Genomic DNA, 270,228 nt, shown 5'->3' on the forward strand with positions numbered 1-270,228 from the left:
TCCGCTACTGCGCAGGCGCGTGCGAGGCGGCCCTGCGCATTTACGACTTGGGGCTGAGGCGCCTGCGCCAGCGGAGGCGCGTGCGCAAGGAGCGGGTGCGCGCTCACCCGTGCTGCCGCCCGACGGCCTACGAGGACGAGGTCTCCTTCCTGGACGTGCACAGCCGCTACCACACGCTGCAAGAGCTGTCGGCGCGGGAGTGCGCGTGCGTGTGACGCTACCTCACGCCCCAGCCCTGGGGGCCACGCCGACCCTCGCGAGAACTGAATTCACATAAAATGTGGGAACCTACTCTGGTCGCTGCTCATTTCACTCTGCGCGAAGTGGAGTACCGCATGCGGGAAATCGCGGTTCCCGATGGCCTGGGAGAGACGGGGAAAATAGATACGATGAAAGAAAACCCAGTCGTGGGAGATGGCGTTGCTGGAGGAGCCCACGGGAGGAGCCATCTGTGCAGATGGACAGACAGGAGAGGCCCAGGGCGGAGTTCAGTACCCACGCCTGGCTATACCACACACACACAAAGGCACGGATGGGGGCTGGAGGGTGGCTCAGTGGTCAGAACAGGTTCATTTCCCAGCACCCAGGTGGTGGCTCGACCTGTGACTCCAGCTCAGATGCTCCCTCCCACACCGTGGGAGCGGCTTACTTGTGCACAGACACGCAGTGTCAAGAGAGAGGAAAAGGGTGGGTAGGGAATAAGGAGAGAATAGGAAGATGACCAATGTGGTAGACGAAGCTAGTTCTCCCAGCTCTGGAGATGGCTGAAGCAGGAGGATGGTGAGTTGGAGGCTAACCTGGGTCATAGAGTGACTGGATCTCTGGGGGCTGCTCTGTTGTCTAGAGAGAGCCAGAGCCATATCTCGTTCCACAAGCTTAAAAATAGCTCGTTGCCCACCTCCCGGCAGGGACAGGTCTGGGGCTGGTGCCAGCCCCATCCAGCCCAAGCTGGCGCCTGCCTGGCACGATTGGGTCCCCAAGGACCCTTGGAACCTTGGCTGTATGTGGAAAGCCAGGAGCACCAGGGACTGGGGTGCTGGTGTCTTACCTTGGTATCACTTTGACCCCTGGCAGGCCTGGAGGTGCTGGTAGTTTTGGGTTCCCAGAAAAGGGGGTGTGGGTCTCAAGGTGGGAGATAGGTGGGTGATAACAAAGACTTTCCTTGGGGTGACTCAACACACAGGTTCACCTGCCTCAGGGAAGGAGCCCACAAGATACGGACACCATCAATGTTCTTGGTGAACCATGAGTTTTACTGGGGTTATTGACAGGCATACGGGTGAGGGGACACGGTTGTCACCAAGGCCACCCCAGCATGGGTGACAGCTCACAGAGCTGGGCACTTGGAGCACACTGCACAGCCTGCAGGCCACAGCAGGCTGGAGAGCATCCTTTCCAGGGACCTCAGCTGGTCTGAGCCTCCTCTAGGCAGCTCGGCTTCCCAAGGGAACAGACCTTCAGCCTTTATTGCTCACTCTGGGAGTGGGACACACACACACAAAACTGGTCAGTTTCAGGGATTTTCTGAAGTTGTTTTGTTCACCTTCCTATTTAAAGAGCCTCCCTGAAGGTTGGAGTGCTTCAACATTGGAGGAAACAGACAACGTGCTACCCCCTTTCTCCACTCATACGTCCTTTGCACCCCATCTTCTGCAGTGGTCCCTGAGCCATGGAAGGGGTTACTGTAGACGTCCACCTATGGCCATGAATCACGTCATGGCACAGTAGTGGTCACATGTTGAGGAACATCACCAGTGGGTTATGATTTGAGGTTGACCATGGTAATCTATGGTCAGGGTGTCGAGACACTGTTTACTCTGACAGGGAGAGAGACCTAGTGAATCTGGTCTGTTTCAGGAACTTCCTAAAGGTTTTTTGTTTGTTTGTTTACTTTCCTGCTTAAGGAGCTTCCTGCAGGATAGGATGCTTCAGTATCAGAGAAAACTAATACTGAGGATGTTTTGACAGGCACATCACATCTATGTAGAAAAACCATAGATGCTTTCATGTTGGGTCCTAAGACCTCCCCAGCCGCAGATGCTGTCCTGGTGTACGGGACCAGATGGGAGCTCGTTTTGTGGAGCAGCCCTAAAGCCCACTCTAAAGGCTGTTAGTCTTGCCCACGACAGCTGAGCCACTATTGCACACTCCTGCCTGGAGTGTGGTGTCTCAGCCTGGATGGTCCATAGCCGAGTAGCAACTGGGATGACAGTTCTCCACTAGGAACTCAAGTGGCCCCCTCCAGGTGTGGAAGCCAGCCGGTAGGGTGGAGATTTCCTGGTCAGTCCCGTCTGGTAGGCACAGTGTGTGCATTCGGTGTCTTCGGCTATAGGGTCTCACTATCTAGTCCTGGCGTAGAAGCAAGAGCAGCAGCCACAGCCTTGATGTTTGTGGGACCTCAGGGTCTTCCCAGGCCTACAGATCACAGGGAGGGAGCCCCCAACACCAGGGTTTGCAGGCAGATCTTCTTGTTCCACCTGTCAGCTCCCAAATAAACACACAGGGACTTCTCATTAATTATAAAAACTTGTTCAATAACCAGGCTTCTTACTAACTAGCTCTTATAACTGAACTCATTTTTACCAGCCTGCTCTGTCTCCTGACTTTATTACATTTACTGTCTGTACTGCCCTTGCTGCTTCCTCTCCTCCTGGCTGTTGACTGCCTGCATCTCTGCCCTTCCTCTTCCCAGTGTCCCCTGCCCAGAAAAGCCTGTCTAGCTATTGGCTGTTCAGCTTTTTATTAAACCAATATGAGTGGCAAATCTTTTTTTTTTTTTTTTGGTTTTTCGAGACAGGGTTTCTCTGTAGCTTTGGTGCCTGTCCTGGAGCTAGCTCTTGTAGACCAAGCTGGCCTCGAACTCACAAAGATCCGCCTGCCTCTGCCTCCCGAGTGCTGGGATTAAAGGCGTGTGCCACCACCGCCCGGCTATGAGTGGCAAATCTTGATAGCGTATAAAAAGATTATTCCACAACAAGGGTCTCCATTCAGTAACCTTACTTCCGGGAGCGTCTCATTCCACCCACATAGGGTGCCTTCTGGATTTAAATTCTTAGCTATTCTCTTAAAGAGCATTTTTCCTTCCAGTTAACCAAGCCCTGGCAGGACTGTGAGACAGGCGGAGGCACCATTGCACCTGGGTGTCTCTGCGATGGTTTTCCAAATCCACAAGACATTCGGGTTGCTGTTATGTCTCCTATGATAACTGTGCCGAGAGGATGGGCAGGACACCACAAAATTACTTAGTCAACAGTGGCATCACAGCAGAAACTCAGTGAGGTGCCATCGAATTCCCATCATCTTATCAGCAGTGTCAGGTGACCCCGGAAGCTCACATCTAAGGAGATTCTAAAGTGGAACAGAAACTAATATGGCACGGACCTCGGCTGTTCTCTGAGCCTTTGTGTCCTGGAGCCTCCCTGCATTTCTCTGTCTGATGAACTGAGAGAGCCTGACTGAATCCACTCACATCTGCCCAGGGCCAAGGGGACTGAGGCTCTGCTGGTCCCCCAAGGCACATTCTGTCTCCCAGGTTGGCACAGTGGACATAGCTTAATCGTGTTAACCCGTGTGGTCCTATCAGAATGTCTTCCACAAAAGTCTTCCAGAGGCTCTTCAGCACACAGTGTGACTTTGTCTCTCAGTTCTTCAGTAGGAACTTCAGCAGACACAGGACAAACCGTTGGCATTGCCATTTTCTCATCTCTTCTAGATTGCTCTCTCAATCAACAGATGCTCTTTACCTGCTAGTCTAAGTCACTGAGCGCTGTAAAAGTCCTTCTTGCTTTGGAAAGACATTGCTCCCACCAAATGACTCAGCAAAGCCACTAAGGCTGCTAACGGGCTCCGAGGTCCCCAAGGGACCAGTCCTTTCTTTAACTCCAATGTGAACACAGTTCAAACACAGCTCCTCTTCTCCCTGGTTCCCCCAAGAGCGTCTGCCTTGCTCTATGCTCCCCTGATATTTGTGGGGACTCCAGTTAGAGATTATCAGGTGTTTCTAAGGACTCTGAAAAGCTAGTCCATCAGGGAAAAATTCCCTCACATTGGCTCAAGTTAAGGCAGCCTTTGCCTTAAGGGGTGAGGGAAAGTCATGTCTCAGTTTCCCTATCCCCACCACAGTCAGAGCGTCCATCCTCTCATGTGACCTGTGGTCAGGCTGCCACAGACTCTTCCAGTGCAGATGCTGAACTTTCCCTGGTCACCATGGCTTCTGGACTGTGGTTGATGCCCCATCTGCACACTGGATCACAGGCTTCCCCTGTTTCTGTTAAAGGGTATCTTCTGGTGCTTTTTCCATGTTCTCCTCCTCATTCTGCATCTCCGCACAGCTTCCAAGGATCCCAGGAAGGGCTTTTGAGCACGGGTCTGACTTGTGCTCTTTCCCTTCTGGCTGCCAAGCCGTAAGAAGCCGTGAGCCATCATCGCCTCCATCTCATCCTCTCCTTCATCTAACGCACAGGCCAGGTCTGGGGCTAATGAAGAATGTTGCTGCATCTCCCTTCCTTGTTGCAACCAGTCCTTTACACAAACGGCTTCCCACTTGGTTCCATTTCGGCCCCAGGTGCATTTCTAGCACTCACAATGGCAACCTGGCTGCCACTGCCAAGCATGACCCTCCTGTGCTAACCTTTAAATGGCCTCTAAACCTTGAAGTGTCTTCAGGGCATCTCCGTATTCCTGTGGAGGACCCCACTCATCAAGTAGGCACACCATCTTGTACCACATGGAGGAAGACTGTCATGCTGGATTCCTCCTGTGGACACTCCTGATCATGGTGGCTCAGCCTCAGGTCCACATCTCACTACCCATAGGAAAAACCATGCAGCCGCTACCACAGCATACCAACATACAGAACCCAGGGAAGGATGGCTCTACCGGAGTCTCCTCTGCCCTGTCTGCCTCTCAGGCAGACTGACCTCAGCAGAATGCCTTGCCACCCACACCCTGGACCATGTGCTCACTCCTCCTCAACTCATCTTTGGTTCTGGTGTGGCAGAACCTCTTCAGCTGCCAATGTTGTGTAACAAGAAAGACTTCTTGGGGAGATGCAACACACAGGTCCATTCACCAGGTAGGGAGCCCACAGCAGACCAAGTGCAGATACCTCCCAAGTCCCACTTGGTGAACCTTGAGCTTTCCTGGGGTCACTGACAGGCCTGTGGGTGAGGAGAGGCAGCTGCATCCCCAAGGCCACCCCAGCGTGGGTGACAGCTCACAGAGCTGGACACCTGGAGCACACTGCACAGCCTGCAGGCCACAGCAGGCTGGAGAGCATCCTTTGCAGACGCCTCAGCTGCTCTGAGCCTCCTCCAGGCAGCTCGACTTCCTGAGGGGACCTTCCATTTTTATTGCTCATATTGGCAGGAGGGGCCTAGTGAAACTGGTGGGATTCAGGAACTTCCTGAAGCTGTTTATCTTCCAGTTCAGGGAGCCTCCATGCAGAATGGATTGTTTCATCTGGGAGGGAATTACTGCCCAGAAAAGAGCAAAGCCACTTTACTCTCAGGATGCCATGACCCTGGCACCCTGGCATCTTCAGACTCTCAGGTTGGGGGTTTAGGGAATGTCTGTTCCTGTCCAGCTTCCAGTGGTCAGTGGACTGAAGACAGATGCACTCCTGACCCATGACCCAGAGTGGGGAATCTCAGGGGCACCCCTCTTCACCCAGATAATTGCAGCAAGACCTCCCGGGTGCCCTGCAGGATATGGTGCTGGCCCCAGCCCATGGGTGTTCTCTGTTGGAGAGGGGTTAGACTCAGACACCTGCCCCGGAGCTCTGTCCAGCACCCCAGCTTCTGGAGACACCAGGAGTGAGGAGATGGATTTTCCATTTAGCCAATGGTGGCTGAAAGGCCAGAACCACCATGCACTGTGGAATCCAGTAACTGGTAGTGATTGTTCCTGACCTCAGTTTCCCCAGTGTGCTCAGACTACAGAGCCTCAGAGTTGGTCTGGGAGTCCAAAGCTGTGCTCCCCGAGGCTCCCTTGCCCAGGTGGGTGTGTGTTCCTGTGCTCAGGGAAGCAGCTCCCACCCAGGCCCGCGGGGACCTTGGCGTCCTGTCTCCCACCCACTTCCAGCATGCCAGCCGCAGAGCAGGGTGGAACCTACCAGAGATGGAAACGTAAACAGAGCGTCTCCATAGCCTCAGCTCTGCACCCAGGCTGAGGAGCCACACAGGGCCACCCACAGGGCTGAGCCTCCTGATCACACTAGTTCCCACTTTGTGTCATTGGCAGCAGTCTCCTCCGGGAACCCAGGATAGCCTCCAGCTCTCTATGAAGTCCTTGTCATCCTGCCTCTGCCTTCCAGGTGCTGAAGAGAGCCTTACTCAATTGCTCCCAGCTGACTGGGCACCCCATTCTTTGAAGTCCTGTGCACTTCCTCCCTGAAGGTGGACACATAGGCCTGACCTTCATTTCTCATCTGTTTTCCTACCCGAACACCTTGGCCACATCATCCACCTAGTGTGGAAGGCAACCTGTCCCCTCACCCATGCCATCTCGGCCTGACCTACGCATCTTCCTGAAATTCACCAAGGGGACATCAGCCTTGAGAGATGGCAAAGCTGGCAGCTGACTGACCAGTCTTATGCATGGACACAGACATGGAGAGCAGAGGCTGGAGGTCATGAGGCTCTCCCCCGTGTGTGGGGGGGGTCATGAGGCTCTGCCCCATGTGTGTGGAGGTCATGAGGCTCTCCCCCGTGTGTTTGGAGGTTATGACGCTCTCCCCTGTGTGTTTGGAGGTCATGAGGCTCTCCTCCGTGTGTTTAGAGGTCATGAGACTCTCCCCCATCTGTTTGGAGGTCATGAGGATCTCCCCCGTGTGTGTAGAGGTCATAAGGCTCTCCCCCATGTGTTGGGAGGCCATGAGACATTCCCCCTTGTGTTGGAGGTCATGAGGCTCTCCCCCATGTGTTTGGAGGCCATGAGGCTCTCCCCTATGTATTTGGAGGTTATGAGACTCTCCCCCGTGTGTGTGGAGGTCATGAGGCTCTCCCCCGTGTGTGTGGAGGTCATGAGGCTCTCCCCATGTGTTTGGAGGCGATGAGGCTCTCCCCCGTGTGTGTGGAGGCCATGAGGCTCTCCCCATGTGTTTGGAGGCGATGAGGCTCTCCTCCGTGTGTGTGGAGGCCATGAGGCTCTCCCCCGTTTGTTTCGAGGCAGGGTGTCTCTCTAACGGTGCAGCTGCTAGTTTGGGCACGACTCACTGACCAGCGAGCACTGGGAACCTCTTGTCTCCAGCTCCCAGCACAGGGATTCATTCAGCCCTGGCATTTTACATAGTTGCTGGGAATCTCAACTCAGACCCCTCTGTGTGTAACAGTGTTTACAATGCCCTGCGACGGCCCCCAGTCCCCTGTCCTGTAGAGTGGAAAGCCACAGTTATCTCCAGGCATTGTCTGCTCATCCCCAGGGAAAGGACACCGTCACCCAGGATGAGAGTCACAGAATAAGGGCTCAGGTTCTGGCAACGGTCCCATCTGGACATCTGTGATAGTGTCACACCGCCAACGCCACAGGGATAGCTGTGGCATATGCAGCACAAGCAACTGAGGCAGACCCCCACCCACCAGTGTGAGGCTGAGAGGGACCCTGGGAACGGAGTGTGCGTGTGCGGGGAGCAGGTAAAGCAGGTATTCTTAGTCAGGCTGTCTGCAGCTGCGGTAAACACTGTGGTGGGTCAGTAATTTGGAGGGAAGGGTTATTTCAGCTTACATGTCTCAGTGACACTCCATCATCCAGGGAATCAGGCTGGTACAGAGGCTGTGGAGGGTGCTGCTTACTGGCTTGCTCCCCATGGCTTGCTCAACCTGCTTTCTTATAGAACCTAGAACCACCAGCCTGGGGATGGCACCACCCACAGTGGATTGAGTCCTCCCGCCAATCACTAATTGAGAAAACACACCACGGGTCAGTCTGGTGGTGACATTCTCTCTATTGCGGCTCCCTCTACCCACGTGACTCTCACTTCTATCAAGTTGAAATAAGCTAGCCAGCACAAGGTGCCTGTCACCTAGGGGCCACAGTCGATGACTTTTGGGTGGGACACCGCCTGCAGGACTCTGGCCAGCCACCTCAGTGGAACCAAGAAGCCACACTGGGGACCGTCTGGTACCTCTGGTCCCACTGCAGCTGCCTGCACGCCTTACAGAAGGCCAGGGCCATGCTCCACAAGCGAGGCCTGAGAGTCTTCCTCCAGCGAAAGTAACGCTGGTAGCTCAGGCTATCCCTGTCTAGCTCCTGTAGGTACCGAGCCAGGTCCCCTGGGCTCTTGAAGTCATCCACGTGGATGAAGGCGTCAGGGGGCAGGAACCGTTCATAGCTCTCCCTGCTGGGCCCCAGGACCACAGGCACGGTCCAGGCTTCCAGAGCATTCTTCCATAGCTTCTCTGTGATGTAATCTGGGTGGAGGGAGTTTTCAAACGCCAGGTAAAACTTGTATCTGGCCAGTGTCTCCATCATGTTGCTTTGGGGAAGCGGTTTATGTCCTAGGCCATACACATCCACACGGAGGTGACTCTTAAGGTTCTCGTAGTACCGCACCCGGGCCGACTTGGAGTTCCAGTTGGACACAGCCCAGGCCACTAGGTCAGTCTTGGCAGACAGGTTGACCTGGATTTGGCCTGGAGGCTCCGGCCACGGCTCCAGCCAGCCATAGGGCGTGAAGATGTCAGAGTCACTGCGATAGGACATGGTGAGGTTGAAGTAACCATCCAGGGCTGACAAATGGCTGCAGTGGCTGGGCGACTCCATGCTGAACCACACCCAGCGCTGGCCTGGTGGTCTCGGCTGAGGTGGCAGCTGTGACCTGGGGTTGGCGCTGACTTCGCGGTGGTGGACGATGACCGCATCTGCTTGGGGGTACAAGCTCCGGTTGGCGGTCAGCTGGCAGTCGACGGTGCCCGGGAGCATCTTGGAACAGGGCGACAGAGCCACTGGTCTGTGGAAGGGCCATGTCCACAGTAAGATGAGGAGGGGTCTGGAGGCAGGGCTAGTCGAGGTGGAGGCTGGTCCCGGGGAGTGACCAGGAGCTGGGGGTCCAGGTCGGTCATAGGACACTCAGGTGTAGGAGAAGAAACCCAGAGCAAAGAGCAGCTGCAGCAGCAGGCTGATGAGGCATGGGCGCCAGGGACATTGTGCCTTTACTGCTGGGGCATATCCACGGCCTGGGGACCTGGGAAGAGAGGGAAGACAGAGCAAGTCACTGGTCATCTCTGTGGAAAATGGTCAAGTTAAACACTCCACATTTTTTTTTTTTTTGGTTGAGACAGGGTTTCTCTGTAGACCAGGTTGTCCTCAAACTCACAGAGATATACCTACCTCTGCCTCCCAAGTGCTAGGATGACAGGCATGTGCCACCATGTCCAACACTACATTTTTTAAAATGTTTCAGTCAAGGTATCTTGTAGCCCAGGCTAGCCTCCATATTTGTATGTAGCTTAATATGATGTTTGCTTAAGTTTTCTCTCCCTTAGCCTGGCACTTGGTTGGATGTGATGGATGTGGACACATGTATACTTCCAGCACCTGAGAGGAAGAGGCAGCTCAACCTCTGGTCCACAGAGTGAGTTCCAGGCTAACCTGGACTATAGAGTAAGACCCTGTCTCTAAAAGCAGAATTAAGAAATTCTGGTGCTTTCATTGTGTTCTGAAACACATTTAGAAGTAAAAGCAAGAACATTACATTTTTTGATCCTTGGGCAATAGAGCTTTTAAAATTCTGGGTGCTATAGACATGCAGCAAGACCCCACGCTGCTGCTGGCTTTCTCTCGGCACCAAGGGCTGGTTGCGCATTGTTGATGCATGTCACTAATGCCACAAGTGTAAACAGACCTATGGCCAGGGACAGACTTGAAGTGTCCTATCTGGGGTCGACCCTGGGGGTGGGGCTCAATGGGCAGAGAGTTCACACAGCTTTCATGGAGCCCTGGGTCCATTCCCAGCTCCTCAGACCCAGCATTCCAGAGAATGAAACATCTCTGGCCATGGGGATTGCTCACATATCCAGGGACTGAAACCCAAACCAGAGTGACCTGAGGCTTCGTGAATGCAGATGCCTTCCAACAGAGACATCGGGACATTGTCCACAGAGAGGGAGCTGCAAGGGCAAGCCTGTGTTCCTCAGGGACTTCCAGGGGTGCAAGACTGGACCCTATTTTCTAGAAAAACTAACCTATATCATTTCCTCCTAGTCATATAATATATAGATTGCTTGGTGCTGGAGATGTGGCTCAGTGGTCAAGAGCACAACGACTCTTCCAGAAGATCCGGGTTCATTTCCGGCACCCACACAGCAGCTCACAGTGTTTTGTAACTCCAGCTCCAACAGAGACATAAATGCAGACAAAACACCAATGCGGGTAGAACAGATGAATCTTTAAACAGAAAAGAAGAAATATAATTGCCAAACCCCGAATTGCAGCAGGGGACTTGTGGGGTAGTTGTTGAGCGTGGGCAAGCATCCTGAGTCCAAACCTCAGCACCCCACATATCACAACCCCGAGGTGGCACACCGCATCCAGCGTTTGGAATGGCAGTACATGGATCCGATCCAAGAGCGTCCTTAGCTACAGAGTAGGCTGGAGGCCAGACCCAGACTCAAAGACAACTGGGAATCCAAATAAAGAAAATCACAGAAAAAGGGAAGAAAAGAGAGCATGGTGTCACACTCTTATTAGCAAGAAGTTGTCAGTGGAGAGTGGATGATATTGGAGCCGGGTTTCTGTCTCAAGGCTTTGACTTGTCCTGTCCTTGGATCCTGTGTGCCTCTGGCTGTGTGGGACAGGAGCTGTGAGCTGGCTTAGCCTCACACTCTCTACAAAGACTGTTGACTGTGGTTGACCTGCTATGCCACGTAGTCTAGGGCATTTTCTGTCTTTTTTTCTTTCTTTTTATATTTATTTATTTATTTGGTTTTTCGAGACAGGGTTTCTCAGTAGCTATATAGCCAGTCCTGGAACTCACTCTGTAACTCTGTAGACCAGGCTGGCCTCAAACTCACAGAGATCCACCTGCCTCTGCCTCCCAAGTATTGGGATTTTAGGCACACCACCATGCCAAACTTCCTGGTAGCCCAGGATGGCCTTGAACTCCTATTCTTCCTTCCTCGGGCTTCTAAGTACAGAACACACCATGTGCACCACCCCCCATCAGAGCCTCGCGTTGAAAAAATTTTTTTAATTAAAAATTGAAACTTCACAAACTCAAATTGCTTCCCCATAAAACCAAGTTTTGCTGTTTTTGTATCAGCCGGTTTATTCTAACAAAGGAAACTATCATCTAGAGACGTTTTCCAGAGCATAAAAACGCAGAACCTGAGTGCAGGGAGAGGGTGATGCTTTGGATCCACGTGGGAGAAGAGAACCAACTCCTGAGGCTGACCTCTGCCCTCCATGTGCGTGTATGCGTACACAATACATACTTATATACAGGTACACAAACATACACATATACACGCTTACACATACATATACAATCACACACTCATACACCATTACACACATATGTACACACGCAAACACACATACAAATGCACACACACAGCTGGGCGGTGGTGGCTAGCCTGGTCTACAACAGCTAGGACTGTTACACAAGAAAACCCTGTCTCAAAAAACTAAAGCAAAACGAAAAAAATACACACACACATGAACAGACTCATGCATGCACACAATGAATAACATATTTTTAAAAAACCCTAAAGGTGTGTGCACTACGGGTTAATAACTGTCTCCATGGCTCACACGTGGGAATATGATTGTGGGCCTGGTGAACAGTGGTGCAATTGGGGAGAGGAGAAAGTTCTTGTGACAGCCGGCCAGGGACAGCTGCTGGTAACAACCTCATTGCCATGTTCTTCCTAAAGCTGTCTTTTCCTTCTATCAGGGATGGAACCCAGGGTTTGGGGCAAGTAATGGGGGGCTGAGCCCCTCCTCCTGCCCCTCACTGGGGGATTCTAGGGAGGGGCTCCACTCTGACCACGCCCCAGCCCCTCACTGGAGATTCTAGGCGGGGCTCCACCCTGACCACGCCCCCAGTCCCTCACTGGGGATTCTAGGCGGGGCTCCACCCTGACCACGCCCCCAGTCCCTCACTGGGGATTCTAGGCGGGGCTCCACCCTGACCACGCCCCAGTCCTTCATTGGGGATTCTAGGCAGGGCTATACCCTGACCACGCCCCACCCCTCTCTGGGGATTCTAGGTGGAATTCTACCCCTGACCACGCCCCTAGGCCCACACATGGTTCTGTGGTAGGATACTCTTAAGTTACTCACTTGTTGAACCCTCATTCTTATGGATATGGAATTTTTGCCTTTAAAAAAGTTTGCATGCACGTGATGATGGGTACCCACGGATCACAAAGCTGCTGGGTCTCTGGAGTCAGAGGCAGCTGTTCGTGCTGGGACCAAACTCAAGTCCTCTGCAGGAGTATTATGAGTACCCAGCCCCTGATACATTAACTTTGCCAGGTTTGCTCTGTAGGGCAGGCTTGAACAACAGGTCCTCCTCAAGTGCGGGGGTGACAGATGTGCGCCACCACCTGACACCACACAGACACACACAGACACACACACACACACACACGGCACACACACACGGCACTCGCACATGTATGCGTACCCTGCACGCACGCACACGTACTCACGTATGCGCACTCTCTCCACACACACTCACGCACCCCCACTCACATGCACGCTCTCTCTCTCTCTCTCTCTCTCTCTCTCTCTCTCTCACGCACGCACTCGCCTTTTCTGTCTCTCAGCATGGTCTCCAGAAGCACATCTGCCGGTGTACCACCATGTGTCCCTTCATCACCATGACAACGGACTCGGTCTCTGAACTGTAAACCAGCCCCAACTACATGTTTGTTTTTACAAAAGTCACTATAGCTGTGGTGTTGTCACAGCAATAAAACCCTAAGGCACATGGTATTGGTCAGTAGTCAAGGCTAGACTTCAGCAAGGATTGGTGTGCTGGCACACTGTCACACACCTCTAATGCCAGCACTAGGGAGGCAGAGGCAGGTGGATCTCTGAGTTCGAGGCCCGTCTGGGCTACAGAGAGAGTTCCAGGTTAGCCAGGGCTACACAGAGAGACTCTGCCTTAAGTGCCTTGGCCCACTGAGCCACCTGGAGGCCCCACTTGGCTTCTTTTTTTCTTTTTTAAAACAGGGTTTCTTTATTTTTGTATCTCGACTGACCTGGAACTCACTGTGTAGACCCGGCTGAACTTGAACTCACAGAGATCCGCATGACTCAACCTTTTTTTGGAGGATTAAAAACAAAACACAAAAGGTCGCTCCATTTCAAACTGCCTTTGGCAAACTTCCCCCAATTCTCCTGCCTCAGATTTTCAAGTGTCAGGGTGCTACTGGGTCCCTTTATTTCTACAAAAGGGAAAAAGGCATCCCCCTCCTAGAGCAGGCACACTGAGCCCAACTAGACTGGGAGCTGGAGAGAGGGCAGGGGCAATGGCAGCCACACTGGGGCCCAGATGCAGGGAGGTCAACATCCGGGATGGGAGGGTGAAGAGCCGACTGAGGGCAGGGGTCTAGGCATGGCCCTAAGGGCACGTGTGCACTGCAGCGATGTGGGGATCCCTCACACCTGAGCCATCTGTCTCTCTAGATCCTCCGTAGGCCGAGCGATAGATTCGAAGATCTGCAGAGCAGAGATGCTGAAGATCTTCGAGAATTTCTCGGGCCGGTAGTGTCAGCACAGACAGGCGGCGCACGTGCAGGGGGTGTGTGCACGTGCAAGCCCACGTCCATGTGCGTGTGGGTTTCCTTCCTGGGCGTGGCAAACAGTGCCGCTATACCCATCTGCGCCTGTGTGTAGGCCTCGTCCCGATTGCAGAAGTGGGGGGCTTCCTAGTGTCTTGGGAGAAAAGGGAGTCCAGAAGGCTGGGGCGGTGCCTCAGTGCATGCCGCGTCTGCTTTGCAAACACGAGGACTTGACTTGGATCTTCAGGGCCCAAGTGAAAAGCTGCAGGATGCTGGGGACCTGGGGATGACAGGATCCAGGGACTGGGGAGCTCACGGAAACCCAGCATCCCAGAAGGAGAGCACACCAGGTGCAGCCAGAGACCCCGTTCCCCAAGGGCAACGGCATTGGCTTCTGCCCCAGCAAGGACTGGCACGCGTGCACGTGCGGGTTGCACACACTAGAGACCACATAGGCAAAGGAGAGCGAAGGCTGGGTGCGGTGGCACTGGGGTGGGCTGGCACAGGCCTGTCATCCAAGCATTTGGGAGGTACGCAAGGATCAGGGGTTCGTGGCCAAACTTAGCAGTGTCTCGAGTTCTAGGCCCACCTGAGACTCTCAAACCAAACCCCAACAAAGAAAATAAATTGAGGGGACAGTGATGCCATCCTTACTTGTGCTCATTTGAGCCGCTCGTGACAGACACGGGTTGGGGTACACGGGTGGAGACCAGGACCGTTCTGCCGCCATCTGAGGTCTGAGTGGGACCCCAGACCCCTGCACTGTACTGACTCCCCATGGCACTGACTGTCTCCTTCCACCAGCTAAAAATAACTCTCTGCCCACCTGTGGGTGGGGACAGGTCTGGGATGGGTGTCAGCCCCCATGGAGTCCAAGCCGGCACCTGCTGGGCACAGCTGGGTCCCCAAGGACCTGAATCCTAAAACCTTGGTTGGGCGTGGAAGGACAGGGGTACCATGGGCTGGGGGGCAGGTGTCTTTGCCTTGGTGTTACATTGACCCTTAGAAGGCCTGGAGGGTGCTAAAGAGTATTGTGTTCCCAGAGATGGGGTTCTGTGGGTACCACGAAGGGTGAGGACTCTTTGATCCCAGCTTGCTATGACCCTGACACTCGGGTTGGGGGTCTAGGGAATGTCTGTCCCTGTCCAACTTCCCCAGTGGTCAGTGGGATGAAGATGCACCTCTGCCCCATGCTCCAGAGTGTGGGCTCCCAGGAGCCCCCCTCTTCACCCGGATATTTTCAGCAAGACCTCCCGGGTGCCCTGCAGAACGTGGTGCTGGCCCCAGCCCGTGGGTGTTCTCTGTTGGAGAAAAAGTTCTAGATGAAGACCCCAGAACCAAGGTTAGACTCAGACACCTGCCCTGGAGCTCTGTCCAGCACCCCAGCTTCTGGAGACACCAGGAGTGAGGAGATGGATTTTCCATTCAGCCAATGGTGACTGAAAGGCCAGAACCACCATGCACTGTGGAATCCAGTAACTGGTAGTGATTGTTCCTGACCTCAGTTTCCCCAGTGTGCTCAGACTACAGAGCCTCAGAGTTGGTCTGGGAGTCCAAAGCTGTGCTCCCCGAGGCTCCCTTGCCCAGGTGGGTGTGTGTCCCTGTGCTCAGGGAAGCAGCTCCCACCCAGGCCCGCGGGGACCTTGGCGTCCTGTCTCCCACCCACTTCCAGCATGCCAGCCGCAGAGCAGGGTGGAACCTACCAGAGATGGAAACGTAAACAGAGCGTCTCCATAGCCTCAGCTCTGCACCCAGGCTGATGAGCCACACAGGGCCACCCACAGGGCTGAGCCTCCCGATCACACCAACTCCCACCCTGAGCAAGACTCATAGAATAAGGTCTCATCTAGATGGCTGTGTCCGTTCCACACCCCACAACCGCCACAGGGATAGCTGTGTCATAAACACGGCAAGCAATTGAGGCAGACCCCCTACCCACGAGTGGAAGGGACCTGGGGAGTCGTGGCCTGGAGCGGAGTGTGTCAGGAGAAGGTTCTCTTCCTATGGCTCAGGCTTCTAGCTACCCACATCCACACTGGACACAGTTCTAGATGAAGACCCCAGAACCAAGGTTCTGGGCAGCTAAGGTGCCCATCAAGGGGTCCCAGGTAAAGGGGGGTGTCTGTCACGTAGGTGCTACAGACAGTGACTTTGGGTGGGACACCGCCTGCAGGACTCTGGCCAGCCACCTCAGTGGAACCAAGAAGCCACACTGGGGACCGTCTGGTACCTCTGGTCCCACTGCAGCTGCCTGCACGCCTTACAGAAGGCCAGGGCCATGCTCCACAAGCGAGGCCTGAGAGTCTTCCTCCAGCGAAAGTAACGCTGGTAGCTCAGGCTATCCCTGTCTAGCTCCTGTAGGTACCGAGCCAGGTCCCCTGGGCTCTTGAAGTCATCCACGTGGATGAAGGCGTCAGGGGGCAGGAACCGTTCATAGCTCTCCCTGCTGGGCCCCAGGACCACAGGCACGGTCCAGGCTTCCAGAGCATTCTTCCATAGCTTCTCTGTGATGTAATCTGGGTGGAGGGAGTTTTCAAACGCCAGGTAAAACTTGTATCTGGCCAGTGTCTCCATCATGTTGCTTTGGGGAAGCGGTTTATGTCCTAGGCCATACACATCCACACGGAGGTGACTCTTAAGGTTCTCGTAGTACCGCACCCGGGCCGACTTGGAGTTCCAGTTGGACACAGCCCAGGCCACTAGGTCAGTCTTGGCAGACAGGTTGACCTGGATTTGGCCTGGAGGCTCCGGCCACGGCTCCAGCCAGCCATAGGGCGTGAAGATGTCAGAGTCACTGCGATAGGACATGGTGAGGTTGAAGTAACCATCCAGGGCTGACAAATGGCTGCAGTGGCTGGGCGACTCCATGCTGAACCACACCCAGCGCTGGCCTGGTGGTCTCGGCTGAGGTGGCAGCTGTGACCTGGGGTTGGCGCTGACTTCGCGGTGGTGGACGATGACCGCATCTGCTTGGGGGTACAAGCTCCGGTTGGCGGTCAGCTGGCAGTCGACGGTGCCCGGGAGCATCTTGGAACAGGGCGACAGAGCCACTGGTCTGTGGAAGGGCCATGTCCACAGTAAGATGAGGAGGGGTCTGGAGGCAGGGCTAGTCGAGGTGGAGGCTGGTCCCGGGGAGTGACCAGGAGCTGGGGGTCCAGGTCGGTCATAGGACACTCGGGTGTAGGAGAAGAAACCCAGAGCAAAGAGCAGCTGCAGCAGCAGGCTGATGAGGCATGGGCGCCAGGGACACTGTGCCTTTACTGCTCGGGGCATATCCACGGCCTGGGGACCTGGGAAGAGAGGGAAGGATAGGAACATGAGGCCCAACGTTAATATTCATGGTCATTTGACATTTTCAAAAGGGTCTCATGTAGCCCATGTTGGCCTATAATAGCTTAGTAGTCAAGGATGACGTTAATGCCTGGCTCTCTGGCCTCCATCTTCTGATTGCTCGGATGACAGGTATGTGCCACTATGCCCAGCTAAGTCTTGATAGACGCTGTTATCCTTCCCTCTGTCAGAAGATAGAACTCAAACAATGACACTTAGAGCAAAAATCCAGAGACCCAAGGTCTTGCTCCCTTGGGTCCCCCTCCTCCTTAATTCTGGAGAAACGACCCTCTACTCTGGTCCCACCTGGGGTCCACCTTTTCCTAGTTTCTTCTCCAGTTTCAGAGAATGTAGACCCGAATAGAAAATCTCACAGACGTCTCTGGAGTTTCGGTTCCAGGATTCTGGCTGGAAGGTGTGAGATGGTAAGGCTTGAGGCTGTGGAAGAGAGTTCCACATTCACCCAGGAGATAACACCCACTCAGGAATCTGTTCTCAGAGATGCACCGTCTCTAATCTTTGCAGCCCTGGAACCATACGTCTTACAAAAGGGGAAACTGAGGCTCAGAGAATGGCATGCAGCTACTCAGGAACATTCAGTCACTGATGACCCAGGCCAACCATTCCTCTACCCCACTGCCCTCCACTTATCAGTTGTCACCCCAACCCACAGACAGTTCAGGTCTATAAGATGATGGGGATCCCGTCCTTGGGTACTTTATAACAAGGGAACCACAGAACCCTTTCAGCGTGGCTGTTGGGGGCTGTGTAGGTCACTGTCAGACATCTCCCTCTATTGTTTTCTGCCTTATATTTAGAGACAGAGTTGTCTACGGCCATACCACCCTGAACGTGCCTGATCTCGTCTGATCTCAGAAGCTAAACAGGGTTGGGGCCGGTTAATACTTAGTACTTGGATGTGAGGAGGAGTGCTGATGGTTCACCTGATTGGGACCCCAGCGATCCTCCCGTCTCCATCTCCCCAGCTTTGGGCTTGAGGCGTATACTGGCTTTTTTATGTTAGCACCAGGGATTTGAATTCAGGTCCTCATTTCAGGGCGGCAAGTACTTTATAGACTCAGCCAGCTCCCCAGCCTTTATATTTTGGATTTTTCAGATAAGGCCTCATGTATTCCAAGGTTAACCTCAAACCCATGGTGATCTCCCTATTTTGGACTCCTTGGGTGCTGTGGTGTTCCACCCTGCCTGGCTTACAGGTCCTGAAAATACTTGGAACTGGAGATTTCTGAGCTGTTACAAGCACAGGCTGCTTTTGCTGAGGAGCCAGGTTCCATTCCCAGGATTCACACAGCAGGCAGTTCAAAACCCCCTGTAGCTCCAGCTCCAGGAGACCCAGAGCCCCCTGCTGGCCCCTTCAGGCACTACACTCACAAGCACACAACACAAATAAATAATAAAATATCCCAGCCCCTCACTGGGGGATTCTTGTTGGGGGCTCCACCCCTGACCACGCCCCAGTCCCTCACTGTGAGGTCCTGGGAGAGTGCTCCATCCCATAGTGATCATTTCCTGCCTTATATAATTTGAATTGGAGGTTTATGTGCTATAAACCCTGGCAGGTGGGTGGGTAATGTTCTCATCTGGGCCCCAGCAAGGTGTCTGGAAAGAAAGTAGGTGACAAGTTGGCCCAGCCTTGAGTTTGGGTGGGTCCCCTCAAGTCACTACTGTTTATTACTCTGAGGGATTATATGCCCCAGGTTACAATGTTTGGTTTTTATGCCAGTGTCACATGGTTCTGGTGTGGGCAGCCCTAGGGGACAGGGAGGGATGACTTACACAGTGACCTGAAGAAGACAAGGAGGGTGACTGCCTGTGTCAGTCAAAACACCTGCTGGTGGTGGTGTGGCACACGCCTTTAATCCCAACACTCAGGAGGTAGAGGCAGGTGGGCGTCAGTGAGTTTGAGGCCAGCCTGGTCTACAGAGTGAGTTCCAGGACAGCCAGGGCTACACAGAGAAACCCTGTCTCGAAAAACCAACAGTGTTGGGGGGGCACCCTAAAATTGCGCCCTGGCATGGCAACACACTCATGAACCCAGCACTCACTCCAGACACTGAGACAGGAAAGTGGAGCATTCGGGCTAACATGGACCCCATCTCGGAACAAACAAAACAGAGAATGAGGGGTAGAGACTGTGGGCAGTGGTCACCCAGAACAGGGAGCCCTGGGTTCTGTCCCCAAAACCAAGCATGCTGGAGATAGAGGCAGGATAATCAAGAATTAGGGTCATCCTTGGCTACGTAAGGAGTTTGAGGCCAGCCTGGGCTATGTGAGACCCTCAGAAAGAAAACTAAAACAACGGCAACAACTTAAAACACAAATGGGCACAGCTCACATCTGGGTTTCTCCTTTCTTTGTCATGTGAGAACAAACAGGGTGAGGGCCGGGATGGCCCGTGGATGGTCTGACTTCCAAACCAACTCTGGGTCAGCATGAGGTTTAAACTCCCCTGACTCTGTCTTTGGAAAGTCAGGGACCCGCTTCCTGCTCCACAAACCAGACCCCCGCCACCGCTGAGCCCCTGCCCATGGGTATGAGCTGCTGACTCTGGGCTGGGTAGGTCTGCCCGCCGCCAGATCCTCCCTTCAGTCCTGGACCAGCCCTGGCTTTACCAGGAATAAAATGTAAGCCAGTTAAGGGTAGATGAGAGGAAGGAGAGGCTAACGAAGTTTCTCCCAAGAGAAGTGCTCCCGAGGGGGCTAAGTGATGGTCTTCCCAAGCGGCCTTACCTGGAGCAGGAAGCAGCTGCAGCCCAGACCTGATCAGTGCTGGTTCTTTCTCAGAATAATGATGAACTGAAAGGGAAGGAGGAAGTGTATTGCAATTGTTTTCTTTATGCTCCCTTCAGGTGACCCAGCCCACAGCTTCTATATGGACAGTGCTTTAAGAGCCAACCCCTATCTTTGGTCTGGGTTGCATGGCTAAGAGCCAGCCTCTGAGTTACCACTCCAGAGGTGCCTGGTCTGTAAGGCTGATCAATGCGGCTGTTTTACTCTGTGAACTTCAGGCAAGCTTTACTTATTAAAATACAAATAAACACAAACTGAGTAAGCAGAAAGTGCAAGCAAGTGACTTCCAAAAAATGTGAGAAATGACAGAAACAGCTGATTGCCTGGACAGCCACCCAAGGTTCCTCTGCAATGTTGGGACATCCATCTTCAGCCTACAGGCCTAGCATATCTGATAGACTTTTTGTGAAGCAGGACATTCTGAAGGGCTGTCCCTCTCTGTCTTGACAATATTTGACAGCCACTTTCTTTTGTGTCCTGCTTGCCCTATTAGGACAGCATACTGTCAGCAGTTGAGGCAAGGGCACTTTCTTGCTCAGTGATTTACTTTTGACACAAAGAAAGTAAACTCCAAGAGCTGGAGAGTTGGCTCAGAGGTTAAGAGCATTGCCTGATCTTCCAAAGGTCCTGAGTTCAATTCCCAGCAACCACATGGTGGCTCACAACCATCTGTAATGAGGTCTGGTGTCTTCTTCTGGCTTTCAGGCATACACTCAGACAGAATATTGTATACATAATAAATAAATACTTAAAAAAAGAAAGTAAACTCCATGTGGAGTTTCTTCGATGTCCATTATCTTCTCTGAAGTAGATTGGTGCTGCCATTGTCATAAAAAAAAGCATATGTTATTAAAACATCTTAAATACCATATTCTGTAGATCTCTGAAGTATTTGAAGATGACCTGTCTATCTAAAATACATTTTTATTTGACTTTGGAAACATACCCAATGTTTAATTATAATAGATGACTAATTTCCAACCCTGTATTTCCTTATTATCCTAAGCAGTTGGTAATAATTTTTTTAACTCACTGTTAATAGTTAAGGTAATAATAATTTTTAAGAACTAGAAATTTGTATTGCATTGTTGAATGAGTTGTATAGGTCTAATACCTTGAACAAGAGTAGAAATGTATGTACAGTATGTTCTAACAAAATTAATCTCAACTTTGTATTAATATACAAATTTTGTATACAATATACAAAAGTACAATCTAATGTAAAACATTTAAAACTAGTAGTAGTTGTTTTTAAAAAGTAGATTCAATAATCTATCTTTTTGTCTTATTGTACCTATATCCTCCCTTTTATCCTATGAGGCTTGTGGCGTCAGTGACTGTCCCTGCAGAGACAGGGGCTCTGGCACAGGGAAGCACGGACTTGTGACTGTAAAACCACTGTCTCCTTCCACAAGCTCTGGCTATCCGGGAAAATGTTTTCCCTCTCCTGGTGGATGGAGACATGTTCTGGACGGTTGGTTTTTTAATCAGAATCTGTCTTCTCTTGGGGTTAGGAACCACTGGCTGAAGTCTCCATTCTACCAAGTTGCTCTGCTTTGTGTTCCCCTGAGTCCCACTGTGCCAGGTTGGTGGAGGTTTGCTGAAGGAAGTGACGGCCTCTTGCCCTCTCTGTGGCTGGATTAGTCTGACTTCTGGGCATGATTTCTGAGCTGTCAGTCTTAATGTCACGGTGACATAGGCCCGGGGCCAGGCACTGGATGGGTGAGCTTTGGACTCTGCAACCTCTGTGGGTAGGCACCTCTTCCAGCAAACCTCAGCCTATAACTCCCCTGTCCTTCCAGCTTTCTGAGTTCCCTGGGTGTAGGATGGCTCAGCCTGTTTTTCCTGCCTAGACTAAGGAGGATAAGACAGAAGGGCTGGGAAATACTTGATCATATTTCGTAGAATAAAATGAATTATTTATTTATTTGGGGTTTGTTGTTGATAATTGTTGTTTGTTTGTTTGTTCATTTTTGAGACAGGGTTTCTCTGTGTAGTGCTGGCTGTCCTGGAACTCACTTTGTAGACCAGGCTGGCCTCAAACTCACAAAGATCCATCTGCCTCTGCCTCTGCCTTCCGAGTGCTGGGATAAAAGGCGTGCGCCACCACAGCCCAGCACGAATAAAATGAACCCTAAAAGCTGTTCCCTAGTGGGGGCCAGAGGGCTTCTGTCATTTAAGATGGGCATGTGGTCTGTGCGTGTGGTTGTGGCTTTTGGTCACAGAGGCCGCCTGAGCTGGGCTCTGTTTCCAGCTTCTTCAACACAGCATACTGATCCAAAGAACAGCAGCAGGGCTCTTGGTTGGTGAAGCATTTGAAGATGACTTGTCTATCTAATATATATCTTTGTTTGACCTTGAAAGCATACCCAATGTGACCATAAGTTCAATTATAATAGGTGACGAGTTACTAATCCTGTATTTCCTTATTACCCTAAAAAGTTTGTAATAATAATTTCAAGGACTATAAATTTGAATCACATTGTTAAATGAGTTGTATGGGTACAATACCTTGAACAAGAGTAGAAATGTATGTACAGTATGTTCTAACAAAATTAATTTCAAATTTGTAACTTTGATTTCTGGATGTCCCCAAAAGCCACAAGGGGAGCTTGGCCATCCAGCACGCCTTTCTACCTCAGAGGCGGTATGTGGTGGCCTCGGGTATCCCACCTGCCTCTGGCAGAAAGAGACTCTCTCATTTGACCCATGGCTAGATGGATTGTGGGGGTGCTGGCATCACACACCAGCACCCAGGTGTGAGGGCCCCTAAAGTCCCTGGAGCAAGAAGCATCCATCCATCAGCAGGTCACTGTGGGGTGTGGGCTGCAGTGGGTGAGATCCAGCAGGCCCCGGGACTGGCAGGAATTTTCCACGCTCCTAAACCCGACCTGCTGAGCCTGGAAGCCAGCTGGAAGCCCCTGAGTGCAGCCCAGCATGGCAATGAAGGCCAGACTGCCAGGACAGTGGAATGGTGATGTCCCCAAGGGCAGTACCAGAATACCAGGCTGAACCCCGATCCCCGGGCTGAGCCCTGATCATCGTCTGACTCCTAATTTAGGCTGAGCCCAGGTCCTAGTTGAGCCCCAACTCCGAATCTCAACTGTAATAAGGGAGATTTGGGGTTCAGAATCTCTGTTCCATCAGGTCCTTTCTGACCCGTCCCAGAGAATGCCATCTGCCCATGGGAACTAGAAATGACCCTGCAGCCCTGTTTGTGCACACGAGTGCATGTGTGTGCACGTGTGTGTGTGTATGTGTGCATGACTGGAAATTAATCTGAAATCCTATGTATGCATGTATGTGTGCCTGAGTGCCTGAAAATGAACCTGTATTCCTGTGTGTACGTGTGTGTGTGTGTGCACAAATGCATATGTGAGTGTGTGAGCATGACTGGAAATGAACCAGCAACCATGTGTGTGTGTGGTGTATGTGTGTGCACACACATGCATGTGTATGTGCACACGCATGCCCACCCATGAAGACCAGATGTCAGTCTTCAGCTGTCCGCCTAGTTGTTCTGTCTTGTTTTCTGAGGGTCTCACTAGTCTGAGCTGGGCTGTTTGGCCAATGAGCCCCAGGGATCCTCCTGTGTCCACCCCAGCGCTGGGTTACAGGTGCACACACCACTAAGTGTAGCTTTCTCTGTGGGTCCTGGAAATTCTGACTCAGGCCCTCATGCCTGGATGATAAGCACCCTGCCTGGAGTTCTCCCTTAGACCTTTGTTTCCGAGACAGGGTTTCTCTGTAGCTTTGAAGCCTGTCCTGGAACTAGCTCTTGTAGACCAGGCTGGCCTCGAACTCACAGAGATCTGCCTGCCTTTGCTTCCTGAGTGCTGGGATTAAAGGCGTGTGCCACCACTGCCCTGCTTCTCCTAGCCCTTTGACGGCAGGAAGCGCCTTGGGGTCTGGTCTCCGCTGAGCACCCTGCCCCACCCTTCACCGCTGTGGCTTTATGCCTGCACACCACCTGTACAGTTTCCTTTTCAGAAATGTTTGTATTGCCTGATCTTCCTGTCCCCACCTTGGTCACACAGCTGGACAAAGCAGACAAGGACCTGAGAGAGGCGGAGGGACCGGCCACCAACGTGGCAAGGCCATTCCTTGGGGTCAGAGGACGCCTGTCCAGCAACTGGGGGCCAGCATTCCTCCCGAGAGTGCTGTGAGCCCAGAGGCTTCTTCTGACCCTCTCTGAGCGAGAGATGCCAATGTCCAGAGTGGGGTGGGCCATTCGTGTGTTCTGAGGGTCTTAAGTCTCCTCAGGCCCTAAAATGCTCTCCTCAGCCCCAGCTTACAAACCTGCTGGAACTTCATCCTTCAGACCCGGGGGGCTGCAATGGCGGAGGGGTCTGCTCCCAGGTTGGGGACAGTTCACCACCCTGTGATTCAGAGTGTGGGGGTACAGGCCGTTCAAACCCATACCCATCCCCCATGAACCCAGGACCTGCTCCTCCCCTGCTCTTCCCCTGCTGTTCAAGCAAGCCCCAGCCGTGGCCTCCACGGCCCCTCCCGCACTCCAGGAGCCAGGTGTGCTGTGTGGGTGGCTCAGGAGCCATGGGTACGCAGGAGCTGGCTCAGGCCTGGGGTCACTGGTGGGCTTGTCAGAGCACCCCGGCCCCCCACGTTGTCAGCTGTCGGGGCTCCTTCTGGCTTTTCCACCTGGGCCAGATGGATACGTGCCTCTGGCTTCCCTGTGCGTTCACTGTGAAGGTGGGGAAACTGAGGCTCACCCAAACGCATGTCCTTCAGCGTGTAGCAGCTCTGGCTGTCCTGGAACTCAGTCTGTAGCCCAGGCTGGCCTCGAACTCACAGAGATCCACCTGCCTCTGTCTCCAGAGTGCTGGGATCGCAGGGGTGCTCCATCACCGCCTGGAGCTCTTCATTTTTGAGAGTAGCAATCCTCCCAGACACAGAGTATTCTAGAACGTTCCAGTAATTCTCATTTACACTTCTAGCCCTGCAGTACCTAACAGATGATCTGTCTGAAATCTGGATCCATCTGACCTCAGGTCTCTTGATTTTGGGGTACAGACTTGTCTCTGGAAGCTATGTAACTTTGAGGGTCATCCCAGAACTTCTCAGAACGTACCCTGCCTAGTCTGTGCCAGCGTGATCGGTGGGGTAGGGGATTTAGTAATTATCCATCCGAGAACCTGAAGGCCTTCACACATCTTCCTACACCACTGTGAGTACGAGACAGGAAACATGGCCTCGGTGTCCCCTCCCGCATTACTGCTAAGAACTGGCCTGGCCGGACAGTGGTGGCTACGCCTTTAATCCCAGCACTCAGGAGGCAGAGGCAGGAGGATCTCTGTGAGTTCAAGGCCAGCCTGGGCTACAGACTGAGTTCCAGGATAGTCAGGGCAATGTAAAGACCCTGTCTAAATATATATACACACATATGAGCTCAACCTCTCCTTGACTCCCTCCAGGCTGAGGGCGGTGGAATGCAGCCGGAGTCCGGGAAAATCCAGGTGACAGAAACCTGGCATGGCCTTGCCACCCGCCCCCATCCTGTCCTCACCCTGGGGCCCCTGGCACGTCGGGGTCTGCCTGCCCTGACACCCCAAACCCGCCAGGTTCACGAAGCTTAAGTTTCAGCTCATAGTGGGTGAAGAGGCGGGCCAGGCACGCTTGATTTCCAGTTTCTGGAAATAAATGTCACCAGGACATCTTTTGTCAAGTAGAGGGAAAGAAAAAAGAAAGAAAAAGCCCCTTGCCAAGGAGTGTGAGAAGAAACAAGACCTTGTAGGTACCTGGCAGAAAAAATTCCAGAGACCATGCAGGGCCAGAACAAAGGGGCCTTTCTCTCTGGCAGGTTTTGGGGAGTAGAGGTGTGGTGGCTTGAAAAGTTAAAAAAAAAAAAAAAGTCAAGAATTTTGCCAGAAGGAGAAGAGCTAGGTTGTGAGGAAGAGGTTAAAAGCACGGGGTTTTTTCAGGGCTTTTATTTGGGGGACTTGTTTTTTCTAGGACACCTGTCCCACACTCGGGTAAAAGAAAAAAAAAATCTAGAATGTCATGTCAACAACCTGGGCAATGGGCCCAGCCACCGCGGGAAACGTATGGAGATGCCACGTGCTGAAGACACTCTGGCATTTGTCCCTATCCGCCCTGCCGCCCCATTAGCATTCTCTTGAGAGCCATAATTTCCCCTCCCTGGACTCTCAGAATGTTCCGGAAGCCCTCATTTACAGCTGGAATCCACCTGCCAGCTACTGAGACTCAGCAAGTCCAGCTGCGGTCCTCAGTCCTGTCACCTCCCAAGTCGGCATGGTAACAGGGTAGCTGGGTATGAGGCCAGACCCATTCCTGACCCTCTCAGGACCCTTTGTTTCTTTAGCGCTCTGACCCCGGGACATTTGCACGTGCCCTGAAACGCACCAGTGCCTCGCATTTCTGCAGGGCTTTGAGGCTCCGTGGATACCCAGTATGCATGGGGTCCCAGGGCTCCTCCCCAGCTGCCTGCAGCTGGAGGCCAGCCTGTGCTACATGAGACCGGATTTACACAGGGAAATTAACCTCTCGCACTCCCCCGTGTGTCCGTCTCTCCTCGGGGCTGCATTCTAGTCCCTCATTTATCCTAGCCTGCCCATCTTGTCAGCTACTTTGTCTCTGTCGTTGACAACTGGAGGCTCACCTGACAGAGTTGGAAATATACTGCACGAATGAACGAATGGATGAATGGATAGGCAGCCGAAGCTCCAGTACAAATCTTCCTCGCCTCGACAGACTCTTCCCCCAGACCCCTGGGGTACGACCTGGACCTGCTGGTCCCTGAAGGGACAATGTCTGAGTGGGCTGGGACAGTCTCCAGGCCTTGCAGAGGCCTCAGGTGAGCGGAGCCCCCCCGGGTGACACGGTGGGACATGGGCTCTGGACAGAGTCCTGGGTGGCAGGCACAGGCAAGCTGGGCCAACAAGAATGAATAAACAGTTCTTCGGCGGCGGGCTGGGGGTGGGGGACGCTTGGCTGGGGATGTTTGCACAAGGCTGGCAGCCAGGGGGGTGTCATCAGAACTAAAATTAGCCTGTTTCCCGCTCAACCCCTCCCCGCCGGCCAAGAGGGAGGCCGGGGCCTGGCGGGGCCCCTAAGCAGCACACTGTATGGCGGTGGCGGGCAGACACCAGCATAAATCAGTGTCAGTCACCAAGCCACCCAGAGTCGGCACAGCTTTTGCTGGCCTGTTATTTCCATTTGACAGACAGGGAAACTGAGGCACAGAGACAGTAATGGTCTCAGAGTCACATGAGTGCACTAAGTGACAGAGCCCGAATTCGATCCAGGGTCCAGAGGCTGCAGCCTTGCCTTCGACAGCTCTCTGAAGGCTGGAAAACCACAATACAGTGGGGAGGCAAAGGGCCCTCTCCCCTGCTGGGGCTACTCTTCAGAAGAGGATGGTAGGATTCTTTTCTCTGGGGATATGCTGGCTAAGGAGCCCAGGGCCTTGCCCCTGATCACGCCCACGCCCTCACTAGGGATTCTAGGCGGGGCTCCACCATGACCACGCCCCCAATCCCTCATTGAGGGATTCTAGGTAGGAGCTCTACCTCTGAACTTTAAACTCAGCAGCTTTGGGTTTTTCTGGGCAAATTCCCCAGAGATGTGATGGAGCCTCTGCTCTGCTAGGGCCCCTAAGTTTCTTCCCCTTTGGCTCAGATCCAGGTTGCCTGGAGGATATAGAGGTGACCCTGCATTCGTGACAGGCTGTCAGTCATCGAGGGTGCTCCAGTGTGCACACATTTGCATCCTTTCATTCCCACTCGGTCTCCAGCAGACGGAGGGAGCAAGGCTCAGGTCCCTCTCTCGTTCCTTAACCTCTGACTCCTGTATCCCAAGTCAGGCAGCTGCAGCTCCCACAGTCATCCATGCTTAGGCAAGGCCCGAGCCTGGGAGGCTGAAGCAGGAGAATTGCAAGTTCCAAACTGGCTTGTGTGGTTGTGGCAAGAGCCTGTCTCAATGCAGAAAAGCAGGTCTTGTGGTGTTTAGTGAGAGGCTCAGAGGGGCCTCCTAGGTGTCAGTCAGGTGACTGCTGATGGGCTTTCCATGTGCTGCGGAGACCAGCTACATGGGAGGGGGGCCACCCTGACTCCATAGCTTGTCACTCACAGCCTCTCCACATTCTTAGTGGGGTGGCAGGGTGGGTGGCCCAGGATGGTGTGGGGCAAGATGGTGGGGGCAGGATGGTGAGGGGCAGGATGGTGGGGGCAGGATGGCAGGGGCAGGAGGGTGCGGGGACAGGAGGGTGGGGGGCAGGAGGATGGGGACAGGATGGTGGGGAGCAGGATGGTGGGGACAGGATGGCGGGGACAGGATGGTGGGGACAGGATGGCGGGGACAGGATGGTGGGGGCAGGAGGATGGGGACAGGATGGTGGGGGGCAGAATGGTGAGGGGCAGGATGGTGGGGACAGGATGGTGGGGGCAGGATGGTGGGGGCAGGAGGATGGGGACAGGATGGTGGGGGCAGGATGGTGGGGACAGAATGGGGAAGACCCACTCCTGTAGCTGGTGGCTGGATAGAGGGTCAGAAGGAAAAAGCACAGGTTAGGAAGGAAGGGAGTCCCCAACTGCCATCAGAGGACCAGTCTGGAGCAGCAAATGTCCATGCCCCCTCCCCATCCTCACATTCAGTTTTCTTTAATGTTGAGGGAAGAGACCAGAGATGGCCGTCAGCTGTCCCCAAACCACCCCGATGGGGACCAGATCCTGGACCTCTAGTCACCAAAGGGATTGCTATGGCCCTGAGTGAGGCTGCACCAGTGACACCTGTGGCATTTGGATCTTCACAGCTATTCGGGGGACTTGAAAGAAACTCAGCCCAGAGAAGGATCTGCCCCTGCCCCTTTCTGTCCTCAAATCCATCTCCGCTCCCATGCTATTTCTAACATTCTCCTCTTCTGTGAGTTCCGACACATGCTTCAACACCCGTTATCCATGGGCATCTGGGTATGAGGGTACTCAGTGGGCAGAAGTACCGTAGTGCCACTCAGACATCCCAGCTTTCTGTCCATTTGCCATACGGCCTTAGGGGTGTGACTGTCCTCAGTGGCACCAGGGAGCCAAGGTGACAGTTAAGCAAAGCTCCAGAGGGCAGGAAGGGCAGGTGCTGCCAACAGCCCGATACATGGAGGACCTGGGGCCATGGACACCCTGCCACGCTGCTGGGCTTAGGGCAGTGATGACTCCCCACAGAGCTAATTTGCTCTGACCACAGGGTCCACAGTAACGTCCTTAGAGTTTACCCAAAGGAGGTAAAGGCTTTGCACCCACACCAAACCCACGTACATGGATGTTTGTTGAACTGTTTCCATAAGCCCTGGGATTTGCAAGCAAGCAGGATGTCCTTCAGCTGGGCAGTGGTGGCACACACCCGGCGTCTCGGCACCCTGGAGGCAGGAAGATGATGAGTTTTAGGCCACACAGTGAGGCCAGATCTCAGAGCGCAAAGGTAAGAACAATGCTAACAATACCGGCATTTCCTTTCCACGCCGAATGGGATGGCCTGTGGTCTACCCGGAAAGTGGAATACTAAACACATCTAAACAAGGAGCCAGCGGGCATAGATTAGAGGAGCCCTTAAAATGCACACGGCGAAGGGAAAGCCTGGGTGAATGTTGGGTGGCGGCGGTCAAGGCAGGGTACAAAGAACTCTAGGGTGAGGATATTTCCCACCATCCACACTCAGGTTCTGCCAGGCCTTGGTTTCTGACAGGTATGGACACTAGCCATCCGTGGCAATAAACATTGCCGCTGGTGCAAGCTGGGGACCTGCGTGGATAAAGGAACAAGGACGGTGATTTATGGGAGCTTTATCCTTGTGGCTCAGTTTCTCTGTAAACTGAAAACCAGCTTGCTAATTAGCACTTTAGAGGTTGTGGGCACAGGGCAGCTCCCCAGGATGTAGCTTTAATGAGGGTGGGGGAGAGGCACGGGAGAGAGGATTGGGATAGTATGCTGCCATTAAAAAGGACAGGTGGGTCTCCATGTGCCAGGCAGGAAAGGGGATGGGCATGAGGCCAGAGGAAACACAAAGACACAGGACCACGGGCAGGTGTGTATAGGGGATGCTGAGGTCCAGTCTCAGCAGCTTTGGAAGCTTTGGGGTAGCCCAAGTCTGTTTTACCTATTGAAAAAGAAAAAAAGAAAGAAAAACCATAAAGTACATTTTAGACATATAAAAAGAGAAGCAGGTTGAGCTTTTTGTTTCTTTAATGAGTGGGGTCTGCGGATTTCCAGCCAGCCAGGCAGGTCCCAGAGGAACTGGGCCCCTCCGTGTGGGCGGGCGGAATGCCCCCCCCCACTACCCGCCTCACACCTTCTCTGCTCAGATTCAGGGTCAGAGCCCAGGGTCAGGCTCCAGACAACCGACCACCCAGCTCTTCCTGGAAACCTTGGGCCTGTGTGGGCGGATGGGGGGGGGGAGTTGCTTCAGAGAGGAACTGGAAGGGGGGGATGTTCTGTGCCTCAGTTTCCCTGTAGACGATGACTCCCTCCGATTAATGGGCTGGTGCTGCCCCTCCTCCTGAGAGGGGTTTTTACTAAGATGAAATGTTTATTTTTCCTTTGACTGCTCCCTTTTCAGAACAGGGTTTCCTGTAGCCCAGGCTAGCCTTAATGCTGTGTAGCAGGGGATCTTCTTGACTCCATCTCCGCTGCTGGGATGGCAGGCAGGCCCCTCACTGAGGGACCCACGGCCTTGGCATGCTGTGCCCTTGGCCTGTCCCATGTCCACAGCTGCCCAAACTCGCCTCACAAGCCCACTCCTGTCTGTGGACTCAGGTGCTGACCAACGCCCTGGGTTCCGTAGGATCCAGATTCTTACCTGTCCCGGTCCTTTAAAGCCCACATATTCATCCAGTGTGCGGGTACCAAGGTCAGGGGCAACCCACAGGAGTCCATTCTCTGCTCCCAGCTGTGTGGGCTTCAGAGATTGCACCCGGGGCACCAGGCTTGGCAGCAGGCGCCTTTCCCCTTGTTTTTTAAAGACCCATCTTTATTATCTTCAGTTGCACGTGTGGTGTGGTGTGGATGCAGCTGCCCACAGGTTCCCTGCGGCTGGGGTGAGACTGAATGGCCTGTTGCAGGTGCTGTCATGCACTGAGCCCCATGTATTGTTCTTACTCTGCGTGTCTCACCTGCTGGAGAAAGCGGGACCCTGGGCCAAGCCCACACCAGAGGTAACCATCTCAGGCCTGGGTGGCTCTCCTGGCCGGCTCCACCACAGCCGTCAGGTTAGGTAGGAGCTAACCTGACCTTTCACTCACTCAGTCATTTCACGTGGAATTATTTGAGCCTTGGTGGGTCAGAACCATGGGGTGTAGCAGCCAGGATGGAGCCCTGCTCCACATGCCCATGAGAGCAGTAGAGGGAGGGGACAGCCGCCTGTGGAGGATGAGGAGAGGAAACGCGCAGAAGCTGTAAGTGCCGGCTAGGGAAGAGCCACTGGGCAGAGGGCTCACGTGTGCAAATGGCCTGGGGCAGGATGGAACTGGCATGCTGGAGCACGGGGGAGGCCTGTGTGGCTGTAGTAGAGGGGAAGAGAGCAGAGCAGGCACTGTGGGCTGCAGGGAGGACTTGGGCCTTGGTCCTGTGTAAGAGGGCTGTGGAGTAGGGGTGGGAATTCGCAGCCACACTTCAACCCTGTGTCCTGCTGACTTTTGTGGTTTGCCAACAGACTACACTGGGCCACACTTCTTGTTCCTGTGCCCACATGTGTAGGATGTATTCTAGGAAAAGGTATGTCCCAGCGTCCCCAGCACCTGCTCTGACCCAAGGATGACCTTCTCTTCCGGGCCTCCGGGAGCCTGTCTTGATGATCCCCATTGCTCCATATGGGAAGCTGCAGGGCATTCTGGATGAGGGCCTCTGTGTGGGGGTGACGTCAACCCTCGCTGGCTAGTAAATGTTTATTGCCAATGGGGCCTGGATTTGGGGTTCCCTGGAGCCCGGTGAGCAACCACCCCATCCTGCCCCTTTCTGGGGGTCTGGACTGCAGGCGGGGGGCCTGGCAGGCCGCTCTAGCCCTGGCAGCTAGCCCAGAAAGGGCTGGGTGGGCTGCAAGCAGAGTCAGCAGCACCCTGGAAGCCAAGATGGGGAACAGTCATCAGCTTTGAGCACCCCGTTCCAGACCTACAAAAGATGCAGTAGTGACCAGTGGGCAGGGCAGCACCACGGCAGGCCCCGGGGGAAGCCCTCCTGTCCCTGGAGCTCAGGCAGTGAAGGAAAGGGAGATGGTGGCCACGGTGATCTGAAGTTACAGGACTGCATTCCTGAGTGGCTACCCAGGTCCATTCAGACCTTTGTGGGGACACGTCCAGAACTAGGGAGCTGGAGGGACCTGCTGTGACAGAGGGAAGTCATTCCTTCCCGTTTCCTAGGGCCTGTTTTGAGAGACACAGCCAGGAGCCCAGGATTCAAAGCCAGAGAGCAAATGAATTCCAGCATTCTGGGGACTGAGCTGTGTCCTTTGCACATCTTGGGGTATCCCCAGTCTTTCTCAGGGAGCCCCAAGTCCAGCTCAAACAGCCTTGGGGATGACCCTGAGATGGCACCTGGGGCTGCAGGGGACACATGCCAGTTTGGGCCCCTAACAGTGAGTGCCTGGGCCCAGCAGCTCCTCAGGCAGGACACAGAGCTTGATTTACAGCTGCTGCGGCCTGCTGGAGTCCGCTGCTTCCTCCACGATTGCCAGGAAGCTCAGCCAGTGCTGGGCTGGGCGTCGCCAGCATTCCGGGGCCACCTAAATCATGGGGCTGTCAGGCTCTGGGCAAGGATTCTGCTAGGCAGGGATTGAGCTCCATGTCACCTGGCCAGGCTGATGGGCTCCATTCTGGGCTTGAGGCTTGTGGTGGCCTGCACGACAGGATAGCTCATCCAGGACTCTCTGCTCCATTGCCCAGGAACTTGGAGTAACGGGTGTGTGGGCCGTGTTTACCAGAAGCTGTTGGCTTTGAGGGCAGGCCTGGGAGGTAATGGCGGCAACCTGAGCATGGGGGTGGCCAGGTTTCCACTCGCTGGTGGCTGACCACGGGAATGTGGATTGTGTCAACGCAGCTCTCAACCCTAGCTCCCTCTGGCCTCAGTGGGCAGCTCCCCCACTGCAGGGCCAGGTCAGCAGCCTCGGCACACCCACACTGGGCACGTGTGGTCTTCCGGTCTTCTCCCTGGTTGCCTCTGAGTTCCACGTGTCCAGAGCAAGTCTGGACCTGTGTCATCTCATCCGCTCCTGCACACGCACACATGCACACACGCACACGTACGCGCACACACACACACACACACAGTCTCCCCCGTGGTCGTTGCATGGCTGCAAGGAAGTCTCCAGGACACCTGTGCACCGGGACACACGGTGTTTATTTGCTGCAGGGTTCTGCTCACACCTTGGGGGTGGCGAAGAGCTCCCAGCCTTCCAGCTTGCCCATCTTGAACAGGGCGGCTGCGGTGCCCATGTATACACAGCCCACAGCTGCAGTCCCGTAGTTGTGAGCTGTGGGGAAGAACAGCATCAGGCACAGGGTACTCTAAGTGCAACCCCGGAGCCCCCCAAGGCGATAGGGGCTGATGGAACTAGGGTTCTTCAGACACCTATAGAGCCCAGCAGTGAGTTCTGGAAATGGGGATACCAAGGCCCGGCTACCCTGTACCAACTATTCCCCACTCCAGGTCATGTCGGGAGGGGATGTGGTCAGCTCCTAGCAGTGAAGACACCTCCCTGCTACAGCCTTTCCCCACGGTTGAATTGAGGGCCAGCATGGCTTTCCCTTGGCCAGACGCCCAGGACCACACAGAGTAGGAGGCCTGGGGCTGAAGTCAAAGTTGGGCTGTGGGCAAACCCAGACCTTACAGGGCCCCAGCTGGGAAGAGACAGCCGCCGGTTCCCAGTGTGCACATGCGAATGCAGAAAAACGGGAGCCCAGGCCTCGTCCCACCCTGGAGATGGCTACTGAATGTCTGTGACACAGGGTGACACGGCAGGACAGCCATTCAGGAGGGCATTTAGGTAGGACTGCCCAGTGCTGAAATGGCAGCAACTGCCTGTCTGGAGTGGAACAAAGAGGGAGGAGGCCCAAGTGATCAGGGGTCACACACTGTAGAGGGGACACACTCACTGCGCGCTCCCAGGGTCAGGCCTGCAGCGCAGCCTCCAATGAAGTAGTTCAGGGGGTCATCTGGCTTCTCACGGACCTGGGCACTGACACAGGTGGCGAGACCAAACATAGCTCCGACAGCAGCTGTAAGGGGCGGTGGGGGTTGGAGGTGGGGAAACTGAGCCGGCGTTGAGCCAGCACCTGGCTGTCCCTGTGTGGACAAGGCTGGGTGCCACCACTCTCTGCCCTCTAAGCCAGGCCAGGGTCAGTGTCCTGGGACTCGTTGCCAGCTCACCTGCAGTGAATGTGTACCGGCCAGCCCTGGCCACTGCTTCCAGGTGGGTGTCTGCAGGGTTGAGTACGACGCTGTAGGCTGAGCCTATGGCGCCTGTGGAGGAGAAAGGGCGGAGGTCTAGGAAGCTCTGCCGGGATACAGCAGAACTCAAACCCAGGCCCACCTCTTGCCGTTCACCGACCCAGGGTCCCGTGCCATCAACGGCACAGCTCTCACAGTGCCTCCTCCGCTCCCATCAAAGGCCAGATTTTCCAAGCGGCTGGGACCTGGGCCTAATCCGGCTTGGCAGCAACCAGGCTCGAGAGAGGCTAGACCTTTCACGTGCCGGCTCAGCCAGACGTGTCTCTATACCTGGCTGGCTCTGGGCTGGCTCTGTGCCTTCCACGCCTACCCTGCCGCCACGCTGGTCAGCTTTTCCACTCCCCACTGCCCCATACTTCACACCATGGCTTATGTAACAGCTGAGGCCAGGGTGGATGCTGAGCCGGGAGCCCAGGTCTGGATGGATGGCGGGGCAGCCTCAGTCACCATCCCCATCTCTCTGGGCAGCTGCTACAGGTTTCCCACTACACGGAAACTGATGACAAGGAAACTGATGATCGCCGCTCCTGGCTGGCTGACTGGATTCTGCCGTTACTCCCTTTCACAGAAGGTGAAGTGGCCCCAGAGAAGCAAAGCCACCAGTCTGGCACAGTTGGCCACAGGACATTGGGTGTTGCCTCTCAGCCATCCTCCAGCCCCAGGGGATGTGCCACACGTGCCTTTCCTGGTGAGCTCTGGGAGTTCCGAGCTGAACACTGACAGCCTCCAGCTGGACCTCAAAGATGATGAGCTGATGCTGGGCTGAAGGACGGGTCTGGACACAGGGACCCTGAGTGACCCTTATGAGCCAGGGGTCATAAGACCCATTCCCAGACTGTCCCACGGCACAGAACAGGCACAGCCTTGGCGCCACCAGCAGCATGGGAGCCTCCAGGAGCAGCCACCATCCCTATGGGGGCTATGCTGCCAAGGCAGGAATTCATTCATTCACCCACTCACTGAGGGCCTCATTCATTCATTCATTCATTCATTCATGAGTTCCCCAAGTTGTTAGACCTCATTGGGGAGGTAGGCTCACTGCCCTTTAGGGAAGCCAGGTAGGAAACCAGTCCCCCCAGGGGGGATGAGATGCCTGGGGACAAAGAAGGTGTACAGGGAAGATTACTCAAGCAGCTACAACTTCCCACCTCCTCCCCCACTGGCTCCCCAGCAATGCTTCTGACAAGGACCTGCTTAGGCTCAGCATCCACCTGAGACATTCCAGCCTAACCCCACACTGCACACGCTCATCCTCTGGGTCCAATGCCAAGGTTCTGTCAGTTTTAAAACCCTCCAAATCCAAGCCGTGTAATGGTGGCCCACCCCTTTAATCCCAGCAGAGGCAGGTAGATGTCTGTGAGTTCAAGGCCAGCCTGGACAACGTAGAGAGACCCCATATCAAACAAAACAAAATAAAAACAAACAAAAAAATTCTCTCAATCATCTGACCCCACAGCACTGGCCTGGAGGGAGCAAAGCCTTGGGGCAGACTCATGAATGAGGCCTGTATACACACTGTGAAAGCATGACTGACAGAGGCCTTGTGGGTGCAGTGAGAGTCACCCAAAAAGATGTCTGACATTCCTAAAAAGAGTGCCCCATCAGAAATCTTACAGTATTAGGTCCTCATGGTGGCGCACACTTTTAATCTCAGAACTCTGGAGGCAGAGGCAGGAGGATTTAGTTCCAGGTCAGCCAGTGCTACGTAGGAAGATCTTGTCTCAAAATAATAGTAAACAAATAAATATCTCCCGTGGTGGCGCACGCCTTTGATCCCTGAGTTCGGGGGGCAGGGACAGACAGTTCTCCGAGTCCGAGGTCAGTCTGGGATAGACGGTGGGACCCTGCCTGAAAAACCTCAAAACAGACACTAATAATAATAACAACAAAACATTTCCCAGAGACTAAGCCGGGGTGTAGCCCTGTCATCCCGACACTTCGGAGGCTGAGGCAGGAGGATCATGAGGATCAGGGGCTCAGGGCCACCCTCGGCTACACAGCGAGTCTGCGGTCTAGTATCTCCAAAACCTCGAATGGCCTGATCACTCCATGACCCTAGAAAGATCTTCACATTTTCTCCGGGTTCCGCGGCCCGATAATGGCTTATGACCCCTTGAGATCCTAGGGGTAGCGGGCAAACAGGTTTCCACCCCTCAGAATCAAGCTCCTGCACCTTCCGGCCCCGCACCGCGGCATCCCTGACCTCCGCGTGCCCTCCGCTCTACGGCCCGCGCTCACCGATGAGGCCACCGAACGCAGTGGTTATGTAGGTCTTGCGGTGACACTGGGTGCCGTCGGGGATCTCATCGTAGGCCCGCAGGAGCCGCTGGGCCATGGCTGCGCCCGGCCGTGCGCGCTCCGTAGACCCTTCCGCGCCGCGGCGAGCTCAAGGGCAGCCGGCCGGGCCAACTCTCGCGAGGCTTCCAGCGCACAACTTTATTGAGCGTCCCGGATGTGCACACAGCTTGTTCGCATGCGCGCGGAGCGGGCTGGGTGTGGACGTCTCCGTTTCACGTAGTAGAAACGGTGTCGTGCGCATCCCCACGAGCGAATCTGGGTAGGAACACCCGTGACTTCATTCTTGGAAAGGTAAACTGAGGAGCACAGCTATCAGTCAAGAAAAATGCAGCCTCTCCTAGCAAAGACGGCGTTCCTAGCAGAGAGAATATCGATGGCATAGACAACCCGTCATCCAAGAGATTGACAGGTTGCCAGATCAATTGCAGTACAGCGATTGCAGCATAAGGCGGGTCAATATGCGAGATTGACAGAGGATAAACCAATCGCAATGCAGGTATTACAGAGCACAGCGCTTCGGCCAATCAGGGGCCCAGAATGTGTGTGTGTAGGGTGTTCTCTCAATCAGAACAGCGTGCGACTATTTTGGGGCGTGGCCAGTTCTTGGGCGGGGACTATCGGCATAGACACCAATCGTAGATCGAGGATAGTAATTGACGGATCTCAAGCCTATTCTGCGCTGGTTCAAGATCTCCCTGAACGCCGAGGCGTAGGCAAACGGAAGCGGACTCTGAAAGAGACTTGAGTGGCATTTAAAGGGCGTGGCCTTCCTTAGCCCTGCCCCTCTCAGAAACGTGGCCAATAGCGAGAGTCCAAGAGGAAGTCACAGCTTTTCCCCCCCAGAGGGCGGGCCTCTTGAGAGGCTTTAAAAGAAAGGCGGCCGCGGCCTGAGACGGCGTCCGAGGGTGGGCTCGTGGGCGGGGCCTTCCCTGCACGCTGGGAGGAGCCTCGCGGGGCGGGGCGGGGCCTGCGCGGCGGACCGGGGACCATGTCTGCGCCGCCCGCGCTGCAGATCCGGGAGGCGAACGCGCACCTGGCGGCCGTGCACCGGCGCGCGGCGGAGCTGGAGACGCGGCTGCTGGCGGCGGAGCGCACGGTCCGCGCGCAGGCCGAGCGCCTGGCCCGCCACGACCAGCAGCTGCGCGCCGCCCTGGACGAGCTGGGCCGCGTCAAGGACCGGTGAGGCCCCGGGGGAGGCCCGACCGGCGGACTTCCCGGAGGAGGCGGGCGGCAAGGGCTGGGAACCAGGAGCTCTACGTGTCTGGCATCGTGGCACTGAGGAGGCTGAGGCCGGCGGATCAGGAGTTAGGAGTACCGCCTGGGCTGTATGAGTGTCTCAAACTGTTCAAACGGGGCCAGCTGTCCCGCAAGGCCTGGTCCCCTGGTACTGCCCGCCCTGGGGACTCTAGAGTTTTGTACCCGTCTGAAGATCGGAGGAGGTGTGAAGAGAAGAGCATGTCCTAGGGGCTGCTGGGTAGGAGCCCATCGGTAGGTGCACAGCGCACCCGAGACCGCGATGTCAGAACCCATATACAGTAGACAGAGCTGTGGCAACCATTTTGGGCCACAAGGAAGTCCTTCTGAAGGAGCCACAAAACTGGCATTATTTTGTTTTTGGCCTGGAAGACACTGTGTAGCCAGGATTCCCTTCAACTCCTGATCCCCTGGAGTGCTGGGATGATGGTGTGCTAGGGATAGAACCCTGGCCCCAGGCATGCTGTGGGGTTTGGGTACTTTACCAACGCTATAGAGATGGCTTTGTGGGTAAGGGCACTCACTTGCCATTAAGAATGGGAGGCAGAGGAGCTGGGGAGATGGCTCAGAGGTTAAGAGAACTGACTGCTGTTCAGGACTGACTGCTGTTCAGAACTGGAGGTCCTGAGTTCAATTTCCAGCAACCACATGGTGGCTCACAACCATCTATAATGAGATCTGATGCCCACAACACTATATACATAATAAAAAAAAGAATGGGAGGCAGAGGCAGGAGGATTTCTGTGAGTTCCAGGCCATTCTGGTCTACAGTGCGAGTTCCAGGACAGCCAGGACTACACAGAAAAACCCTGTCTTCTCGATAAACAAAGCAAGAAAAAAAGATAAAGAATTTTATCCTATGGGGTAGAAGTGAACCAACTTACATGTGGGCATTTGAGCACACATACAAGCACACAAATAAAGAGGCAGTGGAGGTAGGCAGATCCCCTCTACCCTAGTAGTAACTACCCTCCTTTGGCCCCCTCACCAGGGAGATTTCTGCCCTCCAGGAGCAGCTGCTGAGCTCTGAGGCCGCTGTCCGCAGTCTGCAGGTTGCAGTGGATCAGAGGGACCAGGTGATCAAGCAGCTGCAGCCCCAGGCTGACCTGCTGCAGGACATTGCTCGCCGACGGCCGCCCCTGGCTGCGCTGCTGACTGCCCTGGAGGAGGCTGAGCGACTGGGCCCCTCGCCAGCCAGCAGCCAGGGCCAGCTGCTTCCCGATGGGCCCGGCCCACCCCTGGGCAACAGCACTGGGGAGGGCCAGGATGACTTGCAGCCTGCTGTCTTTGGGACCACGGTGTGAGCTGCTCTGGCAGATCAGATCTCAGAATGTGTGGCCAAGGCCCAGAGCCCTGGATATCGCCAGTGTCCCTGAGGGGTCCTGGGATATTATTGGGATCTCATAAACATCAGAACAAATAAAAGGCCAAGATCCCATTTTAAAACAGTTCCACCCCCCCCCCCCCAGCGCTTGGGGCATCTGCTACATTCAGTTGATTTTAAATAATTTCCAAAATAAACAAGGGGTGAGGCAGTGGCTCAGTGGTGGAGCCCCTGCCCAGCATGCAGACATGCTGGCAAACTGACAGATGGACAGCCATCCCAGCACCAGTGAAGTAATAGCAGCTTGACTCCGAAGCCGTGCCGTTTCCTGTTGGAGACAGGGTTCCACAGAGCCCAGGCTGTCTCAGGAGGATGACCTTGAACTCTGCTGGGATGACAGGCACCCAACACCAAGCCCTATCTTGGTTTTTTGTTTTGTTTTGTTTTTTTGCTGTGAGATGGAACTCACAGTCCTTCCAAGTGCTTTGAATACAAGTGTAAGTCACATGCCCAGGTGACATGAGTCCTGACCCATCACCACTCATCCCTCCCGAGGCAGAATCTCCTTACTTCATGCTCTGTTGCTTCTGTGAAAGACGACAAATCATGAACCCAGGATCCATTTCCCTTGCCTCCATCCTTCCCTCTGACACCACAGTCCAAGCCTCAGCCTTCCCTCATGACACTCAGGTTTCTCTCCAATGTCCCCTTTCAGAGGGGCCTTCTGACCAGCGTCCCTGTAGTAATTACTACAGCCTGGTTGCTGCCTTCCACTGTGATTGCTTCTTTTGCTTTTTTAAGGCAGTTTTGTGTATTCCAGGCTGGCCTCTGCCCTTTTATGTAGCTGGGGCTGCCTTTGAACGTCTGTCTACATCAGCACCTGCCACAGCTGATGAGGCCCCCAACAGCCAGGAGCCTCCCGGACATCTGATTAGCCCTTGCCCTGTCCCAGGGACAATGGTGTTTTTGTAGCAAGTCTCCTTTTGATACCCTGAGAGGATCTATTTTGTAACTCTGGTTTCGGTGCTGTCCCGGGCCTGCGATGGTGAGGGTGTGTTGTTTTCGTCAGAGCAGTGGGGGGGGGGGGGGGGAAGAGTCCTCACACGCCCCCACAGCCAGCGTGCAACCAGCAGCTGGTCTGTTGAGTTTCATGGTCCCCGTGCTCAGGGAATTGTCCTGGAGCAGCCACCAAGTGTGCGTGTGTTGGGGGTGGGGGGAGATAGGGGCTGCTCCATCCAGCTGTCTCTGAATCCTGCGTGGTGCTGACTTCCTGCCTGGGACCCTCAGCAGAGGAAAACAGAGGGAGGAGGGAGTTGTTTGTACAGGAGAGACACACCAGAATAAACCAGTTATTTCTAAGCCTGGGCTGTCCTTCCTGTTGTGGGGACTGGGTAGGACAGTACAGTTCTCCTTGGCTGAAGAACACATCTGAAGGGGTTGGAGTCACAATTCCTGCAACTCTGCACAGTTTGTCACAGCTGAGGACACTCAGACCAAAGGGAAAGGAAACTGCTCTGTGTACCAAAGCAACTTTGAATTTAGGGGACAAGGATTTATTGGTTTTATTACCTAAGCGCCACCTTCCACTCCCCATCTGGGGGATTCTAGGTAGAAGTTCCACCAGTGACCACATGCCCAGCTTCTCTCTAGGGATTCCAGGCCAGGCGGGGTGGGGGGCTTGTTTGTAATGCTGAAATTTACTCCCCAGCCTTACTTTTTTTTTTTTTTTAAATTAAGGTCCCCATGCTCCCAATTTACTCAGATCTTGTCTTTTTCTACTTCCCATGTACATTACATCTATGTAAGTCTCTCTTAGGGTCCTCATTGTTGTCTGGGTTCTCTGGGATTGTGATTTGTGGCCTTGCATCTTAAGACTCAGAATTGCTTGGGCTGTAGCTAAGTGGTAGGGCTTACTTGCCATGGGTTGGGACCCCGGTTTCTATCCCAGCACTGTGAAAAGGAATGCTCCCAGCAATTCTTAATTATATTTTACATTTCTCTATAGAAAAGCAATGGTGCCTGAGGGGTGACTTAGCAACATTTGCTTGGCATGCCAAGGCTCTGGGTTCCATCCCCAGCACCAAAAACTGCAAACAATGAGCTAGTTTTCTAAAACTTGCCAATGTTTGGAGTACAACAGGCCATCCGTTTGGGTAGCAAATGTCACTTCAGCCTCTCATTAACTGAATCATGACACTGGTTGGCTTGGAAACTCATGGACAATATTTCTTTTGATTTTGAGGTAGTCTCACATAGCTTGGAACTCCTGTCCTTCCGTCTGGCATGCCAAGATTATACCTGTGTACACCAGGCCCCAGATTTTATTTTGTTTGTTTGTTTGTTTGAAAGACAAAGGTTTCAGTCTGTAGCCCAACCTGGCTTCAGACTTTCAGCTATGTCCCCATCTCAAGTTTCCCAAACAGCTGGGGTACCCCTGAAGTCCAGAGTGAGACAGCTTGTGTGCCCCAAGTCTCCAGCCAGGCTTGAAGCTACTGTGGCCCCAGGGGTGGAAAGGGGTCTGAGAGTCACAGTGCCTGCCCTTCTTGGCAGGCTAATGTGCCTGGTACAGAAAGAGTTACAGTCGGGCCCCTCCCTGACCCCAGAGACATCTATATTACCTAGCAACAGCTGTGCCAGGCAGGACGCACAGACCTCCCCAGAGCTCCACCAGCCAGACCCTGACACAGGGAAGCCAGGTGAGTGGTCGGGGTGTTCTTGGGCTGTGTGGTTATCAGCAAGCAGCTCTGTCAGGCCAGCCGAGTACAGAAACCCATTGCAAGTTCTGTCTCTGCAGTGTTCATTTGTGCTCATAATGGACACCGTAAATGCCACCATAGAAAGGCTGAGAGCCCAGTGTCTATCCAGAGGGGCCTCAGGCATCCAGGACCTGGCCAGGTGAGCCCTCATCCCCGGTACTCTCGGCACCTTCTGGCCAGGCACTTCCCATCAATGGAATCCCATCTTGATATCTTGCTCCCCAGGTTTTTCCGCCGCCTGGACAAGGATGGCAGCCGGTCCCTGGATGCAGAGGAGCTGAGGCAGGGCCTGGGACAGCTGGGACTGGATGTGGGGGAGGCAGAGGCAGAGGCACTGTGCAAACGCTGGGACCGCGACGGCAGTGGGACGCTGGACTTGGAGGAGTTCCTGCAGGCATTACAGGTGAGGCTGACCTCAGACACTGAGAGGGGGTGCTGGTGAGAGTGGCAAACCCCAGCACCCCTCAGTCACTGTCCCCTTCTACAGCCCCCCATGTCCCAGGCCCGAGAAGCTGTCATTGCAGCCGCCTTTGCCAAGCTGGACCAGACAGGGGATGGTGTGGTGACTGTGGACGACCTGCGAGGGGTGTACTCTGGCCGCGCTCACCCCAAGGTGCGCAGTGGAGAGTGGACAGAGGATGAGGCCCTTCACCAATTCCTCGACAATTTTGACACATTTGAGAAGGATGGGCAGGTGTGTTCACCTGGTACCTCCCACAGGGGCAGCTTCCCTGGCCTGGGTCCCACTCAGCCTTCCCCCCTCATAGCCTGTCATCCTACCCCCCCCCCCGCCACACAGGTCACACTAGCCGAGTTCCAAGACTACTACAGGGGACTCAGCGCTTCAGTGGACACAGATTCAGAGTTCGTGGCCATGGTGAGCAATGCCTGGCGCCTCTGATGTTGTTGCCCTCAGCTGCCTGACAACCGCCCTTAGCCTAGTCCCCTGACCCATCTGCTCCTCTGTCACCACTGTCCTGGGGCCCCAGCTAGACACAGGGAGGGGAATATGTGAGAACGGGAGGCTGAAGAACCGGCTGGACCAGGTCTTTGGCAGGGCCACCCGTAGGCCTGGCTGGATAGAGCACTGACCCCATCAGGGGGCCCCATGGCCACACCCAGCTTGTCTGGCTGCCAGGTGCATGGGAGGTCGGGGTTTTAGTTAAAAGTTTTAATGCAGTTCTCAAATACATTTCATATGACAATCTTACATAAATGTTCCAAAACACATGGGCGACGTCTGGAGTCACTTGTCACTGACTGGCTAAGGCTGGAAGCAGTGTGACCGACCCATCTGCCAGACAGCCTCTGGTATCCTTGCTGGCTCCCCGGGTGTGGCCCAGCCAGAGATGGAACCACATAGTCTATGAGTGGGGGTGTCACCATTTGCCTTTCAGGGGCCCTAGATGGTCAATCCCCTCAGGGCTGTGCTGCTTAGGAGGCCCAGGTGGTGCAGGTGAACAAGAGCACAGGAACCCTCCTGCGCCAGCGTTGTCCAGACAGGCGTTCTCAGGCCCAAACCTAGGGAGTCGCTGTGGGGCCGGACGCTTCCCACGGGGACATCAAGTCAGTTCAGCCAAAAAGCAGCTTCACCCAGGTCCTCGAAAGCCAAGCCATCAGAAATGAAAGAGGCATCAGCCATGTGAACCTGGCAGAGTGGGAAGCTGAGCAGACAGCAGGTTGCTTTCAACAGAACGCTGAGCTCAGAGTTTGAACTGTTGCTGCCCAGGGAGGGAGAGCTGGTCACCACGAGGCTGGGTGACCAGGCCAGGTCTGAGAGCCAGCGGAAGCTGTGACAAGTGTCAATGTGCCTTTTCGATCGGAGGAGGGCAGGGAACGTTCTTTCTGCTCATCAATATGATGAGGTTTGAGTCCCAAGCCGCATCCTGGCATCCCCATCTGCTGCAGAGGGGACACGCGGATCCAGCCTGCGGCCACCCCAGCAATAGACACCACCATGACGCGGCCTGCAGGGAGGGACGGGCAGCGGACAGACGACAAAGCAGCAGCCTGGCGCAGTGGCTCTGCTGCTATGTGCTCCCAGGAGTCTGGCCATCTCCTTCATCACCTGTGCCTGTGGGAAGAGTGGGTCCCTCAGCCCCAGCACAGCCACTGTGACCAGCTGGAGTCCCTCCCACAGGCCCCATGTTGCTCACCGGCTCCTGAGGGAGTGACCCCTGAGGGAGTTAGCACCGCATCCTCATCACTGTCTTCCTCCTCAGTGGTCCGGGTGGCCCCTGGCTCAGGTGCAGGAGCCTTGGCCTCCTGTTCCTGCTCAGCCCGGCTACGCAGTGCCAGGATGCGGTGGTGCAGGGCTGCATACAGCTGGCCAGTGTCCTTGGAGCTGGCCTGGGGAGACAGTGTGTGAGGTGGCAGTGTGTAGCTGGCAGCCAAGCTGGGCAGCATCCACACATGTAGACTCTGGCTTGCCACTGGGCCACACTGGCCTGGCAGCTGACTTCTCTGACATGGGACTACGAGTGATGGAAGGCCCCTGGAGAGTCAGAGTGGGGTCTGTCATCCCTCCACATGTAACGTGTAGTAGAGGGGACAGCATGGTGTGCATATAGCTATCGGGAACTGCCCAGGGAGGTTTGTGTCTTTGCTTTGTGACATTAGGACAGTGACCAGTAATGAGCCAGTGTTCCACGTCAGCCTTCCCGAGCTCACCGAGATCAGAAAGACCTTGACGCCCTGGTCCTCAGCGTCTGTGGCTGTGATGCGGATGCTCTTTTCGCTGGCCTTGTCCATCTGCATCTGTGCCCACAGCTTCGTGTTCAGGATGAGCCGCAGGCTGCCCTGGGTCCGCATCACTGCAGCAAGGAGGCCGCTTAGCTACATGCATGTCCTAACCTGCAGCCCACCTCCAGAAGACCAGGGGAGCCATGCCCTTGCAGGGAGGGGGCTGGTCTGGAACAGGGCAGGCATGTTCTCACAGAGCCCTCCTGAGATGGAGACCACCCGCCCCACCTGAAGCCCAAGCCTACTACGTGTGTGAGGCGGATCCCAACTCTCCCCACCCAGTCAGGCCTATGAGTCCCATCCTCCCTTCCCCCCAAGGCCAGGAGCTCATCTGAGGCTCCAGTAATAAGCATCATACAGGTAGTTCCTGGCTTGCTACCTGTTATGGGTGGAAAAAAAACTAGGGCTGGAGATGACTCGGCAGTTAAAGAGTACTACTGACTGTGTTGGGCAGTGGTGGGCCACGCTTTTAATCCAGCACTCAGGAGGCAGAGGCAGGTGGATCTCTGTGAGTTCCAGGCCAGCCTGGTCTACAAGAGTGAGTAACAGGACAGGCTCCAAAGCTACAGAGAAACCCTGTTCAGGAAAAGGGGGGGGGGGAAGGCACTGAGCACCAAGTGCTCTCCCACAGAACCAGGGTTCAATTCCCAGCACCCACATGGCAGCTCACAACTGTCTGTAGTTCCAGTTCCAGGAAACCCAACACCCATGGCAAAACACCAATGCACATAAAATAAATAAAATTTAAAAACAAACAAACACAAAAAGAACAACAACAAGCCCCCAACTACCCCATATGTACAGGGTCACAAGTCACAGACTGTTTTTTGTTTTGGGCTTGGCCTTGAACTCATATCAGTCCTCCTGCCTCACCTCCCAATTCTGGGCTTAAGCTGACATTTCAAGGAAATGTAACCAAATGGACAGGAGCTCCCCATGTCTTTGGAAGGGCTCACGGTGGATCCCAGGTCAGCCTGGGCGACAGAGAGACCATGTTCACAAGACCCCAACAAGAGGAGGGCAGCTCCAACCGACACTGGAGCAGTGCCCACTGCTCTGAGGACTCACAGCCCAGGCTGACACGCTCCTGCCCCCACCTTGCTTCCGAGTTGTACTGTTTCCACTAAGGATGCTTGAGCAGAGAGTGAGTGTGCAGGAGCAGTAGGCCCCAGCCAGAGGGCCCGATGCGTAGCCCTGCTCACAGCCATGCCCCATCCCAGCTGTGGTCCCCACACTTCTGGTTTGGTGTGACCCCTGGCCACCTCTAGGAGGGTCTACCCTTCCCCAGTGCTCACCCAGCCGGGACTGTAACGTGCCGTCATCAGTTGATGCCATGTCATTGAGCCTCAGAAGTCCCCGGCCACGTTCCACCCATGACTGTGAGGTCTTGTCAAACACAAACAGCTTACACTGGATCTGTAACACATGGGGTCAGTGAGCAGGGTGTGGGTACCCACGCTCTGTACCCCACCAAACTCAGGCTCCACTTCAAATCAAGAGCTACCAGTGATGCTGGGTATCTTACTACCCCACCTGGCTACCAGTCCACAGCTATGGTCAGGACACTGCCAGCCAGCACCCAGCTTTGTTCTTTATCCACAGTCATCTCTTTGTATGTGTTTTGGTTTCTGTGGTGCTGGGAATGGAAGCCAAGCTCCAGCAAGCTAGGTTTTACTATGCAGCCATGTACCCTGCCCAAATGCGTAAGCAAGGAGAACTCTGGCAACCCAAACACACAGAGACGACACCTCGCTCCCGCGGGAAGGAGTTGCCTGGCTGCAGGGACATCCTACAGTGCTTGGGAAGACAACAGCATGGCAGTCCCTTCCACTGCCAACCCAGAAAGCAAGTAAATGTCCTTACATGCACGTGTAACACTGCCTGTGAGGGCCCTGAAGCAGAAAGAGACACGTACTAGTTCACTGGCACCATGCCGTCCCTTGGAGTGTTACCCAGTCAGGGACAGAAACAACCGACCTAAGGACACCAAACTCAGTGACAAAACCAGGACAAAACTCCATACATCAGAGAATCCCAGAAGTGTTCAGAACTGGGAAACCCAGAGGCAAGGGGAAGACTTGCGGGTGCTGGGTGCTAGCTCACTGGACGGGGCTCAAACTGTGACAGTGGCTGTGCAAGTCGTTTAGGCAAAAACGTTCCTGACTGTCCTGGAACTTTCTCAGTAGCCCAAGCCTTGAACTCACAGACATCTCCCTGCCTCTGCCTCCCAAGTGCTGGGATTGAAGGTGTGGGACAGGATGCCCAGATTCACTCGCTGTTCTGGAAGTCAGGTCTTGCTATGCAGCCCACTCCTGGCCGCCCTGCTCAGCATGCTTGCTCTCACCTGTAGCACATTACTTTCCGCCTCCTCCCCCGTGATGACCTCCACCTTCTCCAGCAAACATGTCCACGCTGTGGCCTTAGTGTAGGCAGCGGCTGACTCGGCTAGTGACTCTGCATGGAGAGGACCCAAAACCACAGCCAAGTCAGCAGGCCTGGGGCTCCTGGGGACCTGAGGAGCCCTGTCCTGGTCAGCAGAGCATGGCCACCCGCCATCCATCCCGGGATCTTCAAGCCAACCTCTCACATCTATTGGGGCCACAGCTGTCCCTGCCTAGTGGTCGGGAGGTGTGCAGAGCTGTGCCCTACCTTTCTTGGGGACAGCCTCCTGGGATGATGGCTCAGACCCTGACTGGACATGCGTAGTCTCCCTGCTGGCATCTGAGTTGGCTTCATTCAGCTTGGGGGGGCTCTGAGGAAACAAGCGTGCCAGGGCGGAGCTGCTGTGGGTGCTGAGGACAGAGTGAGAGGCCCAGCAGGGACGGCTGCTCAGCACTTCCCGGAGGCCTGACACCTGAGCACCCTGCAGGGGCCTGTCCTCAACAGCATTCCTAGTCAGGCCCTCCTTTTAGGACCACACGCTGTGGCAGACCAACAGGAATAAGCTGCAGCATGGCGACCGTACCAGGTGCCAAGGGGCATGACCAGAGTCTGTGGACACCATGGTGGGGCTGGATGCACACCCAGAGGGAGAAAATGGCTGAGAGGAGTTGGTGATCGCTAGACTCTACGTCCTGGGCTACAAGTGTTCAGAAAGCAGGGAATATACATGCGCCTGCTATCCTGGCTGCCCCTGTCCTGCAGAAGTGGCAGGCATGGCTGATTCTGTGAACAGGGACACAGGCCACCTGTCTCAGTGGTATAGCTTTGGGGCCAGCTATGGCGCTGGCCAAAGGGATGCCTGTGTCAGTGAAGAGTAAAGAGAGGGTGAAGCCGGCCCCCTAGCAGCCTCTGGGGGGCAACAGAAGCCTGTAGCGAATGTGAGCTGGAGCTGGTCTTTCTCATTCCTGTACCTGAGAATCCTGTCCTGACTGTACAGGAGACAGCATGACAGCCACATGCTGTGAGCCCCCAAGTAGGTAACAGTGCCAGCCAGGACTACTCACCAAGACGCGCTCGCTCATGTTCTGGCCAAACACAAACTTGTTGGAGGTGTCAGTACTATAGGCTGAGCTGTCTGCGCTGGAGAGAGGAGTGGCAACGTCAGTGTGGCACCACATGCACACACAAACGCCTGTCCTCCCCCCATCCCCAGGCCCACAGCCTGAAGCACAGGCTAGCTGGACCTCTCTTCTCGAGATGGAGAGTCCTGGTGGCATGTGCGCATCACAGCACACTCACCTGGAGCTGATGTATTGCAGAAAGTAGTTGGTTGCAGTAGGTGTTTCTGAGCTGGGATGCACAGTGCTGTCTACATCCGCCACAGCAGCATTCTCATTCATTAACTGCAGAGAGAGGGAAGCGGCTGCTCACGTGGCCCTGTCTGACAAGTCCTGCCGTGAGGATGCACTGAGCACAAGGTACATCTGCCACCAACATGGCCACACCTGACACAGTGGTGAAGACACAAAGACAAGATGGGTGTGGTGGTGCACGTCTTTAATCTCAGCACTGGGTGGAAGAGGCAGGAGAATCCTAAGAGTTTAGGCCAGCCTGGGCTACACAGTGAGCTCTTGTCTGGTGTGGACCCACACACCTGTCATCTCAACATTGCAGAAGGCTGAGGCTCAAGGCTGGTCTGGGCTGCACTCAAAATAAGTGGGGAAGAAAAACCTGCAGAGAGGATCACAAAGCTTTAGGAGCTTTTCTACCTTGTTAGAAAATTGACACACGGCACAGCCAGTCACATAATGGGGGCATGGTACCATGGCAACCACAGTTTCTCTGTGGTTCTGTTAAAAGCCATGATGTATAGGTGTCACTCTTGAATGACCAAGGAGGTGATACTACATTAGAAGATACTGTGATCCTGGCTCATGGCTGTGCCTGATGGCACTGGAGGGTGAGTGCAGAGCCCACAGAAGCCTTCAGCCTGAGAATGCCAGCTGGCCCAACCACAGAGAAGCCAGAGGTCCTGTGGCTGAGCATAGTGGGTACCCAGCACCAAGAAGGAGGTGCCCACCAGATGGCAGGGGACAGAAGACACGCTGGAGTCTTCTGCATGGGGGAGCGTTTCAATGTGGTGACAGGTCTTGCTGTGCAGCCCAGGCCAGATCACTCTCTGAGGGGCATCCTAGGTTCTGTAGGTACTGAGCACTGCCCCAGTCCTCCCACTCTCATGCCCCCAGACCCTATGCTCCGGCACTGCAGGCATCAGACTTGGTTTCCAGACTCTCACCGCTCTGCTGAGGATTCTGTGGTGGCCCCAGTGGGGGCTGCTTGAGCCCAGGGCCCAGCTCACAAAGCCAGGCTGGCTAGTGTACAACAGCCATCTCAGCAATCAGGAGGCTGAGGCTGGAGGATCAGTCCAGGGTCATCCATAGCCACACAGTGAGTTCAAGACCAGACTGGGCTACATGAGACCTTATCTCAAATCAAACCCATGCCAATCAATCATACAACCAGTATTTTAGTGTAGCTCTTGGAAAGATGACCTGAGGTAGCCCGAAATCCTAGGACTTGAGGTTAGCCCGGGCCACATGAAACACTACCTCAGAGTGGGGAGGGATTCTCAGTGGAATGGTGCCCGGGGCAATGGATGTCTGGGTAGATGTGTGGCTGTCGCGGGTACCCCAGGCCACTCTCCTTAAGGATTGGTTGCTGCAGTTCCACTGCCCCACATCCACCCAGCGAATACCTTCACTCTGTCTCTCAAGTTCTGTCCAAACACAAAGGCCTGTGGGGCCGCCTGCTCCTCTTCACAGTGCCCCTCCTCTGAGGTGCCACATGGGGTTTTCTGAAGCACTTTCTCCTACAGGGAATAAGAAAAGAACCCAATCATACTTAGAAGCGATGGCAACAAAATGTCCAGAAGCCTGAAGTCAGCCAGGTATGCACATGGCTGGCAGCTATGATAGATGCTCCTGGGGTGAGGAGTGTTAGAGAAAGCCCTGAAGTCTGGCAGCTGACCAACACCAGCAGTTAACTGCCTCAGTGGAGCTGACAGAGGGTAGACATGGGAAGCTCAAGACCCAAGGGCACCTTCTGAGCAGCAGACTGGCTTCTGGTCCTAGGCAGTCTGCCTGGGCTCAGAAGGCACTTCTAAGAACCTGTTCTCGGGAACTCTGCTCAGGAATGAGGACACTGGCTGTCAGCGGGGCCAGACACGTCACCATACCCTGGTGCCAACAGAGCCAGAATCAGAACCAAGGGTCCCGACGTACACTAGAAATGGTACAGCAGCTACCAAGAGACAGACCAAATGAGCCCCCATCAGTTGTGAGAGGAAATGGTGTTGTGTGGGACACAGATGTGAGATTCCACGGTGCACAGAGCCAGTGGCTGGGGACCTCATATGGCAGGCCACTCCTACTTCCAACACAGCTTCCTGGACTGTTTTACACCAACTTACGTTTTTGTTTTTTCCAAATTACATTTCTTTGACTATGTGTGTGTGTATGCACGTGCATGTGCATGGAAACCAGAGGGTAACTCCCTGCACTGGTTGGTCTCTTTCACCACTGGGCTTCAACTCAGGTCATCAGGCTTGCAACAAGCAGTTCAATCCATTAAGTCCTATCACTGGTCCCTCTAAACACTGTCTTGCAAGTGTGCCTCCCTGAGCTCAGGAACTTGCTCACCCATGTGGCCGGATGAAGGAATCTGGAGGGCTGCCAAGAGACCTCTGGGCTGACGCCCTGGCTGTACATGGAAGGTGTGGGGGTGCTCTGCAGTTCCTGGAGCCCCACCATTCCTGCGGCAGCAGCCCTCAGTGGTGGGAGGGGTGGCACAGTGCTAACTGCACTCTCTGTGAGACTGTCAAGAGAATAGCCCCCTGGCTTGACACTATACATCTGGTTCCATTCTCACTCTGCCATAGGTCCTACGCCTACACAGGGAGTGTGGCTTGTATGCGTAGCCCTCCATATCCCCAGATCGGTTGTCACTTTACCAAGGTTTCTACCCGCATTGAGGAATCCCAGTCTCAGGGTTCACAGAGTCAAGAAGCCCTTCTGTCTGACATGTATGTCATCACGTGGCTCTGACTCCTGGCCACTGCTTCATCAGAGGCTAAATTCCACTCCCTAGCTACCAAGCTCAGCATCCCTGATCAGCAGCTAGTGACTGTGTCACAAGCCAGGAATGGCTGTGAAGGTAAGGGTCCTGCCTGCTCTAGTCACATCAGAGACAATAAGCATAGTGATCCTGTCCATCCCAGGACAGCAGGAATGTGGAGCCTTGGGTGAAATCTGGGTGCCACAGGGACAGACCCAGAGTGAGAGTTAGGTTAGACCCAGAGTCAGTGTTAGGCACTGTAGCACTCAGCCTGCTGGAGAGGTGGACCAGCATGTCCTCGGCTGAGGGATGGGAGGGGCATGCACTGTGGAAGACGCTGGGTACTGCAGAGGGTGACTCAAGTGGATCCCTGGGTTGGTGGAGCTGAATGCTGGCACTGCCTGGCTGGAACAGTGCACCTGATTTTCTCCTGCATCTCAGTCACACTCACAAGAATAGGCTAGGAGCCATTCACACCCCCACTTAGGGGGTGGGAGCGGGATGAGTATGTCCCCATGTGGCCTTAGACTCCCGCTTCCCTGAGCATTTTCCTGGTGAGAGCAGACAGTGGCTTTGACTATGACTCCACACGGATGAATTCAAGAGCAGAGCAGGCAGCCTGAGAAGCAGGTGGGGCAGGGGTGGTGGTGGCCTCGAAACCTTGGGCTGCAGGGCCCTCTCCTCTCACGTTTCCAGGGCTGACACCCCAGCGCCACTGTATGTGCACCCGAGGGCCCATCTGTGACTGGGAGTGGGGCAAGGGGGAGATGACACACTGTGGTGAGGACACAGCCACAAAAGTCACTCCTGGGCTCTTGGGTAGTGGGGGCCCATCCTGACTGACTGACAGTCATCAACCAATGCCAGGTGTCCAGTGGCTAAGCTCTCAGTCCCTGGTGTGGTGTGAGAGGACCTTTAGCAGGGGCCCTGTGGAAGTAGTTAGGGCGCAGGAGCACCATCCCCGCTGTTGCCACTCCCCGGGAAGTTGTGCTGCACTGTGCAGGCAAAGTGCTAGGAAGCATTGATGGCGTCTAGGCTTGGAGACCTGAGCAGAGATCACACCAGGCCTGGTGCTGCAGCCCATTCCAGGCACCCATGACCCACCAACCTCAAGTGTGCTTGTCCCCTCGGCAGACTCGGAGGGGCTCTTCTGTGTGAGGTTTTCTGGTGATGCAGACGTGGCTGGTCCTGTGCAGTCTGTTGGCATGCTGACCCCATTGGTGCCACTACTGGGGACTGCAAAAGGGAGAGAGTTGGAGGTGGCACATGTATGAATCCCCTCCTCAGCCCTCTGGCAGCTGGCCGAGCTGCTGGGCTCTGTCTAGGCCTCCTTTGTAAAGAGGCTTCTAAAGTCCATTCATCTTAGGCAGGTCATGGTGGTTAAGTGCTTTTAATCCTACCACTTTGGAGGCAGAGCTATGAGTTCAAGGACAGAGCAACATGGAAGACTGTATGTCAATCAGGGCTACATTAAAAAAAAAAATCATGCATTCTTAGACTAAAAACAAAACATGCCCAAAGCTCCCACACGAGGGGCTGCTGTCTTTATTTTGGACACACTACACTGGCAGGCAGCACGCACCGTGCTGAGTTTCATCCTCAGCATTACTCCCCTCCCCAAACAAGACACAGACAAGAACTGGCTCCCACAAAATGAAGAGCAAAAGAAAACCTAGCAAAGACAGGTCTTGTGCAATTGGAGGAAAGTCCATCTGTGCACGCGCACACTCACAAAGCCAGAAGGGAGCTGGCACAGTGGTACATGCCTACTACCCCACGCTTGAGAATCCCGGGCTACAGAATGAGTGCAGGAGCAGATGGGCAGCACACTGAGATGCCGAGTCACAAAAGTCCAACTAAACCAAGACAAAACGGCAATCACCCTGACATGCTGGGCCATCCTGCTGGCCCCCAAATCAGGACAAAACAAGACAAGAATCTTCAAGTGTGCTATGGCCTTGCTGATCTGGCTGACTCTGAGCACTAGAAATCTGAATGACAAGACCAGAACCCAGTGAGCCCCAGGTGGTGACAGAGCACGGCTTGGGAGGTTGGCAAGAGAGGGGGCAGCATTCCATTCCTCTACTGGGGCTTCCCAGAACGGAGCTGGCCCAAAGGAACCGCTCACCTCTGTACTTCAGACTGTGACTTGGTGGTCCCTTACCCGTATGTGACAGCACCTTGGGCTGTGGGGCCTGCAGCACAGCTGGGCGGAGGACACCACGCTGCTGTTCCCTGGGCTTCTGGCTGGGCAGACCTGGAACACAGCAGATTCTAGAAACTCCGTCCCTGCTGCTCCAGGGCACATCAACTTCAATGGTCATGCATGGGAGGCCACACTCAAAACCAACCCTTTCTCTATAGTGACAGTCACCTGCCACTGGGATCTGTGATGGGGCCCAGGACACTGCTATACTCTGAGAGCTGACCCAGTGTAAGGGGAGATGGCCATAGCTGGTGCAGGGTCACAGTGAGTTCCCAGGTAGGAGACACCCTGTTCCCGCAGGTCTGAGTAGCTTTTCAGGGCTGTGTCCACGTCAATCACATCCTTGTAGACAGACTGGGGCCTACAGCAAGGATCCTAAGGCCAGGTAAAGGCCTGGCAACGTCACCTACCTGCACTGGGCGCCTGGCCATGGATGAGCGTTGGGGGCTTCAGCCGGAAGCTGCTGCTTTTCTCCTCTACAAGTACAAGACACAGATGAGCTCAGCCTGTGCAGGGCAGGAGCACAGCGGGTCTGAGACTCTGAGAATGGTCTAGGCTGCATCGCGAAAGTAGGAGGCCCCGGTAAGTAGAGGTGTGGATCTGCAGCAAGACCAGCCCAGGGGACCTGGAAGATGCTGAGGCAGGGTAACATATTCACTAGGCCCTGGCCCTTCCTCCCAGGGGAGGGAGTGATGGTACTGTTGCGCAGGCCTCCAGGACATGCCTGGAGCTCAGTGCCAGCTGGTCTAACCTGACCCAGGACATGAAGGTGTGGGAAGATGCACAGGTCACAGGCGGTCTTGGAGGCTCAGTCATCAGGCATGGGGAATGCAGACATCACCTCCTCCTCCCATACCCATGACCCTCCTAATGGAAGCAATCAATAAAATTCTTGGGAAAAGGTCAGCAGAAGATAACCCTAAAACACGGGGCTGGGGAGCTGCTCAGTGGGTAGAGTGCCTGCAGTGCAAGCACATGGACCTGAGTTCAGATCCCCACACACCAGCAAAAGCACAGTGCAGGCGGAGATTTCTGGCCAGTAGGGCCAGCCCAGTCGGTGAGATCCTGCCTCAGAAAGTAAGACGTAGGGCAATGAACAATGATAGTGGTGTTGACAGGCACAGGTGAGCACACCAGCACCCCTGCGGCATGTGTGCACCACACACATAGACAAGGAATCTGTCTAGGTCTTAGGTGAACAGAAGGTCCCACAGTGCGGGATCTGTGGATAGAAGTGGTGAACTCAGAAATACGAAGGGGATTCATGATGCCTGCAGCTGAAGAGGGAGGACACTGAGGGGACTGGAGGCAGGGCTCATGGGGATGGAGTTTATTTGGGGTTGACAGCTAGATACTGGGAACACTGACAGGAAAGTGGCCACACAGAAAAGCCCAGGGGCTGCCTTGGGACCACCCAGTCAGAGCAGCATTCAAGCCAAAGATGACCTGCACGTGTGACAAAGGAGCCACTAGAGCCAGCCATGGAGCTGGGCAGGGATGCTTCCAGGGGATTAGTGCTGGACCACACTTTTCAAACCAGAGACCAAATTTGTAAATGGTGTAACTGGAACCCAAAGGCTAGCTTTGGGCACCTGCATCCTGGCCATAGGTCTCTCAGGGTCCTGTTCCCTACAGAAGTAATCTCAACAGCTGGCCATAGGGACTGCAGCCACTCACCTGCACCAGCTTGATGCACCAGCATGACCACTGTGCTAGCATACAGGGATTCATGCAGGGTACCACTACGACCAGATGGACAGACACTTGTCAACACTAAGTGAGCAGTGGCGGCTCAGAGTTCTATCCCCAGCCCCATTCACAGGGACACCCTGGGCTCTTCTCAGGTCCTCTGGAGACTCATTTTGCTAACAGTGTTGCTGTGTGTGTGACTTACCCAGGACCTGGAAAACTCAGCTTCACCCCCTCCCACACAGCTGGCTATTGGATATATGCTACCTGAGAGGCAGGGGTACTGGCTGATGGGGGAAACTGCTCACCCAAGGGAGATCCCAGATTAACTGGAAATACACTGGGGACTAAGCCAGGCTGGCAATGATGTGAGGATGAAGGGCGGAGCCAGGTTTCTTCCTCAGACTCATCGTGTAGCTGAGGATGGCCTTGAACTCCTGATCTTCCTGCCTCTACCTCCTAAGAGTGGATGACAGGCCGGGGGGGGGGGGGGGGGGGGGGGGCAGGCGCGCGCGCGGGATGGTGGCATACACCTTTAATCCCAGCACTCGGGAGGCGAAGGCGAGTGATCTCTGATTTTGAAGCCATCCTAGGCTACAAGAGTTAGCTCCAGGACAGGCCCCAAAGCTACAGAGAAACACTGTTTCGAAAAACAAAACAAGAAAGCAAAAAAGAATAGATGACAAATGTAAGTCTCCATGTCTGGCTGAAACCAGGCTTCTTCATATCAGGAAAAAGGGTTACGGCGTTAGAACCCTATCACTGTGGGCTCTACGTGCCCAGGAACAGGGCCAAGCAGGGTACCCTGAACACCAAGATTTTGAATCTAGAGGCCACACCCCAAACAGAGAAGCAAGACAGATTCCAGGGCTGAGATGGAGTGGTGAGCAAAATCCCCGGGAGGACCGAAAGTAAAGGGACTAGGAGTGTCCAGACTGCCGACACCATGCATCAGACTCGTGACAGCCCAGAAGCCACCAGCCCAAGCAGATGATCCAGATTTATATCCACCCTGCTCCAAGACCCAAGAACAGGGCAGGGAGGGAAGGCTCTGGTGGCGATAGGTGGGACAGAAGAGCAGGGTGAACGAGAGCTTCCTACACAGGGCAGAGCGTGACCATGCTGGGGAAGCACAGGGCCCTGACTTAAAGATGGACAGTAACACCAGAGAGAGTATGGAGACTGTGCCCAAAAAACTAAGGCACTCTTGTGGATCCCTGAAAGACAGCCCTGGGTCTGAAGACTCTCCCGTGAGGAAGCCCTGCCCTGCAAGTCTAAGGCCCTGAGTTTGCATCTTCAGCATTCACACACAAAGACACACATGCACACACACACACAGAATCAAGGCAGGCCAGCCGACAAAGCTACAAATCCCCTTTGTGTTACCTCTACATACACACAAACTGGCACAGGGTCTTCAAACCAAAGGGGTGTGCACCTGTGAAGGGCCTGGGATGCCTGTTCTGCAGGGCAATCATGCTCCAGATGTGGAGTGAAGGCAAGAAAGAGGGGCCTGGTTATCAGGAATTGGACCACACCTCCTCACAGAGCAGAAGCAACACCTGCCACCATAGGATGGACCACAAGAACAAGAACCAGAGGCAGCAGAGGTCAGGACCATGAATGGTCTCGCTCTTCAGGGCAAAGCCAAGGATGCTCAGAGAATCTGGCTTCTAGACCAGAAAGGGAGGTCACAAATGGAAGTGAGGCCAATGCTCTTATAACGGCTGCCTCGCCTTCTGCGGCCATTGACACCACACAAAGCATCAGAACGCCTGTGGAGCTTCAGTGTTTATACCGCCTCTGTCAGCCTGACTAGGGAGATCGTTTATAGCCTAGGAAGTCTCAGGACTGGTGTTACAGAGAAAAGACCAAAAAAGGCTGCCCTGTGTGCCCCTCAGCTGTGGCTGAAGGCAGTGCTTGGGCTCAAGCCAGGTGCAGAGACACCTGGGGACACAACATCCAAAGAGCACAGCTGCCTGGTCCCTTTCTGATCTCACGCAGACCAAGCAGGCCAGAAACGGCGCTGAGAACTGAGAATGATCTTGAACACCTGGTCCCGAGTGCTCCACTGACTGGTGCTCACCGCCATGACTGGTTTATACGCTCCTGGGATCCAAACCCAGGGCCTTCTGCACACTAGACAAGTGCACTACTCACTGAGCCTCAGCTTGGTTTTCTGTTGTTTTTTTTAAAAAATTGTTGTTTTGTATTTTTTAAAAATACAAGGCAGTCCCTAACAGCCTGTAAACCTCCAGGCTGCACCAGCACCCCTGCAACCCACCCAGACGCAGTCTGCAACCCAACCCACGGACCTCAATAAGCTTCCCACGGCCAGCCCTTCCCCACAACTCCAGCAGACTACACAGGCAAGGTTGGAAGAACAGATGAGTAAACACTAGTGTAACAGTACATTCAACAGCCAGAAGAGCAATAGGGCACCCAGAGCCCAGAGAGCCCACAGCAGAAGACCTGAACATTCCAATGCTGCTCAAACACAGGAAAACAACCTTAAAGAAATCAAGGAAAAGACAAACAAACAAACAAAGAAAAAAATCAATAAATCCCTTAAAGAAAGCCAAGGAAAAACAGTCAAACAGGTGAAGGAAACAGTTCAAGACTTGAAAATTGAAATAGAAACAAACAAACAAACAAACAAAAAACACAAATGGAGAAAATTCTGGAAATGGAAAATCTGGGGAAGTGAACGAGATGCAAGCATCATCAACCAAATACAAAAGATGGAAGAGAGGATCTCAGTCGTTGAAGATACGATAGAGGAAACAGATTCATCAATCAAAAAAAAAATGTTAAATCTAGTAAACTCCTAACACAAAACATATTCAACAAAATCGCAGAAGAAAACTTTCTCAACCTAAAGAAGGACATGCCTATGAGGGTATAAGAAGCTTACAGAACACCAAATAAGCTAGACCAAAAAAAGTCCCTTTGGCACATACTAATCAAAAAACTTAACATGAAGACTAAAGAAAGAGTATTAAGAGCTGCAAAGCAAAAAAGTCAAGTAACATATAAAGGCAGACCTAACAGAATTACACCCAAATTCTCAACGAAGACTCTGAAAGCCAGAAGGTCCTAGACAGACATTTTGCAGACACTAAAGGACCACGAATGCCAGCCCAGACTACTATACCCAGCAAAACATTCAATCACCACAGACAGAGAAAACAAAAATATTTCATGACAAAACCAGATTTAAATAATACCTACCCACAAATCCAGCCTTACAGAAAGAACTAGGAGAAAAATTTCAACTCAAGGAAAATTTCATCCAAGAAAACACAGGCAATAGATAATCTCATGCCAGAGAAACCCAAAGAAAGGAAACACACACTACCACCAAAACCAAAAAATAACAAGAATTAACAATCACTGGTCATTAACATCTCTTAGCATCAATGGATTCAATTCGCCAATAAGAAGATACAGGCTAACACAATGGATACAAAAACAGGATCCATCTCCAACTTCAAAGACAGACATTACCTCAAAGTAAAGGGTTGGAAAAAGATTTTCCAATCTAATGGACCTAAGAAGTAAGCTGGTATAACTACCTTAATATTTAACAAAATAGACTTCAAACTAAAATTAATCAAAAGAGATGAAGGACATTTCATATAACCAACAAGATGAAGTCTCAATTCTGAACATCTATGGCCTAAATACAAGGACATCCACATTAGTAAAAGAACAGTACTAAAGCTTAAACCACACATCAAACCCCACACATTAATAGTGGGAGACGTCAACACCACACTCTCACTAATGTACAGGTCTGCCAGACAGAAACTTAACAGAGAAATAAGGGAACTAACAGATGTTATGACTCAAATGGACTTAACAGACATCTACAGAACATTTCACCCAAATACAAAAGAATATACCTTCAACTCAGAACCTCACGGAACCTTCTCTAAAACTGACTACATATTTGGTCACAAAGAAAACCTCAACAGACACACACACACACAAAAAAAACCTGTAATAACCCCCTGTATCTGACTGCCATGGCTTAAAGTTAGAGTTCAACAACAACACAAACTACAAAAACCTTCAAACTCATGGAAACTGAGTTACCACTGGGTCAAGAAAGAAATAAAGAAATTAAACATTTCTATAAGTTGATGAAAATGGATGCACAAGATACCCAAAACGTATGGGATACCAGTGCTAAGAGGAAAATTCATAGCACTAAGTGCCTACATTAAGAATGTGGAAAAGTCCCACACTAGCAACTTAACAGCAAACCTCAAAGTCCTAGAACAAAAAGAAGCAAATTCACCCAGGAAGTGTAGATGACAGGAAATAATCAAATCTAATTTATTGAAATCAATAAACTAGAAACAAAGAGAATACAAAGAATCAATGAAACAAAGACTTAGTTCTTCGTGAAAAATCAACAAGATAGACAAACCCTTATCCAAACTAACCAAAAGGCAGAGAAAGAATATCCAAATTAACAAAATTTGAAATGGAAAGGGGGACATAACAACAGACAGGAGAAAATCCAGAGAATTATTAGGTCATACTTCAAAAACCTTACACCACAAAATTAGAAAATCTGAAAGAAATGGAAAATTTTCTGAATAGGTACATGACATGCCAAAATTAAATCAAGACCAGATAAACAATTTAAATAGATCTATAACCCCTAAGGAAATAGAAACAGTTATTGAAATCTCCCAACAAAAAACAGCCCAAGGCCAGATGGTTTCATCACAGAATTCTATCAGAATTTCAAAGGGCTAACACCAATACTCTTCAAATTTTTTCACACAATAGAAATAGAAAGGACATTGCCAAATTCTTTGTACGAGACTACAGTTATCCTGATACCCAAACCACAGAAAGGCATTACTAAGAAAGAGAATTACAGAACAATCTCACTCAAGAACACTAATTTAAAAATACTCAATAAAATACTGGCAAATCAAATCTAAGAATACATCAGAACCATTATCCACCATGATCAAGCCAGTTTCATCCCAGAGATGCAGGGATGGTTCAACATATGAAAATCTGTAAATGTAATCCATCATATAAAGAAACTGAAAAATAAAAACCACATGATCATCTCATTAAATACTGAAAAAGCCTTTGACAAAATCCAATATCCCTTCACGATAAAGGTCTTGGAGAAGTCAGGGATACAAGGAATATACCTAAACATAATAAAGTCAATATACAGCAAGCTGACAGTCAACATCAAATTAAATTAAGAGAAACTCAAAGCAGTTCCATTAAAATCAGGAACAAAACAAGGCTGTCCACTCTCTCCATATCTATCCAATATAGTACTCAAAGTTCTAACTAGAGCAATAAGACAACAAAAAGAGATCAGGGGATACAAATTGGAAAGGAAGAAATCAAACTTTGGCTATCTGCAGATGATATGATAGTACACATTAAGTGACCTGAAAAATTATAACAGGGAACTTCTACAGCTAAAACACCTAAACACCTTCAGTAATGTGGCAGGATACAAGATCAACTAAAAAAAAAAAAATCAGTAGCCCTCCTATATACAAATGGTAAAAAAGCTGAGAAAGAAATCAGAGAAACATCACCCTTCATAACAAGACACAAATTACATAAAATTATCTTGGGGTAACACTAGCCAAAGAAGTGAACGACCTGTTTGACTAGAACTTTAAGTCTTTGAAGAAAGAAACTGAAAAAGACATCAGAAAATGAAAAAAAAAATCTACCATGCTCTTGGATAGGTATGATTAACATAGTAAAAATGGCCATCTTACCAAAAGCAATCTACAGATTCAGTGCAATCCCCATCAAAATTCCAAAACAATTCTTCAGACCTTGAAAGAACAATAATCATGAAAACAGACCCATATCTATCACCATGCACAAAACTCAAGTCCAAATGGATCAAAGACCTCAACATAAAGCCAGCCACACTGAACCTCATAGAAGAGAAAGTGGGAAGTACACTTGAATGCATTGACACAGGGAACCACTTCCTAAATAGAACCCCAGCAGCACAGACACTGAGAGAAACAATTAGTAAATGGGACCTCCTGAAACGGAAAGGTTTCTGTAAAGCAAAGGACATGGTCAACAAGACAAAACGACAGCCTACAAAATATAAAAGAACTCAAAAAATTGGACACCAAAAGATCACATAATCCAATTCTGGGGGCATCACCACCCCTGACTTCAAGCTCTACTATAGAGCTACAGTAATAAAAACAATATTGTATTGGCATAAAAAGACAGATGGATCAATAGTATCAAATACAAGACCCTGACATAAATCCATAAATTACGAATCCATAAGTATCAAAAATCCATAAATTTTTGATAAAGAAGCCAAAATTATACAATGGAAAAAAAGAAAGCATCTTCAGCAAATGGTACTGGCATAACTAGATGTCAACATGTAAATGAATGCAAATAGATCCATATCTATCCCATGCACAAAATTTCAGTCCAAATGAATCAAAGACCTCAACATAAAACCAGCCACACTGAACCTGAAAGAAGAGAAAGTGGGAAGTACACTTGAAAGCATTGGCACAGGAGACAACTTCCTGACTATAACACCAGTAGCAGACACTGAGAGAAACAACTAATAAATGGGACCTCCTGAAACTGAGAAGGACACTGTCAAGAAGACAAAACGGCAGTCTAGAGAATGGGAAAAGATCTTCAACAACCCCACATCTGACAGAGGGCTGATCTCCAAGATACAAGAAGAACTTAAGAAACTAGACATCAAAATACCAAATAATCCAATTAAAAAATGGGGTACAGATGTAAACAGAGACTTCTCAACAGAAGAATCTTAAATGGCCGAGATATACTTAAGGAATTGTTCAACATCCTTAGCCATCAGGGAACTGCAAATCAAAATGACTCTGAGATTCCATCTTACACCTGTCAGAATGGATAAGATCAAAAATGCTAACAACAGCCTATGTTGAAGAGGATGCGGAGTAAGGGGAACACTCCTCTACTGCTGGGTGGATGCAAACTTTTACAGCCTCTTTGGAAATCAGTATGGTGGTTTCTCAGAAAACTGGCAATCAATGTACCTCAAGACCCAGCTATAGTAATCTTGTGTGTGTGTACATATATATATACACACACACACACATATATATATATACACACACAAACATACATGTATACATACACACATATATACATATATGTATACACCCCCCAAAGGATGCTCAATCATACCACAAGAACATGTGCTCAACTATGTTCATAGCAGCATTATTCGTAATAACCAGACCCTGAAAAAACGTAGATGCCCCTCAACCAAAGAATAAAAGAAAGATAAAGAATAAAACCAAAAGATAAAGAAAATGTCGTATAATTACACATTGGAGTACTACTCAGTGGTAAAAAACAATGACATCATGAATTTTCAGGTAAATGGATGAAGATCCAGAAAAAAACAATCATCCTGAGTGAAATAAAGCAGCCCCAGAAAGACAGACATGGTGTGCACTCATTAAGTGGATACTAGATGTAAAGCAAAAGATAACCAGGCTACAATCCACAGCTCCAGAGAAGCTAGGTGACATGGTAAGAGAGACACATGGATTTCCCTGGGAAGGGGAAATAAAAAAGATCTCCTGGGTAAACTGGTAGTGGGAGAAGGGGAGAGATTAGGTTGGTGGAGATGGGGAAAGAGTAATGAAAGAAATATCTTGACAGAGGGGGCCATTTTGGGGTTAGAGAGAAACTTGGTGCCAGGGAAATTCCCAGGAATCCACAGGATGACTCCAGCTAAGACTCCCAGCAATAGCGGAGAGGGTGCTTGAACTGGCCTTCTCCTGTAATCAGACTAGCGACCACCCTAACTGTCAAGGGAGAGCCTTCATCCACTAACTGATGGAAGCAGATGAAGAAATCCACAGCCAAGCATTGGGTCGAGCTCTGGGAGTTCAGCTGAAGAAAAGGAAGGAGGAGAGGTTGTTTTTTCTTTGTTTGTTTTTTTTAAACTTTATTTAACTTTATTTCATGCGCATTGGTATAATGATGTCAGATTCTCTTGAACTGGAGCTACAGACAGCTGCGAGCTGCCATGTGGGTGCTGGGAATTGAACCCGGATCCTCTGGGGGAGCAGTCAGTGCTCTTAACCACTGAGCCATCTCACCAGCCCCCTGTTTGTTTGTTTTTGAGACAATATTTCTCTGTAGCTTTGGCGCCTGTCCCAGAACTAGCTCTTGTAGTTGGCCTCGAACTCACAGAGATCTGCCTGCCTCTGCCTCCCGAGTGCTGGGATTAAAGACATGCATCACCACCGCCTGGGGGAAGGAGGGATGGTTAAGAGTTTGTCAAGACCACAACAGAGGAACCCAGAGACAGCTGACCTGAGCTAATGGGAGCTCAAGGACTCTAGAGCGACACCAACCTAGGTCCTCTACATGGAGATGACAGCTGTGTAGCTTGGTCTGTTTATGGGGCTCCTAGCAGTGGGATCAGGACCTGTCCCTGTCACATGAGCTGGCTTCCTGGAACCTATCCCTCATGCTTCACCCAGCCTTGAAGCAGGGGAAAGAGCTTGGTCCCGCCTCAACAAGATATGACATGCTTTGCTGACTCCGATGGGAGGACTGCCCCTTTCTGATCAGAGGAGTAAATAGGAGGGATTGACGGGAGGTAGAAGGAGGGAACAGGAAGAGAGGAGGGAGGGGACACTGGTTGGTATGTAAAATAAATGAAAAAAATTTAATAAAAAAAGAAAAAATAATGACTCTCTGATTAGGTTAAGTTCTAGCAAAGAGCTGTGTTGTTTTAGAGGACCCAGGTCTGTCAGCTGAAGGGGAAAGCAGTGTTCACAGACCACGCCTTCCAGCTGTGTTTGCACAGAAGACGGATCTCTGTATACATGTGTGGTCCAGGTGACACCCCTCACAGCAGAGATGGAGACTCAGGCCCTGCCACCAGTCCCTGGAGGGCAACAGTCATCGGATCCAAGAGTCCCTATGGGTAAGCGGGCTGCTGGACTTTGCCAGCCTCCAACAGAGCATTTCAGAGTCTCTCTACCTATATCAGCCTCATTCCCGCACTGGTTGGAGTCAGAGGCTGGCATTCATTGGCCTCACCATGTGCCTCAGCTGAGAGTGCAAGTGACAGCCCCTGGCTCCGCCTGAGTGCACACATGATACCTGATGGGTGGGGATACAGTCCCCTCCAGTCCACATCAAGGACCATGTCCTTGCAGAGGCAGTGACATTCATGGTTGGTGTCCCCACAGGGTTTGACAAGGAACCTCCCAACTCCACCTTAGGGCAACTGTGACACAGCTTCCTTTAGCCCAGATGGGTCCCAGGGGCAGGCCCTCCCTGGTCCACAAGGGGGTCACTCACCTGAGTGAGTTAGAGAGGATGTCCGCTCGCGCTTGACAGGAGGGCAGTAGTTTCCATCCTCACGGTCAGAATCTAGACACAGGGTGGGTGGGGTTAGGGAGCATTCTGGTTTGGCTCCAGGGTGGTCCAATGCTCTAGAGAGTACCTTACCTTCTCCGGCTTCTGGGCTGGAGCTGCCAGCAGACCTCTGCAAAGAGAACACAGAAGTGGTGAGAGACCCCTCGTGTTCCAGACTGCCCACAACTCCCCATGGCCTGCCCTAAGGACGCTCCACACATGGTCAGGAACAGTGGTCCCTGGTCCACCACCAGCACAACCCACCCTGGCCCACCATGAGCATCAGAATGGTCCTTGGCACATCCTACACAAGTTTCATGTGAACACCTAGGCACAAAAGCATACTGGCTCCCACCCTTGCCCTGGAACATTCTACAGCACATGTGCATGCTTGCTTCGGGGGCTGTCAATTCCAGTACAAGCAAACTCTGATGTCTGGGCCAAAGTGCTTCAAGGCTGTGCCAGGCTGCCAGGGGCCTTCCCCAGCTCCTGCCCAACACAGTTCTCTCTTGGGTCCACTACGTCGCCCTTCAGACCCTGCAGACAGAAGCAAAGGCCAATGGTGGACATGCACCCTTGGCAGATTCTGGCCATTTAAGAAGGCACAAGTCCCATTTCCCTATGGTCCCCAAATGCCCTGGGTCCAAGCTGAGCCAAATGGGGGGGTGCTGGCTCCAAGAAGTTTCCGTGGGTTAAATGAGACGACACAAGAGAATGCTCCAACGACCGAAGCAATCAATAAACCCAAAGACGGTGAGCGCCAGCAGAGACCCTCCCGAAGAGCGGGCCCTGGCCCATTTTTTCCCATAAAGGGCCAGAAAGCCAGCGCTTTTGGCTCACAGGCTGCATCTGCTCCCTTTTGCTTATAATCCTTTAACAATGTAAACACTGGTTCAGTCCAGGAACTGCGCAAACAGGCAGGGTGCTGGAGTCTGGAGCAGCAAGCCCAGAGAGGGTGAACACTTACTCAGTGCCACACAGGAAAATCTAACAGACCTAGGAGCTTTCCTCAGCATGAGCTGATAGCTCAGGTTTGTGTCAGAGAAGCAAGACCACTTCTCCTTCCCAGTTCTCACTCATAGGACAGGGACAACAATGATCCCCAGGAAGTACTGGCTCCCCACCCCTACCCTAAGAGTCCATTACCAGAACTAACCCAGGTTCCGCCTTCCATATGATGTCAGATTTTTGGGGACTGCAGAGGATATCAGGAAAAGCATGCTGAGCTGAGGGCTCAGTGGCTTTGCAGAACTTGGGGTCATGTGATGAAGTGTGAGAAAAGGAGTAGCTCGGGGCCTGATCATGTGATTCCATCACCTGCCCCGAGGAGGGCACTAACCCCACAGCAAATTTTATGCTCACACTACCCCTGTAGGACACAGACCCTGACCTGGGGTGCTATCCCACTGGACCGCAAGTCCAGTCCAGACTGGTACCTGGCCACACAACAGATGTTTGCTGGGAACCTGCCCAGTGAACTCTGCACCTCAGAGAACCAGTAAGGCCCTACAACCTACAGCATAATGGGAGCCATACTGTATGTGAGCCTAACGCCTGCTCTTGTTCTCTGGGATGCCATGAGAACACTCTTTGCTACCTTGCTGGATCCATGCTCAAACTGCAAGGGTGAGTCAACCTGGGGACTCTGCAGGCACTGGTGAGTGGTAAAGGCCTCGTATCACAGACACATTCATGGGACAGCTGTGGACATTGAGAACATAGCCCTTAACATCCTCACATGTCACGGCCACTTTGCGGCTGCTTAGCTCCATCAAGGGATCCATCTGAGACATCACCAAGGGTGCATGTGGGGACGGGAATTCCCGGAGGGGAGGAAATGGTCCAGGACAAGGGCTCCAGGATGACACAGGTTGGACGAGGCATCTGCCTCACTAACCAGGGAGCCAAGGATGAAGGCCAGGGAAGTAACCAACTGATTCCTGTACTACCCCACATGGGCAAAGAGGCGCAGAGTAATGCTTGCCGCAATCTGTGGACCTGTTCAGTTCTGCCAGCAGGGACTCACAGGAGCCACAGAAGCAGGAGGTGGAAGGCAGTGGCAGGAAAAACAGGAGTCCACAGCCAGCCTGAGCTACCTGAGACCCTGCTGAGAAACAGAGCAGGAACCTAGCTGGTGCTGGCAAATGGGCGCTGGATGAGCAGCACACACAAGCCACTTCTGGCTACGGTGGAGGTTAAAGAGGCCGCCCTCAGTGTTGGACAGATAGCTGTGGTCAAGAGCACTCACTGGTCTTCTACAGGATGGGGTCCAGTTCCCAGTACCCACATGCCCCAGTTCCAGGGACACCCAGCCTCTGCCATCTGAGCACAGAACTCACATATACTTCTGGCCCACACATGTATACAGCACTTTAAAAACTCGTGCATGTATGTGTGTATAATTATATATAAGTTAAACATACACACGCAGACACACACAAGGTCACCCTCAAGACCATAAAAAGCTGTCCCCAAGGCTGGCATTCTAAAGAGTTAGGTGCACGTGGGTGCTGCTTACAGTCGTTGGCAGACAACTGCTCATCACATAGGCTCACCCTCGCCCGGCACACCCAGGAAGCACGGCATGGACTGCAGACAGACTAGAGAAATGGAGGAGCCCTCTGGGTAACCAAGTGGCTCCCTCAACTGAGACTTAGCACAGCAAGATGAAAGCCCACTCTGTACAGAGGCTGGTGAGCTCAGCCTGGTATCCCCAGGTTCAGGTTCCACCCAACTGGATTTACAGCCCAACTGACCCAAATTACAGTATGTCTGTGCAATGCGCCAGCCACGAGACACTCTTGGCAGCGAGCCCAGCTTCCCCACTGAGAGCTCTACACCGGCCTGGTGGCTCAGCGCTGTCACCAAGTGGTATGACAGTGCTGCACCAGGCACTGTGAAGTTGTGAGCACTTGGGGGAGGAGGTACCTCCAGCTCCCCTTATCTGGAGGCTCCTTTCCCTGGATCATTTGAGGGCTATGTTGCTCAAGTTTGCAGCCCGTGAGAATCAAGAAGCCAGGCTCTGTGGGCCCAGGTTGCCATACAAGGTGCCTCTCTTAGCAGAGCAGCCGCTGTCATGAGGGCTTTGGGGTGGCTGCAAAGCCAGGCTGCTCTCCTCAGTCAGAGACTGCAGACTGGAGGCTTCTGGACACAGTTCCCAAGGGGGCTCTGTCCAGAGTAAAAGTGGAGCACCCCAATCCATGTGGCTTCTGTTGTCACCCCTCTTCTGCATCACAGAGGACTCTTCCAGCCTCACCCCTGCACACTGTAAATCTTGCTCCTTTCCCCTCACACCCTGACTCCTCAAATGACAGGGCAGGACCACAGCTTCACCCTGGCCAAACCTTCTCCTAGCATGATCTGGGCCTGGGGGTCACAGCTGGCATGAAGATGGGGACCACTCAGGCCTGCAAAGGATGCAGACAGAGCCCGGGCCTGCTGTTATTGCACACCTGGTGACTAGTGACAGTGCTAGCCTATTCTTATCTAACTTGGACTGTGCCAGGGTGTGGAGACCAGTTCAGGACAGCGGGTGTATGCTCTCAACTTATTTTTAAAACGATCTCTCGCTGAACCTGAAGTTCACGGTTTTGGGCTAGGCTGGCCAGCCACTGAGTTCCAAGATCCTCCGTCTCACCCTTTCTCCCACAATGCTGGAGGGTTCAAGCACAGGCAGCCATGTCTGGCTATTGATATGGGTGCTGCGATGTGAACTCAGGTCATCCTGGTTTGACAGCAAATGCTCCTATCTACTGAGTCACCTCCCCAGCTCTCAAAGCAGAGTCACTTCTGCCACTAAGGTGTAAGCTACCCATCCACCCATGCCTTGCACGTGTGCTCGAAGGGATGAATGGGGCTTCTCTCCTGCTTCACTGCAGCCCAAGCTCAGAGTCTCCAGAGCCCCTAGGTTCCTAAGACCTTGAACTTGAACACTCAGATTCACAAGAGTGGGAAATGGCCAAACGGACAAGGAGTAACCTGGAAGGGTAATAGTGCTGTCCAGCTCCTATCAGGGCCCCTCCGATCTCCCAGGAAGCAGGCCCCATTTCTCACTGTGCTATAGCCAAGAGTGGGCTCAGTCCCTCTGTCTGGTCAGTGGCATAACTAAATTGGGGCAAATAAGTCCCAGCTGCTTCGGGTGGTTTGTGGGCTAAAGGAACAGGGCCTTAGGACCTAGTGGCCCCAGGTTAACAAAGTGCAGGGTGGGCTGTGGACACTTACCCCTGCCAGTTCTCGCACACAAGGAGGCTGGGCTGCAGGAGTGGGGGGCGGAGGAGAGCTGGCGGAAGCGCTAGCAGGGGCAGGAGGGTCTAAGGCATACTCCCCAGCAGATTCGGGGTGCCCCGCATCAGGGCGGGGTGCCTCCGCCTCCCCCCGAGGCTCCTCTCCCGACTCCGGCAAGTCTTTGAGCTCTGTGGAGGACTGGGGGGCAAAAAAGACAATGTTCCTTCAATGTACACAAAGGCCACACTGTGGGGAAGGGGAGGGTCCCTGCCCCTACCTCGCCTTCCCATGCATAGGGCTCTTGGGTAGGTAGGGTCTGAGACTCCTTTTCAGAACAATGGTGGGCCCAGCACAAGGAGACCCGTCTCTTGGAACAAGGAAGGAGACATGCTATTAGAGATTAAATCCCAAGGATTCTGCCACTCCAGCTAAACATTAAAATGCGGTCAATGGACAGGACAGGACAGGACAGGACAGGACAGCGGAGCCAGGACATCCACAGATTCTTTGGCCTCTGGTTTTCCCAAGCTCATCCCATACATCCTGTGTGAGTGTCAACTTGCATATAATATGTGTGCCATGAACCCAGAGGCCAGAGGAAGACGTAGTTACAGATGATTGTGAACCTACATGTGAGCACTGGAAACTAAATCCATGTTCTCTGCAAGAGTGGCCAATGCTCTTAACTGCTGGGCCATCTTTGCCTCCAAGCATGAGATTTCTAATCTCAAAAATAATAAGCCAGGTGTGTGGTGCACACCTTTATCCCAGCACCTGGGAGGAGGAGACAGAAGCAAGCAGATCTCCGTGAGTTTAGGACAGCCTGCTCAAAATAGCAAGTTCTAGGCCAGCCAAGACTACAAAGTGAAGGAAGGCACTGTCTCTAAACAAAAGTAGTAATTATTAATTAATAAATAAACAAGTTGGGCTCAGAGTCTGGAATCTCTGCCAGAGCCAAAGTGGGACTGAGCCAGCTGCCTGGGACAGAGGGAGAATGGGCTCCGCCAGGAGCAGAAGCCAGAAGCAGGTCTGGTCCTGGGACACTGGCAGAACAGGATTGAGCCAGCAACCAGATCCAGAGTCAATGAGATCTCCACTGGAGCAGGTACATGGGAGTAACCGCTGAGCGAGTGAGCCAGAGTCAGAGACTGCTGAATGTCCAGATGTGAATCTGGGACCTTCAAGGGAATAGACCTAAACCAACACCCCAATGGGTCTGGGTGAGAGTCTAGGACCTCCCAGGAAGTAGGCCTGAGCCAGGATCTCTGCCAGTCTGGGCATGAGTGAACCTGGGTCCTCCAAGGGAATAGGCAGGAACCAGAGATCTTGGCGGGGTCGGGCGTGAGTGTGGGACCTCAGAGAGAGTAGGCCTGAGCCAGGTCCTCTATGGGTTCAGGCTTTGATTTGGAACATCAAAGGGAATAGGCAGGAACCTGGAACCTCTGCGGGTTCAGGCACATCCAAGCCTAGAACCTCCTAGGCAGTAGACCGGAAACAGAAATCTTTCAGGTCCAACTCCAACCCAGGGACTTCTGCAGGAGGGAATCCAGATCAGGATTTACAGATACAGATCAAAGCCAGTAACCTAGGCCAAAGTTGCCCTGAGGCAAGGAAATGGGTGGGTGGGTGGGTGGGGGGATTTCACAGGAGTGAGCCAACTAGGACATAGAGGGCCTGAGGAAACAAGCTCCACCAGGAGGAAAAGCCAGGAGCAAATTCAGTCCTGGGACACTGGCAGACCAGAACTGAGCCAATGACCTGACTCAGAGCCTGTGATCTCCACGGGAACCCCAGAGTGGGACTGAACCAGCTACCTAGGACAGAGAGAGAACAAGCTCCACCAGGACATGGGTTGATCAGGATTGAGACAGCGACCAGATCCAGAGCCAGAGTAAGCGATCTCCATCACAACAGGTCCAACTCCAAGCCAGGGACTTCTGCAAGAGGAGATCCAGACCCAGATTTACAGAAACAGATCAAAGCCAGCAGCCTAGGCCAAAGTAGGCCTGAGACAGCAAACTCCAAGGGAGCAGAGCCAAGCACAGGAGCACTGAGCTATCTCCAGGAACAGCAATAACAAACAGGGAAACTAGAACTGTGACACTGACTGTCCCACGAGGAACAACCATCTCACCTTGGGATTCACTGGTACCTAGATTATTCAACAGAATCTCAGACAGCCCCAAAAACACCAATTAGAGGAAGAGATGAGTAGAAAAGGTAAGATCACACGCTATACCACAAAGAGCAATACAACACCAGTAAAACCTAAACACCCTACAACAAGACCTGAACAACCAAATTTGGACGAATCAGAAGAAAATGACCTGAAGAATAACTTCAAGAGAATGTTTGAAATTCTTAAAGATGAAACAAGAAATTCCCTTAAAGAAATTGAGGCAAAGACAAACCAAAAATTGGAAGATACCACCAAATCACTTAAAGAAATCCAAGAAAAAGATATCAAACATATAAAAGAAACTATCCAGGACTTGAAAACTGAGATAGAAAAAATAAAGAAAACACAAGCCGAAAGAATTACAGAAATAGAAATCATGAGAAAAAGAGCAGGAACCACAAATGCAAGCATGAACAGCAGAATACAAGAAATGGAAGAGAGAATCTCAAGTGCTGAAGATAAAATAGAGGAAATAGACTCATCAGTCAAAGAAAACATTAAATCTAACAAAAACTTAACCCAAAATATCCATGAAATATGAGACATCATAAAAAGGCCATCTTAGAATAATAGGTATAGAAGGAGCAGTTCAACTTAAAGGCACAGAAAATTTATTTAACAAAATCATAGAAGAAAACTTTCTCTACCTAAAGAAAGATATGCCTATGAAGATACAAGAAGCTTACAGAACATCAAATAAACTGGATACAAAAAAAAGTCCTATCACCACATAATAAGCAAAACACTAAACATACAGAGTAAAGAAAGAATATTAAGAGCTACAAAGGAAAACGCCAAGTCACATATAAAAGGTAGACCAATCAGAATTACACCTGACTTCTTAGTGGAGACAATGAAAGCCAGAAGGTCCTGGTCAAGCATTGTGCAGACATTAAGAGAGACCACGGATACCAGCACAGACTATTATACCCAGCAAAACTGCTGATCACCATAGAAGGACAAAACAAGATATTCCATGACAAATCTAGATTTCACCAATACCTAGTCATAAACCTAGCCCTACACAAAATACTAGAATAAAAACTCCAACCCAAGGAAGATGGCTACATCAACAAAAACACACACAATTGATGATCTCATAACAGGAAATACCAAAGGGGAAAAAAGGCACAAATTAACATCACCAATGATGAAAACTAAATTAACAGGAGATAGCAATCACTGGTCATTAATATCCCTTAATGTAAATGGACTCAACTCACCTATAAAAAGGCACAGGCTGACAGATTGGATATGAAAACAGAATTCATCCTTCTTCTGTATACAAGAAACGCATCTCAACCTCAAAGACAGACATGTACAGAGTACAGGGTTGGGAAAAAAAAATATATCAATCCGGTGCGGGATAATTGCCTCTATTCTGTCAATCATGTTTTAAGTAAATGCTGATTGGCCAGGCAAGAAGTATATGTGGGTCAACCAAACAGGAAGTAGAGGCGGGGCGATGAGAAGGAGTATTCTGGGAAGCAGGAAGCTCCCTCCACATTTCTGCCCAGACAACACGGAAGAATCAAGATGTGAACTGCCCAGCTGTGAAAAGGTACCAAGCCATGTGGCTAACATAGATGAGAATAATGGGTTAATATAAGCTAAAGAGCTGATAAATAGCCTGAGCTAATGGGCCAATCAGTTTATAATTAATGCACACTCTTGTGTGATTTTCTCTGGGACTAAACTGCTAGGGGACCGGGCATAACAGAAACCCCAGCGAGCCCGGCCCTCATGTTACAGAATGGCGCCCAACCTCATGTTACACCAATCAAATGGACCTAAGAAACAAGCAGGTGTAGATATCCTATTATCTAACAAAATAGACTTCAAGCTAAAATCAGTCAAAGGAGACAAAGAAGGACATTTCATATTAGTCACAGGAAAAATTCATCAAGAGGAAATTTCAATACTATATGCCCCAAATACAAGGGAACCCTCATATATCACTTCTAAAGCTTAAATCATACATTAAACCACACACACTAATAGCGGGAGACTTCAACACTCTCCTCTCACCACTGGACAGGTCAAGCAGACAAAAAATGAACAGAGAAATAAGAGAACTAACAGATGTTATGACTCAAATGGACTTAAAGGACATCTATAGAATAGTCCATCCAAACAGAAAAGCATATACCATCCTCTCAGCACCTCATGAAACCTTCTCAAAAATTGACCACATACTCGATAACAAAACAAACCTCAACAAAAATTCAAAAAAATTGGAATAACCCAATGTACCTTATCAGATCAGCATGGTTTAAAACTAGAAGTCAACAGCAATATTAATTCCAGAAAACCCACAAACACATGGAAATTAAACAATGCTCACTGGAATCATCAATGGGTCAAGGAAGAAATAAAGGGAGAAATTAAAGACTTCCTAAAAATCCAATGAAAATGACCACACAACAAACCCAAATTTATGGGACACAATGAAAGCAGTGTCAAGAGGAAAGTTAATAGCACTAAATGCCTACATAAAGAAGCTGGAAAAATCCCACACTCGTGAATTAACAGAACATTTGAAAAGTTTAGAACAAAAAGAAGCAAACTCACCTAAGAGAACTAGCCGGCAGTAAATAATAAAATTGAAAGCTGAAATCAACAAATTAGAAACAAAGAAAACAATACAAAGAATCAATGAGACAAAGAGTTAATTCTTCCAGAAAAATCAACAAAATAGACAAACCTTTATCCAAACTAACAAAAAGGCAGAGAGAGAATATCCAAATTAACAAAATCAGAAATAAAAAGGGGGACATAACAACAGACATGGAAGAAATACAGCGGATCATCAGTTCATATTTTGAAAACCAGTACTCCACAAAATTGGAAAACTTAAAGGAAACGGACAACTTTCTGGATAAATATCACTTACCAAAATTAAATCAAGACCAGATAAGCAAGTTAAACAGACTTATAACTGATGAAGAAATAGAAACAAGTCATCAAAAGTCTCCCAACCAAAAAAAGTCCAGGACCAGATGGTTTCAGTTCAGAATTCTACAAGACTTTCAAAGAAAAACTAATACCAATACTCCTCAAATTGTTCCACACAATAGAAACAGAAGGAACATTGCCAAACTCTTTTTATGAGACTACAATTACCCTGATACCCAAACCACAGAAAAAATATTAAGAAAGAGAATTACAGACCTCATGAACATTGATGAAAAATACTAAATAAAATACCGGCAAATCAAATCTAAGAAAACATCAGAACCATCATCCACGATGAATAAGTCGGCTTCATCCCATAGATGCAGGGATGGTTCAACATATGAAAATCTGTCAACTTAAACCAGCATATAAACAAGCTGAAAAATAAAAACCACATGATCAACTCATTAGATGTCGAAAAAGCTTGACAAAATACAGCATCTCTTCATGATAAAGGTCTTGAAGAAAGCAGGGATACAAGGAACATACCTAAACATAATTAAGGCAATATACAGCAAGCCAACAGCCAACATCAAACTAAATGGAGAGTAACTCCCAGCGATTCCACTGAAATCAGAAACAAGACAAAGTTGTCCACTCTCTCCATATCTATTCAATATAGTTCTTGAGGTCCTAGCTAGAGCTATAAGACACCAAAGGGAGATCAAGGGGATACAAACTGGAAAAGAAGAAGTCAAAGTCTCACTGTTTGCTGATGATATGATAGTTTATATAAGTGATCCCAAAAATTCTACCAAGGAACTCCGACAACTCATAAACATTTTCAGCAATGTAGCAGGATATAAGATTAACTCAAAAAAACCAGTAGCCCTCCTGTACACAGATGATAAAAGGGCTGGGGGAGAAATGAGAGAATCAACACCCTTCACAATAGCCACAAATAGCATAAAATATCTTGGAGTAACTAACCAAACAAGTGGAAGACTTGTGTGACAAGAACGTTAAATTTTTGAAGAAAGAAATTGAAGACACCAGAACGTGGAAAGGCCTCCCATGCTTTTGGGTAGGCAGAATTAACATAGTAAAAATGGCAATCTTACCAAAAGCAATCTAAAGATTCAATGCAATACCCATCAAAATCCCAGAATTCTTCAAAGATCTCAAAAGAAGGGTACTCAATTTCATAAGGAAAAGCAAAAAAAAAAAAAAAACAAAAAACAAAAAACCAGGATCCCAGGATAGCCAAAACAATCCTGGGCAATAAAAGAACTTCTGGAGGCATCACAATCCCTGACTTCAAACTCTACTATAGAGCTACAGTACTGAAAACAGCCTGGTATTGGCATAAGAACAGACAGGAGGACCAATGGAACTGAATAGAACACCTGGATATCAATCCACACATCTTCGAACACCTGATTTTTGATAAAGAAACAAAAAATATCAAATGGAAAAAAGAAAGCATATTTAACAAGTGGTGCTGGCATAACTGGATATCAACTTGTAGAAGAATGAAAATAGAGCCATATCTATCACCATACACAAAACTTAAGTCCAAATGGATCAAAGACCTCAACATAAAGCCAGCCACACTGAACCTTATAGAAGAGAAAGTGGGAAGTACTCTTGAACGCACTGGCACAGGGAAACACTTCCTAAATAGAACCCCAGCAGCACAGACACTGAGAGAAACAATTAATAAATGGGACCTCCTGAAACTGAAAAGTTTCTGTAAAGCAAAGGACATGGTCAACAAGACAAAACGACAGCCTACAGAATGGGAAATGATCTTCACTAACCCCACATCAGACAGAGGTCTGATCTCCAAAATATACAAAGAACTCAAGAAATTGGACACCAAAAGATCACATAATCCAATAAAAAAAAAAAGGAGTACAGACCTAAACAGAGAAGTCTCAACAGAGGAATCTAAAATGGCTGAAAGACACTTAAGGAAATGTTCAACATCCTTAGTCATCAGAGAAATGCAAATCAAAACAACTCTGAGATACCATCTTACACCTGTAAGAATGGCCATGATCAAAAACACTGATGACAACTCATGCTGGAGAGGTTGTGGGGAAAAGGGAACACTTCTGCATTGCTGGTGGGAATGCAAGCTGGCACAACCCCTTTGGATGTCAGTGTGGTGATTTCTCAGAAAATTAGGAAACAACCTTCCTCAAGACCCAGTAATATCCCTTTTGAGTATATATCCAAAGGATGCTCAATCGTGCCACAAGGACATGTGCTCAACCATGTTCATAGCAGCTCACCCCACGACTGAAGACTGGATAAGGAAAATGTGGTATATTTACATAATGGAGTACTATACAGCAGAAAAAAACCGACAGCTTGAATTTTGCAGGAAAATGGGTGGAGCTAGAAAACATTATTTTGAGTGAGGTAACCCAGACACAGAAAGACAATTATCATGTACTCACTCATAGGTGCTTTTTAAACATAAATCAAAGAAAACCAGCCTTTAAACCACAATCCCAGAGAACTTAGACAACAATGAGAACACTAAAAAAGAGTTACAAAGATCTAATCTATATGGGAAGTAGAAAGTGGAAAAAGACAAGATCTCTTGAGTAAATTGGGAGAATGGGGACCTTGGGGGAGTTGTGAAGGGTGAAGGGGAGGAAAGGAGGGGAGCAGAGAAAAATGTAGATCTCAATAAATATCAAAAAAAGACAAAACAAGCAAGCAAGCCAACAAAACCACCCAAATGTTCTTTGTTCAGAGGAAGCTACAGAGTAAAAAAATAAAAATAAATAAACAAGCAAGTTACTAAAAGCTTGGATTAGGGATGTGCTTTGGTGCTAGGCTGCTCAGCTGGCACACAAGCTCCTGGTTCCAAAAACAAGTGACAGCAACAAACAACACCCATAAAACAAACAGGAGTGGGCAGATTGCCTATTCCAGGCAACAGCAGGAGGCGATCACCTGTCGCCCTGGGTAACACAGCCAACACACCACTGTCTCTGCACAGCCACTGATGCACAGGTCATGGGAGGTGGACTCTCCTAGCAGGTAGCTGAGCTAAGGGAGCAATGACCCCAAATCCCAGAAATGAGGAGTAGCAGCTAGGCCTGTTAGGAATAAGCAGACCCTGTGCCAGGCTGTAAGGACTGACCCGGGACACACCTCTACAGACAGCTCAAGGGGCCTCACAGCCACAGTCAATGCCAAGTCCTGGCCTCCCCAAAGCCCCCGATTCTCTTCTGAAGAAAAGCGTAATTCCACAGGTTGGCAGGATGACTCAAGTAACATGATGTACTCAAGAAATATTTCTGGCACTATCTTTCCTGTGAGAATCCCCCATCTACCCAAATGCTCAGACTTGCGTCTCCTGTTTAAATTGTTCAAATTCTGACCTGGGCCAGGCCCTGAGGGAGACTAAGGATGACGGATATAAATGGAATGCATGAGTCTGAGGTGTAGGTTAGTAGGCTCCTCGAGTGGAGTCGGACAAGCTCTAGTAAAGAGCCAGTCCCTCCACTTACTCCTAAGTGTGTGAGGGACTCCTCACGGGGAAGGTATGTTATCTGTAACAGTAGCCACGTCAGGCAGTTCACAACCACCTCCAACTCCAGTTCTGGTGACCCAACACCCTCCTCTAGCCTCCACAAAACACACTGTGGTGCACAGAAATGCTTGCATACAAAATAAGGGCATGCCTTCAAAGTGTAGCTCAGGCTGGCTCTAGCCATCACTTCTGCCTGGTGGTCACACTGCAGAAGCAGCACTGAGAAGCCCATGGCTTTGGAAAAAGCACATGGCACATTCAGAGGTACCAAAGTCAGAGCCTAAGGCCAGTCATGTGGACCTCTTGGAGAAACTGAGCCCAAACCAGTAATAGTATGTGACTCCCAGGGACAATGACATTACGGGATGGATGTGCTCACACTTAGCTGCCAGATCCTAGCATCCCTTTCAGAGCTGAATTCCGCTGGCTCCAGGCTTGTAGCAATTCTTATTGGGGGCCGCAGGAAGACAGCAAGGACCTTCTGCATATGGAATACTGGGCAAAGGCACGAAAACTGCAGAGTCACCAAGCTGCCCTAGTAGCACCAACACTCACTGTGGGTCTGTGCACACAGCAGCAGAGGAGCAGCTGGAAACTGGGGGGAGAGGAGGTTCCAACACAGCCAACTAAAACTGTCTGGCACATAATCACAGGAGGGTCTCAAAAAGTCCAGATACTACCAACACTGGACAGAAAACAACCTAAAGGGATCTCACATCACTCTGACCCCAAGGCAGAGCCGTCACCAGGCTGGGGACAGAAAGCAGCATGGCATTTTGGAAAGCACTCTGTCACCAAAACAAACCAGCAGTTTCCTGGGGCTTCCAGATGCTTCAGCAAAAGACAGAACAGACAACCGAGCGGTTAAACACCACCACTGTCTCCCTGGCAGGCAGTGGCTGCCCTCCTGAGCACAGACCCACAGAGCAGTGGTGGCAACATAAGCATCATTATCTGGCCAGCAGCAGCCCCCACCCGGTTACCCAGTCTCCCAACAGGATGCAAATGCAGAGGAGTCACACAGGCTGGGAGCCACCAGCAGCCTCTGTCTTTTGACATGCCTCTGACCTCTAACACAGCTGCATCCAGGAGACCACAAATGGATGGCCTCGAGAAGGACAGTCAGGTGGACAGTGGCATCCTTGGCGGTTGTCTCTCCATACCAGGCAAGGCCTAGACACGGTGCCCACTAGACATGCAGCACGTGGCCTCTGGGGTGATACGCCCTCAGAGCGGGAGAAGCCAGCCCCATAGACAGGGAGAAGAGGCGGGGACAGTAAGACGCAGTGACATGCCCGGGCTGGGACAGTCAACTAGGACATTTTCTTGGGGTGCTGGGGATAGAATGGGGACTGTATGTTAAATGTATGCCACATGTACCCCAAAATGTGCACAATACTTGCTACTCCTGAACTCACCAAGCTCTGTCCTTCCAACAGTCCCTCTGCTCTGGTTTTCCCAGGACAGGGAGACAATTCTAGAACACAGTATTGGGACCGGAGGATGGGATAGGGGAGGAGGAACACTGGAGACCTGTCACAAGCCCATGCTCTGGTTGTCAGCCGAGCCTTCTCTGGCTTCTCAGGGGGCAAAGCAAGTCTGAGAAAGGTGTGTAGAGAGCACAGTGGTCTCTTACCTTCTGTCCTTTGTCCTTCTGAAACACAAAGACGGACGGCGCGACGGCAGGCTTTTCTGCAAAGAGAAACATCAGTGTTTTCCCAATGCTAGATCTGAACAATCAACACGGCTAAACAGTTTAAATATGCCAGTGCGTGAGCACAGGTACCCAACAACACGCACACGTGCAACATGCACAAAAATACATTTAAAAGCAGCTCACAGAATACCCAGCTGCTCAGAGGCTGTCAGGGGCACCTGCATGTGGAGCCCCTCAGTGACATACATGGTCCTGTCCTTTTCTGCATGTACATTACTGGGGCAAGAACACAGGACAGGGTTCGAGAAGTTGGCAGGGCACAAGGCACCAGGGTATCATATGACTCTTGCCTAAGAACCAGGCACAAACTTGGGTTTTGTTTGTTTTGTTTCATTTTATTTTTGAGACAGAGCCTTGCTATGTAGACCAAGATGGTCTCGAAGTCACAGAGATGCTCCTGCCTCTGCCCACTAAGTTCTGGGATTAAAGGTATACACCACTGCTCGACTGGCAAGCAGCTGGCCATTAGGCTCCTGTTCTTTTGACAGCAACCCTAGAAACCCAACCAACCTGGTCCCCAGAGGTGCTAATTAAAAAGGACTCCTGCAGCAGTGCCATGGCGTGCTACCCAGAGGCAGACAGTGGCAGGGTCTGCACCTGATGGGGCAGGATGTGCGACTGGTGGTGTCCTTGTGGCTACGGTAACTCTCATGAGCACCTCAAGCCCTGAGATTGTGTAGAAGTAGGCCTGGGAACCATATGGACACAGTGCCAGAGAAAGCCACAGTCCTTGGGGTGGCAGATATGTATGTGGCCATGCTTGGCGCACATCGAGAAGACATGGAGAGGAAAGGAACACAATGCAACCATCAGGGAACAAGCTTAAGGAGGGACACACAACACACCCATACCCAGTCCTAGAGGAAAGGACACTGGGACCATAGATTCTAATCAGGTAGCCTAAAGGGTAACATTTTCACTACCTCAGTCCCCACTGCCCAGTGCTCCATGATTATCTGTGTTGGTCTATCTGCCTTATAGCCCAGCTGAAGCCCAAGTGACACCAGAAAATGGCATACTTTCCAGCCAGGCTCACACTTCCTGCACCATAGCCAACACAAATGATGGCAGGGGGAGGTGTGGTGAGCTACGAGGAGGCTGAGCAGAGGAGTAGCTCACCAGAGTCTGTGCCAGTTCCTGGAGCCCTGTCAGCGCCTCTGTGCCCAGCTCAGCAGCTGGGCCAATGCCCAGCCCCAGTTCTACCTCCACACACGCACCAGTGAGAAGTGTAAGGCGCCAACACTGGCCATCTTGGTCCCTTTCAAGCCACCCTCTCCCCACACTTGCTGAGAACAGCACCTTGGCCCCAGGGACTGGCTCATGAAGACATGACTGGAGCTATAAGAGACAGTCTCCTATTAGTGTTGCCTGGCCACCTGCCACTACCTGGTACCTTGGAGTATGGCACCTACAGCATGGAGGACTGGCACTCCAGTCCCTAGACCCAATGTGAGGCTGACGGGTGCACCTGCCACCTACTCCCAGGACTGCAGTCCCAGCAGTCCCTCAGTACTGATGGGCAATGTGTTCCCTAGGTACAGGCATGTGTCAGACCAGCAGGAAGGCCAGCCTCTCCAGGGCCTGGGGCAAGGCACGGAGAGCCCTAAGACAAGAACAACTGCAAGGATATGAGGCTTGCTCAGCTAGGGACAGCAGCACTCAAGCACTTGGCAGGCACCATCAGCAAACACCAGATCCACCCTGACCTGACTCTGACTTGAAACCACCCAGACCTGCCTTCCCAAGGTCCCAGGTGTGACAGATAGCCAAAGCCACCATGCCTCCAAGTAACCAGGGTTTGAGCTCCACCAGGAAGACAGGCCCCTGCTGGCTGCCTTGCTCCACACTGCCTACCATAGAGACAGGAGCTCCCTCAGAGTCTGGCTTATATCAGTCCAGGGACACCAAGCCTGCCTTCCAAGCTCCCAAAACTGTGGTCAGCACGTCAATCAATGTATGACACCTACAACCCACCCACTCTCTAGGTAGGGCACGTGGCTCCATGAGTACAACATCCACCTAGCATGCACAAAGACACAGAAACCACACACTTGCACTCTAACTAGCACTTGGGAGGTTCAAGACCAGACTGGGCTAATACGTGATACACGAGACCACCTCAAAAACAAATAGGGCTGGCTGTTGAAATGGGGTAAGATGCTTGCTGGCATGATGGGATCCACACACTGGAAGAGCTGTCCTGAGCACTGGAGAGCTGCTCAGTAGCTGGGTGCAACTCCTGCTCTTACGGAGGACCTGGGTTGGTTCCCAGCACACAGAGCAGAGGACCCACCATCCTCTTCTGGCCTCTACCAACACTGTTGTCATGTGTACAAACCCACACACATAATTAACACATCTCTTAAAAAAACAAAAAAGGCTGGAGAGATGGCTCAGCAGTTAAGAGCACTGACTGCTCTTCTAGAAGTCCCGAGTTCAATTCCCAGCACCCATATGGTGGTTCACAACCACAGGATTTGACGCCCTCTTCTGGCCTGCAGACACACATGCAAACAGAACACTGAAAGACACCCTGGCTTTCCTCCACAGGGCAGTACAGCAGGGAAATAAGGCAGGAAGACAGGCTGCAGGAAATAAGGCTGCAGGCACACCAGGAACCCCAAGGTTGGGGGACAGGAGTGAGCCTAGAATCCTCTGCACCACGTAGCTTCATAGCTGTTACAGACTCCCACCAAAACAGCTGCTGGCTTCATGGGCATCTTAGTCTCCATGAGTTGACACACTGCCCAGGAGGCTACAGGAAGGACACCAGCCCCTCCTCTCAGCTTTGCATGCAATTTTGCCCTAAATGACTGAGGGCTTGGGTCTCCAGAGGGATGGAGTTCACAGGCTGGGGAAGCTGCTCTGGTTTGTTATGAGGAAGGGGTAGATGCTGTTCCCACGTCCCCAGAACAGGAGTTCTCCCAGCACACAGGCAGGTGCTTGGCAGGCAGTTATAGGAGCTGATGGGCACTGCACTCACATCTGCTATATATCAAACACGAACCTACAAGTCACACCTGTGCCCAGTGTGGTGTGGGCTTCAAGGTCCCAAGTCACCCAGCAAGAAGCCTGGCCAGTGAATTCTGCATCCTATCCATGTCACCTGGCCTTAGGCCTGGCTTGCTTGAACCCACTGTTACATCTTCAAAAGGGAGTGAGAGGGCAGCCTGGTATAGGTAGCCGGCTGCATGGTGCTATCTTGAGTCTTTTGTGGTCTGTGAACAGCAGACATATCCTCTCTGGAATCCCCCAAACCTCCAGCGCTTCATCCAAACTGCTAGCGGCTCTGTGTAGTCAGCCTCAATGTGTTAGCTGTGACCCCCAAGGCCTCTGGAGGTGGGTCACCCCTCCATCCTCCTCTAGAGTTGTGGCATCCAGAACAAAGCATCTATCATCTAACACCCTAGAGTACAGACACCTGGGAGGAGCTTTGGGCCAGGGTTACCATAGCATGACAAAGAAAGGCAGAAGGGAGGAGGAAGGAGCCCATACTTCCTTTCTGCCTCCTGATGGCACCTCATTTGCCAGGCAGCCACTGCAGCTGGACAGCCACTGAAGGGCTCAGCACCTTGCCAACAAGGCAACACCACGTGTCTCCACCTTCTTATCCTCAAACACCATCGGCAAATATCCCTTCAGCACCCTGGGCCCTGTGCCAGCCGCTTTAATCCAGTGAGGATGGTGACAACTGCCAGCAGGCAGCTGTCGTGTGAACAACTCTGCAATGAGTAGAGGCAAACCCGCAGTACAAGTCTTCACTTGTCGGTGCTGGTCCTCTCTGAGTCCATGGCGGGGAATAAAGCCTCTGGCCCGTGTGTCTCAGGTTTCCTAGCACTGCACAAGAGGGTGGCTCCTGGAAACATCTTCCTGTGACTTCTCTCAAAGTTCCCAGCGGGCCCCATTGAGGCATTGGCGGGGTGCTCCTTGGGTCATGCACTCTTCATGCCACCTGTTTTTCCTAGAATGATTTTCGCTTTGCGCTCTATGTAAACACCGTCCATAAGAACCCAGCCCCACCACAGTGGAAGCAGCACAAGACCTGTGGCCGACACAGGAGCACCTGTCACTCCCACTTGTGGCTAATGTCACTGCACTGGTGTGGCCAACTCCTGAGAGTCTCGGAGACCTTGGCCACTGGAGTACCAAGAGCAACAGAGGACTGGCCTCTGGGGTGAGTGAACCCTGTGCCCAGTGGCTCAGCTCCCCATCAGGAGACCCTGAGAAGGATGCCCCAGATATGTCACCACTTCCCTCCTACTGTCCCTACAGCTAGGGAGGAACCTGCTCACACGGAGCCTGGCCAAACCCCAGAGGGATCACAAAAGGGAAGAAAGGGAAGTGACATGGAGTCCCCCAGTCTAACAAACACAGGAAGGTGGCCTGGGTGGCCTATCACAGATATGGTGAAGTCAAAGTGAGGGAAGGCTGGTGGGGAAAGCCCCTGTGACCCAGTTGGAAGGAAAGTTCTCTGGAATGTGTGGCACCGGGGCACCTGTCTGAGGCTGGTGTTGGGGGTATGGGTGTGCCCAAGGCCACCTCAACAACCTGGACCCTGGGTGATTCTGAGATCTCAAACAGGGAAGGGTAACTGAGAGTTTTGTTCAGTGATCGAGAACACAGGGACCCACTCCAAGCTCCAAGACAATGTCTTGTCACTTGATTCCTATTCCTGCAATCACACTCAAGACCACACGACAAAACATTGAGTCCATCTAGAAGCATGGACGTGTGTACAAAGGCACTTGCTAGCCTTCGGTGTCCTACAATTATATGCTTGAAGCAATGCTTGGTGGCTGGAAATCCCAGAGGCCTGTGGCAGACTCTGAGGGACAGTGAGATGTACTGAGAGCCTGTAGGTGCCAGAACCAAGCAACTACACAGTAGCTATATGCAAGGAGGGGCATGTTCTCATGGAAGTCACTTGAGTCTTGGGCCACGGAAGGACGACTAGGTAGAGTTGGTCACTCTGGACCACAGAAGGAGGTGCTGGCTGAGCAGTGCCAGGAGGCGAGAGGGCTACACTTCTGACACTAGAGGCGCCCAAACTGACAGAGCTGCCAGCAGCCACAGCACTGGAAAGAAGGGCAGGACACCTCACACCTGGATGACAAGGGAGCTGCCCCATGGTATGACTCCAACTCACTGCTACACAGGGCTGCTCATGGCCCTAAGTGGATGTGGCTGGTGGAGATGGGGCGGATCACTACCCAAAGCCCAGGCCCAGAGGGCTACCAACCCCCAGTTCCACCACATGAGGTCAATCAACATCATGGGAAGAAAGCAGGTCAGGTCCCTGTCCCAATCAGACCTGACTAGGGCAGATGGCATCACCCAGCAGAGCCTGGCGTACAGACACCTTTCTCCTCTTCTGCGATAGCCTCTGCAGGGCAGATCTCGGGGGTGACCAGATCTCCCCTAACCTGCTAGTTCTCTATCACAAGTGATCCTAGACCTTAAGGAATTAGTTCTGATGACAGAGTGAGTGGGTGTGACTGATGTACTGGGAGGAGAGGCCACAGAAGTCACCAATCGTCCTACGCTTAGCTCCGGCAACAGCCCCATCTTTCCCCTAGTATAACAGTCAGCAGGACCCAAGTGGGCCCCGCACTCCACGGGGCCAGTCACTCAGAATGGCTGTCCCACAGCCCTACCACCAGCTCCTCTTCTTGCCTAGCATCCAGATGCAGGAAATGAGATGGGATGGGAGTCTGCTGGCTAGGACCAGGCAAAACGCCCTGGGGTGCCACCAGAACACAAGTCCAGGCTCCAGATACCCAGGCTCTCAAGCCGTCCAGCAGCAGGCCCCAGTGCCACGCCAGTGCATAACCCGAGGCTGTGATTACCTGCACAGAAGGGGTGATGGCTACTGAGGCCCTCGCCCCAGGAGGAAGGACTAAAATTCAACTAGGATAAGGCTAAGAGGTGACCAAGTTTTCTAGTGCTGGCAGTGAACCCAGGGCCTTTGTACTTGCCAACCAAGTGCTCACCAGAGTCACACCCGAGTCAGTGTGTGTGTGCGCACACTTGTATACACTCTTTAAACTCTTTAAGAAGTATTTGAGTCCGCTGGCACAAGCCCGTCGTCCCAGCTACCAGGAGCTGGGTGAGAGGTCATTGAGACTGCAGCCCTGCAGTGGTCCTGGGACCCTGGACACAGTGAGGCCTGTTGGTTGCTGCCTTCTGAGCACTGGCAAAACAAGGACAGATGGTATCCTGCAGTCACCACAGACCCTTGGGAAGTTAAGGAACACTTAACCAGGGCACACAGGCTGGGCTGGGTAAAAGGAGGGAGCATGGTAGGGACTACGATATCCACGTGTCCTCAGTCTCTCTAGGGAAGCGGTGGCATCTGTCTCTCAGCCCCAGCAAACCTCAAATGTGCAAGCTGGCCCAGACTGGTTCCTCATTTTCAAAACAAGTCAGAAACCTGAAGCTTTCCCTGAAATTACAGAATCTCCGACCACTTCCTAATTAAAAACACATGCAGAAGCCCCAATGGGAGTGAGTGGCCCCTCCACTGGGCCCCAGGTAAGGTGACAATTTCTGCCTGGGTGGCTTTCTGGAGATTTTTCAACTTTCTGGGTACCTGGGCAAAGAGGAGGAATATGGGCAATACTTCTCCCCACCACACTGAGGGTAGCCCAAGGAGAAACCCGAGCAGAGGAAGCAGAAACCAATGCCCTTAGAACAGATCTGAGCCACTGCCACCAACCTGCAGTGACAGCCAGAGGCTGGGAAGTGCCTTGGAGAGCTACCTGCCAAGCTGGAAATGGCCTCCACCTTCCCTTTCTGTCCCTGCTCTGAACATCATTCTTTTGTTCCGTTTTGAATTTTGAGACAGGATCTTGCTAAGTTGCCCAGGCTAGCTATGAAATGCCTGGGCTACATGCTTAGTCATGGCATGAAATTGAGATGCTCCTGCCTCGGCCTCCCAATTTCTGGGATAACAGGCCTGGGCCCCTGGGCCCAGTTTCTCCAAGCTCAGCTGCCTCCACTCACTCCATCCAACTCAGCCCCACTGAACACAGGCAGTTCGACTGGCGCCTGACACACTGACACTGTCTTCAGCCCCTCTGCCACCACCCCACCTCTGCAGGAGAGGCAGAGACGAAGCCAGGCACACAGTCTCAGGACACACATCCACCAACGCCAGCACAGCCCTGTGCTCTCCTTTGACCTAAAGGCTAAGTGTAGGCCATGAAAGGAGGTAAAGAGAGGCTAGGCACCAAGCCCAACTCTGAGGGCCACAGGTGACATCTGAGGCCTCACAGCTGTCACGACTAAGGACTGGACACCTGCAATGTGTGGGGCAGCACCCTCCATAACCAAGGAGTCTAGCCCAGGTGTTCACAGTGCCTGGGTGGAGAAGTCCTGGGCTACAGGGTCATGCAGACAGGATTCAGGAGACAGAGGTGTACTTTCTGGGCTCCCATGAACCACTTAGCCAGGGTCATTTCAGTGCAGTAGAACCCCCACAACTCAGACTCACTCTACTTCCTCTCTTCCACCCGCCAGGTGACAGATATTGTGGACAGACCCTAATCCCACCAAGCCACACCCACTGCTTTTCTTTCTTTCCTCTGTCCCTTTCTCCTCTGGGCCTTTGAGCTGCCCATGTCTGAAATGGGGGTTCAGGGTGGGAACACCAGCTGACAGTGAGCACCTACTGTCACAGGCAGAGTCTCATCAATGCTCACAATGCCATGAGATAGGGGCTGTGACCTGCACTCCCATTTCGCTAGTGGGGAAACTGAGGCCTCAGTTCACAGCAAAGTAAGAGCACTAGCCTGGTTTGCTCTAGGGTAGAGACTGTGCCCACTATCCCCTGGGAGACGACTCCGCAGCTACCCCAACTCAGAGGGTGGGGCTTTGTATGGAAGTATTTTAAGAAGTCAGGATCCCAGGGCAGGAGACTGAAGATGGGGTATGCTACTAGTATTCAGTAAGTGCATTTGGTCACAGTATTGTGCTGCTAAACCTCAAGTGCACAGGACAGCCCTGTCTAGCCGAAGATGGCGCCTTGTTCCCACCATGCACACACACAGCTGGCCACTAAATAGCTAGATGCCACACTGTTGGTCCTGCTGGGTACCAATCTTCTGTGTTATCTCTCTTCCCGCACCACAATCAAACTGTCTTTTCCACCCTCCTGTCCAGCGTTGAGGGACTCCCAAAACAGGACACAGAGTTGAGTGGGAAAGCCCTGCTCCAGTCTCTGTCTCTCTCCCAGGAGAGAAGCAGTGCAAGGGAACTTCTCAAAGCCACGAACTACAGAAGTTCCACAGAAGGGCTGTGAGTGCTGCCGGTCCTTCTATGAGATCACCATGGCAACAAGAGCCTGCAGGATGCAGCACTGGACTACAACTAAGGATGGTTCCTTACATGCGAGTACGGTGCACCTCACCCGAGCTGCACAGAGCAGGGCTCTGCATCCTGGCCTGCCCTTGACAGTGCAGGGATCCAGAGGTCCAGAGATCTGGGGGTATGGGGCGACCCAAGCGCCATACTGGACGGAAATCAAATGTCTATGGACTGAAGAGGGATGGGGAGGGCAGCTGAGATGACTCTGAATGCCCAGTCATGTTAAGACAGCCATTACCTCAGAATGCCTGTGATGGGATGGCCCACGGCAGAGAAATGAAATGGATGGAGGGGAGCCTGGGAGGGAAGACCGGGGGGGAGGGGGGAGGAATTAAGAATATAGGGCACTCATGACTATGGGGTAGGTACTCCATAGCTTCAAAATACACAGGCAACAGAGCCAATGCTAGGGACTGAGCGCTAGCCCAGTATGCACAGCCCTGGGCTCCATCCCCAACAAACATCATGCCAACCACATGCTTGTCACCCAGCATTAGGAAAATGGAGGCAGAATGATCAATCGTCCAAGGTTATCCTCAGCTATACAGCAAGTTCAAGGCCAGCCTGGACTACACGACACTGTCTCAAAACAAAACTAACACCACACACTTACTTTACAAAGGTGACAAGACATCAAACACCATGCTGGGAACATGCCCAAGAGACAGAGTGTTCTGGAAACACAGTGACTGATTCGGAAACAATAGATCTGAGGCACAAAAAAATGCACCTCCTGGACCTGGCTTTGACAGGACTCTTGTCTGGACAAAACAGCAGGTGGGCACAGTCCTTCCTAGGCACAAACATTCCCCATTTCAATTTTACAACCAAGTAGGCAATTTACCATGTGGAAGCCACAAGGAAACACAGACCCCTGGGACAGCAAATCTAAATTGCTTCAAGGCCCAAGGCCCCTCTCAATGAGAACCCTCACCAACAAGCTCCTTCCCTGGTCCTTGCTCACGGAACAGCAAGCTCTCGGATGGCTTCTGTACCAAGCACTACTCTAGAACAGCGAGTGATGGGGAAGGAATAACTCCCGCCCTGGCAGTGCTTCAGCTCCAGTAGAGCATGGCCTAGCCTGCTGACTGACAGCCGCAATGGGACTATGAAGCAGGGCAGAGGGAACAGCAAAGGTGGCCACCAAGGAAAACAGGTAGCCAGGGAATTCCTCAAGAGTAAAGGAGCGTGAAGACAGACAGACCACCAAGGTGGGCTGGGGGGGGGGGTGCTCCAGCAGGAACTTCAGGCTCCAGGCAGGGCAGAGCACAGTGGCTTAGGGCCTGTGCAGGAGGGTCACTCTAGCTTTTGGGTAAGGCACAGTGGGAGACACCCCATGGAAACAGTGGTAGTGGTTCTGGGCTAAGAGGGAAGGTCCCATTGAGAGACGACCTGTTTTCTGAGAGGGAACTCTCAGACAGGACACGACCAATCCTAAAGGGGATCTCCGTGACACCACCCCACGCAGTACTGCACACCTGGGAGGCACAGGCAGAAGGACCAGGACTTCAAGGCTAGCTTCAGCTATAAGGTGAGTTCGAGGGCAGCATGAGCTTCTGAGAGACTCTGTCTCAAAAACAAACAAAAAACACCAGACATAAAACCCTAGTCATTTTTGAAAGAAGTATGGCTTTAAAACACATCTGGAGTATGTCACTTCATCCTCTAGTTCTCTGGTCCCCTACTACCCGCTACGCCCACAAAGGCTCCTTATAAACAAGACATAAGGTTAAATAGGCCCGAGTGGGGCCTCAGTCCAGGCTGCCCTGGTTCACACAGCGCTACTTTCTGACCTGCCTCAAGCGACTTACATACACCCACCTTTCAAGGCTTGGATAGAGACAGTATTGCATGTGTAAACACTACCTCCATAGTCTAGACACCATCCCATCGCCCTCCCCCACCAGGCTCAAGTGTGCTCTCTGAAGAACCTCACATTCCTAGATTTTCTACAGAAGCCCCAGGCCACATATCACCAGCAGGAAGGAATATTGCACGGTGAAGAACCAGGTCCCTGTTGCGATTAGCCTGCCTGTAGTTGTGCAGCGAGAACGGACAGGGCTAAAAATAGACCTCTGAAGTCCCCAAACTACAAGCCAGGAGCAGCCCCCAAGGGAGACTATCAGAGACTATCAGGCTGCAAGCAGGACGACCGACTGTGAGACTCAAGTGCTCAGATGGGGAGTCGGAGCCCCACCGAGGAGGGTTCACAGGGCAAAAGAAAAGGGATGTACAGAAGTAATGAGGACCCGTAGATTAGGTAGCCAAGCCTAAATTAGGGGACATGAGCTGCACCCCAAAGGGCATGGAAGCCAATGGCAGGAATAAGGGCACCGAGTTCGATTCTGAGCAGAGCTCGAGACGCAGGCCACAGGTCGGGGTGGCCGAGGACGTCGAGGGATGACTGGGAGCCGAGCCTGAGGCCAGGCCGGGGACGAAGGCCCGGGCCCCAGGCGAGGGGGGCGGGGAAGGGAGCGTGGCGCGCTGGGCTGGCGAGCAGGCCCCGAGGTCTCGCCCCACCCGAGGCCTCGGGGCCGCCTCTCCTGCACGTTGGGCTCCCGGAAAGGCCTACGAGGCGGAAAGGCCTCGGGTGGCGGTCGCGGCGGGGCTCAGGAGCCTCGAGGCCGGGCGGAGGCAGAAGCCGGGGCTGCCGCGAGGAACCGGGCCGGGAACCGGACGCCATAGAGGGGGGGCCCGCTGGGTCCCCAGGCCGGATGAGGCCGGACTCGCGCAGCCTGAGGCGCTCACCCTTCGGCTCTAGGGCTCCCTCGACCTCCCGCCCCCCGGCCGCCCGCCGCCAGCAGGCCTCCGACGGCGCCTCCCCTACCTTCGTTCGCCAGGTCCGCCATTTTACTTCCTTAAGCCCTCCCACAAGGCCCCGCGCCCGGCCCCCGGGTTCGGCCTGCTTTCTGCGAAGACTTCCTGCGCCTGCGCATTCCACCAGCCGACGCCGGGGCGAAGAGGAGGGCAGTTCACACCGGCTCGCGCTCCGGTCGCGCGCCTGCGTACTAACGGTTCCCCGCCCGCCGCCTCTTCCCGCCCGCAGAAGGGGCGGGGCTAGCGCGGCACGCATGCGCGCAGGCAGTGTGAGTCGGCTCGCGGTTCTCAGGTCCTGGCGTTGGCAGGATGCTAAGGGGAGGGGCGTGTCCGGACTTCGCGCACGCTTGAGGTGCTGACTTCGATCCTGCTACTTAGCCTGTTTGTTTCTCTGGTGTCAGCCGAGGCTGAATTCTAAGTGACTCCTTCCTTATGGCCGCGAGGCGCTTTTCACATGCACGCAGGGTTGACCGGTACCTCAGGCCTCAGTTTCCCCGAGTCAGAAGGCAATCCCATTCATAGGGCTTTGCTCAGGCTATGTGGGAGGGTTGACCGCGGGCTTCGAACACAGGCTGCGCGAAGGAAGCCTGCTCAACCTGCCCGGGCATCTGGCTGAGCCCCGTGGCGCACACCTTTAACCCAGCACTCGGGTGAGTTCCAGGCCAGCCTGGGAGCCTGGTCTACAGGGCGAGTTCCAGAACAGCCAGGACTGTTACACAGAGAAACTCTGTCTCGAAAAACGAAAGAGAGAGAGACAGACAGAAAGAGAACAAAAAAGCTGGGCATCGAAGTTACATCTATAAACGAATGTCTGTGAGAATGACGGGAGACTGGCCACCCGTTCACCATCTCAAAACCCTTGGGCAATGTGTGTTTGTTAGTTAATTTGTTTGTATGTCTCGAAACTGCAACATATCAACACTACAAATTTATCATTTTTGTTTCCAACTTACTTTTGGTTTTCGAGGCCGGGTTTTTCTGTGTAGCCCTGGCTGACCTGGAGCTCATTCTGTAGACCAGGATGGCCTACACTCAGGATTGTCCTGCCTCTGCCTCCTAAGTGCTTGGTTAAAGCCTCTTTTTAAAAATCATTTATTTATTTATTATGTATACAATATTCTGTCCATGTTCATGTCTGCAGACCAGAAGAGAGGACCAGACGCCAGACCTCACCACAGATGGCTGTGAGCCACCATGTGGTTGTTGGGAATTGAACTCAGGACCTCTGGAAGAGCAGGCAATGCTCTTAACCACTGAGCCATCTCTTCAGCTCTTTTTGTAGGTTTTTTGAAAATGATTTATTTCTATGTGTGTAAGTGTTAATGCTTGGAAGTATGTATGTGCACTCTGTGTGCAGTGACTGCAGAAGCTAAGAAAGGGTGCTGGCTGTCCTGTAACTGGACTGCAGATGACGACTGTCAGCCAACTGTGTCGGTGCTGAGAGCCAAGTCCAACCATCTGAAAAAGTAGCAACTTCTCTTACTCCTGAGCCCTGGTTTTGTGTTTTGCTTTCATAGTGCTAAGGATTGTTTTCCAAGAACCCAATTTTTCCATAAGGTTCCCCAGCCCTATAGTGGGGAATTCTAGATGACCCCCCCAAACACACACTGATCATGCCCCCAGACCCCTTCAGTGGGAGAGTGTAGGCAGGGGCTCCACCCTGACCATGCCCCCAGTCCCTCACTGGGGGATTCTAGGCGGGACTTCACCCTGACCACGCCCCATCCCCTCACTGGAGGATTCTAGGCGGGGCTTCACCCTGACCACGCCCCATCCCCTCACTGGAGGATTCTAGGCTGGCTGTTACTCTCCCATCTCTGTAAATGGCGCCTTGAGTTCATGATCACGTTGAACAGGGTTGGTTCTAGAATCACTTCTACTCATCTCTCACCATCTTCATGCCTGAGCCCCTCCTCACCAAATACAGTTGAAATCCAGACCCTTCACACTGCCTGTTCCCAAACTGCCCCATTTCTTTTCCCCCCTTAGGCATTTGCTTCCTCGGGCTTTCCAGGCTCTGTCCCCACACAATAGCAGGCTCAGGCTCTTGGAAATCTACATGAAGAACGTGAGGGGACCCCTCCAGGTGTCATACAGGGACGTGAACTGCCTGAAGAGATAAGAATGAAAATAGATGCAGACTGGCTTTGTCAACCTGGATCAGACTTCAGGGAGCTGATAACAGGTGGTTTATTCCCAGTGTATTTAAACCTGGTATAATTTGGAAAAAAGTTTACTGGTGTAATCCAATATCCATTGTACAAGGAAGTGTAATTACATTGAACTCAACTCAGAATACACATCATTTCTTCCAAGAAAATGGGTTCTAGAGACAGGGTACCTGTACTAGCTTAAGGACCCCGGGTCTGGCCTAGTCTGGGTCGTACAGATAACATGGAGGTCTTCTGGGCTATTAGCACTTCCAGTCTTGGTTGTAGGAGCTTGATATGGACCAACAGATAATGCAGATCAGGCTGTTAATTACTCCTGATTCCCAGCTTTCTGGAAGAAAGAGCAGGTTTTTCATCTTTCCTGTTGGAAAGACAATCAGTCATGCCTGTTTAACATTCCTGGTCTCTCAGGAGATCTGTGGGCACAAGGACCTTTGTGCTATGCTTCCAACAAGAACACGAAACATAAACACCTTGCACGCCATTAATCCCAGCACTCGGGAGGCAGAGACAGGTGGATCTCTGTGAGTTCCAGGCCAACCTAGTCTACAAGAGCTAGTTCCAAGACAGGCTCCAAAAACTACAGAGAAACCCTGTAACATGAGGGCCGGGTTGTTGGGGTTTCTGTCCTGCTCAGTACCCCACAACCAGCATATCCCAAAGAAAATCACACACAAGACTCCATAAGATTATAAACTGATTGGCCCATTAGGTCAGGCTACTTATTAGTTCTTATAACTTATGTTACCCCATTATCCTTATCTACGTTAGCCACATGGCTCAGTACCTTTCTCAGCATGGCTGCTTACATCTTTCCTCTCCGATGGTCTGGGCAGAACTGGCGAGGGCGCTTCCTCCTCCTTAGCCTTCTCCTATTCTCATTGCCCCACCTCTACTTCCTGCCTGGCCAATCAGCGTTTTATTAAAACATGATTGACAGAATACAGACAATTCTCCCACACCAAAACCCTGTCTCGAAAAACCAAAAAAAGGGGCTGGAGAGATGGCTCAGTGGTTAAGAGCGCCACTTGCTCTTCCAAAGGTCCTGAGTTCAATTCCCAGCAGCCACATGGTGGCTTACTACCATCTGTAATGAGATCTGGTGCCCTCTTCTGGCCTGCAAGCATACTTGCAGAATACTAAGAAACTGTATACATAATAAACAAATAAATTTTAAAAAAAGAAAAACCAAATAAAGAGGAAAAAGAAAAAAACCAACCGCCCCAAAAAAACAAAACAAAAACAAACAAACAAACATGGGATGGATGGTACTTGCAGAACAACACCAATGTTGTCATCTGGCCTCTGCAAACATGTACACGCACATACACACACACTGCTTACACAATGAGTGGGGAGCTCGGGCCTGGAGCCTCTTCTGAGTTTGCTTGTTGTGTCTCCACAGTGGCAGAGGACACACTGTTTTTTCCATGTGCCTGCCCCTTCCTGGGTGGGGTCCACACACCACTGTGTCAGCATCATCCAGAAGAGGGTATGGATCCCAGGCCAAGCCTATCATACCAGTGCAGGAGGTTAAGGACAGCTTCAAGGTATAGAGAGAGTCTGCACCAAAGGAAGAAAACCATAAGAGAGCCAGCATGGCGTGCATGGCTTGACTGAGTGCCCTGCACTGCAAAACCAAAGCAAGGTCAGAAAGGGGTTGGAGAGTTTGACCCCTGGGATCCAGGCGGTGCGGGGAGAGAACTGGCTCCCCCACATTGTATTCTGACCTCCGCAGACGTGTGTGCGCACACACACTCTCATGCACACAAACAAATGGAAACATTCCTGAAAGGAAGGAGGAAGGGGTGGCAAGTCAGGTCTAAATTTACCCTCACATATTAACTAGACACCTAAAAGCAGCTTACTGAGTATTTTGGATCTTCAGGGACACTTCTACAGACATGGGTGGCAGGGAGAAACTCTCACAGTGGAGTCTAGTCTGGTCATGAACTCAAAATCCTTCTGCCTTGTCTACCCAAGTGCTCGGGTCACTGGTATACACAGGCGATTCTGGCTTCCAGAACTTCTGGTATAGAAAGCCTCAATCTCTCTCACTCTTCCCTCCCCTCCCCTCCCCTTTAAAGTTTTGAGATAGGGTCTCATATTGCCCAGGTTGGCCTTGCACTGGCTTTGACCTGAGGATGCCCACGGACTTCTGATCCTCCTGCCTCTACCTCAAGAGAACTAGCATGATGTCACCACCATGCTCAGCTTTGATTTATTTTGTTTTTGTTTTTTGTCTTTTTCAAAGGCAGTGTCACTACACTGACATAGCTCTGGCTGGCCTGGAGTTTGCAGCAATCCTCCTGCCCCAGTTCTGAACTCCTGGGACATGGATGTGTGCATACAACACAGCCGTCTGTCTGTATGCACACATGAGAATGTGGATGTGTGTACATGGTGAGTGTGTGTGCAATTGGAGTCCTGCTCACTCCAGATAGTGTCCTGTACTGCTTTGGTGCCAGGGTCATAGGCACCCAAGGCCGCGCCTGACTTTCACATGGTTGCTGGAGATTCGAGCAGGTGTGAATGCTTTACCAGATGAGCCATGTCTCCAGCCTCTCCTCTTTTCCTTTGTGGTACTACTGGGTTTTGAACCCAAGACCATAAAAGGGCCAGGCAGGTGCCGTGTGTTCGGCCCCACCCTCTCACATCTGACTTGTTCAAGCAGCCGTGGGTGGGTTTTCCCACTTTCTGCCCTGTGAACTTTCACCCATATGATGCTTTCTTGATTGTTGTGTGAGCCTTGCAGTGTGATTCAGAGTCTTTGTGTTGTTGTTTAAAATAAAATAAAGTCCTGTGGTGTGCACAGGACTTTACCCCAGCGCTCGGGAGGCAGAGGCAGGTGAATTTTGAGTGAGGTGAGTTTGAGTTCAGTCTGGTCTACGGAGCAAATTCCAGGTCAGCCAGGGCTACAAATTGAAACTCCATTTCAAACAAACAACAACAACAAAAATAACTAAACTAATAAACCCCTAAGGCATAACAAATAGACCTTAGTGAAACTAAACAAGCAAACAGGCTGTTAAATTCTAGATAAAGGGGCTGGAAGCTAGGTCAGGGATTAAGAGCACTGTCTGTTCTTGCAAAGGACCTACCTGAGTTTCCAGCACCCACAGGCATCTGTAATTCCCACTCCTGGAGATGCGACACCCTCTTGTGACCTCCACAGGAACAGTGTTGAAGTGGCACACACAGATGTGCATCCAAATGAAACAAAAATTATAAAGATAACTCTTCAAATACTAGCTAATCTACAGAGGCGAAAGCCTGGTTTCTGCCTCCTCCAGAGAGTGTGAGTGGCCAGGCATGGCCAGTGTATCGAGGACACTTTCTCCCTCTAGCCACACAAAACCAAGAGATGAATGAGACCCCAAAACAGACAACAGTCCTGCTGTTCCTGTGGTTCTCTGTGCAGCTGGATCCCTGTCACACCACGTTTGGCGACTCCTTGTGACCTGCTGGGTAGAAGAACCTATTAGTGGCTTTTTGAGAGACTCAGGAGCGACGGGTCCAGAAAGCAAAGGTGACACTGTGTCTTGGGTAGGGTTCTATTGCTGTGAAGAGACACCATGACCACATTTCTCTGGAGTGGCTGCTTCCAGTTCAGAGGCACAGTCCAGCATGACGGTGGGACATGGTGCAGGCAGACGTGGTGCTGGAGAAGTAGCCAAGCATCCTACATCTTGACTTGCAGACAGCAGGAAGTGGTCTGAGACACTGGGCACTAATCGAGCATGAGACCTCAGAGCTCACTTCTCGGTGATCCGCGTCCCCCAACAACACCTCCTAATAGTGCCACTTCCTTGGGGACCCATTTTTTTCCTAAGCCACCACACCCTGGGGCTGATTCTGCAGTGGGAGCCCGGTGGTCTGCTGGCCCTCAGGCCTGCTCTCTTCTCTGGCAGGGTCTCCGTTCATCTCTACCAGCATTCCAGGAAAAAAAGGCTTAGGGGGTCGACAACTGTGAGGGTTGTCGCTGAGTGAGCAGAGCACACACAGAGCATCACATAAACCAGGCCTGGTGGTGCACGCCTGTCACTCAAGCACTGGGGGGGGGGGGGCGGGTCGAGGTGGGAAATCAGGAGTTCATTGTCATCTGAGGCCAACCTGGGCTACATGAGGTCATATTTAAAAAAAAGGCCAGGCAGTGGTGGCGCACACCTTTAATCCCAGCACTCAGGAGGCAGAGGTAGGTGGATCTCTGTGAGTTTGCGGCTAGCCTGGGCTACAAGAGCTAAGCTAATTCCACTAGTTCCAGGACAGGCTCTAAAGCTACAGAGAAACTCTGTCTCGAAAAACCAAGAAAAAAAAGAAAAAAAAAAAGAAAAGGGATAGGAAAAGAAAAATACGCTCCCCTTTTTTTGTTTGTTTTTTGAGACAGGGTTTCTCTGTAGCCTTGGAGCCTGTTCTGGAACTTGCTCTTGTAGACCAGACTGGCCTCGAACTCACAGAGATCCCTGCCTCTGCCTCCTGAGTGCTGGGATTGAAGGCGAGCACCACCACCGACTGATTACTTTTTTGGGGGGGGTCGTAAATTCTTTCACCCTCTTCTCATCCAGAAATGGGGATCCATTTATCTTGAGTACAATCAATACAGCTCATCTTTGGTGTGTAGCGTGTGAGGTTAACTCCTACCGGAGAGACACAGCTTCCTTCTTTGCGGGAAAATTTGTCCCATTATTAACTATTAGTTAATTTATTAGTCAGAGATTCATGTAGCCCAGGCTGGCCTTCTACTCCCTATGTAGCTGGAGATGATCCTGCTCTCCCTCCCAGGGCCCGTGCCATGGGTGTCAGGTGCATGCCTGCATAGTGGTCTTTATCCTTACTCTCGATTGTGTTTCTGACACAAAGCTTCACATTTCCTTCCTTCCTTCCTTCCGTGTGTGTGTGTGTGTGTGTGTGTGTGTGTGTGTGTTTTGAGACAGGGTTTCTCTCTGTTACAGTCCTGGCTGTCCTGGAACTCACTCTGTATACCAAGGTGGCCTGGAACTCACAGAGATCCGCCTGCCTCTGCCTCCCAAATGCTGGGATTAAAGGCGTGCGCCACCACCGTCTGGCTCAGGGTTCATTCTTTAGCCCAGGCTGACACAAATTTGTGGGTGATCCTCCTGCTTCACCGCCTCCTGTACTGGGTATGTGGACGGAATCGATGGGTCCAGTTCCAAGCCTGCACAAATTCCGGGAAGAGGGTTGCGCACATGACCACTGGGGGGCAGCAGAAAACTACGATGATTTTAGCGCTTGCGCGTGCACGCGCATGAATGTGTGCGTGCGTGTTTGTACCCATCAACGCAGGTGTCTTTCTCGCTTTACTTAAGGGAACTGGCAGACCCCGGAGCCCCCGAGCGCTCCCATCCCGCAGCTGTGCGGGGACCAAACTACAGTCCCGGGATCATACAGTCCCGTCCTCCAGCTTCTTGTCAGAGTCTCCCACTGACTCCCCAGTGCTGCTTCCGTGTGGGTTCTGGGGATCCGAACTCAATGACCTGCACTTGCACGCAGAGGCCTCGCCCAGGCCTCTGGGCGACATCTCTAGGCGCTGTAGTTGTCCGCGCCAGGATTGCTCGGTGTATAACTGGGCTCCCTGATTCCGTGGAGAGCTTCCTGGACCCAAGAATCCCCCAGGACGAGGGTGTACTGTTCAAGGGAGATAAGGGAGCCTTGGGTCAGTTCGGAATATTGGGGTTTGGAGTCTGAAGAGTGGTGAGTTGGGCCGCTGCAGCAAGATGCACACACCCACCAGGCAATCCTACCTCTCCATCACGAGTTCACTGAACTAGCCCCGCAGGGATCTTAGTGAGGGCATGGTAAGGAGACCTAGCCCGGGACCTGAGAGTGAAGGGCTGGAATGGTGGAGGTTCGCAGCCAAATTATCCCTTCACGGCCTTTCATTCCTTGCTCGTGTGTCACTGACATCCTTGTGTTGATTAGGCGAGCTTTTGGAGATACAGAAACAGGCCCCTGGCTTCTACCAGTCCCAATGCGAAGAATGATGTCATGCCAGCATCGGAGGCCCACAGCAGCAGAGGTTCACACAGGTCCCCGAGAAGCGCTTGACTGTGACAACCCTACCCTGTTACTATTGACACTTCCTGAAACAGCTCACCTGTGGAAACCTGTGTCCCTGAGTCACAGTCACATGCGACTCCAGAAAAACTCTTCTGCCCTGTGAGGCGAGAGCCAAGTTTCTTCACATTGTCCAACCCCAAATGCCCAGAATCTGGCTACAGCCTCCAGAACTTCAACACGATTGATGGTTACACGAACAGAATAGTAATTTTTGAGATAGAGGTTCATGTGGCCCAGAATGGCCTCAAACTCAGTATGTAGCTGAGGCCCACCCTCTGCCTCCTGCTAGGATGACAGGCATGTGCTAGCACACTCAGCTCAGGGGCTTGGGGTATCCATCGAGGCTTGGTGCATGCTAGACACTCCACTCACGGGGTCCAGTCTCGGCTCAAAGACAGCTGTGGGTTTACAGAGCCATCAAGAACTGAGCAAAGCCCAAGTCCATATGACCTTTTCCCTTCCTCCACCCCTCCGCCAAGATACCTGCAGTTTCTCAGCTTCCCACCAGAAGCCTAGTTCACAGTAGAAAGATATCTACAGCGTCTGTGTGAGAACAGCTGGAAACCCACGTCTGAACGATTGGGTCCCAGCTGGTGAACTGTTTGGGAAGGATTAGAAGGTGTGGCCTTGTTGGAGGATATGTCACTGGGGTGGGCTTTGAGGTCTCAAAGGGTCTCTCTGCCTGCTGCTGGCAGGTCAGGATGTAGCTCTTGGCTGCTCTCCAGCGCCGTGGTAATCATGGACTAAGCCTCTGACACCGTAAGCAAATTCTCAGCTGCTTTCCTTTGTAAGAGTTGCCTTGGAGCCAGGTGGTGGTGGTGCACACCTTTAACCCCAGCACTCAGGAGGCAGGGGCAGGCAGATCTGAGTTCAAAGCCAGACTGGTCCAGAACAGCGTGGGTTACACAGAGAAACCCTATCACAAAAAAGCAAAACAAAACAAAATCCCCCCCCCACCGCCACTTGTGGTGGCGCATGCCGGTAGGATTTGCTGAAGGAGGCAGAGGCAGGAGGGTCGGGTCACGAGTTTGAGGCCAGCCTGGGCTACACATTTTAAAAAAATAGAAAACCAAATGAAACCAAAACAAAAACAGAAAGAAATTAGTTGCCTTGGTCATGGTGTCTCTTCATAACAATAGAACAGTGACAGAGACATCTCCAAAACCCTGTCTCAAAAAAACCAACCAACCAACCAACCAACCAACAAACACAGGGTTTCTCTGTAGCTTTGGAGCCTGTCCTGGAGCTAGCTCTTGTAGACCAGGCTGGCCTTGAACTCACAGAGATCCGCCTGCCTCTCCCTCCCAAGTGATTAAAGGCGTGCGCCACCACCGCCCCGCCCTGACTTATTTCTTACCTGATCCCATCCCAGGCACCTGCAGAGACACTCTGTAATCTCACAATTTTATTATGTACACAGGGTTCTGTCTGCATGTATGCCTGCAGATCTCATTACAGATGGCTGTGAGCCACCCTGTGGTTGTGGGGAGTTGAGCTCAGGACCTCTGGAAGAGCAGTCAGTGCTCTTAACCTCTGAGCCATCTCTCTAGCCCGAGATTGTTGTTCTTGAAAAGGTGTGCTTATATCAATCACCTTTTACTTTTGTAAAGACAGAATGTACCTGGCCCAATTTGGCCAAGCTAGAAAAAAATACTAAATGTTGTTTTTGGTTTAAAGATGTTTTGATGTAAAAGTTGGGGAAAAAACATATTTGACATATTTGTTTGTGCTGGAGGTTAACACTGGAGGATGGGAAAAACTGTTTTTGATATATAAAGATGGCTGGGGGTGTGGTTAGGGGGTAGAGTGCCTGGTTGGCATGGATCCTATCTGGTCACTATTGTTAACAGTTTATTGGGACAGGAGACAATGTGTACATACATTGAGGTCAGAGGTTCCTCCCGGCAGCCCCTATGTGTTTGCTGTCTCTCAAAGTCTGTCTGTTTTGCCTCTTAGTGTACCTGGCTTGGGAGTCCCCCTGGCTGGTCCTTCACCTTCCTGGAGCGCAGGCACCGTCTCAGTCTGCCCCACAGCCAGAAACAGTTGCAGATCTTAAGGCAGCTAAGGAACAGCCAGGAGCAGAAGTTCTTGCAGCGCTGGCCCTTCTCAGTGTTCAGCTCCTTGGGGATGGCGTAGGCTAGCCATATGCTCAGCAGCATTGTAACCACCAGCACCACGATGCTGAGCACCGGCGGGAACATCACCATGGGTAAGGCCCCATACACGTACACGCTGAATACGGTGTTTAGACTGCAGTAGCTGCAAGCAACAGTGGGCATAGACTGTCCTGGGTCCCCACTCCTGTTCACAAGACCAGCTTTCTCTTGTGCATGGATACTAAGATATGTTTTTCTGTTTGCTTTGGCTTAGGGTTTGGGGGAAAGGGGACTAAAGACAATTACATCACCATTTGAAAGAAAAACATGATGACAGGCCAGCTGAACCTCGGCTGCTGCCAAGAGGAGAGGAATGGTGAGAAAGCACGGTGAGGTGAGGGGCATGGAGGACCAACAGCCTCAGCGAAGGGAGGGAGGAGTCTGGAGTGAAAGCCCACAGCCTGGCAAGTTTCCAGGAAACCAGGCGGATGAACCACCACCCTTATGCGGCCACAGCCCCACAGTTGCTGCTGCGTGAGTTTGACCCTGATCTTGTGTAGCCCAGGCTGGCCCAAACTAGTTCTATAGCCAAAGATGGCCTTGAACTCTTGATCCTCCTGTGTCTGTCCATCTCCCTATTGCTGGAGTGACAGGCACACACCACCATCCCCACAATCTGCCAGATTGCTCTGACACCAAACCTGTGTGTCACCTCTCCTTGACACCCCCCAGCCACAGTGTCCCCTCCACTCACCTGTAGTATGGATCCACCACAGAGAGAAAAAAGGTGTAGATTCCATTTCTTTGACCAAAAATAACCTTATTGTCTGTCCGGCCACCTAAGACCTGATACTCGACCTCCGGCCACAGCAGGGGCTTGCCGTCCTTGTCATCGTGGCAGCTGACATAGTTCTGGGGTGAGGAGAGAAAGATGCAGGGTGCCATTCTGTCCTTCACGTGGCACATGCTGAAAGTAGGTCCTCGGTCCTCTTAACCCCCCCAACCTCCTACTTCACCCTTCCTGGGACTCCTGGCAAGATACGGCCTAGACTGCCCTCCAACTTGCTTTGTAGTGGGTCCGTCAGCCTCCGGCTCTGCAGTGATAGGATGACTGGCAGACACCAGCACAGCGTGGGTGGGATCCTGCCTACCTCTCTGTTCCAGAGGGTTGTACGATCTGCACCCTTGTCCAACTCTGCCTGAACGGTGCTCCAGTTCTGAGGCTGTGACCGGCAGTTGGCAGTGGCGGCCGTCAGGGAGTATGAATAGGTAATTATCCCGTTGATCTCACGGAGCACGTACTCAGCATTCATGATTTCTTCTAGAACCCCGTCCTTCCACCTGAGACACAAGGTGAGGCAGCGGGGTTCCACGCCCCGATGCAAGGCATGGGAAAAGAATGGGGGAGAAGTAGAGGGAGGGATCCAGCCACTATGAATGAGGGTCCTTCCTAAAAAGGGATAAGTTTGCAATGTTGTGTATTTGGGTTTTGTTTATTGTTTCTGTAGCCCAGGCTGACCTTGAACTCCTGATCCCTGTCTCCACCTCTCCACTGCTGGAATGACAAGGTGTGTGTGCACTGTGGTGCCTGGTTCACGGGGTGCTGGGAACAGGATCTGGGGCTTCAGGAAGCCAAGCAAGCACTCCACCCCAGCAAACAGAACTCCTGCACCCTATCCGTCCCTGAGAGATTTTGGATGACGTCTGTAGATACCTCCCCAAATCTTAGGTCTGCACCCAAGGACTGAAGCACCCTGACATCCGAGGGCTGTGTCATCTGAATATTGAGCCGAGCTTCTCTTTTTAGGCTTGACTTTGCCTTGGTAGCTGAGGATCAAAACAATCTGGACACACAGACACTGAACCAACCTTGACAGGCAGGGCTAGGCTCTGAGGGGAAGAAGAGCCTGGGCCTCAGGAACGACACTGCTCCCTGAGCGGCCCAGTGTAGGAGCAGCTGCACAGCATCGCGGTTTCTGTGGAGAGCTTGGTCATCCACACCCAGGGACACCGCACTTGGGGAGGTGAAGCTTGAGGGGATGTTTGTGGCCAGCCTCCGCTACAGGAGACACTGTCTGGAAGCCATCTAAGCGACACAAGTATAATTGTGTTCCAAAGAGAGCCTGTAGTGACACTAGTCCTCAGAGCCTCCAGAGATGTCAGGGGTGACTGCTTCCAGGAACTGCAGAAGCTCTCGCTCCAGAAAGAAGCTTTAGCAGCCAGTCACACACTGCTCAAAAGTCTGCCCACATTCAATCTTCACACAACTTTCTCCAAGATATTTTTTTTTTCTTTGGTTTTTCAAGACAGGGTTTCTCTGTGTAGCCCTGGCTGTCCTGGGACTCACTCTGTAGACCAGGCTGGCCTCGAACTCATAGAGATCCTCCTGCCTCTGCCCTCTGAGTGCTGGGATTAAAGATGTGCCATCACCACCCAACTCAAGATAATCTCTTTAAGACAGTCTTGCTGTGTAGCCCAGACTAGCCTTAAACTCTCAATCCTTCTGCCTCAGCTTCCTGAATGCGAGCATCACAGGTGTGTGTGACTGTACCTGTCTAGCTGTGCCTTCATTATCATATATGTTGACAAACTCCTGCTCATCCTTCAAAACTCCACAACCACTCATAGAAACATAGACCTTGCTTCAGGCGAGGACAGAGTTGGGAGAGCATAGGCCGCACAGAAGTGGTCAGAAGGAGACGATGTGATCGGGTTTGATGGCACAGAGATGCCAGCACTTGGAGGGCTGCAGCAGGAATTTGCAGAGCCCAAAGCCAGCCTCAACTACATCATGGATTAGAGGCTGGCATAAAAGGAAGAGTCAGAAGGCCTGCTGTGGACACCTGCAAGTCAAGCCAAGGCCGTGGCAACAGAGGCCTTTCTCACACTGACACCTGGGCCAAGCTTCCTTAGCTTTGGGCTCAGTAGCTGGGGCTGAGCGGGACAGGGGTGGGGTAGGGGTGGGACGGGGGAGGCTGAGGGTGGGGTGCTGGTGCAGCCTGGGGCCTTACAGTTCCACCACGGGCTTCCATGGCTTGTCGTAGTAGACCAGGCGAGGGCAGCCCAGGTCCTTGTACTGGTAGTACACGTGCAGGTTACCCTGGGCCTCCGCCTTGTGGCTCACTGGTTTGTACGCTTCCCTTTGGAGAAACAAGGACCGTGGTGACTGAAGCCCACACTGCTGCCCCACCGTTGTTTTGTTCTTTGCTTGCTTGTTTATTTTAGGACAGGGTTTCTCTGTAGCTTTGTGGCCTGACCTGGAACTCACTCTGTAGACCAGGCTGGTCTCGAACTCACAGAGATCCGCCTGTCTCTGCCTGCCTAGTGCCGGGATTAAAGGTGTGCACCACCACCGCCACCACCGCCCCACCGTTTGTTTTTACATCACAGGTCCTGGAATCTGAACTCAGGTCCTGGCAGCTGCAGTCTTTGCTGGGTCCTCCCACGCCAGGATATACAAAGGTCTTTTCTTCAGGTTTACATTCATGTGTCTGACTGTTTTGCATGCATGTGTTTCTGTACATGGTGTATGTGTGAGAATGTGTATATCTGTGTGTGTGTCTCTATGTGTCTGTATGTGTATATATTTGTGTGTGCCTGTGTGTGTGCCCGCGTGTGTATATTTTTAGTCAGCACATTTTAAGCCAAGTTCAAGAGTCTCCTGAGAGGGGCCTCAGCCAATAGCTGACAGCCGCACAGAGGCCCAAACTGAAGCGGTGAGGGGCACAGTAGGGCCATCTAGCTCATGACCTGAGTTCACATGCTGAAAGGAAGAGAGTAACACCCACAAATTGTCCTCTTCCTGTCACGTGCCACAGTGAATGAAAGAAGCATCATCTGGACAGTGTTTCTCTCTCCCAAGTCCCTTCTGCCTCCACCTACCCCAGGCTCTGGACCACCAGTGGGTACTAAAATCCACAGATGTGTAAGCCCCATGTAAGCAATGGCATGTGGGGACTGCGGGTCTATATCTGCCCTTCTGGTGACTCAGGAGGAGTCCCACCTGGGACCCTAGTGAGAGACGGGGATGGGGCTCAGATTAGCACCTAGACTCAGTTTCTAGCACCTAAGTTTCAGTCACAAACCTCCATTGTCTATGAACTGCTAAGACAGAGTGGGTGTGGGACTGCATCAGAAAAACACTCCCAAGTGACAGCCCACCCCAGACACGGCACCAGGCTGGCCTTGGCTAGTGCTGCTTAGCTTTCTTAGTTAACTTGATACAAGCCAGGGTCATCTGTCAGGAGGGAGCCTCAGTTGAGAAGAGGCCTGTGGTGTATTTTCTGGGTTAATGATTGATGTGGGAGACCCGTCCCACTGCGGACAGTACCACTCCTGGGCAGCTGGGCTTAAGAAAATAAGCCAGGAGCTGGGCAGTGGTGGTGCACACCCACCCACTCCCAGCACTCGAGAGGTAGAGGCAGGCGGATCTCCGAGTTCAAGGCCAGCCTGGTCTACAAAGTGAGTTCCAGGACAGGCTCCAAAACTATACAGAGAAACCCTGTTTTGAAAAACCATCAAATAAATAAATAAATAAATAGAAACAAACCAAGCAAGCTATGGGGAACAAGCCAGTAAACAGTGTTCCTCCATGGCCTCTGCATCAGCTCCTCCTTGGGTTGCTTTTGGTCACAATGTCTTATCATAGCAACACAGAGCTAATAAGACAGCTTACCATCAGTGCTAAGGCCTGGCTCTGACTCAAAGGATCACATTAAACAAAGGAGAGGCCTCCTGATGGGTTCCAGTGCCTGGCACAATGTGCTGGCTCCCTACACACCGCTGCATCCCGCCAGCTCCTGCAACTGCACGGTTGCCCTGGGCCAGACCCCAGTTTTAAATCACTCTTCCTCATTCCTGGGGTCTCTGTTCCCAGGGTGTGGAGGAATGAGAGGTGGGCAACACCCCACTTACTTCTCAATGGTGTAAGTGTAGTTTTTCTGCAGTACCACCGGGTCGAGGATTCCCATGGAACAAGCGGAGATTTTGCTGTAATGGAGAGAAGTGGGTGAAGGGGAGGGGGCAGACACAAGAACTGGAAGGGGATGGTGGGACACTGGCCCCAGCTGTGGAGGGTAGGGGCCTGCAGTCATCTTAGGGAGGCCAAATAGGGTTCCAAATCATTCCTTAGAAATTAAAACCTGTGGCTGCAGAGATGGCTTGTGTGGGGAAGGGGCTCACAGCTGTGCACTGCCAGCTCCAGGGGATCTGAGGCTTCTGGACTCTGAGAGAACTTGTACCCCCACACTCACTCACACACACACCAACTCTCCACACACACACACTGACGCCTGCTTACACACCCACTTACTCTCAGACACACACAAGAAAGAGCAGATCTTCATAGGAAGACAATGGCATCACCTAATCAGCAAGCTCAGGTCTCACATACTAGGGCCCCAGAACACAGCATGGCCACCTCCGCGTGTGACTAACCAACCACTTCCTGGCTCAGGATGGACGGCTACTGCCAGGGATTTGCGGTTTTCAGTGTTTTGATTTGTATCAACTGTCAATTATACGCAGAACTTTGATGTTAGTATTTAAATTTAACATTTAATAACGTAGCCTAAATTTAATATTTCAGTGTTTAAATGTCTACTTATTTATTTGTGTGTGCGAGTATTTTGCCTGTATGTCTGTCTGTGCACCATGTGTGTGCAGAGCCCACAGAAATCATATGAGTGTGTCAGGTCCCCTGGACCTGGAGTTACAGAGAGCTGTGAGCCACCATGTGGTTGCTGGGAACTGAACCGCGGTCCTCTGCAAGAGCAGCTGTTGTTCTAATGGCTGAGCCCTCTCCCCAAGCCCTGAACCCCCTATTATGGAACTACTAAAGACATACAGAAGTAGATAGAATAATGTCACCTCGCTATAGCGATGCTGCCGGCCCTGCCCTGCCTCCCCTGTCCCCGGGGCTATGACACTCACTTCTGCACAATAATCTTCTTGGTCTGGTCACAGCCAATTGAAATGAGTGTGGTCTGCAAGGGACAGAGACGGAGAGGCAGTCAAACAAGCCACAAAGAGCCACCGTCATCCCTGCTGCCCAGGAACACTGTCTGCGACACATTCGCAGCGGCTCTCCGTGTCAAGTCGAGGCTCCACCCACAGCAAACACCTAGCTCTTCATTCCCGCCCTCAAAAGCACACAGTGCTACACATTGGGATTATGGTAAGAACTCTGCTCCTTTTCCTGGCTGAATAATATCAACCAAATGAATGGGCCACGCTCTCCCCATCCGTTTGTGGGAATGTTTCCACGGTTGCCCACTGCGAATGACGCAGCTGTGGATGAAGGACGCATAAGTTCTTGCATGCAGGCATTTCATTTTCAAGTCTCTGGAAGCACCTAGAACAGTGGGTCTCAACCTGTGGGTCGCAAGCCCATGGGATAAAACAATTCTTTCACAGGGGTCACCTGAGACCACTGGAAAAAGCACAGGTATTTATATTATGATTCATAACAGTAGCAAAATTACACTTATGAAATAGCAATGAAAATAATTGTATGGTTGGGGTCACCACAACATGAGGAGCTGTGTTAAAGGGTCTCAGCATCTGGGAGGATGAAAACCACTGATCTAGAAGTTCTAGTTCCTCAAATTGGCCAGAGAAAATTCTAGAGATGCCCAATGAGAAACAGCGCTTCCCCCGGAGGGTTGTAAGGGATTCCCCCAGATGGCAACAGTGACCCCAGCAATCAGGACAACATCAGTGTCATTTCCGAACCAGAGTCCATCCAGGGTGATGGGACCAGCTTCTGTGACTCGGCACATACCAGAGGCTTCAGGTCCACACACGCCATTGTCTTGTCAGCTATGTCCACAGTCAGGGAGGAGATGCTGTGCTGCTTGATGCTGCAAAGCAACAGGGACACCAGGGATGGAAGGTCTGCATTATGGTGATGCTGGTGCGCTCATCCTGCTGACCATCGATCTGCACACCCGCGACCTTCCCCATCCTCTGTCGTCCACCTGCCAGTATATGCCGTGAATACTTTTGGCTGTCAACTTGACACAGCCAGGAAGAGGGAACTTCACCTGAGATTTTGCCCCATCAGATTGGCCAGTGTGGCATTTAATTGATTAGTGATTGATGTGGGAAGCTTCAGCAGATAGTGGTGCCACCCCTGAGTAGGTGGTCCTGGTTGTATGAGAAAGCAGCCTGGGCTGGAGATATGGCTCAGCCTTTAGGCTAGGCTCCCAACCAAGTATATAAGAAAACAGGCTGACAAACTCTTTTTATGAGGCTACAATTACCCTGATACCCAAACCACACAAAGATAATACTAAGAAAGAGAATTACAGACAAATCTCACTCATGAACATTGATGCAAAAATACTAAATAAAATACTAGCAAATCAAATCCAAGAACACATCAGAACCATCATCCACCATGACCAAGTCAGCTTCATCCCACAGATGCAGGGATGGTTCAACATACAAAAATCTGTCAACGTAATCCACCATATAAACAAGCTGAAAAATAACAACCACATGGTCATCTCATTAGATACCAAAAAACATTCGACAAAATACCACATCCCTTCATTATAAAGGTCTTGGAGAGAGCAGGGATACAAGGAACATACCTAAACATAATTAAGGCAATATACAGCAAGTCAACAGCCAACATCAAACTAAATGGAGAGAAATTAACAGTGATTCCACTGAAATCAGAAACAAGACAAGGTTGTCCACTCTCTCCATATCTATTCAATGTAGTTCTTGAGGTCCTAGCTAGAGCAATAAGACACCAAAGGGAGATCAAGGGGATACAAACTGGAAAAGAAGAAGTCAAAGTCTCACTATTTGCTGATGATATGATAGTTTACATAAGTGATCCCAAAAATTCTACCAAGGAACTCCGACAACTCATAAACATTTTCAGCAATGTAGCAGGATACAAGATTAACTCAAAAAAACCAGTAGCCCTCCTGTACACAGATGATAAAAGGGCTGGGGGAGAAATGAGAGAATCAACACCCTTCACAATAGCCACAAATAACATAAAATATCTTGGAGTAACTAACCAAACAAGTGGAAGACTTGTGTGACAAGAACGTTAAATTTTTGAAGAAAGAAATTGAAGAAGACACCAGAACGTGGAAAGGCCTCCCATGCTCTTGGGTAGGCAGAATTAACATAGTAAAAATGGCAATCTTACCAAAAGCAACCTACAGATTCAACTCAATGCCCATCAAAATCCCAGCAAAATTCTTCAAAGACCTTGAAAGAACGGTATTCAACTTCATTTGGAAAAGAAAAAATACCAGGATAGCCAAAACAATCCTGGGCAACAAAAGAACTTCTGGAAGCATCACAATCCCTAACTTCAACCTCTACTACAGTACTGAAAACAGCCAGGTATTGGCATAAGAACAGACAGGAAGACCAATGGAACTGAATAGAACACCTGGATATCAATCCACACATCTTCGAACACCTGATTTTTGATAAAGAAACAAAAAATATCAAATGGAAAAAAGAAAGCATATTTAACAAGTGGTGCTGGCATAACTGGATATCAACATGTATAAAATAGACCCATATCTATCACCATGCACAAAACTCAAGTCCAAATGGATCAAAGACCTTAACATAAAGCCAGTCACATTGAACCTTATAGAAGAGAAAGTGGGAAGCACACTTGAGCGATTGGCACAGGGAAACACTTCCTAAATAGAACCCTGGCAGCACAGGCACTGAGAGAAACAATTAATAAATGGGACCTCCTGAAACTGAAAAGCTTCTGTAAAGCAAAGGACATGGTCAACAAGACAAAACGACAGCCTACAGAATGGGAAAAGATCTTCACTAACCCCACATCAGACAGAGATCTAATCTCCAAAATATACAAAAAACTCAAGAAATTGGGTACCAAAAGATCACATAATTCAATAAAAAAAAATGGAGTACAGACCTAAACAGAGGAATCTAAAATGGCTGAAAGATTCTTAAGGAAATGTTCAGCATCCTTAGTCATCAGAGAAATGTAAATCAAAACAACTCTGAGATTTCATCTTACACCTGTAAGAATGGCCAAGATCAAAAACACTGTTGACAACTCATGCTGGATAGGTTGTGGGGTAAAGGAAACACTTCTGCATTGCTGGTGGGAATGCAAGCTGGTACAACCCCTTTGGATGTCAGTGTTGCGATTTCTCAGAAAATTAGGAAACAACCTTCCTCAAGACCCAGTAATACCACTTCTGGGGTATATATCCAAAGGATGCTCAATCGTGTCACAAGGACGTGTGCTCAGCTATGTTCATAGCAGCTTTGTTTGTCATAGCCAGAACCTGGAAACAACCTAAATGCCCCATCGACCGAAGAATGGGTAAGGAAAATGTGGTACATTTACACAATGGTACTACACAGAAGAAAAAAACAACAGCTTGAATATTGCAGGAAAATGGATGGAACTAGGAAACATTATTTTGAGTGAGGTAACCCAGACGCAGAAAGACAATTATCACATGTACTCACTCATAGGTGCTTTTTAAACATAAATCAAAGAAAACCAGCCTACAAACCACAATCCCAGAGAACTTAGACAACAATGAGGACACTAAGAGAGACTTACATAGATCTAATCTACATGGGAAGTAGAAAGTAGAAAAAGACAAGGTCTCCTGAGTAAATTAGGAGCATGGGGACCTTGGGGAAAGATTGAAGGGGGGAGGGGAGAGATAGGGAGGGGAGCAGAGAGAAATGTAGAACTCAATAAATAACAATAAAATAAAATAAAATATAAAATAAATAAATAAATATTATAAGTAACTGTATTAAAAAAACACAATTGTACTTACAGGCCCACTCCAAACTAAATGCTATGGTAACATGAAAAAAAAAAAAAGCAGGCTGAGTGCTGGACTATGGTGGCACACCTTTAATCCCTCACTCTGATGGAAGAGGCAGGTGGATCTCTGTTGAGTTCGAGGCCATCCTGGTCTACAGCATGAGTTCCATGATAGCCAAGACTGTTACACAGAGAAACCATCTCAGAAAAACAAAAAACAAACAAACAAACAAACAAAACCAAAAGCAGGCTGAGTCCCCAGGAGCAGCCTGGTAGCAACACTGCTCTCTGGCTTCTGCGTCATTCCCTGTCTTCAGATTCTTCCTCAGTTTCTCCTGAAGACAGACTGTGGTCAGCCCAGGTAAGACAAATAAACCCTTTCCTCTCCAAGTTCCTTTAGGTCATTGGTGTCTCTCACAGTATCTGAGAGCAGACTATGATACCACGTAGACACACACAGACACAGAGACTCACACATACTTATCTGCACAGGCTAGCCTCAAACTCTTGACCTTCCTGCTCCCATTTCACCCGAGCTGAGACCACAGCCACAATGCCGTGGCACTCAGGACTGAGGTGCTGGGCCGGGGACCCAGCGTCGCAGGCTTTCTGGGTGACTACTCCACCAGCTCCAGGCTCTGGCCCCATGGAGAACCTAGACTAATGTGATCATAGTGTTCCGGAGGTAGGCTTGGGACTCGGCCCTACTTCTCCCACTGTGGCTCCGGGAAACCCTGTAGGTAGGAGCAGCGACGACCCTCAAGCCCTGAGACCGTCAGTACCTGGAGGTGAAGTTATGGTCTGCGTTTTTCCAGTGGTGCTGCTGTTGGAGTTTTATTTCCTGCAGCAGTGGCAGAGACAGCGACAGACAGACACACAGAGAAACAGCCATTTGCAGCAGGGGTCTGCACAGATGTCACCCCAAATGGGACGGGGCTAGTAAGAGAAGGGTGACTGGTGGGCCCATCAGCTGTCCAGCCCTACTATGTCTTATTTCTATGTTATAGGGAAACCTTCTCTAAACTCTCATGGCCCTTGTGACAGCAATCCTTGGTATCCCCCATGAGTTGCAACTTTGTCTCCCCACTCACTGATATTTCATGTCCCAAAGAGTTGCCTGAAGTGTGGGTTTGTCTGAGTCCTGCCTGCTCAGGTGACATTGTGTAGACTGGCCATGTGATCCTAGGCACCACAGGCAAGTCCTGCCATGACTCTGAGGCAGACAGGTGCAGGGGGGACAACTGGTCCCCTACCTGGTCCCTGGCTGAAACCCAGATAACTCAGCTCCCACCCTCCCTGCACCTGGTGCACCCCAGCCTCTCCTGTGTGACAGTGTGTGTGTGTGTGGTGGCGGCTGCCTGTCAGGGCAGAGGAGTCAGGGCTCAAAGGAGAGGCTAGCATAGAGGGTCAGGCGTTAGTGGTACACTCCCTGCGTCCAGCCCTTAGGAAGTCATATTCTATGACTTCCCTGGCCTACAGAGGGACATCGTGTCTTGCTATCACAAAACAAAACAAACAAACTAAAAAGCAGTGCCCGGGGTGTTATTGGGATTTGGTCAAGGTCCCTGCCATGACCACAGACACACACCAGTTTGTGCTTAATGTTGCCGTCGAGCGTGTTGCCAAATTCGGAGATGAATGCCTCGAACCCCAGGGAGTGAGGGTTGCTGACCATCACCTAAGACATAACACACAGACAGCTGTCCCTTTGTGACAGATACCCAGGGGAACCCTGTCCACCCTCAGCACAACCAAGCTGCTTATGCACACAAGCTCCTGGGTTAAAGCACACCCACTGGGAATATCTGCCTATCAGCTGCAGCCCCAGAGACTGAGACCACTCAGCTGCAAGACATAGCAGGATGTCAAGAACAACAGGGAGAGCGGGGGTTGTTGGAGGAACCTGGAGTGGCAGAAGGAAGAGACAGAGAGAGATGGAGGAGAAGATGGAGGAGGAGATGCTGGAGAAGGAGGAGATGGAGGAGGAGATGCTGGAGAAGGAGATGGAGGAGGTGGAGGAGGAGGTGGAGGAGGTGGAGGAGAAGGTGGAGATGGGGGGATGAGATGGACAAGGGAGATAAGGAAGGAAGAGGGAGAAAAAGAGGAAGAGAAATAGGAATGTGGAGGAGGCAAAGAGAGAAGAGAGGAAGTTTCGACAAACAAGGGCTTCTGGGGTTGTGGCCTGGCAGCACTGTGGAGGATGGAGCCTGTGGTCCAGGCTGGAGTGTGCAGGTTGGCCTATACTCACCAGTGGTATGGGGGTCTTTCTCCGCCGGGGTATTATGAGGGCGGACAGATCCAGCTTGGTGTTCATGTCTATTGTGAACACTTTATTTACCATGGTGCTTTCCATAACCTCCACCTGGGGAAGAGAATGGGACATAAGGAAATACTGCTTCCAGCCCTGTCTCCAGAAGCAAAGGACAAGCAGGCTATGTGGCATATTAGACACAGAATTTTATCCTCATGCTGAAAGCCATGGCTGGACCCTGTGTCCCCAGAGAACCTGATGTAGACAAGCAACTCCACTACACTTTTACAGGAAGGAACCAAGTCCTTCCAAAATGTTGTCATCTTCATCGTCATCGTAGTCTTCTTCTTCTTCTTCCTCCTCCTTTCTTTTCAGGTATCTTGCAATATGGGGGAACTAAACCTGTATTCTGGCATTTGCTAAGCAACTGCTCCAAACTGACCACGCCCCCAGCCCCTAACTGGGGGATTCTAGGCAGGGGCTCCACCGTGACCATGACCCCAGCCCATCACTGGGGGATTCTAGGCGGGGCTCCACCCTGGCCACACCCCAGCCCCATATTCACTTTTTCTTTTAACACAAAGTCTTGCTGAGTTGCACAGGCTCAATGGAACTTGAAATCCTTTTACTGCAACTTCCCAAGGAACAAGAATGACAGGACCTCTACCACCATCTCTCGCCCAAGTTTTCTCTCTCCGTTTCCCCTACTCTAAAGGCAGAGATGGGCTTAGGGAGTGCTTACTGGACCATGACTCTCCTCCATTGTATGAGGTCCGAGGTGGCATCCACAGTGCCACCAGCTACCCACCCTGGAAATAAATAACCACAAAGGTCACTGGGAATTGACTTAGATCACAGAGTCACCTACATTACACGGTTCAATTTCCAATTTGGGATCCATGAGAACGGCTTGCACGTTCACAGTGCACTTCTCAAAGTCAAACACTAGAAGCTTTGGGTTATACGCTGGCGTGAGGAACTCCAGCATGCCAGTGTCCGTAAAGGAGATGCTTGTTTGGTCATTCCAGTGAGGCGGATTCGGCAGCTATAAGGAAAGTCAGGTCTGAGGCCCAACCCTCGCCTTCCTGCTTTTCTTTTTGTTTTGTTTCTTTCCACGAGATCTTAGTAGCCCCAGCAGGCCTCACAAACACAGCAATCCTCCTGTCTCAACCCTCCCGAGAACTGGGGATGAAGAGCAGACTCAGCATAACATGCCCAGCCTACTACTTTAAAAAACAAAATGTTACTCTATTTATTTATTGTATGCAAGTTCACACGGTGCAGGGCAGAGGACAACTGGTCAGGAGGCAGTTCTCTCAGTCCACCATGTGGGTGCCAGGGATCACACTTAGGTCATCAGGCTTAGTGGTGGGGGCCATTGTGATCTCCCGCCCCCCACCCCCGCCCAGGCTCTTCAGCCCTCTAATCAAGCTTGGCTGCTGCTTGTGTGCAAATATAACACCACTTGGGATGGAACCTTAGCCAACGCGAGCACCCTCTTTCTCAGGAGCAGCAAGGCAGTGGCTTCATATGTATATTTCACTGTTTTTCTTTGTTCTGATTTGTGGCTCTGGGAGTTTAAACCTGAGACCTGGTGCTGAATAATTTGTTTGTAACTGTGTAGGGTAGGTCACAGTGGGTAGATGTGTCCACCTAGCATGCACACAGCCCTGGATTCCATGTGCAGAATTCCCCAAAACTTTGCATGGCGGTGCCTGCCTACCATTGGAGCACTCTCAAGGATCAGAACTACACTGTTATCCTCGGCTACCAATGGAGCTCCAGTCCAGCAGTAGCTACATTAGGTCTTGCCTCAAAACAAAATGACATTTCCCTAGTGTGATGCTCAGGCTTCGACGAAGGACAGGGGTCTAAGAAGGGATCACATCACAGCTGTGTCTGAGAACCCAGACATACTTGGATTACGGGGGTTTGCAGGTAACTCTGACTTCCGTAGTACAAATTATTGTTCCGTGTGAGCACAGCCAACTCGAAAATATCTGGGAAAGAGAAAGCAAAAGCAAAGATGAGGTCGGGTTCTGGGAAAGGAGCAAAGCAAAGGGGCCAGCGAGGGGTCAGCAGGTACAGGCACTTGCTCCCAAACCTGAAGACCTAAGTTCAATTCCCGGAACCCACATAATGGAAGGCTAGACTCAACTTGCATAGGTCTTCTCCTCCACATACTCACCCAGGTGCGCATGCAAACATCTTCACACCCACAGCTGCAAGAAGTAAGCAGACGGAAGAAACAAACAGCAGCGAAAGTCAAAGAGCAGTTATCCCTCACTGCAACCCCGCCCAGCCCAGGGGGTCGCAGACCAATCACAGCCAAGCTGAGGAGTGGGATCCTGGGGGTGGGGGGTGGGAGCTGAAGTGAGGCAAGAGGCTTCATAGAAGCAAGCTGCCAGCAACAATTCGGCCACATACTCGAGGCAACACTGTGGATGGCGAAGCCAGTGGAGGAGATATCGGAGAGAAGACGTCTCTTCCCTTCCCACAGCTCTACGGTCTGCATGATCTGGCCTAGGAGAGGACAGGTAGACAATGATGACGTGTGTCCCGCTCAAGCGCACCACACCTCTGTGCCTCCCTGCACGGCCCCCACACCGTGTCTCCTTTGCCTTTACTGGGTTTTTATGACTTGCCTTTGGTTTGTTATTCAAAAACCCAAGGAGAGAAACTCAGCAGACACCTGATTTTTCAAACCCCAGGGGACACGTGGGCTCTGGGAAAGGCGACCCGTCTGAGTCTCTTTGGTAATGGAGCTCTGAAAAGTGACAACTGGACCCAACAGAGAGCAAATGCTCCGTGTTCATGAAGGCGACGCCACAGGGCAAATCTATCAAGAATAAAACTGCCTTAAGGCTGATGACCAATCAGCAAGGTGTGGTGTGAGTGCACACGTGCGTGCGTGTGTTTGTGTGTGCATGTATGTATGTGTATGTGAGTGTGCATGTGTGTGCGCGCGCACGTGTGTAGGTGCATTTGCATGCGTGTATGTGTATGTGTGTGTGCATGTGTGTGTGTATGTGTGTGCGTGTTTGTATGTGTATGTGCGTGTGTGTGTGCATGAATATGCATCCCTGATGTCAAGGAAACTAAAACCTAGGAGTGGAGGAGCACCCAGGAGGTTCCAGACTTCTAGGCCTGCCTGGGTTACAGAATGACCTAAAGGCTAACCTAGTCAATTTAGTGAGATTCTATAGCAAATTAATTTAAGAGACTGGGGGCTTAGTGAGGGGTGGAGCCCCACCGAGAATCCCCCCCCAGCTCCCCCTATTCCCCTGAGGGACTGGGGGCGTGGTCAGGGTGGAGCCCCACCTAGAATCCCCTAGTGATGGTCTTGGGGCATGGTCAGGGTGGAGCCCCACCTAGAATCCCCTAGTGAGGGCCTGGGGGCGTGGTCAGGGTGGAGCCCCTGCCTAGAATCCCCTAGTGAGGGGCTGAGGGCGTGGTCAGGGTGGAACTCCGCCTAGACTCCCTCAGTGAGGGGCTGGGGGCCGTGATCAGGGTGGAGCCCCTGCCTAGAATCTCCAGTGAGGGGCTGGGGGCGTGGTCAGGGTGGAGCCCCTGCCTAGAATCCCCAGTGAGGGGCTGGGGGCGTGGTCAGGGTGGAGCCCCTGCCTAGAATCCCCAGTGAGGGGCTGGGGGCGTGGTCAGGGTGGAGCCCTATCTGCCTTCAGACCTTCATCGCAGCTCTCTAAAAGTCTAGCCCAGCTTGTAATACTAGCAATAAGGAGGCAGAAACAGGGGGATCCCTGGGACTTGCTGACCATTCCCAGGTTGGGTGAAATTGTATTCTTTGAAAAGGTAGGAAAAAAAAGAATGAAGAAAATAATTGAGCACTTGATGAACCCCTCTGGCCTCCATGTGCATATTAACACATACAAACATCTGGGGTCTCCAGTCTAAATCCATCCCCGCCGGTGGAGGTCTAGGTGGGGTGTGGCTCACCTGCATTGGGGGACACCAAGAGACTTGACTGACCATAGAGGATCAGAAAACCCCTCTGGCCTGGCTTGATGATGACGTCAAGAGGTTCATTGTACGTAAAAGGTATCCCTGCACTGTGGTTCAGGGGGTGCTCCAGGTAGTGAAATGTACCCTGAGAGAAGAGAAGCAACCAAGTCACTGTGGCCCAAATCCACTGGGACAGTCCTGCTCACATCAATCAGCAATCTCAAGTAGTATTAAGGCAGGGACTTTGAGAGATCAAGGACATTGCCCAGCCTCAGCACCCCCCCCCCCCGTGATTCTCAAAGACCTTCCCCAATGTCTGACTAAGGGGAAGTAATGGGGAGTAGTTCTTATTAAGAATTTAAAAAAAATAATGATTAAAATTATTAAGAATTAAATACATACATGTATATTCATGTGTGTGTGTGTGTGTGTGTGTGTGTGTGTGTGCATGCGTGTGTGTGTATGGGGATGGGGTATGTGCATATAAGTGCAGATACCCACAGAGGCCAGAGGATTGGAACCCCTGAAACTGGAGTTATAGGTGCATGTGAGTCACCCAGTATGGATGCTGAGAACTGAATTCAGGGCCTCTTCAAGGCTGGGAATCCACGCTAACTGCCAGCTCAGCCACTTCTCCGGCCCTGATGGTTAGTGGATGTCACTGAGGAGATAAGCCTCTATGCACCCTTGGGAGGGAGTATTTGGCCTCTGGATGTGAATGTGGGGAAGTGTGCTGATTAGGGTAATGGAGGTGGGGAGATCCAGCCACCATGAGTGGTGTCATTCTCTAGGTAGGTGGTTCTAGGCATCTAAGAAAGCTGAGCAAGAACAAGCCAGCAGCTCTTTGAAATATGCTTCTGCCCTGAGTTCTGGACATGATTTTTCTTGGTGACAAACTGTGACCTGGGAGTGTAGCCAGATAAATCCTTTCCTCCCTGTCTCAGTTAGGGTTTCTATTGCTGTGAAGAGACACCATGACCACAGAAACTCTTCTAAAGGAACATTTAATTGCTTGCTTATGGTTCAGAAGTTTAGTTCATTGTTATAGCAGGAAGCATGGTGGCATGTAGGCAGATGTGGTGCTGGAGAATGAGCTGAGGGGTCTTACATCTTGACCCGCAGGCAACAGGAAGTGACCTGACTCACTGGGCATGACTTGAGCATATATGAGACCTCAAAGACCTGCCTACACAGTGACATACTTCCTCCAACAAGGCCACACCTCCTAAAAGTGTCACTCCCTTTGGGAGGAGCAAACCACCACACCCCCAAAACGGCTTTTGGTCAAAGTGTTTACCACAGCTATAGAAGGAAACTGGAAAGGAAGCAACCTCCTACCCCTGCATAGTCTGTGCCCCAGGGGAACAATAGGGCAGGACACTGGAGAGGGGAGCTGTGACGGCTCTGTGAGATGGCATTTGGGGTTAACTGGCATGGAGGGGCAGTAAGGATGCTCCAGGCACCTGAAATACACCCACAACCCTGAGGCTGAGAAAGCCGGAAGTAGGCCTGCCCTGGGAACACCCTGCTCCCTTCCAGGACAGTCTGGATGCTATTCTTTCTGCACAGGTTCCCCAGCTGGAGTGGGAGACTAACAACTTTGACAAGGAGGACATTGGTTAGCTGTGATTTATGTATGGTGTTCCAGGAGAGGGACACCATACAGGGAAGCATGTGCTTGAGATGAGAGGTGGGATCAGGATAGTGAAATGTCAACCAGCCTGAACCTCACACTGAGACCCTGCCTGCAAAAATGTGTGGGCAAGGTGCGGTGCCCGCCTTTAATCCCAGCGCCCAGGAGGTAGAAGCAGGGGGGAGGGTCTCTGTGAGTTCAGGCCAGCCTGATCTAATAAGTGAGCCCTTGTTTCAAAAAAAAAATAAACAAAAGGGGCTAGAATGAAAGTTCAGCTATTAGAAGCACCAGCTGCTCTTACCAAGGACAGGGGTTCAACTCACATGGTGGCCCAGAACCATCTGTAACTCCAGCTCTAGGGGATCCACTGCCCCTCTGGGCACCGGGCCTTACTGACATGAGCTGCAGATAAACACTCTGGCAAAATACTCACATATATAAACTACACCAATAAACATTGTCTAAAAACTAGCAAAAATCACCAGGTGGTGGTGGCACATGCTTTTAATCCCAGCACTCGGGAGGCAGAGGCAGGAGGATCTCTGTGAGTTCAAGGTCAGCCTGGTCTACAGAGTGAGTTCTAGGAGAGCCAGGGCTACACAGAGAAACCCTGTCTGTGAGGAGCGGGTGGTGGTGGGGGGAAGGCTAAGGCTGAGTGTGGTGGTAAAACAACAACAACAAAAACAAACAATAAAAAAGAAACACATTAGCAAGAAAGTTAGCTCCACACTTGACAGGGAAGCAGAGGTTTGGGTAGGAGCAGAGCCTTCCAGAGGCCCCCACGGTGCCCCCTGGGGTGCAGAGGAGGTGAGCCGGCTCAAGTCACATCACAGGCAAACTTCTATGTGAGTGTCTGTTACATGTGCAGACTAGACAGAAGACAGATCCTGTGGGCAGTGAGCTGCAGGAGTTGGGTGCCAGGAACAGGCCCTTACTACACAGATCAGGCTGGCCTTGTGCTCACGGATGTGTGAGCCACCATGTCTTGTTCCCTGCCTTGTTCTTTTTTTGAGGCAGAGTCTCTCACTGGTATGGACCACGCTGATGCCCACAGACCCTGGGGATCCTCCTGCCTCCACGTCCCATGTTCTGGCAGATGAACTCTGACCTCACCCTTCCACGCTGAGCACTTGGCTGACTGTGCCCATTATCTGGGATGTTGGAGATCACAAAGCATGAGGAGACTGACTGAGCATCTCCTGTTCTGGTATGGTCAGCCTGCTGCTCCAGGCCTTGCACGCAGGAGCCGACTACCTCTTCAAGGCCTGCAGACATGCAGCACCATGCTGAGCTGACTACAGAGAGCTGAGCTGCAAGTCCAAAGCACTCCTGCCCCAGTTCAGCTTTTCTCATGGAGCTGCTGGCCGCCGTGAGCACCCATGTGGAGGGAGTCCTAAACATAGACTACCTGCAGTTTTCCCAGTCCACAGGCCAAGGGCTGATCATGGGGTGAGGAAAAGAAAAGTATTAGAAGTTCCAGGAGCAGAAGCCAGGAGCAAACTCAGTCCTGAACACTGGCAGATCAGGATTGACCCAGTAACCAGAACCAGAGTCAATGATCACCACCAGAACAAGGGGGTAACCGCTGAGCTAGTGAGCCAGAGCCAGAGACTGCTGAGGGTCCTGATGTAAATCTGGGACCTTCAAGGGAGTAGACCTAAGTCAACACCCCGATGGGTCTGGGTGAGAGTCTAGGACCTCCCAGGAACTAGGCCTGAGCTAGGACCTCTGCCAGTCTGGGCATGAGTGAACCTGGGTCCTCCAAGGGAATAGACAGGAACCAGAGATCTCAGTGGGGCCAGGCGTGAGTCTGGGACCTCAGAGAGGGTAGGCCTGAGCCAGGTCCTCTATGGGTTCAGGCTTTGGTTTGGGACATCAAAGGGAAGAGGCATGAACCTGGAACCCCTATGGGTCCCAACACAAGTCTGGGACCTCTGAGGAAGTAAACTGGTAGTCAGCAGGTTCGGGTGCACCTGAGCCTGGGACCTCCGAGAAGTATTAGACCAGAACCAGAAACCTTTCCAGGTCCAACTCCAACAAGGGACTTCTGCAGGAGGGAAGCCAGACCAGGATTTTACAGATACAGGTTAAAACCAGTAACCTAAGCCAAAGTTGCCCTGAGGCAAGGAACTCCACCTTGGGCAACAAATTTCCCCAGAGTGGGACTGGATGAGACTCCTAGGGCAGAGAGGGCCTGAGGAAACAAGCTCCACTGGGAGCAGAAGCCAGGAGCAAATCCAGTCCCGGACACGGGCGGGTGGATCAGGATTGACCCAGCAACCAGAGCCATAGCCAGTGATTGTCACCAGAACAGGTCCAACTCCAAGCCAGGGACTTCTGCAGGAGGGGATCCAGACCAAGATTTACAGATACAGGTCAAAGCCAGCAGCCTAGGCCAAAACAGGCCTGAGACAGCAAACTCCAAGGGAGCAGAGCCAAGCACAGGAGCACTGAGCTATCTCCAGGAACAGGAGTAACCAATGGAGTAACTAGAACTGAGACACTGACTGTACCACTAGGAACAACCATCTCACCTTGGGATTCACTGGCACCTAGAAGATTATTCAACAGAATCTCAGACAACCCCAACCACACCTATTAGAGGAAAAGTTGAGTAGAAAAGGTAAGATCACATGATATACCACAAAGAGCAACACAATACCAGTAAAACCAAAACACCCTACAAAAGTAAGACTTGAACAACCAAATATGGATGAACCAAAAGAAAATGATCTAAAAAATAAACTCAAGAGAATGTTTGAAATTCTTAAAGATGAAATGAGAAATTACCTTAAAGTAATGGAGGAAAAAAAAACAAACAAAAAATTGGAAGATATCAGCAAAACATTTAAAGGAAACCAAGAAAAAGAACTCAAACATAGAAACTATTCAGGACTTGAAAACTGAGATAGAAAAAAATAAAGAAAACACAAGTCGAAGGAATTATAGAAACAGAAATCATGAGAAAAAGAGCAGGAACCACAAATGCAAGCATGAACAACAGAATACACAAAATGGAAGAGAGAATCTCAAGTGCTGAAGATAAAATAGAGGAAATAGATTTATCAGTCAAAGAAAACATTAAATCTGACAAAAGCTTAACTCAAAATATTCATGAAATATGGGACAACATAAAAAGACCAAATCTTAGAACAATAGGTATAGAAGAAGGAGAAGAAAAAAGTTCAACTCAAAGGCACAGAAAATTTATTTAACAAAATCATAGAAGAAAACTTTCCCTACCTAAAGAAAGATATGCCTATGAAGATACAAGAAGCTTACAGAACACCAAATAGACTGGATCCAAAAAAAGTCCTCTCGCCACATAATAATCAAAACACTAAACATACAGAGTAAAGAAAGAATATTAAGAGCTACAAAGGAAGAAGGCCAAGTAACATATAAAGGCACACCTATCAGATTACACCTGACTTCTCAGTGGAGTCAATGAAAGCCAGAAGGTCCTGGTCAAGCATTATGCAGACATTTAGAGACCACAGATGTCAGCACAGACTACTATACCCAGCAAAACTGTCGATCACCATAGAAGGACAAAACAAGATATTCCATGACAAATCTAGATATCCAATACCTAGCCACAAACCCAGCCCTACCCAAAATACTAGAAGGAAAACTCCAACCCAAGGAAGATGGCTACACCAACAAAAACACACACAATTGATGATCTCATTACAGCAAATCCCAAAGAAGAAAAAAAAATACACAAATTAACATCACCAATGATGAAAACTAAATTAACAGGAGATAGCAATCACTGGTCATTAATATCCCTTAATGTAAATGGACTCAACTCACCCATAAAAAGGCACAGGCTAACAGTTTGGATACAAAAACAGAATCCATCCCTCTTCTGCATACAAGAAACGCATCTCAACCTCAAAGACAGACATCGTCTCAGAGTAAAAGGTTGGGAAAAAAAAATATACCAATCAAATGGACCTAAGAAACAAGCAGGTGTAGCTATCCTAATATCTAACAAAATCGACCTCTAGCTTAAGTCACTCAAAAGAGACAAAGAAGGATGTTTCATATTAGTCACAGGAAAAAAACATCAAGAGGAATCTGACTCCCACACAGACATAACATGCAGGCAAAATACCAATGCACATGAAATAAAATAAAAATAATAAATCATTTTTTAAAAAATGGCCCACATAGGTCCATAGGGAGTGGCACTGTTAGAAGGTGTGGCCTTGTCGGAGTGGACATGGCTTTGCCGAAGGAACAGTGACACGAGGGGGTGGGCTTTGAGGTCTCAGAAGCTCAGGCCTGCCTGGTGGTTTACAATTAACTTCAGCTGACTGCAGATTAAGTTGTAGAACTCTCAGGTCCTTCTCTAGCACCATATCTGTCTGCATGCTTCCATGCCTCCCACCATGACGATAATTGTGAACCATCCCTAATTAAATGTTTCCCTTTATAAAAGTTGCCATTGTTGTGGTGTGTCTTTACAGCAATAGACATCCAACTATGACAGGTGAATGGATAGGTGCACAGGTGGGTAGATGGATGGTAGGCAAATGAATGGGTAGGTGGAGGGATGACATGTGGTAGATGGGTGGGTGGGTGGGTGGGTGGTTATATGGATAGTTGACGGATGAATTGGTGGGTAGGTGGGTATGTGGCTGGCTGGCTGGCTGGTTAGCTGGCAGATGACTTGATGCATAAGCGGTTCCCAAATGGGCTGACAAATGCAAAGATCAGTGTATCTCAGACTACCTGCCTAGCAGGCCATGTCCTCCCATCATTTGCAAGACAGACACAGGAGGATGGGGAATTCAAGGACAATCTTGGCTATGTGAGGCCTTATCTCAAACTAAGAAAGTAATACACTAACTCAAAAATCCCAAAGAGCTAACTGACCATCATATCCCCCCTGCCCCCAGCTCTGCTCCCAAGTCTCTGAGGGCCCCGTCCACACTCTATGTACTCACCAATCCTCCTTCGACCACGAGTATCCCCACCTGGGAGATGGAATGAAAGTAGAATATGCCTCCTAATGTTCCCGTGAAACTATTCTGTGGAACAAACATTCGATGTGTGTAAATGAGATTCAGGTGACATTAACACATTTATCATTTGAGACAGCGTAGCATCTTGCATTTAGCCCTGATATAATCTACATCATTTGCTGAGCTCAGGAGAGCAAATCAACCTCTGGGACAGAACAGTCAGAGCAGAGGGTCAAAGACAACAGCTGTCTTCTATGAGGACAGGTGTGACACAAGCCACACTACAAACCCAATTCTGTGCTTCGTATCTCCCTGCTTCTGCAGCCCCACATTTTATTTTTTTAAAATTGATATTGAGCTCTACATTTTTCTCTGCTCCCCTCCCTGTCTCTCCCCTCCCCCTTCAGTCCTCCCCCAAGTTCCCTATGCTCCCAATTTTCTCAGGAGATCTTGTCTTTTTCCACTTTCTACTTCCCATGTAGATTAGATCTATGTAAGTCTTTCTTAGTGTTCTCATTGCTGTCTGAATTCTCTGAGATTGTGGTTTAAAGGCTGGTTTTCTTTGATTTACATTTAAAAAGCACCTATGAGTGAGTACGTGTGATAATTGTCTTTCTGTGTCTGGGTTACCTCACTCAAAATAATGTTTTCTAGCTCCATCCATTTTCCTGCAATATTCAAGCTGTTATTTATTTATTTATTTATTTATTTATTTATTTATTTATTATTTATTTTGCTGTGCAGTACTCCATTGTGTAAATGTACCACATTTTCCTTATCCATTCTTCCATCGAGGGGCATTTAGGTTGTTTCCAGGTTCTGGCTATGACAAACAAAGCTGCTATGAACATAGTTGAGCACATGTCCTTGTGGCACGATTGAGTATCCTTTGGATGCTCAAGTGGTATTATTGGGTCTTGAGGAAGGTTGTTTCCTAATTTTCTGAGAAATCGCAACACTGACATCCAAAGGGGTTGTACCAGCTTGCATTCCCACCAGCAATGCAGAAGTGTTCCCTTTTCCCCACAACCTCTCCAGCATGAGTTGTCATCAGTGATTTTGATCTTGGCCATTCTTACAGGTGTAAGATGAAATCTCAGAGTTGTTTTGATTTGCATTTCTCTGATGACTAAGGATGTTGAACATTTCCTTAAGTGTCTTTCAGCCATTTTAGATTCCTCTGTTGAGACTTCTCTGTTTAGGTCTGTACTCCTTTTTTTTTTATTGGATTATGTGATCTTTTGGTGTCCAATTCCTTGAGTTCTTTGTATATTTTGGAGATCAGACCTCTGTCTGATGTGGGGTTAGTGAAGATCTTTTCCCATTCTGTAGGCTGTCATTTTGTCTTGTTGACTGTGTCCTTTGCTTTACAGAAACTTTTCAGTTTCAGGAGGTCCCATTTATTAATTGTTTCTCTCAGTGTCTGTGCTGCTGGGGTTCTATTTGATAGACTCCCCAGGACCCCCTCCTGAACCCGCAGCTGGCATGTTCTCTTGAGAACATCCTGTTTGCTTGAAAGACTCTCAGGACTGCCATGCCAGCACGGCAACTGTCGTTCTTCTGAGCGAGGGACGTCGGGATTAACACACAACACAACTTCAGGTTCTGCAGACAAGCTTTTATTCCACTTTATCACACAGTATATATAGCCCTCAGCAGGGGAGGCCAAGACAGCAAAAGCAGGAAGCTCATCACCGTAACTCAGGTGCTTAGTGGTAAACATCCTTAGAAACATTGTTGAAAACAGCAGATTGTTCCTGTTTTTGTTCCTGTTTTCAACCAACTGCAAGAGTGCAAAACAGATCAAGTGGGGATGCGAAGGCTTGTCCTCTAGGGACCCAACAATTCCCCCCTTTTTATTTTAAAAGCATGAGAGCCCCTGTCTTAGGACTCCCCCAGATAGAGACTCTTACCCATCTACGGGAGGCCTTAATCCCTGTCTTAGGCGAGCTCACTATACCAGGAGAGTTGCCTGTCATAGAGATCCCTCATGACTTCTGCAATATCTGCAGCCAGACTTGGGGCACTTCCTGACTACCCGAAGACAGTCCAAGCAACACTTGTCGAGTGACAGTGTGCTGTACATGGGATTGTCACATAAAGCGGCAGAGAATCCAAAACCAGATAACCCCAATAGCAATATGAGTACAAGTGAGCATTCCAGACAATCGCTGGACCCACCCCCCAAGCTGGGCCATGGCATTCTACTGACTGAATCCAGGCACAGCAGGGACCCATGTGCTATTAATACTAACAATATGATAAGCTGTCTGCAGGGTAAAATTCAAAAAGGAATTCCAAGGGCCATCCAAACATGCATTCAACTGTTCAACCACATCAGAAGCATTTATAACATTAGCAGGTATAATGTACAAGACACTTGTTGCAGGAGTCAAAGGGAATCTACCTGTTCTTGCAAAAGTAGTTTGTTGATTTAAATTTAAAAGTCCAAGTCCAATATGAGAGTCCAGAGCACTCTGTGTCTGCAGGGACTTGCTAATCCTTCCAGACAGTTGATTCACAGTCTCTGTAGTCACAGCTGTCTGTAAAATGGCAACTCCAGCAACCGTATCCACAGTGGCAGTGACAGCAACAATTGCAGCTGTTCACCTGCTGTCGATAAAGGATGATCTCCTGATGCTATTAAGACACTAGCACCGGCAGAGGAATCACAGCAGGCACTCGAACGATCAAAGCTCCATCAGAACCATTACTCAGCTTGCAGATCCTGAAAGAACAATTAAGAATATCGCCCCCCACTCAAGTGCCACTCCACAATTCAAAGAAAAATGGGGGAAGAACGCAAGCAGAGGATCAAATAGTCATTGCATCCAGCAGTATAACAAATCAAACTCTTGAGTGATACATTCTTCCCACATAACTGTAGGGTGGAGATTAAAATCTCCATCAGCATCCCAACACCAAGGAGCAGGTTTGGGACCATAGGAATTATACAATACTAACTGGCATTAAAAGTGGGGGGTTTCCTAGCAGATTCCCCATCACTCATAATTCTGTTGTTGTTACCAGAGTCATCACCTGAAGCAGAAGGAGCATTGTGGTCTTCATCCTGGGTCACTGGCCTTACGCACCACTCTGGCACCCAAATTGGTTTATCAACTCCTGGAGGAAATACACATATAGCCCCCCTCACCTTTGCCAACAAGGAGTTGGTTACATCCATCTTCCTGTTTGCAAATCTTTTCAAAGAATCCATCCTAGGCTCTGAGCCCTAACCTGTGTATGATGCTCCATAGGCGAGCGCCCTTCAGCATTCACAGTCAAAAAATTTAAAATAAAGAGAATGGTGGAAAATTGAGTAGCTGGGGAGAATATGAACTCCCCCCTTTTAATTTTTTGAAAATATTGCTTGAGGGTCTGATTGGCTCTTTCCACGATTGCTTGACCCATTGGGTTATATGGAATGCCTGTTTTATGGGAAATTTCATAGAATGAACAAAAGGATAAAAACTTTTTGCTGATATATGCTGGGCCATTATCTGTCTTAATAACCTCAGGTTTGCCCATATAGGCAAAAGCAGATAGGCAGTGTGCGATGGCATCTTTTACTCATTCTCCTGAATGTAAGGATGCGAAAATTACTCCTGAAAAGGTGTCTACTGATACATGGACAAACTTAAGTTTCCCTGCGGCAGGCAGGCAGGTGTGTAACGTCCATCTGATTTGGTCGTAACCCTCATGGGTTAACTCCTAAATTGGGGCTTCTTAGGAAAGGAGCCCACTGAGGACAAGAAGATGTAATGGCTTGTGCTACTTCTCGCGTGCATCAAGTATGATGCTGAAGGGAGCGAGCGTTAAGGTGAAATTTATCATGCATTTCTTGGGTGCAGTCAGAAGTAAAGCAAACATGTGTATATTTATCAGCTAAATCATTACTTGCTGACAATGGCCCAGGCAGCCGAGTATGACTGCGGATATGTCCGACAAACAAAGGCTCAGTCCGTTGCCAAATCAAATGCTGAACGCAGCTGAGCAAATGATGGATCTTAGAGGTAGGTGATATATATGCAGCTGTCTCCAGTGGCTTAAAAATGTGGGCCATATACACACTATCAGTATACAAGTTTACAGGTTCCCCAGGGAAGAGCTGGAGTGCAATGAAGCAGGCTGTACCTCTGCAGCTTGGACTGATACATCCCCACAGTACGTTTCCATACTTTTCCTCCAGAGACCACTACTGCATTACCTTTAGGGGAAGCATCTGTAAAGACAGCACGAGCTGAGGGTATGGGAGATTCTCTAATCACTCGGGGGAATATAATGGGATGATTTTTGAACAGGACAATTAATGGATGCTGAGGATAATGAGAATCAAAACTTCCGGAAAAGGTGAGAAAAAGGGTCCACTCATCATGGTACTGCTGTAATTGTACTAGCTGGTCTTTCGTATAAGGTGTTATAATTTTGTCAGGGTACTTCCCAAATGTCTGGGCAGCAACCTTCTTAGCTTTCCAAAGTAATTGTAATATAGCTTCATAGTATAGGGTGACTACCCTTGCTGGAGAGGCAGGCATGTGTACCCATAAAATAGGTCCATCCTGCCAAAAGACTCCCATAGGGGCAAAATTGGAAGCAAGAACTACAAAATTTAATGATTGATCATAATTAATCTGCTGGAGATGGACCCTTTCAATATTGTCCAGAAGAAGCCTTAAGGCCTGCCTGGCCAGGCGTCAATATTTGGGGAGAGGTTGGGTCAGGATCTCCCAAGAGCATATCATACAATGGTCTTAAGTCACCTGTTTTGATTGCTAGGGAGGGGCGTATCCATTGTACGTCTCCCAGTAACTGCTGCCAATCATGTAAGGTTTTAAGATGAGAGGTGTTAATAGTTAATTTTTTTGGTTTAATTCCATCCACGGCTAATTGGTACCCAAGGTAGGAATATGGGGCTTGCATTTGGACCTTCTCAGGAGCTATGATCAGCCCCGCCTTCTCTAAATCCTGTTGCATTTGAGTATAGAACTTTTGACAGCTGATCCCCTGCAGCCTTGTTTGGCAGAGCTTTCCAAGCTTTGGTAGCCGCAGTCGCCATCTGGAGATGTACGGCAGGATTGAGCACAATTTGATTAGCCAAATCAGCATAAGCTCCTGCTCCAGTTAGCATGTCTAGATTGTGCTGTGCCTGTCCCACTTGTGCATTTAACCTAGCTGTTTGTAGACAATTCTCTTGATATTCTCCCCTCCACAATAAGTAATCTCCTCCCGATAGTACCGCACGGCATAGCTACTGCCAATCGCTAGGTGTAAGATTCAATGCCGCAAAAGACTCTATCATGGCAAGAGTAAATGGGGCCTGAGAGCCGTATACTGCCATGGCTTCTTTCAATTGCTTCATCTCCTTAAAGCCCAAGGTCACATGTTGTCTCAGCATCTGTCCTGGATTGTTAGGATCAGGTACCTCTATAACTGGGGCAACTGTATGCTGGGGCTGAAAACCGACACCTCCTCTTCTTCCAGAGCCCTCTTCGGCTTCCCTGTCATCTGTCAGGCCCCAACGGGACTCCCTCCTTCCCCAATCGGCATTAAAAGCAGGTGGGACTGACGGCACACACACATAAGGAATCCTTTGCCTTACAGTGCTTCAGCCTTTTCTAACGTACCTTAATTTCCTGCATTAGCTGTGCTTCCTCATCAGATAAACTATTCTCTGCACTGGAGCTGAGGCTGTCTTTCCCATTTTCTGACTCAGAGGTTATTGCTATCTGATTTTGCGCCCGAAAGCGGGTAGACTTTGGCGCTAGCCTTAGTCCTACGCCAGATTCCAAAGTTCCCCCTGGTACCTCTGACATTTTCTTTTGGTTCCAATGTGACTCTGCCGATCCTATGGACCGGCAAGTTTCCTCCTCCTGTATTTCTTCAAGTATCTCTTTAGCAGCTATGACCTCCCGTCTCACTTTCACTTTATCAGTAAGTAGGATATCGCGAACCAGGCACCATAGCGAAAAGGTAAATATAGGGACGCCATCGGTACCCTCCTTTTGCAGCCGTTTCTGCAAATCTATTTTTACCTGTTTCCAATCGAAGACGTTCAAACCTCCACCTGTCAAAAACCATAGGCTTGCTGCGGCTATATTCTTAAGAAAATCCTCTATAGTTCTCTCTTTGACCGCAGTTCCTTGTTTCTCTAACAATTTAGATATCTCTCTTACTGCTTGTGGATCCCATTTTACCCCAATCCGTCCTTACCGGTCTAGGACGACCCCGTCCGCTACCCCTTCTTTCTCAGATCTCGGTGGGAACCTTCACTTTGCCATGTCAGCACGGCAACTGTCGTTCTTCTGAGCGAGGGACATCGGGATTAACACGCAACACAACTTCAGGTTCTGCAGACAAGCCTTTATTCCACTTTCTCACACAGTATATATAGCCCTCAGCAGGGGAGGCCAAGATAGCAAAAGCAGGAAGCTCATCACCGTAACTCAATGGCTTAGGGATAAACATCCTTAGAAACATTGCTGAAAACAACAGGTTGTTCCTGTTTTTGTTCCTGTTCTCAACCAACTGCAAGAGTGCAAAACAGATCAAGTCGGGGTGCGAAGGCCTGTCCTCTAGAGACCCAACAAGGACCTGCAGCTGGCTGCTCTCATGAGAACGTCCTGTTTGCTTGAAAGATCCTCAATACTCTCAGGACCTGCAGCTGGCCTGTTCTCATGAGAACGTCCCGTTTGCTTAGGAGAACAGGATATCTGTGGTCGGCATATGTGCCAAACTTAGAATGTCGGCAGTTCACAAAAGAAACGGTTGAGTAATCTAACAAGACCAGATGGGGAAGGTCAGGGCCAGAATGGAACATCTAGGAAATAGCATGAAAAAACAACATTGTCCATTGTCACTGTCCGATCTGTTTAAAATAACCAGTGATCTTTATGCTCTGAAAACTGCTGATTATGTAATTAATTTTGCCTATATAAGCTTGCTGAAATTTTGCTCGGGGTGCTCAGTCTCCCTGGAGTCTTGAGCCACCTGATGGCGCTATCGAAATAAACCTCTTGTTATTGCATCTGCTGGCCTGGATTATTGAGTCTGGGGACTTCCTTCGTGGCCTTAGAAATTCTAGGGTCTTTCATATTTAGGAAGTGGTTCCCTGTGCCAATGCGTTCAAGTGTACATCCCACTTTCTCTTCTATAAGGTTCAGTGTGGCTGGCTTTATGTTAAGGTCTTTGATCCATTTGGACTTGAGTTTTGTGCATGGTGATAGATATGGGTCTATTTTCATTCTTCTACATGTTGATATCCAGTTATGCCAGCACCACTTGTTAAATATGCTTTCTTTATTCCATTTGATATTTTTTGCTTCTTTGTCAAAAATCAGGTGTTCGAAGATGTGTGGATTGATATCCGGGTCTTCTATTCAGTTCCATTGGTCCTCCTGTCTGTTCTTATGCCAATACCTGGCTGTTTTCAGTACTGTAGCTCTGTAGTAAGTAGAGTTTGAAGTCAGGGATTGTGATGCCTCCAGAAGTTCTTTTATTGCCCAGGATTGTTTTGGCTATCCTGGGTCTTTTGCTTTTCCAAATGAAGTTGAGTACTGTTCTTTCAAGGTCTTTGAAGAATTTTGCTGGGTATTGTGTTGAATCTGTCAGCCCCACATTTTCTAAGATATATGTTTAAGGTTTACTTATATGTTTTATGTGTATGAGCGCTCTCTGCATGTATCCCTGCAGGCCAGAAGAGGGCACCAGATCTCATTACAGACAGTTGCGAGCCACCATGTGGTTGCTGAGAATTGAAATCAGAACCTCTGGAAGAACAACCAGTGCTCTTAACCACTGAGCCGGATGCAGATATTTTTAAAAGATTTCGTTTTTAATTATGTGTGTGTGAGAGTGTGTGTGTGTGTGTGTGTGTGTGTGTGTGTGTGTCTATGTGTGAGTGAGTGCAGATGCCACTGGAGACCAGAAGAGGGTGTTGGGTCCTTTGTGGCTGTTTGGGAGCTGCCTGATAAAGGCAGTAGGCAGTAAACTCAGGTTCTCGGCAACAACACCCAGCGCTCCGAACCAAGGCTCCGGTTTTGACTGGACAGAAAGTATCCAATGCTTGAGGCTGGAGCTCAGTAGCCTTGCAAGCTCAAAACCATGGGTTCCATTCCCAGCATCCCATAAACCAAGTCGGCATGTCACCCCAACACTTGGGAGGTGGAGCATCAAAACTTCGTAGACTGAGGTGATACAATATTATGACATTATCTCTGGACCCCCTCCCCAAAACTGAACTTTGGCTGGACCTCACAGCCAAGCTCATAAACACACATTGAGGTCCCTTAAAACTTAAGGCTGCTTAGTGGCACACCTCTTTAATCCCAGCACTCATAGGCAGAGGCAGGTGCATTTTTTAGTTTGAGGTCAAACTGGGCTACAGAGTGAGTTCTAGGACAGCCAGGGTTACATGGAGTAAACTTGACTCAAAATTCAAGAACAACAAAGAGAAGAATTAAGATTGCTGTCCTACCGTTTGCTCAGCCTGTCTGTTCAACCCGCCTTTAAGGGAACCGTGTAAAGCCAGCCTTGCTGTGTTCCGGGTTCCTATGTGTGGTAACTGTGTAACTGCATTCTTTTCTTTTCTTTCTTTCTTTTGTGTGTGTGTGTGTGTGTGTCATGTTCACACTAAAAGTGTGCTCCACCATGCCCAGTCATAGCTACAATCTTAAATCATGTACTCTTCCATGCCCCTGACACAGGGTAATGTCCACAGGTCAGAAGCAACCCTGACAACAGCCACAGAAGTCAGAGTGACCTCTGCGTAGTGCTCAGAAACGATCACGGGCTGAAGAGCCACTGGGGTCAGGAAATGACTGCTTGCTCGTAAACCCTGTCAGAGATTTCTGTAAAGACTCCTTGCCCACTGGGGTGCTGCTGATCACTTTTAGTCCCAGCATTTAGGAGATGAAAGCAGGCAGAGTTTGAGGCTAGTCTGGGCTACACAGTGAGCCTTTAAAACAAGCCCAGAACCTGAGCAAACCTCTCCCCTTTCCCAGGCTGCTTTCTGTACTGTTCAATAAATACAGAGCAAAATCTTTTTTAAGGGACAGACATGGGGACAGTCATTCAAGCAGGCATAGACACAACAGGCAGACTACAGATAACTAGTAACCACAGCTAGACCAACAGATATACAGAGAGAGAAGTGGAGACTTCCAATTTGGGCTCACTGATAGACAAATGAACCCAAGAGGTGCTTTCCTTTCTTGTGCTTTCCTTTCTTGGTGGACACCACGCATTTCAGTGCCTCTGAGGCCATTTTAGGCTACATGAGACCCTGTGTTAAAAAACAATTAAAGCTGGGCAGTGGTGGCGCACACCTTTAGTCCCAGCACTCAGGAGGCAGAGGCAGAGACAGGCGGATCTCTGTGAGTTCAACACCAGCTTGGTCTGCAGCGTGATTTCCAGTTCAGTTATGAGTGTTATACAGAGAAGCCCTATCTCAAACAAACAAACAAACACCCAATGAAAAGTAGGGTCTCTGTTTGATTAACCTAGTAGAGTGCCACCCTTGTGTCAGGATTCCCATATACATCTGTCACATCCTTGTCTCTTTGACGAAGGACCTGAGGAAGGGAACTATAATGGGAAAGGTTTCCTGTCTGTCTGTTTCCAGAGACATGGTTTCTGTGTTCATGTGTGTTATTCCTTGGCCACCCGGAAGACTGCACTTCCGGGTTCTAGGGCTAGCCCACGTATCCCAGGGGCACATGCGTGAGTCGCTCGCCATCTGCATCACCAACGTCTGACGTAAAAGCCGCCCCTCCCCCCCTCCCCCCCCCCCCCCCCCCCCGCGCAGGTGCAGTAGCGTCGCCCGTCATCAGCGTCTGGTGTAGACACGCCTTTCCCCTCTTGCGCATGTACTGGGAAGCCTTTAAAAGCTAAAGGCGCCATTCCCGCGCTCTCTTCTTCTTCCACCCCCTCTGTTCACTGTCACCGTCACCGTTTTCCCACGAGCTCGTCAGCACAGATCTTCTTAATAAACTTATACACGTGGATTTGTTTGTGTCTCATGCTCTCTCCATCTCCGCCGGACATTTTATGTGTACCCCTGGCTGTCCTAGAACTCATTCTGAAAGACCCCTACCCATTTATGACAGAGCCTTAGACCCAAACAGGAGACTTGAAAACTGGGGCAGCTTCTCACACAAAAAGAGGAACCAAGTGAGGCCCAGCTACATAGGATATTTGCGGTCAGCTAGCTTTGCAGAGGACTAGGCCAACGCCAAGATAACAGTAACAAGTCCCCATGACATTTTGTCAAGACAACCAGAGTGCTGAATTTAGCTTTATCTAGATTTTATGGTTTTTCTGAGAAAATATAGATGACCCAACACCCTTGTCCTGGATTTTCCCCTAGCTCGCTTGATGAGAACCAATGAAATGCTTGTTGCTATGCCTCAGCCTATGTAACCACAACTTCCCTATAAAAATCAGGTGTATGCTCAGCCAGGGGTGCTCAGTCAGCTTCGCTGCTGAAGCACCCTCAGGCGCCTGTGTATTCAATAAACAGCCTCTTGTTCTTGCATCCAGTGGACTGGTTCTTGGGCAGAGGGCTCCAATTGAGACCCCCTTGACTTTTGGGATCTTTCAATTCTTGTTAGGATTCAGGCAATATGGCCTCTGTCAGCTGGCACGATGCTCTGCCAGCACCCAGGTAAACATCTAGGGGCCTCGGAGTCTTTCCAACATACATGCACTTATCAGGCAAATACTTGGTTAGTCCGGGGCCTAGGTACCTGTTTGGGCAAAGGGTCCTTTTGAAGCAAGCTGCCCACCCTTAGCTCTCCTCACCACTTCTTTTTCTGGTCGTCACCATGACCACCCTTTTCCCCCTCTATTAATAAACTCTCATGTGGGTTTGTTGTTTATTGTGGTTCGTTCTTGCCGCTGCTGCTAAACTACAATATTTGGTGTCCTTACTCTATGAGGCTCTCCCAGCAGTGCCTCCCACCCGCAGGTGGTAGGAGGCACGTGGGGACCCTGGACAACAGCCCACTTTGCACCTACCTGTCCTCTGTGCCCCTCCATACAACATGGGCTTCAATCATGAGTTCCCCTCCTCCCAGTCTGTGAAAATGCTTCCCTGAACCCGTGGGAGTGACCGTTGACTGTCAGGCACCTTTCTGGTGTTCTTGGAAATAGGGGTACCCCAAGCCATGGTCTTCAGGGGTATGGCTGGCCCCTTTCACCGACAATCACCTCTGACTTGTCTGAAGCCTTGCTTGTCTCAGACCTAAGTGTCCTTCGGGCATGGTCCCTCAGCTTCCACCTTCACTGGGAGGCTCACACCTTTCTGGCCTTAGACCCAAGTGTCATTTGGGCTCAGCCCTTCGGCCTTCTTGTCTCTCAGACTCAACACCTTCAGGCTTACTGTCCCAGCCCGTTTCGTTGGCTGACTTGAGCCTTTATCGTTCTCTCCTCGCTTGATAAAAAGCCACTGGATTTTTTTTTTCTTTTTTCTGCCTCACTCATGAGAAACAAGCCCAAGCCGACAAAACAAAGAAGCCCATCCACTCTTCCGGGATGTTTTTTAGGAAACCTAAAACCTCTATGCTTAATGCCATTTTTAAAGGTTTCTAAACTCATTCACCTTTGTACTAAAAAACTGACCAAATATCCCCTAGATAACAACTCAAAGTGGCTAATGGCTCTTTACATTCCAATGTTCACAGATCCTTCCTAACTCCTGCCAGAGGAAGGGGAGATGGAGCTACCACACAGTCAAGCGTTTTCTCCCCGTGCTTCCTTCAAGCTGTGAGATCTGAACTGGAAGAAGCCTCCACTAATTTACATCCCCACTGTGGACCCCACCACTTCTTCCTCAACATCTAACTGCTCCTTATGCATCTCAGCCCCTTCTTCCTCTCCAGCAACGGGCGAGTCCAGTCGCCCAACTCTTCCACCCACTTTTACCCATCCTGTTACTTGTCCTCGCACTGCTGTGGAACCCCGCCCTGATCTCCCACCCCCACAAATCAATCTGGCTACAGGTCTCCCTTTGGAGAGGTAGCTGGAGGAGATGGACTGGTTAAGGTACATTTCCGTTTCTCTCAGGCAGAACCCTCTCAAATAGAAAAAAACTGGGTTCTTATACATCTAACTCTACTGCTTTCATAAAAAAGTTTCACCTTTCATTATATATATATGATTTTAGCTAGCAATCTACTGTAATGCAGGGAGTTTGGGAGCAGGCAGAGGCGGTCCCCAACGCGACCCCCAATGGCATAATAATACCCCAGGGGGCACGCTAGCTAGAGATCAGATTACAGCCTGCCTCTTGGTGGGTCTCTGTAAGGCTGCCTTTAAGTCAGTAAACTGTGAAAACCTTCAGGAAATAGTTGAGGACAGACAGGAAAATCTGTCTCAGTGCCTAGAATGCCCCACAGAGGCCCTCTTATAGTACACTTATCTGGACCCTGAAAACCTGGAGGGCAGCTCTTTGTGAACTATTCTCCAGAGTGTTTGCAGAGAGGGCTCCTAACCCTCCAGGCAGAAGACCATGGGAGAAATGAGAAAGCCTAAGTAACAATACCAAATGCTGGTCAAGGCTATCCAACCGACCTCAGCAACAGCCCCTGGGGCTCAAGGACCACTGGGCCCCTGTTTCAAGTGTGGTCAGGAAGGTCAGTGGGACTGGGCTTGCCCTAGTCCTCACGGGGCCCCTCAGCTATCTCCAGAGTGCCATGGAAAGGAACACTAGTCAGCCGATGGCTCCTGTGTACCTCGTGGTGAAGGACCACAACTCGTTTTAACCACAGTTATACCGTTTTGCAAAGGTTCACAGATAACAAGCTCAGCTCAGGACCTCCGGAATGCTGAGCAGATAACAAGCTTAATTCAGGGCCTCCGGAATGCTGAGCAAAGATACCTGAGGTTAGAGCAAGGACAGCCTTATCTGGCTGCAAGACAGGGGATTTATGGACTGGCCATAGAAACAAAGAAAGAGAGGATTGCGAGGCCTGAGTCACGTATAAAGCGGGGCTCGTCACGAGTCAGGGGCTGTGCAATCAGACATCTGGTCGCCAGCCAGGAAAGGGGGACAGGATAAGAGGAACAGTAAACCGCTGAGTAGTCCCCTCATTGTTATTTAGGTTAAGAATTTACCACCCCGCATCTTGCTTCTGTAAACCTCACTTTTTGCTCTCCTATAAAAACCCCTCACCCCCAACCTGCGGGTGCGCAAGTCCTCCGAGAGACTTTGTCGCCCCAGGTACCTGCGTATCCAATAAACCTCTTGCTGTTTGCATCCGGCTGCGTGTTTTCGACTGATCTTTGGGCACGGGGTCTCTCTCGAAGGAAGATGCCCACGGGAGTCTTTCAGTGGCACGGGGACATCAGACATAGACCACCTTCTAGCCGGCCTTCTGGGCCTGACCGTGGACGACTGGACAGACCTGGGCTCTCTTGAGCTCTTGTCAGCTCTGACAGGAAGCCACAGGTAGAAATCACGGTATCGGGGCGATCTATCTCCTTCCTCTTGGACACTGGTACCACATACTTGGTCCTGAGAGAATTCTGCGGACCTATCTCCCCTTCTCGTCTCCCTGTCTTACCTACCTCATCAGACCCCACCTCTCAATCGCATTTTCAGGGGTGTTCCTCTCACTCACTCTTTTCCCGTGGTGCCAACCTATCCTGTGCCCTTACTGGGAAGGGCTTTTAGCCAAAGTAGAAGCTTCTCTTTTTTGCTCCCCCATTTGCCTGACCCCAGACTTGCCAGCGGCTCTTCTCCTCCTCCTAGACACCCACCCTACTGGTTCCAACATGTCATTTCCTCTGTCAGCCTACCAGGTTGACCCCCAAGTCTGGAACACCCCAAACCTCTCTGTTGCTAGACACCATTCCTCCACTGTCGTTACGATTACAGGACTCATGTATGGGCAGCCGGTTCTAAACCTCGTCTCTCACTTAAACCCTCACCCCTCCCTGATAATCTGCTCGGGTCCCTTACTCTATCACCTTCTACATCTATAGCATCAATCATCATTCAAGAAAACGCCTCGCAGGCTCATCTGGCAGAGGCTTTTGTCAATTGTGGCTTCTTCCCAGATGACTCTAGGCTGTGCCAGGTGATCCAATGAGTTCCATCGGGACGGCCTGCAGGAGTGTGACTTGAGGGTCACTTCAAGAGCCACAGTACCCAAGCAGGTGTCCCTCCTTGCCCTCAGTATTAATCACCCACTGAACATGGAGGGCAGGGCCTCCCCAGAGCCACCTCCACCTCAGGCTCTTGACTCCCTTTCCCCAGCCGCTTACCAGACTGTTTCTGTCCAGGTCCTGGAACGAGAATCCTCCATTGTCAGAGAAGTATATTTTGGTCCCAGGCAGCACGTCGCCACGGAGATACACAAAAATACTTTTAGCTAATTCCTGGGGGAAGGAACACACGGAAGACATCACAAGAGTGCTCACTGGGTGGAGGGCTTGCCAAGAGGGCAGGAGGCCCCGGTGTCTATTCTAGCACCACAGAAACCCAGTTGCTGACGTATGCCCACATCTTGAAGCTTGGAAAGTGGAAGGCCAGGAATTCTAGGTCATTCTTAGCTATACCTGAGGATGACTTTCACTGACCTATCCTCAGGCATCCAATCCAAAAAAGGGACAACTTTGAGCATACATGGAAACCTATACACAAGGACTCACAGGGGGCTTCTGCTCCCACCCCCCACAGAGATGCAGTTTCACCACTTGGGTTACCATATGCACCCCATAGTTAGTGGGGTCACATGACTGGGGCAGAGCGCTCAGTACAACGTTGTTTTTAACAGTCAAAAGGGGAAACAACCAAATTACTCAGCACTTAGAGGGGTGTGGGAGCGACGCACACCCAGAACTGAGCAGGTCTCTGATGCAGACAAGAGCTGCCAAGGCTGCTCTGCCATGCTGGAACTCACGCTCTACGGCGTTTGATGGAGAATGCCCCCCAGGTTCATCTGTCTCAACACTTGGTCCCCAATTGTCGGACCTGTTTGGGAAGGGTCAGGAGACGTGGTCTTTGTGGACGAGGTATGGCATGGGGTGGGCTTTGAGGCCACAGCAGGCCTGGTTAGCTCTCTCTCTCGCTCTCTCTCTGTCCCTCCCTCCTTCTCCCTCCCTCTCCCTCCCTCTCCCTCTCTCTCCCTCTCCTGCCTGTAGATAAGGACATGAGCTCTCACCTGCTGCTCCAGCACCATGCCTGCCTGCCACCATGCTCCCACCCTGACGGTCATGGACACACCCTCTGAACGTGTGAACCCCAACAAACTCTTCTGTAAATGCCTTGGCCGTGCTGTCTCATGCCAGCAATAGGACAGTAACCGCTGCGGCATATTCCTCTACACTCTGTGAATATATGTTACTGTGATTGGTTAAATAAAGAAGCTGACTGGCACAAAGCTGGACAGGATAAGATTAGGAGGGAGAATCAGACTAAGGACTCCGGAAAGAGGGGCGGAGTCAGGAGTCACCACACCAGTCACAGAGAGGAAACAGGAAGCTGTACCGCTGTGTGGCAGTGTAGCTGGCTATAAATGGGTTAATTTAAGTTGTAAGAGTTAGCTAGTAACTGAAGGGGTTAAACTCTCCCGCTTTTACACCTGAATTTAGGGTTCAGTTCTCTGAGAGGGACAAACAAGCATCTCTTCCAACAAAGCGCCATTTATCAACAGATTACATTCAGGGTCAAGGGGGCGCCACAGTGTCTCAGGACAAGCCCTAGCCCCCCCCCCCCCCCCCGTTCTGGGTCATGTCCGGACTTGCCCACGCTGTGCCCAAAGATTAAACCTCAGCCTCTGAGGAGCACACTGACACAGCCACAGCCGATGCTTACTTAACCATCGCATTTCACTGTCTCAGGAAGAGTCCGCTTCACTCGGGGTCGGCACCAGTCCACCTTGCACACGCTGGCGCAGTAAAGAGACGCTCTTGCTGATCACACGTGTGAATGATGGCCTTTCATGGGAACACTCATAGACCCCAACAGTCCTAAGTTTGAGCCATTGCCGAGCATTTATACAATTAATATGAAGACTCTGGGTTGGTTATTTGGAACTGGCAGGCAGGAAAGAAAAGTCTGCCTACAAACAATGACATATTCCTGAAACAATGAAGTTACAGACGGGTGATCTCCAGGAGGCCGAGTATGCCTATCAGCGGGCTGAATGAAGGGCAATTCTGTGGCGATGGGCATTTCTGGACAATAGCTCCCTCTGGATAGGTCACAAAGTAGGTGTCCCCCACCCCATAAATGGTTGTGCTATTGACAGTGGCCTAAGATGGTGGCCCAGGCCCAAACCAGGGCAGATTCCTACCAGATAAACAGAAACTTAAGATCAGCATTCCTCAGGAAAGCATCACTTTCCCACCCCCCACCATCCACAGTCACACTGTAGACTGTGTCTGGGTCCAGGTTAACTCAAACCACCCACGTCAGCTCAGAGACCCTCACCCAGTCGGCTCTCACATAACCCCCACACTCATTCCCCGTCCCGGCCGGCTGTTTATTTTATTGGGGCCATGGAATGCTCTGGTTCAAGAGTTTCACTGCACCTTGCTTACAGGCTTTCTCCATGATTTACTTTCAGGGGATTCAGTGATCTCCCCTCCCAAGTAAACCACAGCCTAAAAATATTAAAGGTAAAATCTAGCAGTGAGCTATAAGAAATGGTGTTAGGTGTGTTGTGAGCTCCCCACAGAGTTTCAGCCAACGGGAGGCCTGGCCTTCGGCAGCTGTAGCATGGTCGGGGACCTCTTAGGTCACCCCTGGGCTGAGTAACCACAGGCAGTCTGTCACAGGACTGTGCCACTCCTCAGAAAGGGGGAAGTTTTGAGTCACAGGACACAAGGTTTATGTCCTGATACAGTGGATGGGTACTCAGGAAGGCCCCTCCCTGAAAACCCACCTTGTGAGAACCTCACTGGCAAGGAAAGGGTGTCAGAACATCAAAGCCCTTGTCTTACTGTCCACAGAAGTTTCTATCCTGCCTGCTCATTCCCACATAACCACACTGAGGCTTGTTAAATATAAATGTTTGGAGGCTCATTACTAACTAGCTCTTACAACTTAAATTAACCCATTTCTATTAATCTATGTATTGCCACATGGTTCGTCCTATCTTGATCCCTGTGTCTCCTGGAGACTCCTCTGACTCTACCCTTCTTCTTCCCAGATTCCTTAGTTTGGCTGTCTCGCTACTGCCAGTTCGTTCTTTATTAACCAATGAGAGCAATACATATTCAGGATGTTCCGAAGGGCTATCCCACAGTATGGCACACCACACTGGCAGCTACGTTTGCCTCTTCTCTAATCTAATGCCAGACTTTGCAAGGTTCAAATAAAATCAATTGCTTCGCCTGCCCAGTGCTCTCAACATGACCTTGGGATCATCATTTCCGATGTAAACGAGCCTTCAGCTTCCCACTACATCCTGTGCTGAGCTGCCCTGTGCACCTGACTGTACTCCTTCCCACCATTTCCACCCAGTATAAACTGCCCTCAGGAGTCTCTAATGTCAGCTTCACTGGCATGGTTCCTGTGATCCTGACCACAGGCTGAGATCTGGCCTGTTTGCCTGCTCTCTCTCTCTCTCTCTCTCTCTCTCTCTCTCTCTCTCTCTCTCTCTCTCAGCTCTTGATAGTTCTAAGTAGCCCCAGCTAGTCTAGACCTTACTATGAACACCAGACTAGCCTGGACCTCACAACTCTCATCTGCCTGCCTCCAGCCCCCAGACTTACCTGTCTATTAAACAAACAAAAACTGTGTCGGACAGTGTAAGGTGAGTGCTCAGGTCAGGCCTGTCATCCTAGCTCCTTAGAGGTAGAGACAGGAGGATCAGGAGTTGAAAGTCATATTTGGCCTGGGTTAGATGAGACCCTTCCTCAAAAACCAAGAAAGCATCCCAACACACAACAATAAAGGAAGATGCACTTTCAACCTGGTTGACTGGTCAATCCCAAGGGAAGTTACCTCATGGTCCAGCCTTCCTCTGAGTATGGGTAAGTGACACCACCTATGGCTACCTCTACTTATAGGTCCCTAGGTCATTTCTAAGTATTTGCACTTAGAATCTAATGTTCTTTTTAAATGAAAGATTTCAACTTACCACGCAAAATCGGTTACTAAAACAACAACTGTCACCACTAATGTGTGAGACAGGAGTTTTTACACCTGAAAGGAAAATAAAATAAAATAGTTACATTGTAAATACATGTGTGTGTGTGTGTGTGTGTGTGTGTGTGTGCGCGCGCGTGCGCACACGTGCACATGCACGCGTGTACATGCACATAGTGCAGGTGCCTGAAGTGCCCAGGAGAGGACATTGTTCCCTGGAGGTGGAGCCATAGGCAGCTGTGAGTTTTCTTTTTGTTTTTGAGACAGAATCTCATCAGCCTACAACTGACTAGCCATCCCTGGTTGACATCCAAATTCTGAAACTTCCTGCTTTCCACATTCCAAATGCTGGGCTGAGAGTCCTGTGCCAACACACCTGGCTGCATATTTTGAATTCTCCAAAGTTAAGTATTAGGTCAGGCATGATAGCACCTGCCTGTTAGTTTAGACTTTAGGCTGAGGCAGGAGGATTGTGAATCTGAGTTCTCAGAACAACACAGGGACTGGTTAGAGAACCGCAGCTCTCACAGAAGAGACCTGTACAGCAGTTCACAGACTTCCGTGACACCAGTTCCAGGGGACCCTGGAGTTGGAGTTTTCCTTTGGCTACCAACCAGCACCCCCAAAAGACATGGAGACTTATTATTAATTATCAATTATCAATGCTCAGTCTTAGCTTAGGTTTGTCCCACTAGCTATTATAACTTAATTTAACCTGCTTTGCCTCAGGACTTTTTACCTTTCCGTCATTCTGTGTGTCCTACTTCCCTGTTTCCTCCATGTCTCACTGGCTTGCCCCTAGCGTCTCCGTGATGTCTCTCTTCTTTCTTGAAGCCTAAATTCCTCCTCCTCATCCTTACTCTCCCTGCCTGGAAATCCTACTTATACCTCCCTTGCTATTGGCCATTTGGCTTTTTATTAGACCAGTCAGGCGCCTTAGACAGGCAAGGTAAAACAGTGAACACATCTTTAAAAATTAAACAAATGCAGCACATCTTTCCATAGCTCAACAAATATTCCAAAGCAGGACCTGATGCCCGCTCCTGGCCTGTATGGGCACTGTGCATATGTGATTCACACAGACAGACAGGCAAACACTAATACAATACAATAAAAAGGAAAAAACCCACCAAACTTGGGAATGGACCTGCGGCTCAGGGGGTAGAGTTCCTGCATAGCATGCACAGGCCATAGGCTCCACCCCGCTACTGCATAAACCATACAGGGTTCACCATTCCTACCACCCCAGCACTGCAGAGAAGGGGACGGGGGACCACCAACTCAAGGTCATTCTGGCTATTTAACTGGGTCGAGGCCTGTCTGTGCTACACGAGGCCCTGTCTCCAGACAGCTAGGACAGAGAGGGCCTGAGGAAACAAGCTCCACTGGGAGCAGAAGCCAGGAGCAAATTCAGTCTTGGGAGCCAACCCAGTCCTGGGACACTGGCAGACAAAGAGTGAGCCAACGATCAGACTCAGAGTCTGCGATCTCCACCGGAATCAGAGTGGGACTGAACCAGTTACCTAAGACACAGAGAGAACAAGCTCCACCAGGAGCAGAAGCCAGGAGCAAACACGGGACACGGACAAATCAGGATTAACCCAGCAACCAGAGCCAGAGCCAGTGATTGTCACTAGAACAGGTCCAACTTCAAGCCAGGGACTTCTGCAGGAGGGGATCCAGACCAAGATTTACAGATACAGGTCAAAGCCAGCAGCCTAGGCCAAAACAGGCCTGAGACAGCAAACTCCAAGGGAGCAGAGCCAAGCACAGGAGCACTGAGCTATCTCCAGGAACAGGAGTAACCAATGAGGTAACTAGAACTGAAACACTGACTGTACCACTAGGAACAACCATCTCACCTTGGGATTCACTGGCACCTAGAAGATTATTCAACAGAATCTCAGACAACCCCAACCACACCTATTAGAGGAAAAGATGAGTAGAAAAGGTAAGATCACGTGCTACACCACAAAGAGCAATACAACACCATTAAAACCTAAAGACCCTACAACAGCAAGACCTGAACAACCAAATATGGATGAACCAAAAGAAAATGATCTAAAAAATAAACTCAAGAGAATGTTTGAAATTCTTAAAGATGAAATGAGAAATTACCTTAAAGTAATGGAAGAAAAAAACAAACAAAAAATTGGAAGATATCAGCAAAACATTTAAAGGAAACCAAGAAAAAGAACTCAAACATATAAAAGAAACTATTCAGGACTTGAAAACTGAGATAGAAAAAATAAAGAAAACACAAGTCGAAGGAATTATAGAAACAGAAATCATGAGAAAAAGAGCAGGAACCACAAATGCAAGCATGAACAACAGAATACACAAAATGGAAGAGAGAATCTCAAGTGCTGAAGATAAAATAGAGGAAATAGACTCATCAGTCAAAGAAAACATTAAATCTGACAAAAGCTTAACTCAAAATATTCATGAAATATGGGACAACATAAAAAGACCAAATCTTAGAACAATAGGTATAGAAGAAGGAGAAGAAAAAAGTTCAACTCAAAGGCACAGAAAATTTATTTAACAAAATCATAGAAGAAAACTTTCCCTACCTAAAGAAAGATATGCCTATGAAGATACAAGAAGCTTACAGAACACCAAATAGACTGGATCCAAAAAAAGTCCTCTCGCCACATAATAATCAAAACACTAAACATACAGAGTAAAGAAAGAATATTAAGAGCTACAAAGGAAGAAGGCCAAGTAACATATAAAGGCACACCTATCAGATTACACCTGACTTCTCAGTGGAGTCAGTGAAAGCCAGAAGGTCCTGGTCAAGCATTATGCAGACATTTAGAGACCACAGATGTCAGCACAGACTACTATACCCAGCAAAACTGTCGATCACCATAGAAGGACAAAACAAGATATTCCATGACAAATCTAGATATCCAATACCTAGCCACAAACTCAGCCCTACACAAAATACTAGAAGGAAAACTCCAACCCAAGGAAGATGGCTACACCAACAAAAACACACACAATTGATGATCTCATTACAGCAAATCCCAAAGAAGAAAAAAAAATACACAAATTAACATCACCAATGATGAAAACTAAATAACAGGAGATAGCAACCTTAATGTAAATGGACTCAACTCACCCATAAAAAGGCACAGGCTAACAGTTTGGATACAAAAACAGAATCCATCCCTCTTCTGCATACAAGAAACGCATCTCAACCTCAAAGACAGACATCGTCTCAGAGTAAAAGGTTGGGAAAAAAAATATACCAATCAAATGGACCTAAGAAACAAGCAGGTGTAGCTATCCTAATATCTAACAAAATCGACCTCTAGCTTAAGTCATTCAAAAGAGACAAAAAAGGACGTTTTATATTAGTCACAGGAAAAAAACATCAAGAGGAAATATCAATACTGAACATCTATGCCTCGAATACAAGGGCACCCTCATATGTCAAAGAAACACTTCTAAAGTTTAAATCATACATTAAACCCCACACACTAATAGTGGGAGACTTCAACACTCCCCTCTCAGCACTAGACAGGTCAAGTCAAGCAGACAAAAAATGAATAGAGAAATAAGAGAACTAACATGTTATGACTCAAATGGACTTAATTGGCATCTATAGAACAATCCAAACAGAAAAGAATATACCTTCTTCTCGGTACCTCATGGAACCATCTCAAAAATTGACGACATATTCGGTAACAAAACAAAACCAGACCAAGTGCAGCAAAGGAAGGGGGACAGCACAGAAGTCACGGGACAGTAGGGGGCGGGGGACATGCTTCAGGCATGGGGGACCACAAACCTTGAGCATTACTCCACTTGTCTGTAAGATAATTGTAAATGTAGACTCTTCTATTCACCACGAACAATATTATTGAACCAGGAGCAAAGAAAGCGCTTGTGACCGATGGTATTCCCACCTAAGAATAAAGACAGACAGTGTGACATGGAGTTACTCACACACAAAGCAAATTGAGCATTTTTTTTTTGGTTTTGTTTTGTTTTTTCAAGACAGGGTTTCTCTGTGTAGCCCAGGCTGTCCTGGAACTAGCTCTTGTAGACCAGATTGGCCTTGATCTTAGAGATCCACCTACCTCTGCCTCCAGAGAGCTGGGATTAAAGGTGTGCAGCCACCACTGCCTGGTACAAATTCAACTTTTAAAAAGGTTCATTATTTGTGTTTATATGTATCTGTCACGTGCCCTTGAGCATGTCAGAGGCCAGAAGAGGGTGTCAGACCCCTGGAGCTGGAGTGACAATGGCTGTGAGCCATATGTGGGTGCTGGAGATTGAGCCAAATGCTCTAACCACCAAGCTTCCTCTGATCTCATATTCCAAGGTCAGGTCTCACTGACCCTGGAGTTCTCTGTTTGGCTGGTGTTCAGAGCTCCAGGTCCCATCCTCTCTTTGCCTCTGGATACTCTGGTGCACCTTTGCACACCACACTTCTCTGTGTCCACTGGTATCCTCTACACACACTTTTCTGTGTCCTCTGCACACCACACTTCTCTGTGTCCTCTGCACACCGCATTTCTCCATGGACTCTGGTGGTTTGCAGACCACACTTCTCTGTGGACTCTGGTGGTTTGCAGGCCATGCTTCTCCGTGGACTCTGGGGGTTTGCAGACCACACTTCTCCGTGGACTCTGGTGGTTTGCTGATCACACTTCTCTGTGGACTCTGGTGGTTTGCAGGCCACGCTTCTCTGTAGACTCTGGTGGTTTGCAGGCCACGCTTCTCTGTAGACTCTGGTGGTTTGCAGGCCACATTTCTCCGTGGAATCCGGGGGTTTGCAGACCACAGTTCTCTGTGGACTCTGGCGGTTTGCAGGCTATGCTTCTCTGTGGAATCTGGGGGTTTGCAGACCACACTTCTCTGTGGACTCTGTAGGTTTGCAGATCATGTTTCTCCATGTACTTTGGTGAACTCTGCAACCACACTTCTCTGTGGACTCTGGCGGTTTGTAGACCACGCTTCTCCGTGGACTCTGGTGGTTTGAAGACCATGCTTCTCCGTGGACTCTGGGGGTTTGCAGATCACGCTTCTCTATGAATTCTGGTGGTTTGCAGACCACTCTTCTCCATGGACTCTGGGAGTTTGCAGACCATGCTCCTCCGTGGACTCTGGGGGTTTGCAGACCACGCTTCTCTGTGGACTCTGGGGATTTGCAGACCACATTTCTCTGTGGGCTCTGGTGGTTTGCAGACATGGCCTCACTTCCTCATAGAGCCGTCTCCTCAGTCACTAACTCACTTGCTTCTTCCTCATTGGAAACTGAACTGCAACTGGCCAAATGCTGAGTTTGGAAGGCAAAGCTGGGCTCTATCAACCTGTGTGCCTCCTTTTCTCTCAGCAGGAACTCCCCTGAGAGACTGCAGAGAGGCTCAGTGGTCATGAGCACAAGCCACTTCTGAAGGTGGCCGAGATTGGGTTCCCAGCACCCACACAGGCTCACAGTCATCTTTTACTCCAGTTCCAGGGGATGCAGTGCATACCCCTGGTCTCCTTGGGGACAAGACATGCACGTGGTGCACAGACAGACATGCAGACAAAACACCACATGCATAAAAGAAAAATAAAATCTCAAATAAACATTTTAAGGGAAAGGGAACAGAAAAGGAGGAAGGTTGAAAACTACAAGGATTAGAGAAAAATAAGGTGGGAAAAAGGAGACAAAGGGGAGAGGAGGGGAAGAAAGAGGAGAGGAGAGGAGAGGAAGTGGGGAAAGAGGAGGGGAAAGAGAAGGGAAGGGAAAGGGAGGGGAGGGGAGTGGAGGTGGGGGAGAGCAGGGGAAAGAGAAGGAGGGGGAAGGAGAGGGGAAAAGAGGGGAGGGTAGAATGAAACAATGGAATGAAAGCCCCCTCTTCTGGCTTCCTGTGACTCAACGTCTCAGAGGGTGTCCTGGAAAAGGCCAATGGCTGACAGACCTAAACCCACAGTTTCCTCTGAATCCAGTTCATTTGGAGTCACAGCTTGGGAAGTGTCTACCGCCATTGTCACAGCTGGGGAAGTGTCTACCGCCATTGTCACAGCTGGGGAAGTGTCTACCGCCATTGTCACAGCTGGGGAAGTGTTTACCGAAAAGTTCTTGGGAAAGATGAGTGGCGGGAGGCTGTTCTCAAAGTTGTCCATCGTCATGAAAATATGCCTCCTGTGACCAAGAAAAAGTTAGAGTCAGCTTCTCAGGCTGGGCAAGCCTTAGACCATCTCCTTCCATGTTCCTTGCCACCCCAGAGCCTCCCAGAATAATGTTTTACTGTGTCTGCCTGCTTTTTTTCCCAATGGCATAGAGGCAAAATGGCCACCAATGAAATAAGGCAGGAGTGGCACCGCACAGGCCTGCCATCCTAGCACGTTGGAGACGAGGCCAGAGGATCAGAGTTCCAGGCTAGCCTGGGCCACCTGCTGTCCTAACACGTTGGAGACGAGGCCAGAGGATCCAGAGTTCCAGGCTAGCCTGGGCCACGTGAGACCCAGTCCCGAAAAACTAGCAAACAGATAAACAAAGAAATAAACATGTTAAGGACCAGTGACCAGCAGTGGTGCTGCACCCTGCACCCTGCAATCCACTCTGGCGCTCTGGAGGGAGGCCTGTGGGTGCTGCAGGCTGGAGGGATTCCTGGTAAACTCAATCAGAGTCTGTCTACAAAAACAAGAACACGGAGCTGGGTGAGGTGCCGCACACCTTTAGTCCCAGCACTCGGGAGGCAGAGGCAGGCAGATCTCTTTGAGTTCGAGGCCAGCCTGGTCTGCAGAGTCAGTTCTAGGACAGCCAGGGCTACACAGAAAAACCCTGTCTTGAAGAAACAAAACAAAGCCCAGACTAGTAAGATGGGCAGGGTGTTTAACACGCTTGCCACCAAGCCTGATCACCCAAGTTTTATCCCCAGAACTACAGTATGGAAAGAGAGAAGCGACTCCCCCAAATTGGCCTCTGACCTTTACATAGGTGCTATGTACACTCAATAAATACTCAATAAGTACACAAATAAATCAGTGTAATTTAAAAATGTTTAAGCCAAGAGAATAACTTTTTATTGTTTTGTTTTGTTCTGTCAGCCTGTGATTGGTGGAAGCCACAGGCTTGGCATATTGTCCCCTGAGTGGCATAGCTTTGCCTGTGCCCAGGTCTTCCTGTCCATACCCAGCCCAGCTAGGGTTCTCTGTGGGCCACAGACTAACAATTTCGGCCAGAGTTGCTTGGTTTTTGAAAAATGAGAGACGGGGGGAAACAGGGGGAAGGGCAGGGAGAGGGACAGGGGCAGAAGGGGGAAGAGAAGGGAAAGCAACTCACCCAAGGTACAGGGCAATGTTACTCTGGCAGAAGTTCCTGAGCACGTGTGTGCTGACGGAGGCATAGGATAGCTTGTCCTGCAGACACACAGACCACAGACAGGTCAGGAGGAGGCCCAGAGCTCAGAGACTCAGCCTGGGCCACCGAGATCAAGAGAAGGAAAAGATAACACCAGGAACACTTGTTGCACAGCCGCGGGGAACAGGGATATGCGAGGAACCACCTACCCCACTAGCTAGCGGTCTGGAACCAAACAGCTTCCCCGTCCTCACCATGTGGTGCCTAGAGGGAGCAAGACAGAGACACCATCATGCTCTGACATCTCATTTATTCTATTTTAAAATATTTTTCTTGTGTGGGTGTTTTGGCTGTGTATCACTGAGCTCCGCATGTATTCAGTGCCCAAAGTGGCCAGCAGGGAGTATCAGATCCCCAGCTGTGTGGGTGCTGGGAACCAAACCTGGGTCCTCTGTAAGAGCAATCAGAGCGCTAACTGCTGAGCCATCGTGGCCTCTCCCACCATGCAGCCTCTGGACATACTGCACGATATGTAATCTTTGAGAGTTCTGGAAGTACTCCAGCCAACTCCTGCACAGTCCCCTGGGCAGTGTGACAGCTGTCAAGGTGCTGTGGCTCAGCTGATGCCTACCACAGAGGAGGGAGGCAGAGACAGCAGAATCCAGAGACGCCAGGGCTCACACAAGACTGGGTCAGTGAGACGGCACACTCCGTGAAGGAGCTTGCTGAGAAGGAGGCAACCTGAGTTTGGTCCAGGTGAAGAGAAATGACACCTGCAAGTTTTCTTCTGACTTCACATACACAAACACAGACACACAGAGAAACACACACACAGACACACAGACACCCACACATAGAGACACACCCACACTGACACACACACCCCCACAGACACATAACAGACACCCCCCCACACACAGAGAACATACACACACAGAGACACACATACACACTGACACATAGAGAAACAAACTGACACATACATACACAGACACACATACACAGACACACACATGAAGAGTAAATCTAATTAATCTCATTAATAAAAACCAGGAGTCAGATATGGGGTCAAACCCTGAAGGATCAGAGAGCGTCAGAGCGGCCACCAGGGACTTCCTGTGTCTTCTGTTACTCCATCCAAAAGGTCTGAGACCAAAGAGACCAAGATCCTGTCTCAGCCCCACCTATCACTTCCTGTCTTCTCTCTGTACAGACCTGGAGACCTCTATGTTTAGCTAGTGACTAGCTCCATTCTCTGACTCCAAGCAAGCTTTATTTGTCAGAACACAATGAAAATATCACACAACGTTTTCCCCTTTATGTCTAAATAAAAAGTGAAGGCTTTAACTAACATAGAAAAACTATATTCAATAAGTACAATGACTATATATAAATACATACAGACAAGAACTACATTAACAATGTCCAGTACATTTGCATTAGACAAATACAGAAAAAAATACTCCATTTTATCCTATCTTGGTGAGTCCAAAGTGTAATTATTAATTCACTTTCTATCCTAACTTGGATTACCAACCCAGAACTATCATTTTATGTCTCTCGACTTTATACAATTTACACCTCTTTTCTAAGTTTCTTTTCTGAGTTTTTTAACAAGGAAAGTTATAATTATCTAGTCTTCAACAGCATCAAAGACCTGAGAAGGAAATAATATTACCTGTGTAAACAGGAAGTGCAGAGCAAACAATTTCCAAAACTAAGAAATGACAGACAGAGCTGACTGCCTGGACAGCTACCCAAGGTTTCTCTGTGACATTGAGGTATCCATCTTTGGTTTATGAGCCTAGAATATTTGATAGACTTTTCTGTGAAGCAGGATTTTTGAAGTACTGTCCTGTTTTGTCTTGGCAAAGTTCAGCAGTAACTCTCTTTTGTGTCCTGCTTATCCAATTAGGACAGCATACTGTCAGCAGTTGACGCAAGGGCAGTTTCTTGCTCAGTGGCTAGCTTTTGTCACAAAGGCAGTAAACTCCATATGGAGTTTCTTTGATGCCCATCATCTTCTCTGAGGTAGATTCATTGGTATTACTAGGAGCAGACAGGTCTCATTGTCATAAAATAAAACACTTATGTTATCAAAACATCTTAAATGCCATATTCTGTAGATCTCTGAAGTGCTTAAAGACCACCTGTCTATCTAAAATACATGGCTGTCTGACCTTGAAAACACATCTCACATGACTACAAGTTTGATTGTAATAGGAAACTAACTACTAACATGCATTTCTTATTATCCTAAATAGTTTGTATAATAAATTTCAAGGACTAGAAATTTACATTACGTTATAAAATGAGCTGTCTAGGTACAATACCTTAAATGAATAGTAACTCATTTAAGTATATACAGTATGTACAGTATGTTTTAAATTTGTATCAATATATAAAATTCTTAAGATCAAAACATGTATTCATTTTCTGTCTGCCAAAGAAACATTCCAGGGTGCTGTGGCTGCCTCTGCCTGTTGGGGGGTCATACAGCTACCTGGGGACATGGTGATAAAAAAAACATGTATTCAGTATAAAAAAAATCTCAAATTTGCATCAATATATAAAAATCATTACCAATGTTAAATATTTAAGGTTAGTAGTTGCTTTTTTAGTTTAAAAGTAGATTCAATAATATACCCTTTTATCCTATCATTTCTATATCCCTTCTTTTTAATTTCAGAACAAAATTCCTGAATCTAATCTCATTATTTCTGTGTTTTTCATGTCCATTACCAATAACAACTTATAACCAACCTCCCTAAAGGATGACAAGTATCTATAACCCACCGAACTACCAAAACCTCACCCCACCTCTTGGGTATGTGGGCATCATGTTCTTAAAATTACTTCCTGTTGTGTAGGGTTGATAGCACCTTTAAGGGACCCTTGAAATTCCCCTGAGCAGTTTGTAGCACAGCCAAACTTCAGGTGTTATTATCAGCCTACTGACTTTACCATATTCTGGGGGCATCATGGAAGCCCCATCCTACTTCCAGAGACTTCAAAGGTCACTGTTAGGCATGGCCATGGTTCACTGCAGAAAACTTAAAACATTTTAAATGTATATGCAGCAGATCTTGAAGAGGTTAAAGGACCATAATTTGTTATATAATCCAGAGTACAAAAACTTAATCCCTATTTACCTGATAGAGACTCAAATCCAAAATCATGTACAAGAAGCTAGATGGAGCCACCTTCTAGAATTAGTTAGTGCTCTATTGATCATAAATATCATCTCAAAACTTAAAATATATATATATTATATATTATAACATAATATATATAATATTTATTATATATAATATATATAGTAAAGTTTTGAGATAATATTTATACCTTAAAAAAAGTTTTCAGTTGAAGAGATAGCTCAGAGGTTAAGAGCACTGACTGATCTTCCAGAGGTCCTGAGTTCATTTTCAGCAACCACATAGTGGCTCACAACTATCTATAATTTGATATAGTGCCCTCTTTTGGCATTCAGGCAGAACACTGCATACAAACATAAATAAATAAAAGAATGAATGAATGAATGAATAAATAAATAAATTTTTTTTAAGTTTTAAAGAGTCAAAATCAAAGAATTATGAGATTAGTGGCGATAGAACAGTCGCTTAATTTTGGTTTTTCTTCTGTCCCATATCAGGTGGTTCTTCTGACATGAGACAGAGATTTTGGATTTTCCTTTAACAAGCATGCTTGAATTTAGAGAAGGCGGAGTCATTCTCCAACTCCAAAGGCAGAATTAATTTTTAATTGAACTGGGACTATAAAAAAACCATTTGTATTATATATCTGTAGAAACAGCAGAAACAAACATTTGGGAGGATTTATAAAATTTTATCCTGTTGGAAATGTGATATACCAAAAAGACAATTTATGCTTTGTATTGGAACATTTTCTCAGGATGATTTGTTCTTCTTCTTCAGGTGTCTCATTTGTCTAGCCATCTTCAGATTCCTTAGCTGGGTGCCTTTATTCTCCTGGAAAGGCAAAAATGAAACCCTGTTTCAACCCTAACTTTTGGCAGGTTATATCTGATCAAATCAAAAGCATCTGTTAGTTTTTAAAGTTCATTTAAACTGAATGGTCACATTGATTAATGAACTATTTATTACATTTTCTAATCATGATGTCTCTCCTGTTTGAATCTAATCTTCATCAATTTTGATGATATTCATAACGTTTTTTTCTCCTGTGGAAACAAAAGCAAAACCTCTTCCTCAAAATAACACATACCCTGGTTTCCATTCTGAGGTCATGGAGGCTGATTGAATTCAGCTCTTTTTTTCTGTTATCCAATGTCTCTCCACAGCTGTCATTTCTTTCTCATTAGCATTTAGAAAATTTAAAATTAATAAAGCATTGTGCATTCTATTTCTGGGTATCTTTCTTACCCCTTCTTTTTATTTATTTATTTATTTTTACTTTTTGGTCTTTCAAGACAGGGTTTCACTGCATAATAGTCCTGGCTGTCTTGGAAATTGCTTTGTGGACCAGGTTGGCCTCAAACTCGCTGATATCCACCTGCTCCTGCCTCCCTAGTGCTGTGACTGAAGGCGTGCGCCAGTGCCACCTCATCCCTTTCTGCTTATTAAACATATCTTTTAGAGTTTGATTTGATCTTCCTATAAGTACTTGCCAGGTAGGATTGTGTGGTACACCTGCAATATGCTTGATTTGCAGGTGTTGTGACACACAAAATGTTTCATTTTACTAGAGACATATGCTTGAGTATTGTTAGTCTTAATTTGTACAGGTGTCCCCATGATGGACACAACTTCTAACAAACTGAGATTACAAAATCTTTGCAAAACTCAAAGCAGGTGTCCACTGAAATCCTGAATATGTATTATCTTATGTTGTACATATTTTAATTTCCCAAATTCTGCAAAACGAAACACACTCCTGTGGGAAAGTCTTTAGTGAATAGCCTTTAAGATACCAGCTCTCTTGAACATGGCCTCTTATACTATAAATGCAGACATAAATCTTGCGCATGCTCTCTCTTCCAGCTGCTGGATTCAGACCCTATTCCCCGTTCCTGCAGAGGACTGTGATTTGTGAGTCATCTCTAAATAAATAACCCTGCTGCCCCCTTCCCTGACAGACAGCAACTTGTGCAGTGCACGTGAGCCCATGTGCAGCTTCTGGTTTGTCTTCTCTGTTCTTGAGCTCTGGGCTCACACTCTCTCTGTGTATGGAATTGATTTAATTGCTCTTAAGCAAAAAGCAAAGCATATTTTTCAGTATTTAACCAGGCACCAACATACAGAACCAAAGTGGGACAGGACTGTTCTTCAACTGACCCTGTCTTACCACACCATGGCAGCAGCTGTGACACCTGCGGGACAATAAGATTATTACACCTACAAAAATTTACCAAAAATTGATAACAGAGGTAAGTTAATATGATAAAGGAAGGAAGGAAGGAAGGAAGGAAGGAAGGAAGGAAGGAAGGAAGGAAGGAAAGAAGGAAGGAAAGAAGGAAGGAAGGAAAAGAAATTTTTGGAGCTGGAGGGATGGCTCAGAGGTTAAGAGCACTGACTGCTCTTCCTGAGGTCCTGAGTTCAATTCCCAGCAACCACATGGTGGCTCACAACCATCTATAATGAGATTTGGTGCCCTCTTTGGGCCTGCAAACATACATACAGATAGAACACCGTATGCATATAAATAAATCTTTTCTATACATTTTTCTATTGATATTTATTGAGCTCAACATTTTTCTCTGCTCCCGTCCCTGCCTCTCCCCTCTCCCCTACAATCTTCCCCCAAGGTCCCCATGCTCCCAATTTACTCAGGAGATCTTGTCTTTTTCTACCTTCTACTTCCCATGTAGATTAGATCTATGTAAGACTCTCTTAGCGTCCTCATTGTTATCTAAGTTCTCTGGAATTGTGGTTTGTAGGCTGGCTTTCTTGGCTTTATGTTTAAAAAGCACTTATTAGTAAGTACATTTGATAATTGTCTTTCTGCATCTGGGTTACCTCACTCAAAATAATGTTTTCTAGCTCCTTCCATTTTCCTGCAAAATTCAAGCTGTAGTTATTTTCTTCTGTGTAGTACTCCATTGTGTAAATGTACCACATTTTCCTTACCCATTCTTCGGTCGATGGGGCATTTAGGTTGTTTCTAGGTTCTGGCTATGACAAACAAAGCTGCTATGAACATAGCTGAACACATGTCCTTGTGGCACGATTGAGCATCCTTTGGATATACACCCAGAAGTGGTATTACTGGGTCTTGAGGAAGGTTGTTTCCTAATTTTCTGAGAAATCGCAACACTGACATCCAAAGAGGTTGTACCAGCTTGCATTCTCACCAGCAATACAGGAGTGTTTCCTTCTCCCCACAACCTCTCCAGCATGAGTTGTCATCAGTGTTTTTGATCTTGGCCATTCTTACAGGTGTAAGATGGAATCTCAGAGTTGTTTTAATTTGCATTTCTCTGATGATTAAGGATGTTGAACATTTCCTTAAGTGTCTTTCAGCCATTTTAGATTTCTCTGTTGAGACTTCTCTGTTTAGGTCTGTACTCCATATTTTATTGGATTATGTGATCTTTTGGTGTCCAATTTCTTTTTTTTTAAGGAATCTTTTTTTTAATCTTTTGTGATTTATTTATCTTTATTTTATGTGCATTGGTGTGAAGGTGTCAGATCCCCTGGAACTGGATCTTCAGACATTTGTGAGCTGCCATATGGGTGCTGGGAATTGAACCCGGGTCCTCTGGAAGAGCAGTCAGCGCTCTTAACCGCTGAGCCATTTCTCCAGTCCCTTGGTGTCCAATTTCTTGAGTTCTTTGTATATTTTGGAGATCAGACCTCTGTCTGATGTGGGATTAGTGAAGATCTTTTCCCATTCTGTAGGCTGTCATTTTGTCTTGTTGACCGTGTCCTTTGCTTTACAGAAGCTTTTCAGTTTCAGGAGGTCCCATTTATTAATTGTTTCTCTCAGTGTCTATGCTGCCGGGGTTCTATTTAGGAAGTGGTTCCCTGTGCCAATGCGTTCAAGTGTACTTCCCATTTTCTCTTCTATGAGGTTCAGTGCGGCTGGCTTTATGTCGAGGTCTTTGATCCATTTGGACTTGAGTTTTGTGCATGGTGATAGATATGGGTCTATTTTCATTCTTCTACAAGTTGATATCCAGTTATGCCAGCACCACTTGTTAAATATGCTTTCTTTTTTCCATTTGATATTTTTTGCTTCTTTGTCAAAAATCAGATGTTTGAAGATGTGTGGATTGATATCCAGGTCTTCTATTCGGTTCCATTGGTCCTCCTGTCTGTTCTGTTCTTATGCCAATACCAGGCTATTTTCAGTACTGTAGCTCTGTAGTAGAGTTTGAAGTCAGGGATTGTGATGTTTCCAGACGTTCTTTTATTGTACAGGATTGTTTTGGCTATCCTGGGTTTTTTGCTTTACCATATGAAGTTGAATATCATTCTTTCAAGGTTTTTGAAGAATTTTGCTGGGATTTTGATGGGTATTGCATTGAATCTGTTAAATAAATAAATCTTTTTTTAAGATTTATTTATTGGTTATATACAACATGTTTTCCTGCACACCAGAAGAGGGCATCAGATCTCATTACAGATGGTTGTGAGCCACCATGTGGTTGCTGCGAATTGAACTCAGGACCTCTGGAAAAGCAGTTGGTGCTCTTAACCTCTGAGCCATATCTCCAGCTCCCAATAAATAAATCTTGAAAAAAGTTTTAAAAAAAGAAATTTGAAAGTTATATATTACCATCCAGGAATTTAATAACATTTTGCTTATTCTATGGACGGTATTCTACAAGGCTTATATGGTTTTTGTAATACATCCAATTATTGGATATTGGGAATTAGTTTTAGTTTTTATATTATATCCTTAAGAAAATGGTTTGATAACTAGCCAATATTCAGAGAATTTCAGTCTATTAATGAACAGCTAAGTGATAGGATTAATACCATTGAAAATTAAAAGTTAGCTGAAAAACTTAATACTATTAAAAAAAGATAATATTAATTTGAGAAACAAAATTTAATCCATGTCAAATGGTACTGAGAAACTATCTGAAAGAATTCATACTGTTGATTTGACATCAAAATCTGTTAAAAAGTTATGATAAGTTAGCAGATAGAATATCTCTCCAGGAAGGCAATCTACATGCTATCCAAATAATGTCCAAGGATGAGATGTTATCTTTAAAGGAAAACTTCAGACCTTGGAATCACATGCAAAGAATGAGGACCAGAGACTAGAAATATATATACAGACCAAGAGATTCAGACAGTAGTAAATAGATTTGAAACGATTGAGGAAATTATTGGAGCTGATGGGCAGGGAGAGAAGGTAAAAGGTTTAACATTGCCAGTACATGTCAGAGTCAGAGATGGTTTTAGCTTCCTACCCTGTAATCAACTTTGAAAAAGCCCAAAAGGATCCAAAGAAGGTAGATGGATACATATAGGATGAACAATCTAAAAGAAATTAAGCAAGTAGTAGTATCTTATGACTTTCATTCAGCATTTGTCAAGGAGATGGTAAAGGAATGGGTTTCCAGCAATAAGGCTACCCCACATGCTTGGCTTCAATTAGTTTTTGCAGTCCTAGAAGATGGGCTGCAACTCCTGTGGAAATGCTATTGGCAAGAAAAGGCAAAAAGTTCATAACAACAGGGAAAAGCAAAAGGACTTGAGACTTCCCAAGATCAAGTTCTTGGCAAGGGCATTTACAATGAACACATCTTGTCCCTATGCAACACAACAGCCTTAAATGCTTGAGACAGGATTCAAGAACTAGGAAAATTAATTGAATCATATATTAGGATTAAACAGGGCCAATTAGTGAACCCGTTAGTGACTTTTTACAAAGATTAACTAACACTATACAAATAGGAGTAACAGATCCAGAAGCTATACGAGTACTTTTTAAATCTCTGGCTTTTAAAAACGCCATCTTAGAATGCAAAAAGACACTTGTGTCTTTAAAGGTCAGATCAGCACCAATGGATGAATGGATCCTGCAAACAATGAATGTTGAGATATTTGACTATAATACTGAGGCTTAGGTGGGAAAGTAATTTCCAAAGGTATGAGAAGACATCAAAATGCAAAATGTTTTAATTGTGGTATAATAGGACATCTGAGAAGGGATTGTAGACTAGGAAATCCTAGAAACAATGTCTCCTTTGGGAATGGAAAAAATAGAAGGTCTCAGACTTCTTGTTTATGTAGAAGATGTGGCAAAGGCTGACCTTGGACCAATGAATATAGATCAACAAACAGACAAGGCAACCCGATACAGTTGGGAAACTCCTTGAGGGCCCTCTCACAATTCCCCAAGACAAATGTAGTCTAGTCATTCCCAGTCACTGTAGAGGACACGTCTCACCAGAAAAATAAAAAAATCCATTGCCTGCTGAAAAAAAAAAAAGCATACTGTTCTGGACGATGGAATAAACATGGAGGATAATTCAAATTTCAATAGGAAATAGGAAGCATATATTTTGGCAGACTTCTATGGAGATCAAAGACCAAAACTAAGAGTGTGTATAAATAACGTTGTATTTGAGGGATTACTAAACATGGGTGCACATGCAATTATCATTACTCCAGAATCTTGGCATCCAAATTGGCCTCTTCAAGAAGAAGATGTTCAGTTCGTAGTAATTGGAACCCTATCTCAAGTGAAACAAAGCACAAGATGGGTTGAATGCCTAGGGCCAGAAGGACAGAGGGGGAGGCTAAGACCATATGTTGCTAATCTCCCAGTGAATTTATGGGGTTGTGACTTGTTGCAGCAATGGAATACCCAGATTAACATTCCTGCAGCCCCCAAAACTCATGTTTCTGGAAAGGATATTATAAGATATTATAAACAAAGGTCACCATCCATTCAAGCTGCCCAAGAATACAAAGCAGCTAGCAAACATTTGGAGGTACTAATGACCCTACTCTTAAAATGGTTAATTGAAAAACCAATATGAGTTAAACTATGACCTTTAACAGAAGACAAACTGCAGGCTTTAGAACAGCTGGTATAAGAACAACTAGGTGCTTGTTGTATTATAGAATCAACCAGCCTTTGGAATTCTCCTGAATTTGTTGTTAAAAACAAATCTAGAAAATGGAGAATGATGACAGATCTAAGAGCTGTCAACAAGGTAATTCAACCTGTGGGCCCTCTGCAATCTGGAATTCCTCTGCCTTCTCTGTTACCAAAAGGATGGCCTCTTACAGTTATTGATTTAAAAGATACAGTGTTTCTTCACTATGCCTTTACAAAATAAAGACAGAAAAATTTGCCTTCACAGTGCCTACTTATAATAATTCTCAGCCTGCAAGAAGATATCAATGGACTGTCCTCTCACAGAGAATGCTCAATATCCCCACCCTGTACCAATATTTTGTAAGTCAGCCATTGGAAGTAATACATAAACAATTTCCAAAGTCTATAATTTACCATTACATAGATGACATTTTTTATCTGACTCAAGTGTCGATGCTTTAGAAATAATGTTTGAAGAACTAAAGAAAGTTTCACCTAAATGGGGATTACAAATTGCTTCTGAATAAATACAATGAGGTGATTCTGTCAATCACCTAGGTTACAAAATTGGCTTACAGAAAATTAGAACACAAAAGACACAAATTAGGAGAGACTGATTGTGGACTCTTAATGACATTGAAAGATTGTGAGGAGACATTTCCAGTCTACAACTGGCTGTTGGGATAACACCTGATCTAACAGTTCATTTAAACAAAACCTGAGATGGTGACACAGACTTAAATAGTTCCAGAAAATTAATATCTGAAGTGGAAAAAGAATTGATTGTCATTGAAGAGAACTTACAGGAGGCACATGTGGATAGGGTGAATCCAAACCTTACTTGTATCCTAGTCATATTGCCTTTCAGAATTTTGCCTACAGGAATTTTAATGTAGAGGGAAGATGTTGTCTTAAAATTGGATCTTCTTAGCACATAAACCAAGTAGAAAATTTAAAAATTAAAAATGTCTATGAATTAGTCATAAAAGTAAAATTGAGACTTCATCAACTAGTAGGTATAGACCCAGCAGAGATTATAGTGCCTTTTACTACTGATGAAATTTAAAAATATGGGAAGACAATGAACCATCGCAAAGAGCTTATCTAATTTTTGGAGAAAAATTAATAACAATTATCCCCAAATTGGTAGAATTCACCTTATAAAGAGAACTACTTGGATTCTTCCCTGAATTGTATGTGATGTACCAATAACTGGAGCCCATACATTTTATACTGATGCAAATAAATCAAGAAAGGCAGATTACAGATTAGAAGAATGAAGTACGGTGGAACAAAGCCCTTATAATTCTGTCTAAAAGGCAGAGCTATATGCTATTCTCATGGTACTAAGGGATTTTAAAGAACCTCTTAATATGGTTACTGATTCACAATATGCAGATAGAGTTTCTTGAATATTGAAACCTCTGAATTTATTCCAGATGATACAAAACTGACTTCATTATTCATTCAGGTTCAAGATATAATCAGGAATAGGCTTTGTCTCATATACACCACACTTCTGATCTCATATGTATCTACTACTACTAGCTCAAGGTGATACAAAAATTGATTGATTATTGATTGGAAGTGTGCTGAAGACCTCAGAATTTTGTAAGAAACATCATGTCAATAGCAAAGGTTTAAAGAAAGAGTTTTCTAGGGCTGGAGAGATGGCTCAGCGGTTAAGAGCATTGCCTGCTCTTCCAAAGGTCCTGAGTTCAATTCCCAGCAACCACAGGGTGGCTCACAACCATCTGTAATGAGGTCTTGTGCCCTCTTCTGGCCTGCAAGCATACATGCAGACAGAATATTGTATACATAATAAATAAATATTAAAAAAGAAAGAGTTTTCTATTACATGGCAACAAGCTAAGAAGATTATAAAGAGATGTCCTTCTTGCTCTTTCGATAACCAAATACTGTTATCTGCAGGGAGTGATCCAAAAGGGCACTCAAAGGAGTGAAAACTGGAAGATGATGTGTTCCACTTTGCAGTATTTGGAAAATTAAGATATGTACACTACACCATTGACACTTATTCAGGTTTTCAATGGGAAACTGTCTTGAGCTCAGAAAATAGTGGTTCAATAATCATACATTTATTAGAAGTTAAGGCCATCATGGGAAGACCTGCACAAATAAAGACACACACAATAGCCCAGCACATGCGTCTAAGAAAATGAAACAGGTTTTGCTTATTATAATATAAGGCATATTACAAGTCAGGCAGTTATAAAAAGATCAAATTGAAGTATAAAGGATATAATAAACAAACAGAAAGGGAAGGAAAATACCCCCAGAAATAGATTACATAATGTTTTATTAACCTTGAATTTTCTTAACATTAATGAGAAAGGAACAATGGCAGCAGAGAGACATTGGATAATTTAAAAAAAAAACTTATGAATTAAATCAGCCAGTGTATTTCAAGAATGTGTTGACCTCACAATGGAAACCAGGAGATGCGCTAAGTTGGGAAAGGGATTTTGCTCTTGTTTACACAGGAGAAGAAAACCTATGGAAATCAACAAAATCAATAAAGATTCAGTTTGAAAAAGAAATCTCTTGAGAAAGAGAAATGACAGCTCATTCACAGTGGTGACAATCATACAGGTGGAAAGAAAATCTCATAAGGGTTGGGGCAGGGTTCTGTTTTTGTCTTTGCAGGAAAATACTCATCTTCAAAAAGTCAAGAGATGCTGGATGCTTGGATGCCTAAAGAGGATAAGATAACTATCCAGAAAGGATCACCAAACAAAGAGAATTATGACTTACGAGGACAGGTCATCTGCAGGGTAAAAAAAACTCTACCTATATATCTGCTGCCCAGTAGAATAATAATCACAACTCACTTAAAAATCAAAACTGGCTTTGGAATTGGACAGTAATTATCCTTCTCTAAATCCAAGCATGATGTTAAAAGAAAATTTCTGTCTCATGTCAGGAGCCATCTGGTATAAGACAGAAAGAAGAATTTAGGAAATATTTTACTTCTCTTCATATCTATTTATGTGTCCATCATATATTTCATTGAATATATGTCTACATAAATAATATTTATGTTTTCTACAATGAACAATAAATTTTCCTGTAGTAATCTTTAAAATTTCCAGGAAGAAGATGAGCCCCACAACAACAACTCCACCTGGTTGATATGATGTCATGATGCTGATAGCGCTACTTTAAGACCTGCTTTGTGTACCAGCCACTCAATATGGTTCCAACTTGGTTAGCTGAAATGACGTGCTTTCTTCTAATTTTCTGGCCAGAACTTCAAGTAGGAACCTCAGAAAAACCCTACCGAATACTCAGAGACTATTTGCAATTATACCAGACAGTACTCTTGGAACATAACTATCATTTTACTTTCACAGGATCCAATAGAAAAAAACACTGCCCCCATGACAGCTGGAAGTAAATCTAAAAGATGAAGTCCCATTTCCCAACAAAGTTTGTCCTCAGGGTTAGGGACATCAATTAGGGATTGATTATAACTGGTATAGGGTTGGGGGCTGGGGTGGGATTTATGTAGGCTCAGGGATCTCTTTGGAAAAAAAATAAGAAAAAAGGAAATTTGGATGGGATAATAGGTATATTAGTGTGAGCTTACTCACACAAATAATAATAGTAATTATAACAAATTATATTTGTCATATTGAATATGTACCTATTTCTGTTTACAATATTTGTACACCTATGTAACATGAGGGCCTGCTTGTCAGGGTTTCTGTCCTGCCCAGTTCCCCACAGCTGGCAAGTCCCAAAGAAAATCACACAGAGATCTCCATAAGTTGTAAAACTGATTGGCCCATTAGCTCAGGCTTATATTAACCCATTATCCTTATCTATGTTAGCCACATGGCTTGATACCTTTCTCAGCAGGGTAGCTCACATCCTGCTTCTTGGGTGATCTGGGCAGGAATGCGGAGGGAGCTTCCTCCTTCCCAGAATACTCCTGTTCTCATCGCCCCACCTCTACTTCCTGTCTGGTTGACTCACCTATACTTCCTGCCTGACCAATCAGTGTTTATTTAAAACATGATTGATAGAATACAGACAATTCTCCCGCACCACACCTAGACAAAGTTATTTTGGCATATTGTATGCATTCATGCTTCTACCTCTGCTTAAGACATTTTGTATATTGATACAATTTTAGGATATATTTATCATATTGTACTATACATTTGTACTTCTGATCAAGATATTTATGCATTGTTTATATTTTGAGGTCATTGTCCTCATTTGTTGCAAGATTGTTTAAAGATTGTTTAATATTCTAATATGAAATCTTAGTCTTTAAGCTAGCTAGGTATTAAGAATTATAGGTCAATATTATCCATATTTCTCATACTTATAGCTAGACTAACCAGGTTCTTTAGATACATAGAGATTGTATTCCACATAGACAGGTAATCTTCAACCACTTCAAAGAGCTGTAGAATTGGCATTTAAATAACTTAGGGTTCTGTTGAAGTGAGACATGATTGCTCCTGGCAGCACCAATCTATTCCCGAGAGAATGCTGAGCACCAAAGACACTCCACTTGGAGCTTGTTTTCTTCTTGGCAAAACTGGCCTTTGGGCAAGGAACTGCTAATGCCTGTTCCAAAATTCACAGTGCCAAGCAGGATACAAGAAAAAAAAGACTGTCAAATCTTACCAAGACAGGGTAAGACAGTTTTGAATAATTTCCTGCCTCTGAAAATGGTCTGTCAGTTAGTCTACGCCTTAGCCAAAGTTGGTTGCTCCAATGTTGCAATTGAGACTTTGGGTGGCCCACGTAGCCAGTTGTCTCTGTCATTTATTGCACATTTTCAAAGTTGCATTATTGTACTTCCTATTTACTCAAGTAATATTATTTCCCTTCTCAGGTCTTCAATGGGGTTAAAGACTAGATAGTCATAGTTACTTTCCTCTCATGACTTAGCCAAGCTATTTCTAATTAATACAAGACTTAGACTCTTTAGAATTGGATAACTATTGAAACATTTAGCATATGTTTCTTGCTTAATATTATTTATGTTGGTTGTAATTCTAATTTTTATACTTGGTATTTGTTCTTATTGTATATAGTTTTGTATTAGGTGTAGAATTATCTTATTTAGACAAAAGAGGGAGGTGTTATAGAAACTCCTTCAACCAATAGCCTTTAAGATACCAGATCACATGAGTGTGGTCTCATATACTATAAATGCAGCTGTAAAACTTGTGCACGCTCTCTCTTCTGGCTGCCAGATTTGGTTCCTGTTCCAGTTTGTGCAGAGGACGGCAATCTGTGAGTCTACTCAGTTCTTGTATAAAAACCCTTATGTGGTGGCCACAGCTGGAGCCTGGGTCCTCTGAACAGAGACTCTGGTGTGGGTTTTCACAAGATGGTCAATGAATTCCTGATAAGGAGACTTGGTGAACACAGTCTCTTTCCAGAGGTCGAGGGTCAGGTAGCTGTAGGTCTTAGAGATGGCATCAAAGTTGGTCTTGGCAAAGTTGCCCTGGGTGGCAGTGCAGCCCCTGGCTGATGTGTAGCAGTCATCAATGCCGGCCATCATCAGTAGCTTCTCGGACACAGGAGCAAAGACTATGCCAGTGCCTCTGGGGCAGGGATGAGATGCACCAGCACAGAACTACAGCAGTCTGTCACTTTGCATGGAACAGTGTGGGCCTCTCTATCCTGTTAATTGATAAAGTCTCAATTTTCCTTCTAGAATCATCTCAGAAAACTTTTCTACATAAGTCATAGGTCTTTGATTTTTTTTTTACCCTGTTTCTGTGGGGGAAAAAAAACACTCTAAGACATTATCTTCTCTCTGAATTAAAATTCCTGTAGGGGACACAGAGAAGATAAAATGACCAGAATAACATCCAGCTGTGGCTCTGAACAATCTACATATGCATCCTCTAACTTCTTTTCTACTGAAGCCAGTGCTCTTAGCCTTAGCTGATAATATTCTTTGACTAGTTAAGGCCTTGTCACCTTGTAAGGTTTGAAATGAATTACTTAGTTCTTGAGTTGTCAATTTAATTGTGGGCTAGTTAACGTCTCCCAGCAAGTTTTGAAAGTCATTAAGAGCCACCTCTTCTGAATTGTACCTTTGGGGTTGAATTTTTTGTAAGCCTATCTTATATCCTAGGTAATTAATAGAATCTCCTCCTTGTATTTTTTCAGGAGAAATTTGTAATCCCCAACAAGGCAATTTTTTTAACTTCCTTAAACACTTTCTCTAAACTATTTACATTTGAATCAGCTAGCAAGATATCATCCATATAATGGTAAATTATTGAATGAGAAAACTGTGCATGGATCAGTGGCTATTGTACAAAATATTGGTACAGGGTATGGCTGTTTAACCTCCCCTTTGGGAAAATCCTCCACTGATATCTCTTAATAGGCTGAGAATTACTTTAAGTAGGCACTGTGAAGACAAATTTTTCTGTATCCCTTTCTTGTAAAGGTATAGTGAACAAGAAGTATTGTTGGTAGGCTGGAACTGTAGCAGGAAGGAATGAACCCCAAAGCTTAACAAACCCATGTGGGAGTTCATTAGGAAAGGGTGGGGGTGAAGGGAAGGTAGTCCACCCAGATAGGTGTTTGCCTGAATGCCAGTGGGCTGCCAGGGGATGGGATCAGAATAATGCTGGAATCCTAAGAGTCTTTTAAATCAGTAACTATAACAGACCATCCTTTAAGTAACAGAGAAGGCTTTCTGGGCTGCTGAGAGCACATTGGCTGAATTACTTTATTTACAGCTCTCAAACCTGTTAATATTCTCCATTTTCCAGACTTCTTTTTAATAACAAATAAAGGAAAATTTCAAGAACTAGTTGATTCTTCAATATGTTGAGTATTTAGTTGCTTCTGTACCAGATGTTCTAAGGCCTGTAATTTTTCTGATGTCAAAGGCTATTTTTTCCACCTAGTTAGCCATTTTAAAGGCAGGGCTATTAGTCCCTTTGAAAGTCCAGCAGCTGTTGTACCCTGTTCTTGTGTAGCCCAAATGGTTGGTGACTGCTCTTTACAATGTCTTTTAATACTTTTTCCAGAAAGACACATTAGCTCATGGTTTCTTACCCTGGAGGAATGTATCCCCATAAATTCACTGCTCTATTAACCACATGCAGCTTTAATTTTCTCTCTGCCCTCCTAGCCTTACACATTTGACCATCTTGTGTTTTACCTGAGATAAAGTTCCCACCCCTAAAAGCTGAACGTTTGTATACTGAAGAGGTCAATCTGAATGCCAAGACTCTGGCGCAATTATGTTACATCTGTCCCTGTGTCTACAAGACCTTCAATTACAATGTCCTTTATACATATTTTTAATGTTGATCTCTGATCATTTATAGGCATTTGCCAAAATATTTGCTTTATGATTTCTCCTGAAATTCATGTTTTATCTTCAACAGCTGTTCTCTCATCCAAAGCAGTATGTGTTTTGCTTTTGTTTTTTTTTTTTTTGTTTTTGTCTTTTACAACAGGCATTAGGTCCTCTGATTGCTCCGGGGAGAAGTTGCCCCCACGGTGACAGGGAATAACTGAACCAAATTTAATATTGAGGCCCATGAGAGGCCCCCAAGGCATTTCCTGATGGCAAAGGACTACTTTGTCTGTCCCTTGTTGATCTGCATTCATTGGTCCAATGTCGGTCTTTGCTGTACCTTCTGCATACTCCAGAAGGCAAGGGCCTTGTTAGGATTAGAAGAAACATTGTTTCTAGGAAGGCCCTGTCTATAATCTCTTTTTAAGTGACCTTGTATGCCACAATGAAAACACATGACATTTTTTCTTCAAGCCTCTGGAAATCACCTGTCCTAGCCAATTATCATCATGGTTATGATATTCAATTTTGACTGTAAATTGGATCCATTCCTCTTTGGGTGCTGATCTTGCCTTTAAAGGCCTAATTATCCTTTTGTATTGTGAGTTAGCATTTTCAAAATCTAGAGATTCAATTATTATTTGTCTAGTTTTTTAATTTTGTATCATTCTATTTACAACAGAATTCAATCTTTGTAAAAAAACAAAACAAAACAGTGAAGGTTTCCTTTTAGCACTGTATGACCTCAGTAAATGACCTATTTCTCTTTCTTCTTCAATTCTATCCCAAGCATTCAAAGCTGCTTCATGGCATAAAGGCAAGGTGTGGTCATCATATAGAGACTATCTTTATACATCAGCATCATTTGCCTCTCCAAAAAGTTGGTCTTGGGAAATTTCAATACCTCTATCTCTACTTTGGTGTTCAATGGTCCTAGCCTTATCTTTCTACCAGGTCCTCTACTAAAATTGAAGACTAGTCTCCAATACTGCTGTAACAAAATCTTTCCAGTCTTGTGGGACAATTCTGTTACTAGTTGACCATGAATTTAACATCTGCTTCACAAAACGTGAACGCATGCCATATGGGACTCTCACTTATTTAAATCTCCTCAAAACTAACTTTACCACTCAGCTTTTACACTGTCTTAGAGATTCCTGTCATTTTGCAGTTGTTCCTATAAAGTGACTGGGTAAATAAAGGTTGCCTGTTTGAAAACCTCGGGCTGTTCCTCTCTAATTTTATAATGTAGTAGTGAGGTTGGTTCTCCTTTAAATCCCTCTGTCTTTGTCTGAATATCTCTATTATCTGTCTTAGAAACTTTTCCTAAGGCCTGTATCTTGGCACTCTGTGGTAACTCACAAGTGACTCAGTTTCCATCTGGAGTCCACTCTGGTTCTAAAGCCATTTGAGTGCAAGCTTGCCTGCTCTGCTTGTATCCTTGAGTGTCCCGCGCTACCTTCTCGCCAGCAAGAATGACGCGGGGCACTTAGGATACTTCTGCAGTAAAGCTTTAATGCCCCTTGGGAGAGCGAGCATCAGCCAACATGGCGGAGACCCAGAATGAGGGGAACCCAGCCCTTATAAAGGAAACAGTCCTCACTTCTGACGTGTCACTCTTGGATTGGTCCGCTGCCCATTATCCCAGGTGATGCCTCGGAAGTAGGCAGTAGAGAGTTACCAAGCACGTGCGCTGGGATTAAAGGCGTGTGCTACATCACCTTGAACTCACAGAGGTCTGCCTGTCTCTGCCTCCCAGGCATCGGGACCAAAGGCGTGTACTACCACGCCTTGAGGTTGCAGAGGTCAATCTGCCTCTGCCGCCTAGGCATCAGGACTAAAGGCATGTACCGCCACACCTTGAGGTCACAGAGGTCAATCTCTACCTTTGTTCCTAGAAGCAATGGAGAATGTGGTCCGGCCCTCCACACTTGAGGGCAGTTAGAAAGTTCTGAATAAGCCCATTGGAAAAAGAATTTTGTCCATGAGAAAAGAACACTGCTGCTGCCAAAAGTTAGGGCATGTCCAAATAAAGAAACTGCTTGCGTAAGGACAGGAATGGTCGTGTGGTCAGATACTGACTGACGGTGCTGTGCTGTGTTCTGCTTTTGCATATAAGCAGGCTGTGAAATAAACTTGGGACTGTCCTGAATCTATCTGTCCTGTGTTTTCTGCCTCAATTTCTCTCGATCTAACGTTTCTTTAGCCTCAGTGCCGCCTTCCAGGACCCCTGGCTGACTTTGTTGGGGCAGGCTCCAACATTGCTCATATCCATCAACATTTTTAGGGATAAAACAAGAATTACTAAACCAATAATGTTTATAGTTGACATTTTGCAAATCCTATTTAAGTTAATTTTCCCCTCATGATATAGGAAGGATCATCTGTCTATGTGTTACTTTCATTGGTTAATAAAGAAACTAGCTTGATAAGTCAGAACATAGGTGGGTGGAGTAGACAGAATAGAATGCTGGGAAGAAGGCAATGAGGCAGACGCCATGGAACCAGCCACCAGGTCAGACATGCTGAATCTTTCCCAGTAAGCCACCACCTCATGGTGCTACACAGATTATTAGAAATGGGTTAATCAAAATGTGAGAATTAGCTCATAAGAGGCTGGAGATAATGGGCCAGGCAGTGTTTAAATGAATACAATTTGTGTGTTGTTATTTTGGGTGTAAAGCTAGCCATGTGGGAGCTGGGCGGGATGAAAAGCAGGCCTGCTTGCCTCATCACTACACCCTCATCTATTGTGAAATCATACAGAAACCTAACTCCCTCCACTGTTATAGTGCTTTCCATTTTTTAATGTGGGGGGAAACTCTCTTCTTTTTAAAACACTAAAATTCCTAATTCCTTTAAAAATTCACAATTGCCAGGGTGCTGAAGAGATGGCTCAGGAGTTAAGAGTACTGCCTCTTATTCCACAGGACCTGGGTTAAATTCCAGCACCCATATGGCAGCTTACAACTGTCTGCAACTACAGTTCTGGGGGATCTGACACCTTCACACCAATGTACATAAAATAAAGTTAAATAAATTTTTTAAAAATTCCCCATTGTCTTACCAAATCTGCTGACAATGATGGCGCTGTGTGAGGCTGACTGCGGTCTGACAGGGAACACAGGTGGTGCAGCTGCTAGAGTGCAGCTGTGAGCAGATGTGTGTGGTGGTTGCCGCCACAGTGGAGGCCTGAGTAGGTGTTAAGGCAGATACCTGGTATGGCAAAAACCCAAAGAGGGAGTTCAGGGGAGGCCTAAAACCCATGGAGAGAGGGAACCAGTTGTCTGAAAAGCACATAGGGGGTGGTGTAGCAGGAGCTGCCCTAAGGTAGAGCTGGCCAGTGGGGAGGGGCTGACTCTGGAGGTGTTTGGAGCCCAAGTGCCTGTGGAGATTGCTGTAGAGAAAAATCCCAGACTTGCTCAGAGGGCTTGGGGAAGAAAAGGAAAACCTAGCTGGTGGTGCAGTGACTCTGGGGGTGCTGCTCCTGTGTGTAGCTTCCACCTGCCTGTGCCGGTGGTTGCAAAAGCTACTAGCAAGCAGCTATTTTATAAATTTGTGCCCCAGAAGTTGGATGCCAAATGAAGAGTAAATCTAATTCATCTTATCACCAAAAACCTGAGGGATCAGAGAAGCCATGGAGAAGCCACCAGTGTCTTCCTACTTCTTCCATTCCTTCATAAAAAAGGACCAAGATCCTGTCTACACCCCACTTTATCACTTCCTGTCTCCTCTCTCTGTACAGACCTCTAGACCTCTATGGCTAACTAGTGGCTAGCTCTGCCCTCTGACTCCAAGCAAGTTTTATTTGTAAGAACACAACGAAAGGATCACACAACACACACACACACACATACACAGACATGTATACAGACATACACATAGACACAGACAGGTACATACATACAGAGATATACACATATACACACTGACATATACATACACACACAGACACCAATACCCACAAATAGTTTAAAAAATTAGCCAGGTATGGTGCACATCTTTAATCCCAGAACTAAGGAGGTAGAGGCAGGTGCTTCTCTGTGAGTTTGAGGCCAGCCTGGTCAACAAGATGAAATCCTTTCTCAAAAATCAATAAGTAACAACAAAAATTCAGGAGCTGGAGAGATGGCTCAGCAGCTAAGAACACTGGCTGTTCTCCCAGAAGACCCAGGTTTGATTCCCAGCACCCACCTGACAGCTCACACCTGTCTGTAACTCCAGTCCCAGAGGACCTGAAGCTCTTTGGGCTCCCTTACATTTACCCATTCCCACGCCATTCCATGCACACAGTTCTAGGGATGGAACCCAGGGCCTTGGTGCTACTGGGCTGTCTTCCTTGAGCCCCCCCCCACCCACCCAGGTTCCTTTCACTGACTATTCAGAGACAGGCTAGCCTAAATCGTCCAATCTTCCCACACCACACCAGGTGTCTGTGGTGCCGAAGGTGACCCAGGCTTCACCAGCTTGGTCAGGTCTCTGCACACTGACCTCTAGTCAAAGTTCAGCAGTTGTTTTTTTGCAAATATTTCTTAAATTTCCCCACTTTGCTTTTTACTATTTTGCAGCAAACAAGTCCCTTTTGGGTAGGACAAGTCCAGTATCTGGGGCAGTTATGTCTCCTTTGCTAACAGTATCCTTGAATATTTAAACTGGGATGCTCCGATGGCAGTGTTGTGACATGTCTCCTCATCACTTGAGAGGCTGAGGCACGATATTTCTTGTTCAGAGACAGGTCTGAATATATAGCCCAAGCTGGCTGTAAACTCACGGCAAACAAGTGCCTTGCTGAACTCTAGTCAGGGTTCAGGGTCAGAGAACCGAAGTCCCTAGGACACACTCAGCAACACAGAAAAGTCATCGCATGGGAGTGATCAGAGATGCCACTAGCCATGGCACCATGCACAGCACACTTCCCAGCACGCATTTAACTAAGCTCAGCTGCCAGCAGCTTTTGGATGCATTGTGGAACTGGTTTCAGATTGCACGAGAAACTTGGGTTTTATACATGCCCAAGACCCTGGTTCCACACCCAGCCCTGGGTTTTAGTGACGTGCTTGGAAAAGATGTGTCAAGTTTGATTTCTACCATGAGGCTGGAGAGCACGCCTCGGCTCCAACATGAACCATCCCCGCCCCAGCCCTAGCTGCATCTCATCCTGGTTACGCAGTCTCACTGGCACGCTTGCTGAGCTCTGCTCACAGAGGCCACCGCCGCCAGCATCAACAACAGCATCTTGTCTGTTCGTCTGCAGCTTACACCGGTTTCCCAACTGCCAAGGAGCTCGAGGAAGAGTCTGAACATGCGCACTGAACTTAAGGGTAGGCCATTTCGCGCCCCACCCCCAGTTTGTGCATGCGCACCTGGTGTGAAGGCCCCTATCAGGATCTTTTGGACCTGCGCAACAAAATCCCTGAAAAAGGCCCAAAGGGTCTACGCAGAGGCAAGTGGAAGGAGAGAGCATGAGCAATATGGAGGAAGAGCATGCACATTTTAAATCTGAAAGTTAGTACCCAGGCTACCAGCTCCGTAAGTCAGATTCGTGAGCATGCACGAATGAATTTGAGGAAGTCTGCATAGAATGTGCATTCCGAGAGGCGGTTGTACAACCAGGGTTTTGGGCATGCATAAAATCTACCAGCTGCTTTACAGATCTTGAGTATACGCACTGGATCGCTTGTCGCTTGGGATGCTCCCTAGAAGTTTCAGTGTTTTTGTAAGTGCCCTATGGATGTCTGTCCACACAGGCATGAATGCGTGCACAAGACCTGTCATGTGCCAACTACAAAGAGAGGCCAAATCTCTCCACAGGTGAAGATGGTGGAACCCGTTGTTGTGTATCAGCAATGCACGAGAATAAGAAGAAAATTTTAAAGCAGGGGTGCTCTGTGTCAGCCCCATCCCATCCTACCCCTTCAAGACCTGTGGCTCTGGTCCCCACCTTTCAAAGCCCCGACCTTTGAGTCGTCCTTCGATCCCGCCCCTGCTTCCAGTTCCTCCAAGCCCCGCCCTGTAGGGCGTTCCTCATCGGGACCACACACCACTTCCGCCCCCTTCAAGTCATTCTTCCTCCGGGGTTCTGTGACGCGTCTGCCTTTTTGTCCACCTCCTCCAAAACCGCTCTCTAGAACGGCCTCCGTCGAGCCCCGCCCCCATCTCGCCCATGTGCAAGCCCCGCCCCCGCCGTGGACCACGCCCCCGCCCCAGGTCTTCCCTTCCCAGCCTCCGGTCGGCTCCCTGGCTACGCCCACCTCCTCCAAGGCCCGCCCCGCCGTGGACCGCGCCCACCTCCTGCCAGCCCGGCTCCCAGACTGAAACACGTGCGTCGTCACGTGCGCAGCCGGAGGACTCGCAGAGATGACGTGAGCGCGGTGCGCCTTCAGTATGGCCGTTCCATGGCGGCGAGCACAGGCTACGTGCGGCTGTGGGCCGCTGCGCGGTGCTGGGCGCTGCGGCGGCCGCTGCTGGCCGTCACTGGAGGCCGCGTCCCGAGTGCGTCCGGTTCCTGGTTGCGCCGAGGCCAGCGGGTCTGCGACACATCGGCTCCCTGGGCGCTCGGTGGCCGCGTCCCCGCGGGCGCGGGTCAGTGGCGGGGGCTGTGGGACGCGGGCGGCCGCGGCGGTGGCGGCGAGACCTCCGAGGGCGGCGCGGAGGACGGGGCCGCGGCGGGCGGCGGGGACGGCCCGGTTGTCACGGCCCTCGCACCCATGACCGTCCCGGATGTGTTTCCGCACCTGCCGCTCATCGCCATCACCCGCAACCCGGTATTCCCGCGCTTTATAAAGATCGTGGAGGTAAAGAGAGCGCCGCGCCCGGCCGTCACTACTCGGGAATCTGAGGCAGGAGGATGCCAGAGTCCTTGGTGGCTCGTTTGGACATTCTTCCCTATTCGGTTCCTTCAGTACAGTGGGCTTTGGGTCCGTGAATCTAGGACCCCCGGTGATAGAAATCCCAGGCCGACTAGCAGCAGACTACAGTTCTTTTCCTTCCATCTTGGCGAACATTTTGTACCACTTTCTGAGCCTCCCTTGTGCAATCATCTGTTGTTTATTGAGAGAGTCTATTTATCTTCTGTCTTGAGACAGGGTCTCCAGTAGCCCAAGCCAGCAAGTGTCTTTAAGTTTTTACTCCCGTAGTTACTTTGTATCTGGCACAGTTGTGAGATAAAAAGTTTCAGGCCTTGGAGCCTTTTTACTAGGAGTAGGAGAAAGCGGGAATGACTGACATTTGAGAGGCATACCAAAGGAAGAAGAAAAGGACAGCATTTCAGCAGTGTCCCTGACATCCACCTCATATCCATGCTGAAGAAGAAAGAACAGCCATACTTAAGGGAGGAAAATTCCAGTGCAGGAAGCTGATCCCAGCTCAGCCTTGAGGCAGGGAGAGAGAGCAGGATGATGAAATCACCGGAAAGCAGAGACATTTAAAAGTAAGGAATTTCCTAATCAGCTGCCTACCCCACTGCCTTTATGTTTTATTTTTCTTTTAAACTTGGAAATCCAAGTCCAGGGAGGCCAGTGGTTATCAGTTAGCCTAGTACCAAGGTCAAACAATGAGTCATTGCCATATTCACACCACAGATGCCCCTCAGCAGTGTAGATGAGGGAGTCTCAGAGGCCGCTCCTCCACCTACCTCCTCTCCCATGTTTCCAAGGCCCTTCATTCATGTTGCCCATTTGGTAGAAGGACACACACACTTTCCAGCCAACCCTATAAGGTGACGTGGCACCGTTACCTATCTGCAGGTTGCTCCTGATGGCCTTTTTTTCCCCTCATCTGGGAAATGGACATAATAGACACTCCTCTCTCTGAGTCAGGGAGCTGTGGTGGAAGTCACACATAGACCTATGTGTACTGACTTTTTTGTTTTGGTTGAGGCAGGATATCATGTGTCCTAGGCTAACCTCAAACTTGCTATATAGTTGAAGTTGTCCTTGAGCTCCTGGTCCTCTGGCCCTCTACACCATCCCGGCTCTGGGGTCACAGATATCCTCATAGTCCCCTGAGTGACTGAGTAATGAGCCTCTGGTTTGCCGCTTAGATGCAGTCCCAGACACAGTTCCTGTGACCCTTGTAGGACTAGCCATGCCTGGAGGGTTCTGATCCTGCAGGACTGCACTGGAGGTCCCTTCTGGATTCCCATTACTCCTCGGCTTCCAGGAGCAGGGCAAAGAGACACTTCTGCTGTCTGCCACACACAGCTAGCCTTCAAGGGCGTGGCCTTGAGACACTGGCATGTGGCTTTCTGATGTCATCACCTCATAAATGACCAGCCATCAGCTTCCATCAGAGAACTACAGCTGGCTCCTGGGGGCCAGTGAATGGATCTGTTACCAAGACTCAGTTTTCATGTCTGCAGCTGCCAGGCTTAAGGGCTCTCCTCAGCCAGGGATTGTACAGGGGTGGCTCGGGCTGCCGGGGTTCTGGGTGCAATGCTCACTTAGCGTGCATGAGGTGATGGCCCCCACATCACACAAACGATGTGTCATCCCAGTGCTTAGGTGGAAGGAGGAGCATCGGTGGCTCAGAGTTACTCTTGGCTACATGAGCCACTGTTTTAGTTACCATCTATTGCCGTGAGGAGACACTGTGACCAAGGCAACTTAAAGTATTTAATCAGTGGCTTGCTTACAGTTTAATATGGTAGTTTGTGAGCATCAAGGTGGCGAAGGTGTTGCCAGGCAGGCATGGCATTGGAACAGTGACCGAGAACTTGCTTCTGATCCACCACAAGTTGCAGACAGAGAGAGACAGCCTGGTATGGACTTTTGAAACCTCAAAGCCCACCCCCAGTGGCAGACATCCAACAAAGGCCACACCTCCCAAGCCTTCCTAAACAGTTCCTATAACTGAGACCAAACATTCAAATAAATGAACCTGTAGGGCCATTCTCATTCAAATACCACAGACCCTATCTCAAATGACAAAACCCCACCTAAACTGGAAGTAGGTGGTGCTGACTGTCTAATCCCTTCACAGTGGAGGATGGATTAGGATTGTCATGAGTTCAAGCCAACCTGTACTCCAGCAGGAGACCCTGTCTCAGACAAACAAGAGCCCCACACAGATGAAGGGTGTTGGGACCCCTCTCCCCAGCCTTTCTATATTGGAAACTTGTCCCTGTAAATCCTGAACTAAGGCAAGAGGATCACCTTGAGTTCCAAATTAGTGTCAGCTCCATGGTGCGTGCTAAACTATGGAGTGACAGTGGGGCAGTGGCTCAGGTGACAGCCATCCTCAGAGAGCTGTGTGTGTTTACATTGAGTTTATGTATATGAGTATTTTGCATATACAGGCAGGTGTGTGCTTAGTGCCTGTAGAGTTCAAAAGAGTGTCGGGTTCCTTGAAACTTGAGTTAGGGATGATTGGGAGCCTCTCTGTGGGTTCTGAGAGTTGAACTCGAGCCACCCACAAGAACAAGTGTTCTTAACGACCAGGCCACCTCTCCAGCCCCACTGCTTCTGTTTTTTGTTGAAACAGTTTCTCTGTGCAGCCCTGGCTGTCCTGGACCTCATGCTGTAGACCAGGCTTTCCTCGAACTCAGAGAGGTCTCCCTGTCTCTGCTGTGCACCATGACAGCTGCTAAGGGGGTGGGAGGAGTCAGTCACTGAGATCAGGGTAACTAGAAAGTGGTGCTCAAGGCTGGAAGGAAGCCACCTCAGACTCCAGGGCCTCCTGCCTCAGCTCACTCCATGGTGTGACGTTGGTGGAGCTGTGGCTTTGCAGTAAGCATTTTTGCCAGTGGCCCTGACTGGTGCCTCACTCATTCTCCTGCAGGTTAAAAATAAGAAGCTGGTTGAGCTCCTGAGGAGGAAAGTCCGCCTGGCGCAGCCCTATGTTGGTATCTTCCTGAAGAGAGATGACAAGTAAGTTTTTCCTGCATGAGACTGTTTGAACTTTTCAAATTGAACTAAAAGGATCCAAGGGCAAGACCAAGAGCCGAGCACACTGCCATTTTAGTCTAAGCCAAAGGCTTGGCTTTAGAGTCCCCCAGGGAGGAGCTGGGCCATGGCTTGGTCAGGAGCATTTACCTAGCATGTGGAGACCCTTTCCCAACGCTGTAGACGTGAACTCTTAGCCCCAGTGAGAGTCGGGATCTCAGGACACCCACCCACGAATCTACTTCTCAGCCTGAGAGTGGGAATTGTAACAGGGCAGACGGAGTTAGTGAGTTGCTCCCACCCAGGAAGGACTACTGCTGAGCTGTCCATCATCTTTGAAAGAACAGGCAGATGCTTCGGGTCTCTGGTAGTGACCTCTGGAGGTGCTTCTGTCTCTCATAACTCCTACCCGAGCTGCCCCACCGCACACGGTGCTGTGACTCCACCAATGTATCTTTGTGTTCTGTCTCCCTCAGCAATGAGTCGGATGTGGTAGAGAGCCTAGATGAAATCTACCACACGGGAACGTTCGCTCAGATCCATGAGATGCAGGACCTTGGAGACAAGCTACGCATGATCGTCACAGGCCACAGAAGGTACGGGTCAGGGTGAGATAAGTTGTGCCCTTCAGTGTGCACAGAAGTGACTGTGGCTGACAGCTCTGCCTGACTCAGGCGGTTGCAAGCATTTACTACCACTGGTCAAGAGGAAGCTGCCCAAGGCCATTGGCATTTTGTCCCTTGCCGCAGCTCCAAGAAGCCCAGAGGTCTCGAGTGCAGTGTTTTTGTTAGCGAGCCCCAGTATTTGTGATGCTTTTCAGTTTGCCTTGTTTCGTTGTATTTCCCCCCATTTTTTGAAGACCCTAGGGCCACGGGGCCTTTGAACACACAGCTCTGTCCTGGGCTCATTGGTCTGCCTGCTCACAGGATTCACATCAGCCGGCAGCTGGAAGTGGAACCCGAGGGGCCAGAGCCAGAGTCAGAGAACAAGCAGAAGTCCCGGAGGAAGCCGAAGCGGGGCAAGAAGGAGGCGGAGGACGAGTCAGGAGCCAAGCCCCAGCTGGAGCTGGTGCCTGAGGCCTCTACCGACACCCCCAAAGAGGTGCTCATGGTGGAGGTTGAGAACGTGGCCCATGAAGACTTCCAGGTCACAGAGGAAGTGAAGGTAAGCCATTTGCCATGCTGTGGGCCTTGAGCGGCAGTCACCTGAAATGACCTGCACAGACAGTGGAGTGGGTGCAAGACTGGACTGGCCCTTTGCTGTTCATGGAGAAGGCAGGGTTTGAACCCGTGCCACTCCAGCTCAGTCTTCCAGTGCTCTGTAGAGCACCCACCTGTTACTCCGTCACAGTTCAGGAGCTGGTTCATGAAGCAGGGAACAAGTAAGCTATGGCCATTCTGACCCCAAAGCTTTCCTGCCTTCCTCAAGGTCCCCATGGGCAGGACAGTTAGATGACCCAAAGTCCAGAGTGTGTCCTGAAGTCTGTGTAGTGCTGTCACTACTGGCAGATGGGACTTCTGCAGCCTCTTCTAGGGGCTGTGACTCTATTGGTTATGGTTGATTGGAGCTATGGGCAAGATGCCTCTGGGCTGAGCTCTGTGGATGGATGCTGGAATTGTGATGTCTGCTGTGGGCTGGGGCTGTGTGGAGAGAGGAGGCCTCTGGGCTAATGCTGGATCATAGACTTCATGGGATTGCCGGCGACCTGGGGGAATCATTCTGTTTAATGGAACGTGTTTCAACTTAGAGCAATGTCTCCATGCTGGTGGCACTATGCCAGCCTTCCTGTTGAGTTGTGCAGTGCTGTGGGCCCCAGAGCCACAGCTGTGTGAGAAGTGCTCCTTTGCGTTGGTCTCCTCTACAAAGGGGAATTCAGCTGGGGGAGTTGCCCTGTCTGGCTGTTATCTCAGTGCTGTGAGGCTGAGGCAGGAGGATGGCTGGTGTTGGAGGCCAGCCTAGGTCATAGAGTGAGGCCCTGCCTCAACGCTAGAAAGCAAAAGCCCTGGAAAACATGTGGAGTGGTTGCAGCAGCACTGACCATCTGGAGTAGTGCCTGCTCGGGCCCCCGGTCACCATGGGTGGGGCCCTTGGATTTATTTTCTAGTACTTTGTTTTGTTTACCCTTATGAGGGTAGAGTGGATGTGTTGCACTGTGCATATGGAGGTCAGGCAGGCTTAGGAGTCTAGGAGTTGGTTTTTTACCATGTAGAACCCACAGGTGGCACTTGGGCCATCATGCTTGGTGGCCAGAGCCTTTATGCTCTGAGCCATCTTACTGGCCCAGGGTTTAGGTTTTACTCCTGTTGTTGCTGATGACCTTGGGTTCTATTCTGTAGTCCTGGGGGTGATCCTGGGGGTTCCCCTTCTGCCGTCTTGTAACTACCATGGTCCCTGTTTACCAGGCCCTGACTGCGGAGATTGTGAAGACCATTCGGGATATCATCGCCCTGAACCCTCTGTACAGGTCAGTATTTGAGGGCCGGGCAGGGCGGGGACTACCACATGGTGCCTGCTCCCTGCCCCCACTGCAGCACACTGGCAAAGCTGTCACTGAAGCTTGGCTGTGTGTGTGGTGAGGGAGGTGTCTAAGGCATGGCTTCTCTGTCCCTATAGGGAGTCAGTGTTGCAGATGATGCAGGCAGGCCAGCGTGTGGTGGACAACCCCATCTACCTAAGCGACATGGGTGCTGCGCTTACAGGGGCAGAGTCCCATGAGCTGCAGGATGTTCTGGAGGAGACCAACGTGAGTGTGCCATGTCAGGACAGAGTCCCTGTGCCAAGCAAGCTTGTCCCCAGCTGGGGCTCACGTGGGTGCTTGTCCTGTACCACCAGTGCTACTGTTTCCAGACAACCCCACTGTCCCCTGTTGTTTACAGATCCTTAAGCGGCTCTACAAAGCCCTATCACTCTTGAAGAAGGAGTTTGAGTTGAGCAAGCTTCAGCAACGCCTGGGCCGAGAGGTGACGGGAAGGGGAGTTAAGGGATGCGTCCTGGCTCTAACTCTGATTTAGGGTTCTCTGAAAACAGGCTGACCCAGAACCTTACACTCACACAGTCCCCTTGTCTCAGCTCCAGTGTGCTGGGATGTTAGGCATGTGCTCATCTTCATTTGCAAAGGCTCCCCTCCTGGGGGCTGGGCTGCAGCTCAGTGAACATGGCATAAGCCTGTAGTAGGAGGCTGCTCGTTCATCTCCCAGCTACCCAGACTCCTGAAATAACCACACAGAAACTATATTATTTAAATCACTGCTTGGCCAATCACGTAAACATATTGCTAGCTAGCTCTTATGTCTAGAATTAACCCATTCCCATTATTTTATATTTTTACCATGAAGCTCGTGGCCTCCCTGCAAGGTTCCAGCTGGCAGCTCGCATCTTTTCCCTCTTGAGGCTACATGGCGTCTCATGACTCCACCTTCTTTCTCCCGGCATTCAGTTTAGTTTTCCCCACCTAGCTCTACTCTGCCCTATCACAGGCCAAGCCAGCTTCTTTATTCATTAACCAACAAAGCAAACACATATTAGCATATTAACAACCAAAGCAACACATATACAGAAGGACTTCCCACACCATAAGCCAGGCAAGATGACGGCAGGATGGTCAGGAGTTCAGAGCCATCCTTAGCTATATAGGGAGTTTTGAGGCCTGTCTGGGCTACATGAACTGCTTCAAAATCACAAACTAAGAGAATGCAGGTTTAACTCATGGGTAGTTTGGTGTGTGTGGTTGGCTGTGTCTGTTTGGCCATTACAGCAGAAGTCCACACAGAAAACAATCCCATGTCTGGGTGCCCTGGAAGACTGTAAGGGAAGCATGCTGTACACCCAGCCCAGGGGATTCTGTGGAGGGGCCCTGCCCCGCCTTGCTCGAGCTCTGCCTGCCACAGGTGGAGGAGAAGATCAAGCAGACACACAGGAAGTACCTGCTGCAGGAGCAGCTGAAGATCATCAAGAAGGAACTGGGGCTGGAGAAGGATGACAAAGATGCTATTGAGGAGAAGTTCCGGGAGCGCCTCAAGGTGCTCGTGGTCCCCAATCATGTAATGGACGTGGTGGATGAGGAGCTGAGCAAGCTGGCCCTGCTGGACAACCACTCCTCTGAGTTCAAGTGAGTCCCCACTGCCATGGCCCTAGGACACCCCTCATGCTGTCCCGTGAGATCCTGGGGTGAGCATGTTGCTGTGCAGGCTGCTGGGAATCTAAAAAGCCTCTGGGCCCAGGCCTGAGCTGTACGTGCCTCTGGCTCTGCCTGAAGTGGCCCAGGAAGCAAGCATGTGGTGGAACAGCGCAGTCTGAGCATAGAAGCCCAGCACTTTTGTTTCTGCCTGCTGATGCGGGTCCATGTCTGGACTCTGTTCTGCCAGGCTCAGTGGATGACACTGGTCCCTAGTGGTTCAGGCTAAAACTCCACATTGACTCTTATGTCAGTCTGAGCTGAAATTTTGACATGAGGATGCTATGTCCCTGAAGTACAGCCCTCCCTCTGGATCACTGAGCAGGCCTGCCCTCAGCTTCTCCTCTGAGCCATACTCATCCCTGCTGCCCCTCAGTTGTCGTGTTCCTCGTGGGTGGTGAGCATCCTTCCTGTGGTCCCTGGGGCATCTGCTCACAGTGCTTTGTCCCTGCAGTGTCACCCGCAACTACCTGGACTGGCTGACATCTATCCCCTGGGGCCGGCAGAGTGATGAGAACCTTGACCTGGGTCGGGCCCAGGCTGTGCTGGAGGAGGACCACTACGGCATGGAGGACGTGAAGAAGCGCATCCTAGTAAGTTCCACAGCGTGCACACCACGACTGCTGAGGGCAGGCTGCCTCCTTTTGTCTTTAAGTCCTTCCATTGGAAACCAGCCAGCTACCCACTGGGGCTCAGGATGTTCCTAGTGGATGGGCGGCAGTACTAGGTGTGCAGTACCTAGGGGGCTCTTTGACAAGGTGTGATGTGGGCCAGGCTGTGGAGACACCTCTAATGTGTGTGACACCTCTGAGAAGCCCAGGGCGCTGTAGCCCCAGCTCCAATTAGCCCAGCCTGACGCCTCGTAGGCACTGGGTGGTGGTCCCATTAGGCCCTGACTCTGGAGGCCTGCACCCTGTGCACTGAGTCTCCTTTGCCTCCGCAGGAGTTCATCGCTGTGAGCCAGCTCCGAGGCTCCACCCAGGGCAAGATCCTATGCTTCCACGGGCCACCGGGTGTGGGCAAGACCAGCATCGCACGCTCCATCGCCCGTGCCCTCGGCCGTGAATACTTCCGTTTCAGTGTTGGTGGTATGACAGATGTGGCTGAAATCAAGGGGCACAGGTAGGTAGGCCAGGCCTGGCACCTACCTGACTGGACAAGCAGTGTGACCCAGGCTGCAGCTGGGTCACACTTCCACTCACTTCCACTCACTGTAGGAAGATGGAGGTTTGCACTGCGCTGGGCAGGGCAGAGTATTCCAGGCTAGGGTGAACAGAGGTACACAGGCAGGAAGTAGCTAGTTGTTGGCCGGTCTCAACTTTGTTTTTTGAGGTGGTCTTATTATGTAGCCTTTGCTGTAGCGGAGTTGGAACTCCCTGTGTAGTTCTTACCCTTGAATCCAGAGATCCTCCTGCCTCCTCCTGAGTCTAGAATTAAAGATGTATGCCACCACACCTGAAACTATTTTTTTTTAAATATTTATTTATTTATTTTGTATACAATATTCTTTCTGTGTATATGCCTGCAGGCCAGAATAGAGCACCAGACCTCATTACAGATGGTTGTGAGCCACCATGTGGTTGCTGGGAATTGAACTCAGGACCTTTGGAAGAGCAGGCAATGCTCTTAACCACTGAGCCATCTCTCCAGCCCCCTGAAACTAATTTTTTTTTTAAAGTGTCCTTTATTTATTTATTTATTTGTATTTTATGTACATTGGTGTTTTTGTCTGCATGAGGTGTTGGATCCCCTGGAACAGGAATTACAGACAGTTGTAAGCTGCCATGTGGGTGCTGGGAATTGAACTCGGGTCCTCTGGAAGAACAGTCGGTGCTCTTAACCACTGAGCCATCTCTCCAGCCCGAAACTAATTTTTTAAAGGGCACCTAAATATGCATCCAGTGTTGAAGCCCCGGGGTGAGGGGCAGTCAGGTGCAGGAGCACAGGCGGCACAGGAGCCTGGCAGCCTTTGAGTTAAGTGCTGAGACCAAGCTGACACCAGTGGCTGGTGGCAGGGCCTGGTGGCCTTTCCTAGGCCTATGGTTGCTCCAGGTCCCTAGCATAGGGCAGATCCAGTGTGGCTGTAAGAAGCCAAGAGGAAGCAGGCTTGGCTGTGCTGATGCCTGCCAATGAACAGTGCAGAAGCTAGCTTGGGCGTAACATGGCACGTGCCTCCTTTGCCATCCCAGCACCCAGGCTACATAGTGTGCTCTAGAGCTCGAAGCCAGCCTGGATATGTGAAACCCTACCTTGGAAAACAAAAGGATCTTGTCACAATAGTAAAGCACCCCTTTTTACCCAAAACTCCTGGCCCTTCAGGTCCTGCGCAGCCCCAGCCACAGGGCCCCCCTTGCTGCTCCAACTTACCAGGCTCCATCCCTCACAGCCTGCTCTAGCTTGTTTGCTCAGTGCCACCGTCATCTTTCTTGCCCTACAGTGGCACTCTGCCATCCCTGCTCCTGAGCTCTGCTCCAGCCCTTGTTTATCCTGTCCTGCCTGCCTTGCTGAATCTTGGGCCTGAGTGTGGCTTTCACGCTGTGCCAGCTGTCCCCATCAAGATTCAGCCTAGACAGCCCCCACCTAATTCAACTACTAAGCAAAGTGAATTGAGCATGACTGCAGGCTGGGCATGTTGCCAGATACTGGCTGGAGGGAGAGCACTAGGGTGAACCAAGAGCTGCCTCCAAGTGGGCCAAGTGGTGGTGGTTTGCTGTGGGCTTTTGCTCGGCTTGCTGACCCACACGGAGTATGGCCTCCCCACAGGCGTACCTACGTTGGGGCTATGCCTGGGAAAATCATCCAGTGTCTGAAGAAGACCAAGACAGAGAACCCGCTGGTCCTGATTGATGAGGTGGGGCAGGCTCTGGGGACAGAAGGATCAGGCCATGCTAAGCCCAGCATATGATGTGGGAGCTGGGCATGGTCCCATGGTACCTGCCTTCCTCACGCAGGTGGACAAGATTGGCCGAGGCTACCAAGGGGACCCATCATCAGCACTGCTAGAGTTGCTAGACCCTGAGCAGAATGCCAACTTCCTGGACCACTACCTGGATGTGCCAGTGGACCTGTCCAAAGTGAGTGCTGAATTAGTCAGTGCTGAATTAGAACACTGAATTAGTGTTCTTGTGTAGGGACTGTGGTAGCTAGGTGCACCCAGCTTCCAGCACTCTGTGCCCCTTGTCACTAGGTGCTGTTCATCTGCACGGCCAATGTCACTGACACCATCCCAGAGCCACTGAGGGACCGCATGGAGATGATCAATGTGTCAGGCTATGTAGCACAGGAGAAGCTGGCCATAGCCGAGGTAGGTGGAGTACGTGGGCTGGAGGGGCGGGCACAAGATCAGATCTGGTTCTCAGTAGTTCCCTGTGCTTGTTTGGTGCTAGGCAGAGGTCTCGGGACCCCCACTATGGAGCTGTTCCAGCCTGTGACACCTCACTGCTTCTGAGGCGCAGGGCTGCGAGGCTTGGGTGTGTGGGAGCAGCATGGGACCCCAGGGTACCTCAACCATATAGTGAATGGGGCAGTAGGCATTGCTGACAGTTGCTTCCCACAGAGGTACCTGGTGCCACAGGCCCGTGCCTTGTGCGGCCTGGACGAGAACAAGGCCCAGCTGTCTGCTGCGGTGCTCACTCTGCTCATCAAGCAGTACTGCAGGGAGAGTGGTGTTCGCAATCTGCAGAAGCAGGTGGAGAAGGTGAGTCCCTCCAGCCGCATGCCAGCCACAGGCTCCTCAGCACGAGCCTCACCCACACCTCCACTCTGCAGGTGCTGCGCAAAGCAGCCTACAAGATAGTCAGTGGGGAGGCAGAGACCGTGCAGGTGACGCCAGAGAACCTGCAGGACTTTGTGGGGAAACCAGTGTTCACCGTGGAGCGCATGTACGACGTCACGCCTGCTGGTGTGGTCATGGGCTTGGCCTGGACTGCCATGGGTGAGAGCCCCACACTGGGCCATTGCTGCTGCTCGGACTGACTGCACAAGTGTGTGCTGCCAGTGCAGAGAGAAGCAGGCGTTAGCATATAATCCCCTCTCTGTCTCCTAGGAGGCTCCACTTTGTTCGTGGAGACGTCTTTGAGGAGGCCCCTGCTCAGGGGCAGCAGGGAGGACAAAGATGGCAGCCTAGAGGTGACAGGCCAGCTGGGGGATGTGATGAAGGAGAGTGCCCGCATCGCCTACACGTTTGCCCGTGCCTTCCTGATGGAACAGGACCCGGACAATGACTTCCTGGTTACCTCCCACATCCACCTACACGTGCCTGAGGTAGGACACTGTCTGGTTGGCACCCTACCCTGTCACCCACCAGCTCCTCTCACTGCCTGCCTCTCTGCAGGGTGCTACCCCTAAGGATGGCCCCAGCGCGGGCTGCACCATCGTGACAGCGCTCCTGTCCCTAGCACTGGGACAGCCTGTGCTGCAAAACCTGGCCATGACAGGGGAGGTCTCCCTCACCGGCAAAGTGCTGCCTGTGGGCGGCATCAAGGAGAAAACAATCGCGGTGAGTGCCCATGCCGCACCCTACCCTACGTCACCTCGGGGAGCTGAATCCAGGACCCTGCTGACTGACTGTTCCCGCAGGCCAAGCGAGCAGGCGTCACCTGCATCGTCTTGCCGGCAGAGAACAGGAAGGACTTTTCGGACCTGGCACCGTTCATCACGGAGGGCCTGGAGGTGCACTTCGTGGAGCACTACCGCGACATCTTCCGCATCGCCTTCCCGCTGCGCGAGCAGCACCAGGCGCGGGCCGTGGAGCGGTGACCCGGGGACTGACTTTGTAATCATGGGGTGGCGGAGCCACAAGCAGAGCTGTAGAATCATGAATAAACTGCCTATTTCCAGATCCGAGCCGATTCACTGCGCCGCCGCAAACACACTCACGCACACACGATCTGCGCCACAGAATCGTTTATTGGGAACGGGGGGGGGGGGGGGGAGGGGGAATCAGTCCTTCTTGGCCGCCGCCTTCCTCATGGCGGCCAGCACGTTGCTCAACTCCTCCCGCTTCCTCTTGGCGCGTATGTGCGTGCCCACCTGTGGGGAGACGCGCGTCACCCTGGGGCACTGCAGCAATAGCCATGGCCGCGCCCGCCCGCCCGCCGGCCCTCCGCGCCGCCTACCCGCTTCTTGATGAACTTGAGCGCGCGCTTGTCCTTGGACACCTTGAGCAGCTCCATGGCGCGCCGCTCGTAGGGCGCGAAGCCACACACCTCCCGGATCATGTCCCGCACGAACTTGGTGTGCTTTGTGAGGCGCTGCGGGGACCCCGGGACGAGGTCAGAGACGCGCTTCCGCCGCCCCACTCTGACCCTGAGCCCGCCCGCGCCCCGCATTCACCCCGCAGGGCACCCGGCGCCCGCCCGCGCCCCATACTCACCCCGCGCCGCCGGCTGTGCCTCGGCTGGCTCACGTTCTTCGTCACCTTGTGGCCCTTGTTGAGGCCCACGGCCATGGGGTAGCGCAGGGCCATGGCTGCAGGACGACACGGCAGCTGACACCCGGCCCTCGGCCCGCCTGCCCGCCCGCTCCCGACTCGCTCCGCCGCCCGGGAGCCCCGATGGCGGCGGATGCCCCCTTGAAGAGCTCCACTTACCTGCTCCTCTCCAATGGCGGCCGCGACAGGAAGGACGGCACCGCGCGGAACCCTGGGATATCGGCCTCTCGATCGCCGCTGCGGCCAGAGAGGCAGACGCGCCGCGTGCGCCGTCTGGTGGCCGGAGGCTCCGGCGACCACGGAGGGCGGCCTTGGCTGCGGCCTTAGGTCTTCCTTTAGGCTGGGAGCTCGAACTCCAAACTCCCCTCTTGCTATCTGTTAATGCGAGTTACTCTCTGACAGTTAAAGAAACAAAACAAAACAAAAAAACAACAGTTTAAAGTTTTTATTATTGGCTAGAGATAGCGCAGAGGTTTAAGAGTACTTGATTTCCTTCCAAAGAACAAGGGTCCAATTCTTTTTATTTGTTTGTTTTTGTTTTGTTTTGTTTTGTTTTTCGAGACAGGGTTTCTCTGTAGCTTTGAATCCTGTCCTGGAACTAGCTCTTGTAGACCTCAACAGAGATCACCCTCCGAATGCTGGGATTAAAGGCGTGTGTCGGGGGCTGGAGAGATAGCTCAGTGGTTAAGAGCGTTGCCTGCTCTCCCAAAGGTCCTGAGTTCAATTCCCAGCAACCACATGGTGGCTCACAACCATCTGTAATGAGGTCTGATGCCCCCTTCAGGCCTGCAGACATATACACAGACGGAATATTGTATACATAATAAATAAATAAATAAATAAATATTTTTTTAAAAAAATTAAGGCGTGTGTCACCACCGCCCGGCCTGGGTCCAATTCTAAGTATCCACGATGGTGGCTCCAAAACTTCTGAAACTACAGTTCCATGTCATCTGATGCCCTCCTTTGGCGTCCGTGGGCAACATGCACACATGTGATGCACAGACATACCTGCAGATGAAACATAAAATTGAATGAGTACCTAACTAAAACAAAACAAAATAAAACAAAACAAAACCAACTGAACAAAAACTGGGTGGTGTTGGGAGACACTTGGGAGGCTGAGATAAGTGGCATACAGAGTGAGTTCCAGGACAGCCAGGACTGTTTCACAGAGAAACCCTGTCTCGAAAAACAACTTTTTTTTTTCTTTTTTAATACCCGGTGGTGCAGAAGAGAGGGGAATCTCTAAATTCAAGGACAATCTGGTCTAAAAAGCGAGTTCCAGGATAGCCAGACATACACAGAAACCTTACCTCGAAGAAACAAACTAAATAAAAATTAAAAATATATGATTTTCATATATAGATGTTTTGCCTGCATGTGTGTCTATGAACCACGTGCAGAGGGCTAAGGTAGTCAGCAGGCCGCAGTGGGAGGGCCGACACGGAGGGGCGGGACCAGGGTGTAGCCAAGGTGGGAGGACGTGGTCGTCAGCTGAGGCCTGGGTACCAGTAGGGCCGGACCCTAGGGTGGCTGAACCCATCGTCGCGGCTCAGGCGGGTCCAACGTGAGGAGGGGGCGGGGTCTAGAACACAGGCGCAGGAGGGCGGGGAGAAAAGAGCGGCCGCTAGGGGGCGTGGCCAAGGTGGGCAGGGGCGGGGCATAAGGTCCAACATGCAAGCTTCAGTTCTGAGAAAGTTGTAGAAGACCTTCGAGGTACTCAGGGCTCCACCCGCCAGTGGAGGTTCACTCCTGTTTCTGACTTCTGCGGGTTTCTGAGCAAGCACCACACCATAACACACTGCAAGGTACATTCCTGTGGTCACTTTGCCAGGGGAGAAACAGATCTTCCCAAGATCACAAGGAAGTCGGAGGCCTCTGGGAGAGACACTTCCCTTCCTGGGTGCATTTAGAATAAAGGGTCCCTGCTCAATCTGACATGGCTCCCTTCTCTGCTTGGAACGCTTTTCTTAATGTAATTTAATTCTTTCAATCCTTAGGGCCAAAGGTCAACTTCTAGGTACTACTGCCAATTCACACGCTACCTTGAGATGTTGTTCTAGATTCTTCCTACCCACATCCTTTTACCTCTCAGTCAGAAAGGCTGGTTTGCTTTAGTTCTGGGTGAAAGTGTCGGGATAGATTCTCCAAGTCGTGGGGGAACATTGGGCTTTAATCCCAGCACTGAGGAGGCCCAGGTAGGTGAATCTCTACATAACGAATTCCAGGACAGCCAGATACACAGAAAAAGAAAAAAAAAGAAAAAAAAGAAAAAAAACCCAACCCTGTGTTAGAAAAAAAACAACCTATAAATATGAAGAATCTGGGGGTCATGGATATATTTGAATGAGAATGGTCCCCATAGTCTCATATGTTTGATTACCTGTTCCCCAGTTGGTGGAACTGTTTAGGAAGGGTGAGGGGTGCACCTCTATTGAGGTGGGGGGTGACACTGGGGTGTACTTTGAAGTTGCAAGAGCCCACACCATTCCCAGCATTCTCTCTTTGTCTTTGCCTCCTGCTTGTGAACAGGAAAGTAAACTCTCAGCTGCTGCTCCAGCACCAGTCAGTCTGCCTGTTGCTGCTCTGCTCCCTGCCATGATGGTTAGGGACTCCCATGCTGAAACTGTGGAACCCAATAAACGCTTTATAGCTTATAGTGTCTTGCCCGTAGTGTATTGTCATGGCAATTGAAAAGCAACTACGAAAAAGAAAAGAAAAGAAAAGAAAAACTATGACAATGGGTCTCCACAAAAAAATGACACAGCTCTTTATTTCTTTTTAAAAATATTTTACTTAGTTAACGAACACTGGTGTTTTGGCTGTGTATATATCTGTGTGTGTCAGATCTCTTAGAACTGTAGTTACAGACAATTGGAGTTGCCATGTGGTTGGTGGGAATTGAACCCAGGTCCTCTGGAAGAGCAGCCAGTGTTCTTAACCTCTGAGCCACCTCTCCAGCCACAACACAGGTCTTTCTTATCTTTGAATTTCTACCGAAGTCCAGAAGACAAGGAGAAGAAGTTTCCCAAATCCAAAAGACTGAGATTGCACAAGGAGAATCTGTACTGTGTTGCAAAGTCCACACATCTTCCTCATATACCCACCTTCCCGCTTTCAGTGTGAACCTGTGAAACTTCCAGGCTAGGACCATAGTAAGCCAACAAGGTGTGCGGAGGGCTGGAGAGGTGGACGTGGATGAGCCTGTGCCTGCAGCAGCACAGTGAATGTAGGATTGTAGCATTCAAACTCTCGAAGAACTCTCTGCTCCATGATTTCGGGGTTCTCAAGTTCCACGCTGGATAAAGGGGCATGAATCCCCTGCTACGGCCTCCAGCAACCACTTATCCACTCAGACCTGTTTCCCCCATCTCATAGCCTTACAGGATCATCCCTTTGGTTACCTGCTGCTTCTTTGCCCCATCTAACCCCGGACTACCCACCGCCAACCCTGTATTACGTGACCCCGAACCTCCGGGCTTGCAGGTACAAAACACCCTGGCAGCAAGCAACCTCCGTCAGAGTCCTACCAGCTAGCCGCGGCCTCTGCCACGCCCTCTAGGTGAAAGCCACACCCCTAGACGTAAATGGAACTCACTTTTCTGGCGCAATACCGCCCTCCCGTTGCCGTGGCAACCGCCGCCTACGCTGACTTCCCCTCAGGACGCTCAATCCTTCGCGCAGGCGCGGGGATCTCGTCTGCGTCCTCTGAGGGCTCCGTCCATCGTCCCTCCAAACTACATTTCCCGGGAGTCTTCGCGGCCTAGCGCCTCCCGACTACATTTCCTTGAAGAAATTGCCACAACCAAGGTCCTGGAAAGACTGAATCTAACCCGATTGTCGCTCCCAGAGTCCTTTGCGGGGACTACATTTCCCAGGAGACTCAGCAGCTTCGCTTACCGGAAGCGGCGGGTGAATTGCGTGCCCTTGCGCGGGGAGTGAAACGAGAGACAGACCATGGTGGCTCGAGTGTGGTCGCTAATGAGGTGCGTGGAGACTCGGGTGGGTCCTGAGCCTTCGGGAAAGTTCCGTGCTGCAAGCGTCTGTACCTTGCGGCTTGGTGTCCTGCGACTCCTCACTTCCGGTTGCATCTGGACCCCTTCTCACGGCCCGTGTAGGGAAACAGACTCATTGGCAAAGCTAACTGGATCGCCTCTCCTACCTCCCAACTTGTCACTTACAGCTTCAGTTTTCACTTATGTATAATGGGGACTCGTGGGAAATCTTGCCCTTACCCCCTCTCCGGAGCATGAGTGACATGAAGTTCCCTTGGTCTCCCTGGAAGGTTTTATGTCCGGTGTCTCCTGATGTCGGCAGGATTTCGAACGATTCACTGTCTCTTACTTTAAGACTTGGTTTAAAACTCGTGTCACACAAGGCAAAATGAATGATCCTTGTTCCCTGACCACCCAGGGTGTCCCCGGATGGCGACCCTGCCGCCACAGCTTCTGTCCCTGCCTGTCTCTCCTAGGTTCCTCATCAAGGGAAGTGTGGCGGGGGGAGCAGTTTACCTTGTTTATGACCAGGAGCTGCTGGGGCCCAGCGACAAGAGCGAAGCTGCGCTACGGAAGGCCGAGGAGGTGGTGCCACCAGCAATGTACCAGTTCAGCCAGTATGTGTGCCAGCAGACGGGTCTGGAGATGCCACAGGTATGGCTGGGACTCAGGCCGGTTATGGTTGGCCTTGGTACCCCACCGCTCCTACTTGGTTGAGTTTATGTTGCTGGGTTTGGGTGACAAGGCTGTGACCTATCCCCACGCACCAGCCCTGTGCTCCTCCTCTTTCTTCCCAGCTCCCAGCCCCTCCAAAGATTAACTTTCCGAACTTCCGTGACTCCTGGAACTCAGGTAGGCCCCCTGTGCCCTTGTTTGGGGGATACCTGGACATGCCAGCCCTGGTCCCAGCCCTGTTTGCCTTGCTGTTCCTTCCCATTCCTCCCAGTTTATCTGTTTGTGTGCCTGTATGTCACCTATGAAGCTAAGTAGAAATGACTGGGCTTGGTGGCACATGCTGGTGTCTTTAGCATTTGGGAAGCAGAGGCAGAAGATTTTAATTCCAGGCTAACTTGGTCTACCAAGTGAATTCTAGGACAACCACGACTACAAAGAAAAATCCTGTCTAAAAACAAAACCATCAGGGGCTGGAGAGATGGCTCAGAGGTTAAGAGCATTACCTGCTCTTCCAAAGGTCCTGAGTTCAATTCCCAGCAATCACATGGTGGCTCACAACCATCTGTAATGGGGTCTGGTGCCCTCTTCTGGCCACAGACAGAATATTGTATACATGATAAAGTAAATAAAAAAAAACCATCTGAGAAACGTGTAGGGAAGGGGTGACCCCACTCCTGCTGCTCCAGCTACCACTTTTCGGCTGTGAAAGTGGGGTCTCATTGGCACCCATGCACTGTCCCTACAGGCATCATTTCCGTCATGGCAGCTTTGTCAGTGGCCCCCACCAAGGCCCGAGAATACTCCAAAGAGGGCTGGGAGTACGTGAAAGAATACACCAAGTAACAGATGCCACTTGTCCCAGCATTATGGGGGTCAAGACCAGGATGCCACAGACTCAACCACAGTGGGGACCTCACTCTGAGGGCAGCTTCCAGCATTGCTGGTCCAATAAAGGACTTGAGATACTCCCCAACCGTGTTCTGGTAGAATGGAGTGGACTGGAGGAAACTGGATCACCTGGGCTTTTGGGGGTCCGAACCAATGGGGATCTTTGTGTTCCAGATGTAAAGCTTGGAGCCCAGATAGGTTTTTTGTTTTCAATTTTAAAAAACTGTGTCTTAGGGTTTCTATTTCTGTGATAAAGCATTACGCCTGAAAGCTGCTCAGGCAGGACAGGGTTTGTTTCAGCAGCTTGTTCCTCAGGCCACACCCCGTTGCTGAGGGAAGTCGGGCAGACCTGGAGACAGCACTGAAGCAGAGGTCATGGATGTTCATGTTGGGGTGGGGGGTGCTCCTTCACCAGCCCAGGGTGGTGCTGTTTACTGCCCCTCACACATCAGCCATTATTCACGAAGATGCCTCACAGGCCCATCTGATGGAGGCATTTCCTTAGTGTCCCTCTTCCCAGGTGACTATTTTGTCAAAAGTACTGACTAGCGGTGCTTCCCTGTGTGCATGTGTGCATGTATGTGTGTGGACTGCCCACACTACCCAGGAGGGTCCTATCTGGAGCTGGGTGTATAAGCAGTCCTGAGATGCCTGTCATGGGTACTGACTGGATCACTGAACCATCCCCCTAGCCCTCAGAGAGGATGAAGTATAGGTACTAGGGTTGGGGAAGCCTGGACATGGGGAGGTCCTCAACAGGGGTTTCATTTAAGCAGACCAGTTCTTGACTTTCCCCTTGCCCAGTCCAATCATAACCACTCAGGCCTCCCAACCTTGTCCCCTGAAGGTCCCTTTTCCCAGGAACCATGTAACAGGCTGCATCAGCTGTCTGAGGCCTTAGTCAGAGAAGGCTGTGATTGGCAGTCAGGCCCAGAATGGGTGGGGCTAAAGTGGGAAGACTCTAAGCCATCTTTGGGCTCTGGGTCACCTCCAGGCACAGCTTTTGTCATACAGCTATTTGTATATTCACAGAACACCCTGGAAACCCAGTGCACAGATGGAGGGGATTTGGGCTGGCTGATCACAATGGACTTTTCTAGGTTCACTCCTGGGCTGCAGAGAGCACCTAGCATTGGGCTTATTGTCACTCTGCTGAAGTCCAGAGTTGGTGACATGTGTCTTACACTCTAAAACCAGGGGCTGCGTGTCACTGTGCCCCTCACACCGCTGCTGCCCCCTCCAGAAGCCAGCTTTGTTCTTTTAGAGGTCTGTGCACAGGAAGGATAGCCCTGAGTGTCCTTCATGCTCACCAAGCCTGAGCTCGCAGCATAGGACCAAATAGGCTGTCTTCCCATGTGCCAAGGCCACAGCACAGGCGCCACAGAATGGGACTGACTAGGCACTGTGGACACAGCTTGTACAGCTGCTTATACAGTACTTCTCTCTCTTGATGAAAATAAGAGGCCAGGCTTGAAGTAAAGGGCACATGAACAGAAACACCTTTATTACAAAAAACAGCAACAAAAACCAAATGAAAACAAATTCACATTGTTAACAAGCTACAATATGGCAGCAGATTAAAAAAAAAAAATCCTTTATACAATGGTGGAGAAGTCCTGACAGGACACGGAGGTCACAGTTGGGCAGCACAGGTGCTCAGTAGCGGCGGGTGAAGCGCGCGTCACTGGGTCTGCTGCCCCGGCTCTGTCCTCCAAAGCCTCCCTGCATCCCTCCACGTGGGATCACATGGCCACGTGAGGCTCCACCAGGGGCGAAACTGCCACGCCTAAGGAGAGGCCCGGGACCACTGATTATCCTGAGGTCCTGACTTAGCCTCCCCCAAGCCACAGGCGGTCGCCGACTCACTGCAGTGCAACCCTGCTCCTGCCTGGCAGTAGAGTACTTACCCTGACATGCCACCACGGTTCATCATGTGGCCGGGCCCAGAGTGGCCAGACATGCTCCTCTCACCTCCTGCAGGATGAGGCACAAGTCCAAGAGGGCAGGTTGGCAGGTGTGGAGCCAACAGCTGCTTGGTCTCAGCTGGCCCTATCCCACCCCAGTCCCTCCTCAGCCAGTGCCCCTGGCTTCCACCTAGTTCTCACCTTGCCACCTCTTGTGCTCACGCTCCATCATGCCTCCGTCAGCTGCGCCCTGCCACGCCCGGTCGTCTTCAAGTCTCCGACTGTGCTCCCCCCAGTCACGCCTGCCCCTTGGAAAGAGACCCCTCTGACCTGCACTGCCACACACACCAGGCCCTCAGCAGACAGTGTGGTTGGGAGGTTCAGGCTCCACCAGGTCAGGCTGGCAGCCACCCCCAGTCCAGGCCTTGGGAGAGTGGGACACAAACCTGGGAGGTGGGGGCAGCCCTCGGCCTTCACTCATTCTCTTGTTGGAGCCATAGCCCCAGCCATCTCGAGAGTCCCGGCCGTGGCGTTCAGGTCCTCCATGGCGCTCAGGGTAATGCTGGACCAGAGAAAAGGGTGAGGTCAGCATTGTCTCTGATCTCTAAGTGCGAGGATACAAAGCTCAGGGAGCAGAGTGTGGCCTCTATCAGTGTCCTCCTTCATGAAGGGTTAGGTTCACAAGGCTCCTTACAAAGAGCCCGGCCTATGCATAGCACCCTTGCTTTACAAACGTGAGACACCAAACAGAAGAGTGGCCGCACACGGATACCCACATGAACTCTTGCGCAAAGCCTTACTCTGTGGCCAAGACTGTATGTCAGTGTCAGTAACCCCTATCTTAACTACCTGAGTGGTGGGATTCTGAGTGTGATCAGCACTGGCTCATCAAAACTGTTTGAAGGGCCAAGGCAGAAAGACTTGATAACACCAAGAGAAGCCAAGCACAGCGAGCACCTCCCAAAGCCCCCAGTCTCCTGCCTGACCACAAACAGTCCTGGTCACTGGCGTTCTTGGCCAGCTCTTGCTCTGTCTTCCTATCTCTAAGTCAGAAGACATTGTCACTGTCCTTCTTTGTAGAGTGACAACTGCATGTGCAAATGAACACTCATACAGGCCACTTCTAGCCACCGGTTCCCACAGAGACAACTAGCTATGTGGAAATAGCGACATCAGGATGGTAGCCTGTGGCAAAGCCAAACCATAACAGGGCTGAGGAATGAGTGTATCCAAGGGCCGCAGACAACCCAACGTGTCTGCGGATGGTAAGCAAGACAGTAGTGACGGTGGCACTGTGCAGCTAAAGCCTGACACAGTGGGAGAGCAAAAGGGGACAGAAGGTTGCAAGGGGCGCTGGGGTAAGCCCCCCTCGGGTAGCAGTGGCTCAGGTGTGTAGGAGGGAATGGGGTGCTGGTGCTAGCACTGTGGCTCCAGAGTAGCAGTGTGAGCACTAGCAGCAGCGAGTGGGACCGCCCTTTCACAGCTGAAGCAGTGCCCCGTGCTCACCTGTCCATCTCGGTCTCCCATCATCGACCTTGAACCTTCTCTCCTAAAAAACATGATTTCAATGAGACCAGATGGGAGGGGTCTATGTGCACAGAGCCCGCCCAACATGGCTCAGGCTCACCTGTCCACAGAGTGGTTGGGATAGCGTCCCCGGTCTCTGTGGTCGAAGTCATGGAAGCGGTCCTGGCGTCCAAAATCTGAGTGGTAGCGGTCATCCAGTGCGGCCCGTTTGGCTTCTGGCCAGTAGGCATCATCACGCCTGTGATGGGGTATGAGGCAAGGACATAAGGCACCTAGAGCCTGCACAGCTCCAAGTCCCAACCATGTCCCTGGCAAGAGCTTTCTGTGGAGGCTGTAACAAACCCTTGGTCCAAACATCCCCACCTCTGCCTTAATGCCACCGTGGGTGCTGGATGTCCTGGCCTTTTAGTACTGGCAACTTCATAGGATAGGACACCTGCCTGCCTTCTACCATAGCTTCATACACCAATAGGCAGCAGGCTTGGCCTTAGGTCCGACAGTGAGACCCTGCCCCGCCCCGCGCACCTGAACCTCTGGCTGCTCACCGGCCATCTACATCATAAGGCCTGCGCACGGCTGGCCGGCGCTCCTGCTCATAGCGCAGCTCCTGTTGCCGTCGCAGCTCCTCTCGCTCACGGTGGATGCGCTCCTGCTCACGCCTCCGCTCCTGCTCCACATGCATGCGCTCGCGCTCCAGCCGCTCACGCTCCATGCGCTCACGCTCTAGCCGATGGCGGTGGAAAGCCAGGCGCTCACGGGCGATTTCTAGCCTCTCCCGCTCCTCCCGCTCCCACTGTGCCTGCAGCCGCTGCTCCCGCTCACTGCGTTCCCGCTCCCTGTAAGAGGAGGGCAAGTCAAGGCAGAGGGCTCAATGTGAGAAGCTAGGGGCATGCTAGGACAGCACTGCCACCTCCTGTCTTCCTCTCCCTTTCCCCTTCTCCCAGCAGAGCAGCCACAGACAGGCTCTGTCCCATTGTGCCCGGAGCTGGGTGCCCCAGAGCCCACTTTAAACACACACACTGCCTCAAGCAAGGGCCACTTTAGAAACTGCAACAGTGCTGTGATCAGCTGTCAAATGCCTGGTATACCTTTCCCGATCCTTCCTGGGCAAGTGAATATCCCCACCGTCCCTGCCCTGCTGGCCACTTTCTGAGGTCTCTGAAGATGGTGAAATACTGCAGGCAGTCAGGGCCCTCAAAGTGCCCAGCCAGTCAGCCACTCACACACACACCCATGGCTGTCCCTTCCAGCCCTGCTCACCTCCGTGACTCGGAGTCTCTGGACTTTCGGGAATCTTTAACCTTGTCAAAGGACACGACAGACCGCTTTTCCCGGCTGGCCGACTTTCGGTCCTGGCTTTTGGAGGCCTGGTTTAGTAACAGAAAGAGAATTAGTGCAGGAGGGACAGAGGCACCTGGCACAGGGACAGTCGCTGACTGAAGGTGCTCACAGGAGAGCTCAACAAAAACACAACAGGCTCAAATGGAGCTGCCTATATCTCCAAATGGCATAATGTCACTACCCATCATCTCCCGCCCCAAGAAATACCAGCCTCTAGCATGCAGTGCTGAGTTGTGAGCCCCAGGCTGGCTAAGTTAGAACTATTGCTCTACATTTTCCAATTACAATGAAACTCTAACTTTCTGGAGACAAGTGTCTTACTGTTTAGCCATGGTTGGCCTGCAACATGTGGCTGCCTTCCTGATAAATCCCATCTGCCCTTCCTTCACGGTCAGGGCCATATGTACCATCTCCTCAGGCCCATCAAGACCCACCCACGTCCCCCTGGAGCCCACCCTTCACCTTCCCAATTTCTAGCTGCTCTCAGTAAGATGGAAGTAAAAAGCCACCTCAAGACACCAGTGCATGTGGGAATGGCCAGAAGTCTCAGATAACAGGCCTTCCTTCTCACTCAGCAGTGAGCCATGCTGGGCTTCGAGATCCTCAGAATCCCGGGTTGCTACAAACATGCCAAGCCTAGACCCCGCCTTCAGAAGTCCCCTGTGACCCAGGCCCGGCGCCACATGATGTGGTCCTCTAGAGGCTTGGCATGGATGGGAGGTCTCGGGGATGCCAGACCCATATACTAAGGTGGTCAGGCTCTGAGACTTCAGAACCCACCAAGGTCTGCAGCTGTCCCAACAGTGGGCTTCCAGGAGGCAGGGACGGGAGGCAGCACATGGCGGCCATCAGAGAGAGCAGCAGCAGGCAGGCTACTCTAGATGCCTCGCCATCTCTCTATGTTCTGAAAGGCGACAAGCTTCCCTCGAATCACTGGAGCATCGAGCCTGCTGTCGGTCTGACACTCACTCTCTCTTTGGACCCAGATGTCTTCACACTGATGACAGGCACACCTTTGGACTTGTCCATCACCACAGTGCGCTCGGTACCACGGCTTCCTGTAAGCAGAGGCAGGGAAGAGCTGAATGCAGATGGTGGCTTTAGGCTAGTGCGTGAAGGGACCCGGGCATCACTGCCTACCTGACTTGGTGGTCCGTGAGCGCTCTGAAGGGCCAGGCTTCTGATCATCCGGGTCCTTGGTCTTCTCTGTGCTCCCATCATCCCCCTTTTTGGCATCGTCTTTTCTGTCGGTTTTCTCCTCCCTCTTCAGGTTTGCTGACCTAGAAGTGAGTGGCCCACAAGCCTCAGAGCAAGCATTCAAGAGGCAACGGCTACTCAGTTCATAGGTGAAGGAGGAGGCCCACGAGTGCATAAGGTTCAAGGCCATCTTTGGCACATGCTAGTGGCTAGTGGGCAGGGAGGGTTAAGAGCACAGCTCTGGTGGTCTGCAGGAATACCTGTCACTGGTGCTGGCCTTCTCCTTCTTGCTGTCTCCATCTCTCCTGTCAGGTACTCTCTTGCCAGCAGGCTCACTTTTGGCCTATAAAAGAGTCAAAAGCTAGTGCCACTATGCCCTGGCACCAGTGCCAGCCCCACTGTAGCACATGGCCAGTTACCTTTTCCACTGAAATCATTTTGCCATGTAGCTCAGTCTTGTGCAAATGGCTAATGCATTTTGTTGCCTCTTCAGCTGTGGACATAGTGACAAAGCCATAACAGCGAGCTCCAGGACTGCGGGCATTCGTCACAACCTTGGCACCCACCACCTGAAGAAAGCAAACCACCTCAGTACTACTGCAGGCACAGACCTGGCAATCACAGAGCAAGGAAGGGGCTCTGACTTCCCCTCATCCCAAGGCCCTACTAGAGGCACCACGGAGAAACAGTGTAGCCACCCATCAGAGGGTCTCAAGGGGACTGGGAGGGTTTAAACTGCACATGGAAGTGACAGTCATACCATGGACTGAGTCTTGGCGGAGCCACAGAGCTGTAGACAAACAGTAACCAACACCGATGATGGTAAACACTTATTAAGTGAGTCCTCTGAAACCACCTGGTGGTCACAGCACCACTCTCACGGAATATGGCCTATGTGGAACCCAGTCCTGACAGGGAGCTCCAGTCTGTCCCCAGATTAAGCCAGGACACAGACCTGTGCAGCCAGGTCCTGTTGTTATCAGGATATCTGATAATATTGTAAACCTTAAGATTCCATTATTTACTGGAAAAATCTGTTTCTAATTTTGGTGTGATTCATCCCTAGCACACACCTTTAATCCAAGAGCTTTCTGCTTTAATATTGTAAACAGAATTAAATAAAGTCAACCATATGTCAAGAGGTGGAGTAAACAACCAGCTGACAAAAAGTGAACATAGGATGATTAAGAAAGGAGGATGGGTAGAGAGACACGCAAGAAGTGGAGGGAAGGGACATGAAGAGAGGACCTGATTGAAATGGTAGAAGACAGGAGGTTTCTGGGACAAGGGCAGAGAAGGAAGTCAGCTGGGTGCTTCCTCTGCCTCTCTGGGTTAGCAGGCTTTCACCCCAGCATCTGACTCCAAGTCTTTATGGGTAAAATTGAACAACTGAGATTTTACACTTGGCTCCGAACATGGGGCACAAACACAGACAGTAATCATGCTACTTGTAGACAAATGATGAGAAGTCATCAGGTTTGGTAAGACACCTGGGAAGTCCTTAAGAAAAGAGTTAATTAATATTAAAAGAAAAAAAAACTCTCCTAAGGATGGGAATTATGGCGTATTCTAAATGGCAGAAAACGAAACAATTAATGACCTAACTGAGACTGACATAATACCAATTACAATTACTATCGGTAATTCATATTTTATCCTCAATAGCCAGTGTTTTTTGTGCCAAATATGAAAAGTGGATTTAAGATACAAGCATTAGAAAGACGTATGAAAATAAGGAAAATTCTCAGACACAGACAGAGGAATTTAGACAAGAATCTACCACACTACTGCATGATGAAACTGAAGAGGAGAGACCCAAGGTTATCAGAAACCCAATTTTAGTTTAACCAGTCACTATAAAACACTACCAGCAGATGACAGAGATCCCCAAGGCTATGCAGAAGTTGACTTGGGATTCTGTAGAATGTTAGATTTCAAGAGACTTAAGGAAATAGTCATTTCATATGGTATGCATTCACCCTATGTGAAGCAGGTGTTAAACTCATGGGCAACTCAGAATAGAATTATCCACCAAGACTGGAGAGATTTGGCAACAGTAATATTAGAGAGCTGGTCCTCAGGTGCAATGACTAACACGGTAGAAAGAAGATCATAAGGTCATAGAATAGTGAAATAAGGTTAGAGGTCTTAATATTTCTCAAGATCAGTTGCTAGGTGAAGATCAACATTCAGATTTACAAAGACAGCTTGAATTTGATGATCCACACCCTGGTACTATGTTCTTTAGCAGCTTTGACTGCTTCAAACAGGGTTGGAGAATCAGGAAAGACATCTAAGTCATTTACTAAAATTAGGTAAGTCCAAAAACAAGCCTTCACTGATTTTCTTGCAAACACTGACTTCCGCTGTAAACATAATAGTATTAGATCCAGAAGTCAGACAAATATTAATTGAATCTTTCATTTTTGAAAATGCTAATTCAAAATACAAAAAGGTGATTAGGTTTTCAAAGGCAACATCAATAGACGTTTATGATGCTACTCTGATGGGGAAGTAACTTTTAAAAGTTTTAAGAAAAATAAAAATGACATGTTTTAATTGTGGTAAGCAAAGTCATTTGAAAAGGACTGTATGCAAGGCGCTCCTAGAGCCGGAACAGGGGTCACCAGTCTTCTGGAGCAGAAGGTCTGCCGAAGGCCAGCACTGGACTAATGAATGCAGACCAGCTAGGGGTCTGAGGGCTTCCTACAGGCCCCACTATCTCATTTGATTCAATCACTCCCTGTCGGCATTGTAGAAATTCATCCACAAAGCAATTCAAAGACTTCAGGAATGCCTGTTGAATTGATTCTGAAAGCAAAACTGAGATTTTTCTCAATTAGTAGGAATAGACATGGTGGAAACTGTGGTAATTTTACTAATACTGAAACTGCCTCATTATGGGTAGAAAATGAACAATGGTAAAGAGCTTACAGTAATTTTGGGGAAAGATTTGGCAAGAAATATCCCAAAACCAAGAGTTTTCAGTTTATAAAAAGAGCCAATTGGATTCTCCCTGATACAGTAAAAGGGATACCAATTTCTGGAGCCCCTACTTTCCGTGGTGATGCAAATAAACCAAGAAACATGGGTTTTAAGTCAGGAGAAATAAGTGGCTCAAAGTCTTTATGATTCAGTTCATAAATTAGAGATGTATGCACTTATAGTATTATTAGAATTTTCTCAATATCTTAATATAGCTACTCACTCTCAATATACAGAAGAATGGTTTCACATATTCAAACAGCTGAACTTATTCCAAATAATTCAGAATTAACTTCACTATTTATTCACCTACAACAAGTAATCAGAAATAGAAGCTTTCCTTTATGTATAACAAACCTATCAGATCCCATATGGCTTACCAGGTCCTCTAGCACAAGGTAATGATAAAACTGATCAGCTATTAATAGGAAATGTGGTAGAAGTCTAAGAATTTCATTAAATACACTATGTTAACAGCAAAGACTTGAAGAAAGATTTCTTTTCTATCACTTGGCAGCAAGTCAAGGAAATTATAAGGAAATGTCTTACTTGTTCTTCACATAACCAAACTCTATTACATGTAGAAAGTAACACAAAGGGTACTCAAAGAAATAAAATTTGGCACATGGATGTGTTTCACTGTGCAGAGTTTGGGAAAATAAAATATGTGCACATAACTCAGATAGATCTTCAGGATTTCAATGGGCAACTGCTTTAAGTTCTGAAAAGGCGGATTCCATGATTATTTATTTAGTAGAAATTATGATTATTATGGTGATATCTGTACAAATTAAGACTGACCATGTTCCAGAATATGTCTCCAGTAAAACAGTTTTTTTCATATAACAACATAAAGTACATTACAGGTACACTACACAAGTGGTCTGGAGACCACAAGACAAGTGAAACATTTGAAGAAAAAGGATGGATCATCATGAGAAATGACCCCCCAAAAAGGAATACACTGGTCAAGTGGTTATCACCCACCTCTAGCTGACTGGCCTGAAAACCCAGTTCAGAGCACCAGCACCCATGCCACACCGTCTTGCCCGACAACCACTCAAGTGTGCCAGGGATGGGACTCCCAGCCAGGCACTCCCTTCTTTCTTTCTTCCATAAGGCTGGCCAGCCAAGGTAAATTCCCAAATTTTTGTCTCTGCTGCCCACTACTGTGGCAAACAGTCTTTAAGTGGCCCCACTTCAATCAAAAATTAAAACTGGCTTTGATGGAGCTGGAGTGTAGCTCTCTCTCCTGTAAAGCCATGCACTCTTCTTAAAGAAAAATCCAAAATCTGTCTCTTATCAGAAAAACCAACTGGTATGAAAAGAAGAAAAACCAAACTTAAGGGATGATTCTGTTGCCACTAATCTCATAATCTTTTGGTTTTGACTCTCTATAAAACTTTTCTTAAATTTGAAATATTATCTCAAGATCTCTAAAATTATGACATGTACGTGAACTTTCTGTCAGGATACTAGTAGTCATACAGAGTACTAACTAATCTAGGAATAAACTCCTCTAGCTTCCTGTATGTGTTTTTGGGTTGGAGTCTGAAGCAGGCAACTAGGAACTAAGTTCATGTACCTCGGATGTTCTTAAAAGATTGTGGTCCTCAACCTTTCAGAGATCTGCTACAGATGTTTTCAGTTTTGAACCATGACTGGTGTAGGTGTAGGAGTTCCTTCAGTTTGTGTGTTGAGTTTAATTAGTTAATGAATAAAGAAACTGCCTTGGCCTAGATGATATGGCAGAACTTAGGTAGGCGGGGAAGACAGAACTGAATGCTGGGAGGAAGAAAGGCGGAGTAGAGAGGAACACCATTGGGCCGCCAGAGACAGACATACTGAATCTTTCCCAGTAAGCCACTGTCATGTGGCAATACACAGATTAATAGAAATTGGTTAAATCAAGACGTGAGAGTTAGCCAATAAGAGGCTAACTAATGGGCCAAGCAGTGATTTAAGTAATACAAATTCTGTGTGCTCATTTCGGGGCTAAGCTAGCTAGGCGGCCAGGACAAACAAGCAGGCCCTCGTCCTCCAACACGTGACCATTCCTAACAATAACCTTTGAAGATGATGGGGTTCTGCAATGACAAATCCACCTGAATTGTGGTAAATTAATCACTGGGTGAAACTGTCCCAGACCTCTTCTGCCACCAGGTCCTAAACAGGGGACACCTTTGGGCTGACTGCTGTGTTCTAGCTAGGTCTGCCACTAAGCTGACAAACACCACTCAACTTCGTATTATAAACTGATAAGGACATTCAAATTGCTGAGCTCATACAAGACTGACATGAACATTTACAGAAATTTCAATTCAAAAATACTTAATCCTAAAACTGCTAAATACAATCAAGCTAGACACCGGAAAGTTTGGCAGAAGTAGCTTCATTACTGTAAAATTTTGCTGTTAAAGTTTAAAACCTTTCCTTTTCCTTTTGATAAAAGGGGAAATATCGCAGGATGCTTGATCACACTGTGAACCCTGAGACTGTGTTATTTATTGGAAAAATCCGTTTCTAGCTGAGCAGCTCAGTCCTAGCACACATCTTTAATACAAGAGCTTTCTACTTGAATATTGTAAACAGGATTAAAGTCAATTACAGGTTTAGAGGCAGAGTAAGCAACCAGTTAAAAGGAAGGAACATATGACTATTAAGAAAAAACCATAAAGAGTAAGAAGGAGTCAGGAGGGTGGAGAGAGAGACACACACAAGTGGAAGGGATGGACATGAAGAGAGGACCTGATTAAGATAGTAGAAGACAAGGAACAAGGGCAGAAGAGGAAGGTCAGCTGGGTGCTGTCTAAGCCTCTCTGAGCTGGCAGGCTCTCACCCCAGCATCCGGCTCCCGAGTCTTTATGGGAAAAATAGAACGACTGACATTTAGTAAAAGCAAGGTCGTCTCTGCTTGCTCTTGGCTCTTGGGCAGCGGTGGCTCACCTTCCCATATCTGCTGAATAGGTTCTTCAGATCAGTGGCTCTAGTTGTAGACGAAAGGCCACTGACCCAGAAATTCCTACCACAGCTGCTGCGACCTGTGCAAAGGGAAGTTCTGGTCAGAACCTCAACATGCAGAGAACTCCAGAGCTCAGCCATCCCCAGAACTTCAGGCATGTGCCCAGGGCCCAATGGCATCTATGTATTGACACTAAAAAAGGATGCCAGGACATCAAGGACCAGTCAGTGTGAACAGCTGAACTGATCTCAGCCCAAGATGGCTTCTGCTCATAAAGTAGCCACTGCAGCATGGCACTGTCCTTCCTTGCCACCTTTTCCAAGCCCATGTTGTGCCTCCCCTCCCCAGCTAGCCCCTGCATGGTCAGAACTGTAGGCTGGTTTATGGCATTTCTCAGCCTGCAAACTTTTATTTGAGACAGGTACCTTAGCTGGCCTGGAACTTGTCAGTCCCCCTCCCTGTGCATCTGCCTACCAAGTGATTGGAAGAAGGGCCTGAGCCACTGAACCCACTCAGCAAGTGACTTTTTTTTAAAAAAATATTTATTTATTATGCATACAATATTCTGTCTGTGTGTATGTCTGCAGGCCAGAAGAGGGCACCAGACCTCATTACAGATGGTTGTGAGCCACCATGTGGTTGCTGGGAATTGAACTCAGGACCTTTGGAAGATCAGGCAATGCTCTTAACCTCTGAGCCATCTCTCCAGCCCTCAGCAAGTGACTTTAACAAGGGGCCGCAGCACCTGCCAGCTGTGGTGGGATGCATGTGTGCGTGTAAAGGGAAACAGGCCATGGTGAACTTGAGGCCTATGCACTCCAGGAGACTGGTGTACTAGAGGACCTACCCTTCTCCTCACGGGAAAGCCTCTTTGTGTCCGAGTCTTCTTCAACAGAACTAGAGACAAGAGACAGTGTCATTCAAGGGGGCTGTAGCAGCAAGAGACAAACCCGCAGCCCTAAGAACCCGCCAAAGCTGCATACCTACCCGGCACTTAGCTCTCAAAAAGGACACCCCAACAAACATGTTTTGGAAATCTGACCTAACATAAGATTTCATACCCACAGGAGTTAATTAAGTTTCTGCCGGGCTAAAAATAATTAAGAAGAATTAAAAGCAAACAACCATGGCAGGTTGAGGGGGGAAAAAAGATTATAGAACCAGTGTAAAATAAACAAGAAATGAAACTGCCTGAAGGAGCTAGCGCTGGGCAGCATGGCTGCCGACTGCAGGCTCTAAACAGCTCATGTGTGTCACTAGTGACAATGAAAGGAGATAGCGTCTGGTCTAGGACTGAGAATCAACAAACCTCATTTTCTGATCAGCGCCCTCACTGGCTGAGGACTCTTTAGGAGCTGCAGGGACGTCATTACAAGCATCAAAAGCAAACTTCTTCACGTCGTCTTTGCTATCTCGGGGCTCAGGGCTCAAAGCTGCTGTGGGCGCTCTCACCAGCTCCTGGCTGGTGGCATCCGCGAGCAGGGCAGCTGTGCTACTCTGCTCAACTGGCTCCTCTAGCCCTACAGGCTCGTGGTCCATCCCGGGGCCTCCGCCTGTGCTCGCGACTTCACCCGGCACCTCCGCCGGCTCCCTTTTCACTACTGCTAACGGGGCGTCTGCCTCGCTCCACTGACACCGAGTACTTGGAGACTCAGACTCGCTGTTGCGGACCAAAGCTAAATCTCCCTCCTCCTCTTGTTCTTCTTCCTGCTCTTCCTCCTGCTCTTCCTCTTCCGGGTGTCCACAGCTCTCAAATAGGTCCTCTTCCTCCGCCAGCTTCCTGTCTGGCCCCACACTACTCGTGGCCTGGGCAAAGGGCTGCTCCAGCTCCGAACCTTCTTCTTTTACTGGCTCAGATTTACAAGTTTCCCCCAAAATGTCGAGTATTTTCTCATTTTCTACGGATTTAACAGGAATAGAATGGCACAAGGTTTAATCACCAGGGAAATAAAGCAATCACAACTGCGGCTCGGGCGCAGCGGCCCCGCTCACACCGACAGAACTGCTGGCTACACAGAGATTGGAAAACCCGCTACACAGCGCCTGCACCCTACCTGAGCCCTCAGCCATGGCGCCCCCAGCCTGTGCTAAGGGCAGAGGCAAGCATCCCGGAGACTTCACCCCACAACCTTCTGAGTCTTGAGTCTTCGTTCTGTGCACTGTGACAATGTATGAACCAACTCTTCTCAATTCAGCTTGCGTCCAAGTACGTAACTGAGCGCCTGGCCTTCATGCATCACTAATTGCCTGATGCTTTGCCTTCCTTACAGCAGTTAATGAGCGGAGCGCCGGGTCTTCTGGCGTGTGGAGGTTGGCAGCCCAGAGGGACAATGTTTGTTTGCGATTCTCTCTCAGAAGTGCACTCCTCTTCGGGGGGGATCCAGTCATGTCCTATTCATGTGGCATTCCCTATGCTACCTATACTGCCTGTACGAACACCACATGGTGACATGCTGCCGGTATCACAAGATCTGCTGGTGGCAGACACAGAGCTCTGATCATGGGAACTGTGGGCATTTTCACGCCACTGCTTCTGTTTAAAGGCAGGAGACCAAAGCCTTCGCCATGTGAACAGGATGCCACACAGGTTGCTGCCACATGTACAGATCTTGTGATACGGCTGGGTTTCCAATCTCTATGGTCCTGGTGTGCTCTGGACTGTAAAGCACTAGAGCAATGCACATTAGAGTGCAGCACTGGTTAGCATGAGCCTCCCCGCTGTGGGCAGAACCCGCTGCTGAGACCTGCATTGTACAGTACCTGGCTCCAGGGATGCTTCTTCCATTTCCTGCAACAGAAAGCACAAGTAAGATGCTGCCTAAAGGCCAATCCCACTTCACCACCAACTTTCATGGGGACTAAGGGAGGCTGACCACCAACTGGGACTTCAGGGCACAATATGGACCCAGAGGAGTGGCCCTGCTTGCACAAGACAAGCTCTGCCCTAAACCTCAGCTTCTGGCTGCCCCAGACACGCTTCTGATTCTGTTGAAGGGCACCCAGCAGCCCTCCTGTCTCCCTACTGTGGTCAGGAACAGCTCTCTTGGAACTGAACTTGAGACCAGGAGTGTGGCTCTCACCCATCTCCATATATGTCTAACTGCCTGGCACAAGCCTCTTGGCACTCTCTTCACCTGCAGGATCCCCAAGCTGACTTTCTGAAAATTTAGGGCCAAGGGGAAATAGGCAACGGCAGTTGTCCCCACCCCCAGCACTTTCCATCTCCCTCAGTGATGACCCATCTTGTCCCAGGAATCCCATCCTCCCAGCTGTGCTCTGCTTTGTCCAGTGGTGACTTTTCCAGGCCTCACAAGTACTGGCCACACAATGGGTTCCCTGGTTCCACAGCCACCTTCCCATGCTCTCAGGCCTGCAAGCAAAGCTTCTCTGGGCTATCACTCTGACTTAGGCTTTGCCTGTTGCCCTCTAAGGACGATCCACGGTACAAGGAAACACTCCTGAACACAAGTCAAGGATGGGAGCCCCGGGCTCTAGGCATAAGCACAGGTGTCACTGCTAGTGTCCTTCAGACAGGCCAGTAGACCTAGGCCTTGAATGGCATGGCTGAGACAGGCTGCTGTGTGAGACAAGGACTGTGAGTGGGTTTGTAGCCCGAGCTGGTGTTCTATGTGCTCTTAAAAAAGAGGCTTCCTGAGAGGGCTGGGACAGTCAGCATTCCTTCAGCTCTGTTCCCCCGTGTCCCAGCACTCACTGGACACTGCGAGTCCAAGCTGAACACCTCAGGAGGCTGAGGGTTTGGCTGTTTCCCCCATGACTAGCCTGCACTTCAAATTGAGCTTTAGAATTGGACACAGAAGCAGTGTGGCAAAGCGACACCTGAAGGGATGTCCTGTAATGTCTCATGTTAATAAGATGCCAAGGCAGACAGACATGGGTGTTACTTTTCATTGCACAGGCTCTAAGTGGTGCCTCTACGAAACAAACCCAACGACTTGCTCAGAAGTCACCTCTGCTCAAGTGGTGCAGGTGGTAGCCAGAAAACCATAGGCCAATGCTCTCTTTCTCACAGCATTTCCTAGGAGGCACAGGACCCACCTCACCCCTTAGCGCTCACCTTGTTCTTCGTTTTTTCTCCTGTTTGGAGTCAGGGTCTCGCTATGTAGCCCTGGCTGGCCTGGAACACGCTATATAGACCAGGGTGGTCTCGAACTCACAAAGATCTGCCGCCTCTGCCTCCTGGGTGCTGGGATTAAAGGTGTGCACCATCACACCCAGCTGATTCTAAAGTTTAGTATTTGCATGGACATCACCAAACATCAACCATCACAGTTACCTGGGAAACCTGGTCAGTGTCTGTGAGGAGCTGTCCCACAAGCAGCAGAAGAGGGCAGTGTTAAAACCCTTACCCTCATATCCCCGTCCCTTCCGGGAGACCGTATCCCAATATCCTTTTCTAACAGTGAACTTACAGACCAGGTGGCCACAGACCTAAAGGCACGAAGCTTGGCCCCACAACTACACATCTCCAGTCAAGTGAGGTGCTAGGTGGTAGCCACAACTTCTGAAAACCAAGCAGGCCTTCAGGCTGTCATGTGGCTACAGTTTAGGAAGCCCCTACACTAGCTTGGTACCCCTGATTCTCATCTCAGAGTGCCAACGCTAATCCCAACTCTGGAGGAAAATCAAAAGGGGCTATATCTACATCGGTGTTCGTCCTGCCACGCTGGGGTGGGCCAGGAGCTTCACCTTCACTCACAGCTACAGAGCAACACTGGCTTTAAGCCTCTTCCAGGCAAGGACTTGGACAAGGCCCTTTCCACTTGCAACTAGAGAGCAGCATGCTTCCAACTTTGCTGAGGCCGCAGGCACATCCTCCAAGGACTCCAGCACTCACTGTCTGAGGTGACCCTAGCTGGTATGGTTGCCAAGTGATGAGGCATGTCTGAGGTGGCTTCCAGAAGCAGGGGCTATTCTGAGAGTATAATCAAGATGTGCAACAATTTACCTGCATGATGGTGAAGTCGGACGACGACGTATCCACGTTGTTAATAGCTTCCTTGTCATCTACCTGTGGAAAGGGAGAGCCAAGTTTATGGCGGTGTAGGTGAGAGGACACCTCTTCTCTGTGCAACACCCAGCGTGGTGAGGTGGAAGACAGCACTTGTCAGGACTCCAGAGGTGAGCAGAAGAGCAGGCCCCTGGCCGATCTTCCGGAAACTGCCTCTAGAACAGGGCTGCAGAGCACAGCCCGCCACCCACGCTCATATCTGAGTCTAGGTGCTACGAAGCCCTCGGCAGCAGGTAACCCACCTCTGATATCCCAGGAGAATAAGTGGTAGCTCACCAATAGACACATGGGACACCCCCACCAACTTCACCCACACAGAGAACATTCACTGAAGACGAAGCCTCACCTCTTTCTTTCCAATATACAACTGTCTCCCACCATGAGAGCCACATATACCAAAAAGCACCCCAGATACACGTGCACCCAGCCTGCCCGTCCCTGCTCTGGACGCTGGGTTTGTTCGGACTGTGCGGCAGTAGCACCTGCTATGGAGGCATAGCGACCACTCTAGGCCTGGGGCTGGCCAAGCGTGCCTGGCTGTGAAGGGGGCTGGTCCTGGTTATGACACAGACCTCTGGCGCTGCAGAGCAAAGGTGAGAGGCAGTGACAGGTATAGTTTGCTTGTAAACTTCTATCACAGATGCAGGTGTGTGGCAAGAGCTATGACACCATTTACTCATCAAACCTGAAATTTTGGTGACCAAAGCCCAAAAATAGCCTATGTAAGGTCACAGAGACTGGCACTTGGTACACTTCACATACATGCTCCCAGGTGGCCCTGTGTCCTTCACTGTAGGTCAGCATGCTCCCAAGTCTTGGCCTCCTCTGTTGATCTGTGACAAGGAGCAGGAGCATGCGCACACACACATCCCAGCAGAGTGCGCATTTGGACTATGGCTTTTAGGAACAGATTCTGAGACCCTGTTTGTATCCTAACAGCACAAGATCAAATGCTCCACTCAAAGCCAGTGTGCGGCCTACAAAGGCAAGTTCAGTAGGTTCTCACAGGAGGGGACAGAAAGCTCACTGCAGGAGATCTAAGGTCCTGAGAAGGCCAGAGGCCCACTCTCCTCTCTCCAGACAGAAATCAACCATGTGTTCATAAAATCCTTCAGCACAGACTGCCGAGAGGCCTGGGACCCTGCGCCTGTTGAACTGACACTCAAAGCCACATCATTTACCTGGGGACGGCCTAGCAGCTGTACCAACACTCCTTCTTCTAGCACCAGGATGACAGTGTCTGTGCCTTAGGATGCAACATGGCACCCAGCGCCTGGCATGCTCGCCTAAGCCATCACAACCCTGCTATGGACTGATGTATATTTCACATGGAGAAGCCGTTATTGGGGTTGAGCACCTTGATTGAGGGCAAACAGTTCTGTGCCGTGAGTAACTGCACCAGCTGGCTGTACTTGCACACCACAGCTCAGGTTCCCCTAAGGGACAGGGATCAGCAGCTGTCCCTGTTAGCCTACTCTGCCACCCAGTGCCCCACGTGGTGCCAACTGCTTACAGCATGCTCCTGCAGCTGCTCTGGGAGCCCCTTTAAGTCGCCGTCCACCAGCTCGGTGCTATCTGCCAAGCCCTCGGGGAGGGTGGCCTCCTCCTCCTCCTCCTCTACACAGTCTGCCACACTGCCACTGTCAATGTCAGCCTCGTCCAGCACACTGATGTCCATCATGTCCATGTCTTGCAGGTTCTCCAGGCTGGTCTCCACATCCTCCTGCAACACAGAGAACATTGTCATGGCCACACTACCACCATGGCTCCCCCTCTTTGCTGTGAGACAATGGTCTGTACCCTGTCACTTGTATTTTAAATAAACACTGATTGGCCAGTAGCCAAGCCGGAAGTAGAGGCGGGGCAATGAGAATTCTGGGAAGAGGGAAGTCAGTCTGCATCTGTCACCCAGACAGAGAAAGACAGACACATAGCAAACATGATGTGACTGCCTTGCCGAAAAAGGTACCAAGTCACGTGTCTAACACAGACAAGAATTATGGGCTAATATAAGTTACAAGAGTTAATAAGAGGAGGCTGGAGATATGACTCAGTGGTTAAGAACACTGGCTGCTCTTCCAGAGGTCCTGAGTTCAATTCCCAGCAACCACATGGTGGCTCACAACCATCTTTAATGATATCTGGCACCCTCTTCTGGTATGTGAGCATACATGGAGGCAGAATGTTGTATACATAATAAATAAATAAATCAAAAAAAAAAGAGTTAATAAGAAGCCCAAGCTAATAGGCCAATCAAGTTTATAATTAATGTAGGCCTCTGTGTATTTCTTTGGGACTGAATGACTGAAGGACCAAGTGGGGCAGAAATCTCTATCAACACCTCTCCTCATCAATGGAAAAGGTGATACATACCTGTCCATCCCCAGAATTCTCCTCCAGCCCGTTGTCTTCCACACCCTCGTCTTCTGGTTTCCTCCCTGAAGAGACAGCACGTGGAAATGAGGCTAATAGTCTGTGCTCTGTGAGCTGGTGCCTGCGCTTCTGCAAGCCCCCAGTTCTTCAGCTCACTGCACAGGCCTGGCCTCTCATCCTAGCTGGGTCTCAGTGGTGTCTTCAGTGCACTGTGGTTGGAATGCTTACCATCAACTTGACAGAGTAGAGAATCACCTCAGAGATGGAACCCAGGTGAGCAAAATACACACACACACTGGACTAGCAAGAAGGTTCAGCAGGGAAAAGGTACACATATCGCCAAGGCTGACCACCCGAGTTCAATTCCTGGAACTCATATGATAGATGGAGGGTCTTGATTTCAACAAGTGTACCTCTGACCACACATGCACACACATAAGCAAACAAACAAAACAAAATGTAACAGGGGTTGGAAAGCTGGCTCAGTAGTTAAGAGCACTCACTGGCTGCTCTTGCACAGGACCCAGGTTCAATTCCCAGGACACACAACCATTAGTTGCAACTCCAGTTTAGGGTATCAGATGCCATCTTGGGCTGTTCACACCCTGAACTGGGCTACTTACTTAGCTCTACTACTCTAATGTTCAGGCTGAGGCAAAGGATCGTTAGTTGGAGGCTTGCCTGGGCTACATGCTAAGCCTGTGTTCAAACACAAACCAACAAAAGAGCACCGCTTGGGCAGCATTGCCAGCCAGCTATTTATTGGCCAACCATAGGTGCAGTGAACTAAAATGAACACTGAGGACAGGCCCTGGAACTCACAGAGATCCCCATGCCTCAGCCTTCCAAGTGTTGGAATTAAAGGTGTGCACCACCACCACCTGGTCCACCTGGCCTTCTTTAAAAAACAAAAAAAACTTACCCACTTATTTTCATGTGCATGGGTGTTTTGTTGAGCACCACGTTGTGTGTGGTACCTGTGGAGGCATCAGCAATGAGTGTGAGCTACCAATTGGGTGCTGGGAATGGAAGCTGGTTTCTCTGGAAGAGCAGCCAGTGCTCTAACTGCTGAGCCATCTCTCCAGCCTTTCTCCAGCTTTAAATGTATCTACTCTAGCCAGGTGGTAGTGGTGCACACCTTTAATCACAGCAGTAGGGAGGAAGAGACAGGCAGATCTCTGTGAGTTCGAGGTCAGTCTGGTCTACGGAGGGAGTGCCAGGACAGGCTCCAAAGCTACACAGAGAAACCCTGTCTCAAAAGTAAACAAACAAAAGTATCCACTCTAACCGCTGAGCCATCTCTCCATCCCTTCACCAGCTTGAAAAGCAACTGCTGCAGTCTGAATCTGTCTGGTCAGGCTACATTCAAATCTACACAGACCAGTGGTTTGTGCAAGGTGTTCTCACTTCGCAAGTGACAGCTTCCAGTGTGGCTCATTCAAATCCCACCTCACACAACAAGGTTCGCTCCCTACCTATCAGTAAAGACCGATGAAGCTTCTAGTGGACAGACAATACTTGAACTGGCTTTTCTCCATTCTCCTTACCTCACCAGCCACGTGCACCAAGATCTTTCAGGGTTTCCATTTCACTTAATTGTGAAGAAAATACTTTTTAAAGTTTTGATTTTCAAGTTTACATTTACACAATAAACATCACACCACACATGTATCACGTAGAGGTACTAGGAAATCTGTAGGGGTTGTTTTCTCCATCAAGTGGGTCTCAGGAATTGAACTCAGGCCACCAGGCTTGACAAAACCCCCTTTACCCACTGAGCCTTCTCACAGATCTCTAAGAACATATCAATCAGCAAGTCAATTGGAGCATTACCTCTGCCCACGAACACCAGGCCCTGGGATCTTGTGCGCCTCTCTTTTTTCACTCCATCCTGTGGACAGTCAGCCACATGCACTCACCAGCTGACAGCCTGGGCAAGTGGCATATTGTTATTGCAGCTCTTCCCTCCAATGAGTGAGCAACAGCAAACTCCTTGAGTCTCACTCAGGGCTTTTCCTTACTGCTCTGGAGCAGTATGGAATGATCTCAGCTATGGCACTTGGTCTTATCTCTACTATAGTAAGTTCTATGGGGCTGCTGGATCCCTTAGTTTCCTTATCAAAATTTGTGCCGGTGGCACTGCACACTTGGGAGGCAGAAGCCGGTGGATCTTTGTGAATTTGAGGCTACAGAGGTCTAAAGAGCAAGTTCCAGGACAGCCAGGATTGTATGAGCCAAGGGGTGGTGGTGCACGCCTTTAATCCCAGCACTCGGGAGGCAGAGGCAGGAGGATCTCTGTGAGTTTGAGGCCAGCCTGGCCTATAAGAGCAAGTTCTAGAACAGGCTTGAATATGTGTATGTGTGGAAGGCAGAGTCTCCTGCTGTATATGGAGACCATCTGGACTACTCAGTAAGTTCCAGGCTAGCCAACACTACATACCAACACTACAACACCCTACCTCAAAACCCTTATCAGCTACTTTTCTGTTGTGACAAAGCATCATGACCAAAAGTAACCCAATGAGAGTGGACTTTGGTTGCAGAGGTGCCCATCTCAGCAGGAAAGCATGGCAGCAGGACAGGCATAGTAGACGAGGGGCAAGACAGGCAGCTGAGCTGGGAGGTGGGGGATGGTATTGACCACAGATCAACAGACAGACTCAAATTTCAAAGCTGCTGTTGCTGTAGTTACAAACTACCTCCAGCAAGTCCATACCTCCTCAACCTCTTCAAATAGCAACAGCAACTAGGGACCAAGTTCTCAAATGCCCAAGCCCATGGGAGACATTCTCATTCAATCCACTATAGAATCCAAGCATGATTCTTGAGATTATTTTTCCCTAAGCATAAAACTAACCCTCAAAGCAGAGCACAGGGCAAGGCCATGCTCAGGACACATTGGTCTTGTGTCTCCAATCATGCTCCCCAAGACAGAAAGAGCCTCTCTAGGCAGTCCTGGAACTCACCATGTGGACTAGACTGCTCTTGATAAATCTAAGTGCTGGGATTAAAGCCAACACAACCTCCAGTCGGGTTCACACTGACTCTGTAAGATTTTGCAAAACCTACCATGGAGGAGCACCATGATAACCTGAGACAGACCCTCCTCCTTAAACTTCAAACCAGTGAGCTCATTCGCGAAGGTCACACTTCTCAGCCAAAAATCTTGTGTAGGGCCCGGTCTACCCTTGCTCCTTGGGGTGCATCTTGAGGACAGTTTCTGGTCAGCCAGCTAAGCATCCTGTTTGTTCCTGTGCTCCCTCTGCCGTAGCCTGGTGATTAGCTGAAGGGCATTGTTTCATCTTTGGTATGGTAATTTCCCACCTGCCTGGGAGGAAATCCTTATGCAACAGCCAGGTATAACAGGTTTTCCCCTAGACTGAATAAACGGCATTCAGCTGATCTCCTTTCGAATGACCCAGGTCTCCTGTGTGTTTCTTTCAATCTCCAGGCCTTTGCCCGGACTCGCGATCGGTACAGAGGCACGCGAACTATACCGAGGGGGTAACACAGAATCGGGTGTTACAATCTTGAACTCAGTTGGAGGTAGGAGAGAACAGACTCGTCTTCTGGCCACAAATGCATGTGTAAAACTTTAACTCCAAAGCAGCCCTGTCAAGCAGTGCATAGGTCCAGATAAAGCCAGCTCTCCAAGGTGAGCAGGGGCTGCAGCAGTTTGAGGTTCTAATTCTGTATTAGTGAAGTGCTAGAATGATCAAAACCAACAGTTCCTGGGGGAGGTCAGTACCTTGTATTCTGGTGGGTGACAGGGAGGAGCGATCTTTCTAAAACGCTGTGGTTCCCCCCCCCCCCCGACTCATGCACTCACACCATGCAGAATCAAAGTACACACATTAAATTATCAAGAGCACAAAGAGTCTGTCACCTGGCGACAGGGCTAGGGCCTTCCTAGTTCAGAGTAGAGCACCTATCAACCACAGACAGTACAGCCACAGCAGGCAGGCAACACATACAACAGAGCACACAAGCCCAGCTGCAACAGCCTGGGCAAACAGCAGAGTGCCTGCACACTCACAGATCGCCACAAACAACCACCGAAGGTGGCAAGGGTACAGAAGAACACAGTGCGTTTCACCAGATGTCACTCACAGGCCAGGAAGGGGGAGGCCAGAGGACTAGGAGTTGAGAATCATCCCAGACCATACCACCAAACAGAGAACAGCCTGGGCTACAGCAGATTCTATGCTAGCCCCTACTTTGGAATGCCAGCTCTCCTGATCCTGAGTTTCTCTTTAGTGAGTTCGCAAAAAAATTCATATTCCTTTGCCAGATGTGGTGGAAAGCACCTGCCATTCCTGCTAGCTGGGAGGCTGAGGCAGGAAAAGGACTTGAAACCAGAGGTTCAAGACCAGACTAGAGTCACAGCCAGAAGAATGGAAACAGCAAACTTTCCCCCACACACACCTCAGGGCAATGGAGTGACATTTGGGCACACTGATGCCGAGAGGACAGGTATGCTCAAACAGAACGAGGCCAAAGGCTGGAAAGACAGCAGGTATGGTTCAAATAAAAACAGCTCCAAGGCTCATTATTTTTAAAGCTTGGTCCTCAGTTACTGGAATTGTCTGGGAAGGATTTGGCCTTGTTGATGGAGGCGTGTCACTGAGGGAGGACTTTGAGGATTCAAAAGCCTACAGCAGGCCTAGTGTAACTGTTGGTGTTTCAGCACCATGCTGTCTGCTTTCCGCCATGAAGATCACGGGCTAAATCTCTGAAACTGTAAGCATGCCCTCAATTAAATGCTTTACCTTTTAAGAGTTGCTTTGGTCAAATCTCTTCTCAAGAATTCAATACTAAGATAGGGAGTAAAGGTAGCTGCCATCAACCCTGACAACCTGAGTTCGAGTCCTAGGACTCACGTGGTTGAAGGAGACAAGAGGCTCCTGAAAGCTGTCCTCCATCCTCCAGATACAAGCCACAGCATATGTATAAGCACAGAAAATAAAGGATGTATATAAAAAGAACATGGCACGCTGGTGACGTGGCTCAGTGGTTAAGAGTAAATACTGCTCCTGGAGGGGACAGCTCCTGGCTCACACACCCAGAGAAAACCTGACCTTATCTTCTGGCCTCTGTGAATACTGAGTTCATCTGCATTGCCCATCCCCCATACACACATAATTAAAGAACAAACACGCAGGGCAGTGGTAGCGCACGCCTTTAATCCCAGCACTTGAGAGGCAGAAGCAGGTAGATCTCTTGTGAGTTAGAGGCCAGTCTTGTCTAAAAAAGCAAGTTCCAGGACAGCCAGAAAGACACAGAGAAACCCTATCTCAAAAAACAAAACAAAGCAGAGTTCAGTTAACTCGTCCATAAGATCAAGTAAAGTTTTTTCTATACTTTTATTTTTACTCATGTGTTTGCCACATGTGCCGATGTTCAATGAGCCAGAAGAGGCACTGGGTCCCCTGGACTGACAGGCAACTGTGGACTACTTGATGTGGGTGCTGGGCACCAAACTCAGGTCCTTTGCAAGAGCCTATGTGCACTCTCCAGCCCCAATGTTTTTTTTTTTTTTTTGAGACAGTGTTGGGACAGCTGGCCTCAGACTTATGGCAATTAACTTGCCTCTGCCTCCAGTGAACCTTTTGTTTTGGTGTGATGTGTTGGTGTCAAGACTCAAGGCTTTGGAAATGCTAGGCAAGTGCCCACCACTATGCCACAGAACCAGCTGCTGGAGCAATGTTCCTGCCATGCTGAGGGAAAAAACAAACACTAAGGATTTTGAAGAACAAGACCAATCTGTTTACAGTACAGACGTGCGTGTGATGCACATGCATGAGTGGGCAGGACAGCAAGGTATCTCCCACACAATCTGAAGCTAGGCTGGGGCACAGCAGCAATAGCCACAGCAGGCTTGTCTGTGGGCCCTGAGGCCTCTAACTTGCCCTCACACTTGTACAGCAGGGCTCTCACTCACTGCACCAAGGCTGAGGCCATAACTAGTGCTTTTTATGTTTGAGGCAGTCTTATTGTGGAGGTCTGTGGTGTGGGACAATTCTGTATCTGTCAATTATATTTTAAATAAATGCTGATTGGTCAGTAGCCAGGCAGGAAGTATAGGCAGGACAACCAGACAGGAAGTAGAGGCAGGGCAAGGTGAACAGGAGTATTCTGGGAAGAAGGAAGCTCTTTCTGCAATCCTGCCCAGACACAGAAGAAGGATGTGACCTGCCCCGCTGAAAAATGTACCGAATAATGGACTAATATAAGTTATAAGAGCTAATACGAAGCCCGAGCTAATGGGCCAATCAGTTTATAACTTATGGAGAACCTCTGTGTGATTTTCTGTGGGACTAAATGGCTGAGGAACCAGGCGGGACAAAAACCCCAACAAGCAGGCCCTGTTACAAGTCTGGCCCTGAAACCAACTGGGCACACCAGGCTGACACTGAACCACCATGGCGGGTTTTTTTTTTTTTTTTTACTTTCAGGTTTCAAGGAAAACACATGCATGAAAGTGACCCGTGACCCGACACACAGGAGGCACATACATCCCTACTGTGCCAGTTCCGAGTGGGAAGGAATGTCAACTCTGTACTTAAACTCACGCATCTGGCAAAACATCAGAACAAGCATTTGCTTTTACTAAAAAAGCAAAAAGTAAAATAGGAAACTCTTGGGTGCACTCTCTAGCAGGGCCATCTTCATTTAAGGCCCACAGAAGGCCAAAGCAGAACCTTAGGCTAGAGAGGGCAGCATATCGCCACTGTACCACTCCATCCCACCTTGCGGTGACCAAGACATTGTCCCCAGCAGCCTCAACTCATCTGATCCTGTCAAGTCCCTTGGGTTTCAAAAAGATGATACACAGCAGGATGAGGCAGAGGACTGACTGGGGAGCAGCCCCCACAAGCTGGAGGCAGAGGCGGAGCTGGGCCTGGGACGGGGCTGTTGGATGGGCACATGCTGAGTAGTGGCCTCCAGCTTTCACTCTGGGGGTTCTGAACAAACTGTGTGTGTGGTGGTCTGGTATTATAGAGGCCTTATTTTCCGGCAGGTGAGGCAGTAAGAGGCTCTCTTCATGAAGCTGAAGGACCATACCCAATCCCCTCCCATTACATGTTCAGGTCCTGTGTGACAGGGGGGACTGTGGACAAGCAGGCAGGGCTTCCTGAAGGCCTGCACCCACAGGGCACCCACAGGGCACCCATAGCATTGACAGTGGCCCAGAGGCTCCATACCTTTGCTGGGCCTCTTAGGCATTTTCTTGTTGCCTTCAGAGGTGACTTCGATGTCATCAGGATTTCCACCTTCTTCTTCAATGGCCTGAAGAGACAGCAGGAGAAAAGCCAACCAATAAAACAGCAGGTGGCAAGGCAACCCATAGTTCAAGGAGGAGTCAGGAGGCTCACTTGAGCCCTCAGCTTGAACACAGGGCAGTTCTCAGCTCCATACCATCCACAAAGGATACCCTGTGCACAGGCTGGTCTCAGGGCTTTGGAGCCCAGGTGCTGCAATCTGCCACCCTGCCCCACAGCCAGCCAGCCTGCTGTACATGGAATGAGGGTCCTGGCACCATCGCCTGGTGGCTTTTCTAAAGTAATGCAGGTCTGCTTTGTTTCTGTCATTTTTCTTTCTTCTGTGTAGGTACTTGTGCCCTCTTTACTCTGGCCCCTCAACACGGACTTCTCTTCCTGAATGTGAAACTGGGGTAACAGTCAGGTAGCATCAGGCATCACAGGTGTACATGGCTGCCAGCTTTCTATATGGTGCCGGGGATTTGACCACCTGTGCTCTGAGTACTGTTTCCCAGCAAGCACTCATGGCCCCTAATGACAGTAGCCAGCACTGCTTCCAGGCTTTCCTGGGGACCCCTTGAGGCATGGAGGCAAGTCTTCAGAGTTGCAGGCTCCTCCACCTCCTGTATCCCTGAGGAACAACACTCAGACTTCCTTGGCTTAAGCCTAATTGCTCCTTCCAGACCCTCAAGGCACACTGACCTACTGGCTGCGTCCTCAAGGCCTCAGACCTTGCTATCCCCTCCTGTGACTTGTAGTGGGAACTCTCTAGAAGTCCCATTTCACACCCAAGAATGTCATTTGCTCAGCAGTGGCCCTGCACAGTCAGGGCACCAAGTATGCCAGTATATCAGTAACAATTGTGCCAACTAGGACCACTTGGGGCTCTGAGGCCTCTCCCCGCACAGTTCTGTCAACATTGTCCCCAGGAAATGAAATGAAACACCTTCCCGCAAACATGCCCCTCATCTTAGTGTTGAAAGTTGCTGTCCCCAGAAGAGAGCACTAACAGTGTCCTTAGATCTCCATTAGGCATCAAGCTCAGGCAACTCTTCCCAGACCCTGGGCAGCCTCCTGTGATACAGAAGGGCACAGAGGTAAGCAGCAGGAGCAAGGCCCTGGGACAAGAGACAAGTGGCATCAGCAGCCCCTGCCCTCTCTCTGGGGACAGTGACTCTCAACAATCCCCAGGGTAAGGGACAAGCTGCAGGAAGGTGTCTCATTTCATCCCTTGGGGTGATGTAACATGGCCGCCCCTCCCAGGCCACCTCAGCAAATCCCTCCACCAGCTGCTCGACAGAGGCAGAGCAACAGAACCACAGACACACACAGAGTGACAATGTCCAGAAGCCCACCCTCAGCTTTGTGCTCCCTAGCAGGCTGACATCACCCTAACCACCCCTCCCCACACCCTGAATGTCCTATGACACCATGAGAGAACTTCTTGACTATTCCAGTAAAGACGCAATGTCCGTCCACAGAGAATGAGTGGGTTGGGTTCAGTGGGTGGAGTGCTCACCCTGGTCCTCTCCTACACGCATGATGTTACATGCCAGGTCAGAGGCCAGGGGGTCACCTCAGCTGTCCTGAAGGACTTGGCTAGATCAGCCAGTGAGGACCAGAGGTATGCCTGTCTCTCTGAGCACTGGACTGTAACCGACCCAGCCTATTCTGTGGATGCTGGGGACAGAACGCAGGCCCTCACATTGCTGCCTCCTCCTGCTTTCCCTGCCATCTTCTCTGAACAGCCAAGGATCCAGAAAGGCAGAATGAATCGTCTGCTCCTGTGTGCAGGGGTGCGCAGACAGGAGGCACTGTCCAAAAGGGACAGCTTCCTAAGGTGACACACACACACAAAGTATGCATCTCCAAGGTGGGGCTCAGAGTCCATATCTACAAATGACAAAAGGTGGCCCAAGGAGACAAGTTTGTTCACCTGCACCAGTCTGCACACCAAGCCAGTGCTCACGTGACCTCCCGCCCTACTCTAAAGGTGGCCTGCTACCCACTCATTATTCTGAAGGGATAGACTCGGAGGAGCTAAAGGTCTTCCTGAACAAGGCCACCAAGGTGGGCAGTAGAGATGCCCCTCCACCTGCCTCTGGGGCACAGTCCCGGAGTTCTGACTCCAACCTAACCACAGCCAACTGTGTGTGCTAAGGCAGAGGTGGCTCTGAGGGCCTTTGTAGTATTGGGCAAGCATGCTACCACTGAGTTACACGACCAGCCCTCTTTTTAGAGACAAAACAAAACACTATTGTTTTGAGAGAGGGCCTCAAATTTCATCTTCCACCCCTGACAGGTGTGCAATCCCGGCCTGAGGAGGCACTTGGGGTAGAACTCAGAACTTGGCCTATGCAAGACAAACACTCTACCAACCAAGAGTAGCTCTTGGTCCCTACTTTCTATTTGGAAACAAGCTTGCAAAATTGAACGGATTTGTCTCACCTCCCCCCACCTGCCTTGTAATCTGAGCTGCCCTTGGACACTCTATCGCTAGCCCTGAACTCGGCAACTCAGGGTGGTTTTGAACTCACTCTGCAGCAAGGCTGACTTGCCTATCACTGACAAAACGTTCTTTCCTCCCAGCACGTACCAACCTAATCCTGGCAAAATGTTAAAAACTTTTCTTCTTTTCATCCCCTGGGCTACATCCTCAGGTTGTCCATATGAACTCTGAGGGTCTCTGAGGGTTCGTATCCCCACGGGTCACTGTATGTATTCCCGTAAAACAAGCAAACACACACTTGTTCGGCCTCGGGGGCCGATGAGGGACTTGAATCCTGCCGAGTGACCTTGGCAGAATCCCCTCCATCTCCCTTTGGGGTTGGGGCTAAGTAGCGCAGGGAATGCGACGTCACCCGAACCCGAGCCACGGCCGCAGGGCGCTGCGGCGTCGGGACTCGAACTCATCCCCGGCCCGGCGCCCGTGGGGCCGGAGCGGAAGCGCGCGGCGCGGAGGCCGCGAGCCGCCCGGGACCCGGCGGTGGGCGTCGCCATGGCGACCGCGGGGTCCTCCGCGAACCTCACCTTCTTCAGCCGCTCCATCAGCACGCTCTTATTGCCGCTCGAGTCGAGGTTCCGCTTCCGCAGCTCCGCCCGCAGGTCGATCACCCGCAGGTCGCTGAGCCGCCGCGTCCCGGTCTCTGACGCCGCGGAGCTCGCGGCCGCTGCGGCCGCCGCACCAGCGTCTCCTAAACCCGACAGAGTCTCCGCCATTCCAGGGACCCTGGTTCCGTCGCCCACTTCACACAGAACCGGGTCGGTGGGCTTGCGTGCGTGTGCTTTTTGGAATTATTATTATTATGTTTTTGAATCTCGGCACTCTTACCACAAAATGGCGCCGCCTGAGAGGGAACCGCTCCAGCCTCTCCTGAGGCGCACCGCGTCACTGCGCAGGCGCGCCCGGCACGAGAAGGATGCGCTCCGACGCCTCTGCACAAGCGCCGTGAGTGCGTCGGCGGAGAAGGCGCAGGCGCGTCTCGCCGGGTCTCCCTCCGCCGCGGGCCGCGACGCATGCGCACTTGCGGTTTCTGCGCCTGCGCGTTGAGGTACGGGACAGCTGGCTGTGTCGGAGCGCGTGCGCGGCAGTGACGTGAAGCGAGGGGGATAGCCAGGATAGCCAGACTCGGGGCGGCCGCGCCGCGGCGAGGCGGCACGCATGCGCATGCAAAAAAAAAAAAAAAAAAAAAAAAAAAAAAAACAAAACAAAACAAAACAAAACCGGCGCTTACGACTTGCTGCGCATGCGCATCCTCACGAGCAAGGCTCGCGAAAGCTCGGTCTTGAGCCGGAAGCGGCACGACAGAGAGGTGCGCGTGCACGTTCGGCAGAAACGAACGAGGTCGCGCTTGGGACCGGTAGCGCGTGCGCATCACCGACGCGAGGCCGGCGGAAGTTGGGACGTGGGACCGAGGAGGTGCGTCAGAGCGGTGCGCCTGCGCAGCCGCAAAAGGAGGCGGGAGGAAGCGAGTGCGTTTTCCTCTTAGGCGGCGCCATTTTGTGCTCCCAGCCGCCGCAGCCGCGGGCGGCGCGTGTGTGAGGTTGCGGAGCGGGTGGGGAAGTCGCGGAAGCGAGGATGGCGGACCCCGTGGCCGGGTCGGGCGACCCCGGCTCCGGTCCAGTCGCCTCGGAGACCGGGACACGGCGGCTCAGCGACCTGCGGGTGATCGACCTGAGGGCGGAGCTGAAGAAGCGGAACCTGGACACGGGCGGCAACAAGAGCGTGCTGATGGAGCGGCTGAAGAAGGTGAGCGGGCTCCGGGCCGGCGCCGGGAGCCGGGCGCGCCTCTGCCCCCGCAGGCTCGGAGCCTCCCAGCCCGAGGCACCGGCGAGCCGAGGCTGTGTGACCTTGGCCAGCCGCCGCCCTCTCTGTGCCTCGCAGTAGCCCAGGGTTCGCTCGGTGGGCCGGGGCAGGTCTCCGCGCGCCCGCGTCCACCTCTCCTTACTCCGGGGAGTGCCAGCCGGCCGACCTCATGCTGGGCTCTGCCCGGGCCGTGCCCACTTCTGCTCCCCTCGCACTTTTCTGGCCTCGAGCCTGCTTATCACCTTGGGTCAACGTGAGTTGTCACCTCCCCGTCTGTCTTGTCCCGTGCACTGCTGCACTTGACACCAACTGGTCTGTGTGGAGCGGGGTCCTCGAGGGTTAGGGCTGCCGGCGGAAGGCGTCAGGATACTTGGAGGGAAAATTGACCAGCTTGCTTCCTTCCCCAGCCCGTGTTACGTTTTCCCTCGGGGAAGGCACCGACTTTCTCCCCGCCCCTCCCCTTTACTTTGGAGATCTCCCATAGCCCAGGCTGGCCTCAGACTTGCTGTGTAGCCCAGACTAGCCTGGCGCTCCCGATCCTCCTGCCCCCGCCTCCCAAACGCTGGGATTGCTGATGTGCACCGCCGTGGCGGGCTAATGGTAGCTGTTGAACCCCGCTCGACCCTTTGCCCTCCCTGAACCGAGGACATCTGTCCTGCCATCGGCCCTGCTTGCGATGAAAGGGCAGGGGAACGTTAGATAAGTAATCCTTTTGTGAATGGCCACCAACCCTGATTTGGGGGTGATACTTGGAATTTTTTTTTTTTACTTTATTTTTGCCAGTGCCGGGATTATATTCAGGGCCACATGCCACCAGTTGAGTGCATGACCACAGCGTGATGACCCTGATTCTGAGGCCCAGACTTTCAGTTTTCCTTTCTCTGAATTTTTGGTCTTAGCACGACAAGGGAGCCGACTGTGTTGGGTGAGACCTGAAGCCCAGATCGTGAACGCACAATAGCTGTCTCTGCAGATGGTTTTGCGAGATCGCTACTTTGAAAGAACAGCTTGTGCCAGGCACTCTTGATAAATTACATTGTATCAAAATCTACCTTCTCTTTGTCAGGCAGTTAAGGAAGAAGGACAAGAGCCTGAGGAAATTGGCATCAGCTGGGGAGCCACGAGCAAGAGGACTGGAAAGAGATGCTCCAGAGGTACCTTCCTGTCTCACCCTGGGAAGAGTGTCAAGCTGGGCTGCTGCCCTTCAGGCACACACACACAAAAACTGCCTGACCGCTGGGCCTGGGGAAGGAGTGTCAACTGAGCTGCTGGCCTTGAGGGTTCCCCCACACACACACTCACACTCATCCCCCTCTCCTCTACTTCTCTCCCACCCTCTCTCTCTCCTCTTCCCTCCCTCCCTCTTTCTCTCACACACATACACACTCCACACTCACGCTGACTACTCCTTTTTGACAAGTGGCCAGTGTCAGGAATATGGGAGGAGGACCAGGGCAGGGGCCAGGAAATGAACTATATGACACAGACACCTCATAAGGGTGACACAGTACTGAGGTACCTTCTCTGACTTTGCCAAGTATGGGCTCTACCCCAAGCCATGGTCCCAGCACTAGCTTGTTTTCTTGAAAGATACTGCAGGAAAGTTCTCATAGCCATCCACAGTCTTTTCATCCAAGGGTCATTGAGTTCAAGCTGTATAGGATGGTTGCTGAGGGAATACAGAGAAATTCATAGCATTTCTAATGATTGTGATCTATGTGTGTGCATGCATGTGTGCATACTTACACATGCGTGTGGGAGGCTGTGGCCCCCTTGGTGTCACATCATTCACTTTGGCTTTTGTCTGTGTTGAGGTTTATTTTATGTGTGCAAGTGTTTGCCTCAGTATGAGTGCACCCCATATGTGCAGTGCCCACAGATCAGAAGCAAGTCTTGGATCCCTTAGAGCTGGAGTCCCGTGGTTGCTAGTAGCTGAAGCCTGTCCTGTACTTTCAGCCACTGAACTGTCTGTCCAGTCCATCTTCCTTGGCTTTGAAATTGGGTTTACCTGGACTACTTTGGTGATTTGGCTGGGCTGCTGACTTGAGTCCTGGGGATTCTCCTGTCCCCACACACCAGCTCTTCATGTGGTGCTGGGGATTGAACCCAGGCCCTTAAGCTCACACGGCCAGTGCTTCACCAGCTGAGCCATTTGCCCATCTCCCTGAAGTCAGTTTTTACCAGCAACTTCTAGAAGGACAACTTTTCCTCAACACTCAGGAGGCTGAGGCAAGAGGATGGCCAATTCCAGGGAGGCAGGGCTATGTGAGGCTCTTGTTAAAAAACAACCAAGGGCTGCTAAATTAGTTCAGCTACTAAAGGTGTTTGCTGCTACTCCTGAGGCACCACTGTTTGGTCCTCAAGACCCATGTGGTGGGAAGAAATGACTAGCTCCAGAAGTTGAACTCGGCCTTCCACATCCCATCCATGCTCCTTGGTGTGTCATATAACTTTTTTTTAAAGCGCTCACCTTGAAGGCCTAGCGTGCCCCTGGTTGCTTGTGTCATAGACACTTGGTAACTGGACTTAGCGTATCAGATCAGTGGGCAGCGTTGTCAGATGAGCCTGGAGGAGGAGGTGGTGGTCTGCTTGTTTGGAGAGTACCTCCTCTGGAGGTGCTTGGGAGTGGTCTTCAGTGTGGATGTGCTAGCCCTCGGCTGCCGGCCTTCGAAGGTTTTGTAATGGCCCAGACAAAGTGGGAGGAAGTTCTAGGAATGTGACAGCCATTGCTTCTCAGAGGTAGGAGGTGACTCCAAGGGATTGGGCTGGGCAAGTATTCACCCAGTATTTGTCCCAGAGCCCCCAAACGTAAGTGAAATCACTGAATGGTTCTGACCCCTGCAATTCATGTTGGATGGACTAATTAATGAATGTGTCCCTTGTGCCAGTGTTCAGCAACCATCACTGTGTCCTGTGTTTGAGCTGTGACCTGGAACTCTTAATATGAACTACTGCATGCCACCACAGGGGCATGACTATTCTGAGTACCCTCCCACTTTACAGCTGAACAAGGTGCTCTAGTCATCATAGGGGTTATTTGGTTCTGAGAATTGAACTGGGACCACCAGGCAAGCCCAGCCCACCCAGCTGTGGAACTGGCCTGGGTTTTGATTGTTTGTTCAAACTTGAATTCTTTTGGTGTCTGTCTGTGTGGATTGGAGTGCGCATACATGGTCAGCAGTAGATTGGCCACAGTTGTGATCCATATGATTTCCTGGGACAGGTTCTTGCTGCCTGGCTGGTTGGCCATCAACCCAGGGATCCTCCATTCTCCACTGGCCAGTGTTTTTCAGATAACATCCACCTTGATTTGTTTTGTTTTTAGTTGGTGTATGTATGTGCACATGCATGTCCGTGAGGATGTGTACACACAGATGACACTGCAAGTACAGAGGTCAGGGTGGACTTGATAGGAGGCATTTCTCCCTCGTGTATGATCAGGAACCACTCTTAGGCTCGGTAGCAGCTGCTTTGCTCACTGAGCCATCTCACTCCGTTTATGTTTGTTCTGACATTTTTCTGAGTGTGGTGGCCCACGTCCAGCATCAGAGCACAGCTGTCCAGTGGATTCTGAGGGTGGAAATTGGACATGTGACTCCAGGGGGAGAGTTGGTAATGGATCCATACGCAGGAAGCAGAGTGAAGTGAGGCCAGCTCTCAGAACCTTCTCACAGGAACAGACTTCTTTCAGCAGGGTTCCTCCTCCTAACGCTCTCAACCCTTTGCAGTCAAACAACTTTTCCTAGGAGTCACCTAAGATTCTCAGAAAACAGGTAATTACGGCTATGAAGTAGCAACAAAAATACTTCTTTCCTTTTTTTAAGACTTTATATTCATATTTATATATATGCATACATACACACACACACACAGAGTGTTTTGCCTACATGTGTGCCTGCAGGCCAGAAGAGGACACCAGATCTCAGAGATGATTTCAAGCCACTAATGTGGGTGCTGGGAATTGAACTCAGGACCTCTGGAAGAGCAGCAAGTGCTCTTGACCCCTGAGATCTCTCTAACCCAGCAAAAATAATTCTGTGGTTGGGGGGTCACCACAACATGAAGAGTTGTATTAAAGCATCCCAGCATTAGGAAGGTTGAGACCCACTGCCCTGAAAGGTCCATCCATAATCTCCCAACCAGCACTGTGAACTGGATACAAAGTGTTCAGATACCTTGACTTGTCATCCAAATTACACCTGGCAAGTGTTTTTATCCTGGCCTGGGACTGCTGAGTCAACTAAACTGTCTGGCCCAAAAGCACCCACCTATTTGTCTGCACCACCCTGGCCTTGGGATGACAATGCAGACATCACCACATCCAGCATTTACAGGAGTGTTGGGGGCTGAATTTGGAGTCCTTGTTAATGTTGAGCAATATCCCCAGGCAGTTGTTTCATTGGATGATTCTTGAGTTTTGTTTGTGGTTTGATGACTTTCCCAGTATTTTATCTTTTTGGAAGTTACCTGGTGTGTTGTCATAGGGAACCAAAAGTCAGAGGGACACAAGTCCCTAGGTCATGAACTCCAACTGTGTTTCCATTGTGCAGGGTTATAAAGCATCCTGAGTATTTCATGCTATTGCCAGAGGCTTCAGGTGATGGCTGGGTCACATGTGTATGTACACACATATACACACAAGCACACCTGCATGCCAGTGATGCTGCTCCCTCCTCCCAGGTCTCAACTTTGATTGACCATCAAAAACAGCCCTTTTTCCTCTTTGGGATGCAGTTAGAACAACCCCTACAGAGTTCATTTTCTTTCACAAAACCATTGATGGATTTACCACAATGTCGCCTTACCACAAATGTCGCCTTAAGAACAGTTGTGTGGGGGGCGCTGGAGAGATGGCTCAGTGGTTAAGAGCACTGCCTGCTCTTCCAAAGGTCCTGAGTTCAATTCCCGGCAACCACATAGTGGCTCACAACCATCTGTAATGAGGTGCCTTCTTCTGGCCTGCAGAATATTGTATACATAATAAATAAATATTTTAAAAAAAAAAAAAAAAGAACAGTTGTGGGGCTGAGATGGCTCCATCTCCTGAGTTGTTGCCACAGAATTAATTATAAGGGTGGGCCTGAGTTCATATACCCAGCACCCAGGGAAAACCATGTCTGGTGCGTGTTTATAACCACAGTGCTGGGAGGTGGACACTGGAGGATCGTTTGGTTTGATGGCAGGCAAATGAGCAGGCTCCAGGTCAGTGAGACCCTACACCAGGATTTAATGGGGGGAGACACCCATTGGTGACCTCAGACCACAGTGTGCACATGTGCATGCACCACGCAAAATCGGCCCTAATTTGCAGGCAAGCACTTGTAGGGAGCAGAATGCAAGTGGACCTAGTCAGCAGTCCAGCATGTCCAGAGACAGCACCCCAGGAGTCCCATACCCTTGCCTGGAGTGATGGGAGGTAGGGACAGGCGTCTCTGAGTCTGTGTAGATAGGGAGTTCCAGTTATCTAAGCAGACTTTTCCTCTGTTTTTTGAGGTGTTTAGTCTGGGGCGATTTTGAAATCTCCTTTAAAGATAAGGTTTCTCTGTGGCTTTCTCCTAAGGCTTTTATACAGAGTCTGAGAGCTTTGCTAAGATGATTGAAGTCTTGGCTTTGAAAAACATCCACCATCCACCTAGACAGGATCTCTGCAATACAGAGGAATTCTGAGACTGGCTCTGGACTCTAACCCAATTGACACTATTCTGTAATTAGGATTCAAGATGGAGGAGGAGGGCGGCGAGGACAACGGCCTGGAAGAAGATTCCAGAGATGGGCAGGTGTGTTGGGCCTGGGGGCGGCACACCTTCCCACATCCCATGGTCTTGGTGACTGACATCCTCACTCCCCTCACAGGAGGACGGGGTTGTGACTCTGCAGAGCTCACAGGACAGGGACACCATGGACACAGGTGTGCCAGATGGGACGGAGGCTGAGGACCTCAGTGAGCCCTGCTTGGGGGAGGGCAACACCTACGACTGCATTCTTCCTGCCTTCGTTGACAGTAAAGAGTACGTGGCCGCGCAGCTGGGACAGCTTCCAGCTCAGCTCCTGGAGCATGCTGTAGGTAACTTGCAGCCACGCGTGCGCCAGCGGCCCTGGGGGCTCAGCATCAGGGCTACCCAGGTCCTGGTAGAACCAGACCCTATTAATCCCTCCACAGTCAGGTGCCAGTGGCCATTGCTCTGGGATAGTGCAGGGAGTGCTGTGTACTCACGAAGAGGGGTATGTGGGTGGCATGAAGGCTTTAAGTGCTGTGGAAACATGCTCCACAGAACAGGTTGTTGTCGGTCACCTGGTGGTGTTGCTGTCAGCTCTCAAGGCCTGAGCCCAGCACATGTCTGTCCCGTGGCACCTGTTGTCCTTTTTAGGCTGACTTTGCACAGCACTCACAGCTAGTTTATTCAGTGTGGTTCGGTGTGGTCTGGTTTCCTTCCTGAGGGACTTGCTAAGACTCAGCTTCAACTGAGGCTGGGATCTATGAACACCTCCCAGTGGGATTGGATAAACTGGAGGTCCTCCTCTCGGCACAGTCTGAGTGCAAGTAAGATTGAAGTAGCAAGGTTGAATGAAGAGGCACCCAGTTTCCACGTGGAAATTCCTGGGGAAGTCAGTCCTCACTCAGGCAGCACAGGGGTACCTGCTGCATGAGGAGAACCTCAGTCAGCTTCAACCTGGAGTCGGGCAACTGTGCTGTCCTCAGCTGAGCAGTGATAGATGCTGTGGAGGAGTGGACAGAGGTGTTCACTGCTCTGGCCTCCATGAAGTCATGTTCTGATTTGTTTTTCCAGGTGAATGAGGATGTCTTTAAGACTCTGGAAGCTTCAGCATCAGACCTCAAAGTAACTCTGGTGAGTAGCGTCTCCCTGTGTCTCTACAGTGTAGGAGAAGAGACTGTGTATGTGTGTGTGTGCTTGAGTGCATGGGTGTGTATATATGCACATGTATTTGTGTATGGGTGTGTGTCTGTGCATAAGTGCTTGGGTATGTATATGCACATGTATTCGTGTATTAGTGTCTGTATGTATGTGTCTGTGTGCGTGGGGGGCTTTTGAGTGTGTATGCATGTGCCTGTGTGTAGAGCATACATACATTGGCTGTTCACCCTGTGGCAGTTGCTGAAGGGATAGTTAGGTCACAGTTCCAGGGATTTTAGTCTAAGATCAGGTGACTGTATTGTTACATATCTGAGAGGAAGAACACCATGGCAGTGAGAAAGTGTGCTAGAGGAGGCTGCTCATCTCATGGTGGCCAGAGAACAGAGACAGTGCAGACTCCTTCCCCAACCAGCACTTTCCCGTTGTCTGTTCACAACCATCAAAGGAAGGAGCCATTGATGGGGCCAGAGCCCTGTGAATCGGTCTCCTCCAAACCATACAATGTGGTACAGATGCTAGCCATGCATTTGGAGGCTGCAGTATGGTTTTTGGAGATACTGCGAGGTGTGACTGAGGGACCAGAGGGCCAGGTGGCTGGGCTCTGTAAGTGCCTGGAAGGTTCCCAGAGAAATTCAGGCTTGGAGTTAGTGTGGCTGAGTTCAAGGATGAACTTGGTGTGGTGGTGGCCCTGAGGCAAGAAGGGATGCAACTCCTAGGGTTCAGAGATGCTAGTGTGGGGGACTGTGGGGTTCCAGGAGTGTGCAGGGTGTGGCCACTCTCCTGAATGAGTAGGCAGGCTTCCTTAAATCCCAATCTCAAGGGTTAGGGAGGCCATGCTCTTCTGTGTCTTTGCTACCTGGAAAATGGGCAGAATGGGATTCGGTCTCGCGCCTAGAGGAACACCTCAGCCTGTACACAGGAGCTTGTTCACGGTGCAGCTGTCTGAAGGGAAGCATCAGTGGATGAAGCCTTGGTGACAGATTCCATGCATGGGGTCCATGGCTGTGCTGTTCAGAGTGACATATGCCCTTCTGTTCTCTTTCCAACAGGCTGGTGAAGGAGCCCCCTTGGAACCAGGTACTGCTGAGACAGGCAAAATTGTGGCTTGGCGCCCTGCTGCTTGCGCTTAAGTCCGTCTGTTCTCAAGCTGTGTAATGGTCTCGTAAATCACCCCAGTGGTGGACGGTCCCAGTCACACAGGATCAGAGATTGGAAACCCACTGTATCACCAGATCTGTGTGCGTGCTGTGGCAGTCCAAGGGCAGCCTTGGGGGCAAATGTGCCACTTGCATTAGATCATGCAGAGTGTTTGTAAGTGGCCCCTGGGTGAGGCTGTGTCCACACACGAGGCAGATCTTGTGATACCATACCCAGTCACAGTCAGGGGTTTGAGGCAGTTGAGGCAGGCCAAGGCTGTGGTAGGGCACTTACTCCAGGAGCCATCGATGCCAGAAGAGAAGTGGGTCTCTGCCAAGATGTTCATTCTGGGCCCCTCTGGACTGCCGAGTACTCACAGGCGAAGAGCAGCTCCAGTCACCTGGGACTGTGGTGCTGACCTCAATCCTTCAAGCTGGGAGCAGCAAGCTCCTAAGTAAACGGTGACTGCCATGGCTTCAGCACCATGAACATTTGAAAGGAAGTCTGAAGACACAGATGTGATTGAAACCATGAAGAAAGCTGTGGAAGTTGCGCCGTGGTTATAGGGTGGGTGGGAGGGAGCCTCTGCCCTTAGCACAGGCTGGGGGCGCCATGGCTGAGGGCTCAGGTAGGGTGCAGGCGCTGTGTAGCGGGTTTTCCAATCTCTGTGTAGCCAGCAGTTCTGTCGGTGTGAGCGGGGCCGCTGCGCCCGAGCCGCAGTTGTGATTGCTTTATTTCCCTGGTGATTAAACCTTGTGCCATTCTATTCCTGTTAAATCCGTAGAAAATGAGAAAATACTCGACATTTTGGGGGAAACTTGTAAATCTGAGCCAGTAAAAGAAGAAGGTTCGGAGCTGGAGCAGCCCTTTGCCCAGGCCACGAGTAGTGTGGGGCCAGACAGGAAGCTGGCGGAGGAAGAGGACCTATTTGAGAGCTGTGGACACCCGGAAGAGGAAGAGCAGGAGGAAGAGCAGGAAGAAGAACAAGAGGAGGAGGGAGATTTAGCTTTGGTCCGCAACAGCGAGTCTGAGTCTCCAAGTACTCGGTGTCAGTGGAGCGAGGCAGATGCCCCGTTAGCAGTAGTGAAAAGGGAGCCGGTGAAGGTGATGAGCCAAGGTGCCAAGCGCAGGTGGAAGTACAAGCAGGCTCGACTGCGCCGGGTGCAGACAAAACTGTCAGGCGGAGGCCCCGGGATGGACCACGAGCCTGTAGGGCTAGAGGAGCCAGTTGAGCAGAGTAGCACAGCTGCCCAGCTCGCGGATGCCACCAGCCAGGAGCTGGTGAGAGCGCCCACAGCAGCTTTGAGCCCTGAGCCCCGAGATAGCAAAGACGACGTGAAGAAGTTTGCTTTTGATGCTTGTAATGACGTCCCTGCAGCTCCTAAAGAGTCCTCAGCCAGTGAGGGCGCTGATCAGAAAATGAGGTTTGTTGATTCTCAGTCCTAGACCAGACGCTATCTCCTTTCATTGTCACTAGTGACACACATGAGCTGTTTAGAGCCTGCAGTCGGCAGCCATGCTGCCCAGCGCTAGCTCCTTCAGGCAGCTCCATGTCTCTGCGTATATTTAATGGGTGATTGGTTTTCCCTTGCTCGGTCTGTCATGGTTGGGTTCTTAAATTGATGACTGGTATCGCCAGCTAGACTGAATTGCTCTGTAGGGTTCTGACACTGTATTCTTGTGGTCAGAATTTCCAACATAAACTCGGAAAGGTGTCTGTCAGTTTGATTTGAGACTAATTCCCTGGTAGGTATGCAGTTTTAGCACATTCGCTCTTTGAAAGTAGTTCACTTCGCCTTTTCCTTGCTACAGTAACATTTGTTTTTGTCTCTAGCTCTGTTAAGGAAGAACAGGATATAAAGCCAGTCATTAAAGACGAGAGAGGTAGGTGCTTCCCTTGGTTGTATTTCCATGTGGTGATCCGGGTAGGGGTGGACTGCAGGCTACCACATGTACCAGTTGCCCTGTACATGGCCCTTCCCTGAACCACTGTCAGGGTTCTGAGTGTCTGTGCTTCACAGTTTAGCACACCCAGACAGGAACACCTCTGCTGTGTTAGTGACAGGTGCCTGCAAGACCCCTTGAGCTGTCTGGCAAAGCCATCTCTGCCACAGGGTATTACTCTGATTATCTGGGGTGAAGATTCTGGTGGCTTCATGTAAAGTCTCTGCACTGTGAACCTGAGGGTTCTGTCCATCCATGTAACCCCAGCCTGCACTGGGGAAGCAGAGGCACGTTGAGCTCTGAGCTTTGCTGCCCCACCTGTCCAGCCTAATCTGTGAGCTGCAGGCTCACTGGGCTGTGGTCTCAGAATAAGGTAGAAAGTAAGGAAGATCCTGGGTGTTGACCTCTGGCTTCCACGTACACACATAGTCATGGCACAGGAAATCTTGTAATGTCTTCCCTATGTGGTGGCTGTTGAGCTTGGTGGATGGGTCCTGCCTTAGTGGCACTGATGCCCTCCTCTCCCCAGGCCATGCCAGCTGTAGCTCGGGAAGGAACCTGTGGGTCAGCGGGCTGTCCTCCAGCACACGTGCTGCTGACCTCAAGAGCCTCTTCAGCAAGCATGGGAAGGTAGGGCCCCACACCTGCCCATCAGTGAGGTGAATGAGGAAGCTGGCCTCCTAGCTCTTAGTGTTCTTTTCCTCGGATGTTGGTTCCTGCGCTTGGCAGGCGCACTGCCACTGTAGATCCACCCCCTTGATTTGGACTTGGTGACCTAAAGCTCACTAAAGCAGACCCACCTTCCCTGCCCTGTTTATTGTTGTTGGAATCGGACTGTCTCCCTCCCAACACATGGAGAGCAGCTGTGCTGACAGTCCTCTGCTGGGAAAGCTCTCATCTGACTGGCAGGAGCCCTGTGGGCTCCATACCCAGCACTCCATAAACTAGACACAATCTCAGCACTCTTGAGGTGATGGCATGAGGACCAAATTCACAGTCATTCAAAGTCATCCTGGGCACCCCAGTGGATTAGAGGTCAGCTGGGACATAGAAGGAAAGGAGCCCCACTTGGTTCTGCTCAGAGTACCCAGGGTACAGCAGAAAGACAGTTCAGGCAAACTTAGCTCTTTGCAGGAAGCCCTCTGAGTCTAAGGCCAACACAGCAGGCTTGTATGCTGTAAGGAAACGGTTGGCCTCTCTGTCCTTCAGCCTGGAGCACCTTGAAAACTTCTCGATAGTGCAATACAGGCTTCAGAGCTTCCCTTAGGGACAGGAGAGACTACCCTACCCTGGGATAGTCTGAGCACTGGGACACACAGCACTCTGGACAGGGTGTGCACCCTGTAGAAGTCTTCGTTATCCCTTGGTGCGGGCCTACGCAGCTGCTCTGAGCAAACAGTTGTCATGTCCACTGCAGGTGGTGTCATAAGACAAGCCCTGAAGCATCCACCGTTTGTGGTTGTCAGCTGCTGCTTTCCTCCATGCACTGCATGGTACAGAGGCTGTGAGTGCCAGTGAGCCTGGTCTATCTGCATAGGTCTCAAGGACAGCAGGGGCTTAACTCCCACCCCTGCTGAAGGTCAGGTTCCTAATACAGTGGTCAAGGGTGGGCCAGGTGCACATCTAGACATGAGCAGCATCTCCATTATGTAAAGGGAGGTATGTGGAGACACATGTCCAAGGGTGCTATGCCCCCAGTCCCTGGCTCTCTGTCTGAAGTCCAAGCCTTTTGGTACAGTTGTCCCTCTGGCTATTTGACTCCCTGGATGCTGGGGGCGGGGGGCATTGCTTGCCAGTGATGTTCTGTGTGCTGGAGTGCAGCGTGATGCCGACTCATGCTACTTTGCTGTTTTCACTTTACCGGTTATGTTTGACATGAAAAGCAGAGTTCAGCAGCCTTCAGGCCTCCATCCTGCAACACAGGTGACTGTTGAGGGCTCAGTATCTGAAGAGGGCAGCCTTGCTCTTCCGTGAACAGACACCCTGTCCAACTGGGCTTGATTTATTCGTCTTTCTACCCACTACATTTTTCTCCCAGCATTTTCAAGAGAACATCCTTCCTAATATGCTGAGAACTTGTTGCTTCAGCAGATTCTGGCATGGCAGGTTGTCCCATATCGCCTGTGACTAGTCACAGTGCACCCCTGCTGGCTGTCCTATATGAGCAGTGAGTGACCTGCCTTCCACAGAGCCTTCTCCTTGCCTGAGAGGGCCCTGAATGTATACCTCCCCATGCATGGCTCAAGCCACTCCCATCCAGCTCAGAGCCTCTGCAGCCCTCAGCTCACCTTTATTTAACCTGCCTCAGTTTCCCTCCCTGCCCATGGCCCAGAAACTCCAGGCTTGAAACAAGCAGTCTGAATGCTTTGTGTGTGTCTGGCAAAGCACCAGCCCTTCCCTTTGTGGTGGCTACCACCTCTAGGCACAGGGCCTGGCACAGAACCATGGCCTCGCAGGGGTTACTTTTGGCCATGCAAGGTCTGACTAGACTTCATATCTGTTCATGTGACACTTGACTGGCTCTATGTACTGTTTGTCACCATGAGAGCTGCTGTGCTCTGACCAGTGGAGACTCTCTAGGATCCACAGAGGTGACTAGGCAGAGCTAGACTAGGCAGCAATGGGTGTCTGGTGCTTGATCCTTCGTGAGCCCTGTGTCTTGTGATGGGGTCATGTGTGTCCTCACACTAGTGTATTCTTTCCCTCGGAGGTTGTTGGGGCCAAGGTGGTCACCAACGCCCGGAGTCCTGGGGCTCGGTGCTATGGATTTGTGACCATGTCCACATCAGATGAGGCCACCAAATGCATCAGCCACCTGCACAGAACCGAACTGCATGGAAGGATGATCTCCGTGGAGAAGGTGAGGTGCCTGCTGTCGCCACCCACAACAATGACAGGGCTGTGCCCCCCCCAAGTCACCACCGCCCCGTTACATTCTAGGCCAAAAACGAGCCCTCCGGGAAGAAGTCGACAGACAGGAGATCTTGTGACCTGAAGGAGAAAGTGCCAGGGCCGGACAGGCCTCACCCTGTGGAGATCAAGACGGAGAAGTACAGTGACGTGGCGGCCCTGTCCCGTGGGGTCCCAGTACCCTTCCAAACCCTGCTTCCCAGCTGGTAGCCACAGGACAGGCAATGCAGTCCCTAGTCAGAGCCCAGAGCCAAGTCACTGAGTAGCTTCCCAGCTGTGGCAGTGGGGCTAGTATGGCCTCCTGACCAGCCTTGACCTGGAAGGGCTTTCTGCGCCAAAGCACCCAGATGTGCCCTGGATTTGCCAGCTCGTAGCCCTCCAGCCACAGTACTGACCTTGAGCAGGCTATGTGTTCAACCCTGACAGATGTCACACAGCACCATGTTCACGCAGATATTAAAAATGCCCTTGGCATGCCGCACATCCCCACGGCATCCTTAGCACTTGGAGCCAGGGTCTCAGGAGTGCTCTTGCCAAGGGACATGATTTATGTTTTGAGCAGAAATAGACAGGAAATCCGACAAGTCTCTGACAGCTTGTGTCCTTGCCAGCATTGAGGGAATTTTGGCAGGAGAGCTCCGTGATGGGGAAGGTGGTTGTTAAGTGCCACATGGGTGTTGTTAGGGTGCAGGTGGGACTGGAATTCGCTGCTGCATGTAGGCACCCCAGATTAGTGGGGAGCAAGCTGGCCTTAAGAGTGGTCACTGTTCCTCTGATCCCACAGTGAGGATGACAGCGGTGAACCAGAATGCTGAGCATTAGGGTGTTACTGGGACCATGCATCAGACCTTGCCACCTGGCCCTGTGTGGAAGTTACAGGCTCTGGGGAAGCACCCAGCAGCATAGGTGGGACTAGCACTCATTCTAGGAGGCTCCTGGCTGTGCCTTTGTGGCTAGACGTAGCAGACGGCATACCTATGGCCTGCTAATAGGGAGAACACTCAGAGGCTTTTTCTTCTAGTGGTGCCATCTTGGGACATGGTAGCAGAACAGTTGGTTTTCCTCTGCAGATTAAAGATAATAAAAGTATTACCAAAAATCGTGGGGAGTTCCAGCAGAGCCATTTAATGCCTGGGAAATCAGGATCCCCTCTTGGGGCGCTGAGTCTCACTAATGAATTTGAAAACAGACATAAATGCAGGCTTCTACATGAGAATCTAAAGAGAGAATCCAGGCAAAAAGTGTAAGAACAAGTCAGGTCTCTGGCCAGCACCTGAGAGGCAGGTGGGAAGCAGCAGTGTGTCTCTGCAACAGGCCATAGAAGGTGGACAGAGCCCCTCCTGCAGCTCTATGAAGGAAGGGGGACTGTGGCTGTACCGCTGTGTGCCTGGTGTATAAGTGTCTAGAAACTGGGGGTCAGGCAGGCCGAGCTTGCTCCCTGGGCTGATAGCATGGGTACTCTGCCTTGCTTGTCAACATAGGGGTCAGTTAATTGTTGTTGATTTATTTAGAGATCGCATCTCACCTTGAGCTGCACAGAACTCATTCCATCTGCTGTAGTCTCCCAAAACCTGGAGAGACGGGCTTACCCACTACCCTTGATTCAAATACTCTTCTGTGGAAGTATTTTTAGGGTGGGCAAGGCGGCCCAGCTGGTAAAGGTGTTCGCCAAGGCTGATGGCCTGGGTTTGATTTCAGAGTCTACATGGACGGTTCCTACAAGTTGTCCTCTGCCCTCTTAATGCATGCATTAAGGGTACACCCACACACAGAAACAGTAAATAATTAGACTGGGCGTGTTGCTCCAGCCCTGACTTCCATGCCTAGCACCATGGAGAACCAGGTGTCATGGCACATGCCTGCCACCCCAGCATCGAGAGACAGGAAGGTCAGGAGTGTGGGTTAGCTGAGGTGCTGGGGTTCAGGAGTACTCTAGCTCCCGCACTTCCAGCTTTTAGGCCGTCAAAGAGAAGCAGGGGTGGTGCAGGACTCAGATCTCCTTCGCTGGTGGTGGGGCTGGTAATTCACATGTAGGTCACCTGAAGGCTACAGCTTACTGTTTTCAACAGAACTGTGATCAAGAAGGAAGAGAAGCAGGAAAGAAAGGAGGAGAAAAGGCCAGAAGACATTAAAAAAGAGAAGGATCAAGATGAGCTCACTACAGGAGCTACTAGTCGGTCCCGAGTTGCCAAGTCAGGTGAGCTGTGTCTTGGACACTGGTGAAAAGGGTGGGGGCATGGCAGTGGAGCGGGAGGACCCAGACAGGAGGCAACCAAGGTTTACCACTCACTGAGCTCTCTTTGTATAGCAGATCATGTGATAGAACAGAAGTTTCTGTTCTGCAAATCAGGCATAGGGGCATGGACCTATGTCACCCTGCTCAAAACTGGCAGGGAGATTGTGGTCAAGGCTAGCTATGACAGTCTAGCAAACCCCTGTCAAAAATCACAGCATCAGGTGTGCACCAGACCAGGTGGGTGAAGCCTGGGGGTAGGCACTGCCACACAAGAGGAAGAAAGGGGCCTTGCTCCACATTAGAGGGTAGGCCTAGTCAGGCCTGAGCCTAGGGCTGTGTGTGCAGTTCGGTTCCTCCAGGTCCCTGTCCTGTCAAGGGCATGGTAGATGCCCTAGAGCACAGACTGCACTCAGGGCCAAGGCAGGAGGACACCTTGATAAACCCATCTCAAGACAAAGCTAATGGCTTCTGCTGGGAATGTGTGCTCACGTCCACAGTGGCCTCAGCAGATTGCTCCCCTGGTGGTGCTCACTCAGCTGATGACACAGAGCCCTCTACTGCTGCTGAGCTCATGTTGCAACTGGCATTCACATGGTCCTGTTTTCAAGGCTAGCACTGTGCCGTCTCCCTGGCCCCATGTATGGTATTCCATGCTGTTCCTCCCGTTTGATATTGGTCAATCGCACTACCCGCTGTCAAGTTTGTCTGAGATCCTGTTTCATCTTCTGTTGAGCCCAGTGACTCTCTTCCCTTAAACAGCTTGAAATGCTCCTCTCAACAAAAACTAAGATTTTAAAACCAAAAATTCCAGTCATCTTTAATCCCAACAACTCGAAACAGGGAGACAGAGGCAGATACCTGAGTTTGAGCTCCGCCTCCGCCTTGTCTACATAGTGAGTTTTAAGATAGCCAGGACTACACAGAGAAACCACTCTGTCTTGAAAACAACAAAATGAAAGGAAATTACAGCTTCTCCATGTGTTCAGCCTCCCCAGAGGCACCATTTTCCTGATGCTTGCTTATACCTTGAGCCTGCAGTACAGAGATGCCCAGTCTGCCTCACCACACAGTGAGGAAACTTGCCCACTGCTGGGTGATTCTCCGCACTCTTGTGGGGGTCTGCAAGGCCACGTGCTCATGGCTGCCTGTGCTTTCATGCAGGAAGCAGAGGCATGGAACGTACAGTCGTGATGGACAAGTCCAAGGGCGAACCTGTTATCAGCGTGAAGGCCACGAGCAGGTCAAAGGACAGAGTAAGCATTGAGTGACAGGTCTGGGCCCTAGCTGTCATCCTCTGTTCAGCTCTACCTGCCTCCAGAACAGGAACTGAGGCATGGGCAGCCTTGACAGAGATGGGCCCATCCGGCATAGTCTAGTGTAATGATGACATGTTTATTTCTGCTGTTGGCCTTGTGCCAAGTGAACCCAAAGGAAAGTAGAGCCTTGTCTTTGGTGGCACCAGGGAGGTGTATGGGCCTGCCTGAGGCTTCACTCTGAAACCATCTACCCAAAAAGGCCAGGCTAGCACACTGTTTGGTCCACCAGGCACAGGCCTGGAGTGCATCCAATGATGAGTGCAGGCTCACATGGCAGTGCCTGCTGTCTCCACTTCTGCAGGGGATGTAAGTGAGTGTTTGACTGGAAGCGCCTATAGCTCTCAGGGCTGCCTGGCCTAAACCCTCTGAACCCCAAGTACAATCCTAAAACCAGCAACTGCCCTCGCAAAGACCCTGGAGTAGGGTGACAATCAGTGTAACCGTGCAGGACACTCACACTGTAGAAGCATGAGGGCAGGAGTCCCTCGTAGCTCACGGCTCGGCTTTATGCCAAAGCCCCACTTCTGTCATTTTCCTTGTTTACATATATGTGGAGCTGCCGGCCTGGTCCTCTGAATTCAGAGCTTTCTGGTTGTTCCTAATAGGAAATGCTGGTGCCTGCCCTCGGGGTCTGTGGGGCTTTGGCTAACCCTGCCTTCCACAAACATCCTGACCATAAGAGCCAGGGAGGCTGAGGATAAGAGCCAGACAATATTGGTACGGGTCTTTAACCCTAGTGATTAGGAGTCAAACAAGGCACTGTTTGTGAGTTCCAGGACAGCCAGGGTTACACAGAGAAACCAAACAAACAAACAAACAAAAAAAAAATCACAGGGCCAGAAGAGTGGTATGAGCTCTCTGTGTCCTGGGCCGGCCTTGAACTTGCCCTCCCACGTTACAGGTGAATGGGCCCATGGCAGTTCAGTTTAGCGTAGACTGAATTCAGATGTCCTATCAGTGCTGTATGCAGTGAAGCTAGGCAGGATGACATGTTCCAGGCCAACCACCAAATCTCATGACAGGACAGGACCCTAACCCTCTGCACACCGCTCAGTTCTGACTAAGTCACTCTGGTCAGCAGAGCTCCAAAAGTCAGGACCGCAAGTCAGAGGGCCGGGAGAAGAGAGACATCCTGTCTTTTGACAAAATCAAGGAACAGAGGGAACGTGAACGCCAGAGACAGCGGGAGCGCGAGATCCGGGAGACAGAGCGTCGACGGTGAGTGGGGGCACTGGCTTAGCCTGCCTTAGTTTCTGTCTAAGGTTGGAAATGTTTCCTGGCACCATCAGAGGGTCTAAGGAGTAGTGTCCCTCAGAGCCAGGGCGTGTTCCTGGCAAAACAGACAAAGGCCAGCTGGCAGAAGACCTTTGGCCTCTGGAGCCCTGATGGGGAGGGCTTGGCTGAGGTCTCCAAAGTCTTCATGGGGCACTACTGAGGCCGCAGCCTGCTGTCTGGGCTGATGGCCACCTGCCTGCAGGGAGCGGGAGCAGCGGGAGCGCGAACAGCGACTGGACGCCTTCCAGGAGCGCCGCGAGAAGGCACGCATACAGCGGGAACGGCTGCAGCTCCAGTGCCAACGGCAGCGACTAGAACGAGAGCGGCTGGAACGGGAGCGGCTGGAACGGGAGCGTATGCGTGTGGAGCGCGAAAGGCGCAAGGAGCAGCAGCGCATTATGCGTGAGCGTGAGGAGCTGCGGCGGCAGCAAGAGCAGCTGCGGGCTGAGCAGGAGCGGCGGGCACTGCGCAGACCCTATGACCTGGAAGCCCGGTAAGTATCATGCCATGCCGGGTGCTGCCTCCTCTATGGAAAGCCACATGGTGCTGTTCCTTGGCCAGTTCTCTCTGCTGTGGCCACCCTGCTTGCATCCTGTATTCATGGGCAGTGAGAGGCCATGGAGAGAGCAAGATGCTGCCGACTCTGAGCCAGTAGACGGTCACTGCAGGCATGCTGAGGGAGCCTGGAGGAGGCTTAGGCACCTGTGATTCCCATCGCTTTCACACAGTCCCAGGGGATAGGTTGACGGGGAAGAGGCATGGAGACCCATTGTGATCCAGCACTGCTCATGCCTGTGGTGCTGGTGATAGTCAGCTCCCAGCAGCCTGCTTACAACCTGAGGTGACAGCACCATTGGGTACTGGGATGCTGCTGCTGTCACCTTGAATAAAGTATTTTTGCAAAACCCAAACCAGGAGAGAGGACAACTACTGGCCTGAGGGCAAGCGTGCGGCCATGGACGACAGGTACCGAGACTTCCCACGGCCGGATCACCACTTCCACGACTTTGACCACCGGGAGCGTGGCCACTACCAGGAACATGTCATAGACAGGTCAGCTCCTCCCCTGCAGCTGCTCCCCAGGGTCATCAGGTGTGGCAGGTGGGTCCTAGTGCTCTCTGAAAAGCTCATTGCTTCCTGGGACCCCCACGGGACAACTGCAGGTATCAACCAGGGAACACCAGACACCCTGTACCCACACGGTGGCTCCGCTGCCTTGACTGCCAAGGCCCCTCATGCCTCCCAGAGAACACTAGTGCATCCTGGACCTGCACTCACACTGTACTTCCCCTTTCCTGGGGTCTTGTCAGGGCTGTTACTCCAGCTCCCCAGGCTGTCTGTATTCCAGATAACTCACCCCTGCCCATTGTAGACACAAGACAGCTCTCCTGGGTCTCGGGCTTTATGGAGACTGTTGCTGCCACCTCCAGAGAAGAGCCTTCCATCTACCAGTCCCATCCTTGCCATTGTATTCCTAGAAGAGAGATGCTGGTGGAGAAGGGGACACAGAACTTGTCCCCAAGGGAGACTTCTGCCTCCACCCCACTCCCATGCGTTCCCATATCATTGCCCTATTCCCTTTTCCTCTATTGCAGGAGAGATGGATCCAGACCAGGAATGGAGGAACGTGATGGGCAGGTGAGTGGCAGTGGTCACCTGTGGCTCCTGCTGGGGAAGGAACAGCAGCTCAACTTAATTGTCCCTTGGTTGGGAACTTAGTGTCTTTGCTCTCGGGACCTTCTTCATTGCCCCTCCAGTTGAGCTGTATGCTGGGTGTCATGAGAATACACCATGGCCTGGTTCTCCAGAGAGAAGATAGGGTCCTGTGGAATGGACTTTGGTCAAGACAGGGCTTTGGAAACAGCTTCTCCCCTGAGTGTCCCTTGTTCCTTGGTCAACAAGAGAGCTCCAGTGGGGTGTGCACAGGCTGAGCTGCCTCATAGGTACTTTGCCGCCCAGCTTTGTTGGACCTCTAGGGGACATGGGCTCAGTGGGGACAGAGGCTTGGTAAGAGTATTGGAGCCAGGCCCTGTGTGTGCATGGGCCTCAGGAAATACCCCCGTCTCTCCCGTGCCCTCTTGCAGCACTACCTAGATGACCACCACAGCCACGGAGCCGCCCTTGAGCACCACGGCTGGGACTCCCGGGACAGCTGGCGTGGCTATGGCTCTGACAAGGTGAATGAAGGCCAAGGCCTGCCCCCTACCCCCAGGTAAGTGCCCTCTGCAGGAAGAGCCTGGGGTGGCTTCTGGGTGTTCACAGAGGGGACAGGTGGTTTGAGGTGGAGCACAGGCTTCCACGCTATCTTCCGACAGTCCCTCACTGGAGCCTGTAGTAGAGTGTTTCATACTGAGAAACCTATGCCACAGCAGCCTGCACGTCACCCACCTGCACCGTGTACCACAAATCCATCTTTCTGGCTGAATTCCTCATCCCAGATGCTTCCCAGCCTGCAGATAATACACACACACACACACACACACACACACACACACACACACACTTGTGCCCCTTTGTGTCTGGGTCTCACTGAGGTTCCTTGAGACCCCTCTATGCTGTGTTGTGTTTTGGGGTGGTCCTGTCTACCACAAAATAACGTACTGTGGACACTGCCATTTTCTCCCTATTGAACTGCTAAAGCAAAGTGCGCCATGCCCTCTGTCAGCTGTGGGCCATGCTGCCCATGTGTTTGTCTCAGCATGAACCACTGTGACTGCTTGTGGTCTTACAGTGTGGGTGCCTTGGTGGTGACTCTCCTTTCCCTGGTGGTTCCTGGCACCTTCATTGCCCACGTCTGGCCATAATCCTATTTTTGAAGGTGCCCTGGAGTTGGGTTCTTTCTAGTGTGATGGGAAGTGAGTGGGGACAGCCATGTTCTGTTTGTCAAAGAGTCGGCAGAGAATGGGCAGAGCACAACTCACGGTTGGAGGAGCAGCAGATTCCCGCCTGGCACAGTGCTGTGGACACAAACACGACAGGCCATGAGCACATACGGTGGCGAGGTACCAAGGGGCTGCTAGGGGCGGATGAGCACCAGGTCCACAGTACAGGCAGAGTCCACAGAGCTATCTGTCCTACAGGTGCTGAGCGGAGCCTTGCAGGACCTGGGCATGCGCATGTGGCAGCAGGCCGGGGTGGCATGGCTGGGTAAGAAGGCTGCAATGCCAGCCATTGTCTTCTTTCTCCCTCCACGATTACATACATGACTTGTTTGGTGTTCAGAATCAACTGTACAGGGTCCTATTCTCTGCAAGGTGGCACCTTATAGTACCAGGCTTGACCCTTGCAAACCATCTACCTTTGTTCTAGGCAAAGCAGCTTTGCACATGGTGGACATTCCCAGGGCCATGTGGTACCTGCTGGTGGACTAGAAGGTGGTGGCATGACCAGCCAGGACCAGGGTGGCAGAGTCCTCCACCCCCACCTTCACCCGCACTTCACCCGCCGCTACTGAGCTGCTGTGGACCAAACCCTGCTGCTCCATGGAGGCAGAGGCTGTGGCTCAAGCCACTTTGCACTTAATGGCACCACCAGCAGTCACAGGTTCTGCCACGTGTCTGTGTGAACTCACTCTCCTGGTGTTTTTAATAAACATGTCCTATTCTGCCATTTGTAAGACAAGCTATCTGTTGTCAGGCATTCCGTACCCCTCAAATGTTTTGTTCCATCCCCCCCAGCTGCTGTGGCTGCAGCTGTGTCCCCGCTCTTGGCCCATGCTCAGGGCCTAGGCCCCAGAGCTCAGGTCTGGAGAAATTGGAATCTTAGCCAGACCTGCGTCTAGCTGTGAGGTTGGGGTGATGGGTTCTCTTGGCAGAGCCACATCTGGGCTTCTGGGAGTTTTCTGTGTCAACCACTGCTGGAGAAGTGTCCGTAGTAGCTGGCCTGTAGTGCCTGAGAGCTCCAGGGCCACAAACATTTTTTGAAGGATAGGGATGTGGTGAGGAAGGGCTGTGGTGTTGAGGGACAGCAGTAGAGCCACCAACCGCCTTTCTTCATCCTGACCTGGTACAGAAACCTGAGATGGCTTTCCCTAGAGACCTTGAAAAGCCACAACCTGATGGTACCCAGTCAGGCAGTGTCAGCCAGGCTTTAGCTGCAGAACAACCCACCTCAACATCCATCCCCGTCCCTCTGATCACAGGCTCAGGTGTGAGCATCCAAACCCCTGTGACCATGGCATGAGGGTGAGAGGTCCCTGTATGGTGACTGAGGGTCAGATTGGGTTTTCCTGAACAGTTGACTGCACCACAAACTGACTGTGAATTCACTGGGTTCTCTGAGCCACAGTGAGTTGTCCAGCCTGCCTTGGTCCATCTCTGCAGATCCTTGTACCCACCCACCAGTGCTGGGTAGTCCCAAGCCTGACTCTGTTCCTCAGCCTGCCAGAAGCCCATCTTGCCACCACACCTTAGGCCAGCAAGGTCTGTCCCCGAGGCTATATTTGGTCCCGTGGAATGTCCGGGCTGGCCTTGCCACAGCTTTATTAAAGAGTGAGGAGGCAGGCGGGACATGTTCCTTGTTGCACTGGGGCCTGCTGAACACGTCAGCAATTCCAGCTCTGTTGGCAGGGTTAGCGGTCCACATGGCATTCCAGTACCAGCAGTGAGGCTGAGGCAAGACCTGTTTAGGCCACCTTGGCCTCAGCCAGTCAGGACATCCCAGACCTCAAGGGCACTGCAGGGCCCACTCCTGGGACATCCTTGCCATCCTCAGGCACAGAAAGAAAGTGGCTGTGGGTGCTTTAAGCTGGGCGGTGGTGTGTGGGATGTAGACATAGCTTTGTTGAGCTGAGACTGATAGAATCCTCAGCAGCTGCATGGTGGGCATGACCACCCAAGCTTGAGAATGAACTTCCTGCCTCCAAGCTTTGTCCTGAAAAAGTTAAGGTGGTAAACTTCATGCTTGGGGTAGTGTTGAAGGAGCCCACCCAACACATAGGCCAGCCGGCCTCAGACTCACAACTCTGCCCTCCTACAGTGTGCCGCTGCCCTGCCTACTGGAGAACTGTTACACTGCCCAAAGGCCTATGGTGCCTTGCATACAGCAAGTGCTTAATAAATGCTGAGAAGCAGAAGTGCTGGGCTGACCTGTGCCTGACTCCTGTAAGCCCTACCCCCTCCCTGTCGCCTGCTCCACAGGGTTACAGTGGGGTATCATGAAGCGGAGGGGGTGTTTTGCCTATGTACCTTGTACAGTCTACTTTAAGACATCTGGTCACTGGGTGTCAAGGCCAACCTGGATTACATTACCAAGTTCAAGGACAAAAGAAAAAACACCTCACTGTGGCTAGTGACAGGCAGGTGTGTCACAGCCCTCAGGGACACTGAAGTCACTCAGGCGGGCTGTCCCCCAGGCAGTCACAACCCAGTCCCTGTCCTTTCAGACTGACCAGGTCCCCTGGCCACATACTAATGTCACCTGGTTTGGAACAAGTATTCAGGGACCTGCCCTCTTGAGCTTGCTGCACACAATATCCACAGTTCCTTATGGAATTGACCTGCATCCCTTGATCCTGGTCTCGACTCCTTCATGCCTACATCTTCCCAGGCATCTGTTACTCTACCCCTAACCATGCCCCAGCCCCTCACTGGGGGTTTCTAGGTGGGGCTCCACACCTAGTCATGGCTTATTTTTTGTGGGGTGGGGGAGTTTGACACAGGGTTTCTCTGTGTAGTCCTGACTCCTAGAACTCACTCTGTAGACCAGACTGGCCTCAAACTCAAAAGATCCACCTGCCTCTGCCTCCTGAGGGCTGGGATTAAAGGTGTGCACCACCAGCTACTGGGCATGGGGCCTCCCCTGGTGTGTGGTTAATAAACCAGTACACTTCATTGAAGAAAGCTGCTTTTCCTTTTCCCACTGGTATCAATTGGAGACAGCTTCTTCGGTAGGGTGGGAGCTCCAGTCTTTCCCATGTGTGCCCCATTCTTGCTGAGTTCATACGTGTGTCAGTCCTGTTGTGTCTGGAAGACAATTTTCATGTAGGTTTTCTGAGGTGTGGTGAAGACCTCCCGTTTATGACTGGGCTCCTGATCTCACTTTCTGCACTTTGTCCAGTTGTGGGAGGGAGCTTCCCTGATGGCTCTGACCTCTGAAGGCTTTATCATCCGGGCAGCGAGGGCAGAACCATGGATTCCAGAACACCCTACCCAACAAACTGGCTCCTAGTTCCTTGCTCAGGCAGGTGTCGGGCTGTGAGTTCCAGCTGTCATCTATAATGTAATGTTAGCAAGGCCCCTGTCTCCAGCCCCTAGCATGCCAAAGCTACCAAAGGTGTCTCGTGCCTTCTAGACCCTCCCACCCTCCCCATGGGGCTGAGAAGCCACCAGGAGCCAGTGAAATGGCACTCCCAGGAGGCACTGGTCATTCTGCAGGCGTGACCTGGGCGAGGACCAAGTTCTCTGGAATGGAACCAATAGAGTGGCTGTCAGTGTCTCTGGTTCCTGGGTTTACCAGAGTGACCCTGGGCTGGGGTTCCCTGAGAAGGGGAAACCCAGGCCCACATGTTCCTCTCTGTTCTCACTGTCATTCACTTCCAAATGCTTCTTGTGACTCAGACACATCTGCTGCTTGGCTTCCTAGAGGTGACCAGCAGGAACAGTCTTCCCAGAGAGGGGACAGCATATGCAGGTGCACCTAGGAAAGACAGGGCAGGACCCACAGCAGGCTTCAGCCCTGGAGGCGAGAGACTGAAGGATGTTTTCTCTGTGATGCTACCTTGCCAGGGTCAGGGAGTCAATAGTGAGGAGGAAAGATGAGGTCCCTGGGCAGCCTCAGATCTCAGGGTCTGCACCCCAAGACCAAACCTGGGCTCCAGAGGGAAAGGTGTGGGCCGAGGCTGTGTGACAGCAAAATTATCCCCCCAGTATTAAATATAAAAGTAGAAGGGAGGCTGGGCTCTGGCAGCACATTCCTTTAATCCCAGCATTTGAGAGGCAGAAGCAAGCAGATCTTGAGGCCAGCCTAGTCTACAGAGTGAGTTCCAGGACAGGCTCCAAAGAGAAACCCTGTCTCGGAAATAAATAAATAAATAAATAAATAAATAATAATTTTAAAAAAGCCAGGCAGTGGTGGCGCATAGTGCATGCCTTTAATCCCAACAACACTCTGAAGGCAGAGGCAGGCGGATCTCTGTGAGTTCGAGGCCAGCCAGGTCTACAATAGCTAGTTCTAGGACAGGCTCCAAAGCTACAGAGAAACCCTGTCTCGAAAACACCAAAGGAAAAAAAAAGAAAGAAAGAAAGAAGGAAGGAAGGAAGGAAGAAAGAAAGAAAGAAAGAAAAGAAAAGAAAAAAGAAAAGAAAAAGAGAAGGGAGAGAGACACAGGCACAGGCCAATTGAGGGGGCTGGCCTACAGCTTCTTCCCCGCGTCACCACAAGGTGGCGTCCAAGAGCCACACTGTGCCAAAGAGTCCCCACTTCCTGAGACCCTGGGACCTTGGTGGTGGCTGGTGTGGATCCTCCCCTGTACCCAAAGTCTCTGGAGGCCCCGAGATCCAGAGAGATTTGGCCTGAGCCAGCCTCAGAATCCAGAGTTGCTCTGCATCCTTGGCTACATCACAAGCCTGAGGCCAGCCTGGGCTACATGAAGCCATCCCCCCTCCACCCCCCCCCACCAAATAACAATAACTATAATAACAAATGAGGGGAAGCCTTGGGCGGCTCAGTGAGGAAAAGTACTTAACAACCAAGCCTGACAACCCGAATTCCAGGGTGTCCTCTGCCCTTCTTGTGCAAACACAGACACACATACACACACACAAGTAAATGTGTTTTTTTTTAATTAGGAAAAAGCTGCAGACCCCCCTCCCCATGGCCCTGGCCCTCGCTGTAACCAGTGGGTATCCATCAGTGGGTCCCCATGAGTGACACTCAAGAGCTCGGCATATGGATGATGGGTGGGGATGTGGGAACCTGGTCACCTACCCACCTACCCACCGCTGTCCCATCTAGAGCTCAGTTTTCCCATGTGCTGCAGGTTGAATGTGAATGACTCAATTCACTGTGCCCTGGTCTGACTGTCCACACAGGGACCACACAGCTGTCTGAGCCAGGATCCTCAGCCCAGTGACTGAGTCTGCTTCCTGCTGTAACACAGCAAAGTGTGGGTGGGATCTGTTGGTTTGTATTGAAGGAGCCCCCAACCTCCAATGCCTAGAATCCCCCAGTGGTCAGGATGGAGCCCCACCTAGAATCCCCAGTTAGGGTTGTCATTTCCCTAATGCATGCCCAGCCTTGGATTCCATTCCAAGTTGTTTTTGTTTTTTGATTTTTTGAGACAGGGTTTCTCTGTGGCTTTGGAGCCTGTCCTGGAACTAGCTCTCATAGAACAGGCTGGCCTTGAACTCACAGGGATCCACCAACCTCTGCTCTCCCCCCTCCCCCCCACCACTTGCCAGTGTTGGAATTTAAGGCATACACAACAGCCTGGCCCATTCCAAGCTTTTTGTGGTTTGGGCTTTTGTTGTTTGGTTGGTTGATTTTGAGACATGGTTTTGCCCTGTTTCCATAACACCTGTGCTCCATCAAACCCACAGGGACCCATTGATTACAGCGAGGGTCAGGGCCATGGGGGTTGCAGCCGGTGGCCACCTGAGCTGAGACAGTTGGTTCAGGTGGTTGTGGCCCAAGGACTCTGTGCTTTGACTCTTTAAAGGGATCGTGGCTTTGTGTTCTGGCCCAGGCGGTGGCAGCAAACTCAGATAATCCCTGAAAAACTGGAGGCTCAGGCCACAGCACTGAACCAGTCAGCTCTCATCTTGGAGGGACGTTTGAATTTACTTTTCAAAAAGTCACTTTAGGGCTGGAGAGATGGCTCAGTGGTTAAGAGCACTGCCTGCTCTTCCAAAGGTCCTGAGTTCAATTCCCAGCAACCGCATGGTGGCTCACAACCATCTATAATGAGGTCTAGTGCCCTCTTCTGGCCCTTTGGGCATACATGCAGACAGAATACTGAGACTACTGTATACTACTGTATACATAATAAATAAAAAAAAGTTACTTTAATAGTTCACCCTTTTTCTATTGTACAGCATGTTGTTGGTTCTTATTGATTCACAGGTACTTCCGTGTAGCCTTCACTGTCCTGGAACTCGCTCTGTAAACCAGGCTCGAACTCAGAGATCTACCTGCCTCTGCCTCCAAGGGTTGGGATTAAAGGTGTGCGCCACCATGGCCCAGCTTCCATTCCAAATTTTACATCAAAGATGTTCCCTTTTCATAAACATGCTGTCTTCTATTCATTTCTTTAATCTACTGTTGGTTCTTGTTGATTTGCAGAAACTTTTTATATACTGTGAAGTCAGGCTTCATGTGTCGACTGTCGTGGATTTTCATCTGTTTCCCTGTGTGAAGTGTTTGGGTGTAGGTGTTTTATATTTGTGTGTTGTCAGTTATTAATCTCTTAATTAGAGCCTCTTGAATTTAATGTCACCCTACACAGCACACTGAGATGTATGACTTTCCTGTGTATTTTCCTTGCTTTTGGAGGTGGGGGGGGGTCAAGATCCCACTCTGTAGACCAGGCTAGCCCTGTTCTCTCAGGGATTTCCCCTGCCTCTGAAGTACACAAAAATATCACTGGTGCTGAATTTTTAGAATGTTTTACTTGTTTTTCTCCGTGGAGTCAAATTTAACACCTTCTAGAATGTTCTCTCGGCAGAGCCATTCCTGGGTGAGTATGTGTCAGGAGACTTGTGACAACATCATCTTACAAGGCGCCAGTGGACAGAGACACTGAGAGGCTCAGGGAGAGACAAGGTTGCCCATGACAACAAGTCTGTGTCAGAAGGGAAACTGCTCCATCCTGTGGGGCGGGCAAGGGAGAGGCATGCTGCATGCTGGGTAAGCGCTCTGAAATGAGATGTCTCTGGCACCCCAAAAAAAGGGCTGGGAGGATCAGGAGGCTGGGGCTACCCCTCCCCCTACTGGGCCCTTGCTGAACTGTGGTAGGTGGTAACCATGAGCAGCGGGAGTCATCCCCTGAAGTCCTAGCTCCAATGGCCTCATGAATGACATTCTCCCAGCCTAAACCCAGATGGGATCTGTCCCCCTTACTCAGGCCATGACCACATAGGCTGGAGAATCTGTTCCTTGTCCCCAACTAAAGGACCAGGGATGGCGAAGGCCCAAGACCAAAGTTTCTCTGGGGCCCACCAACCTATAGGCAGTGCAGTGTAGATTAGGGAGAAAGTTCTGGTAATGGGTGTGCGGGTTACACTGCGCTCCTTGTGTCCCTCTTCTCTCTCTAGCCTCTCTCCCTCCACTCCAGCAACAGGGCCAACTCCCAGCTTCTCCAACACACCAGGGTCTCTTCTGCTCTGGGGTCTCTGCCCCAGGGCCTTAGCACCTGTGCAAGGACAGGAAAGGTTGCTGTGGAGGGCAGGACAGAGCCAACAATGTCCCCAGCCCCTTCTCCCTCCCCGCCCCCGTGGGCTGCGCCTTCAGCAGGGCGTGCCTGGAAGGGGCGGAGGGGCGGGGGCGGGTGGCCTAGCCGGTCTGACAGGAGCCGGCCAGCGGAGTCTCAGGCTGGCGGCGGCCATGGAGGGGCTGCGTCGCGGGCTGTCGCGCTGGAAGCGCTACCACATCAAGGTGCACTTGGCCGACGAGGCGTTGCTGCTGCCACTGACCGTGCGGCCCCGCGACACGCTGAGCGACCTGCGCGCGCAGCTAGTGGGCCAGGGCGTGAGCTCGTGGCGCAGAACCTTCTACTACAACGCTAGGCCTCTGCCAGATCACCAGACGGTGCGTGAGGCGCGCCTACAGGACGGCTCGGTCCTACTGCTGCTCAGCGACCCCAGGTGATTAGGGACCGAGGAGAGAACCTGGGCTGGGGACCTGGAGGAGAACCTGAGCTGGGAACCTGGGCTGGGGACCTGGGAGAGAACCTGAGCTGGGGACCTGGGCTGGGGACTTGGGCGAGCACCTGGGCGAGGACCTGGTAGGATCATGGGCTCTGGCTTATGGAGGATGGCCTGGTGTGGTGGTGGCGGCTCAGGGATGGGGTGAGGGAGACCGCTCTGCTGGGTCCTGTTCCTCTCTGCCTCATTAGCTCCTTTGGTCTGTGGTGTTGGCTCCAACAGTGGCACTTAGTACTCCCTTTTCTGTCCTCCTCTCTGGGTCCTTGTCTCTATCACTGCAGATCTCTCTATCTCTGTTCTTGCCTCTCTCTGCGCCTCCCTCCCCGCATTTCCTCGGACCTCTGTCTGTCTGTCTGTCTGTCTCCATCTCTCCTTCAGTGTCTGTCCACTCCCATTGGGGTGCACAGAGCAAGCAGCTCTGAGGGCTGCTACACACTCCCAGCCCTGACCCCGTCACAAGCCGGGGGGAACACTGTGGTCAGTGTGTCTCTAGTGAGACCAGGGGGTGTCTTCATGAGTACAAAGACACTTTAGCTGAACCCCGGGCTACCTGGAAAGGCCTGGAAGCCCAGTGATGCCTGCTTTTGTCTTAACCTTGTGTCTTTCTTTGTTCCCCCTCAGGTAACTGGGTCTGGAGGAGTTGGAACCATGATTTTTGGGACGCAAGCTGGCTGAAGGAGCAAACTGGGCCGGGGCAGCACACTTCTCTCTTCCTGGGAGCCCAGCCTTATTCTAGGTAAGCCATTCAAATGGGCACCTTAGACATAGAATCCACAGATGGGAAAATTTAGAGCCTATGGGACACTGACCTCACTCTCCCACCTCTCCCACCTCCTAATGCTGGCTTGGCACTATTGCCGCCAACTTGCTGTGTGACCTTGAGAAATTCCCTGCTCTCCTCTGACCTCACTGTGATGCAGGCCCAGACTGACCACACTCGGGTGGCAGGATGTTTGCTTGTGCTCTGCCTGCAATTCCTGTAAGAGCCACCAGGGTGCACTAAGGCAGCTTTACCTGCAATTCCTGTGGTGTCCATCAGGGGGCTTCAAGCACTGTGGCTGTCTACAGGAGAAGGTCTCCAAAGGTCCTGGGTGACCACAGCACTCCCCATCTATACCCAGATCCAGGCCATTGGGAAAGGGTTAGAAGGGTCATTGGCCTGAAAGTTGCTGGTTCACATCACTGGGACCACATGTTCCTTGCAGATCCCGGTGCTGGGCTCCCAGGTAGATGTGACACCTGGGCCCAACTGATGCCCACTGCCTCCCAGATGCTGTCCAACCCTCCAGCAAGGAGTCTTACGGTTTCTCCATGGCCTTCGGCTGTGTCCTCATTCAGGAAGCCCTCCAGTCAGCAGGCACAGTTCCTTCTTTGGTGACCCACAGGACTCCAGCTGAGAACAGTTCTGGCTACAGGAGGATCTGCTGGGGCCATGACCAAGGAGACTCTGATCTGAGGGGACTCAATGAGCCTACGCATGTGAAAAGTGATCTGTCACGGACTGTGGATGCTCTCCTCTGCAGCCCAGTGTTGGGGTGTTGTGCTGAACTTTTGGGAACTCCCCCCCCCCATGCTGTGGGCTGCATGGTGGGCCCAGAAGGCAATACGTTCTAATTAAGAGTTGTACAGGCCTCAGGGTGCGGAGGTGGGGACCTTGGGGAGCTGGGCTGCTGGGCTTGCACAAGTGTGCCAGGGACTCAGGGGGTCTCTTCCTCCCCTCCAGTCTCCTTTGCTCGGCTGTGTGGGTAGCTGCAGTCCTTGCGGGAGAGGGCTGTGATTCTGTGGCCCCAGCCACAGGGGATAACTGGTGGGGGGGAAGGGCTGGCATTGAGGGGGGGCGAGGAAAGCATTTTGACATTTAACAAACACTATGTAAATTGAATGCAAATCACATGCAAATCACCACTCCTTCCTTAAGCCCTACAGCCCTGGTGTGTTCAGAAATAATAATGTAGGGCCTGTCCCCTGGTGCCTATCCAGCGGCCTTCCCTCCCTTTAGCCTCCCTCCCTCTCTCCCTTCCTCCTCCACTTCCCGGCTTTGATCCAAGGCCTCCCAGCCTGAAGTGGATGCACACAGCAAGATGGGTTCCCTGCATCCTGTTTTTGTAGAACCAAGGCCCACAGAGGCTCTGGGTCTGCCCTGAGGCCCCAAAGCCACGAATTCCTGACTTCCTGTGCCCTTTCTCCAACAGTCATCAGAAACCACCGTGGACAGAACACGTGACCCACCCAGGAGGCTCCAGGCCCTGGGAGGTGAGGTGTTAGTCAGGCTGCTAAGCATGCTTGGCCCACAAGCTCAACTTGCTCCTTGCCTCCTGAGGGCTCCGTGAATTCTGGCCATAGGTCCCTCTGCTTTTTTTTTTCTTACAAACTCCTATATATCCTACAAAGGCCTACTTTCGGTGTCCCATTTTTGCGTCGCCGTTCTTAATACTCCAATAATAGCCTCCAGTCCATCCCGTCCCCCCACCCCAACCCCTGCCGTCCCTGCTAGCTGGCCTAAACCTGAGTCATGAGACCAGGTGGTGCAGGCTCGTTGGTGACCTGGAGCCCCAAGGTCATCCAGTTTGGGCTCTAGGTACAGGGGGCATTTTCCACGCTTATCAAATGTAAAAGACTGAAGAAGAAGCAGGTGCCTGCGGTGACACTCCCTTTCCCAGTGTCTTTGTGCTGTGTGTCCGTGTGGTCCCCACCCCCACCCCCTCTAGTTCTACTCCTGCTGACCCAGCCAAGTGCCCATTCTCCCTCCAGGGCTTGGCGAGCCTCAGACCCCACCCAGCCAGCAAGCCCTGGCTGGGTAGGAAGTTTCGGTGAGACTTGGCAGCCTCTCTGGTCTCACTGAGGCATGTGACATCCAGGGAGGGGCCGACTGCTGCCATGGGGCCCATGTTCTTTGGGGCTGGGCGCCGGCCAACAGTCAGCGTGGGAGGAGGGTGGATTCCACAGCGCTCCCTCTGCTGTCAGAGCATTTGCTGGAGACGCAGCGGGGCTGCCAGGGACAGCAGCCCGTCTATGGACTGTGTCTGTGTCTATGTCTGTTTCTGTGTCTGAGCGCATCTATGCAGTTTTCAAAAACTACGGAAGGCTGGGGCGTGGTCAGGGTGAAGCCCCGCCTAGAATTCTCCAGTGAGAGGCTGGGGTGCAGTTATGGTGGAGCCCCTTCTTGGAGGTCACCCCACCCCTCCTTTGGGGTTTCCAGGCAGGGCCTAATCTTGAGTGACACCCGCCTGAACCTCACTCTCACACTGAGCCTCTCTGGGGAGGCACAGGACCTTTGCACAATTTGCTTTACTCTTTAACCCCACTTCCACCTTTAACATTTTCCTTTTCCTTTGTGTTTAGTTTTTAATTTTGTTGCTCTTTTTGATCCAGGTTTGTAACTGTAGCCCAACCTGACCTCAAACTGGCAACAATTCTGCTTCAGGATGGTGACTGGAGGGATCCGGAGCCTGGGCTTGCATCATGTATCTCCAGAAACACTTTTTGGGGGAGGTTCTCAAATCAAATGATTCATGTTCCCTTAAACCTTTTTTTTATTTTTTGGAGAGGTCTCACTCTGTAGTCCAGGCTGTCCTGGAACTAGCTGTATTTATTATGTTGTTATTCATCCGGGATGTGTTTCCCCTGCAGCCTGGACTGGGATTCGGGAAGCAGGCAGTGGGGGTTTGGGGTACGCTGCCCTATCCGGCTCTGGTCACTGCAGGTCCTAGATGCTCTGATTCCTTCTGGGCTGGAATTCGTAGCACTCGGCTCCCAGCTCTGTGATAAATAGGAGGAACTCAGAATTAGTTATGGCTGGACACAGCCCAGACCACTGTCTGCACAGGGCTCTGGAGGAGGCTGGGCTGCCTTGGGAAGTCACTTTCCCTCTCTCAACTTCTGTAGCCTCATGGAGGTGGCTCTGGTCAAATATCAGTCTGAATTATAAGAATTTAGAGGCAGAGGCATTATGGCTCACGCCTTAATCCCAGCACTCGGGAGGCAGAGGCAGGAGGATCTCTGTGAGTGAGGTCAGCCTGGTCTACATAAATGAGTTCAGGGTCAGCCAGAGCTGACTGAGACCCTGTTTCAAAAAAAGCCAAAAATTGAAAAGAAGCACGATGTAGGACGTACTGCTTTCATTGGTTGAATAAAGAGACTGCCGTGTCCTTTTGATAGTGCAAAAACTTAGGTAGGCGAGAAAGACAGAACTGGATGCTGGGAAGAAGAGCAGAGTCAGGCAGATGCTATGAAGCTCCGGCCTGAGATGGATGTAGGTTAGAATCTTTCCCGGTAAAACACGACCTCGTGGTGCTACACAGATTATTAGAAATGGATTAGATCAAGATGTGAGAGTTAGCCAATAAGAGGCTAGAGCTAATGGGCCAGGCAGTGTTTTAATTAATACTATTTTGGGGGTCCCGCTGCCCCTCCCCCTCTCCTCTTACAACAGAAGCAGGCAGGATAATTTAGTGTTGTGTCTCATGTGTCTGGTGTGTGTTGGGGAAGCAGAAAGGGATCCGGGGAAAATATCTAGAAGGGAAAACAGCGAACTCAGCACATGCCAAGGTCCTGGGGCAGAATAGTCTGACCTGTTGGAGGTTCTCCCTACTATCTCCACTTCTTGTGTGGGACACCGAGGCTGGGGACTGGCTGCAGTGGAAGCTTGCAGGGTTCATCGCTAGGCTCCCCATCTGTCCCAGCACCCCCTGAGTGCCCCCCATCTCTTCCCACCAGCTCCTCTTCCCCATCTCTTTCCAGGGAAGCAACTTCTTGTTCACAGTGGCGTGGAGGGAGGCAGAGGTCAGAGGTTGATGGGCAGGAATCAGGTCCAGGGATTGAACTCAGACTGTTGGGCTTTGGCTACAAGCCCTGGCTGAGCCATCTCTGAGCTCTGAGTTTGCACTCAGTGGTTAAATGCTTTCTTTAGCTCATTCCATCCTGACAGGAGTGGGGGGCTGTGATCAAGACATAGCCCCCCCGTTTTACAAGAACTTTCCTAATGCTGGGGTCTAAGTTTCTGAACAGGGTGGGTTTAAACTTGAGACTGTTTAAAAGTTAAGATGGCCCATTCAGCCTGGGATGCAAGGGTCTGTTCCCTGTGCTGGAGCCACAACAGCCTCTCTGGGGCTGGTGGGTCTGGATCCTGAGGGCAGAAAAGCACACGCCTGGGGCGAGCTTCCAGTCACGGCTGGAATCCTATACACACCAGACACCTGCTGAGACCTGGGCTTGGGGCCACAGGTCTTCCTCTCCCCCTCCATCTTACAGGGCAGCCACTGAGGCAGAGGGCAAGCTGGGACCCTAGTGGAATCACAGAGAGGGGGAGAAACCCACCATCTCACCCCTCCCCTGGCTTGCTGAATCACAACCCCATCCCCAACATGGTGCAGATGTGCAAACTGAGGCACCATGACCCTGACAACTGATCAGGCACACATACAGAGGCACAAATACGTGAATACAAACATAATAAAAAAAATTAAGAGCCTAGTCCTGTTGCCATGGTCACTAGCCTATGTAGACGGCCTCTTATGGGTTACATAACTATTTAAGTTTCTATAGTCTCAAGTTCATTTACCTCACAAAGACTTCAAGGGGGCCAGGAGCCTGCGGGTTGGGCCCTCAGACTCCTACGGTTGACAAAATCACCAGGGTCCACAGCTACCACAGGCTCCAGGCCACCCTGAGGACACACACCGAGGTCCGGCGAGATGGCTCGGTGGGGGCTTGCTGCCAAGCTCGATGACCTCAGTTCGATCCCCGAGCCGCACCGTGGAAGGAGACCTTCCTCCAGCCTTTACGCACGTGATAATTGAATGGAAAATGAGGGTGTTCTGGCAGGCAGGAGCCCGGCTCTACTATGTCCCCACCCAAAGCTGCACACCCTGTCCTCTACCAGCTGCCTGGGAACAATTACAGTGTCCCAGACACTGCACAGACAGACCTCATGTTTAATTCATCCTGAGCTAATGACAGCCACAGATGGAGGGGGTAGCCTGGATCCTTTACTCCTGGTTGATGTGCTTGGGGTGGTTGCCAGGTGGAGGTTTGTGTCCTGAACTTGCTCTGGGGTCCCCTCCACCTGTGGGGTATCCTTTCAGAGGACACGGGGGGTGGGGACACTGCTGTGAGCTCAGGGACATATTTCCCCCTCCCACCTGCACCCCTGAGTGGGTCATGTGACCAGGTGGGTCAGTAGGCTGGGACTTCCACTGAGAGATGGCTGGAATGGGGAGGAGACATTAGAGTTAGTGACAGGGGAGTGGGCATGTGTCAGCAGCAAATACTGCATTGACCTGCCTCACCACAGGAGACCTGAGGAGCCAGGGATAGGACAGACATCGTGTGACCTCACACACACATGCAATAAATTCACAAGATGAACTATGTAGATTTACTTTGTGGAGATGGCAGCTGTGGGTTTGTGCACTGTGGGTGTAGTTACCTGCGGCGGCCAGAAGAGAGCATCAGACCCACAAAGCTGGAGTCACAGGATGTGGGAACCAGAATCCAGGTCCTTGGGAAGAGCAGCAGGGTTCCTAAACGGCTGTCAGTCCCAGAAAAGCAAAACAGACAAGCAGGGCATGGTGGTGGCGCACACCTTTAATCCCAGCACTTGAGAAGCAGAGGAGGATCTCTTTGAGTTTGAGGTCAGCCTGGTCTGCACAGTGTGTTCCAAGACAGCCTAGGCTATGTAAGCATACCCTGTCCCAAAATAAACAATTATAAATAAATACATTGCCAAATAAATAAAGAAATAAATACATTGGGGGGGGGAGTGGGAGGGTGTTGGGAAGAGGGGCGTAAATGGAAACTTTCATAATTTAATAAAATTACTTTCAAAAAAAATAAACAAATACATTGCAAAGACACTTTGGGCACTGATTGGCACACAGTAGTTGCTTCAAACAAGTCTGAAATCAGTCTGTCTTTTGGGACTGAAAGCAACAAGAGGTGGGAGAGGCCTGTGAGGTGGGTCGCCTATGGCCAACCAGATTTCAAACCCAGGGCCCCGCCTGGGGTCACATCTGAGCAGTTGGGAAGTGCTCCTGGGGCAGCTTCATCCTGGGGCCCGCACAGCTCTGAGAAAAGCCTGGCGCAATCCCAGGCTAGGACCCTGGACTGGCAGCTGTGGACCAGGTCACCAGGATGCACTGGTAACCAGCGTTTCTATGGGAACCTGGCAGGGGCTGGCCAGAGAGCAATTAGGCATCCCGAGGAGCAGTTGCTAAAAATAGCACGCCCCATGCCGGACTTTGGCTGCCCTCCTGGGGGACGGGATGGCGACGGTGCCCACCCCGCCCGTCCCGCCCGTCCCGCCGGCGGCTCCCCCTCCTTCCCGTGATGTTCTGCCCATAGCTGATTGGCACTGTGGTCCTGAATGTCCCTCACCACAACTGATTGCGGGTCTCTCCTGAGTCCGTGAGTCCTGGGCCTGGCTCCTCTGAGTAGGACTTGGCACATAATACTTGGCTTAATAATGTGGAACCAACACCATGCCTGAAAAATGGGTCCACTAGGAGAAATAGCGGTGGACACGCAAACCAGGCTGGCCTCAAGCTCACCGTGTAGCGGAGGACGCCCCTGAACTCCTGATGCTCCTGTGTCCACCCCGAGTGCCACCATTGCCCTACTTAGTCAGTGCTGTGGATGGCACCAAGGACTTGCTCTAAGCACCAAGGGCCATGCTACCAGATCCTGGCAGTCACTTTGCAGATGATGGCTTGGCTGTGTGACCTTAGGCAGCTGACTCACCTCTCTGGTCCCTTTCCACCATAGAGAATCTGTACAGCGGGGAAGAAGGAAGTCTAGAATTTAAAATATGAGCATCAAAAGGAATCAGAATCCTTGGGTACTTGTAACTGACAGACAAGTACGGGCTCAGCCAGTCCAGGCTGAAACTCAGCTCCCAGCTTGCATCTTAGGGCACACAATGGCTGCCCAGCTCGTGGCCACCATCTAGCTCGTTAGTGGTGGCAGAAACAAAAACAGAAATGGAAAAGGAAGACTTGTCGGCACCTTTGGAGGTTAAAGCCTGGGGTTGTGCACACTGTTCCTTTTTTAGTTCAATAGCCCCCAGTCAAACGACCTCTCGCCGCAAGGGAAGCTGAGAAATGTAGTCTTCAGTAATCTCAAAGGAGAAAGTGGGGACTGGATCCTGGGTGTGCCTCACTTACCGCTGTCTTCTGGGAGTTAGAGGCTCCATCCTGCCTCCCTCCCACCCCCATGGTTCCCTCTACATTCTTTAAGTCTTTGCTCCAACGTTCCCTCCCCCACAGCTGTGTGACTACGCGCTACCTGCCCTCCTCCCTGGCCCCTTCGGCTCTCTCCCCTACTGGTGGGTGGAAAATGGGAATGGGTGGTAGGGGGCATTTCGGGCTGAATCTCTGCCACTTCTTCCTGACCGCCATCTTCTGCCTTTCATTTCCTTCCCCTGAGAACTGGCAACACCTAAGACCTGCTGCTCTGCCTCTTAAAAAGGAAACCGTGTCTGTCGCTGGCTCACGGCAAAGAGCCCAGGATGACCCAGAAGGCACCGGCAGCACCCCAGGCTCATGGCAGCTGCCACATCATCAAATCACACCCAATGAGATGAGATTCCCACTTCAAAGCAGGGACCCATCAGACGGGAACCTTCCCCAGATGCGGTCAGGTGTCAGTCAAGCTTGCTCTGGGCTCACAGCCTGGAGAAGTCACTCTAAGACAGGTCCCATGTAGCCCAGGCTGGCCTAGAAGTCTTTATGTAGCTCAGGATACCCTCCTGATCTATATTTTATATTTTTGGTTGTGAGCCTAGCCTTTAATGGCTGAGCCATCTCTCCAGCCCACCCTCCTGATCTAATGGAACTAAGGTTTGGGTGCAGGCAAGTGCTTTACTCAGGGAACTGCATATCTAGCCTGTTTTGTGCTTGTTTTTTTTTTTTTTTTCTTTGTAAGACAGGGTCTTGCCATGTAGCCCCGGCTAGCTTCAAAATTAACCTCAGCCTCTGAGTGTGCCCCTCACACTCTGGTGTCAGTCCGTTTCCTCTTCCGGCATCAGGATTCTCCAAAGAAATGGGGTTCCTTGCTGTCCTGAAGGTCACCCCACTGTCCCGCTCCACCCAGGCCCTGCAGAGTCCAGACCCCTACGTCCTCCACCTTGGCAAGCCACGGCCATCCCATGCCAGAATTCTGTTTAGTTTAATAATCTCCAGAAAGTTTAATTGTTCTTTTATTCATTCGTGACCTTTCTCTCTCATCTGGAGACGTATTCATGGCTAATCTACAAACTTCAAGAACCAGATCTATTTGCAAAACCAATTACCTGCATATGCAAATGGGCCTCTTGCCCGCAGGTCCCTGGGCCAGCTGGTAGGGGCAGCGGTTGGGAGGGGAGTGCCGCACTGCCTCATAATTCCTGCAGCTGGGGCCTGGAGATCCTCAGAGAAGCACAGGGATCCACAGGACCTGATCCCAGGGTCCTGACACTACCCACATCAGCCCTCTTGAGAGACGGGCAAGACAGTTGTTCTCTGTCTCGTTTATCCATTCAGCCACTCTACAGTCTGTGATCCTGGACATCCTGGAAGCCAGGATGGGGAGAGCAGGAGAGAGGAAGAAAGCTCCCATCCCAGTGGAGGAGACAAGACAGAGTTAGCCAGGGAATCGGAAGCATTGGACTTTGATGCCTCTGGTGGTAGTGCACGCCTTTAATAGATTCCCACAGTGAGGGGCTGGGGGCGTGGTCAGGGTGGAGCCCCGCCTAGAATCCCCAGTGAAGGGCTGGGGGCGTGGTCAGGGATGGAGCCCCTCCTAGAATCCTTCAGTCGGGGTCGGGGGACGTGATCTGGGACAACCTTTTGCCCTGGGGGAATGACACCCTGCCTCAGGTCCTTTGTACTTGTGCTGCTCTTTGCCTGGAATATTCTTTTCAGAGCTCTCTTCTGGGCTGCGTCTTCCTCCCAGGCCGCTCATAAACACCGACTGCTGTTGCAGTTGATGGCTCTGTCCGCGGGAGGCCGGAACAAGCTGGAATCTCGGCTAAGTCATGTAGGCCAAATGCCCTCATTTCTCCATCGAGAGCATCCAGACTGTTATAGGGGCTTGTGGGTTGGTCAGGGTGCCCCAGGGAGCCGAGCAGGCTGGGGTCTGACGCCAGCTACGCAGGCCACTGCTTCAGGCATCTGCAGGGGCTCTGAGGTGAGGAGTGAGTGTGGAGGTAACTCGTCAGGACCCTTTCACCCACCACAACTACTCCACCTGAGCAGGAGGCAGCTGTGGCTGCCCTTCTCACGTCTCTTCGTCCTGGGGTTGGGGTCTCTTGGACTCTGTCGCACTTCAGGTGACAGTGATCTGATGCTGTTCTCTCTGTTACCCACACTGGTTGGCTCCCCCTTCCCTCTCTTACTTTCTACACTGTGCATAGAGACATCAAAGCTGAGGCCTACAACTTCACCCAGCCCGCTCCCCCTCCCCGTTCCCTCCACAGGGGCAGCGGCTCTATACCAGAACTTCACTAACATCCATCTCCCCTTAGCATGCCGTTCCTGTGCCGCTCCTGTGAAAACTGTCCCCCCAGGACTAATCTAAGAGAAGGCAGCAGTACTTTGTGTTGGTGGGGTGGCTCCTGATGGGATTAACATTCATGTTAGCCCAGGTGAGTTCTTTAGCTGAGCCCCAGGCCTGTTTGTCTGAGAACATCACACCAAGCCTAGGGGCGGGCTGTTCAGGCCATGGACACAGTCTTCCAAAGACACTGCCTGAATGGAATTAAGATAGATGGGGGCTTGGAGGGGAGTCGATGGGTGGGTGGATGATGGATGGGTGGGTGAATGGGTGGATGGATGGATATGTGGGTGGATGGGTGAGTGGATGAATCAATGGGTGGGTGGGTGGATAGATGGGTGGGTGAGTGTGTATGTTGGTGTCTAGCTGGAGAGGTCATTGGTTTGGTGTTCCCAGGTGTGAGCTCTGTGATATGGATGGTTGCCTCTGTGTATGTATAGAGAATTTGGAAGTGTTGACTATGTTCCTCAGAGTGTTGCTGATGCTGAGTGATGTTTGTTTATCTGGCCAGGGATGGAGAGGGGAGTTCGCAGTGTGTGACTTGACCTGGATGGGGAAGCCTACTCTCCTCATTAAGAGTTGTGTTTGGAGCCGGGTGGTGGTGGCACACACCTTTTTTAAAAAATATTTATTATGTATAATAATAATAATATTACTATTCCCATGTGGTTGCCAGGAATTGAACTCCAGACCTTTGGAAGAGCAGGCAATGCTCTTAACCACTGAGCCATCTCTCCAGCCCCCTGGCACACACCTTTAATCACAGCACTTGGGAGGCAGAGGCAGACAGATCTCTGAGCTCGAAGCCAGCCTGGTCTACAGAGCTCATTCCAGGAAGGCCAAATCTGTTACACTGAGGAATGCTATCCCAAAAAGCCAGACAAGTAAATAAAATAGAAAGAGTTGTGTCTAGTGCCACTGTGGGCTGGCGTGGGTAGTAAACGCTGTGCCTTTCTGTGAGCAGCTGCGGTTGGGGACGATGACATCACCGACTCCTCACTGCTTTCAGGCTCAGCCACACTGGAGGGACGGAACCCAGCACCCCCTGGCAAAGGCCCCTCTCAACTGTTCTGTCCCCGCCTTCCGGCCCTTGCTCAATTCCATCCCAGCTGCCTGCAGATTCAATTACTAGACCACGGGGTGTGGGCAATTTGCTTTCCTGTGAGAAGCGGCTCCTGTGTCTTTGTGACTTTTAACAGCTCTGGGGTGGGAGTGGGCGGGGGGGGGGGGGACAGAAAAGAAGAGAGTGAAGCAAAAGACAGCCAGAGAGGTAAGGTCAGAGTGAGAGACAGGGTTCCCACCGCAGAGACCCCACCATCCCAAAGGCAGCCTGTTCACAGTGTACACATGTTCCCAGAGACGGACAGACGGGCACCTCATCCTGCTTCCTGAGTGTATTCCTGAACCATTGCACCCAAAAGCCAGACTAGAGCAATGGTCTCAGGACACTTAGGAGGTGTCACTGCCCAGGGAGGGTGTCCAGGGTCCCTGCTCTTTCTGCTTCTCCTAGGAGGAGCATCCCTACCCTTCCTAGCCTGGCCTTGACATTGACCTACTCAGCCCTGGCTGCGCCACCAGTTTGCTGTGCTCCCTGGGACGTTTCTCACCCTTTTGGGTCCCAGGTTTCTTTCCTGGCTTCTGGGGGAAGCTGGGGAGGACAGAAAGTCACCCCAGAAAGGACCGCTCCTTCTGCATGATCCTGCCTAAAGAAGCTAAGATGGCGGCATCTGGAGCGAGGAGACAGCTCCAAGCAAACAGGAGAACTCGGGTTCACATTCCCCACCTCCATATGAAAAGCTGGGCATGGTCCTGGATTTCCGACTAAGGGACTCTGAAGACACCCAGGTTCCCCCAACTCCCTCTGCCTGTTGCAGTACAGGCTTTTCCTGTCAGGCACATTTTCAGAAAGGGCCTCATGCCCCCACCTCCTCTGTCCCACCAGCCACCAGCGACCGTGAAATACGGGACTCAGAGCAGAAAAACTATTTTTAGCAGGGTGATAACGGGCGCTAGGCACAGTCAGTCGGCAGGGTTGTGCACGGCTCCAATGTTGCACCCGCTTCGGGGGCCACCCCGCCTTTTCTTTCTTTTCTTCCCTTCCTTTCTCCCTCCCTCCCTCCCTCCCTCCCTTTCTTTCCTTCCTTTCCTTTCCTTTTTTTTTTTTTGTTTGTTTTGTTTTCATTTGATTTTGAGTTAGGGTTTCTCTGTGTAACGGTCCTGGCTGTCCTGGAACTCGCTCTACAGACCGGGCTGGCCTCGAACTCACAGAGATCCGCCTGCCCTTGCCTCTGGGAGTGCTGGGACTACAGGCGTGTGCCACTACCGCCTGGTCCCCCTTTTCACTTTCAGCCCCTGATTTTTCTTCTCGTCCTCTGTTACTTTGGGTGTCCACATTCACTTCTCTGTCCTGGGCACCTTGTGACTGTACTCACTGATTGCGCTGGATAGTGAGCTCTCATTCTAAAATCACACAACAACATAGCAATGAAGACATGGAACTGGGGGAGATGGGGGAGCCATGTCTGTCTGCCATTAAAGATTTCCCACATCACACTATCACTGAGAAAAAAAATTGCACTTGTCGATCTCTAAAAGCAAGGTGCCATCTTCATGGTTTGGAAGTGTCCAACCTCCTGCTTGGGTTGGCTTTGAACCTTTGTATGAGTGTGTGAACATCAGGCCACAGAACCCACAGGATCTTCTGAATGCTGACAAGACAATATCCCTGACCTGCCCCCAGCCCCACATTGGGGATTCTAGGCGGGGCTCCACCCTGGCCACGCCCCCAGCCCTTCACTGGTGTTCCAGAGGATGTAAATTTCTGAACGTCATTTGCATATCCTGTTCCTGGTTATGAGAGCACCCTGTAATGTGTGATCCCTCTAGCTGTCTCTTCGGGACCCAGGCCTTGCTTGGGTCCTGACCACCCACTCCTGCTGTCTCATGCCCATTTCCCCACCTCTTCACTCTCCATCCCCCACCAAAGCTTCACACACTCTGACTCCCACGCTGATCCAGGATGCCACCCATCCTGCCCTCTGTGTCCCAGTTCCCACATTGCCACCATGGCAAATGGACCCTGCAGCCCCTCTGAACCCTACCCCCACATCAGTGAGTTCAGTAAGCTGACCACATATCAGCTGTAATTGATGAGGGCTTGATAAGTCCCAGCCGCTGCCTGGAGCCTTCTATCACCATAAGGTCCATCCCTGTCTCCTATCCCGGTGACCACTGTTGGCTGGAGACTTCCTGGCCCCTGGCCGACGTCTTTCATTACAGAACTGCTTGGGCAGCATTTTAAATATCAAACTGCGATATCATTTAATATTTTTGAACCGTGGAGATCAATACGCCCCTCCTTCAGGTGACCGGGACCCCGCAGTTAATCTCATTTTCTTGCTCCACTCGGGTCCAGTGGGAGTTGGGTAGGATTGTCTGGGTGTTCCCACGCAGGTCTGCACTGTGTGGGAGTGGCCGAGGGCAGAAGGGAAACTGAATTTACAGATAGGAACTGCCGCCTAAGTGGGTGGACACTCCACAGAGTCCAGTCCCTCCCATGGAGTCCCTCTGGACGGTGCACGTGAAGGCAGTCTGGGGGCCTGACTCCCGCACCCCCAGTTTTTAAGTCTTGTTTGTTTGTTTGTTTGAGCCAGGGTTTTTCTTTGTATCCATGGCTGTCCCAGAACTCACTCTGTAGACCAGGCTAACCTCAAACTCACAGAGATCCACCTGCCTTTACCTTGGGTAGTTTTTAAATCTTTAAATTTTATTTTAGATTATGTATTGTTTGCTCATGACTGCAGTACCCAGGGAAACCAGAAGAGGGCATTGCATCCCCATGGTGGTGAGTGTACTGTGGGTGCTGGGAACCGAACTGTTACTTGGCAAACTCAGCCTGGGCTCGCCCACCCTTAAGACAGGTCTTGCTCTATAGGGCAGACATACCTTCAGATCCTATTCCTCCCACACCCAGGTTCCTGCCAGTTTCCAAGGCTGTGAATTACCCAAACATGTAAAGAATGTAAAAAGTAAATAAATAAGTAAAACATGTTGAACTTATTCCTTTCATTGTTTTGGGCACCAGGAGCCTGGGATGGGATAAGTTGACTGAGTCTTGCCTGGAATCTTTGCAAAGCTGTCAGGTGTCCAAGTGTCAGTCTGGGACCACCATGTGACCATGGAGCCCAACAGGCAGAAGTATGATTTTATTAGATGTAAGCACCTCCTAGTAGTGAGCTGTGGCATTCCACGTTTATGTTATAGGACACCTGGGAGCTCCTAGTGGTGAGCTCTGGTATAGCACACTGGCTCTATGGGGTAATTTGGCATCCCTAGTGGTGAGCGGTGGTATTGCACCTCACTCTGTGAGGCAATCGGGCATCCCTGGTGGTGAGAGGAGGCCTTGCATCCTTGCTTTCGAGGTATTCAGCTCTCTCTACCTGATGAAGCTTGAATGCTCTTCAAACATGATTTCCAGCTGACTCAGGATGTTGCTCTAAGGGAGAATGAAGAGGAAACTGGAGCCTTCTATGGCTCAACCTTGATCCTTTTTGTCCTTTGTGCCACATTCATTTAGTCCCATAGGTCAACCCAAGTTCAGGGCAGGGAAGGATGGTTCCACAGCATTCTCCGTGCTATCAGGGATCTTCCCCTGGGCACGTTGTAGGTTTGCTGGTGCAGCTGACACGGTCAGTGGTGATGCTGTGTGCTGAGGCATTAGAAAATACACTCTCCATTGCTGAACCTACTCCCACAATGCCAGGAACATGGGAGAACCTGGCAGAGGATGTCATTTATTTATTGTTTGGAGACAGGGTCTCGTGTGGACTAGGCTGGTCTGGAACTCACTGTGTAGCCAGGGATGATTCAGACCCATTGTCTCACTGGTGAAATGCAGAGCTTGGGCTGGGAAGGTGAAAGCAGATCCTGCTTCTCTGTGGTGGCTTGACCATGGTGCATCAGCTCACAGCTGCACTCACCCCAGTTCTAAACTCAGCATAGACCTGGCCCCATCTCTCTTCCGGAGCCGCTCAGGCTTTTGGTCACTGAGAAAGCCCACAAACTGGAGGGTCGCTCTTCGGGCTGGCAAAGGTGACTTCCCCTGTTGGCGCCCCCATCTCTGGATACCCGGACTTGCTGAGAGTGATAGAGGCTGTTGGGGCCCGGAAAGTCTGGACAATCTGCAATGGTTCAGAGGCAGCCTCTGTTGTGTGCCGGCCGGCTGGGATCCCCCAATCCCCCTGAGTCCCCCCCAGACCCGCTGTGCTGTCATCTCAGCAGGAATGCTTGGGAGACACAGACAAGAATGACCCGTGATTGTGGAAGAGGCCTCTGGTCTAATTTCCCAGAATGGGTTTTGAGCGGTTAATGCGGCCCCTGCTGGGCAAGAGACTCTGTGCCTGGCAGGATCTCAGGATCCAGTCTTTAAGGCCTCCAGCTGCTGGCGGCCAGAACTGCCCCAGCCCCTCAAAAGGCTCTTGTCGGGGAGGGGAGGGGAGGGGGATCCCTGTCCTCCAACAAGGCTCAGCCTGGTGACATTCAGGATATCTCAAGGTTTACAGGTGACAGGATGGGACTGGGAGGGGGAAAGACTGACGGACCCTAGAGATGGATACAGAAACTGAGGCCCAGAGGGGTCAGGGGTCACACGCAAGGTCCCCAGCCACAGCCTTGTGGGTACTGAGGCTGAGTCAGGGCTCAGCAGCATAATCAAGCTTTGTGGCTCAGGCTAGGAGTCAGAACTATTTTGAAATTTGAGACTCAGGTCAAGTTCCAAGTTGAGGCTATGGTTCAGTCTAGAATGGAGTTTAATTTAGAATAATTTCAAAACGGCATCGGAGGAATGTTTGTTGAGTGAATAACAGATACTCTCAGAGATTCAAAGAGGGCTGCAGTCACATTATAAAGGCGGCATATGAGGCCATGGATTCCCTCACCCTGACTCCAGGCTGCGATGGAGGAGGTAGAAGGAGGCTGTTGAGGGGAGACAGACATGACAAAGCCAAGTCCTCCCTGCAGCTCACAGGACCCTGCCTCCCTGCTCTGTCTTTCACCCTTGCTCCTTCTTTGGCCACACAGGCCTCTATGCTTGAATATTCCCAGTCCATCCTACCCTGGAGCCTTTGCATGGCTGTGTCCTCTGCTCAGGTCTTTGCCCAACTGTGTCCTCTGCCCAAGACATTTGCACGATTGTGTCCTCTGCCCTGGGACCTTTCCTTTGCACGACTGTGTCCTCTGCCCAGGCCTTTGCACTGCTGAGCCTCTGCGTACATTTCTCTCTGTACCTATCCCAGTTTAGATGCCTCCACCCCCCTTTCACACTGAAAGCTTCCCATGGTTTCCCACATCTCCAAACTTCTCTTTTGGATAAAATTCCTTGCGGGTTAAAACTCCCTTATTTAGTTATTTAAGTGCGTGTTGCGCCCAGGGTCTAAACTCGTGCCTAGCACACAGTAGGTGCCTAAAGCATGCCTGCTGTTGCTTGGATGAGGCTCGCCTCCGGAACGCCTTGGATTAATATTCCAGAATAAATCCTATCATTGTTGATGGATTAGTTGCTTCCATTTGTGGGTGCCGAGACCTCGAGACTTCCACAAGTTAAATGTTCCCAAACAAGCCTGCAGCTGTGGCCTCGGCACCCTTCCGTCCTTACTTCAACTGGGATTTAGTGGCTTCGATTTTCTGTGGCCCCTGGCTCCTCCCCCAGCGCTGCGATAGGAAGAGGGCCTCATCCACCTCGAGCTGCCCGATCCCATCCGAGTCCTATAGAAAAGCTACTAATTATGAAGGCACAGAGTTGGCTGGCAACCTCTGAAGATCACAGAGGGAGCTACAGCGAGGTGCCGTCCCCTCCCCACGAGACCCTACACCCCCTTCCCCCTCCGCTCTTCCCACGCCTCCGGCACTGGAGGACCAGGAGCCTCTCGTTGGCACGGGTTCACGAGCATCTGCCAGTCCGGGACGCCCAAAACCGAATAAAGTTGTTTTTCTGTATATCTCAATGCGGCCCAGTGCGGTCCCGCGTCCCTCTTTGTCCCTATCTCCACTTGGCAGGCGAAATCTTTCTCCAGGCGAAGGGCCTTCTGCAGTTTTTTTTTTTTTCCCCTCTGTATTTATTTATTCTCTACCTCGCTCCTCCCAGGAGCGCGGGGAGGAAGCGATTAGATGAAGGCTCAATAGAACAAGAAAAAAAACGAACAAAGACACCGCCTTTGGGTAGAAAGGAATTCCCCCCTCCCCCAAGTAGTGCAGACGGTGGAAGGTGGAATTCAGAGGAATTGAATAGAAGCAGGGCAACGGCTTAAGTCACAAAAAGTCTGCCAGTGCCCTGCAGCCCCCACCGTCCTCACCCAGGCGTTGCTTCCCAGTCCCCAGGGCCCCCCCGACACTCAGTGGCCTGGGGACCGTGGAGAGTCCAGGAACTCCATCTTGTCTGTGCATGTAGGGTATAGAAGGGCTGTGCAGTGGGACCCGAGGCTGTGGTGAGGTGTCTGGGTCTCGGTTTTCTCTAGTGGAAATTTTGATGAACGACATGTACCTGGGTTCCCAGGAGTTACCAAAGTATACGGAACACTCTAGTATTTCAGTTCGGACTCACGAATGAATTGTACCTCTCAACGACTGTCAATACGTGGAGGTGATAAGACCACACCTATGGGGCGTCCTGGGCTTTAGAGGGTGCGGGGAGGTGACATAGGGTCGGCCAGCTCCATGCCAAGACTCTGCCAGATGGAACCGCCATTCCCATACGAACTGGCAGGATATGATGACTGTTTGATATAATTTTGTTTAGTTAAACGATGTCCATGTTTAAATTTAAATTTTGATCCACTATTGTAAACAACACCCGTTCATTTTTCCACCTTCAGGGGCAATTTAAACATTTTTAAATATGGTGGACCTCAGAAAAAAACCCATGGGAGCTGGATAAAGGAGAATCTGTAATTGAGGAGAATTACACGTTGACTGCACTGAATTTACGCTGGAGACAAGATGTCAGCTGTAGTTCCTCAAGATACTGAACTCGGACTGGAAAGATGGCTCAGAGGTTAAGAGCATTGCCTGCTCTTCCAAAGGTCTTGAGTTCAATTCCCAGCAACCACATAGTGGCTCACAACCATCTGTAATGGGGTCTGGTGCCCTCTTCTGGCCTGTGGGCATACACACAGACAGAATATTGTATACATAATAAATAAATATTAAAAAAAGATACTGAACTCTTACAACCATTGATCCACCCACCAACCCACATATTCAACCATCCACCTAACTAACCATTCATGCACTCATTCATCCAACTACCCATCCAAACAGCTGTCCATCCACCCAAACACCCAATCATCCAACTACACAGACATCCATTCAGGCATCCACCCACTGATCATCCAGACATCTACTGACCCTTCCTCTCATTTATCCAAATGCCTACTCTTCCACCCACCCACCCACCCATCCATCCATCCATTGACACAACCTTCCATCCATTCACCCATTAAACCACCTACTCATCCTTCTGTCCACCCATTCAGCCACCTACCAACCCACATATCCATCTATGCATCCACCCAGTCATTCCTCCATTTATCTATTCACCCATCCATCTATCCATCCATCCCTCCACCTATCTGCCCATGAACCCACTCATTCATTAACTCATACTCCCACCCATGAATACATGCATGCATCCATTCATTTATCCACCCACCCATTTATCCAACCATCCATCCATCCATCCATCCACCCACCCACCCATCCATTAACCCCTCACCCCAGCCACCCAACCATTCATCTACCCATTCAACCACTCATCCATTGATTATTCATTCATTCACTCATCTATCCATCCATCTATCAACCCATGCATCCATCCACCTGTAACATGATCGGGGACTGCTTGTTTGTTTTTTCTGTCCTGCCCGGTTCCCACAGCTGTTTAGCCCCAAAGAAAAGCACACAAAGATCTCTATAAGTTATAAAGCTGATTGGCCCATTAGGTCAGGTTTCTTATTAGCTCTTATGACTTATATTAACCCATTATTCTGATCTATTTTAGCCATGTGGCTGAGCACCTTTTTCAGTGGGGCAGATCACATCCTGCTGCTTCAGTGGTCTGGGCAGGAGTGGGAGGAATCAACTTCCTCCTCCCCAGAATACTCCTGTTCTCATTGCATCATTTCCACTTCCTGTCTGGTTTTCCTGCCTATACCTCCTGCCTGGCCAATC

The 270,228-nt window shown here is 50.3% G+C and overlaps 14 protein-coding genes and 1 non-coding gene across 23 annotated transcripts in view; 8 read left to right on the forward strand and 7 right to left on the reverse strand.

The window, feature by feature from the left end:
- The window catches only part of Nrtn (neurturin), a 5,778-nt gene extending 5,487 nt beyond the window's left edge, over positions 1-291 (forward strand). The window contains exon 3 of the mRNA XM_085692354.1: positions 1-291. This exon is cut by the window's left edge and continues 210 nt beyond it. Within this exon, the coding sequence (XP_085548480.1) occupies positions 1-215 (215 nt within the window). The 3' untranslated portion in view covers positions 216-291.
- A 7,633-nt stretch (positions 292-7,924) lies between these two features.
- On the reverse strand, positions 7,925-10,312 carry LOC148121235 (4-galactosyl-N-acetylglucosaminide 3-alpha-L-fucosyltransferase FUT6-like). Its single transcript, XM_087909257.1, has 2 exons — positions 10,182-10,312; positions 7,925-9,181 (listed from the first exon to the last, which is right to left on the reverse strand). The coding sequence occupies exon 2, from the start codon at positions 8,917-8,919 to the stop codon at positions 8,083-8,085; it is 837 nt and encodes a 278-aa protein (XP_087765383.1). The 5' UTR covers positions 8,920-9,181; positions 10,182-10,312; the 3' UTR covers positions 7,925-8,082.
- Positions 10,313-10,363: 51 nt separating this feature from the next.
- LOC146893983 (3-galactosyl-N-acetylglucosaminide 4-alpha-L-fucosyltransferase FUT3-like) lies at positions 10,364-19,886 on the reverse strand. Of its 2 annotated transcripts, none has more exons than XM_087909256.1 (2): positions 19,808-19,886; positions 10,364-17,017 (listed from the first exon to the last, which is right to left on the reverse strand). In XM_087909256.1, the coding sequence occupies exon 2, from the start codon at positions 16,998-17,000 to the stop codon at positions 15,918-15,920; it is 1,083 nt and encodes a 360-aa protein (XP_087765382.1). In that variant the 5' UTR covers positions 17,001-17,017; positions 19,808-19,886; the 3' UTR covers positions 10,364-15,917. The 2 variants fall into 2 exon arrangements, with proteins under 2 accessions (XP_087765382.1, XP_087765381.1); XM_087909255.1 differs by lacking the exon at positions 19,808-19,886 and adding an exon at positions 17,364-17,474.
- Positions 19,887-33,200: 13,314 nt separating this feature from the next.
- Ndufa11 (NADH:ubiquinone oxidoreductase subunit A11) lies at positions 33,201-36,743 on the reverse strand. The gene is made up of 4 exons (XM_048427498.3): positions 36,568-36,743; positions 34,249-34,341; positions 33,975-34,097; positions 33,201-33,352 (listed from the first exon to the last, which is right to left on the reverse strand). The coding sequence occupies exons 1-4, from the start codon at positions 36,662-36,664 to the stop codon at positions 33,240-33,242; spliced, it is 426 nt and encodes a 141-aa protein (XP_048283455.1). The 5' UTR covers positions 36,665-36,743; the 3' UTR covers positions 33,201-33,239.
- A 790-nt stretch (positions 36,744-37,533) lies between these two features.
- On the forward strand, positions 37,534-40,564 carry Vmac (vimentin type intermediate filament associated coiled-coil protein). Of its 2 annotated transcripts, none has more exons than XM_085692355.2 (2): positions 37,534-37,806; positions 38,873-40,564. In XM_085692355.2, the coding sequence occupies exons 1-2, from the start codon at positions 37,616-37,618 to the stop codon at positions 39,183-39,185; spliced, it is 504 nt and encodes a 167-aa protein (XP_085548481.1). In that variant the 5' UTR covers positions 37,534-37,615; the 3' UTR covers positions 39,186-40,564. The 2 variants fall into 2 exon arrangements, with proteins under 2 accessions (XP_085548481.1, XP_048283454.1); XM_048427497.3 differs by lacking the exon at positions 37,534-37,806 and adding an exon at positions 37,813-38,115.
- Positions 40,565-40,697: 133 nt separating this feature from the next.
- On the forward strand, positions 40,698-43,191 carry Caps (calcyphosine). Of its 2 annotated transcripts, XM_048427496.3 has the most exons (5): positions 40,698-41,901; positions 42,000-42,100; positions 42,187-42,364; positions 42,449-42,655; positions 42,761-43,191. In XM_048427496.3, exons 2-5 carry the CDS (start codon positions 42,018-42,020, stop codon positions 42,860-42,862), a joined length of 570 nt encoding a protein of 189 aa, XP_048283453.1. In that variant the 5' UTR covers positions 40,698-41,901; positions 42,000-42,017; the 3' UTR covers positions 42,863-43,191. The 2 variants fall into 2 exon arrangements, with proteins under 2 accessions (XP_048283453.1, XP_048283451.3); XM_048427494.3 differs by having other exon boundaries at positions 40,698-42,100.
- On the reverse strand, positions 43,118-90,422 carry Ranbp3 (RAN binding protein 3). 2 transcript variants are annotated; one of them, XM_048427492.3, is made up of 17 exons: positions 90,276-90,422; positions 79,004-79,059; positions 68,738-68,938; positions 64,610-64,646; positions 64,460-64,531; positions 53,815-53,880; positions 53,363-53,455; positions 52,307-52,434; positions 49,841-49,954; positions 48,385-48,488; positions 48,150-48,225; positions 47,353-47,455; positions 47,048-47,157; positions 45,999-46,119; positions 44,632-44,774; positions 44,118-44,310; positions 43,118-44,035 (listed from the first exon to the last, which is right to left on the reverse strand). In XM_048427492.3, the coding sequence occupies exons 1-17, from the start codon at positions 90,295-90,297 to the stop codon at positions 43,992-43,994; spliced, it is 1,683 nt and encodes a 560-aa protein (XP_048283449.1). In that variant the 5' UTR covers positions 90,298-90,422; the 3' UTR covers positions 43,118-43,991. The 2 variants fall into 2 exon arrangements, with proteins under 2 accessions (XP_048283449.1, XP_048283450.1); XM_048427493.3 differs by lacking the exon at positions 68,738-68,938 and having other exon boundaries at positions 90,276-90,420.
- Positions 90,423-99,904: 9,482 nt separating this feature from the next.
- Catsperd (catsper channel auxiliary subunit delta) lies at positions 99,905-171,273 on the reverse strand. Its single transcript, XM_087909264.1, has 23 exons — positions 171,171-171,273; positions 169,062-169,210; positions 148,845-148,899; positions 148,618-148,694; positions 147,402-147,474; positions 145,126-145,243; positions 141,319-141,383; positions 137,495-137,608; positions 123,215-123,298; positions 116,621-116,771; positions 115,094-115,189; positions 114,584-114,666; positions 113,535-113,711; positions 112,664-112,777; positions 112,004-112,093; positions 111,198-111,256; positions 107,392-107,470; positions 106,542-106,594; positions 105,525-105,599; positions 103,622-103,750; positions 101,762-101,951; positions 101,365-101,522; positions 99,905-100,773 (listed from the first exon to the last, which is right to left on the reverse strand). The coding sequence occupies exons 3-23, from the start codon at positions 148,890-148,892 to the stop codon at positions 100,467-100,469; spliced, it is 2,340 nt and encodes a 779-aa protein (XP_087765390.1). The 5' UTR covers positions 148,893-148,899; positions 169,062-169,210; positions 171,171-171,273; the 3' UTR covers positions 99,905-100,466.
- LOC125395832 (small nucleolar RNA SNORA77) lies at positions 151,003-151,152 on the forward strand. The gene has a single exon (XR_007230672.1). It is a non-coding gene; the product is annotated as a small nucleolar RNA SNORA77 (small nucleolar RNA).
- Positions 171,274-172,374: 1,101 nt separating the features above from the next.
- Lonp1 (lon peptidase 1, mitochondrial) lies at positions 172,375-184,889 on the forward strand. Its single transcript, XM_085692356.2, has 18 exons — positions 172,375-172,788; positions 175,772-175,860; positions 176,352-176,471; positions 176,802-177,039; positions 178,278-178,339; positions 178,489-178,618; positions 178,752-178,835; positions 179,763-179,983; positions 180,504-180,642; positions 180,993-181,171; positions 182,813-182,900; positions 183,001-183,123; positions 183,237-183,353; positions 183,606-183,746; positions 183,818-183,983; positions 184,095-184,312; positions 184,383-184,547; positions 184,628-184,889. The coding sequence occupies exons 1-18, from the start codon at positions 172,390-172,392 to the stop codon at positions 184,805-184,807; spliced, it is 2,859 nt and encodes a 952-aa protein (XP_085548482.1). The 5' UTR covers positions 172,375-172,389; the 3' UTR covers positions 184,808-184,889.
- A 50-nt stretch (positions 184,890-184,939) lies between these two features.
- Rpl36 (ribosomal protein L36) lies at positions 184,940-185,775 on the reverse strand. Its single transcript, XM_087909265.1, has 4 exons — positions 185,640-185,775; positions 185,424-185,518; positions 185,167-185,301; positions 184,940-185,080 (listed from the first exon to the last, which is right to left on the reverse strand). The coding sequence occupies exons 2-4, from the start codon at positions 185,514-185,516 to the stop codon at positions 184,991-184,993; spliced, it is 318 nt and encodes a 105-aa protein (XP_087765391.1). The 5' UTR covers positions 185,517-185,518; positions 185,640-185,775; the 3' UTR covers positions 184,940-184,990.
- A 3,384-nt stretch (positions 185,776-189,159) lies between these two features.
- On the forward strand, positions 189,160-191,126 carry Micos13 (mitochondrial contact site and cristae organizing system subunit 13). 2 transcript variants are annotated; one of them, XM_048427499.3, is made up of 4 exons: positions 189,180-189,469; positions 189,955-190,132; positions 190,276-190,330; positions 190,899-191,126. In XM_048427499.3, the coding sequence occupies exons 1-4, from the start codon at positions 189,441-189,443 to the stop codon at positions 190,994-190,996; spliced, it is 360 nt and encodes a 119-aa protein (XP_048283456.1). In that variant the 5' UTR covers positions 189,180-189,440; the 3' UTR covers positions 190,997-191,126. The 2 variants fall into 2 exon arrangements, with proteins under 2 accessions (XP_085548483.1, XP_048283456.1); XM_085692357.2 differs by lacking the exon at positions 190,899-191,126 and having other exon boundaries at positions 189,160-189,469; positions 190,276-190,805.
- A 1,391-nt stretch (positions 191,127-192,517) lies between these two features.
- Positions 192,518-221,030, reverse strand: LOC125395805 (scaffold attachment factor B1). 2 transcript variants are annotated; one of them, XM_087909262.1, is made up of 21 exons: positions 220,652-221,030; positions 217,565-217,649; positions 210,360-210,424; positions 209,500-209,709; positions 207,924-207,986; positions 205,718-205,745; positions 204,267-204,855; positions 203,805-203,854; positions 202,942-203,036; positions 197,430-197,579; positions 197,271-197,353; positions 196,954-197,093; positions 196,783-196,871; positions 195,733-195,839; positions 195,018-195,308; positions 194,573-194,710; positions 194,452-194,494; positions 193,392-193,507; positions 193,147-193,253; positions 192,949-193,015; positions 192,518-192,827 (listed from the first exon to the last, which is right to left on the reverse strand). In XM_087909262.1, exons 1-21 carry the CDS (start codon positions 220,838-220,840, stop codon positions 192,698-192,700), a joined length of 2,835 nt encoding a protein of 944 aa, XP_087765388.1. In that variant the 5' UTR covers positions 220,841-221,030; the 3' UTR covers positions 192,518-192,697. The 2 variants fall into 2 exon arrangements, with proteins under 2 accessions (XP_087765388.1, XP_087765389.1); XM_087909263.1 differs by having other exon boundaries at positions 193,147-193,247; positions 220,652-221,029.
- Positions 221,031-221,388: 358 nt separating this feature from the next.
- LOC125395806 (scaffold attachment factor B2-like) lies at positions 221,389-243,241 on the forward strand. 3 transcript variants are annotated; one of them, XM_087909259.1, is made up of 21 exons: positions 221,389-221,870; positions 222,994-223,081; positions 227,640-227,704; positions 227,781-227,987; positions 228,716-228,775; positions 229,852-229,879; positions 230,724-231,363; positions 231,774-231,823; positions 232,413-232,513; positions 234,594-234,743; positions 234,824-234,933; positions 236,863-236,990; positions 238,191-238,282; positions 239,424-239,563; positions 239,823-240,113; positions 240,536-240,673; positions 241,216-241,258; positions 241,705-241,832; positions 242,510-242,622; positions 242,701-242,767; positions 242,930-243,241. In XM_087909259.1, the coding sequence occupies exons 1-21, from the start codon at positions 221,700-221,702 to the stop codon at positions 243,072-243,074; spliced, it is 2,955 nt and encodes a 984-aa protein (XP_087765385.1). In that variant the 5' UTR covers positions 221,389-221,699; the 3' UTR covers positions 243,075-243,241. The 3 variants fall into 3 exon arrangements, with proteins under 3 accessions (XP_087765385.1, XP_087765387.1, XP_087765386.1); XM_087909260.1 differs by having other exon boundaries at positions 221,559-221,870; positions 239,427-239,563; XM_087909261.1 differs by lacking the exon at positions 227,781-227,987 and having other exon boundaries at positions 221,390-221,870.
- Positions 243,242-250,092: 6,851 nt separating this feature from the next.
- Positions 250,093-254,866, forward strand: Tincr (TINCR ubiquitin domain containing). Its single transcript, XM_048427481.3, has 3 exons — positions 250,093-250,419; positions 251,101-251,215; positions 251,685-254,866. Exons 1-2 carry the CDS (start codon positions 250,160-250,162, stop codon positions 251,102-251,104), a joined length of 264 nt encoding a protein of 87 aa, XP_048283438.2. The 5' UTR covers positions 250,093-250,159; the 3' UTR covers positions 251,105-251,215; positions 251,685-254,866.
- Positions 254,867-270,228: the final 15,362 nt, after the last annotated feature.

The sequence above is a fragment of the Myodes glareolus genome, chromosome 8, assembly GCF_982192425.1.
Source record: "Myodes glareolus chromosome 8, mMyoGla1.1, whole genome shotgun sequence".
Classification (NCBI taxonomy): Eukaryota; Metazoa; Chordata; class Mammalia; order Rodentia; family Cricetidae; genus Myodes; species Myodes glareolus.

Coding starts and splice junctions, on each gene's coding strand:
- LOC148121235 (XM_087909257.1), bottom strand. CDS start 8,919: ATGCTCCCGGGCACCGTCGACTGCCAGCTGACCGCCAACCGGAGCTTG.
- LOC146893983 (XM_087909256.1), bottom strand. CDS start 17,000: ATGCCCCGAGCAGTAAAGGCACAGTGTCCCTGGCGCCCATGCCTCATC.
- Ndufa11 (XM_048427498.3), bottom strand. CDS start 36,664: ATGGCCCAGCGGCTCCTGCGGGCCTACGATGAGATCCCCGACGGCACC. Junction 34,342..36,567: donor TGCGTTCGGTGGCCTCATCG/GTGAGCGCGGGC, acceptor TCTCCTCCACAG/GCGCCATAGGCTCAGCCTAC. Junction 33,353..33,974: donor CCTGACCCTGGGAGCGCGCA/GTGAGTGTGTCC, acceptor TCTTCCCCACAG/CTCACAACTACGGGACTGCA.
- Vmac (XM_085692355.2), top strand. CDS start 37,616: ATGTCTGCGCCGCCCGCGCTGCAGATCCGGGAGGCGAACGCGCACCTG. Junction 37,807..38,872: donor CTGGGCCGCGTCAAGGACCG/GTGAGGCCCCGG, acceptor CCCCCTCACCAG/GGAGATTTCTGCCCTCCAGG.
- Caps (XM_048427494.3), top strand. CDS start 41,421: ATGGACAATATTTCTTTTGATTTTGAGGTAGTCTCACATAGCTTGGAA. Junction 42,101..42,186: donor GGCATCCAGGACCTGGCCAG/GTGAGCCCTCAT, acceptor CTTGCTCCCCAG/GTTTTTCCGCCGCCTGGACA. Junction 42,656..42,760: donor CATTTGAGAAGGATGGGCAG/GTGTGTTCACCT, acceptor CCCGCCACACAG/GTCACACTAGCCGAGTTCCA.
- Ranbp3 (XM_048427492.3), bottom strand. CDS start 90,297: ATGGCGGACCTGGCGAACGAAG. Junction 53,456..53,814: donor TGGCCAGGCGCCCAGTGCAG/GTAGGTGACGTT, acceptor GCTGTGTTCCAG/GTCTGCCCAGCCAGAAGCCC. Junction 47,456..48,149: donor ACATGAGCGAGCGCGTCTTG/GTGAGTAGTCCT, acceptor TTGTTTCCTCAG/AGCCCCCCCAAGCTGAATGA.
- Catsperd (XM_087909264.1), bottom strand. CDS start 148,892: ATGGTGAGGACGGGGAAGCTGTTTGGTTCCAGACCGCTAGCTAGTGGG. Junction 123,299..137,494: donor ACCTGGACAGAAACAGTCTG/GTAAGCGGCTGG, acceptor TTTGTTCCACAG/AATAGTTTCACGGGAACATT. Junction 101,952..103,621: donor TGGAAGCCCGTGGTGGAACT/GTAAGGCCCCAG, acceptor CTTGTGTCTCAG/GTGGAAGGACGGGGTTCTAG.
- Lonp1 (XM_085692356.2), top strand. CDS start 172,390: ATGGCGGCGAGCACAGGCTACGTGCGGCTGTGGGCCGCTGCGCGGTGC. Junction 178,340..178,488: donor GCCCTGAACCCTCTGTACAG/GTCAGTATTTGA, acceptor CTGTCCCTATAG/GGAGTCAGTGTTGCAGATGA. Junction 179,984..180,503: donor AACCACTCCTCTGAGTTCAA/GTGAGTCCCCAC, acceptor TTGTCCCTGCAG/TGTCACCCGCAACTACCTGG.
- Rpl36 (XM_087909265.1), bottom strand. CDS start 185,516: ATGGCCCTGCGCTACCCCATGGCCGTGGGCCTCAACAAGGGCCACAAG. Junction 185,302..185,423: donor GGCACAGCCGGCGGCGCGGG/GTGAGTATGGGG, acceptor GGGTCCCCGCAG/CGCCTCACAAAGCACACCAA. Junction 185,081..185,166: donor TCAAGTTCATCAAGAAGCGG/GTAGGCGGCGCG, acceptor GTCTCCCCACAG/GTGGGCACGCACATACGCGC.
- Micos13 (XM_085692357.2), top strand. CDS start 189,441: ATGGTGGCTCGAGTGTGGTCGCTAATGAG. Junction 189,470..189,954: donor CGAGTGTGGTCGCTAATGAG/GTGCGTGGAGAC, acceptor TGTCTCTCCTAG/GTTCCTCATCAAGGGAAGTG. Junction 190,133..190,275: donor CGGGTCTGGAGATGCCACAG/GTATGGCTGGGA, acceptor CTTTCTTCCCAG/CTCCCAGCCCCTCCAAAGAT.
- LOC125395805 (XM_087909262.1), bottom strand. CDS start 220,840: ATGGCGGAGACTCTGTCGGGTTTAGGAGACGCTGGTGCGGCGGCCGCA. Junction 203,855..204,266: donor GGCGCTGATCAGAAAATGAG/GTTTGTTGATTC, acceptor TCTTGTCTCTAG/TTCTGTTGAAGAAGACTCGG. Junction 192,828..192,948: donor AACCGTGGTGGCATGTCAGG/GTAAGTACTCTA, acceptor GCCTCTCCTTAG/GCGTGGCAGTTTCGCCCCTG.
- LOC125395806 (XM_087909259.1), top strand. CDS start 221,700: ATGGCGGACCCCGTGGCCGGGTCGGGCGACCCCGGCTCCGGTCCAGTC. Junction 238,283..239,423: donor CGAGCAGGTCAAAGGACAGA/GTAAGCATTGAG, acceptor CACTCTGGTCAG/CAGAGCTCCAAAAGTCAGGA. Junction 240,674..241,215: donor CAGGAACATGTCATAGACAG/GTCAGCTCCTCC, acceptor CCTCTATTGCAG/GAGAGATGGATCCAGACCAG.
- Tincr (XM_048427481.3), top strand. CDS start 250,160: ATGGAGGGGCTGCGTCGCGGGCTGTCGCGCTGGAAGCGCTACCACATC.